The sequence below is a fragment of the Leptonotus elevatus genome, chromosome 19, assembly GCF_054856555.1.
Source record: "Leptonotus elevatus isolate MCC_2025b chromosome 19, RoL_Lele_1.0, whole genome shotgun sequence".
In the NCBI taxonomy this organism is placed as follows: Eukaryota; Metazoa; Chordata; class Actinopteri; order Syngnathiformes; family Syngnathidae; genus Leptonotus; species Leptonotus elevatus.
Window position 1 is genome coordinate 9,443,517 of NC_141257.1, and position 284,760 is coordinate 9,728,276.

Sequence of the window (284,760 nt, forward strand, 5' to 3'; positions counted from 1 at the left end):
CAACTTCTTGACATTTACCCACAAATTCACATTTCTCACACACATGCAAACACGCATGCACACACGACTCAACGCTAGTTGACATTTGACAAGTGACTGCACTTTTTTTCTTTTTTTTTTTGGGCCACGCGTTTGCAAATGAAGGACATGAGCCGGACCCCGTGCGATTTAAGACAGATTGATGTGTTCTCCCGACTGAAGCTGAAAAAAAAACATGAACGAGCCATCTCCGGTTGGCGTGGTTGGCGTATTAGCGGACGGCAGATGAGCGAAGTACTGACAGCGAGGCTGAAAAGATTAACAGGACATCATCGCGATGTCGGGGAAACTTTAACAGACTGTGAAATCAGTCAGCGTCGGAAGCAAATATGGCGGCGGGACAAAAGCAGTTTGGCTATTTTAGGTCAACAACAAAATAGGACTGATGCAGTTTCCATGATCTTGTTTTCACATGAATCAGGATTTTGGATTTAAAAAAATATTGCAGTCAATGTAATTTATCACTTTTTGCTAAATTCTCTGCAAAATGTAAGAAAGAGTAAATATTCAAGGATAAAGACAAAAACGTAATGCAGTGCAATTACTCAAAAATAAATTAGAAGGATTTTGTAATTGTGTCAGTGAGATTCTGTGCTAAAAGATTGCAGGAAAATCTCAAACACATTTTGTAGGATTTTTTTTAAATAAATAATTTAGTGTAATTACAACAAAAACATGTAGAATTGTGTAGAAAAACCAATGCGTTGTGAACACAAAAAACAATTTGAGGAATTTTGCACAAAAAAATATTGTATGGAAATTACTTCAGAATGTAGTAAGATTAAAAAAAAAAAACTGTGTAAATTACTCAAAACAAATTACTGTAGTTGGATTTTGTACCAAAGAGTAATAATGTAGTGTAGTTACTCAAAATCATTTAGTTAGATTATGTGATACATTGTAATTATTATAATTTTTTTATTTGGATTTATTTGAATTTTATAGTAGTATTATTACAAGTTAATTACTCACTAAAATTTAGTAGAATTTTAAACAAAAATAAGGACATTTGTAGAACTCTAAATGTACAAATAGCATTTCAAACAAAGTAAACAATAATTGAGTAGGATTTTGTACCAAAATAATTAATTGAAATTACTGATAAGAATTCAGTAGGATTTCATATAAAAGTAATTAAGTGGAATCACAAAAAAAGTTGGCTTTTGTACAAAATTAAGTGAAATAATTTATAAAAAATTGGGTAAGATTTTGTACTAAGTATTTACCGTGAAATTACCGATAAGAATTTAGTAGGATTTTGTACAGAAATAAGTGAAATTACTGACAAGAATGCAGTAGGATTTTGTACCAAAGTAGTGAAAGCACACAAAAATTGTAAGATTTTATAAAAGGTAATTAAGGGAAACTACTGATAATAATTTAGTAGGATTTCGTACAAAATAAATTAAGTGAAATTACTGTCAAGAATTTAATAGGATGTGTTTTGTTCACTTTGGGAGAGAGTTTTAGGGCTTGAAAAGAAAAATAGATCAGAGCAGTCAGATTTGTGGAAAAGATGACTGGGACGACTGTGTGATAAAGATGAGAAATCATCTGATTGGAGCAAGTACCAATTCCTCTGGTGTCCATGGATACGAGGTGAGGTCTGGCCTGAGGTTGGACCCAGCGTGACACCCCAGGCAGGCCAAGAAGACGAGAGGTTACGTGTGGAAAGCCCAAGAGGACTCCGCATTGACACACACTAAAAGCATGTGCGGAAGTCCTGAAAAGGTATTCACAGAACTGTATGGCCAGGCCCTGCTTTCAGCCTAATGAGGCCCGGGGGTTATCAGACATTCACAATACGACACTTCCTTTAGCTGCACTTGACGCTGAAAAGGTTGAAATGGAAAAGTTTCGCTCGCAAAGATCACACCTGCTGCACAGATGTTCCAAACAGTTTTAGTTTAATTTGGGCCACGACTCGCGAGAGCGCCTTGACAGCTCTGAACACCAATTAAGGGAGCGTCTTTTTGGGAAGGCTGGTGTTGATGTCTCCATTGGAGCATTTACGGATTTTATCTTCTTCTTGCTGATACTTTTCTTACATTTGTGTGTTGCCATAGAGACTCGAGATATTTTTAATTAAACATACTCTTAAAATGGTTTTGTTTCAAATAAACCAAATGATGCATATTCCATTTCACGAGGAAGAACCGACAATTGCGGTATAGTTCATCTGAAATTATCTTTCTGCATTAGAATGAATGTAAATACCATGAATTCATTCTCGCCCCCTCAACAACAACAAAAATTATATTGTAAATAGTATTGTTCTTTATAAAAACATACAGAAATAATGAATAGAATGTAAATAATTTGACTGTTTGCATAACATACCATTTCAATGGGCAGTGCGTTGCTCCTGGTTTATACATTTTGGCCACCGGGGGCAGTATAATAAACAAATACTATACATGAAGAGGACGGTCAAGAATGCTGAGTAAGTTGCAGGAATACAGTATTTGTCTTTGACTGAAAAATATATGTCAGTCAGTACAGTGGACTGCCGCATATTTGCACTTCTGTATTAGTAAATTCACACTTTTTTTTGGGGGGGGGGGTATATCCCCTTTTAAGGGTTATTTTAATAGTCTGTTAGTGGCATTTGCATTGTGTGTTAGCATTAAGCTAGCGAACATTTGTGTTTGTCTGTTTGTCTGTTTATTTTCCAGTAAAGAGACCAAAAAAAGAAAAAAATACATGTCAGGTTAATAGTAATTTGAGGTTGCAATGCTTAACGTTGTGTACACTTTCTACTCAATTCTCATTCGGAGTACAGGCAGGAAGAAGCAGCGGAGAGTGGAGACGCATCATCAGTATGCAGGGGTGCAGCGCACACGTGTTGCCTGCGAAGCACTTTGCGACATGTTCTCTGATCCATGACAGAGTGAAGGGCTGAGTGGGGGGAGGAGGACTTGTAAGGCAAGGGAGGACGACATGAGGACTCGGGCGCAGGATTTTTCTTTTCATTTTTTTTAGCCACAGTCATTTCACTCCTACAATCTTACTACCTTTTAATTTATTTCTGATTTATTCCTAAACTTTTTATACATCATAGTAACTTCTTGTTGGTATTTTCACTGCCTTATATATTTTGACAAAATCCTACAAAATTCAAGCACACTGTATTGTGGAGTAATTTCTCAGCATGATGTTTCGTATAAAATCCTACTAAATTCCTACAAAATAGAGGGCACAGTCCTTTACGCAAAGCCTATCAGTGAGTGGAACGGATTCGAGGTGCTCTTATTAATGGCACAGGTTGTCGCGTGAGTTTGTCACGAGAGAGCCCAAAAAAATAAATCCTTACAGTATGTAAACAGGCAAATCCCTGGAGCAGCGGTTGTCCCTGGCGAGGGCACGCATGCACCAAAACACACACGCACAAGCTTGCAGATTTGGAAGGTAGCCAGAGTCAGAGGTACGACGAGAAATATTGCGTGCCTTTTAGGGCACCAACAAAGAGTGAGCAATGTTGTGACAAAAGTGTGTGTGTGTTTGCGTGTGCACGAGTGTCTCTCGCCAGGGGGGTGGCACAACCCCCCACACAAATATATGACCTCTATTTTCAGTGGATGCCACTTGACAACATCTGGATTTACGCACCATTTAATTGCAAACGCAAAGCAAGACAGACGCGAGCTTTGGTGTTAGCGTTGTTTTTAGCATTAGCATTCAGAGAACAGAGTTCAAATGTTTTGATTTGTTTTGACAGCCGCCGACTAAATCCTACTGAATTAATGTAATATCACTGTCATTTTTTTTCTGGTTAATTTCTACAAAATCATTGATGGTCCTTTAAGATTTTGTCAAGAATTTAACACAACCTAAACATTTTTTTTTAAATTTATAAATAGAAGACAGAAAACAAGAAATACCATCAATCATTATTTATTCACCGCTTTACACAAGGGCACCAGCTCAATTTCATAAGTTAACATCATTCCTTTGGAATACAGTCATTGGATAGCGCTGTGATAATAAATATTTAAATATACATTGTTGTTTTCCTTCGATAAAAGACTTGTTTAAAGCATGTTGACGTAATGAATATATTTGATCAGTCTAAGGTTTGTCCAAATTTTCAAATACTTTATGCGCACCATAAATGTTTTATTTGGGTTTCATTTTCATTAATAATAATAATAATTTCGTGCATAATGGCAACATACAACAAAAAGCCAAACTGCTGGAATTAAAAACGATTGCATGAAGAGCACAGACACAAACATGAAAACAGAATCTGGCCAACGAGGCGCTGATTTATCGAGCGCCTAATTAAAGTGATTAACAATAAAAGTCTCTATAAGCTTTCTACTACAGAAAGGCGGCCAACTAACGAACTAGCTAATTGAGTGACTGACTGACGGGACTGTTAATTACTCAAGCTCAGCAACCCTGAAGGAGGTCACACCAACCTTTAATGGTAGTGGAGACTCCCTCCCGCTTTGTTTTTAACATTCGCAATCCGTCTGCACCGTTGTTTTGATTTGTTTTGTAATTCGGGAACAGTTTGAATGGCAGGTTAGCGACACCGCCAGGTCTTTGGCACGCATCCCAATACATTGTTGAGAGCTTTTTTTCTTCTTTTTTGTGGTTGCCACTAGCAGTCAGAATCCACAAAACGCACACTAGCAACTTCTACGGAACTTAAGTGCAACAATATGTAGCTAAAAGCAGCTAGCTGTTGTCTTGATTTGTTTTTGATAGTCATCGACAGCTGAAAATGCACGCTAGCGAAATCTGCAGTGCAGGGTTGAAGTGGAATAGTGAGTAGCTAACAATCAGCTAAAGCCTGGTTCACACGGCAGGCGAATTGGCCCGATTTCGGCCCCGAATTTCGCCTCCCGATAATTGCAAGGATGACACCACACATTGCCCATGCCGATATCAGCGCTCGGAAGGACCTCCGACTTGAAATTGGGGATATTCAACATGTTGGATTGTTTTGGCCCGCCTTCGCTCTGTGTGCGGTGTTCCCCGAGGACAAACCACCCTGCAGCCGGTTGACAGTGACGTGCAGCCAATCAGAAAGCGAGCCGGCGAGGAACCCAAAATCAAAACAGTCATCACGCAGCAGAAGGTCCGTGCTTGCGCTATTACACTCCTTTTTTTCCCTTTTTTTTTATACACGCACACACATACTACACAACGTCGTCGAACTTGCGCTGCCGCCCAGAGCCCATTTACACTCCTTTAAACAACGCCTTTTCTTTTTATGAAGAAGCTGTAAATGTTGTCTCACATCGTTACATTTTTTTTCATTTAAAGGATTGTCACTTTTTTTTTGACTCGCGACTGCCACCTCTGGCCCAAAGTGTAACTGCAGCATATGTGTCAGGCTCGTTCATGGTGCGCGTGCAAGTACGTGCACGATGTTAAAGCGACAGCCACAGTTGACAAACGAAGACACGACTTCAAATGAGGTAAGAAAAACTACTTACATAGGTTGCGTCGCATGTTTTCGCCACCATTTTTCTGCTATGGATGCCCAAAGGAAACAAATGTATTTTTTAGTCTTGCGAAGTGTGGTCTCTCTGAGGCACCGTAATGCACATGCTTCAAAATGCACGCACTATAAACTTAGGTCATAGCGTTCTATTAGTTCACCACTGGAAGGCACTAAATTCTACACACTATCCTTTAAGTAAAATAATTCTAAGCACACATTAAAGCATGTTGTTGCTCGCATTATTTTTAGCTTTAGCAATTTGAGTCCTAATGTCGGCTTCTTGATTAGTTGTGACAGTCGGTGTCAACAGTTTGAAAGTCAGGTTAGCAACAAGTGAAACTACAAGTAGCGTGTTTTTACATTAGCAGAAATGTCATCTTGCTGTGTAACAGTGCAAGGCACCGACCATCAAAGCATGCAACTGCCACTTGTTCATCATGGGCGCATGAAAATCCACAACTCCTTCACACAAACTGGTATACACATTATTAGGCAACATTTAGCCTGACCAAAGGGCCGAGCCGAGGGTGGCCAAGGCTGTACTGTGCGAACGTGCATTCACAGGTGCAGCAGGCGCGTGCTAGTAAAAGCTGATGAATATTTCAGAGTCTTAAGACGTTGGTACACGGTGCAGACATTGCTGGGGAAAATCGCTACATTGCTAACACACACTTCTGTATTATTAATATTCTATTTTCGGGTTTAAAACGATTATACTCTTGTACGCTCGTCCGACAGGCTAAGTTTTAAGATGAATAAAAAAATAATAATAATGTAATAATGTTACTGTTCGATTAGGATTAGGCTATAGAGTAAGCAAATGTTCTGTTTGGGCAAAACATTGCTTTAATATTTCATGAATGTAAGAGCTTCCTGGATTTATTCAGCAGGTGTGGGGTGTGCACTTCAACAGTTTGAAAATCTAAAAACCTACAAATACACGCAAAAAGTCGATTATTATACTTGTGTAGCCTGCAACAATTAATTGTGCACCCCACTTTTCTCATTTACGCTCTCCATCCATATTGAGAAGCTTTCAGCTCTTAATTTTTTTTTTCTGTTATTTAGTCAGGGGCACTTTTTGGTTTCGAGAAATTCCCACAAGCACACAAACAAAAAAATATATATAAATCACCCACACAACCAAAACAGCTTAAAGGGTAAAGTAATGGCCAAGCAGTACTTCAAACCTTGTCCCAGTGAGCTACCTCCTCCTCAGATACAAGGTTCGAGTCCTTGCAGTGAGGATGAGAAAAAAAGCCCATCAGAAGAGCTGCAGCAACGCGTCGGGCGCCCACTCCATGGCCGTCTGGGCCACAGCGAAAACGGCCGCCCCCAGCGTGGCAGATAGCCCCCACACCGCCATCTTCACCATCCTGCTCCCCTTCCCCCATCGCTGGCTCTTGTCCTGGGGCAAAGCCACGTCCTGGCCTGAGTGGCGAGCTACGGCGAGCACAGAACAAGGGTGAAGAAGAGGAGGATGACGAGGAGAGGGGTTTCATGCTGCATTTGGGGGTTTTGAGGAGGGTTCGAGGAATATTACAACACCGGGAGTAGAGAGGTAGAAGAGTAAAGATGTGATTATTTTTCCTCCACTCATCAAAACAGAGTTAAGCTTGAGTGAACTGTCACATGAAATGGAACAAAAGCGTACACACAAAGATTTTTGATATCTTAATTAGTTAAACACTGCCGTTGGGAAAAATCATTATATGGGGCCCCTCAGAACCTGGTTTTCGTTACCTTGTCTCAAAGTGTCAGAGGCCTCAGCTTTGGTGAGACGTTGGAGAACAGAATCCGGTCTTTGGTGGAGTGTCGAAAGCTGAAAGGCCTTAAAGGTGCTTATGGACAAGCTGGAGAAACAAAGAAATGTAAAGATTGAAAATGATTTGGTCACTTCTGGCGGGATCTCTGTATGAAATTCTATGGTTAGTTAGAAGGGGTGTTCCTAACCTTTTACGAGACTGCAGCGCCGCCCGCTTAGCCAGCATGACAGGAGGGTAGCAGTGGAACAGTTCTTGAGACTGGCTGATTAGGAGTTCATACGGGAGGTCTTGTGGGATGCGCGAGAGGAGGTGGTGGACCATGGCCATGTCGCATTCTGTCTGCTTCACCTCCTGCTCTCTGTGCAGCACGATCTGGCGGAAAGACAGATCATATTCAAATTGCATTGAAAAGGATGACGTTCGAAGGCCGGAGCTGACGTTTGCTTACTGCAGCAGCGAGGTAGATGGGCATCATGGGGTGAGAGGCCAAGAAGAAGTCGTAGAGTCTTAACGTGAGTTTGAACTCAGACAGGACGTGTCCATACCACGTGATGAGCCAGGACAGGGCAAATATGGTTCCCACCTCCGCTCTAAAAAAACCCATCAAAATCACTAAGTGAAGCATTGTCTTTCATATAGGGCTGAAAAACTGAAAAATAAATTGTGATAACCCCCCCCTTGCCATCGTCCTCTTCACATGTATTTTTTAAACAAACAAAAAAACAAGCAATAAAGTAATCTACATTACAATCAACAATATCATATGTATTATACATAAATGTTTTGGTCTTACTTGGTTAGACTTCACAAACTTCTACCAAACAAATGCTACAGATAACTGATTAGATGGACTTGTACCTGACCATGAAGTCATGCAGTTCTTTGTCCACTTCTTCCAATATAGGCATCAGGTAGTTTAAAATATGCTTAGTGCTGTCCATTGTCGGATCCATGAAGTCCCTGCAAGGAGAAATGAATGTTAATGCAGTGGAACCTCAGTTCACTATTTATTTATTTTTTGCTCAAATTAGCCCAAAGTGTAGTGCTCCCAAGAAAGTGAAGTGTATTGATATGAACGTGTCACGCTATTTCCTGTTTCCCTCCAACCTAACTCCTGCCAAAGAAACTCCACGCCTTAGAGATTGCTGCCATCTAGATGTAATGGCAACACACTGCCATTATTTTAAAGGAGAATAAAGTTGTAATATTGCAAGAAAAATAGTTGTCCAGCACCCATATGCATCCATCAATTTGCAGATTAATTTTTTTCAATATTTGTTTTGCCTTTTTTTCCTCATTTCCCCTCTTTTTTTCAATATTGTATTCTTTTTGGACCCAATTTACCAATATTTATCACTGCCTTTTGAATATTTTCTTGGTTTAAAAGAAAAAAAAAACTAAAAAGTTAAGTAATGTTAAAAGTGCGTACTGTATGCTACCTGAGATGATATTTGGATAATGTATGCAACATGGCGATAGCCATACGCTCGCCAACAACAAGCAGCAGCGTGACGGCCACGTCGTGGTAGCCTTGGTAGTAGTTGAGCTGCGGGTTGCACCTCAGAACCTCCAGGATGATATCCACGAGCTGCTCCTGTAGAACAACTCGCTCCGCAGACGGCATACCTGCGAGAGAAAACGAATGACGTCTACTGTACTATTTAGAACGTGTAAAAACGGTAAAGCAAAAGGACCTTTTGGAAAGCGCTTCATGGATCTCTTGACATCCAGGACCACCTGGTTGTAATCCTTGTGGTTCTCCCGTCCATCTTTTCCTACAAAAAAAATCCTGGATTATAAATCATATTCATTTAAAAAGTACTATTTTGTACATCAGTTTGTCGCTAACCAGGTTTATATGGAAGATCATATACGTTGATGTTGAGCAGTTTGGGCCACACTTTCCTGCGAAGTTCATTGGAAAGCAGTCCTCCGTTACTGGCCGCGGCCCTCCTCAGGGTCTCAATGTCCACCGGATCACTGTTCAATGAAGTGTACATATAGCTTGTATGAAAACAATTGGGTGGGTGCAAGTGTAAAGTGCTCTACAGTACAACACTGGATTTTTAAGATATTTTGTAGAAAGCCCATCACATACTTGTTCTTAAGACAAGTAAAGTCTGTCATTACAACACTAAATTGATGGCTAATTACCTTGTGTGCGTGTTTTAAAGTTTAATTTACACTTAAACTGTGAAGAAAATTGTAGCTTTGTGCCATATGTGTAGAGAAATGAACTACAATGCCATAATATTCTACCTGTTTAACGCCTGGTGGATCTCAGTCGACTTCTGCTTCCTCCCACAGTCCTCTTCTGTAACCGGAACAGTAACATACAAGAGGTGTTTATTAGTACTGTGCAAATCCCCCTACTAGTCCTTTTATCTCGTTATGTTTCACTCCCCTTATCTATTGCACTAGGTGGTGCCTAACCAAGCACATGCTGCTTATCAGCAGCACAATTGCATGTAGCAAAGCATTAAATTGGTGTGAATTTTATTTTTGAGCATGATTGCACTGTTGAAAGTGCCTCCTGCAATTGTATTATTAAAATCAATTTTGAGTGATACAACTCAGCCATCTGTTTATGTCATACTGCCACGCAGGCAACTCTTACGGGACATGAATTTATTTTAAGTATAATTCAAGCGTAACTTGAGTCGTTGAGAAAAGAAGCGGAATTGAATGTGTCCAAACTATCGTTATTCAAAGCTTGCTAATTAATGTGTCCAAACTATCTTTATTCCTTGCTTGCTAACAGGTACTCGACTTACCTCTTGTGACAGGTACATTAGCCCCGTTTAATTTCTTTCTCTTGAGCTTTTTCATCCCCTTTTAAAAGAAAACCAATCCACGTTGTGTCATAGGCACACAAAAGCGAAATGAATAGCTAAATAAAAACATTTATAACATCTTCCAACTCAACTTCAAATATGTGTGTCTCTTGTAAGACAACGTAGCCTGAACTAGACCGGTGCGCTAACCATTGGTCAAAATGAACCCGTGACTAAAATGTCGAAGGTGATTGGGTGATTGCAGCTCGTGCTCGTCAAGCAAACTTGTTTGTAGTTTTTTTGTGGAACGTGAATAACTTTTTTTTTTTTGTGGTAATTTTTTAACCCTTAACGTTTTAGAAATATATCCTGCTAATTTCAAATACAATATGATTCTTTTAAGAACACCTATAAAGGTATTTTAGTGCCATTTATCCAACAAACGCATTAGCGTCGTTATTTTTGCCACATTGTTTTAGGATGTACTGCCACCGAGTGGTCATACTGATAATGGCATACAGGTCAACGGGAAGAAAAACCTTTTGAAGTTGCTAAATTAGCAACGTTTGCGATTTAAGTGTCAAATGGTTGTACTGTACATTATGTTGACTACTAATTCGGTGACCGAGCTGTGAAAGAAGGGGGACGTCACCCCGAAGATAGCGGGCTCCGTGGGGAGGAGGATAAGTGAGATCTGGCAACCCATCAGCTAATTGCCCCATGATCTTGATAGCGTAGGTATGAAACACCGCCCCCGAGCTTCCACACGGACACTACTTTTGCGCTTGTAACCGCGTCACGCGTGTCCTGCGGGGGCCACTGACAAGCGAAGGACAGCGGCGGGCCGACATGTCCTGTCAGGTGAACGCTGCGTGAGCGGGATGAGCGATCGAACAGAGATGAAAGGGCCCGGAGCCCGCCAGAGGAGGACGACTATTTCTGGCGGCGTCAAGCAGCAAGCCAACGGGGGCAAGTGGCACGGCGGCGATAAACCACCGGCGTGTCCCGGTAAGAAGGATGAGACGGCCAGGAGTCTTCATAACAACGGAAAGGCGGACGGAGAACCGGGTCAACGGCCCACTGATAAACACAACAAGCCGGGAAGTCCAGTGGACGAAATCAGCGAGGGACTCAGGTAACCTTTAAGGACACAGCTTTACGATCGTAAATTCCTGTACTGCATTTCCACATAATGCACTTCTCAACAAAAGTAAGCTACTAAACAAACATTCCACCTGACTGACCGCTGTTTTAATTTGCTACACGTACCGTGTAGCTGCATTTTCATTCAATACATATCTATAGTTTTTAATTATGTAAATCAACGGGAGTTTAGGAAAATACAGAGGTACCTGAATGTGGCAGAGACAGGTGTGCTACCGCCACGGAGTGCTAAAAACAAAACCCCAGGTGAACTCTGGTCAAAAGTCCTAAATTAACCTACAAATGCTCCATTTAATAATGCAATTGGTGCATCATTATAACAACTCGAATGGCAATGTTTTACCACAATCCTGTTTCATTGTGAAATATTTTGCGGTGACTTATTAGTTCATAACAGCAACAACAAAAAGGACATGTTATTCTCAGCCAAGCACAAACATGCTCAGTTGTTGCAAAATTGCATTTTTGTACTTCTGTGATTTGTCACACTCAATTTCAACATTTAGGGGCCACACATACCAACGACTTCATTCTTCAACCATTTGACTAAGAATTGACATGATCAAAACTGCATTTTGCTTTACCAGTTTGTTTTATGATGAAATTGATTCATATATGCAAGTTTTTTTTAAGTACTTTTTATAGCATCATGTGTGGCCCCTGAACACCAAATTTAGCTCACTCGTTATTAGCCCACCAAAATTCCGTTTGCTGCATTTGTAATATTCTGTCTTTTTTTTTCTTCTTCAAAATATATATACACACAGCTGCCATGTCCAACAGGAGTCTCTTCTGAGCTCTGCTAGTGGCTTCAGTAACTACAGAGGAATCCTCAACTGGTGTGTTGTCATGCTGGTAAGTATAGTATAATATTTCCCCACAGCATGTAATTATTGTATTCAATGCTCAAATGGTTGCCATTATTAAACGCAAGTAAAACATCATACAAGCATAAAGACAAGTTCACTATTGTAAAATAAAACTAAAATCGTGTTTTGATCCCGCGTCTTGACAGGCATCCGCGATATCATTGATCTTAAAATAAAACACTCTCGGTCTATAAAAAGAATCGGCAGTCCATGATTGAATGTTTTGTAAAAGACTGGTCTAAAAGTAGATTTTTGTCTTATGGACGGCAGCCATTTTTAAGAATTATTTGTAAAGCATGCCACTTGCCCTCTTAGAGGTTACACCACATTGGCCCGTCGCAGTCCTTGCTAAAGGTTACTAAAGCATAAGTCAGGACAGTTGAGGAGCAACAGTTGCATCAGCTTGATGAAGTAAGCGCGTTTGAAACTCTAAAGAGGCACACACATGCCTCATTTTTTTGTTTTTTGTTTTTTAATCTCAAAGCTCAGTCGTTGTTCCTCAGAAACGAGTGCCGCCATAAACATTTATCAGATGTTGTCAAGAGCATTCACTCCGCCACACCTCGACCTTTTTATTGAGCAAGACAGCAATAAACACCCGCCCCTCCATTATGACTGATTGTGATCACTTTGCAACCAACATGAATATAAACTGTAAAAATATATTTTTTTGTCTCTCAGGTGCTGAGTAATGCACGCCTTTTCCTGGAGAATCTAATAAAGTGCGTGTACGCTGATACATTTACCCCCACATTTGTTGCCAGCAATTAGTCTGAACCCAAACTGTTGCTGTCTGCTTTAGATATGGCATCCTGGTCGACCCCATACAGGTGGTGTCACTCTTCTTGAAAGACCCCTACAGCTGGCCAGCCGCTTGCCTCATCATTGGTATGATAATTCATCATTTCATTTGGTTTTATTTTTAATTTAGAATTTGATTAGATTTTCATTCTTTTATTTATTTTAATGCTGTCTTTTTTTTTTTATGAGTAATCAATTATTTAGTTTTGTTAATCTGCCATTTAGTTTTAATTTTGGTATTATTTTTATTGTTTGTATTTGTAATATAGTTTCAAATGTGTATTTTATTTTACATTAGCAATTTAAGTCATTTTTTAAATAATTTTCTTTGTTATTTACATTTGATCATTTTATGCCATTTATTTTATTTTTTTAAGCGCCTTTGAATTGCAAGCAAAAATTTGAGTTACGATCTCTAAATGGTGGTGACAACAAGGAGCAGATAGTATTTATTATTTATTAAGAAATAAAATTTTGCATAAACCAAATAATTAATCAAACCACTTGAATGCCCAAAGCCGTATATTGAATGTCTGTATTATAGTGCCCCCTTGTGGCCAAGGTGCACCGACCAGGAGGATTATAATGTCAATTTTACTTTATATTTACTGTATTGTTTTATAAGGTACAATACCGTGGAGTGTTATTTTATCATGATTTTTTTTTTACAATAGTGGCATTTCTTATTTTTACGGGTTTTTTTTTTAGAATTACTTTTGATTGAAGCCAAAGATCAAGTTTTGAAGTAGTCAAGTCGTTGCAGCTGTTTTGAACAAGTCATAAAGTATTCCTGCCAAAGTTCACACATGTTGTTTAACCTCGCTCTGCTTTCCTCTGCTGTTTTTCCAGCATCTAACGTGTTCATTTTGGCAGCCTTGTATACAGAAAGACGTTTGGCTGTGGTGAGATCCTGTGTTTATATTTTATTATGACATGATTCTACAGTATTAGAATTATTCTTTTTTTTTTTTCTTTTTTTTTGTCATTCGTTTTGATTATATGAATGTTTATTTTAATGTTTTATCTTTTATTTGTAACAAATTTTATTGGAATGAGTAATTTTGATACATTGCCATTAGAAGAGTGCTTTTATTTATATTTTTACATTATTTTTAATTGTAATTTTAATACGTTAATACTATGATAATAAAAAATATGTTATTACATTTTATATATTGTATGTATATTAACTCATTCACTGCCATTGACGTCAACAATTTATTTGAACAATTTCTATTAGTTTAACATTTTTTGCCACTTTTGTTAACAAGAGTATGGAAAAATTATACATTTAGAACAGATATAACATTTGTGATTGTGAGTTAAATAGTGAAGTCATGCGATTGATTACAATTTAAAAATGTTAATCGCCTGACGCCCCTAATTTTTAATTTCTTTTTTTTTTTTTAAATTGCTTTAGGCAATTAACATTTTTTATTTTAATCAATTGCATGACTTCACTAGACTCACGATTAATCACAAATGTAAAATAACAAAAATTCTAGGTTTTCATACTCTTAACAAAAGTGGAAAATATGTTAAACTAATGAAATAGTTCAAATGAATTTTTGACGCCTATAGCCGTCAATGGCAGCGAATGAGTTAATTATATCAATTATTTTATAAATAAAATGTTAAATTTAAAGGTTCATATTTTATTATTAACTACAGTACTATTTGTATTGTATTTAAATATGTTTTTTTTTTTGTGTTTTCTAGGGAACAGTGTCGGAAACAACTGGCTTAATCCTTCATATATTCAACTTGACGTCGCTATTGATATTTCCCTCTGCGACGGTCCTTACTGTCACCTCTATTACCCCTGGTAGGTCAATACACGTTTATTTCATCAAATGCAGTATTTATAGTAAGTGTTTTTTGTCAGTGGGCGGTATTCTCTCCTTGGGCATCTACACGGTGCTGTTCCTCAAGCTGTACTCCTACCAGGACACCAACAGGTGGTGCCGGGAGATCAGACAAGCCAAAGCCAAGAAACTGACTCGCTCCTACTCATGTGAGTATTAATACATTTCAAATCTCGTTCCATTTTTTTTTTTACATACTGTATTTTAAGACAATTATGTCCTGCTGCTTTTGTGATTTCCAGGTCCGTCTGTGGCTCAGTCCAATGGCTCAGCAGTGCACACAGTCTCCTACCCTGGGAACCTCACCCACAGAGGTGATGACATTTATTTTATTAGATTTTTTTTATAAATACTAGATTAGTCATCTCTATCTTGTTTTGTCGTCAGACATGTACTACTTTGTGTTTGCGCCGACGCTTTGCTACCAGCTCAACTTCCCGCGCTCGCCTCGAATACGCAAACGCTTCCTCCTGAGGAGGCTCTTCGAAATGGTGATTTTTGAAATAACGGAATACATCAAATGGCTTTTTTTTTGGGGGGGGGCGTGTGTTCAATGTGTGGTTTGCTTCTCCTTGCAGCTGTTCTTCATGCAGCTGCTGGTGGGGTTAATACAGCAGGTAATGCCACCGCAGTCGTATAAAACCGTTAATTCAATTAACCAGCTAACGTGATCCATTTGTGTCGTCTAGTGGATGGTTCCCACCATACAGAACTCCATGAAGCCATTCCAGGTGAGATGGAAGCTCAGTGAAGTTACACGTCAGACACAACAAGTCTTTGTGCGATTCGAGTGACAATTGCGTCTCGCGCAGGAAATGGACTTTTCTCGAATGGTGGAGCGTCTTCTCAAGCTGGCGGTGAGTGACACGATGCGTTCAGGAACACGTTGGGAGATTACGCGGTCAATGGTGAGGGTTACGAGTTGCGTTCAAGGACAGGCCATGGTTACATGAGTCTCGTGTGTAGCGGCAGCCAAGGTTAAAGCGTCATGATGCGTTCAGGGACATCAAGTAAAACTTAGCTTTCTGCTCTTCAGGTCCCCAACCATCTGATCTGGTTAATCTTTTTCTATTGGTTCTTCCACTCGTCCATGAACTTTGTGGCCGAGCTGCTGCAGTTTGGGGATAGGGAGTTCTACAGAGACTGGTGGTAAGTATTAAGAACATGTACTGTACATGCAAATGCACAGAAATGTATTTCATGCAGGAACTCTGAGAGCGTCACCTACTTCTGGGCCAACTGGAACATCCCGGTTCACAAGTGGTGCCTGAGGTGAGTGGACACATCATTAGGAACGCCTGCCAAATCATCTGACAGTTTCCATTTTGCAGACATTTTTACAAGCCGATGTTGAGGAGAGGCGTCAACAAGCTGGTGGCCCAAAGCGCCGTCTTCCTGCTATCCGCGTTCTTCCATGAGGTAATCGCCAAAAACCTCCCAAGTTTTGATTTTCATTGTTCTCATCAACTCTTTTTGATTGGGTTGTGCTCCTCAGTATTTGGTCAGCGTCCCTCTGAAGATGTTCCGACTTTGGGCCTTCATGGGCATGATGGCTCAGGTGAGACTAAATGGCAGCAATGGTGTTTATTTGCTCAGATGCAGATGTGGAGGTCTATTAGTTTTATTCTGTTAATACATTTGATGTCAATTGAAAGTAGAAAACTGAATTAAAAAAAATATATAATGAAATTCAGAGAAATAGAAAAGGCAAAGATTTTTTTTTTTAATCTGCTGCTGTTTTGGTTAGCAACAGAGTTCAAATAGGATTGGAAGTTAACTCTTTAATTTCCATTCATGCACGCAGATAGGGCCTGACGGATTAATCCGCCAGACAATTTTTACTTATTTTTTTTAACAGTAGTAGTAGTTATTTATATATATTTCCTAATTAATCGGCCGATTAATCAATGATCAAATATTGGAATTGGCATAGGCCTAAAAAAATTCCATAACAATCAGACCTTGTTAATGACCTTTTTTCTTGATAGGAAAAGGTAAGCTTCCATTTAGTAAGACTTGGCTCATGAATTCATCCAAGACTTTGTGCCTTGGTTCGTTCTGCTATTTTGGTTAGCAACAGAGTTAAAAAGGGCTTCTTAAAATCATTTTATGAATTAAAAGCAATTCTACTTTGTTGAACTACTTTTTTTTTTGTGCAGACATAAAATCAATCGTCTGAGAGACTGTTTACATGCTGCTATTCTGATGGCAAAAAAAACCGCGCATTTCTTCATTTCAATATTTTACCTCTGTTTTTTCACCAGGTTCCACTGGCTTGGTTCGTGGGTCGCTTCCTGAACGGCATCTATGGCAACGCGGCTGTGTGGATGTCGCTCATTATCGGCCAACCGGTCGCCGTGCTGATGTACGTGCATGACTACTACGTTACCCACTACAGCACATAGCGTGGACCAAACCAATGTTTTCAATCAGTGGCCAACGATGGGAAACATGTAGACTGAAGGGGGGGGACGCTGATAAGCAAAACTAACACTTTCAATGCAAGCTTCAAAGTAAACTATGTGTAATAATAATACATGACGTTTGTGTCTATGTTGTGTTGCCTTTCTAGTTTTGTGTATCACTCCTGCAATAACGTGCCATCTTTTAAATCAACAATTTTGGGGGCGTTGTTTTTAATAATTTGCTGCAGTGGTTGAACAACAGGGGAATGCTTTAGCACTTTACCGAGATGCATGCTCTCGACTTGAACCATAATATTTCTATGAATGTTTTTTTTTTTTTCATCCACTTTAGAGTAAACCAGTGTTTCCCAACCTTTACCTTTACATTTAAAAACATGTACAGTGTACTGGCATAGATGCAGGTAGATGAAAAAAATAATATTTGGAATGAATAAATATTTTCTGACCAACCAATTCACTGCCAAACCTCCCAGAAGTAATAACAAATATTTCACTAATTTTACTGTCAATGACAATGAATTGTGCAATCAAATCATTTTGGCACAGTGGTTGGGAATCACTGAACTTAACAGTTTAAAGTTTTTGTTGAGCTGAGATGGAGGCACACACTTTTAATCTGAAACATTTCAGGGAACGTCGGTATGAAATAAAGCAGCAAGGCTGGCAATCATTCGTAATTAAAGAAAAGAAAGTGCCTGCTTGTTTTAAAGTTGAAAAGAGGCACACAAAACAAGTACCTTTGCTGCACTGGTGAGCTTTAATAGCCATTGTAAAGTGTATTTCATAAAGTATGCACAAAACGATGTAGCTTGATTAAACTGCCTTTTTGTTATATATATATACATTTTGTGTGTGTATATATTTAATAAAATAACATGTCAATTGACTGTTTTGTGTGCTAAATTCAAAGTAAAAATGAAAAATATGTTTTGGTAATGCAAATGCATATCACGTGTCTTTGCCCCCCCCCCCCCCCCCCCCATCTTTTTTAGGACTTGTGTGCTTTAGATGCTCACTGAATGGTTGGATTCATTTTGAATTACCACGCCTCATTGCATTTTTGTCCGGTGCTTAGGAATTGCGTCATGATTCATTCGTTTTAACATTGAAACTGGAACTGTCAAGGCAAACACTTTGTAAATCGACCACATCCGGTTGTGTCACGCAATTATTTGATTGACTAATCCCGGGGTAACTTTTTTTTGTTTTAATTATTGGGAAGGGGTGAGGCCGATGTGACATTTTAAATCGTATGTTATGCGATTGATTTGCGTTCGTCCATTATTTAGTATGTACAACACATAGAATGCATTACATTTAAACAGTTTTATTAACTATGAGGGGATATGCTTTAAAGTTAAACTGACCATTTTAAACAAGACGTTTTGAGGATTACGTTCATTTAATGTACAACACACTACAAATTTACAATTAAACTTTTTTTCTTTTTTTTTTAATACAAGGTTACAACAATAACGAGAATATTTTATTATGAAATGTAACATTTCAACCGGATGCGAGTGCTTTCTAGTTTTCCATTAGTGCGGCTTGATGACAGATTTACACACCCAGGGGACGTACACTACCCCAGTCGTCCATAACCAAGGCAACTTTTTTCCTCCTCTACAAACGATCTCCACACGGCGGTGCATTGTTTAGCTCCTGGATAAAGAATTTCACTAATTAAGTTGACGGTAAGTTTGTCCGAAAAGACGCGGAACTTCGGGATCTTTTTTTAATCGCCTCACAAGCTGCAACTTCCTTCATGTTTCGAGGCGACGGCGAAGCTAGTCGCTTAGCATGTAAACAATTCTTACCTTTTATGAGGTTAAGCACGATAAATCGCTTCCGTTTAAAGTTCCCTTAAGCTCTATGTGGACTAAAAATGCTTAATGTTGAATCAGCAAGCCGCGCCGTGTGGAAAATGATTTAAAATCAGATGGGCGGCAACTCCTTTTTGGACGGTTATTAAAGTTGGGCGCTAGCAGCTAGGCTAATGGAGGGCTAACAGGCTAAGATCGGTTCGCCGACGCATAATATTAAGACATTAGTTTGTTTTTGGAAAAGATCCCCTTCCACGGGCAAGCCTTGTTATTGTCAGCGTGCGTCATCCTTTGACCGTCACAGATTTTTGGAAAGGGGCATTTTATGCGTTGATTATCGTCAAAACTCGTATTTTTTGTGTCAAGCGTGCATATTTTCGAACCAAATGCGTAAATAGACGATCAACCAATACGTGGAGAGTTTTTAGAAGCTGTTAAATTCACTATTTTTATTGCCGTTAACATTGGCTACTACAGACAAAATACAGGATTAATTTGTTAGATCCAGTGGATATTTTTGCCGCGACCGGCAACTCTTATGCATGCTCTGTCTTGCCGTGAACGGCTCTGATTGGTGAATCGACGGACCGAGTTGTCCATAAATAAATATTTTGGGTCCAACGCGCTTCGAGAGAAAACAACGCAGTCGAGCTGTTAAAAAAGTCATATTTGGATTCATGCAAACTCTGGCCACATGCAATGTTTTTGTCACATTTGACGTCACAAACTGGACAAACGAGACCTTATGCGTCGGCGATCGTTGTTACAACTCGCAATTTTAGTTTCCTGTATATTTTGAAACAAATAAATATATAAAATGATTATCATTGAGGTTACAAGTTTATTGCAATTACATAATTTTCTTTGCCACTCAAATTAGCTGTCACACACAAGCGATATGAATAATTTGCTATTTTTAGTGCTTAAAAATAAATAGCTGCATAATCTACATTTTTAGTGTAACTCAAATGTTTTGGGTCTAACGACATGTCAAAGGCATGTCATGTCTCATGAGTTTCTTTGTTGTGATTTCTCCGCACCACTTTCATTATGTTGTACAAAAATTGGGGATTATTAATTGCCAATGTCACAAACCGGCTCAACGGGTACTGTAGGCCACGCCATAGTGTAATTTGCGCACATTTGATAGGAGCCATAACAAAGATGTGTCGTGCTATGCAAAGAAAAAAACACAATCGAGCCATTTAAATCAGTTACGAGGTTTGTCGGTTTTTGCCACATTTTTGTTCCTACAGATTTGTATGGAATTCATGAGGCACTATGAAATATTTGTATTTAGAAATTCATACATAAATAAAACACAATCAAGTAAAAAATATTCAGTACGGAGCCCCATGATGTTTTCTCCTTTTTTATATATATATATATATATATATATATATATATATACACATTTGGAATTATTCTAAAACTGTCACCATCCTAAATCCCTTATTGTAGCAATTTTGTTACACATGAACATTGAAATAGGCTAGCCACTTTAACACTTTAGAACAATCTTAGAGTTAAAATGAAATTGAAAGCCTTTTACAAATATTTTATTGGGCTGTCAGCAATGTTTTCCAAGTAAAGATAAGGCGTCAATTGCGGGGCACAGTCCTTCCTTATTTACTTTGTGACTTATTTTTATTGGTCACCATATTAATGAATCGTCCTTTCACACACACACACACACACACACACATACAGAAGTGGTGTGAAATTGCTTCCCTATGAAAGATTCAGATGTTAAATTAGGAAATATCACCATTCCCTATCCTTGACAAAGACAACTACTGTGATAGTAACTTGCGAGCCAAGTTTCAGGGCCTCTCAATGATCTTTTTTTCCCCCGCCCATGTCACTCACCAGACAACATTTTCAAGCCACACACATTCAAAGTCACAGATACTACAGTGTAAAATGTGAGGATGGCGACCTGAAGTGGTAAAAATAATACCTCACCTTTCATGCATTTAATTTTTTTTAGTTTTCTATTTTGGCCTTGTCGTGTATTATAAGCTTGTCATATTTTTTCTGACAAATGAACGAGCTCTAAATAGCAACGCAGCCTTCACCCGACCAGCACCGCACAGGCTAACAATAGTTTTCTTCCCACAGTGTGAAATGACAGCGAGGAAGGCCCGGTCGCATTCTTCTTTCTCGTCCGCGGGAAAGCCAAAAACAATTACAGTACTACGACGCGGTTATAAAAAGCGACACTGCCGCAGAGGCCCGACGCAGTAATGGCGGCTCGCGCATTGTCGCTCTCAGGAAGTCTGCCCTTTGACTGGAATGTCACCGGACGCCAGCGTACGTGATGTCCTCTCCGAATCTCCCAATTCCCAGATTGTCATTGTGCGAGGGGTTACTTTGAAGCCGAACGTCGCAAAATGGCAGGAAGATTACGTCATCTCCACTGAAGTTTGGTTGAGATTAAGAACCGGCTGAACCCTCGACAAGGTTCCAGGACGTCGCTCGTAAACCGTGGCATCGCTTCGGGAAATAGTTTTGCCATTTGGTGGGCTAAAACCAGGCTGTGGCACACATGAAAAGTAGAAGCGTGACCTCATTTGACTTCATTACACATTTTATGAGTAAAATGACGTGCACGCGCGGCGCAATCACGCTTAAAGGAAAACATAAGGCTTAGCGACGCTGCCTCTTGTGTGTGTTTAGTGTTAAACTACACGGGTGATATTTGGGTTACCGCGCCTCTGTTTGCTTTGGCCGCAGACACCAGGAAGCAGTGAGAATATTCATATAACAGCATGTATTATAGTATGATGTCATACATTTTAAATAAAGAGAATAAAATAAAATAAAACTCAGAGCAAGATTGTTCCGTTGCTTTTTGTTTGTCAAAATAAATTGTCGCCTGTTAAAGTTTTACTACCCCTGGTTTTGTTTAGCCTTTTCCCATGTTCCTGGCCAAAACTTTCCATAATCACGTGACTTTTGGCCGAATCACTCGTTGGAATCGTTTTCATGACTAATTGTCAGCTGACGCAAAAAAGAGCAGTGATTGGCTGGGTGTCGTTTGTGCCTCCGGAGTGGGCTTCCTGCCCCCAAAGGCCTGTTTTCAGGAACTGGGACATCGGCCCAGTCTGTGTGCACTGATAATGCATGAGCTTGTGGAAACACACGCACACATTTTTTTCTGAAACGGTGGCTACAGTCAAATGGAAAGTCCCTTTTACTCTCCCGTCTTCCTCAGAAAGCTTTTCCAGCTGCGTTACACCTTGTGATTGTTACTGCGCTGCTGAAACATTGTTTTCACTCTGTTTGCAAAACACATGACCTGTTTCCATGCAGACCAATTTGCAAAAACATTGTTTCTCTTGGTTAATGACTCACATAAACAACTTCTTCTTCTTTTTTCTTTTTTTCCCATGCAAGAACATTGACATCACATTGCAAGATTGGATTTTGTTGTATTATTACAATCTCAACTTTGGTCAACTTAACATGCGTGTTTTTGCAATGTGGTAGGAAACTGGAGTGCTCATTCACGCTAGGTTTTAGTTAGCCACATGCTGCATTAGCTGTCTGAATTATTTTTTAGTGCGCATATTACATTGAGCAAGTACTGTAACTAAATTACACTTCTCGGGACTAAATGATGTCATGGATGATGATGGTTGGAACTCTTCTGTATACAGTATTTAAGCGACAAAAGTCTGCCTAGCAACAATTTGGCTAAAGTGCATTCTGCATAGCAACTTAAAGATAGTGCCTGCTGCCTAGTAGGGCTGAAAGATTTTGAACAAAAATCTGTGATTTAAAAAAAATATATATATTTCAAAGTCCTCTTCACGTGTATTTTATAAGGAACACAAGAAATACTGTACTGTTAAATAGACTACTGCCACCCCAAAAAAATCGAATTTATTATACGGTACGTACATATTTTGGTGTTCTAAATCCGGGTTACACTAAATTGAAAGGCAAATAAGCCATGAATATGAAAGACAGTACAATGTTATGTAAACGTGGACCGCACAACATATAGTATTTTTTCCGCCCCGAAATTGCAACCTTTGTGATTTGAAAACTACATTCTACTACAATTTGAATTCGATTAATTGTTCAGCCTTAGTACCGAAGTGATTGTCTGTTTGATAATTATGGCTCATGATGTTTTTTTTCTCCCCCCCTTCAGGTTTTTCCAACACATGCCCCTTCCCAGCCATTATGTCTTTGTTTGCATGAGTCTCAAGCTTCCTTAACATTCCTTCACCCCCACCCCACCCCTCCCATCCATTACCAACAACCCATGTGGTGATCTCTGGTCATGATGAGCACCCTGCACCAGCAGCATCATGGGAGCACCGGCTCGGAGCGCGACCTCAACTCGACCGCCTCCTCCGTCAGCCTGCCCTCAGTCAGGAAGACCCCCAAGAAGCGCCGCCTTTCCCTCCAGGCGCTCTTCGGCCGCCGCCGCCGGTCCGACCGGGATGCAAAACGAAAGTCCAGGACGGCGCTGGACCCGCCCAGCCTCGTCAGCGTGGACAGCGTCCCGCCCGAGGCTTTCACCGACAGGATGTCGGCGCACTCCGTCCAGGGAGCGGCGTCGATCTCCTCGGCGGCGGGGTCCTCGGAGCTTCTGGAGTGCCCGCTGTGCCTGCTGCGGCACACGCGCGACCGCTTCCCCGACATCATGACGTGCCACCACCGCTCGTGCGCCGACTGCCTGCGCCAGTACTTGCGCATCGAGATCTCCGAGTCACGCGTTAACATCTGCTGCCCCGAGTGCTCGGAGCGCTTCAACCCGCACGACATCGCCATGATCCTGGCCAACCGCGCCCTCATGGAGAAGTACGAGGAGTTCATGTTGCGCAGGTGGCTGGTGGCCGAGCCCGACTGCCGCTGGTGCCCCGCTCCTGATTGCGGGTAAGATTTTGACTGACACCCCCAAAACTCACACTGGTTAAATTTTTGAAATAATTCTGTTAAAATGGGTCTATGTAATATTATGGGCAGGCGTTCTTTCCCAACTGTTCACGGCCAAACGTTAGCGCAAATGGCGGATGTTTGTCCTTCGGCGGCGGCCACATGGACGTGTGCTCCAGGGTTCAGGCCAGGGTCTCGTTTGTTTGCATCGGGCACAGAGTCCACAGTTTGTTCCCAGGGGACGGCGGACCTGTTGGATTTGAAATTTAGCCCAGCCTGTGATTCACCCCAGGGTGTCATCACGTCCCGCTCAGTTGTTATGAGATCACCGACTTGACGTTGCCTACTTTCGTCAGTTCAGCCCTGATTGGTTGACACGCCCCCTCGCCTAAAGCCCAGCTGTTTGTAAGAATGCCTCTCTGGCGTGGTTGTTTCAGCACTTGTTACTAAAGATGCCCTTGATGCTTATTGTCTATATTTCAACAACACTACACTATCATTTACTGTATATTTGGAAAAGTGCAATGTCTGTGTTGACACTTCACACGGAGCCTTTTTATGTGCTTACAAACAGAGATTGAGTGTGGATGTCTCCAAGATTACCATACTTGGCAGTAGTATGTTATAAGTAACTCCTACAATGTTAATATAATATACCCGTTATATTGCCTTGTCACTTTGTGGTAACCAGGCAATCATTTTTAGAAAAAAAGACGTCACTTTACATGGGCAGCATAAATTTACATAAATGTTGTCGCCCCACAAAAAAAAAGTAGTAATTTTATGAGAACATTTTTGTAATCTTACCATAAGTCAATTTTTTTTTAAATGACCAAAAAGTTGTCATTTGAGAAATAATTGTACGAAAATTAACAAAATAGTTTTACAGGTAATTAGCAATTCATGATATTCATCCCTTAATATGAACAAGGCTGTCATTTTCGTTTTGTAATTTTGACACTCAACATTACAGTAGTCTCTGACTCTTAAAAGAAAAAATAATAATTTTATGAAAAAAAAGTTTAAAAGGAAATAATTATTGACATTAAATTATTTTGATGTCATTTTTAAGACTCATTCCAAACATTATTTAAATTCATCAGGATAAATAAAAAATAAAATATGAAAAAAGAAATGCTGAGCATTTTTGGAAAAATGCAATTAAGTGTATGGTAAGTTGCTGGTTGTTGATAGTTTAATTTTATGACCAAAAAACTGTCGTTTGAGTCATTTTATGTGGGGAAAAAATTGTCATTTGTATATCCACAAAGTTGTCATTGTATGAATTAAAAAAAGAAAAAAAAGAATTAAAAAAAAATCTACCATTCCATTCACTGTATTAATCCTCTTGCTCAGGACATCAACAGTTGTTTTGGTGAAAGTAACACATTAAAATTCAGTTCTTAAAATACAATTAATTGATCTATATGGAGGTATATGTAAAAATAGGCCTGAATAGAAAGAAATATGGATGTGTGTTTGAAAATTTGTTGGTAGTATTATATAGTAATAGTATGATGTGTTGACTACAGAATTCAAATGTCTGTAATGGCAGAATAAAAAGTTGTTGTTTTTTATCAGATATTTACTAATTATATTTTGGAAGTAAGTAACATAGGTTTTCCCAGGCTACTATTATGTACAATGTGCACTAAACTCCCCAAATTTGTGTTTCCTTATTCCAAGTGCCCTCTAGTGTCATCCTTATAAACTGCATCCCACCTCTCATCCCTGTCAGCAACTTTTACTCACGTTGTTGTTTTCCCACCTTAACCCCAGTTACGCCGTCATCGCATTCGGCTGCGCCAGCTGCCCCAAGATCACGTGTGGCCGCGAGGGCTGCAGCACTGAGTTCTGCTACCACTGCAAGCAGCTGTGGCATCCCAACCAGACGTGCGACACGGCGCGCCAGCAGCGGGCGCAGCACTTCCGCCTGCGCAGTTTCCGGTCCTCGTCGCTCAGTTACAGCCAGGAGAGCGGCGCTGCGGGTAATGAAAAGTAGCACCTGTGTTAAAGGAGACATATTGTGGCCTTTTTTTTTTTTTTTTTTTTACAAGTCAAACCAGTCCCCAGATGTTGACGTATCTGTGCGCTGATGGTTACGGGGAATCCTTGAATGTCTCATGATTCGATTCTGATTTTTGGTTTAAATCATTCTCAATTCAAAAATATTTCTGCTTCAATCTATATACGTATGTGCAATGAATCGTCATGATCTCATCCAGTCTTGAATTGTAAGGAAAATGCAATTTTCCACAAAAACAGCGTGTGGACCACAATTTATATTCTATGTAGCTAACTATATATTTTACAGCTTTTTTTTATTCTGCACTCCCTGAGCAGACTGAGTCCAGTTTAGTAGACAGCAAAGTGCAAACAGTACCTCCAAAAAGAGTCAAATTTTGCTGGTATCAAGCCGTTTATTACACTCCAGTTGGGGTTAACTGTAAACTTAAACACACTAAACGAAGAAAATTGCACACGGTGCACACTTAAATGCAAATGCTGTACTGTTGTTTTCCGAACGTAGCTAGCTCAAGGCTAATGAACAATGACTCGCTAACGCTAATTAGCACGCTACTCGCGGCACTTTTATCGCAAAAAAAAACTGCTATTAATACAAAAGCAGTGAAGGAATGTATTCATAGAAGCCTCTTAACATTACTTACAGGCAAACGCTCTTCCTACGCTACAAAAAAACAACTTGTATTGCCATTACTTGATAGTAACTTTTTTCTTCTACTCTAATGTAGACTCAAGAGTGTATCTGAACGCGCGGAACCACACTGCCCCCAAGTGGCCAAATCGTGTACAACACGAACTGCGCTTTACAATACAGTATAAAATAAATAAATAAAATCGATTTTGGGATTCTGAATCTTAGTAAATGAGAATCTCTATTCTTATGTGAATCTTTTTTATTTATTTATTTTTGGGCAAACCCTTTACGGATTGTGGTGTCTCGTAGGTGACGACATCAAGCCGTGTCCTCGCTGCGCCGCCTGCATCATCAAGATGAATGACGGCAGCTGCAATCACATGACCTGTGCCGTCTGCGGCTGCGAGTTCTGCTGGCTCTGCATGAAGGAGATTTCTGACCTGCACTATCTCAGGTAAGCTGCTTAAATCCTCCCCGCAGGCACCTATAGGATATGTAGTCGCACAGGCTTCATCCTGTTACAGCATATATTAATAGTTTGAACTTAAGTGTCCCCAAACAATGATCCCAAAACATTATGTCACCCCCAAGTCCATCCGGTTGCACCTTCTGGGGGAAGAAGCCGTGGAGCAGAAAGAAGAAAATCCTCTGGCAGCTGGGCACCTTAGTAGGAGCGCCCGTAGGCATTGCCCTCATCGCGGGCATCGCCTTCCCCGCGATGATTATCGGCATCCCGGTTTACGTGGGAAGGAAGGTGAGGCCTCGACTCATAGACAGCGTTCACCTTCCGGAAGAAAGACCGAGTCGGTGACCTTTTTGTCCACTCCCTCCATCAGATCCATAATCGCTACGAGGGCAAAGACGTCTCCAAGCACAAGAGGAACTTGGTGATTGCGGGCGGCGTGACGCTGTCTGTCATCGTGTCGCCCGCAGTGGCGGCCGTGACTGTTGGTAAGAAAGAAAATCTCTCGTCCTTTCGCTTATTACTCCGTTGTCATCTCTCACTGATGTCAATGATGTGATACCAGGCATCGGCGTGCCCATCATGCTGGCGTATGTCTACGGCGTGGTGCCCATCTCGCTTTGCCGGAGCGGTGGCTGCGGCGTGTCGGCGGGCAACGGCAAAGGCGTCCGCATCGAGTTTGACGACGAGAACGACAACATGGGCGCCGGCGCAGCAGCTACAGGTGAGTTAACTGCTGAGCTTGTTGCTAACCAAAATGGAAGCACCTACCGAAGCATGTAAGCAAGTGTCGTCTTAACTACACGCCAGACACGACGTCGGTGGCCGAGACGAGGCTGAACAACGCCAGCTTAGGCGACGGCGCCAGCGTAGGCGGCTTGACGGGCCTGAGCCTCAGCGTGAGCGGAAGCCATATGGAGCGCTGCGGCGTCGGCTCGGCACAGCGGGACAACATGAGCGACAACGCCAGCACCACCGCCCTCGCCGGCACCAGCATTACCGGCAGCCTGTCGGGAAGCTGCTACAACAGGTAGCGCGAGAGTGGAACGTGACAGCCATGCGTCAGATATTCATAACAAATTATGCAAGTGCTACGATGTTGATGTACATTGAGGCTGTTAGACAATAATACTATACGCAATGCGTATTTTCCAGGATGGAGGTGCAGGCAGACATCCAGAAGGAGCGTTGCAGTCTGAGCGGCGAGTCGGCCACCGTCAGCCTCGGCACCATGAGCGACAACGCCAGCACCAAGGCGATGGCGGGATCTATCCTCAGTGCCTACATGCCTCTGGAAAGGTCAGCGATACAAAATGTTCTCACCTGTCATCCTGCGGTAAAATCAGTAATATAGAAATAACCTTGTTTAAATACACTATAGGTGTGTTTTTATTTTTTTATGGTCCTGAAACACTATGCAAATACATATCATAAACTCAAACATTAACCTATCATCTTATCATCAAATGTACATTATAAAATGAACCTATAGCAGTTCTGTAGAATAAGCCTGAACTTGAAATACTTCCTGTTTTCACTATTCTTTCAAATGTACTGTTAAACATGAATGTGGCGCCACCTAGTGGAATTACACCCATAATAACTGTACAAAAAGAATCATAAGAAGGAGGGTTAAACTGTATACTACTATATAAATACATACTGAAAATGGACTAGTAGAGGTACTTTCAAGTTCTTCATATCAGTCACCTCTGCTTGAAATAGCAGGAATTGTGAATAATTAATGTCCCTCTAAAAGTAGCTTAATTGCATGTAGATGTCACCAGATGGTGCCAAAGCATGTAAAATGGAGTTGATCGATGCCATGCTTCTCACATGGACACATTCATGAACCCGTTACATGAATACGTATTCAGGAGTTAACATTCACTCCCAGACATTTTCACTGAAGCAATCCCCTTCACTCCCGGCTGTTTTACTGGATTTTGACTGATTTTGCAAGGCCCACAGAATATTGTGTTTTATTGTTATAAAAAACATGGAACCTACCAAAAGTAAAATTAGAGTCTCTTCTTTCATCAGGAAAAAAGGTATATTTCTATCCGTTTCCGTTTTGCATCAATTAGCATTAGAATATAGCTAAGTTTCATCATTATTCACAAATCTATTTAGAATTGTGAATAATTTAGTTTTTTTTTTTCAACATGGCCCTGGTTGATCTCTTTTGCGCTGCTGCTCCCTGCTGGCCGTTTGTGTAATACTACCATTTCTTCAACCATTCTCTGTAGTTGAGAGGCTGCATCAAAGCCTTCTGTATGCTCTAGCATTAAAACAAAACGTATAAAAATGTCTTTGGGACACTTAAAACCTTTAAAATAGAACGTATTTATACGTTTTGTTGCTTCGTGTAAACAAACCAAATTCACATGAGGCGCATCAATAGATGAGCTAGCACATTAATGTGGAAAACATGCTAGCTAGCACAAACTGATTAAAAATGTGCTCTCTTGGTATATTTTTGAAAATAATCAGAGGTGGCTTTAGCCCCGTGTGCTAGCTAGCTACCTAGCAGGTAAACGAGCACATGGGGCTGGGGCTAAAGCCAAACTGTGGCAGGGTTTTTACTTTCTGGACCTGGATTTGCCACCTCTGAAAAGAATTTGTGTATATATGCAGAGACAACAGTCTGGAGGTGCAAGCAGACGTTGAGTCCAAAGAGAAGGTGCGTCACTGCAGCGCCAGCAGCAGCCTGGATGAAGCCAGCTGTAGCAGCAGAGGGGCGGGCAGCGGCGGCGGCCACGCCAAGGAGGCGTCGTCCTCCTCTTCAGCGGGAGGCAAGAAGAGCAAAGGGAAGCTGTGGAAGCGCGGCGGAGGCAAAGCGGAGTCCAAAGTCAACCACACGCACGGAGACGCGGAGCGCCGCAGCACCATCTCGTCCGAGTTGGACTCGCCGTCGCTGAGCGGCAGCCTGCCGTCGGTGGCCGACTCGCATTGCAGCCGCCTGTCGGCCGAGCTCAGCGAGACGGAAGCGCCCAGGGCGAGCGAGCCGGGCGACGCGCCGACCGTCGCGCCGCTGCCCGAGGTGGAGCACGACCGCTTGGAGCAACTCCCGCTTCAGAGGAGCCACGTCACCGCCTTCGGCCTCCGCCTCATTTCCTCGCCCAGCGAGGTTCTGTATATCGCCGAAGATGGCGCCCCGGCCGATACTCGTGACTGCACCACAACAGACATTTAATAACAAAACAACTCGCTCCTCACGAACCGTCTGTCTTAAGTCTCGTAAAGGAAAACAGGAAGCGGAATGTCAGCGTTGGTGGCGAAGGGCGCGAGGAGTCAAAAAGGTTTTACCGAAGGTCAACTTGAATGTAGGTGTGTGCAAGTAACCTGCTTGCTTTTTAAAAGCAAAGGTGGAGGTAAAAATTAAGAAAATGTCCGCCACTGTGCCACCCATTCTTACTGAGAGGGACCATTTAGCATTTAGTAGCACAGTTATAAGTCAATACATTTTACTTTTGAACATTTATTATTGTATGTACAGAAGTGCTTTGTTGCATATTTTCCATTTTTGGAAAGGTGTATTTTTGTCACAGCCCTGTGATGGGCCAAACTTTTTTTTTTTGTTTACATACATTTGAATGGCAAAATTATATTCTGGACAAACTCCGCAAGGAAGCTATGCAAAACAAAAAAATGTCACTAAAAGAGCATTTAGTTGCTTTTCATTTCACCAAAGTTGAGATTTTTAGACCACTTTTTAGTTATTTGTCATTATTTTAAGTTGGATTCTCCTTTGAATGATTTACATCTTATACTTTGTCCCCTTTCACAAATGATTTATGCGAATACGGCGTTTGTTTGCCCCTCAGTGCCTTTTGGGGAAAACTTCAAGGTTTTTCCTTTTCATTGTCAAAAATACCTTACATCTCTGAATGCTAACAGAGAAGTGATATGTTTATTTTACAGTATATCTTTTTTTTTCATTCTGGGGGGGGGGGGGGCAAAAGCATATATTTACCAATTATCGGCTTTGTAATGTGCATCCGAATGCATATCTTTAAACAATAAAATTTCTCAAATCAAGTTGTGTAGTTTTTTTTATTTTGTGCTATTTACATAAAGTACATGCGGCACATTGACATTGTGCAATGTCAATACTAACAAAAAAAATTCTAGCTTGTTGCTACCTTATATAATAATCCATAAAATTCCATACAATAAAACTGCATTGCAAACATGCACTTTAACAGTGGAACCTCCAAAGTGGAACATTTGACACGATTCTGTTTGAGAATCGAGAAATGTGAATTCAACGGCTTCGTGGGCAAAACGGACTTCTGGAGCGAAGTCTCGCAAGGTTTAGCTCATGAAGACAGTTTCACTTTCGAGGTATATTCATCCAGGAAATTCCACTTCTGAGGTTCCACTCACTGTACGTCAGCTGCTCAAAACTTGGCATATTGCATCATAACAGTGGTGTAAATCTCAGTAAGGCACACACAAACCAATTTGGTTTCCACTCCACCTTGTGTTGACAACACTCTGCTCTCCCTTTTTCTCTCCACACTTGACAAGACTGCATGGACTCATCACATCTGGAAAAAGATAATTTCCTGTTTGATAGTTATGACAAAAAATACAAATTAAACATAAAACAAGATGAACAAGTAGTGGTTTGCTGCCATTTTGTGGCATCCATAGGCAATCATAAATCTTATAACTGATTAGCAGGTAAACGCAAAGGTTAGCTGATGAAAAAAATGAGCCTTGGCAGAGGTAACATTTGAGTCGTACCCCTCTACGTGTGCAACGTGTCGTCCATAAGGCTCCGTCTCAGCAGGGTGGTGACCTCAAGTAGCTCCTGCTCAGCTTCCCTGACATGGGGGTCCAGCTGGAGGACTTCCTGCAGGTCACTGCTGGCCGACAGGTAGTCCTGGGAGGTGCGCGAGGACAAATGGAGAACAGGTTGAGAGCCCAAAAACCCAGTACAGTGTATCTCATTCCTCATATATTAATTTGCATAGTTAAGGCTATTATGCTAGTGTTTTATCTATGTTGAATAATTGAACTACTGAAATACAGATGTTTATGTAACATTGGTTCGTGATTACGTACATGCTCATCTCCATTTTAAGTACTTTGCTGCCATCTTGTGTGCAATTACAATCCCGTTTTGGGGGGCGGGAGGATTGCGGGGCTCAACTATTCACACAATTTTGTTCAGGTGAGGCGAGAGGCACCTGCAGACCCTTGTGGGCCAGCGCTCGTCTGTAGAAGGCTTTCTTGTTGGCGGGCTCCAGGCGCAGGGCAGAGTCGCAGTCCTGCTTGGCCTCCTGGAAGCGATTCAGCTTCAGCAGGCAGATGGCTCTAAATGTGTGGAGTTTTTGGTTTTACATTATTTCATTCATATCGTGTTATGTCCCACAACTTTTTTTTTAACAAAAAAAAAGACAAATCTGAAGGTGTTTGATAAACACAATGCTTAACTCATTCACTGCCATTGACGGCTATAGACGTCATAAATTAATTTTAACTATTCCTATTAGTTAAAAAAAAAAATCCACTTTTGTTAACAAGAGTATGAAAACCTAGATTTTTTTTTTGGGTACATTTAGAACAGATATAAAATTTGTGATTAATCGTGAGTTAACTAGTGAAGTCATGCGATTAATTACGATTAAAAAATTAATCACCTGACACCCCTCATTTTTAATAATCTTTTCTTTTAAAAAATAAAATTATAATTATTTTTTTCTAATTTTTTTTTTTTTTTTTTTTAAATATCTATCTAGGTTTTCATACTCTTGTTAACAAAAGTGGGAAAAATGTTAAACTAATAGAAATAGTTCAAATTAATTTTTGACGTCTATAGCCGTCAATGGCAGTGAATGAGTTTAAAACATTTCAACAAATTTAGGAGTTTTTAAAATTGTGTCTTTCATTTAAAGTGGTACCTGTTAGTGTAGAGGACACATTCATCCGGTTTTAAAGCGAGACATTCGCTGTACTTGTGCAGAGCGTCCTCAAAGTGACACTTCTTCACCAGCTCGTTGCCTTCGTGTTTCAACGCACTCAAGCGGGACTCTTTTCGCCTGGCTACAAAAAAAAAAGAAGCTCCAATCAAAGCAAAAATCACACTTTTTGGGAAATCAAATACAATTTTATAGTTTAGTTTTGCTAGTATACCATAACAATTTAGTGGCTGCCAACTAATGTATGCCAAAAACAACCTACACACTTAGTAAACATTGTTTAATGTAAAAAAACAAATCTGCGGTTTTCAACAAACCTTGTTTTTGTAAACATCAAAAAAGATTTTGCGGTCTTACAAAAAAAATGGTGCGGAAATGCCACATTTTACTGGCAGTGTGATTTTTTTTAAATGTTTTTTTTTGACTGTAGAGCAACAATAATAATCATATGGCATCAAGCTCGCTTAAGAGCTGAGTCATGTGACAGACACACTGCAGGAGGAAACCTGACCTGGATTGTTCCATTACAGCACCATTGTGACTCCTTCCCTTCTGCATTATTGATGCTGCGCATTTTAAACACTATCTGAATGTTTTAACACACACACGGAGGTCATAAAAAAGACTGGACCGACCTTCCTCCCGCAAGGCCCGAACCGCCCTCGCTTGGGCCTGCTGGACGCTAGCGGGTTTCTCGCGGTGTTCCCGCTGCACCGCCAGCGGCACGGCGGGAATCTCCGGAAGCTTCTCCCGCCACTCGGGTCCGTCCTGCTCGATCAGCATCCTGGTGATCCTGAAAAACATTCCCAAAAGAAGTCAAATTCAAGTTTCATGTTATTTTATCAAAGATGATTAATTTGTGCTATTTATTGAATTTCATGTTGTATACATCATTTAGCCAGTAATATTTAATTGTAACATTTTAGATTTTATTTTGACTCATTCACTGCCATTGACGGCTATAAACTTTCATAAAAAAAACAAACATAAAAATGTATTTGAACTATTTCTATTAATATAAAAAAAATTCTACTTTTGTTAACAAAAGTATGAAAACCTAGAATTTTTTTTATTGTACATTTAGAACAGATATAACATTTTTGATTAATGATGAGTTAACTAGTGAAGTCAAGCAATTAATTACAATAAAAAAATGTAATCGCTTGACGTGATTTAAAACAAATAAGAAAAGATTATTAAAAATTAGGGGCGTCAGGCGATTTGTCATTTGTCAAATTTGTCATCGTAATTAATTGCATGACTTCACTAGTTAACTCATTTTTTATCTGTTCTAAATGTACAATAAAAAAATTCTAGGTTTTCATACTTTTGTTAACAAAAGTGAAGGAAAAAAAGTTAAACTAATAGAAATAGTTCAAATGAATCTTTGATGTCGATAGCCGTCAATGGCAGTGAATGAGTTAATTTTACTATTTTAGTTTTTGATTCAGATCAGTGCTTCTCAAACTTTTTACACCAAGTATCGCAAAAAAACTTTCTTAGCTCTCTAGGTACCACCGTCGTTACCAACATTAAAACACAGTAGCATAGTATGTTCATCAGAAGCAAGACAGAAGCTTAATTCTGAAAAAAATATGGTATGCAAATCTAACATGTAACGTGAACAGTTTGAAGATTTATGCTACACTTAACCCATTCACTACCATTGACGGCTATAGACGTCAAAAATTAATTTCTATTAGTTTAACATGTTTTTCCTCTTTTGTTAACAAGAGTATGAATACCTAGAACAAAATGATTGTACATTTAGAACAGATATAAAATTTGTGATTACTAGTGAGTTAACTATTTGATTTGAAATTTGAATCGCCTGACGCCGCTGATTTTTAATAATCTTTTATTTAAAAAAGGAGGGTTAAAAAAATGTCTAGGTTTTCATACTCTTGTTAACAAAAGTGGGGGGAAAATTTTAAACTAATAGAAATAGCTCAAATGAATTTTTGACGTTTATAGGCGTCAATGGCAGTAAATGAGTTAAATATAGGAAAACTGACCAAAAATAACATACTTAATGATTTGGATAAATTGTGCAGTACATAATTATTTCATTGAAAATTTTACTTAATGAAATAACAGTTTTATAACCTTAAAAATTAAATACAACTGAACTGTACTTGGCTTGTGATTTTTTTTATACCACTAAAGGGAGCCCATGTGGTTCTCGTACCATTGGGTTGTTTTAATCTATTTTTCACTTTTTCATTTTTGCCTTTATTTGATTATTGTTAATAATATAGGTCTTTGGTCCAGATGAATTTTATGTAATGTGTGTCATGTCATTGTAAATGACTAGGATGAGTTTATTCTTTTGTTTGGAATAATTACATTTTCTTATGTTAAATTTTGTCATGCATCAATTGGATTCTGTATCATGTGAATGTTAAAATTTAAATTTTTGGTCATATGATGATGTTTTTATCATTTTTGGGTAGGACTGGATGAATTCATTTCATTTTAACTCAATTTAAATGAGTTCATTTTAATCACATATTTTCCTTCATTTAATTTCTTGCCATCCTGAACGTGTGTGCCTGCCACGGGTGCTGACCTGTGGACGCTGTCGTGCGCCGCCTGCACACCGGTGTCCATCTGCAGGACTGTTTTGTAATCCGCGTAAGCCTTGCGGTAGCGCTCCAGCGATTCGTAGGCCATGGCTCTGCGCAGCAGCGCCTTCAGGTGGAACGGCTGCAGCTGCAGGGCCCTAAGAGGATCACGCACACAACATTGTGGGTCATTGCTCACTGTCCACCAACTCTCCCACACACACACGCGTCTACTTGGTGCAGTCTTCAATGCAGTCGGCGCTGTTGCCGTCCTTTAGGTAGCAAGCGGCCCGGTTGGAGTAGAGAATGCACAAGTCGTCTGGGTTGCTGATACCTAACACGATGGAACATTTGTTTGTTTTTTGTAAATGTCAAAGACACATTTTCTTTCAAAGTGCAGTTTGTAATCGACAATATAGCGTCAATGAACGCCATGTGTTTGTGTAAACAAACATCAAAGGCTACTTAATGTAACTTTCAGGTTTTTGTAAACCAAAAACGTTAAGAGTTCAGGTAACCTAATGTTTTTGTAAACACCAAAAACGTTACAGTCATGTTTAACCAATCATAAATATCATAAACCAGCAACCTTGTGGTGAGTCCTTAGTAAAGCTGCAACTAACAACTATTTTAACGATTATTTTTATTTATTAAAATTATTTATTATTTTTAAATTGGATTTTTAAAAAAACTATTAACTCATTCACTGCCATTGATGGCTATATACGTCAAAAATAAATTGTAACTATTTTTTATTAGTTTAACATTTTGTTCCGCTTTTGTTAACAAGAGTATGAAAACCTAGAATTTTTTTATTGTATATTTAGAACAGATAAAAAATGTGAGTTAACTAGTGAAGTCATGCAATTAATTACGAGACAAATTTGACAAATGACAAATCGCCTGACGCCACAAATTTTTAATCATCTTTTCTTTTTTAAATATATATTTTTTTAAAGAAAAGATTATTAAAAATTAGGTGGGTCAGGTGATAATTTTTTTTTAATTGTAATTAATCGCATGACTTCACTAGTTAACTCACAATTAATCACAAATTTTACATCTGTTCTAAATGTGCAGTAAAAAAATTCTAGGTTTTCATACTCTTGTTAACAAAAGTGGGAAAAAAATGTTTAACTAATAGAAATGGTTCCAATGAATTCTATAGTATATATAGTCTATAGCCGTCAATGGCATTGAATGAGTTAATAATTATTTAATCCGTCGATTATTTTAAAATTTCCATCTTAGTCAAAAACAGGTCATTAAAAACAAACAAAAAGATTCAGCCTCTGGTTTGTGTCGTAACGTCAGAAAACAGACAAAAATGGTGATCATTGTTTGCCAAATGTTTTGATTTAACATAAGTCTGCTTTCATGGAGGATGGAAGAAATCAGACAATATTTCCTGTTGAGAAATGATATATGTAGTTATCTAAACAATTCACCCATTATTAGCAAAAATAATCACAGATAAATAATCAATTAGTTATCTGACCTGCTTGAGCACATCCGTCAATGGCCTGGCTGTACTTGTCCAGGGCGTCCCCAAACTGTCCGTGCTTGAAAAGGTAGTTGCCTTCGTTCTTGATGCGAGCTAGGTTGGGGGGGAGACCCCCAGCGGGGGCGTCCAGATAACTTTCATCTGGTCCACCGGCAGGGATCCCCTCGGCGTTTCCATTGGCCACCCCTTTGGATCTGCTCCCGTTCTCCGTGGTTCCCCCTGCTGTTGCGGTGGTCCGGTCTGGTCCGGATCCCCCTCCCCCATTGCAGGGGGACTTTTCCTGTGCGTTCCCCATGGCTGCACCGCCTCTGCAGTGCGTCCTTCCTCTTCCTTTTCCTGAGCTCTCAGCAGCTTCATCTGGTTGGGAGGTTTTCGTTATGATACACCCCCTGAATGACGTCACAGGTGGGGGAGGGGCGATGGCAGTGCAGTGCTGCGTGCAAAGTGATAAGACACCTCCGTGGGTTCCTCGGTAAAACAAAAATGTTTTAAAATTGGTGCACCAGGTTATGTAGATGAGTTCACGTTTTTTTTTGTAGAGTACTGCATTTAAAATGCTCAAATAAATATTTTGTGTAAAATAAACATTTACTGACAAAAACACTATTACTAACACTTAATACTATTCATTATTACAACAAATAGACTTTTCAGAAAATTATTCAGGTCATTGCGATTTTTTTTTATGAATGAAAAATGCAATTAAGTCAATTCTTCTCTTTTGTGGAGTTGCTTTTTTAAAATGCTAAAATTTTATATTTTATATACAAATCTATTAATCAATGTAAAATGAATTATGATACAAAATTGAGTCACTGTATATTAGAAAATAAGGAAAATGTATTGAAGCAAAGGCTTCTTTATGTGGAATTTAAAAAATATCAAAAGGTAAATACTTCATGTAAAATGTTCATTAATATAACAATAACATTATTTGTCTGCTCGAAAATAAAGATGACAAATTCAAAAAATGGTTAACAATATACTGCACATTACTATATGAAATCAACAAGAGTATTTACAGTGAAGATGTACGTACTTAATTCTGTGTTCAGGTTGCCTTATTTGTTTAAATGTTTAAATTTTACTTTTATAACATACAAATGGGTAAATATTTTTTAATGTATAAATAGCATTTAACATTTCTAACTGAATTGGTCAAATAAATTTGCTTTTGTTCTTGTGTTAATAGAAGAGATACTACGTCATCATTGTTCATAAATGTAGTATTACAATTAGTAATATAGTATTGCATATTCCAGAAAAGAAAACACAGGAAAAATGCAGTTTAACGTTGGTCACTCATTGAGCTGCCACATTTATTCACAGACACAAGAAAACGATCCGCTTCATCGGGCATCAAAAACAACCACTTGTGAATCACCGGTCAAGGAAAGACACTGCTATTATTCATACGTACATAGCTGCGCTGATTCTTTTTATGCAGACACTGAAAGGATACATCGATTGGTCCTCTTTTTGTACATGATCCTGTAGCCGCAGTCTCTGCACCGGATTGGATCACGGGCTTTGATTTCATTTTCAGTGTGGCACTCTGCAAACACACACATATACACAAAAATAATATTTACAAGCTGCATGTAAATGTTTTAGAGCTAACACTGGACTGAAATGTGAGACTGGAAGTTACCATTTTTATTATAAAAAAAAACCTCTTAATTTGGGAAGTACAACTTGTAGAATTGGTAATTTGTAAAGTAGTACAACATCCTGCTTTTCACCATTAGTTATGAACTCAAATTTGGAATCCATACCTAATTTTACAATCAGTCAATACAGTGATGTAGAAGAAGAATAGTTACCTCCACAGATATAAAACATAGGCTGCTGCCTTGGTGGTTGGGCATCTTGTTGGGGCTCCATTTTGTCTCTTTAAAATATGAAAGACGTATGTTAGCATAGTTAGCCCAACAACATGCTACCACACGATAACAACAACCACATTGCTTATTGACATGATTTAGCTCTTGGGACCATTGAATACAGCGAAACACGTATTTAACGTTTGAAGTATATCTAAAAGTACAGTACAAGTCTAATAGTAAATCAAAGAATGAAAATATTACGGTGTACCAAGTAAATGTTTAGCACGCTCTTCGAAAACACGGCATATAATGCACATGCGCAGTGTTACGCTCGTCAGTCGTCACAAACTATGAACTGGCTTATGATTGGTCCGAAGGAAGGCATCGGCGAAGATGGCGGAAGTTAGCGTCAAACCTTTTCTTAAAAAAATAAAAATAAAATAAACAAGTCAGGTGACATGAGCAATGACAATTTTAATTATTAGAACATCGGGTTGAAAGAGCAGCCACACATCCATTGAAATAATAACATTACCAGTCCTGAGCTCTTCTCGAGTAACGTCCCTTGTGATTGGTCAGAAGCAAAGCGACGTTTAAGCAACGACGTTGTACAAAATCTCTGTATAAAATGGATAAACAGCGACATCAAGTGGCGATGTAACCATAAAGGCACGTCCACAAGAGGACGTTCTTTCTGCAGAATTGGGCCAAGCACTTCTACTTTTTTTTTTCAATCAAAGAATTGTTTATTCCAACGAGAACATACAATTCTTCGTTCCTTGGTGTGAGAGATTAGTGATCTACTTTATTACCACAGAATGTTTTGAAGACAAATGATTGACTTGATGAAAATGCCGTTTGATCAGAATATATTTTTTTCTCTCTAATCGAGCAGGTGAGAACACTACGCATTAATTTATGTACTCATTGTCCAGTGTGAACGGTAAATGCTTCCAAAAATGTGTGGTAAGCCAATCAAGAAGTAAGGCAAAATTAAAAATATATATTTCAAGTTATAATCATACACTTTATTACAATCTAACCAAAAATGATGATTAATGTAGTTATTTATCATGTATTTTATTTTTGTGCTACCGTGTGTACACATAGTGTCATTGATCGTTCTTGAAAGGCCACACAATGTAAAAGCAAATATGTCAATTTGTGTTTGCATCTTATGTACATTTAGTTTTACCCTTACGTGACACCTTGATTGATCTTCCTCTGCACAGTCACGGAGATGTCATGAACACACATCTGTGGTGTGAGAAACGTTTGTCAGCTGGCATAACACTTGCAGTACAGTGAGCACTGAGCACATACCCGGTACTAGGGAAAAACCTCAAAAACTATTGGAATTTAATTTCCCCGAAGGAGATTCAATCAGCCAAATGTTAAATTGGAGTGACACCTTAAAACGCTAATCCTCCTGTGAACATTTTTTTCTTCTTCTGGCTTCAACGTGCATATTGAGATCAGTCCAGGAAATTGACAGTAAGTTATTCATGAACTCACTCCTGCACACGGATTAAACTTCATAAAAGTTTTTATTTCATATGTATACAGTAGTACAATATCATTTAAAAACTATAATTTATCAGACAAGAAATTTAAGTACATAATACCTTCATATATTTAGTCATATAGACATAAAACATAAATAATTATGGCACCTTGTTGCATATTATAGAATTAAGATACATTTATCATTTCTGGGAAAAAAATGTAACATTTAATAGCTATAGTCAAAAGCAGCCTCAATACAAATAAAAATAAAGAACACTACCATGGCAAGAAACTGGTTAACAGTTAACATACTTCAATAAAAATCTACTAGTGCACTTTAGAATACATTCAATTTTCTGCTTTAAAACAGAAATGATAAAGAAATAACAAGATAACATTTCTCCACTAAATATTATTAATTTAGTGGTCTTATTTTTCACTCTTTGTACAACGAGCCCATGCAGTTGTTTTAGTAAATAAAAGGTCAACAAGAATATCTGAATAAGTGAACTCCATGTTTAAACACAATAGTAAATAATGACATATTAGAAAAATATAGAATTTCTCCCTTCAAAACAATAAAATATATTTATGTTATAGTCCAGTGATTCCCAGCCGCAGTGCCGTGGCACGTAAGTGTGTCATGAGAGATCATCGGGTATAATTGTTCGGAAAAGTATTATTTACTACAAAAATGTACCTTTGTTCATTTATCATATAGTGACAGGCAGATCAATTAAATGCTCTTCCATTAGATGGCAGAACGCTCCAGTAGCTTGTGTATTCACCGACTGCATTTCATGCAACATAATAATATAACAACATCGATAAATATTTATTCGAAACTGCTCCAGATAACTAGATTATATATATTATTTCTAGTGCTGTCAAGCAATTACAATTTTGTTGTTGCACAATTTTACATATTGTTTTTTTTTCACTTTCTTTTTGTCTTTTTCCCAAAAGAACAATTTTCCATACTCCTGCAACATTTCTACTTCTGCTTCTACTTTTTTTCTACAAAGCTTGCGACAGATATGTCTTGAGTACAATCTTCAAATTGAAAGTACATTTAGAATCCAAGACATTTCTAATAGCTTCAGAAGGGTAGATTTGAGAGGCCCGGGTGGTGGGAACTTGAGAAGGTATTTTGCTCTGCGACGATACATCAAAGATGTACAACTAAAACATATTCATCTAATATGCTGTTCAAATTTGGCTGTGAAAAGTGCGCAAATGATTTGAGAGTGTCAAGCGAGTTAAACTAAAAGTAAAACTACCTAGAGTCCATGATTGTCCATCTGCTCAATATAGGCCGTAACAGGAATTCAATAAAGTTTTTATTGTACATTTACAACAGATATAAAATGTGTGATTAATCGTGAGTTAACTATTGAAGTCATGCAGTTAATTACCATCAACATTTTTAATCGCCTGACGAGATTAAAAAAAAGAAAAAGAAAAAATTATTAAAAATGAGGGACGTCAGGCGATTAAAATATGTAATCGTAATTAATCGCATGACTTCACTAGTTAACTCGCTATTAATCACAAATTTTATATCTGTTCTAAATGTACAATTTAAAAAAAATCTAGGTTTTCCTGCTCTTAACAAAAGTGGAAAAAATGTGAAATTACTAGAAATAGTTCAAATGAATTTTTGACGTCTCTAGCCGTCGATGGCAGTGAATGAGTTAATACTGACAGCTCTAACGAATGAAAAATATGCACCTTGGATCAATACCGGTTGGGAGACACTGTTATAGTTTGTAAATATAAGACAACAAATACTTCCCCCGCTACATTTTACAATAGAGAGAACCTAAACCATAGAGGAAAATAAATCCTACATTTGTCCACCGCACAGCAGAGACAGTCCATACGTGCTGAGGCAGAGGACCAACAGGTGCATTTTTTCTCCCATCTCCAACCACAGCTGGTTGTTGTCAACATTCATGGTCACGCCAATGGAGCCGAGGAGCGTCTTTGCTTGCTGGAAATCTTGCTTTTCGCACAGCAGAGTAGGAAGAAACTGGAGGGAGAGAGGAAGGCTGCGCTCCTCCATCAGGTTCAACTAGAAAGAAGGGAGATGGATGACGGGGAATTTAGTTGCAGCGCCAACTTGGGTATATAGTTTGATATGGATGATTTTTGGCTGGGACAAATCACGGTTTCGCTGCTGTATAGGCGCCAAGGAATATTGATTTTGTTACTTGTCAATTTACTAATGATGTAGTGTTGTCCACATTCATTATTTTAATTACGCTGATTGATTCCGGTCAGAGAATCAGGATTCCAAAATGTCTTGAATGCTTTAATGGCAGCAGAAATTAGATACATAAAACCCAAAGGAAACGCAAAAAGACACATTACAAAATAGAATGTAGTATTTATAAAGGCTACAATTAGCGTCCGTGAAGGCCGCAAGCGGCACCGTTCTATTTTTAGCACCAAAGCTTAACGAGGCAATTGGGCACCGCAGCAACGACAACGAGCCAATTAAACACGGCGAAGTTACGTGAGATACAAACATATATAACACACATTGCACAGCAGACATAGGTGATATTTATCACAACTATAGTACTTACTTATTTTCAGTAACGCACACTGAAATAGCGCTGCCGGAAGTAATACAATGAACAAGTGCTGCATTATTAAGAGACACACATGAAACAAAACGGAACAAAACTATTGTTCCCCCCAGTCTTTCTGACAAATGATGTATTTCTCATCTGCGTTTGCGATGAACTAATATACTTTGTCAACATTTAATGGTGAGTTTATGACTCAGTTCATATGAATAAAGCGCTAGTGCGCATTTTGATGAGGAGTAATTTTTCGAAAACCACTAACCAGGGTGCTGAAGGCCTCTAAGAACTCACGCCGACTGTCACACAAGAGGCTCAAAGTTTCCTCAGGCAACTCTATAAAAAAAATTAAAAAAAAACAATTAAAGTAAGAGACCACAAGATAGGACTGCTCAAAGATTTGAAGAACGTATAATCTCCTCTCACCTTCTAATGCACTGACTAACAGATGAGCAGCATTCAGGGAAGCGGCAGCACTAGTGTCAACACAATCTGAGATTTTCTCCTGCTGTATCATGTCGGGTGTTTTGCCAAAGCACAATTCATCAAGCTGAAAGAGACAAAGAAAATTTGACCTCAAATCTTTCTTGGTGGTCGGTAGGTTCACTCACCGTGGACTGCAGATGCGAGAGAGCCACCCGGTCGGTCAAAATATTTTTCAGCATGCAGAACAAGTCCCGCCGAGTTGATGGGGAAAGCTCAGCTAGTGGAGAGAGGTCTTCCACGTGAGATCCTAAAAAAAGATGACAGCAACATCAGACGTCCTTGACCCCATCAAATTGCAAACTCCCCCTTAAATTAGAAATTGTTTTTCAGAACCTTTCATACACAAATTATGATAACCTACATCAGGATTTTTTTCTCAAGTGTTTTTATCACTTTTTAGGCACGATTTTTATTTTTTTTACATGTCCACTAGGGTGGATAACGTGCATTTGAGCAACATTTTTAATACATTTCAAAACTACTACATGTATTGCAAAAACATTTACCCAAAGACAATTGAACTTTTTATGAAGTACAGATAGTAATTTTATTTTTTTGGGCAACCCTTCATCATCACTGCTGCTGTCATCATCCCCACTTGAGTCAGATAGTATATGGTCGACTATCTTGTAGGTTTTGCTAGCAGGTTCTGCACCTGACCGCTACAAAACGTAGCGGTTACTCTCATATGAGGACTAAAATACATAAATTATTGCTATAATAAAAACGAAATGATGATTAAAAGCACATTCAAAAATACTGCAGATGAAGCATTTTCAGCACTTAGTTGTAGTCACAATACAGCTAATGATGTCCAAAGTCCAATTTAGTGGACTCATGATCAATCGCAATTTCTTCCAATTACAAAATCAATACTTTAACAATTATATTACACCTTAGTTGCTTGATGTCTCAATATATTTTTTACTCGCAAGGGCCTCCTGGAATAGAAGGAATAGACACTTGTTCCTTCCTCACATTTGAACTGCTGTCGGCCATCTTGTTGTCTGCCTTTTTTTTTCACTTACAAACGTTGACCACTGGATGTCAAGACTACACTAGTGTCCACTGGAGTGGCTAATGGCCAACTGTGGCAAAACGATTCTTTCTTTCTTTTTTTTCTTTTTTTTTTTTTTTTTAATTGCTTTTTTTTTTTTTTAATAGCTGTCCGTGAAAGGTTTACAATAGTAGTGTCAAAGGTAATAAACTTACAGGACTAATAAATTTGGACCGCAATTCTGTTTTAAACTTCTTTGTATGTTACTTCCACTTTCATATATTATCTTAATCTGTGATGATACCAGTTCCTCGGGGGGGGGACAACCCGTCATTCATAATTTATCACTATAGAAAAATGGGGGAACCGCGACATTTCATCGATGTACTTCTGAGTTTCACTTCCCTTCGAAAAATCAGACACAAACCATTTTGCTGTGGTTGTTCTTCTGGAACATCCTCATCAAAGTACCTCCCGTCCACCACGCTCAGGTCATCTTGAGAGGACCACGATCTCATCATATCGGCCTCAAAGCCCCCGATCTTTCCAGGTTGGAGGCATATCTCTGTTAATGAGATGAATTACGGGACGGGCGCACAGATTTGTCACAAAACCAACGAGTCAGCAATCATGCAGAAGAAAATGACCTAAGTTTTCAAAGAATGAAGAAGCCGTTTTCACATAAGTCCCACACTCACTGAAGTGGCCGTCTTTGTTTATTTTTAGTTCCAGGACGCTGTATGCAATGACTACCGTTACATGAGGCGGGGTTTCCAAAGAAACATCCATGTCCGTCTCAATGCCGTTGGTCTCCTTGATACAGAACTGAAACGATATGTAATTTCCGTATGTAAGATGGCCGCCCTTGTGACGAAGTTGCTTCGCACTGGTTCATGAGTTTGACTTTGTACTGTTCTTCAATGCACAAGACACTCACGTTAATGGTGGCCCCCAGCTTGCCCAACATGTCCACCACGGCACTTAAAGCATACCGCTCCTTTTTGGTCTGGGTGACAGTGAAGGCGCCGGTGGTGAGGATGCTCTCTTTGACAACGGCCAGAACGTCGTATCGCTTCTCCAGCTCCTGCACCAAAACATGCTCCATGTTCACCAACCTGGTGCAAAGGAGAGATGAATGTGTACCAACAGTAACAAGACACTCCTGAATGTAGGTGTTGGTATCTATTGTATTATGGGGTGAATTATTTAGCACCTCTTGTCGGAGTCCTGTAACAACTTCTTCACATCTACTGCCTCTTTCTTCAGCTTGCCGAAATCCGATTGGAGCTTAGATGAGCCCTGAGCCTCCAGCTTCACGCCAACAGAAGCAACCTCGGCGTCCAACTTGCCAGTGATTTCGTCTCCATATTTGGCCTTGTAGGTCAGGAAGTCTGTCTTAAACACAGCTGAAACAGACATCGATGTTCGCTGTTAGCAAATCTTAACGTGTATATTGTAAAAAACAAACAAACAATAACTTAAAAATCAATATAATATAGCAGGAGCATGAATGATGAAACGTCAAGTAAGCGGGGTTCGTTGTACTTTAATTGTGAAAGAAAGACAACACACAAACAGTTAGCAACACCTACATACCAGGTGTAATCTCCTCACCGCCCAGCAACAAATCATTGAGCGTAAAATCCGTCGTTTGGTATTTGGGCCTCTGCCAGAACCAGTGACGCTTGCGTTTGACCACCAGAGCCATCGGAAGCAGCTTGGAAGAGTCATTCACCCCGCGAGCGGGGATTAGGCTTCCTTCCGGGTCGACCTGGCGGACAAAGTTGGCAGTTGCCTTGGAAAACATTGCTTGAACTGCGGGAAGAAAGACAACACAGAAGGGCAGAAGGAAATTCTTACAGACTTTCCCCCAAAAAGTTCACAGAAGTGTATAATGAGGACATTTGACCACAAAAACTGACACACCTCTGTGTCCTCCAACCAGCAGTGTGTTATTAATAATGATATGCACACACACACACACATGCAGTACTTCAGCAGTCTCATATTTCAAAGGCCAAATAATGTCAAACAGTCATCTTAAGTAAGTTTGAGCTCCATGTCTGCAAGAGTGAAATCAACAGCAGAAAATATTTCACCGTTGAGGGATAACAAACACATTGCCAACATTTTATTTTGGAACACATTTGTACTTCGGATGCTTGCAACAAACGAGGTGATCTAGTGGTTACTATACTAGTGACATATAGTAATGCTTTTGGAATGAGGAGGGAAGTAGTAACTTACTACTCTAAACCAGTCCAAAGTCAGTTGGGGTAGGCTCCAGCCTCTGGCGTTGATGACAAGCAACCTAAATACTAATATTTGGTCTAGTCTGCCCAAAACCTAAAGAACTAGTAGAGCGGACCAATGAAATGTAAACTATAATTACACCAAATCACCAATTAGATTTGAGATTTTCCTCACATGGCCAGAAGTTAGCCCCGCATTAACATCAGCATTTTATTTTTTCCAGCCTCTGATTGGTTGGCCAGCATATGCCAAGTAAAACACAATACAATTAATAATCAGAATCTCTGAGGAGTATGATGCGTGCTGTTTTATTGTGTTAGATAAAATTGATGGGTTTTTTTCATGGTAGCTGGTAATTTTAGGAGCTGTATGAATTCGGGGAAGTCCGCCACTCAAAGTTCCCGGGTACCATGACGCAAGACCCGCCACTGCATGATCTGTACAGTTTTTCAAATGCGGACTGTGCGTGGAATTATTAAGATTATAAACACAATAAGTTGAAAGTGCCATTTAAAAAAAAAAAAGGGCTTGGCGCCCGTCCTCACGTCACACGCGCGCGCACGTGTGTATGTACAGTTCCCGGCAGCCCCTCTAGCGACCACTGGCTAAACTCATGACTCGGATTTTCCAAATTAAATCATGTAACAGCACTTAAAAAAGAAAACAACGAACCAAAGAGCACGATTGCACTATTTACTTCACCAAAAGGAACGTTAAAGTAGTGAGACAGTAGTAGTTATCGATTACTTACTTTGGAAGTTACAAGAAGGTTGTGACGTCGCTGATAGATCGCCGCGGACCAAGTTCAATGTCACGGAGGCGAACGAGTTATCCACTGGGCTTATTATGTCGAGTTTGCTCACGCTCGGAGTTATTAGAAAACGGTGGTTGCAGCAGGACGGTGGTGAAGAGAGTGCTGGCAAATGACACTTCCCACCCAATGCGCCTACTTCTGCCTCCTCCCACTGGTGTGGACTCAGTTACTTACCCAGGCAGGCAGGCAGGCAGGCAGGCAGCTAGCTACGTGTAAGGCATGAGCTGATTGGCCTCATTCAAATGTTCACTTTGAGATCGTAGAAAGGAAATAGTGATGTAATGCAGCCATGTTGTTTGACTTAATGGTGGGGTTTTTTTGTGGTTCAGACGGCACCACAATTTGGGTCAGAGACAGGTGTAACTTTTAAGGTCTTAAACCAACTTACCAACCTGAGGACTACATACGATACTCAAAATGATCTCATCCTGTTGCTGCAGTGATGTGATTTGTGCTTGAAGGAAACAATTTGATTTTCAATTCATTTGTAGCAATCTTGATCCAAATAGCAAGTTTGAGAAGTACGTTGATCTACAAAACAAAGCAATATTCACTTATTTTACTTGTATTAGAACTATATACTGTACTGATTTGTCACATTGTTAACAACTTTTGTTCAGTCAGAATTTTTAAAACTTCAGCAAGATATGCCAGTTGACCTAATTTACAGATACATGTTTGTTAAGCTAGCAATATAATTGCAAATGCATTTCAGACACGGAGCACCTTTAAAAATGAAGGAGCCATGTTGTCTTTCATGATGTTATATGGCTGCAGTGATCATAAAGCAAATTTATTTAATTCATACCACATATCGAGTTTGATCACAAAACCACAGTACTAAAAAGTTGTGGATGTTTCGTGTTTATTAGCATTTTTGAAGCACCATCGCATCCATCCACAGGCAGAACACTACAAAGCTAAAATCACTAAAAAAATATGAACTTCTGATCAGCTCATACTTCTTGAGTGATCCAGGCTAAAAATATATATATATAATTTTTTTTAAGTAGTTCTGTTCTCATTCCTTCTCCCATTGCCAAGGATATGTATATATATATATATATATATATATATATATATATATATATATTTTTTTTTTTTAAATAACTGCAACAGCAGCTGAATGGGTGCAGCACTGCAATAAAAGGCACTTAGTGATCCATAAAATTATGTTATACAATATTAGCTCGAGTCCTCACTAACAAAGTGTAAATAAAGAAAGATTATGCTAAAACAGGAAAACAGTGTGCTGGTTCTTAAAAGAGGGCATAGGAAGTCCGTGTTGGTTTGGGTTACCACGACACAGCTGGATCACAGGTCCGTCTCACTTCAGTTTTCTACTTCCCTCTTTTTGTTAATTTGCGTCGAATGAAAGTGGAATGCGAGTTGAATCCACAGGTCACCACAGCACAGGAAAGTCCACTTTAGTGAAGCCGGGGTCTCTGCGTAACTCCCAGTATGAGTTGTTGCTCACCCATGTGTCATCCTCCGACTTCCTGTTACCACAATAAAAGTATAGTTTTGTTATTTTCTTGATACATTATGTGACCCCTCCTAAAAGTCTATACTGTACTGCTATTGCGTATTGATGCAATAAAAAGATGGCAAATGACTGCTTTTGTCTAAAAGAAGCTTCTCAACCAAATTGTTGAACAAACGGGGCTCGGGGAGTAAGCAGACTATCACTTGTGACACAGTAGCATGTGTAAATGTTATCTCACGGTCATGTGAAAATGGACACACGTGCACACATCTGATTGTGCATTCAAACAAGTACAGAAGCATACTTGAAGAAGCGCGGTTGGTGGGTCATGTTGTTGTCCTCCAGCACTTTCCTCCTCTCTCTCTGGAGCTGCTCTATCCTCTGCTTCTGCTCTTCAGCTCCTTCCACATTTCCCTCCTCCAAAAGCCTGAACAAAGAGGCCAAAGAAAGTTAATTCCATCTGGTGGAAGAGTTTTTAGTGTTTATTACTTTGTGTCAGAAAAAAAGAAAAGAAAACTGTATGCAAAAAAGGCAAATTAACTGATGTCAACCTCTGGTCCAGCCTGAAGCGTGTGTCTGTAGGGGGCAGTAGAGGTCTTATGGTGGGATCCAACTCGTTTAACTCTACTGCAAACCTAGTGAAGCCATAGTACTGGTCCTGGTCCGCTGGCATGGGATCTACACAGACAAATTGGCATAGTGAGTTCAAAGCAAGGCTTCATTTTTGTAAAATGGCCCTCCACTCACTTGCTCTCCAGATGCATGTGGCAGAGGGTGGGTCTCCCTGAAAAATGGACTCGTGCCATTTTCCAAAAATGGAGTGCACAACTTTTCCACTGGAATCGGTCACCACGCCCTCTATCTCATTGACAGAGGAGCTCCAGGATTTAGCCTGAAAAAGGAAAGGTAAAAGGATAATCAAATATAAAAGCAATAAACATCTAGCACTGTCGTCCTGTCCCTTATGATTTTTTTTATATAGATCCCCTTTTTGGCCAAAAGATGGCGCTGTTTGCTTGATAGTGTTACTGAATGAAGTGTGTCGGAACCAGGAAGTCTGAAATAGTATTTTCAATGTGTGGAATTGACTTAAGGTATTGGAGCTGAAAAATGTTTTTGTCTTATATACATATTTTAATACCAAGAATGAACACGCAAAGACACTAACCAGTATAATGGCGGGATGTAAATAAGTAAAAGGAACCTGACCTTGACAAATGTGACTTTACACTCGCAAGTGTTGCTGTTGACATTTTTGATGGTCATCTCTCCGTAGTGTTCAATCCAACGTTGCCCACTGAGGATGTTATGGATACAGGACGTCACTTTGTTCCATTCATAATGGTCCCCAAACCTACCAAACACATACAATTACAGTTTCAAACAAGTTAATTAATAGAATAACGCTATGAACTGGAAAAGGTGGTGGTTTACATTTTTGTGGCAGGAAGAGAGTATTTATCACACAAAAAGTAAAGAAGTAAATGACTTACGAAGGCAGTGTGACATTGGTGGTACCAACTGGAACTATTTCCATGGATTTGCCCCAAAATTTATTTCTCAACCGAACATCTACAAAAGAAGGGAACACAATATGTTATTGTTCACAAATTAAACCACATTTGCAGAAACTAAAGAGTAACTTCTCTAAACACAAATTTGAGCATAACTATAACAAACAGAATGTGACATAAAAGAAAGAGGTTCTTTATGCTCACCTTGCCAAAAAGAAAAGTTCTTTGAATCCGAGTGACATACTGACACAGGTGGGTGATGGCTTACCTGGGCAAATAAAATGGGAAAGTAATAATAGGGAATTTAAAAAAAAATAATTTCTGTAATAAGTCACACAACAGGAAGAGGGTGCTGTTCCTCTTCATACAGATAACTAGAATGAGTCACTACTTTCATCAAAAATATCACCGCATGTTGCCAATCATTTAAAATTGCTATAGCATCACTGAGCTAATGACAAAGCGATACTAGTACAACATTCAACAAGTCATACACAAACATACCTGTTCACCTATAAACCTGAATCCCTTGTCAGGTCTGTCGCACTCATAGGTTTCTCCCAAGACGGGATTGAAAGGTTTGCTTGCAGCTCGATAGTAGGAAGACGTGTATGCAGTTATCGCAAACGTAGCAACATACACCTACGAGGAAAAAGAAAAAACAGCCGATCAAAGTATGGCGTAACAAAATCGTACTTTTCACATTTCAAGTCTAAGTTCCTCCTCTCACCATGCGCTGGTAAGGATTAGGGGTCCTGTTGGCCGTGTCCAGCAGCTCGCTGTACTCCAATTCCTCAGACAACCTCTGCAGGGTGCTGAGTGGCTCGTTCAACTGGACTGGCATTGCCACCTTGGACAAGTCCTTACCAATGTTGTTCCTGAGGATGTTCCACAGACTCACACTGCAGGGGGGACTGGGAGAGGGCAGCGTGGTGCGGCGGCGAACCACGGACGCTACACTGCTCACTGCCAAGAGGAGGTGTTGGGAATTAGCGATTGGCTGCTTGAATGATGTTCAAGTTGTCAAAAAAATTAAATAATAATTCAGTAAAGAAATTCAAAAGTAAACTGAGATGCCAGATTGGCTTTGCACATCTAGAATACACTAATAATAATACATTTTATTTATAATGCCCTTTACATCATAAAATCTCAAAGGGCTACATGTAGAAATGAAAATGGCGTGCATTTTTTAAAATTTTGTTTTTAAACCTAATTGAATTTACACCAACTTCCATCACAATCATAATGCCATTTTCCAAATTTGTTCCACATTGTTTGTATTAACACCTTTCACTTTCACAACACTCATTAAATAGGAATTACACTCAAGAGATTAGTCAATCCAATTCAAATTCAATTCAAAATTTTATTTCATTCTTTAATAAAATAAAGTCACGCACACAAATGGAAACAGACAAGCTTATCTTCTCTGTAAACAAAATGAAAAGGTTCCGTATGCCGTTGATGAAGTGGGCTGATGCATACATAAAGCACTGTGTGTTTTATGTACCCGAATTGTGTCTCTCACTGCCCCCTTCGTTGCTACAGGTATCCACGGAAATGCAGTCGCTAACGTCGCTGATGTACGAGTCATCGTCGGACAGCTGGTGACAAGCAACAGTGAAAGGTCAGCAGGCAACCAGGATGAACGGGTAAATATGAAAAGTAAGGTCAGAAACCTTTCTACAAAAATGCTGAATGATTTCAAACAGACGGTTGGACCACTGGTGCTTCAGTTATTAACTCATTTGCTAACCAAAACATATAAAAATACATTCTATTTTAAATATTATCATGCTCCCAAAGACATATTTATGGGTTTTTTTAAGTTATTTTTATGCTATACCTTTGATGCAGCCTCTGAACTGAAGAGAATGCATAAAGCAATTGTAGTTATTACAAAAATGGCCAGCAGGTGGCAGCAGAGTATAGGAAACCAACCAGGGCCATGTTGCAACAAGCCGTTTCCCCCTGTGTTTTTGTGAATAATGGTGAAACCTAGCTATATTCTTATGCTAATTGCTGCAAAACGGAAACAGATGAAAGGAGAGACTGTAATCTTTCTTATGGTAGGTTCCATGTTTTTATAGGAATAGAACAGAATATTCTGTGGGCCTTGCCAAATCAGTCAAAATCCAGTAAAATAGCCGGGAGCAAAGGGGGTTGCTTCAGTGAAAATGGCTGGGAATGAATGAGTTAAGGTTATATCCCCCAGCCCCTACGTGTGATTGAATAATAAAACTCTGACTTGAGTGAAAAGACCAATACTGAGAGGGCTTATGAATTCGATCAAGCATCACCTCATTCTCAGAGGAAGACGAGGAGAGGAGGTATTCCTGCGCATCGTAGAACTCGGATATCGACTCAGGGATTGATGCTCTGCTTTCATTTGATGCCTGGTGGACCAAAGGATGGCCTTCTTCTGGACATTCCTGGTTGGATGATAAAAGTCGGCGGAGAGAGTTATTACAGGCAACGTTTATTGTGTAATCACATAGGCGCATGTGCTCAAGGGTACCGCGTCACTCACTGAGCCATAGGCGGTCTTTAAGGCCGTAACCTGCATTGGCTGGGGAGCTTGCATTTCAATAGTTTGCCGTAATCTGTCCCTTTCTGATGACAGGGAACTATACGCTGATTTCAGTGTGCTGTGGACTGGAGAGAAAGAAACAAACAGCACAATGTTATCACACACACAAAAAAAAACATTTAGAAAGTCTTTAAGTCATTGGGGGGGTACAATAAAACAGACTGACTGTTGTTAGCTAGCCTGTTGAAGTTCTCTTGCATACGAGAAACATCGATGGGAGAGTCTGGAGATTCCGGACAAGCGTCTTGGCTGCTGGGCTCCATAGTTAGGAGATTGGGATTGGAGGCATTGTTTTGAGGCATCTTAATGGTGAAATGAAGAGGTAAAAAAATATGACAGTAAGAACGTCAGTCCTCCCAAATGAATAATCAGCATTAAAGGGGGAAGCCAATTTTTTGGGGTCAATATGTTCTATGCAGCCCCAATAGTCTAAATATGGCATTCTGCTTAATATTGCGTTAGTGGAATATGAGTTACGCAGCAAAAATCCAGCTGTTTTTAATGCATTTCAGAAGGCAACAATTTTGCCACTTGCTGTCAAGTGAAAATGACATCACACAATTTAAGAAAATAGGTAAGCTGTGATTGGTCGTTGCCTGAGCCCTGCGCAACATTGATGTCATCTTCGGTCAACAGCAAGTGGCAAAATGGCCACCCCCTAAGATGGATAAAAACAGCTGGATTTCGCTTCATAATTCATATTCCACAAATGTAATATTAATCAGAATGTCCTGTTTAGACTAATGAGGCCACATATAACATATTATTGTCCCAATTTTTTTTACGGTTGACTTGTATACCTGTGTTGTTACTTTGCTATTTTTGCTATTCTTGGATCGCCATTTCTTTGTCCTCTTCTCTTTCTTTGAGATATCAGTTGTAGATGTCTGTGGTAACACAAGATAATGATATTCGAAGAGTACGGACCTTAATCTACCTGGGATATGGTAATCCCAAATGAATGCTAGTTTCAAAGCAGCTGCACAAAGAGTGTACAGTACTAGGAATGCTTACTTGTAGTGCGCTGATGGATGAGGCAGAGTATGTGCGATGCCTGACCTCCATGCTCCTCAGCAGCAGGTTGAGTTCTAGTAGGTAGGATTCACACTCTCCCAAGTCTAAGTAAACAACATGGCCATCATTATTAGCCATCAATCAATTATTCACGCTAATAAGAAAAAAAGACCTAGGTTCACAAGTTGGGTTCGAATGTAGCTTTTCGGCTTGCCAGTGGCGTTTAAATGCCAAAATGGATAAAGCAAGAGTTGAGAAAAACAAACCTTTGGCACATTTGTTCATGTCTTCTGAGGAGTGGAGCCAAGAGCTGACCTTGGCCTGATGGCTCGACATTTGCTTGGGAAGAGAAGCCCTCTGTGTGAGAGGGACATGATACACAACCTCAAATCACTTCCACCTTTTGCCGATTTTTCCCACAAATCAAGCTGCACCGACACAACTAACCTTCCTCACGGAGTCAGAGAGGGAGGGCGAGGAAAAGGTGTGAGTGTGGTAATGGTGAGGATATGAGGAAATCTCGTTCTGCCGAAACACACGGTGATGACGCAGCTTTGACACCCACTCCTCAAACAGCTCCGGGGACTTCAACTGGGTGCCACAAATAAAGTAACAAGTCGTGAATTGAATGACGTCATAAGTGGCTCACTTTGGATATTTGTTTAATGTGATCCTCAAATGTTAGTTACCTTTAGGTGATAGATGTTGTCCTCAGTGTCCAGGTCAATGCACATGGTTGACTTCTTGATGGCCATGACAGAAAGGCCGACATCAATGCAACCGTGAAATTTTCCCTTTTTCAACTGCCAATTAAAGTGTGCGTTAGTATTAAAAAACAACAACAACGGAATAATGAGGCACCCTTGAGATACTTACATCTGTGCCGTGCTTTGCATACTTAAGGATGCCCTTGTCCAACACAAAAAATCTCTAAATGGTGAAAAACAAAATTAATGTTAATAATTCTTCAATAAAAAAATAACATGGCAAACAAAATCACTAAAAAAGCGACTACGTGAGGAATATGAGTTTAGCAGGAAAATCCACCTGTTTTTATCCATCTCAGGAGGCGGCCATTTTGTCACTTGCTGTCCCATGACAATGGCATCATAGTTGCTCAGGTAATGACCAATCACGACTCGGATTCAGAAACAGGTGAGCTGTGATTGGTCGCTACCCGAGCAAATGTGATGTCAAAACACTACTTAACTCATATTCCACAATCACAATATTAATCAGAATGCCAAATTTAGACTAGTGGGGACACAAACAACATATTGTAAAGATTCTTTTGTGGTTGACTTCAGCTTTAAGCCTATGAAGGAAATATCCATCATATTATAAGTCGGCGTTAATTAACCATTTAATGGAAGTGCATTTAATTGTTCCGTCGCCACCGCCTGACAATCTTTCATGTCACACTTAATGTGCTGTGTCACGGTGGAGGTGGAAGAGGATTAGTCAGGGTGACATGAAAGAAGGAAATAAATGAGAAAATAACCAGAGACATCATGAAATGGCAGGCGAGATGATGGGGACTTTCCATCGCTAATTTTGATAACAATGATTTGCCTTTACACCAATCGCTTAATGCGACACTCTGTGCTCAGACGCCCACGTGATGAATCATACAGTTAGACCTTGACTTACGAATTTAATTTGCTCCGTGACCAAGCTCGTTACTGTATTTCCTCATATGTAATTTGTCCCCATTGAAATTAACTGGTTTTATAAAGTATTATTAAAATGGTCCTCTATTGTGGGCGTGGCCTATAGTGAGTGAGGTCAGGAGCTCTGACTCCATCTCTGGTTGACTAGTTAACATCTGTTCCATGCTTCTTGTGAGTGCTTTCATTTAGTATTTGTGTATTTGGCTGCTTGTTCCGTTCAATAAACATCTGATAGTAGGTGAGCAGGCAACCGGAACGAACAAATGAAAATTAACTCCCTTCCGGCGCCAATCCAGTCTTATGATGCACTCACCTTGTGCCATCCTTTCATAGGCCACTTCCTTCTCTTTAACAGGAAACCCTGCTGTAGCTCAGGGGGTTGCATGGTGGCAGGAACCCCCCTGAGCCCCTCAACAATTTCCCAGCTATCCTGTAGGGAGACCAGGAAAAACAGAAAGTAATATACATTAGACATGAACATTTAATCGGCGGCAAAATCAAGTTGTCGGCCAAAAGCAAAACTCACCTGGTTACCATCCTGTTTGGAAGAGCCACTACTGTCACTGTGAGTTGGTGATGGAGACGTCATCTTTTTGTGTGTGGAGATCACAGCAGAGAGCAACAATCTGACCTTTGAAGGTCACGCAACGGCAGTCAGTGCTGCCGAGAAAGGTTAAGAGAAACCTATGTCAGGATAGAGCAGAAAGGTTATGCTCTTTATAGGACTGTGTTATCGTGTGCACATACAACCAGGAAGATTAAACCACAAGATGACGTCCCTGGCAAAAGTGCACTTTAACAAATTGAGCAGTACAGTGGATGAGTGATTAGCAACATCCACCTCATAAGTGTTCAAATGCAAAAACGCAAATTTCCGGCCGCAAATTGTTGTTCATTTTTCACTGGAAAATACTCCTCATCCCCTACATCAGGGATCTACAACCTGCGACTCTGGAGCCACATGTGACTCTTTAGTTCGACTCCTGTGGCTTCCTGTGGATCTCAAAAAAATAAAAAATAAAAATAAAAAAAAATAGTAGAATTTTTTTGGGGACATATTGCTTTTTTTAAAAGATAAAACATTATTTAAAAATAATAGTAAATAAATATTTAAAAAATGTCAGTCAAAATTTTTATGTAAAAGGTTGATGAAAAAAGTTTAAAAAAAGTGACCATAAAATCTCTAAAAAGGAAGAGGAAAAGCAGAAAATTACCATAAATAGTCCATGAATTGAAAATGAGAATAGAATGTTAATGGCAGAAAAGAAAACATGCAAAAAGTAACTATAAAATGTCTAAAAACAAAAGAAGAAATCCCAAAAATTACCATAACATGTCCACAAAAAAAGTCAGAAAATTGATTTATAGGAAAGAAAATGTTCAAAAAGGAAAAATAAAATGTCCAAAAACAAAATAACTAATTCCGAAAATTACCATAAAATGTCACAATATTGCACAAGTCAGAAAATTTAAAGCAAAAAAGGCACAAAAAACGTCAAAAAGTAGCCATAAAATGTCCAAAAGAGTAAGAAGGGCAGAAAATTACCACGTCCCTAAATTGCCAATTTATTTTGGATATTTGACAGAAAAGCAGAAAAAATCAAAAATATAATGGAAAAACAAATTCTGAAAAAAAATAAATTAAATTAAAAATTAAAAAAACGAAAAATTTTCAACAATCTCAAAGTATTGTATGCCTCATATTTTTCTGTTATATGCAACTTTAATTAGCTCTTGGTCCCTCATTAGACTAACACACCGTTTCATTCATTGCAATGTTAAAATGTTTTGCAGCTCCAAACGGATTTTTTTTTTAAATTGGCCTAAAATGGCTCTTTTGACAGTAAAAATTGCTGACCCCTGCTCTACATGCTTCAATGTGATTTTCTCGCAACCCTGCTTAAATACAAGGGTGGGTGAAAGCGTGGCGTCCTTGTTAAGGAAATTGACTTCTAGATGAGGGCAGAAGATCAGCTCTCACTGTGATATAACAGACATTCCTCTCCTTGCCACACATGCCCCAACCGGGCTGTGTTTGTTCATGCTTTTGTTGCAGCGCCAAGAGCGTTTCCTAGCCACGCCCCATGTGTGCACGATACTGTGAAGTGAATGTGGAGACCTGCACAACAGATTCCAAAATGGCTGACAGGGAGTAGTTAAGGTTTTGTACACATGGGAAACAGTGTAGAGTTCATTTAATAAAGTGCAGCTCAATAAATACGCCCTATGCCAACAGCGTAATGGTTTAAATGAGTGTGTGCTATTTTGCGGTATCTCGGGGCCTCCCTTACGGCCAGTGCCGTGCCCGTGGGGTGAGTCATCAACAGGAAAGAATGTGCTCTGATACACCATAGCAAGCGCGTCGAAAAGCACAGCGAATCCACACGGGGGCTTAGACTCAAAACACAGACATCATAGAAACAATACACTTGAACAGCTTATTTTAGCGCAACCAAGTTCTCACACTCATGTTACAGTAGAGCTGACTGGCATCAGTGGTCAGTAAAAGCAGCCCATTGCATAACATGCACCCCCCCTTCATAACTTAGCCCTCAAAAGGAACCTTGAAAATCTTTCCCATGCATGTTTGAACTTTATATTTACTCAATCTTGCAAGATGACAAATTTGAACTAACTGACTCCTGTGATTGCCATTATAAACTTTAGAGTCTACCGTGACACTCATTTGGCCTTCAGGCTATTCTAATGAGAGGTACATTTGAAACAGTAGCACTTTGAAACGGTGATGCTGTCTGAAATTTCATCACGGTTTATCGGCAACCTGCAAGCCGTGTAATCATCAAACGTGTCAATCATTTATGACACGAAAGCTTGTCAATGATCTCCTAAAAAGATGCAAAGAGGTTATGTCGTCAGCAAAGTCACAAGACAGACATGAGGGAAGAAAGGTGTCAAGGTGAAGCAAAATGACTTTTGTTTTTCTAAAATGGGTCAAGCGTGGCTGAATGAGAGTGATCAATGAATGATTAGCACTTTGGAAGTTATTTCGCATCAGATATGCATGGATTAAATGCATCTCTCCATAGAGCAAGTCTCTTGCTTCTTATATTATGATTAGGGATGGGAAAGTACTGATACCAGGTATCCCATCAGGCCGACAAGCCTTATTTCAAGATATCATACTCGCGACGACGGTGGCCATTTTACGATCAGGAACTAGAAATTATTAATTTATATCTGTTCTAAATGTACAATACAAAAAAATGTGTCTAGGTTTTCACACTTTTGTTAACAAAAGTGGGAAAAAAAGAGTTAAACTTATAGAAATAAAGTGCATTTTTGACATCTATAGCCGCCAATGGCAGTGAATGAGTTCAGGAAACATGCAATATTGAGATATATTGGTGGGGAAATTATCAAAACTACTAGTGGCATCGGTACGTGGCATCAGTGACTCCTCAAGAGTAGTCAAAAAAAAGTGGTATCGAACATACCTACAGCAAAGCTTCATTATGTTGTTCACCAGTTTCAAAGACAGGATGAACCAAGTTGCAGCCTGAGGAAACGTCAGACTGGACTTTCCAGTCATGAGCAATAGCAACATAAACAGACGTTGATTCACAACTACTGCATCAGCATTTGGGCATGTATACAATAAACTTGATCTCCACCCGAAGATCCAAGTACTTCTATGACTGTTTGTCGTCATAGCAGGAGAACTTCAGTATAGTTGGACAACTACTTGTCACTCGTGAGGAAAAACCGTGCTAGATGTTAAATTGCGCTGCAGCTACTGCAACACTGAAATGTCTTAAAAGTGAGGAAAAGAGGACTACAGTAGTACGTGGACATTAAGCTGGATGTCAAGGACATTGTATACTAAATGCTCAAAAGGCTTTCCATAACAGCATGAACTGCTATCAACCGGACAAGTCGTAAAGCTGGATCGTCCGCAATGCATTAGCGTCGAAAGGGCCTGCAAAGAGAGCCTCGCAAATGAGCCAGCTGTGACATGGCCTCTAGTAACATCCAGAATCTTGCAGTAAAGCTTCTTACTGGAATTATCCAGTGAAAACTGTGCATGATCCCCTGATTATCAGAAAGTGAGTGGAAGTTGATGTTATCAGACTCACAATATTATCAAGCACCCGCATTTTGTGACAAGCGATAGCAGCTGGTTCGTGGAAAACATATGGTGGCAGCAGCACTCAACACCCCTTATCTGACCTCTGACATCACGTCCACAGAGTGTAGCGCTGAGCGGGCATATCTTTAACAACATGCTTGATTTCAATGTAATGCCCGTGATGGTTGAAGGCAGACATCAGCGGCATGCAATCGTGTGCAGACCATGTCGTTTAAGATCGCTTTCATGCTTCACGTTACAACTCGTTGCTATGGGAACAAAACATGAATTACATCCAGTGTGGCTGCTCCTTTCTTTTTAATAACACTTTTTGTACACATGAGAGCAGCTCTGGCTTGACTGAAGCAGGGCGCACCATACACAGTAACAAATAAGCACAATGAATGACAGGTAAACAAAGTGGCCAAGGCGGAGTATGCGGCGTGTTTAACAGCTTTTAAGTAGGTGTGGACTGTCGAGAGTTACACAATGATAAATCAGTGCAGAATGTCAGTCAATCTGAATGGTGACGCCCACAAACGTAATGGGGGGAAATTTTTTTGGGCAGTACTGTGACTAATTGATCTGCTTCCTTATCTTTAGGGATGCACCGATACCATTTACCACGAGCATAAGTACAGTATTTACATTTAAGTACTCGCCGATACCGAGTACTGATAATGGCATGATGTCTTGCAGTTTTGATGAAAATGTGTTTATTTGAATCAAAATCTGTTCAATTTATTGAGCGTTGCATAAATTCCCCTTAAATAAAATATTTTTCAAAATGTATTATTTGCCTCTCTGAGTCTGCGTATGAAATGCTTTGTTTCTTGTCATTTTTTTTATTATTATTTTTATGCACATTTATTGTAGACCAGGGATAGGGAACCTTGGTCCTCAAGAGCTACTGTCCTGCCTGTTTTCCATGTCTCTCTCCTCAAACACAGCTGACTCAACTGATCAGCTAATCAGCAAGCAAGCGATCTTGTTCATCAATCAGGTGTGTTGATGGAGGGAGACATGGAAAACAGGCAGGTTCCCTATCCCTGGTCTGGTCGTAGACACTCCAAGTTTTTGCTTCAATGTAGTGTTTGTCTAGAGCATATATATATATATATATATATATATATATATATATATATATATTCAAGCTACCCATTTAGCTAACATTACCACAAATTGTGAGTCAGACAATTGTTTTGCTTATTCTTTTCAATTATATCAAACCACTTCTATTGAATTGTATAGAGCCATAAAGCAATTTTGTACAGCGATGTTACATAGTTCACATTTGTATAGCCAGGCAGTCCAGTAAGACTAGATTTTTTGTCTGTTTGTTTGTTTTGACTGCTATTATTGTTTTCTTTACCCCTGTGAAAAATCAACATTCATGTCCTGTAATTGTAGACAGGCGCCAACGTCGACTACCTAAATAGCTAATAAACTATGTTGAATGGAGATAAACTCCACAGGTGTCCATTTTAAAACGATCGCTCTGTTCAGTTCCCACATCGAGCTGCCAAAGCTGCAATCACTCAGGAAGAGAAAGTCTAATAGTCCAGACGTTACCGTCGAACGGGTGCACACAAAGCATTGGTACAACTTTCATTATTTAATGCGGTGCTGCTTTCAGGCACTGGTTGGCCACCAAATGTCACGACGAAGTCATTCTATCGAAAGCGGTGTTTTTACTCCTCTGTCAAAGATTCGACTGCAACGCGGCGCTACTCCAAACAAGGGTTTACAATAATATGTACATATTTACCTGTTAGTGAGAAGAAATGCTTCGGCTTCCGTGGTGAAAACAACCGCGTCGCATCCTGGCAGCAAAGAGGTGAAGTACCTGTCGGGAAAGTCCTCCCAATTCCTCGCTTCATTGCTCGAAAACTGTGGAAGGGGGCGGAGTATGAGTGGTGTCGGGTTGAACGGCATTTACGTTAGCCAATCAAAAGCAGGGATTAACACACGCGGGCGGTGAATGAGGAAGATATCCCACGTTTTAAAACAAACCATTTGAATGACGTGGACAGAAATGCAATTTGCCGGCGGCATTGATAAGGTGAGAGTTGAGCGTCAAAAACAATGAAGTACTTGTCGAGCTGTTTAAAGACACAGAAAATAAATAAACATAATGTATAAGCAGAATTGTACTCATGCGTTGTACGTCAGTAGTACAATATAGATACGAAGTGCTGCTTGTGTAAAAGCAAAAAACAGCACAGACTCTAAAATGTATTTGAGAGCAAAAATACAAATTAATTTTAGTGTAAAAAACAACAACAACACTCATTTCACACACATTAAATCAATTTGTTGTATAAAGTACCTGAAACTGCAAGTATCTAAACAGAAACTAACTTTGGTAGAAGTCACTTTGTAGAGTAGTACTTGAGTAAAAAGTCTTAAAGTATCTCATATTTGCTGTACTTACAAAAGTCATCAATCGTTACAGGCAGGCGACATGAATCTGTTTATTTCAAATAGTGTAATTGTGTGGTATGGTTCTGTGAGAAAAATATTTTATTATGTAATTATGCAATTATGTAACTATGTAATGTAATTATGATTTTTTTAGACTAATCCACTGTAAACGGTGCTTTTATCTTCCACACAAGTGATAAATGATGACTGTTTGAACTTTGCAGTACTGTATACATGTACAGAATAAGCAAATGGGGGTGAAGTGTTTCTGACCAGTACGCCTCTATTTTCCTTGGAATGCCTGCCGTCGCCTTGCTGCCTCAGGTTTTGTTTATCCAACAAAACAAATTTCCCTCTTTGCATGCGCACAAGGCTGCGCCTTCCTGCTTGTGCTTATTTCTATGGCAACAAGGCAGTTGAAAGGGAGGAGAACGTTTGGCAGAGTCGAGTGTTTGAAGAAGCTTGTAGACTGTGCAGGTATTTTATGCCTAATGTTGTCAACGGTGAATGTTCGTGAATTGCAAAGAGGTGAAAGTAAAGAAAGATAATATTCAGAAAACATTTCCTTTTAAGAACAATTCATTTCCTTGTCCAGAAACTGAACAACAGGCAACATACCCTGGCATGATTTTGGCACGGATATATACTTTGAACCACACCTGTGACACATTCAGATAAAACAAGGCCACAATGACTTTCAAACATCTTAACATTGTGCAATGTAAAAGCGAAAGAAGAGACAGAGTGGGTCATTAATAAACAAACGCAATGAAAACTGATCCCAGAATAGCTATTTACATTCCCTTATATCATGTTTCTGTCTCACAAACACACCTCAACATGTGTGATTGTTAAATACGCTGAAATGCATACCGGCATTTCTTCTTGGAGATGGGAATCTTCTCCAGGTAAGAAAAGGGATCTTTTTAATGCTTGAATAATATATTTATTTAGTGACAAACACTTTGTTTGCAGACAAGACTCTTGTGTTTGTTTTTCGAGTGAAGTTTTTAAAATACAAAGATAAAGCATTGAAAACACATACCCATTTTTAATATAGAAGTTTTTTAATGACAGTTTTTAATTTAATGTTTAATTGGGAAGACAATAAAGTAATAGACAATATGAAGGCTGGTTTTGGAACAATTAAAAATGATATCATTGTGAATGTTTTAGTACAGTGAGCTAATGCTAGTAAGAGTACAAAGTGGCTAATGTGCGAATATATTTTGTGACTGAACAAGATTGTACGACTTTAACTTATTGACTAACCCAAGCAATGAAAACTTTAATTCACTTGTTTCAAATTTGATTTGATAGGAATTTGACTTGTTTGGGGGGGTGGGGGGGTTCCCACAGTAATTTGAGACTTACTTTAGTTTTACGGGTTACGACTTCAGACTTGCTCATTATATGACTTTGTCCCATTTCTGTAATACAGTACAGTATAGCCAAAGTTGAACTAAAAATACGTACTTAAAAAAAAAAAAGCTTAGGAAGCTGCACAGTGTGGTTGTACAAATTACACTTCTAGTTTTTCAATGTGTCCCTTGCAACTGCAGAGGGCGATGTTTAACAGAATCAGTTCATTCTGGAAGACTAACAGCTGCAAATCAGATTTCTTTGAATCAAGACCGGAGACCACATTTTTTGTTCTTTAATCTGTTTGTAATTGTGGGAGATGAAGATGCAAAAATGCAGATTATGAATACTATCTGCAGTTCGCCAGAGTCCATATGTTCATGCTCATACGCCTTAGTTCAGTTTTTCATGGGATTTGCGATCCCAGGGTCAGTGTGGCACTGCCTTCTTAAGATCTTAAGGAACATTCTCTGAGTCATTATGTGATTCAGTCTGATTATGTGCAGTTTCTTTCGAACTTAGTCCATCAAAGGCTTGTTAGCACTCATTTTCCTTTATAGCACCCCCCCCCCCCTCATCCTGCCCCCTCTACACTCGCCACCCTTTCAACAGGGCAATGGCCTGCTGTAATTATTTCCAGATGTAGAAGTACGTCTTTTGTCCCCCCCTTCTACATTCTCACAGTGGAGGCCGAAGCTCTTGTAGTTGTGCTGTCGGCTCAACATTTTTGCCTCAGGAGGTCAAAAAAGGGGGACTGGAGCTCAACAGAATGCAGGGAAGAAATGCATTTCCCATGTTACATTGCATTAGTGTAATTGTGCAAAACAAGGACTTTTTTTGTTCTTTTGTTATACTCTATTGTATTGTGTGAGATTAATTTTATTTTTTTAAGCATTAGGCCTACATCCCCCCTATAATGAAAGCCAGCTGGAGAGGAATGGGGAGATGGAGGTTTGGGGCTTTCCTGTCCAGGTGTCCCTCCCACACTTCCTATCTTTATACATGTTTGATCAGATGACACAACACTATGGACAAAAGTCTGAATAGTTAATTACCCATTGCCTGGATGTCTTTGACATTAATACTTACCAATGTATTTCGGTCAATTTCATGTTTCTACCTTTCTGGGAACAAAAAAATGTGAGCTATGACACTTCTCAGCTTCCACGTCAGTGACGTCTTAATTGCAAACGGGGCCTGATCTTTTTGATCAAAGTTGGCCAAGACCCAATTCTCTAAAGTCTCTGAAAAAATATCCTGACCAATTATTCTAAATCTGTTCAATATTTATGATAGCAAAAAAAAAAAAATATATATATTTTTTTTTAATTGATGATTGTTTAGCGTATTACTGTTTCCAGATCACTACAGATGTGTTTTAGGGAGACCAGGGCTAGTTGTATCACTTGTTATACATTTATATATTTCTTGGAATCAATACATCACATATAAACAAACAATTATGGCACAAGTAAACAGAGTTGCCACAGGTAGATATTTCATTGGCCCATTCTTTGCACATGTGACAACAAACCCCCAAATGACTGAGACAAGTTGCACCAAATTACCATGTTGGCTAATTTTTGCTCTAGCTTAAAGTTAGTTTTAATGGACTGAGGCATGACAAGATGCCTGAATCTCTCCTCTAACAAGTCCACATGTATTGTTGCTAGAATTTGTCTATGTACGACGACACTTGTTTCAAAATATATAAAGTTGTTTTTTTTACTTTGGGTTGTGCAAAGCAGATAACTGGCACTCATGTCAGCTCACAATGTGCTATTCTCTTTTCAGACAGTACACATCACCTGACCATTTATACAAAGAAAACTAGTATTCCACTTTTTCGTTGCGCCCTCTGGCGGATAAGAAAATTACAATGTGACAACTTACCCGTGATACAACTAGCCCCGATCTCCCTACTTGTCGAAGTTTGATCTAACAAGTTTTGCTTTGAACAGCCAATCAGAGGACGTAAAAATGCTGACATCATTCGGGGCCAGCACTCTGGCATTGAGAGGACAATTATTTAATTTGCATTCTGTCAATAAAAAGAAAAAGAAAAAGAGAGGACACATTTCAAATCTGACTGGTTAAACAAACAGTCCCATTGTTAATAGAATTTGTCTACTGAATTTGAAGGAACAAAAACATTTTTTGAACATGTACACCCAAGATAAACACAGCGAAATAAAGAGTGTTGAGAATAAATTAAAACAAGTTATTGGCGCAAACATTAGAAATTAGATTGTAAATGTAGGTCAGTGCGACTGATAGTTGAGCACGCCTTGCTGTCATATGACCGCCCACAACTGATGGCCACGTGTCCCAATATTTTTTATAGTACACCGCCCCTGTGTCGTCCACGTCTTTGTACACATCGACATTTCTCAGTGCAGTGACAGATAGGAAAGAATCTCTTTCACCTTCCCCCTCTAAGTGCATAAACATGCTCACTCACCCCCCCCCCCCCGCACTAACATACATCGGCGCACACACTGTTAGCGCGCGTGAGCATGAGTCCCAGTCAAAGCTCTTAATGATCCCACCAGCTGTTGCTGTGTAAACACACAATCCCACCCCGTCCCTGCCTCTTTGCTTCCTCTCCTTGATTCCCACAAGCAAATAAAGAATACACAAATGTAAAGATAATAGTCCTTGTTATATGTGCTTTGTCACATATGGGGACAATCTATGGCAAGATAACAGAGTCTATTTGATTAGATGACATTCATCTAATTTTTGAGTCAGTAAGAGGTAAGATTTGTTTTCATGTTAGTCCCATATGGATGTACTCTTCAGTGAGTGAAAAATAACATGAATGCAATCTGCTTTACAACAGGATGCACATGTTTCTACTAGGACACCTTTGCTTTGACTATGTTACTTTGGAGAGGCTCATTAGTCCTTCACACTCGCGGTTGTGGGACCATGTAAACAATGTAGAAACGAGACAAGTACAGGAAAGTAGAACATCAACTGTAGCTTTTGTCAGTTTTTTAGGAAATTAAAGATGCAGACAAGTAGGAGTTTACGATTCTAAAACTGCTAGCAAGATTTGAATCTTGCCTCAATGCAAGCACAATTCAATGCGTTTGTGGAATGTTTTCAGATGTACTTAATGTTGCGGCGTCCAAGCTTTTCTCCCTCCTCTCCTCGATGTAATTGGAATTAGGCTTCCTTCCCCACACTCCCTGCTGAGAAACTGGAATATGCTGATGGTGCTGCAGGCCGGCCTGCTGCAGGCACGGTGGCAGACAGCTCTGCTTGAGGTCATAACGGCTAACGAGTGTGCCAGCATCTTTTCTGAATCTGGGTCAGCCCCAGAACATTTTTCCTTCCTTCCTCCTTGCATCCTCTGGCTCGTGTACAATTTATTACCATGCATCTTTCATTTTATGTTCCCAGTTCCAAAGAGCCCTCCCCCCATGTTTCCTCTAATGAATGAAATCAATGCTAATGTGAAAAGCCATCGTCTTTTGGCCGTGACACAAACCAGGCAACCAGTCATGGGGGCTAATGTCGTCTCGCTCCATGTGTGTGTTCCACAGTCACAAAATGTGTAGGTTGAGGGGGCTGTGGGAATCCAAGAGAGAAATGGCCAGACAGGAAATGACCCCAAGAAAGAGGGTGCTTCCCAAAGGGTTGTGTTTAGCTGTCTCTCATATACAGATCCTGATTGAGAGTGAGCTCACATCTGATGTCTTCCAAGCGATGAGAGCATGAGAACAAGTCCCAACAAGGGGAGCTTGTAGCTTTTGTTCTACAAAAGTCATCCAATCTCTGGAAACCATTTTAGCAAATTGACCCTCAAATCTAACCAAAAAAAACTGCATGTATTTGTGTGTGTGCAACACTGTGCATGTGTTTGTCCTTGACATTTGTTCTGCAAGTATATTTTGGCAGAAAAAAAGTAGGCTACACTGCTTATGCTTTGTGTGTGCCATTGGCGAAAAGCATTTTACCTCATTTGTCATAAATGTCTTGGCAAAAAATAAATCTCTCTGGGCTCAATACCCAAACATAGTGTATTTAAACCCTTTCTCTCTATCTGACAGATCAGATTTGGCACATCATCCTCTGATGTCTGAGACCTGAATTCCTTTGCCTGCAAATGTGAACCATGTGTGCACCTTCTGGTTCTATCGGCCTACTAATTAGAAGAAGGTATGGTGACGGAAATTAGTTATTACAGAAATGAATACCTTGAGGTTGCACATAGGGATAATTCTCAACTGTAATTGTTCACTTCTGCAGGGTGGAAAAGGTACAGCTCATACTGGTGAGTAGCACATTGCATCATTCATGTTATTATAATAGATAAAAAACACTATTACAAAAAAAAAAAAAGTAAAGTAAAAATTAGAGATGTTTGATACCATATTTGTTAGAATGATACCATACCAAAAGCGATACCAAATAATGATACCACTATATTGAAACATAAAATGTCCACACACAAAAATTCTGTATATATATATATTTAGTTATTTATTTTATTACTATTACTAATAATACTATATATGCATTTAATAGCCTGCTTGCACACACTTTGGAGATCGTTATGTCAATTCAACCAGATCAGAGCCGTGGTTGGCTGCACACGGGCACGCGCAGGAAACTCGGTCAAAATCTGTCTCCTCTCACGTGCACGCGGCTTCCTGCAAACTTCACGAGCTCACTTGTTGCAGAGGAGGGACCATATTCCACCAGTGCGTGGGTAATTCGCAGCAGATGACCACTTGAGGGGATGGAGGTTTACTGGAGATGTGAGCGATTCTGCAGACTGCTTAAATTAATTTGCGCGACACGATGCAAAGTGATGGAGCCTTTCCCCGGACTGGTGTTGTAGGCTCACTGTCAACGCCAAAGCTGCAAATGTAACATGGCGCATGCATCAAGCGGATGCGATTGCGGCTGATAAGAGGACGCGAATGCCGCACCAGTACCACAAGCGCCGTGGGGATGGATACCGGCTATTTCCTGGCAGGATTCTGCGTGCTTCTGCTGTCCCTCCGTGGTTTCGCCTCCCCGGGAGTTTGTCCCGACCGCTGTGACTGCCAGCAACCGCAGCGTCTCATGTGCGCCAACCGGGGTTTGCGCTCCGTGCCCACTCACAGCAGCGACCAGGAGGAGGTGCTGGTCTTCAGCCTTGGAGGCAACTTCATAGGTAACATCTCTGCAGTCGACCTCGGAAGGTTCATCGGATTAGTGCGGTTGGATTTACAGTTTAATCAAATCTTAAACATCCATCCTAAAGCATTTGAGAAACTTTATCATTTGGAAGAGCTCTACTTGGGACATAATCATTTATCTGACATTCAAGATGGGACTTTGCAACCCTTGAAGAAACTGACAGTCCTTTATTTAAATAACAATGACATCATTGAAATAACACCAGGGCTTTTTTCTAGTTTGGACCATCTTGTTAAATTGCGCCTGGATGGCAATAAAATCCCAAATTTGCCAGATTCACTTTTTAAAGACTTGGACAATCTGCGCCATCTTCATCTGGAGTCCAATCAGCTGCATCACATTCACAGAAATGCCTTTTCTAAACTCGCCAACCTGCGCTTTCTCAACCTGGCCCACAATAAGCTGCCAGCCCTGCGCGGTGCTCTCACCTTCTCCCATCTCAAAGCCTTGACAACCTTACTGCTGTCTGAAAATGAAATCCAGCATGTTGGGAAAAAAGTTTTCCATAATCTAAAAAAACTGTCCAAATTATCTCTCAGTAGCAACAGGATTTCTCATCTGCACAGCGGGGCTCTGCTCGGTTTATCTAGCCTCAAAGAGTTCCTGATAGAGGCCAATGAGCTGGAGGACATCCCAGCTGGGCTTCTGGATCCTCTGGAGCTCGTGGAGCTTTTGGACTTTAGTCACAACCGGATCTCTAATATTGACTCTTTAGCATTTATTCACCTTAAACATCTCAGGGTTCTGAAGCTAACAAATAATCTCCTAACGAGCATATCAGGTGACATTTTCAAGCTAAATAACTTTCTTCACGACCTGGATCTCCGTGGCAACAACTGGACCTGCGATTGTCGCCTGGAAGAGTTGAAAAGATGGATGACTGCAGCACGTTCTCAGGGCAAACTGTTGGATGTGTTTGTACAGTGTCATCACCCAGCAACCCTGAGTGGGACCTCCTTGGACCGTGTAAACGGTTCCCAGTTAGAGTCTGCTGGGAACTGGAGCGATTTGTGCGGGAGCCACGCCAGACCTGAGGAGAGCCAGGGAGGAAAGACGTGGGTTAAGATGAAGGGTGAAGTTTGGCAGGAAGAAAGAGGAAGAGAGGATCCAAAGCAACAAAAGCAGGATGAGACGGCAGGGAAAACACAAGGGAAGGAAGAGGCGGGGAAACAAGGAGACCAAGAGGTGCCAGTAATGGTTCATTCATTTAAAAATGGCTCCCACAGATCCAAATCACCAGCTGACGCACTTGGAAAACATCCCAAAGTTCCCATGCCAAATCCAGAAGGGAACCAGGAGAGGGCCTCCACTGTTGGCATCCCATCCGGAGAAATGTTTGATCTTCTTAGGATGGACCACACAGAGGTCCCGCCTATCACCGATCCATGTGCCTTTAATCGCCATTTCATCACCAATGTCTCAGTGGACCAGGTCACAAGTAGTACAGTCACAGTCTACTGGGCGACACCAGGACTCAGTCCAGTCCTGGATGAGGTGCACTACCGGATTATGTTTGACCGGTTCGGTACATCCGACCGGTTTCCACGTTACGTTTACACCCCTGGCTCAGCCCGGTCGTTGACCCTGCGGGATCTCCGCCCGGATATCACCTACATGGTGTGCGTGGAAGGAGTGGTCGCCGGTTCCGTGTGTCAAGTGGCGCCCCGCGACCACTGCTCAGGTCTGGTCACCCTTTCCGAAGACTCGGTCTTGACCTCTAACCTCCAGCTGGTGACAGTGCTGACGCTGGCCGGGAACGCCGTGCTGCTTCTCGTCCTGGGATTGGTCTGGCTGGGACGGAGCATCAAGAAGAGGTTGCAGAGGAGGAAGTCGGCGGTTCACGTGCGCCACATGTACTCCACCAGAAGACCTTTCCGGGGCAACACCTCGGTGTCCGCTGACTTTACCAGCTACCAGAACAGTCGCCCGGCCCGGCTTGTGCCACCAGAACTGGGAGACCTCATCCAGTTCTCGTGTGACCGTTTTCAGGATACTAGTTCCTCTCGCAGGGACATTGACCTGCCCAGATTCTCTGAATAGGATTGTAAATAATGGGAACATTTCTAATGAACTTTAATTCAGTTTTAGTTAAATTTACATTGGAAGTTGTTTGATTTGTTACTTCAGCTCATAAAAACACTGTAAAGTGACATTTAGAAGAAATGTATCATCATTTTAAAAGGAGTTTAAGAAGTATTGCCTTCATCTAGTAATGTCATTTACATAGGCATAGATAGAAAGACAAAGATAGATTATTGGTTGGATATAATTCACAATTTTAAGTGAAATTGGATAATTTCCTGTCAGGACTCTCTGAGAGCCCAGAGGAAAACAACGTCCTCCAACACACACATCCTCTTCTCGCCTTGTGCCTTTCACATCCTCCCACCTGCAAGGCTTTTTACATGTGCTTTTGTTTTGAATGCAAGTGTGAGAGTGTGAATGATGGATCACTGATTTCAACTATGGTGCTTGTTTTCACTTGTACAGACATCCTAATGTCTATTTGTACAGTTTTATATATTTTTTAAATAAGGTTTTCCTCTTTTTTTAAATTGGATATTAAGATTTGTTTTGCCATCTGGGGTGTATGGATGCAATTTTGTTTCAGAGCTCAAATTAAAACCTGACTTGATTGTGAAGCAAAATGATCTTTGTTTGTGTTATTTTGTCAACATGCTGTTGAACAATTTATTGTTTATTTTTATAATTTATTTTATGAAATATATAATTATTACATTTATTTATATTCATTTTTTAATTCATTATTTTATTTATTTTATTAGTTAGTGAATTATAATTATATCATTACACTGAAAATTATGACAATTTCAACAAATTTGATTACATTTAAAATTACTGTATCATACAGTAATTTCTGTCTGAGAATACTTAATTTTGCATAATTTCACAGGCCACCTCACTAACCCTGTTGTTGAAGATCAATACCAAAGCAATCACTAGAGGGCACTCTTGACTCTTAAATACTGAATCAAACGTAATACAAATGCTCAACAATGACAGAACATATCAGAATAAGATTTTTATTATTATTAATATTATAGATGTACAGTCACCATCTTTACAGTACAAAAAGAGAAACTCAAGTGCAAATTAAATTATGCAAACAGGAATTCAATCAGGAGGCGCAGCTTTAGAGAAAAAGGTATTTAAAAAGTGCCTGGAAGGAAATATTGCATCATTAAATGGCTTCCAACAAAACCTATCGATTTGAAGTTATGATGCAATGACACTTGTCTGAAAAGATGTTCTTATTATTAATTGTAGAAAAATATAGTCTTTTTTTTTGTTTAGAAGCTGCCCCCGTTTTGAGGAAAAGGCAAAAGGTGCACATTTGCATATGCTCTGTTAAAAATAGGAGCTTATAGTATTTATATTTCAAAATTAGTGCAAGATACAAGAGCAAGGCCAAATGAAATGAGCGTCCCTAAGTTAGCGGCCAACAAACTCAATGCTGCAACCATTTTAAAAGCTTTTATAGAAGGCATTTTATGCACCATTTGAAATGGTAATGATATTAACACTGAAAAAAAACAAAACAAAAAACAGTCCAGTCGCGATCTCTAGCGTCCAGGCTTGGGCTCGTGCTGCGTGCTGCCTTTCAGCGAGGACGTGGTGATGCTGTTGTGTTGGATGGCCTGCCGATGACACGCAGAATCTACAGGGGTGGGGCTTCCTCCCGGGCTCACCCCTGCAGCTGGACACAGAGACAGCTGTCAATCAAAGTCACTTGATCCTTGGCTGGCTGTCCTGCGTACTCGTGTCCGTACTCCTGTGTGGTGCATGTCAAACGATTCAACAAAATGCTTTTCGTTGCAGATGAATGGAAATAGATGACAAAATCTGGCATTTCAAAAGGGGTGTGTAGACTTTTTAGATCCGCTGTGTTTGTTTTACCCACAATTGTATAGACCTTTTCAAAATGTTTATAAACAATAGCCACTTGGGCAGGAGCGTAGCCAGGAAATTTTCATTGGGGCGGCCAGTGTGATTTTATAATAAATAAGTAAGTAAATAAATAAAATCTGATATAATAAATACAAATAAAATAATAATAATATAAAAACAATAATAATACATTTGATAACTTTAATAATAATAATCAATAATAATAATCATTATCATGAAGAAAAATCACAGATACTAAAATTGAGGTGGCCATGTCCACCATGTAGCTCCACCCCTGCATTCGGGTATTTCCGGGTGGCAGAAGTGACTAAACTAGAAACTAACCTCCATCATCTGGTGGCAAGATTAATAGTGATATAATTACTCACTATTGTATCCCTGTGCTTCTCTCTGTCTGGTTGTGACAGGACAGTCCTTGTGGGTGAGCAGAATCTGCTTCAGCTGACCAACCTCCGACCTCAATGACGTCACTTCATTCTGGGTAAGAGTAAAACAAATCTCTAAACGTGTAAACAGAACATGTGCGCTTGCAAGAAAGCAGCTAATCCAACCTGCAGCTGAAGGTTGTTGTGAGTCAGCTCCTCAGCCTTCTTCTCAAGTGACGACACCCACAATTTCCTCTTTTGTCTGCAGCGGGTGGCAGCCGCTCGATTGCGTTCCAGGAACTTTTGCCTGCGCTCGTCGGGGTCCTGCTCGGCCGTCCTCCTCCGCCGGCTGCAGCTTCCGCCTTCCTGCAGTGCATGCTGGGAGTGCGGCGATTGGCAGGGGTGCATTTGCTGCGGAACCGGCGATACCTGCGGACGCATACGTTGACGTTCAAATCCTGAGAGATGACTTCAGGAAGCAGATTGGTGATGAAGAGGCATCATACCTGTGCAGGTACAGACAATGGGGGTGCAGGAGGTGAGCCTTGGGGGAGGTTGGCGGGGGGTGATTGGTGAGCTGGTGTGTTCCTTGACGGGTGAGGGTGGCTGTGGGGGCTTCCAAGGTGCTGTGGATGGGTTGGATGGCATCGATGTTGGTAACTGAGGGGGGGAGCAGTAAGCTGAGGATGATGAGGATGGTGATGGGGGTGATGATGGTGTTGTAGTGGAGGAGCCTGGTGGCGCTGTGACATTATCTCCATCATTGCACTCGTAGGATTGGTTACGGGGGCCATTACCGGGTGTTGGTAGTGATGCCCCATCATCTGCTTGGACCTCTAAACGAAAGAATAAGACTTGTAATGTAAATGACCTTAATTATATAGTGTAATATACTGTATAATATTTACATGATACCGATTAATTGGCTCGCTCATTTAATTAGCTGATATTAACTATTTCAATAGAAATATAATAATACATATAATTATGTGTAAATATAAATAAATATAAATATATAAATATGTTAGGGGTGTCAAAATTAGTGTGTTTATTTTGAGTTAATTTAAAGTTCCTTCAACACCACTATATATTAACACGTGATTAATTACTGCCCCTTACTTGCAAAGCCTGTACTGGGGGAATTCCAGTTGCAACGAAGCAGACATGTCCACGTAAATATTTAGCAGTAATAAATGTAATGTAATAATAATGCATATATTTGTGGAGGCTGGAATCAAGTTATATGTTACAATTTTAAAAATGTGCAGAATTTCACAAGTTACTTCATGTTAAAGATAGCATTTAATATGAAAAGAAAAATGTACTGAGCTGTCACCGTCTTAAAAATCTTATTATGCCATCTAGTGGCTGAAAAATGCATCAACACAAATCAATATCACACTCGTTTTTTACAGTACAGTACATATTTTTAATTTTAACTCAATTTTATGAATTATTATCATATTACTGTATCAATGATTAAAAGATGCAGCCATATTTCTATTAGTTTAACATTTTTTCTACTTTTAATGAATTAATGAATTTTATTTTTCAAAAGAAAGAAGAAAACATTTTACTCAAAGATATTAAAATCATATAAAACTAAAATATAATCTATACACATGTTCTAAAAAAAAACGAGTACAATATAATACATTCTACCAATTGACTTGCCAAATTGTGGAGTAAACACTTTTTTTTAACTGCTACCCTTATATAACTTAATGAAACATTCTCAAACGATAAGACTCATTTTAAACATAATTCAAAACGCAGTCCTGTAGATTCACATGAAGTCACATAAAAATACAACAAAACAAAGAAAATAATGATTCCACGGACACCAAAGCGCCTTAATATTTTACATTTTGTCTATGGCACTATAAGCATTAATGATTTTATATTTTAGTTTTTTCTTAAACCCTGATTAGGAAGTACATAGCTTCAGCTCATCATCAACACTATTCCACAATTTCACACCCACAATTTTATGTTAACAAGAGTATGAAAACTTGGAAAAAAATATTTTATTGTACATTTTATTGTACATTTAGAACAGATATAAAATGTGCGATTAATCGTGAGTTAAGTCATGCGATAAATTACAATTTAAAAAATGAATTGCCTGACACCCCTAAAATATATCAATATAAAATAAAAGTAAAATAATCATAATAAAAAAAAAGTTAATTAGCCAATATTAACTATTTTTAAAAATCGGGCAATTTTTTCTCTACGTTTTTTTTCTCTATACTTTTTTTTTTTTTACTCATTGTATATTATTATTTATTCAAATTATGCCAAATAACAGAATCAGCATCAGCTTTATATATAAAAAAAAATCCAAATAGGTCACGTCACGCCTTCCTCATACTTTCAGTCAGGTGTGTATTCAAAAGTTTGGAGAGGTCAAATTGAATTCAACTGTCAAGGTTACGTATACTGTATTACATTTTAGGTCAATGCTGAAATTTTACAATACTGGCATTCCTAACTTTTTGTGAGTAATGTAGTGTACATATATAACATTACCTTTGTGTACAGTTCTTGTTAGTAAATAATCTGAGACAATCTGAGGATCACTGATTGAAAAGTATTTTACAGTAGATTCAAGGAAGGAATGAGTAATGATTTGCCCTCAGCTACCCTTGTCATCCCATGACATCATTAAAACCAACAAGATTCCTCCTTGAATGAAAATCAAACAATTCTCTATTTTAACAGTTTAAAACAAATGTATGTGAATTCCTGTGGCCTTGGTTGAAGTGTGAATAACTTCATAACGTCATTATATAAAACCACTTTCCACCCCTGTCATGGTAGCTGGAAGCGTGCGTTCCGCCCCTCTAAGTCGCCCCCAACTGAATTAGAAACAGCAGATAAGCTCCAACCCAACCAAACACCTTCAGACCTCACCTCAATGAGCAAAGTATTTCCTTTAATAAAAGCTTCATTCACACTTTCACTCCTTGCATATTTGACCGAATAGACTGTTCCGGCTCATTTAAACCTCATTTCACCTTTCTCTTGTACTTGACAAAGAAGTGAATGAGTGCAAGAGAGCTCCAGAGAGAGAGAGAGAGAGCGGGAGGGAACGGGGAGGGATCATGTTTGCAGCATGACATCACCCCCCCCCCCCCTCCCCTCCATGGCAATATTGCTATCTGCTCCAAGTTACACAATATTTCTTTAAGAGAGGCAAGCTGACCCCCCCCCCCCCCTTCTCTTCCACTTCAACCATCCAGAGACAGGAGGGGGGGGGGGGGCACATTTAACGGCTGCCAAGGATGAGATCACTCAGCTGTCTGTGCCAGCTTTACCAGACACACACACACATACGCATACGCACGGAGGGAACAGGACGGGGCACGAGTATTTCAGCTCTGTTTACTACATAGAAACACTCTGACAGTGGGCCCCTGTGATTACATCATGGATCTCCTTGGCGTGGATGACATATGCCATGATATTTCTGACTGAGGGTATCAGGGAATCAAGACAAAAGTGTACATGAAGTACTTTAACTTTTACTGTACAATAGAGACATTTGTAGACACTTCCAGTTGGAAAAAAAAATCTCCTATGTTAAATGACAAGTAGCTGTGTCAGTTTCACCTCAAGGTGCCTTTGAGACTTCCCCATTTCACCTGAAAAATTGTTTCACTGAAATTAATATTAAAACTTAACTGAACTTATATTATGTATACAGAAGATGTTGTGTTTTTCAAACTCCCATACTTTGTAAAATAATAATAATAATAATAATAATAATGTACATGCAAACAGGAAAATATCTATGCTTGCTGACAGGTTGGACATTTTTGGCTAATGTTAGCACTTAATGATCACACGGTGGACCTTCACTTTGCAAGAATCACTTAGGCAGCTCAACCCTTCAACAAGTTTACTGTTTTAGAATTTCTGAAAGGTTGTATTATATCAATGACATGATATTGACCCAAATATGACCCCAGGAATCACTTTAAATCATAAGCATGTGTGTGACATGTGAGGAAGTCTCACTTTTTTTCTATCACACAAAACTGGCTTTTCATAGGGGTGTGTTGACTTTTTATATCCATTGTAGACTTTTTGTATGCATTCATTTTGGAAATGGATTAAGATGAATGTATCCTTTAAAATGAACAAAAAAGGACAAATCTTGAAAAGACGTGGTTTTACTTTTCCTTTGCAGCTGTCATTAGTCAGACAGAGTATGTGGTTCATTTCTGACTTTAGATAAACATAATAAACTAAAATCAGAGCTGGCATGCTGGAAGGAATAACTGCAAAATCAAAATATTTTCTGGCAGGTTTTTATCATTCCTGTAAGCACTTATTATAGTGATTTCTGATTTAATCTTTAACCTTTGTTACCACCTTGACGTATAATTCAAAATCAATCATGGTTCTCTTTTTATGTGAGACAGACAGGTTGCAACATACTGCAGCTATAAGGGAACTGAAAAAGAATGTGCAATTCTTTGGATTGCATTCTTATTTTGCTCCAACAGCGATGGACTTTTATAGGGCCTGATGTTCTTAGCAGAGTAGGAGGGAGTGATCTGCATACACAGGAAGAAAATATTTCCTTTATAGCTGACTGTTCAGTACCTGAGGCGAAGAACAGGACGGGTTGTTTATGGGGCCTGGTATATCCATTATACAAGACATCTGCTTCTCCATCTGAAGAATAAATAAATGACGCAAAAATCAACTTTTTTTTCTCTCCTTGAGAATAAAAAGCTCCCCGCAAGGTCACAGCCATCTGTTTGTTTGACACTTCTGATTTATTCATCCTCAAAACAGAAGTGAATTTTTCTGACAGCGATGAATATTACAACAACAAGGGCATCTCGGCCACTTTGACCAATGTAACTGCGTCTTATGAATCATTCGGATGGGAATAAAGACGCTTGTGTATAGGTCGCAGACAGAGCGCGGAGCCAGTCGCCTGTACTTACGGACATGTGCTGAGCAGATGCCCCTTGCATGGCGGGGTCGGGCAGGGTGCCAGGCAGCGAGGCTGGCAGCGGTTGACGGTGTCTGTTGCGTATGTGGAGGAGGGAGGAGGGGGGTCCAGGAACAGGCCTGTTGTCAACCGGAGAGAGGGCGAATGAGGGGGGACGCTTCATGCCGGGGATAAAGTTTCACTAATGCGGCTTAGAGACAGAGGTGCAAATTGACATTTATATCCAGGCTGTAATGGCAGACGGAGCTGAGATAAAATAAGTACAGATAAATAGATGACATGTACTGTACTTACAGTCAGAGTCGACAAAATAACTCACACACTAAATGCAGTTGGGTCAAAATGAACCTAAATTGAGTAAAAAAGGGACCAATCCAACTTTTTGGACATTTAACTAAAAAAGTTGGGTCAACCTAAAAAATTGGATTGCTTTTGGGGTTATTAGTTGGGTTTTTTAATTTAATTTGATCCAACTTTTTGGGTTAAAGAACTCAATCCAATCCAATTGAGTTACTAAATGAACCCCAAAAAATTGGGCCAAATGAATAACCCACAAAACAGTCCCAAAAATTGTTTTGGTTGTGGGTTATTAATTTAATTGGACCTAAATCCAATTGGATTATTTAATTAACCCAAAAAGTTGAGTCAAATGAAAAACTCACTAAACAACCCAAGAATTTGGGTTGTTTAGTGGGTTATTAATTGAATTTGACTCAACTTTTTTTGTTAATTTAAAAAGTTGTCAGTTCATTTTTGACCCTTTTTTAAATTGTATTTAATTGGACCCAAATCCAATTGGATTATTTAATCAACCCAAAACGTTGGGTCAAATGTAAACAACAATGTAATGTAAAATAACCCACAAACAGCCCGAAAATTGGGTTGCATTTTGGGTTTGGGGTTTAATAGCTAAAAGTTGGGTCAATCCATTCCTGACCCAATTTTGGTTATTTTCTGACTCAATTGTTTTTAGAATGCACTCTGTAGCAGACCTAACACTTTAAAAAGTGTTTTTCAAAATTTCAGGTGTGTTTAAAGCATGTGAGAAGGCTAAAGCTATTTTAAAAATGTTCAATGGGCTCTCTGTGTCACAGATTTTAACCTATTGCAGGTTAGTCTGAGGGCTTCACTGTACTTCGGAATTTTAGTTCTTGATAAGTGTACTTGGTAAAAGCTGACAATTGAGCGCAAGCGGACTGTGTACGGGGGGAAAAGACAGCTAAGGAGGAAAAGCTGAGGAATCACAGCAGGGGACGGTTCCATGTGCTGACCGAACCACCCTGGCCGTCAGCCAGCATGACAGCGTGGGCCTCCACGGCCGTGCTGAGGTCATCGCCGATGATGTCATGACTGAATCTGAGGCATGTGGACCGTTTAGCTTTACAGCAAAGTGCAGACGCTCCAAAAGCAGCATTTCTTGATGTAACCACAACAGTTCTACCGGGCCTTCAGGCGTACGGCCAGAGGGCCTGGTTGCTATGGAAACCGTAGGCAAACATCAGGGGAAACATTCAGACACTCGATCTATGGTTGAGTTAACAACACTGGTGGACACGCTGTCTGGATGCAACTGCTCATCGGTCTACTGTACAAAAAATTATATCAAATGGTTGCCTACTGTCTGTCATTTCCTTGACGGATCTTTTTTTTTTGTCAGAGGAGTCTTTAGTTGTGTTGGATTGGACATAACATCAAACCATAATCATTTTAAATGGCTAAATCAATATGATAAGAGAGAAGGAAGAGGCGGAGCTTTGTGACACTTCACAGACAGTTGTAGTCAGTTCTAGTCAAGAGAGATAATAGATTTGTTCTCTAGCTTTTTTTTCTATTGATTATGCGTAAAAATAACAGACGATGTGGGGACAGACCAATAGTATTGATTTGTGGAAAAAATTGGCCATTTTTGGACTTTAAGGGTTTCTACCTCAATATTTTCCCCCTCTCGTATTGCTAAGGTAACCAAAATATTACAGTGACTCCACCATGCTAGAATCACAGGTCTCTGAAAATGTCAATCAAACTCAACGTTATTTTGTATTGAAGGTTTGCGCAGGTGTACCTAATGTTATGGCCTGGAAGTGTTTTTGCTGTAATGGTACAGATTTTCCAGCCCTGGGACTATTACAGGATTAATCTAATCCGTGTGTTGCACTGTGTAATAATAATCTGTAAAATTAATGAAAGCTGCTTACTCACGTCCGGATCTCCACAAGCATTAGGTGCATGGGGGGTAATGTTTTTAGTAATAAGTAGCTCTTCTCCTGACTTCTACTATTTATATTCTCACTTTTAAGCAAAATGATGAGCATGGTTATTAACCGATTGGGTGTGTATACCAATTATACTTACCCTGAGTGCGTGAGTGAGGATGGAGCTTGGCTGTTGGTTGATCCAGACATGGAGGAGGATACGGCTTGCTGGGCAGCCAGGCTGCAACTTGGGCCAATCATTGGGCCGTGGGGGTGCTGCAGGGAATGGGCGTGGGGATGGTGCAGCGGTGGCTGGTGGTGTGGGTGCTGGAGCTGGGCTTTGAGCTGGGGCTGATTCATACAAGCAGGCCCATTATGGGATACCGTCTGCGGGAAGAGCGACAAAACAGATGGATGCATTTTCTGAAGTGGGTAGACTGTCTTGATAGTCATTTTAACCGTGCTAGTGCCACACACCCGGGGTGGGGAAAGTTTGGCCTGCGGGCCACATATGGCCTGTTGTTCTCTCATCGGGTTGACGGAACGTTCACATTATCAAGAGCCCTGTAATGTTTGTTGCATTACAGAGAAATCGCTGAAACTAAGGCCCCATCACAAAATGGTGACAAAGAACTACTTTTGACTGAATCACTGGTGTCAAACTCAAGGACCAGGGGCAAGATCAGACCCACTACGTCATTTTACGGGGCCCACAAAAGCAAATAAAATCTGCACCAAATTAGCACATTTTCTTTAGTTTTGACAGATATTACAAGCATCTTTGTCACCAAATCACTTCTTAAGTTAAATTGAACATAAGTTGTGTACTTAAGTATTTAGTTGTCACTATTTTCCATGACTTGTCATTTCAAAATCAAATTGTTGTTAAAAATATATATCAATCAAAGAACATGAATAATGAAAATCTGCAAATTATTGATGATCCCTAATAACTGCTGTTAAAAAAAAACACTCAAAAATAAGCAATGGATTAGTTAAAAAGTGGAGGCTTTAGCAAATACCGGTGGATAAGTTCTAAAAAAAAAATCATAAAAATTTGCAAATACCAAACCACAAATATGTAAGGGTCTACTGTATGATTTTTTTAAAAATATATATATATATATTTTTTTATATGATTAACATCCCTTCTGACGAAAACTACACTTTGGCTTGTGACAAAAACGAGTTTGACACCCGTGTTTAAAATTAAACCCCTCAACTCAATTAAAATGGTTTCCTTCACATTATTTCACGAGGCCACCAAATGGCACTGGGCTCAGCACAAAAACAGCAAATAACAGAGGATAGGCAAAAAAAAAGCCTAAAATTGGTTAACTAAAATGTATATTCATTATGTTTATTTTGCATTCACTTATTTAATTATTGTAAATAATTTCATAATTTTTTTTTATTTTCTGTGTAGCAAAACAGTACCTGTTTGCTCTCCTCTTCTTCTTGCTCCTGCAGAAATTCCTCCTCTATCTCCTTGAACAGACCAACTTCTTCACAGTTCTGCAAAAACCGAGTGGGAGTCGGCGTCTGGTCTGGATGGGTCACATATACAACACCAAGGGATATGTAAAAAAAAAAAAAAAAAAAAGGGTTTGTGCTATTATGTCACTAATTTTTAAAACCGTATCTCTAATCCCTTTCAGGGTGCCTGTCGAAAGCAATTGTGACAGGTAATGTCCTGAAATATTTAATGATTGCAGCATGCCGTTCCACTATGGTGGGTTTTGTCTAATAAGCAAAGGCAGATTGATAAACATCAGGTCTGATGCAGCAATTTCGAGGGACCTGTGTGTAACAAACGCTTCTCTTTCTCTCTCACGATAGCGTCAGTCTGTCTCCCTGAGTAGTCGAAACATGCAAGGGGTCGAAGGTCAGCTGGCTCTTTGTATTGAGGAAAGATTTCGTGCATGATACTTGAAAGGGACAGGAACACACATATGGCGAGTCTGGAGAGCTTTGAAATAATGTTGATATACAGTATGTGTCCAGATAGACAGACGTTTCTATGGTTACGGCCATGTCACATTACCATTAGTCTAACCAATGGGATGGCAACGATGACACATTCTGCTTTCTTTTCTGATTTATCATCTCGGTGGAACTGACGCCCGAACCGACCAATGTTTTTAATTTAAAGTGTTCTTTACAGATGGTGACGTCATTTGCTATGATCTGATGGAGGATAGCGTGCACGCTGGGAAAAAAAAAGAATAGAGACTGTACTGATCTTATCTGATTTTATACTGTATGTGTCATAAAGCAGTCCCTGGCTAAAAAGGAGAAAACAAAAAGGATTTGTGAGGCGGGAATATTTTTATATCATTTGTGCGTGTTCTCTCACCGGTAAAAGTCATATCCGTCTTGGTGGAGGAGAACCTGAGGGTCATCTCATGTTTGTGTCTGTGAATGATTAGATGCTCCTCAAACTGGAAGCGCTGCAGGATGAATATTATATTAACACGGGACACATTAAGTGGATATAAAAAAAAAAAAGTCTACACACCCTTGTTCAAATGGCAGGCTTTATGATACATTAAAAAAAAACGTTTTGCATCATTATTGAGACCTATAACTTTTCCAACTAATAAAGAACTGAGATAATGTGGTTGCATAAGTTTGCGCACCCCATTATAACTGGGGAAGTAGCAGGTGTAGCACACATCTGCTACCATTTAAAGTGCCTCTGATTAAAGTTATAGCTTTTCAACATTAGGCTCACTTGCACAATTTAATGAGATCATATACAAGGCACCTTACCTTAGTTATAAAAAGAAATAATGCAATGTAAAACGGTGTTGCATCATACTGTTTATATAATACGTTACCCTATTTATCTACATGAGATATGCATTCTAATTTAGTGCAAGTGTGTTTAATGAAGTGCATAATGCAAGTGTAAAAAACAAACAAACAAGTAAATACAAAACTGACCTGAGAGCAGCCAGGGGCCTCGCACACATAAGGCCTGTCCTGTTTGTCATTCATGTCATATGCAGGCCTACACAAAGAGAGAATGGGGGCAGCAAGTTTAGCAGCAGGCTAATCACACTGTATGCGAGGGACTATCTTACTCATCTTGCAGTTACTGTATGGTGATGTCATGCAGAAGGCATCTTCTGGCCTATATTTCCGAGAGACAAATCCCTCAACCTCAGATAGCGTGTTACATTTCCTATTATCATGTCTTTACTCTGAGAAATGAGGTGTTATGAGTTCGATGGCGCGACATTATCTTGAAGAAAAAGATCCCTTTGCAGCAACAAATGCTATTTTAGATTGCATTGTACACGTAGTTATCTTTATGATTCGGCTCACAGCATAACTGTTGATTTTAAAAACATATTTTACAACAGACTACTCTACTAGCATGCACTTTTATAACGCATTAGGGAATACAATTTTATCACCCAATCATCAGTGCATGGTAATGTAAGGGGATAAAAAGGACACATGCTTGGCGTGCCTTGCATCAAAATCAAGTCATCGTAGGATATAAATATCAGCACAAATAAGAGTGCTTGGGGCACGCTAACGCAGGTTTGACCCCATCAGCTCTTCCGCTGAGCTATTAAGCCAGTGATGTGATTATGACTTTTGAGGTATCAATGCTGCTGGGCCTGCCTGCATTTTCCACAGTAGCCCACACTCTGGGCCACCAATGGTACCGTTTGGATTAGCTCAGGACTGACTGTACTACCAAAAACACAGCCACGCCACTTTTAGGTACACTTGCAGTGCACAAACGATGGAATAAATACTGAATAAGTTCTGAAACTCCGGTTTACTGTACTGCATTTGAGACTATTTAATAATCAGGGCAGTAGCACAAACCTCCATGCAGTGTAGAGTGACTGAAAGGTGATTGAATTAGTGGACTGGAAAGGGCAGTGGGGTAAAGAGAGAGGCAGAGAAGAGGAGGAGGCGACAATGAATGGAAGGGGAAGGAATGAGGGCAGGAGGTGGCAGCAAAGGGGAGGGCTGCACAGGCCTACTCCTGACAGGTTTGAACCTGCTTCAGCCCCCATTTTCCAACCCCTGGCAAGTAGAGGTGACTTCATAGGTGCGTACGTGTGTGTGCACATGCGCGTGTGAGCAAGCATATGCAAGTGTCAAAATGGAAAAAGACAGGATAGATAGATAGATAGATAGATAGATAGATAGATAGATAGATAGATAGATAGATAGATAGATAGATAGATAGATAGATAGATAGATAGATAGATAGATAGATAGATAGATAGATAGATAGATAGATAGATAGATAGATAGATAGATAGATAGATAGATAGATAGATGGATGGATAGATGGATAGGTTATGCCTCTGCCTCTTTGAGCAGTGCTTAAAAAATGAGCCGAGTCAGCACATTTCAAGCAAAACCTTCTGTCAGACTGATTGCATCAATGCAAGGTGACGTCACCTTTTAAATACATAATTCCAACAACATACCAAATAGCATCTTGTCGTTTTACACTAGATTATCCCTTGGGATAGTAACTGAAATTTAACTGCTTTCTTTAATCTACTTAAATAATAGTTATGATAACTATAATTTTACGTGTTATATAGTTATATTTTTAAAGTTATAGTCATATGAATAAGCATTGATAATTAGAATATACCTTATAAATAGGCTAATATTTCATATTTGTCACATGCTATAATAATAACTTAAAGAGAATCATATATATACATATAAAAGTAATATACTATTACATTTTATGTATTATTTAATTTAAATTAATTTAATTCAATACAATTTTGCTTTACTATAATATTTCATGTGTTATTAGTAATAATATAACGTAAATATAATATATATGTATATATATATATATATACATATATATCATATATCTCATCACAATATATGACGATGATAATAATAATAACAATAATAATAATAATAATATACTATGTATTTTATAATATGAAAGTTGTGATAAGCAGAATTAAATTATACATAACTATAATACTGTTTATATATATATATATATATATATATATATATATATATATATATATATGCAAATAAAAAAATATTAATGAACCATGACTTTATGTTATATTATTACTTAGTACCAATAAGAATAATAGGTAATTATTTGTAATATTACGTGTGTATAATATTTGATATAACATGATACATACAGTGTAAATTTTAAGTAATATTTTTATAGAATATATTGTTTGAAGCAAGATGCAAACATAATATAATAAATTAATATAATAAATGTTCAATTTTTCCATTAAACATCCCATGGTGGTAATAATAATAATAATAATAATAATAATAATAATAATAATAATGATAAAGATGATGATGATGATGATGATGATTCATACTAACTTCCTGTTGCTGCCGGATGTCAACATCGCATTTGGAGTTCATTCAAAACAAAAATAAGGTTTTCGGTTCTTCTGAGCATCAAGTCCTCTCCGGGTTAGCATCCAGTGTAAAATAATTGTATTTCCCCCAAAAGAGTCCGTAAAACAAAACAAAAAACAAGCTGGATACGGTGCTGTGCTGTCACACGCCCCCCAAATAGACCACCGACCGGCGAAAAGGCGCTCCTCCGGGATACTCAAACTTGGCACCGCTGTTTAAAAAAAGAAAAAGAAAAGAAAAGAGCATAAAACAAGTTTCCAAGTTGCGAGGACAGCTTGTAAGTTTTATGAATGGGAAGCAGACGGCCGCAAGCTTACCTTCAAGTGAAGAGGGACAAGCGGCGCGAGGAACCACGTTGGACTGGCGCGAGATTACAATACATTCTATTTACAGACGCATTACATCATTCCGTGTGACGTCACGTGGGATTCCTGAACTTCTAAATCATTGCGGTGGGCGGGGCTTAGCTCCACACCGGCCGGTCGGTTAGGGAAGTGAAGGGAGACGCTTCAGCTACTGGAGCTCGAACCCGGCTGCTCACTTGCGACGAGATGAACCGCCTGGTGGGTTCTTGTCTCGGGGGGAAATGCGCGATGGGACGTCCCGCGGTCGTCGTATGTCGAAGGAGGCGTCAAAATTCCGATACGGTCCCTAACTACGGCGACACAGATTAATCTGCAAATACATGTGAATGGGTCAATGAAAATGTATGATGTAGTGGAAAATAATTCATTTAAAAAAAAGACCTAAATTATAAAAAATATTTTCTTTTTTTTAAAGAGAAATAACAATAATAAAAGTGTAATTTACTGTTTTATGTAAAAACACAGTAGCTTCAGTACCATCTAAAAAAGTAACTAGCCCTCCAAATATCACCATTAAAAATAAAGGGGGGTGGGGGGGACTGTACTTAAAACTGTTGCAATTAAAATGCATATAGCACTTCTTCTTCTTTTTTTTTAACCTAAATACATGTTTTAAAATAGTTATTCAAGATTAAACACATATATATTCAACTTTAAAGTTAAATACAACTGAACTGTACTTGGGCATCAATTCTTTATCCATACCTCTTGAGGGAGCCCATGCTCCATTTGTTGTATTGTTGTGCTGTCAGGTTGCAGGTTCAAATCTCATAATTTCCGACTTGTTTGGAAGGTCTTTAATGCCACATGTTAATAATGATTATCACAACTTTGAAGTGATTTGCTGCAAATTACATTAATACTCTTATTACTCACTAGTTTCCCCAATCCAATGAACTGTTTGTTTACAAACATTTCAAATCCTCAAGAGCACAAATGGAACGCGTCCATTCACATGTCCATTGAGCTAAGCGTGGCAGTCTTGTCTGCCATCTTTGGTCAGGCTTTCCTGCGCCCCAGCCAGGCCAGGGCAGACTGGAGGAGTAGATTTTTGTTGTGGTACAAGTGTGAAATGGGACCCAGCCCTACTGACTCATCATCCACCAATGGAGTGGAGTATGCAAATGAGCGCGGCCGCGGCAACAAGCCCAAACAGGAAGTTGTGATGATGTCATGTTGTGTGCGCAGCCACCCCCCCCCCCCCCCTCCTACTTGTGTGGATGTGAATCAGAGTTCTGTTCTGAGCCAAGATAGGGGATGTTTTACAGCATGAGTGCGTGCCAGTGCACAGTAACACTTAACTAGAGGAGGCGGTCACACTTGCAAGCCAGTGATGGCAACCAGGAAGTCTCTGGTTGGTTCTGTGGGGCAGACAATACCACTTTATTACATCTACTTTTACCACTCTGTCCGTCCATAACAGTCATTAGGCATTTCTTTCCAAAATAACTTTTAAATGTGTGAGACATAATTTGACTTCATATTGGTAGTACCCGTCAAACAGCTGTGTCTTTTCTAAACGGACACAGTGTTGTTAGCTTAGGATTTATATTATCATCTACTACGCCATATCCATTTTTAATTTATGGACAAGACATGAGCGAAGAAAAAGAGTAAGTGTGTGCTCCCAGCATGTCACGAGTGAGTTTGCTGAAGTCGGTAGCCAGTGCTTTATGGCAGGCTGTTATAATGGTCAATTAACAGGCCAGTCGGCCCTGATCAGCCAACCTCAGTGATTTAAGAACATTCTCCTCTCTCTGGGAGCCACACATACACACACACGAAACCATAAACACATCCAAAGTTCTCTGAACTGAACAATTATAGGGTCATATTAATCAGTAAACTTTATAGATGGGGTTGTGGTGTTGTCGGTGGCTGATGCAACTTGCATTTTTACATTGATGTTAACGAACCAACAATCCAAATTGGAATATTTTTTTATTGGCCAAGCGGGGTTTAAAAAATGCACATTATGTGTATGTTTTTTTTAAATGTCAATCTACAGCAGTTTTACATTAGACAAATCACACACGTCACACCACCAAACAAATATATCATAAAAAGCAGACAGGCCTGTTGAGTTTAAAACAAAGCTATGATTATGTCTGTATCTTCTGCCATCCAGTGTAAGAGCAATGCCTGTCACTATACGTCCCTGGCATAGATAGATGGGGGGGAAAAGATACCGTTTATTGTTATACAGCTGTTTATTAATTGTGACAAACAGTCAAACACAAACTGAAAACACCGGCAAGGAGCATGGAGAAGTACCAATAGTAAATAGCCAACTTGGGCTGGGGTCAGAGTGCCTGATGTCAATCACTAGACCCCTCCCCTTAAAGGCACACATCAACAAACAAATGCTAAAGTGTGTGCGCGCTGAATTACACTTTATAAGACAGTTATATCTTTACATTATTTTATATTGTTTTTATATTTATATTTTGCAATGCAGTGGTATTTTTCTTTACAAAAACATTAGCGAAATAACTTGTAAGAAGCCATAATGTATTTTCCCACGTGTTTGGGAGAATTTGTTATGGTCCAATAATTTTTTATTGTAAAAGATAAGGGTGGTGCAACTGCTCACCACCAACAGAATGATCGATCACCTTAGCATGGTGGTGGCAGCATCAGGCTTTGAAAATGTAATGCTTTACACCAATTTTTTTTTTTTACAAATAGTGAATGATTCAATTTGATGTGAAAACGTTTTCAACAAACACAACGCTGAAAATCTTGAAATCCAATTACTGTAAATTACATTCAGTATTGATTACACTGCATACATCACACTTGTAACTTTATTATTTTGTAAAATACACGCAAAGGAGCAGTGCAGCGATATGATTATTGGACTGGATATGGATATGATTATGAATGCAGTTTGTTTTCATGATTTCACACATGCAAACAGGTAAGCAGGTCATGACGTAGCTGACACCAGCCAGGCAGTCAGGCCGGCAGCCCCCACCCCCCACCCACCGCCGAGCTCGCCTCAGCTGCGTCCGCTGCTGTCCTGTCTGGCCGCCCCGGTGTCTACTCCGCACTCTTCCCCGTTCCCTCCCCGAACCCGAAGCCCCCCCTACCAACCTACCTTCCTCGCTTCCACCGCCCCGGCTCCCGCAAGAACCCCCCTACCCCAGCCCACCTCTCCGCCCGGTGAACGCACCAGCGCGCGTCCCCGGGTGAAAACAACATGACGGGCATCGCCGCCGCTTCCTTCTTCTCCAATTCCTGCAGGTTCGGAGGCTGCGGGCTGCAGTTCGAGTCTCTCGCCGAGCTCATCGTCCACATCGAGGACAATCACATCGGTGAGTCGGCCTCGGTGGGTGGGGAGGAGGGGGGCAGGGAGCTAACTAGCTAGTCGCTGCTAGCTCACCTCCTAGCTAGGCGAGCTAAAGCCTCATAGGCTCGGGTTCCGCTATCCACGCTGCGGGCTTTGCGTGGAGCCGCCTCTGATTTTTTTTGTGCTTACAATATACTCGTGTTACATTAAAAATAAACTAAGCGTTGTTTCTCGTCGGTATTTGCCCTTTTCCACCTTCACTCGGGCGGCATATGAGTTTAATTAGCATCCTGAGCAGACAGCGGTTTCGCCAGCTAACATTTCAATGTTTACCACAGCGGGCCTGATGCGACTCAGTTTGTGTATTGAACGCGTCTGCTTGAAGTGTCTGAGCGCATTAACAAATCACTCCTTTCAAGTGCTTTGACGTGAGCTTGGTGTCACTTTGAAGTGACTTCAACGCATTACGCATATTCTGGTTCTCACCCCCCATTGCACAAGTCTCAACTTGTTGCACTTTTCATTAAGTTTGCCTGCAACCTGCAAGTGATGATTGCCTTCAGGCTTTCAATTCCATCTAGCCATCCATCCATTTTCTATAGGCGTATCCTCTTGAGGGTAGTAGGGGAGAGCTGGAGCCCATCCCAGGTGACTGATTTTGGAAAGGGGCGGGGTACAGCATGGACTTGTCGTTAGTAAACAAATAATCCTTTATACTTACATTCACACAAGGGTTCACTGCATCTTCAATGCATCTTCACGGTTCAGTGTACATGTATACTAAAATTTGCCCGAGCTATTTGGTGGCATCATGGAGCTGAAGTGAGTTGAGGAGCTTCATTTGGCAAAACTAGTCAATCGCCACCATCTTGCCAAACTCCTCACAGGAAGGCTGGAGCTGCGTTTACTCTGTCACCAGTGTGCAACATTGTGAGATAAAGCAAGTAATTTTTAGATAATCCCATTTTTTTTATACCACAAAACTCAATCATGCGTAACAAAGATGATTAGTGCTAATCACTATTCGTGGCGTGTTCGAAGGAAGCAGTGGATGACAGTGAGCGTAGACCGGAGGTTTCATGGAGCCAGTCTCCATGGCAACTGGCAGCCTCTAAAAGGGGTCAGGGAGACGGTGCCTCGGCGTCAACTCGTCACACCTGCTGTCTCGTCCACAAAGAGCGCGGCCGTGCCGTGAGTAGGGGTGAGGACACCCGATGTGATGTCACACCACTTTGGGGTCAGAACAGAGGATGTGTTTATGGGCCGGGAACGAGTGGGGAGGGGGCAGGGCTGTGCCACTTATTTATCTCTTGAGTTAAAAGGAGTGAGTGTGAATAGCTGTGACATTCTCTTGGTAAGCCAGCCTGTGGCAATGTAGAACATAAAAAAAATGTGACGCTAATGATGACAAGTGGTAAAGAAAATGAATGGATGGAGCTATCAGTTGCCCTTATAGGCCCCATCTGCACCATATTTTGACCTTTGAACCTACGGCCATCAACCGCGCAGAGAGGTCGTTTACAAGCCCCATTAATGACCAACCGCTCCACTCACTTTTAACGCCGCAGCTGGTCATCGGCGGCCTCCACGGCTACAAGTTCAATCAATCGCTCGCCCAGATCAGTTACCACGGCGATGGGAGGGGGTTGAGGTGCGAGTGTGACGGAGGAAGGAGTTCCTATTTTGCATGTCATACAGTGTATCCGGAAATTATTCACAGGGTTTCACTATTTCCGCATTTTGTTGTGAGGCATATTTCAAAATGGAATAGTTTTAATTTTCCCCTTAAAACTCCATTATAATACTTAATATGCATTTTTTTTGTATAGTTGCAAAGAAACAGTTTTTTAAATGCTTATGTTTTTTTAGAATTATGGATTTTTTAGATTACATTTTGAAATAATGCTGTTATATAACAAAATGTGGAGCAAGGGAAGCGTTGTGTATACCGTACTTTACAGATGCTCTATGCATTTTTTGTTAGTTCTTTCTCCAGTAAAATTGACTATTTTGGCTATGTTGAAAAGAAGAAAAATAACGTGAGAGCCTTAAAACCACATTTTTAAGTCACAGTATTATAAAAAAAATTAAAATAAAATTTATTAGAGAACATTTTCGCAGTTCAAAGTAACATTACAAGAATAAATCTATGTAATGAGGAAAAAACAGGTAATTTTCATTTATTATCTTTCCCATTTTTTATATAACTGAACAGATCATGTAGTAGCAGATTACTAATATTTTTAATATTCTTTAACATCATAGGCCTATGTATAAAGAGACCACTATAGTATGGCAAGATAAAACTAAAATAAAGTAAAACTACTCATCCTTTGATGATGTGATCAGTAATCAATCAAAAGAAAAGCTAGAATTGATTGAACCCTCTTTTGCATTAAATATGAATGACAAACACATAAAATAAGCAGAGATGAGAAGTTGAGTCCTAATTACAATATAATATGTAGTATTACAAGAAAAAATATAATACATTATTATGAGACATTTTCTGATGATATCAAAATAACTTTGTGAGAATAGTCATATTATGAGAAATTAGGATATTTCATACTTTTACAAGAAAAAGCCATAATATTTTCTGAGTAAAGTTTAAAGAAAATTGTGCAAAGATAAAGTCATAATTTATAGCATTAAATTATATTTTTAAAATAATAAAGTCTCGTTGTCATTGAAGTGGTCAAGCTAAAAAGTTCAGACTGGATGTCCTAAAAAACCCCCACATATTTTGACAATACTGACCTCTTGTGGCCATACCTGGCCTGTGCCACATTGCTCACCGTCCCGCCCCCTCCAGTTGCAAGCCCTGCTGCACACATGGAAGTAAACACCAGACGAGTGTTTCAGTGAGAAAAGCGCATAATATGTCGGCTACCTCATCCTACAAAAAAATAGATAACATCTCAGCAATGACATAGCCCCTACTTTTTCGATTGCCGCAGGAAATTGTTTTCAGAGCACCGTGTTTAGTTGTCCCAATAGTTCAGGTCTGAGGAATGTGATGATGTCAGGCTGATCTGCCTGTGTGCACATTTGTGTGTCACCTACACACGCACCAACCTGCCCTGCAACCGCAACAAAGGCAGCACAAAGAAGCCGAGCACGGGGGAGATTAAAACAAGGAAGAAAACACCCGGGGCGAAAGTAGGGAAATCCCCAACTTTTTTTTGTTCTCACTGAATACACTCTGCAACTTGATGAGCATTACGTCAAATATTGTTGGTGATCTTACTTGCTTTTGTGACGATTATCTGCCTGCATCAGCAGTTAGTGAGTCTTTGCAATAGTTACAAACAATATTATGTTTGGTCATGTCGTCACCTGCCAAAAATAGCGGCCTACATCATTTTTTCCCCCGGAAAACACGAAGAACTGAACCAATTACTGATTTTATTATTATTATTATTATTATTATTTTATTATAGAATGTAGCTGATTTTTAACCTAACATGGACGAATGGACGCTGCAATCACTCACCGTTTCCTTGTTGAATGTGGAACAGCGAGAGGCGCTTCGTGCATTTTTAGCTGGTAAAGACGTTTGTGCTCACGATGACAACGAAGACGACTTTTTTTTTATCCGTGGGCGTGATCGGTTGGTCGAAACAAATTTAGCACTGTATAATAATCCCAGGTAAAACAAAAACGATCTGCAATTTAAAAAAAGACAACATTTTATGGTTTTCGCTTCATCACTCTTGTGTCTGATAGGTTGTTTTTCGAAATAAATAAATAAATGCAAATGCTCGCTTTAAAATGTTTCAGATTAATGGAAGGGTGAATGATGAACTGCATTATAGTGGTGGGACACTACTGTAGGGATGTAAGGATCACAACACCATAAATATCACAATGTGAACCTCATTATACGATATTGTGGGGAGGTTGGCGATAAAAAAAAAAGAAAAGAAAAAAAGCTCACAATATTGTACAAAACCTAACTGGGGGGAAGCACAATAGTATGGTTTTTGTACATACTGTAATAAGAGCATGTAGCAAAAAAATAGGCTTGTTCGTGTCATGCTATTGTCATGTGCTCCTATTGGTTCAGTGTTTTTTGCCGAAGAAAAATATATGCTCGTATGACAGATTTATTGGAGTGATAACCGCTGCAGTGGCCAATACATTCCTAATTCAAATTAAACTGCGCCAATAAACTAACCACCAGAGGGTGCTAGAACTACACAAATTGAATACAAACTCACTTTTTTTTTGCTGCATTTAATATCGTGACATGACCACGACGATATCGTGGCAATTTTAATATCCCTACTGTACCGCACGCTAATTTTTTTAATGGCATTTAGGATCAGTACAAAGATCCTGGTACGTTACAACTTCCCTTTATTTGCCTTTTACTCTGTCCGAACTATCCATTGCATCCTTTTTGGTGAGGTGTGACACGGAAAGGGTGTTGGTGTGTGTGTGCGTCCATGTACCATACCACTTCCTGAATGACCTGTGAGGGTGTAGCGGAGCAATTAGTTGGACTGGCATCCCTAAAGCGGAACTGTAGACGCTCTTTTCACGGCATGCACGCGAGCTCACACATCATCGCGTGGCGGAAGTCGCCGGGCCCCCGAGTGCCACGCCATGCACCGCGGTGCATAATTACAGGGAAGTTTACCTCTCTTTTTTTTTTTAACCCCTCCCACATTCCCGCTTCTTGGCCTCCATCCGGCTGCCTGCTGCTCGAGAAACACGTTAAAATGCTGTGTGTGGCTTAATTAGCAGCCTGCAAAACAAGCTGTGCATTCTTGGCCTGCTTTCAAAACGTGTATAGACACACACGCACACACACATATGCGCTGTAATGCACCAGAAGGGGGCGCTCTTGTGCCGCTGATAAGACCGTTTGTGTGAAGAGCACTGCTTACTACTGATTGGATGCGACTTTGAGAATCTGAGACACACGTGCACGTGCCCAGAGTCAGCAGGGAGCTCCAGCTCACGTGACCCTAATGAGGACAAGCACTATAGAAAATGGAGAGCTTTCTTGCAGCAGTGTAGCTATGTAGCTAAAATTGTAGCGACCTCCATTAGTTACTGTAATGAATCAAACATATGCACAGACGCAGCTGCCCTCCTGCCCATCAGCTTCCTGTGCTGCGAGGCGAGCGGACGTCGTAAACATGGCAGCGTCTGCGCACCTGGCTCACCTCACAGGCCTCGTATCCGCATAAAACCCTGTTGCTGGTTGCCATACAGTCAACCCCAGTTTATTACCAAGGATATGTTCCAAACCCTCCCCAAATCTGTGATATTGAGGGACCCTATAGAAAACTATTATCTGTAATTTTACCCACCTCACATCATTTCAATATATTTATGTATTTGAACACAACAATTACATTTAAGAGGCAGAGCCTTGTGACTTGCCTTTTGATGAACAACAACCACGTAACTTTGCCTTAAAAGTTAAAAGTGATCCTCTACTAGCTTAATGCTAACGCTAGCCGGGCAAAGGAAACTAGCATTGGTGTTGCCGTCATTGGGGAAAAAAGTGGCAAGCAAATATTTTACTCAAACCAATTCAACACTTGTTACTCATAAGATAAAGAAATAGCAATAGAAAAGTTTTTTTGTTTGTTTGTTCTTGACCAGTTAGCATAGCAGCTAACAGAGCCAGCTTGTACTCCTGAGTAAAAAAAACATTAGCATTGATTTGCAGTCACTTTAATTAGAGGACTATTAAAATATATCCAAATAGAAGTTAACTTTGTTTAATTGTAAATAAAGGATTTATTTTGTTGTATTTTTTTTAAGTATATGTTGTTTATGTTTCAAAATTCAAACAGCAACAAGATATGACAAATCAAATATCTCTTTAAAGTGTACTGAATATGGTTGAGTTGGAAGAATAAAATTAAATCATGCTTGTCCTCCAATTTTGAAAAAGAAACAACAACTATATTAATAATTCTATACTCACTGGGACATGTAATTGTATTATTATTGTTGTGTGTGTGTGTGCTTTTCTGTTCTAAGCAGTGGGTTGTCTTGTCGAGGCTCTGCTATAAAAGGTGGTCAGTGACCACCTCTGTGGACCACCTTGCAGTCATATGTAACACTTGCTGAAATGTCAACATCTATTGAACCATGATTATTGTAGTAGCAGATTCTGTGTGTGTAATAGTGTGTTCCTTGTCCGGGGCTTGTTTTCTTGTTTGCCGGTCTCTTTGGTGTTGTCCTGTTCTGCCGGACGTCTGCTTTCGTTTCAGATTACGAGGTGTGAAAGTCTGAAAACCGAAGATGGCCGGCACACACGCACACACATAGACGCACGCTTGAGAAAAGCTGGAAAAGGAGTACTTGTGGTGTGTTTTGTTCACAGTTGCGCTGATATGATCCAAGCCCTTCATCACATCCATCTGATAGCCATTACTCGGCATGTACTGTTACACAGACCAGCACGCTATGGGCTTTCACGGTTCTCATGCCGAACACTTGATGGCGCTGGCGCTTCACGCTAGCCACACCCGCGAGCCCCCACCCCATCCCTCCACTGGTTTCCCTGGGAGGTTGGTAGGCAGACTTAATGGTGCTCCCCTCAGGCAGTGGAAGTCGCTCCAAAGTGGGTCTGTGTGTGTTTTAGCAATACACTGTAAACATTCATCACAGCGCCCTTGTGTCTCCTTTACTCCCATGCGAAATTCTTCTTTTCTTTTTTTTGCGACTCTCAAGACACAAAGTCTGGGAAGGCCCTGATGACGTGTTCACAGAGGCCGTCATGGACACCCGTGACTTAACGCGATTTGTTGTTCGCGACACACCGTGGTGATTGGTCCGATAATTTATCAGGCAGGAAGAACAGATAAGTCCTCTTGATTAACGTGGAACCTCTCTCTGTCTCAGACACAGATCCGCGGGTCCTGGAGAAGCAAGAGCAACAGCAGCCCACCTACCTGGCCCTCAGCTACATCAACAGGTACCGTCGGCCTGTCTTTAGGCGGCAACGTTAGCGTGCGTTCATTTTGCCGGACGGGGTGGGGGGGAGGGGGGGGGGCAAATGACGGATGTATTCCCATCGACAATGTCATGACTCATTGGCAGAGCAGCAGAGAAAACCACAGAAGACGTGAGACGCCTGAGTCAGGACGACAGCTCATGCGGCTCTGTGTGTGTTTTTGTTTGTTGGCAAGTGTGGCAAACCCAAACCGATACATCACACCCCTCTTAAATCACTCTCGGCCGCAACATGGAAAAATATGTGACTGAAAAAGAGAGTGCGTTTTTTTGTAGGGGGGTGGGAGTGTTATTGTTCAAGTGGCGAGCTTGTAAATGTCATCTGCAGTCCCCCGGAACATGTTTTGATGGCGGGATGTATTTTCAGGGGCAGTTTGTTCATCTTAATTAGATCTTGTCAAAACTTAACACTCGTAATAGTGGCTGTTAGCGACCGTCATTAAAAGCTCCTCAATACAGTAACCAGTAGCAAAGCAATCGTGACATTATCTTCCCGGACTGTCCTCTCGGGTCCTTTTTCGCTTCCCGCAACACAAAGCAAGGCCTGTAAAAAGCTATGCTCGAATGTTGAATGAGATCTATTGTAAGAGCTGAGATCTCAACAAACACCTTTGGGATGAATTACAACTCCAGCAACAAATTGTAGCTGCAAACTGTTTTCACTCCTTTTTCACATTTTCTAGTGCATAAAGTCTACTCATAATTCAACAAATTTAGCACAAAAACAATGAGTAGACAAATCTGTGGAAATTATTACTCAATGTGGAGTTTGTGTTTTTTCTATTTAATTTAATAAACCTCTAATAGACTTGTACACTCCTTCCTTTATCTACCACTAACCTCCATACATTTATTCTCTTGGATTAGCCATTTTTAGTGGTTTATGTACAGTACACAAATGCAATGTCATTAAAAACTGACAGTAAACTACAACTGCAAAAATTAATCTCTTATCAAATTGATCAATTACCAGTACATGTGCACATGAAATTCATGGTGGAATCGGCTTCAGGATGCAAAATTAAGAAATTTCAGTCTCCGGCGTTACATTACATAATGAGTTTAAACTATATTATTAATTATTAGGGGTGTCAGGTGATTCAAATTTCGCATGACCTCAATAGTTAACTCATGATTAATCAAAATTTTTATATCTGTTCTAAATGTACATTAAAATAGTTTTTTCTAAGTTTTCATCCTTGTTAACATAAAAGTGGAAAAAAAAAGTTAAAATAATACAAATATGGCTGCATCTTTTGGTCATTGATACAGTAATTTAAAAATAAATCATAGATTAAATTAGAAAGATGTACTGTGTGATATTGATTGGTGCTGAGGTCATTTTTCTGCCACTAGATGGCATAATTGCAATTGTAAGACATTGGTGACAAGTGGCAATTTTCTTTTCATATTAAGAGCTATCTAATCTTTAACATGAAATAACTTGTGAAATTCTGCACATTTTTAAAATAGTAAAATACAACTTGACCCCACTCTCCACAAATGTATGCATTATTATTAAATTATTCTAAATGTGTATATATATGTGTGTATATATATATATATATATATATATATATATGTGTGTATATATATATATATATATATATATATATATATATATATATATATATATATATATATGACATCCGGTGTATTATAGAAAAAAGCAAAGAGCCTTTACTGAATGAAGCTACAAGTGTGAAATTGCCCAACATTTCTTTTGTTATTCAAATGAAACGTTTAAGAGCGTTGAATCCACATTTTGTCAATCACCTGTGACTCATTTCCCGTCAGGTTCATGACGGACGCTGCACGGCGGGAGCAGGAGACCATGAAGAAGAAGGTCGCGCCAAAGCTGTCGCTGTCCATCACGGGCGCCGTGTCGAGGAACAGCACGGCCACGCCCCCCCGCCACACCAGCGGCAACCTGACGCCGCCCGTCACGCCCCCCATCACTCCTTCCTCCTCCTTCCGCAGCAGCACGCCGACAGGTACGACGACAGGTGTGCGCGCTCATCACTATGCTACTAGTGCACTGAATTGTAGGCCCTTTGTCCTCACCCGTAAGACAATTCAGCGCATTAGTACAACAGTGCTACTAGCACTACTAGTGGCATAATAAAATTCTACTAGTTCACATTTAGTGCTTCACTAGTCATACTAGTTGTCAACTAGTGCAGTTTTACCTCAGCAGTAGCGTACTAATTCTAGTTGTGAGCAGAAATGTCACACAGTATTGGAAGGTAGTCGTGAAAAAAACGTCACTAGTAAGACATTAGTTTTACTAGAGTGCCCTAGTTGTTCTACTAGTGCGCTGAATTGTATTGACAGATGTTTATTGTCACTCCTAATTGAAGTTTAAACATGACAAACACGTTGATTTAACCAAACCACGTATTTAAAAAACAAAAAGCTATCTTAATGCTAACACACAATGCAAAACGCCATTGATGGGCTACTAAAACTAGCGTCAATGTTGTGAGTTACACATTTTGTAGTACAGTATCACATGTAGATCAACCATATAACGATAGTGAACGGCATATAGTCTTCATCTTTTGAAAATGACTGGCGTTTACCGAGTCGACTTGTGAAACGCTTCTTCGTCATATGCAGAGTCGTTGATAGAGAGAGTTTGGCGTCCATATGTCATGTGACCAGCAGTTGACCAATCACAGCGTCTGTGAACTCTATCAACGGAGCTGGTCATATGTCTATTCTACTGCCCCCTGGTGGCCAAGGCAAACACACAGAAGGAGAATGTCAATGTGCTTTTTGAAGCATAATTTTAAAATATATATTTTTAGTTTACTGTGATTCTTTGTGCTACTGTGTGAGCATTTTTTGTGTGGACATTTTAGCTGGTCAACCCAATACTATGATAAGCCCCCTTTACCCCATTAGACAGTATGTGTGTGTGTTACTGTATATGTGTGTTAAACACAGAGGCTCCTGCTGCAAGCAGACCAGTCAACACTCTTCTAATTACACAGCAGCTGTCCCGCTGTGCGTTCACATGGGGCCGTGTGTGTGCGCGCGCGCGTATACAACTGTGCACAGCTCAGAAGCAGCCCAAATTGTTCCTAAACGTAGTGTTTGGTCTGCACTTTTACACACACATGCACACATTTCAACATGTGCCAGGGTACCATCCATTTCCTCATGCTGAGGTGCAGAATTTCCTGTGTGATGGTGGGGGGCCGGTGTGTGTCGGCGTGTGCGCGTGCGTGAGTGGAAACTATTCTCTAGAGTACTTTTCCAGCCTGAGCAATGGGGATCACTCCCACTTAATGATCGCCTTCCATGTGCCAATCCCTGCATTTTGACTCACAGGCACAAGAGAAAGCAGACATGGACAAGGTGTTTTTTTTGTGTGAGAATGTGGCCCACTGGCACAAACACACACATACATACACAATCCTCGGAATATAGCAAAATGAGAAAGTGAGAGCGTGGGCTAACTTCCATTTTTGCCATTTTTGTTTTATGGCTTTAATCAAATTAGGGGGTAGGGGGAATTACAACCATGGTAATTCATAATGACATACCAACGTATATTGTACCTAGAGATACTGTCAAACTAAAACAAAACAAAGGATATTACACATTCTGTATTTAACGCAACCACAAAACGTTGGCTTCCACTAGCTTCATGCTAACACACAACGACGAGCTAACGAACAGCATAGATTTTTAGCGGTGTTATGTGCATCAACTCAGGTAGACAGACAATAAAGCAAGAATCACAGGGCTATTTCCTTCAACCTCTGCAAAATAAAAAAATTTAAATACGTAACGGTAGTTGTGAAAGTCTTTTTCATTTGTCTTCATGGCTGGATTATGCTGCCCCCTGGTGGCCAATTTGCACACACCAGAAGAAGTCACAATGAATTAATCATGATTCACGTTTTATTATTTTGCATTGTAATTACAGTGTTGTCACATTTTTTTTTTAAATAGGATAAAAACCTCATGTCACAAGGCACCACTGTAATGTGCAAAATAAAAAAAATATATTTTTAATTTGTTTAATAATTTAGATAAGTAATTTGACAATTTTCAAGCGTATATTTGTGTAATGTTTAATAAATTTTAATCGGACAGATTTAAATATTACATATTTTTGACGTTGATTATGTAAATGTCTTTTTTTTAAAGTACATCAGCTTTATTTTATTTTTGGGTTTTTAAGTTTGACCTATTAAAATCTTGCAATTTTCCCATACATTGTAATTTATAGCTATAACCTAAAAAAATACACCTGTTGCTGAACCTGATCCCTAATTTATAAATATTACTAAATAGAATACAAAATTACGTATTATTATTATTATTATGAAAACTTAATGTGCTACAGAAAATAAACAAGGGCAGATTCGGAATTAGAGTAAAAAAAAAACTCCTCTTGAAACATTAACTTGCATCTCTGATTAAAAGATTTAGTAAAAATGTGTTGACCAAGGTAATTAGTTTAATAAAAAAAAACTTCTGCATGCTTCCTATATTTATACCAAAACGTTTGACTGATTACAGGCAGCGAGTACGACGAAGAGGAGGTAGACTACGAGGAGTCGGACAGTGATGAGTCGTGGACCACCGAAAGCGCCATCAGCTCCGAGTCCATCCTCAGTTCCATGTGCATGAACGGCGGCGAGGAGAAGCCGTTTGCGTGCCCCGTGCCGGGCTGCAAGAAGAGATACAAGGTGAGGGAGCTGATCTCATGTGGTTTTATGGATGTTAAGCAAATATCACGTTGCCCCCCCCCCCACACCTTTTTTTTTTGTAGTGATAATATCATTCTGTAATCATGCAACAGCAAACAAAAACCTCTTTCAAAAATGTAAAATATTTTGGGGGGGTATGGTGACGTTACTGTCGTGACTGCTGCGTGTGGGACCTTTTAAGAGGACAAAAAACAGCAAAAATGATGTTAAGATTATTCAAGCCAGCTGTGATATTCCCACACAGTTGCATTTTTACTTTTATATAAAGAAAGAATAAGATCAGCACAAAATCTGTACATTTAAACTAGTGTTAACTTTGTTAACGAAAAACTAAATATTTATTTTAACACATTTTTCACCGGTCAAAAACTAGACTAGATTAGATTACAACTGCCATTAATAAACAATAATTGGAACTAAATCAGTATGCATTTTTTATCGACTAATAAAGACAACATTTTGCTCACTTAATAAAGACTGGACTAAAATCTATAGACATTTTAGTTCACGAACAAAGACGAGATGAAAATTACAATTGTTGTAAAATCCTGTCTCTGCTAATCTGTCACTAACACACAGTGACACACACCCTTTAAATTCTTTCAAACAAAATTAATCCGACCGCTAATTTACTAGTGTTAGCATGGAGTCATAATAGCCTCTTTTTTATATACTGTAGCTGTAGTGAAGTAGTTTTACAGTAGATGGAAATGTGAATATTATCTGCTGACAAAAAAAAAAGAAAGTAAAAGGGTCAAATGATTGTCCTGACCTGACTAAAACTAAACTAAAATTTTTGTCGACTAAACATAGACAACATAAACATAAAATTATGTTTTCTTGGACTAAAATAAAGACTAAAATGCTTGACTTATAACCGACTATAAGACTATATAAAAATGGGATGAGGTTGACTAACTATGATAAAAACTAACAACTGTGATTGAAATTGTACTAAAACTGAGACTACATTTAAAAATGGCTCATAAAATTAACACTAATTTACATTATGCCAGATAACTGTTACCATCAATTGACACTGATATTTAGCAAAGTCATTCATTTTAATGAAAATAATGATGACATTATTTTCTACGACACTCCTATTTATTTTACGCTAGCTAAAACCACGTTGCCAAAGGAAAGTTCACTAGCTTAATGCTAACACACAATACAAAACGCTGTAGAGGGCTAACAAAACTAGCATTAATGTTGATTGTCATTCTCACTGCAAAAAATACTGCTGCAGCTTACAGAGCAGTTGTGACCATCTTCTTTGTGTATAACCATATGTTAGGATATTGCCACCTAAAGTGGCACCAAAAGGAGCTGCATAATGAATAATAATATTAATTCTTTACATTTTGTTTAATTGTGTTATTATTCATAAGTAGAGGTGCCACTGTAATCTATAAAGTTACCAAAAAGTTCCCGAGAAGCAGATAGTCAGTCACCCTTGACGAGACTTGATTCCGGTAGCTAAGAATAGTGACATTTTTACAGCGGCATTAAAATTAATTTCAATGTCACATTGACACATTTGAACATGTCAGAGCACTTTATGAGTTGTAGACATTTTTATGGACATGTTCCCGATCGCTCCACGCCCCGCTCTTTAAGATTTATGCCTATTAACCCCCCCCCCCCCAAAAAAAAACCCAGGTTCTTCTGTGGCGTTGCATGTTAAAGCGAGCGTGCGTCGTCTTCTTTCCTCTCAGAACGTGAACGGCATCAAGTACCACGCCAAGAACGGCCACCGCACGCAGATCCGCGTGAGGAAGCCGTTCAAATGCCGCTGCGGGAAGAGCTACAAGACGTCGCAGGGCCTGCGGCACCACACCATCAACTTCCACCCGCCCGTCTCCACCGAGATTCTGCGCAAGATTCAAGGCTAGAGCCAGCCAGAAAGGGCTCCTCACACTAAAGTGCATGCTTTAAGTTCTTTTCCCATTATTATTTACATTTTCTTTCCATCTTATATCACTCGTATTTCCAAAAGTATATCTTTGTATTATTTTTGTTGTACATTTGCACATTTCGTATATGCTATCATTTGATTTCGGTTTGACTTGCATAAGGTGCTAAAAGAAGTTGACAGGAAGTGAGAGACAGGAAGTGCAACCAAGCCCCGCCCCCCGCACGACGACAAAGTTACCTTCCGGTCACCGATCCAAGCCAGGAGGTGCGTTCACTCCTTTTGCTTTGTTTACTGACTTTGGATCGGCGGCCTCACGGGAACTTCTGGGGTTCTGCCTAAGTTATATTTCAAATAGATATATTGCTATATAAACAGTAGACACATATGTAGTTGTATATATCAAAACTATAAGCTTATTCACAAGCATTTACATGAATAGTTAGTTTTATTTGCAAGCTTTATTTTTTATATTTTATTGTCAGTATTTTGGCTTGAATGGTCCGAAGTTTCATCGCAAATATTTTTCTAATACTCAAACTTCATGTTCCACTAAACCTTTACCAGACATGACATGGGTGGGAGGGTGGTATGGCGTTCTAAATTGTTGCCACAATATGTAGTGATTTTTTAAATTCTAAAATGTTTTGACTTTGTCACACTTCCGTGGCATTATGAGGCTGAGGAACTAAGTTGAAGTGAATTGAGAAGCTACATTAAGACAAAAGAAGTGCTTTGCTACCATCTCGGTGCCAAAGGAACTATGTTGAAGTGAGTTGAGGTGTTGCATTTAGACAAACATAGTGCTTTGCTGCCATCTTGCAGCGTCTTGGTGCCAAAGAAACTTTGTTGAAGTGAGTTGAGGAGCTTCATTTAGACAGAAGGTGTGTTTTGCTGCCATATTGTGGTGTCTTGGCGCCACAGGGCTGTTTGAGGTGTTTCATTTAGATAAAAGTAGTACTTTGCCGCCATCTGTGAGCCATGGAACTACGTTGAACTGAGAAGCTAAATTCGGATTAAAGTAATGCATTCCTACAGTAGATTTTGGGGGAGTGGGGTGGATTTTTTTTCTCTGTCCCTCTCCCCATACGTTTGTGGACACAAAATTTAAATTTATGACCACAAGTTATATATATATTGTATGCACCAAATACAAATGTGTGGCCATAAAGTATAATGCGCACGCAAAATCCAGATTTGTTAACATGAACATCATTCCTGGACAGTTGGGTAAGGAAATCAAGCGCACCTTTTGTATTCGGTTTATGGCGAAGGTGCACTCCATTTGCTTACCCATACTCGTTTTTGTTACACAAATGAATTTGTTTGGCCACAATTAACCTTATTGTGCCCACAATTAATTCCCCCCCCCCCCACCCCATGTCATGTGTGGGTCTCCGTAGGGTTTCTACGCACCAGTGAGACATTTTTTTTTCTTCCTCATGTCATACGGAGCTCCATTTATTGGACGTGTCATTCCAGTTGCCAACGTAGCTTTTTGTTCTTTCCATGTCGGTTGCCAACAGCACTCCACTGCCAAACATCCACCATACCGTGTGCCTGATTGGGGTGGGAGGGGAGGGATGAGGCAACAACAGGGCGGCCATGTTTGTGTCGCCCCCCCCCAATAAAAAGTGGGAGTACATTGAATGTTTTATTGCATGCACTCTGAAGGGTGATTTGTACAAAAAAAAAGAGATTAGTAGCTACAACCTGTTTTGTGTTGTAGATGACAGCATTCCAGATGTGTGTGTGTGTGTGTGTTGTAGATGGCAGCATTCCAGATGTGTGTGTGTTGAGAGTGTGTGTTTGCATAGACATCAGCCTAGAGTGTTATTGTGCCGTTTAGTGCGTGGATGTGTCGTTTCTGTGCCACATCAATCCTGTGGAGCAGGAAGGATAAACGGTGGTGTTGCCCCCCTTACAGGGATTCGTATCACTCATTGCCTCTTGGGAGGAGGGGGTGGGTCGGGTCATTGTGTTTGTGATGGGTCCAGTGACATTTCCACTCACCCTCCACTCTTCTTTTGTGCATTAAGAAAATTCTTATCCATGATGAGCAGCTCTGTCATTAGTCTCCATGGTAACAAGTCCAAACATGGACCAATGACAGGACAGTATTAACACGCGTCGAGTAGTTGGGATGCGGTAGTCCCGTATTTACAATGTACAGTGAATGTATCGTAACATGTCCTTTTGTTAAGTGCTTTTAAATTATATTTTCGTATGTACCGTGGACATAAGTGTTTTGTATTCGGGGAGGGGGAGGGGAGAGGGGGTGTTTTGTCTTTCTATATAAAAGTGAAGCTGCTTCAATGTAAACAGGCACCTGCCTGGAAAAAAAATGCAAAAATAAAGACTGACAGTCAAATTGTGTTTTCTTACAAAAAAAAAAAGAATCAAATCACGTGTGCTTGGTTAAGGTCATTTATTCATGAACATTCACACAAAAACATACACACGCTCACACACTGGCCTTGTGATTTGTGTGCAATTTTGTAAAGCCTGAATAAACAACACAGTCGAGGCTCACGTAATGACAGCAGTGACATGTAGATACACGTGGACATTCATTCATGAGGTCCAATATGTATACAGAGCAAATACTGTATTTTTTAGGAGAACTTCAAATATGACCGTAACATAACAGTGGAAAACCATTGATTCAATACCTTTGATATCCAGCTTGAGGTTCATGTACAACTATGCACTTTCTCCTCACTAGTAACATAACTATGTCATAGTGTTGCCATTTTTGGCCCACTAGTACACAATTAGTAAGCTCCTGTGCTGCACTAGTAGTAATTCAGTAGATTCAAATGTCTTGGGAGTGTGGGGGGAAAATAGCCATTCATTCATTCTACCACTGAACTGAATTGTCATTCTAGTGAGGTCAAAGTACATACTAATACACACCTTGGATATCCAGGATATGGAATAGCAAAATGTGCAAATGGTCTTCAGTGTGTCAGCATCTTCGAGAGCTTCCTATCACCTGAACATAAAGTAGAAAGTGCAGTCATCGTCAGGACTAACCCAGTACAGTACACATCGCACACATTTCCATATGTACATTACATTCAGAATAAAGCCTTTTTTTTTTGTGTGCAGATAAAATGTATTACTTTATTTTTTTTAAACATCTGTTTTGTTTGTTTTTCAAACCTCTGAGCAGCGTTCTGGTTTGGAAGTCCATTCTTAGACATCTTTGCATTTACATTTAAAATGAAATATATCTGTTTGTATTTCTTTACAGCCAATACAGAGCGTGTTTTTTAAAATATTTTTTTTATTTTGAACATATACCGTTAATATCCACATGCACTACCAAAGGTGCGTCAGAGAAACAAAGATGGGCTTTAAAAAATAAGATAAAGTGGAAGCAAAGTTTTATGTGTATTGGTGTATGGAAAGCTGTTTTGAGAATTTATTGAACATCCCTGACCAGCCAGCCTACTAGTTGGGCCTTGTAGTGTAGCACAGAAGTTCACTAGTAAGGTTTAACTGCAAAAGTGACACTAGCAGTGGGAGACAAAAAAAAAGCATAAACACATAGTAGCAAAGTAGTGCATGGATTTAAAGGATATGGAATAACTGCTCAAACAGCTTGACATAACCTGTAACCTGCAAAAAGTGCCAATGATTGTACACTTAACGAAACAGACGACACCCGGACGGGGGGTGGGGGCTTCCCGTCACTCGATCTGATCGAAGTTGAGCACGTGGCCATCGAAGTGCGTGAGGACGTGCCTCTCGAACCGTTGCTGCTGGTAGTCGAGGGGGAACTGCTCGGAGCAGACGGGGCACACCTTCCAGTGGCTCTCCACGTGCTGTTCGAAGCTGCTCTGCTCAAAGTGCGGCGGGAAAATCACCTCGCACAACGGGCAGCGCTTGTGCACGTCGCTGCTGTGGGATTGACAGTTAATAAAGACCTTAGTATTTGAGTGCAGTTGAAAGTGGCATTGCTTGTATGTAGACATATTAATACATATTACTATCATGTAACCCTGTGACACAAACTACGGATTAAAACGATAAATAATAAATGTAATTATTAGTATATTCCGTTCAACCTATAAAGGATTTTATTTTTATTATTTTAAGAAAATCTGCCATTGAGATCGATTTGAACCGGAAGTCCCTCCTCCGCATGAACTTGATTGACAGGTCAAGACGAGAGCCTGCTGTAGCTGGTGAGACAAACATGTAAGCCGAAGCTAACGAAAAAAACATCTCAAACCGCGTTTAAAAGTGAAAAAATACCATCATATTTATATTTAAATCGACAAGGACAGTTATTGAGTCAAGTGAAGCAACCAAGAAACGCTAAACGGTAAGCTAAACTATGCTAAATTACCTTACTGACGCAGCGAGCTAATAGCTACGCTAAGCTATGCTAAGTTAAAAAAGAAATAGGAAAAAACGTTTCTTAATGCTAAAGCTGGTTGTCTGACATTTTCAAAAAAGTGATTTAAGGAGGTAATCTTTTATATACAAGAAGAAATATTACTGAAAGTGATGTTTTTAGTATGTTTTGAAGTGTTCTGATAAATTGAAGGTCATTAGCACACATAGCCAGTTATGCAATTTGCACCATTATGACCACCACTATTTTTTCTTTGTTGGATAAGAAATGAAAAGATGAATCTTACTGTATTTAATTCTTTGTTAAAGAAAATTACCTTGCGTCAAAGCAGAAGCTGCTTCTTGTTTCACCATGTCTGCTGGACTGATGGTCACAAGATGGCTGAGCTCCGTCACCAGACTACAACACACGTCAACAAGAACAACAGTGGTGGATTTTATATCCCAAAAGGGTCAAATAAGAAGTGCTTCAGAGTTAAGTCTGATTTATTTTACTCCTATACAACCAAATACAGTACAACATTTAAATGACATTTATAGCTCTGGTTTGCTTCTATGCAACATAATGCATGGAGAAAAAAAAAGCCAAGACAACTATATACAGGGTTTCACTTTATCTTTGTTCAGCTATCTATGCCAGCATTACATTATGACAGCTAAACTAACTACACGTTTGATTAAAAAAAAAAAATTCTTGTGGCAAATAAATGTGCATCCTCTTACATTCTGAGGCTCCTCGGGTGGGTTCTCCACGGTCTCCGGGGGGCTGGTGCTGCGTGAAGGCTGGATGCAGACCACCTCTCTGTCCCAGCCTGGCGCCACTGGGCCGGGGTTCGGATTTGGGGGGGTGATTGGAGGGGCGCATGGAGTAGCGCAAGGTGGAGCTTCGGGAGGAGGACGGCTCAGTTGCTCGGGAGTTAGGGAGGCATCCATTTCTTGGTCTAAAAATAAAGGTTTTAAAAAAATTACTCAAATAGCGATGATGGGGGGGAAAATGGTGGCGATGATGCAACACCTTGCATGGCCGCAGTGGCATAAGGATTGCCAAACTGCAGCTCTGCGGGCCTCTGTGGTACCAATGGTGGCGGCGAGGGGTCCTGTGGGTAGGGCATCGGGTACCGCATCAGCATGGGCTGACTGACCTCCGCCCCTTCATCGCGGCCGTCTTGCTCCCTGAGCCGGCTCAGGAAGCGATGCAACAACTCCTGTGCGGGGAGAAATTTAGTTAGCAAAGAATGTCAAATTGTCCCAACTTTAATTTTCTTCAACACTGTTGCTGCCCTTTGTGGTAATATGTGACGCACTAGCATTAGTAGCCTACTCATTACTGTAATGGGTGTCAGACTTGGGCTCTCCCCCCTCACCGACCTCCCTGGATGACTTCATTAGTGCTCTGTTAGCAGGTTTAACATTTAAACCAGGGTTGGCGAGGTGAAACAGACACGCCTGGCATTTGCATGGAAGAATGGCACCTGGAGAAGAGGCAGCTATGGATGTATTAATTAGTGGGGGAGGACATGAAAGAGGACGACGTGACTAAAGAGCACATGCATGTTAGGAATCATCTCTGACAACTGGGCTGGGCTATATGGCTTGAAAATTCTTTTAATGTCCCGATTTTAATAGATTTTCCAAAATTATAGTTACTTTAATTAACTCAAGTTTTGGTTTAAAAATATATATAATTTACTTTACAAATGTCAGAATACAAATCATACCAAAACAATTATCGTAAAAAAAAAATATTGTAAAATGAGCCTTCAAACTCTATGGCTCAGTCAATTGTTGCTCTTTTAAATATGGACACTAGATATAGCGGCAAAGTTGTTAATTTGGTAACCCTAATTCTAAACTGGCATCACTTTGTTTTCATGTTGTTAAAGTTAACGAAAACAAATATTATTAAACCTAACATTGAAAAATGAAATGTAATAAAAATGCAAGAGCTTTAAAAAAAAAAAGATAACTAAAACTACATTTTGCATGTTTACAAAACAAACCAAAACTAACTATAATTATTGTAAAAATGTCCTTAGTTTTCGTCTTTGTGAAGCTTTCAGGGTTTATTTTAAATGTATTAATTACTGTACAACCATCTAGACAAAAGAAGGTTGAACATTCGTGACGATACTTAGTGACCTTTGCACTCCACAAATACGCCATATGTAAGAAAAACTAATTTAAATTTAACTAAATGCAATTTTGAAAAACTAAAAAGCACACTTTCAAAACTAATTAAAAGTAACTGAATAAAAAAAAAAGACCTGAAAAATAACCCTAAATTAATCAATAAATTCAATTAACGGCCCAGGCCTACCTCCTCTAGTTGCTCCTTGTCTTTCAAAGCTTGTGCAAGGTCACGTTTCAACTCCATCACCTCGTTGGTCCGCGCTGCCATCTGTACCTAAACACACGGAGCAGGAAGTTAATAACCAGCAAAAGTGCATTTCACTCCAGAGGTTTTAGTTCAGCTTGGGAGAGCCTGCAGGGAACCTGAAAGCAAACAGTCCCTGATAACAGGAGTTTCATTGTTGATCTGTTATTGATCTTGGACCGCCAAGAAACAGGATGGCAGTAAATCTGGGAGACACTGTGGGATAGTGGTTGTCTCGTCGTCTCTCATTTCATCCTATTACCAAGATTCCAAATCCCCTCGGCTTCTCTCTCTGCTTCATGTCTGTCTGTCCGGCCCACTTTCCCAACTCTTGAATTGTGTTTGCTTTTTTTTTTTTTTTGCTCCCCCTCCCCAATTCTCTTTCATCTCCTCTGGTGCTCTCCCCACCTCTGAGGGATTTATGGTGCGGCATTAGAGGGTGAAGTTCAGGTGGGGAGTCAGCAGTACCGACTGTCTGTCTGACTCTCTGGCTTCATCCCCCTCTGTGCCTGATGTAAACAGTCGTAAAACATGGCGGTCGGCCGACATCCCCCCCGCACCCCCCCAGTCGGCCATTAAGGACACACGAGGCCCTCAACTCAGACAGGAGGTCCGATCAAAGACGGGGGAGAGCCTTTTGCTTAGAGCGCCGATAAACACGCTCGCTCTCCAAATGTCGTTAGGTTCATGTTAACTCGGGCTGTTAAGGTGGAAGGTGTGCAAGCACTGAAAAGCAGGCTCAGTTTAACCTTTGACACCTCAAACCTCCTAACTGAAATAACTTTAAAGTCAGAGTTCTGACTTTAAAGTCAGAGTTCTGACTTTAAAGTCAGAGTTCTGACTTTAAAAGGCAGAATTCTGACTTTATTAGTGCTACTATTATTCTCACTTTAAAGTAAGAATTCTAAAAAATAAAGTCAGAATTAGAATTCTCACTAAAATCTGAGAATGAAGTTAGAAGTCTGACTTCTCAGAATTTAAAGTCAGCATTCTAATTCTAACTTTAAAATGGGAATTCTGAAAATAAAGTCAGAATTCTCACTTTAAAGTGAGAATTCTGACTTTAAAATTCTCACTTTAAAGTCAGTACTGTGACAATACTGACTTTAAAGTGAGAATTCTGAGAATAAAGGGAGAATTTTCACTGTAAAATCAGATTAGAATTCTGAGATTAAAGTCAGAATAATGAGAATAAAGTCAGAATCCTGCCAAACATTTTTTTCTCTTCACTGGCCATAATCCTTTTCCGTACAATTAGTTACAACAACAATCTAACAACATCTGACAAAGAGCAAAATGCTCCATTTTGATTGACATATTGTAGTTGCAGTTGGCAGTCGTGTTTATGGGATGCCATTAGATTAGGCATTCTCTACCTAACCAGGCACAAGAGTATAAAATAGTACAATAGACAGCTCACTCTAAATCGCTCTTCCTCATTGGCCAGACGCTGTTTAAGATTCTCATTGATGGCGCACTGCTCCTTCCACTTCTCCTCCATCATTGCCAGCTCCTCCTCCACGGAGTTACTCTGCTCCCTCTTTGCCGTTTCTTCTTCTCCTCTTCTCCTGTCCTCCAGCTCCTCTCCCTCCTCCTCCTCCCCCGTCTGCTCGGCCTCGCTGCCCGCCCACTTTGTCCCGATCTCCAACCAGCTAGTCAACTGCAGGCTGTCCTCCCGCGCCATCTCCCTCCTCGCTTCTCGCTCCTCTTCCTGCTTCACATCTCCCTCCGCCTTTGCGCTCTCCGTCGACTTGTCCTCGGTCTGCTTCTCCTCAGTCTGTGTGCTGCAGTGTGTACATTCCGTGTTTTCAAGTTCAGTGCTGATTGTCAAGGTAGAGGCCTCTTGGAGGGCTCCTACGGCAATATTTCCTGCAAAAAAACACACAAATTCCTACATCAGGGATGGGCTGCTTAAATGCTGGAGGGCGCCACAATTTCTCATCAGTGCCACTCGGGGGGCCACATAGAACCACGCACTTCCTAACCAGATGTATGACAAAAAAAATGCTAGTTTAGGTATGTGCAAAATATATTTCAATTTTCATAATACATTTCTCAATGCATGTATTGAGAACCCAACAATTAAAATATTTGAACCAAACAACAAAATAACCATATACTGTGAATTTTTGCATTAAAATTGTCAGTCAAGGACAGCACAAAAATGCTAACCAACATTAAGTGCAAGAACTCATTTTGTGCATTTTTTTCTCTCACAAAAATCAACTCACTCACTCATTTATTATAATATTTATTATAAATATTATGCCTACTCATGTTGCAGTATAGTGCAGTATATGACCCAGTGTAAGTGAAACTAAGCCATTTCTGCCAACTAGGGGCTATTGGTGATATTACAACTTAAAACTCCAGTCGATGCAAATTTGCATATTTATTTATTTAATTTAAAAAATTAATCTTTTTATATATTTTTTCTAGAATTTCTTGGATTTACTCACATGTTCAGTGTTTATCAGCAATTTTTTGAAGAATTTGCACAACATTTTTTTTAAATTACATTTCTTTTTTAATTTATTTTTTCACATATTTTATTTATAATGAAGGTGCCACTCAAGTGTTGTCAGGGGCCAGCCGCCACCTACCCATCTCTCATCAAGTCATTTGTAGGATGATTATTTCTTTGGGGGGGGGGGCTCAATAACAAAAACTATCAGGATTGCCAATTTACTATTTTTCAAAAAAAGTAACTAGGGATTTTAATTCCCGCTAAGAAACTGACAACATGAGCAGAAGCATTTTCACACAATGTTTTGGGTAAGACAAAACAGAAGCCTGAAGGCCGTCAGAGTAAATTGCGGTGCAAACTGTCGACACAAGCGGTGATTTATCGGCATGTTGGAAGCTTTTGACACAAGGTATGCGCTTTCAAGTCGGTAATATTTTTCCGAGGTTGCCTTAGCTCACCTGTACAAATCTTCAACAACAAAAAACCCAAAAGGAACACTTCCTTATTAAATGTTGTTGTTGGAAATTCATACCTGCTGTGGGCGAATCAGGACTTGGCGTCATAGGCTCCAAGACTGTCTCAGTAGATGCATTTTTCTTGTGCTCCTGTGCACAGGAAAGCATATGCAAATATGTGGATGCGTAATGTTTGCTGTGTCTTTCTGGTTTCACCGCAGAGTCACTCACCGCGTGCAACTCGCTCGTGTTCAATTTGGCCACCTGCCTGCGGAGCCGCTGGCACTCTCTGTATTTTTCCTTATAGTGCTCGGCCGCCATGTGGAGGCGCAGCTTCAGCTCCTCCACCTCCCTTTGGAGCTCAGCTTCCACCTCTGAGACAATCGCCACACTAGGTGCCAGCTCTTCATTGGTCCCAACACCCTGAAACAAGACGTTTAAAACTGGAAATGAAAAATATTTCAAAACTTATTGGAAATAAGAGTTATTGTGTTGATTTACTGACCACTTCACTGTGTGCAGAGCTCCTCATGCGGTCCAGCTGGATCTCCATGTGTCGGCACTCGGCCTGCGCTTCAGTCAGGCTGGCGCGGAGCTTGTCTGCCTCCAAGCGAGCACGGTACAGCTCGGTCATGGAGTGGTCCCGGGCGCTGGCTGAGTCTCGGAGCTCGGAGGCCAGCAAGGCCGCTTGCTGGCGGGACGCGGCCAGCTGCTCCTCTGCCTGACGGAGCTGCTCATGCACACGTGCCATCTCGGCCTGGAGCGAGAGGCGAGATTAGAATAGTTTGGGATTTTTCAGGATAGTTTTTACTTCGTTTAGACTTTTGTTTTTTTTAAATTGTTTTTTACTCTGTACGTTTACTTAAAAAAAAAAAAAAGAAGTGTTTTTAGAGCAGGGTTGTTAAATTATATTTATCGAAAAATGCTTTTAGTTTAGTTTTTATTAGTTTTAATTTTATATATTGAGTTAGCATAAACTTGACATGTTTTCGTTTTTTTAATAGTTTGGGATTTTTCATGATAGTTTTCATTTCGTTTAGACTTTTTTTAGAGCGGCGTTGTAGAGCGGCGTTGTAGGGTGAGAAGCTTGGTCATCCAGGAGGGACTCTGGGTCGAACCGCTACTCCTCCACGTTGAAAGGAGCCAGCTCGGCCATCTGGTTCGTTTGCCTCCTGGACGCCTCCCTGGAGAGGTGGCATGTCCCACCGGCGGGAGGACGACCCAGGACACGCTGGAGATGTCTCTTGGCTGGCCTTGGAGCGCCTTGGGATCTCGCTGGAGGAGCTGGTTGAAGTGGCTGGGGAGAGGGAAGTCTGGGTTTCCCTCCTAAAGCTGCTTCACCTGTCACCCGACCCCAGATAAGCGGTAATGGATGGATGGATGGCGGCGTTGTTAATGTATATTTATTTATTGTAAAATTATTTTTTTGAGTTTAGTTTTAATTTTTGTTTAGTTTTAGTTTTAAATATCTAGTTAGCTTTATAAACATGTTTTTCGGGGGGGGGGGAGGGGTTCATGATAGTTTTTATTTTTGGTTTGACTTGTATTTATTTTTTAATTCTGTTTACTTTTTTTTTTATGATTTTAGAGCGGGATGGTTCATTTATATTTATTTAGTTTTTATTAGCTTTTTTTTTCTTCAATTTTAGTTATTTCATGAGCTTTCATTAGCTGTAATAACCTTGGAAAGAAGCACACAAAATCAAATACACTCCCCTGAATAGTTTTAGTCATCTAGTTAATTTGCATATGGTGACAAGTACCTTGTCAGCTTTAAGCGTGAGCATCTCTTTATCCAAACTGTCCCGCTGGGCCACGCAGCTCCTGAGCCTCTCCAGCTCCTCCTGGAACTGCGCGATTGTCACCTCCCGCTTGAGCTCCACCGCCTTCAACATCTGCAGCTCGGCGCTCAGCTTGGTGTTTTCCAGCTCGGTGCTGCGCAGATGGGCCTGCGCAAAGTGTTTACATAAACAGCTCAGATGGATAACTCTTGGTTGGTCATCGAGTGTTTATTTCTCACCTTGTAGAGTTCCTTCTCGTCCTTCAGCTGGCCGTCTAGGCTGTCTCGTTCGGCTGTCAGCTTCTTCAGACGGTCACGTAGGCTGATGAGTTACAAAGAGCGGAGGGCACAACTGAACACTCGACATTGAAAACCATCTGATGTTGAAAACTGGTATTCATTTGTTGACAAGACTTCATTTCAACAGTTCCTCACAGAGCTCAATAATGACTGATGGACGCTTGCACGCGTCCCGTCACTCACCAATCCATCTCCGTCTCTTTTTGCAGGCCTCTCTGAGTCACTCCCAGCAGATCCTCCTCAAGCTGGCGCACTCGATCCGTCAGCCTCCTCCTCACTTCCTCCCGCTCCTCCGACAGACACTGCGAGGAGCGCAGAAGCTCCTGAGGAAAAGGGTAGGTGAAGGGAAAACCGAATATCATGACATGATTCAGCAGGCTGTAAGTGAATCATGCAATAGTAATGACTGAATGACAGGTGGTTCATATATCAAGCTGTATTCCATCCATATGTTATGTTTTGCTCAACAAGAGCATTAAACTCAATTTTTACTTTTTCACAATTACAAGACAGATGCAACATAATGCTCCGATAGCACCAGAGTCACCTGTGGATGTTAAACTCACTTTCTGGAAATGTTTCAGGCTCACCATGATAAGTAACAGTCATGGTATGTTGCACAGGCATTTGTGAACAAACGTCAAGTGGCTTATGCCGTGCGATACATGTCAGTTTTCTTCACGTGGTGCGTCTCCTGAGGAAACGACTTGTTTGAACGTGTGCGTCAATCAGTAGCAAAGAGCAATAAATCAAGCGAAACTAAAATCAGTTACACCAAATGAGAGCTCTTCCATACCCTCAAATGTAATTTTTTACAGTGCATGCACATGCACACACATAGATGTGCTAGTTAAGGACAAAGGAACGACTGTAAACTCCGGAGTGGACATGCACACAGTTAAAGCCCAGAGGCCATGTCTCGAACATCTCTATGATTTTTTTTTTTTATGGCTGCTGTTTGGAAAGCACTTAAGCAGTTCATAAAGACCTTATAAAAAGTGTAGTCATAAAATTAGCAGCCACAAAAAATGTACTTAGCATCTCATGTAAAACTCAATAGGATATTTTCATCAGGCGTGACATGCCCACTGTAAAAGAAACGTGGACGCCCGCACACACAGGTTATACATTTACGTATGGAAAATGGAGTTGAATTAAAAGCTGAGTGGTAATAACAGAGTGTGCGCGTAATACCCCGTAATTTATGGCGATTTTGCCCTTCGTAAAAAGAGCAACTTAAATAGTCTAACTCAAAGCAGCCTCTTACTTTTTGGGCCTGCACCGGACAGCGCCACTAGAGGGCGATAGTACACAAGAATCAAAAGTTGATAAATATGATCCCAACTTCCAGCCAAACCAGTTTGTCAAATCAGCAATCAATAGTAATAGTAACCATGGAACAGTAGCAAACATTTTAGCAGCTTTACCAGTGTACATTTTAAAAATATTTTTCTGACAAACCTGTTTTAATTAACAGTCAACCCAGTTTGACAAATGTTAGTATGCATTTCAGTATTTGACTTTGTATTTGAAAAGAAAGTGAAACCGACATGCCATTGCGTGACTGAGGGGTGTTTGTCCCTCAGCTTGGCCATGGTGGTTTTGTGGACTAAACCCCCCTCATTCCACACATGGCCGAAAAGGGTTTGCGAGCATAATGAGCGTTTGTGTACATGTGTTTGTGTGCGTGTTGGGGAGCCCAAGTGGACCTGGAGCGCACGTTTGACGTCATGTTTGTTAACTCTGTGGCTGCGATGGCATCGTCCCCGACGCCAGATGCCCGGGAAATCGGAGTGGCAATTTCGTTCTACCCCACTGAGCCGGGTCGTTAAAGTCGCAGACAAAGACTGCCGTGCACGCACACACAAGAGTTAAACAGACACACTCATGCTGTAACTAATTGTGTGTCTCTTGAGCATGGATGCAGATTATTCATAAATCCTTTGAAGAGTTCAGACCTGTGATCACTGGTGAGGAACCGGCTCCAGCTAGATAACGTGCGTGTCTTGTGTACACACACTCAATTTCGTCACCTTCATTCTTGCATAAGGCTTCTGTTTGTGAAAGATTTACAGCAGCATTTTTGTTGTTGTTTTTACTACCGTATCGCATGATCAAAACGAGCAGTTTGAGATTGTAAAGTGGCACAAAATGTTCTTATTTCAGACCTGATGATCAATAAAAAAAAAATCAAGTCTTTGTTCAGCTGCTGACTGCTGATTTTAAAGTCCATATCAAGTTTACACTGACTAATAATTGCACATTTGCAGTTTTAATATCTGACCTGGTTGTGTGTGCGCAGCAAGGAACACGTCTCCCTCTCCTGCTCCCGCTCCCGAGAAAATCGCTTCTGCTCCTCCTGCAGCTGCTGCTTTTCCTCCTGGAGGAGCCGCATGGCCTTCAGTAGCTCCCTTTGCTCCTGCTGCACCTCCTCCACACGCTGCCAAACCATAATAATGATTAAGAGATGAAATATGTAGAGTTTTATCATACAACACGGTGTGGTGTGTGTCCAATGCTGAATAGATTGCATTCCTACCTCCAGCAGGCCAGTCTTAGTGGTGACCACCAGAATATCGGAATTGCTCTCATCTTCACTGACAGTCAGCAGCTCCTCAGTGGGTGTGGCTGACCTGAACTGGAAAGGTGTGCTGGCCCCTCTTACGTCGCCGCCATGTGTCACGTAACAAAACTGATAGAATTCCCCATCAGACTTGGGAACATAATAACCTAGAAAATAGAACAAATAGTGCGTTACTAAACCACAAATTGCTGTCATATTTGAAACCTTTGGTTGTCTTTGATATATACAGAATTAAATTTTGGATTGATTTGATCTGTGACTTGAAGGTCTTTCACTCGCCTGGTTCGCCAATAGAGACGTTAAGTGCAGGAAATCCATCTGCATACCGCGTTTACTGACTAGTGACACGCCACAGCATGCGCTCATATTTTCATTGTGCAATATCTGACCATTCCAGGCACAGTAAAACTCGTTTGCAGGCCCTTACTGTGAGTGTGTGTGTGTGTGTGTGTGTGTCTGTGTGCACATGTGTAGGAGTGAGTGTGGTTTCAGAGGTGATTAGGTCCCAGGCCGACATGTGCGGTTATGTTTCCTTATTAAATAAAAGTGCTGCTTTTTATATGCATCATAAAATTCTGAAGTTACTTTGGAAAAGCCTGGGTCTGCATATGCTGGCTTAAATGTGTGTGTGTGTGTGTGTGTGTGTGTGTGTGTGTGTGTGTGTGTGTGTGTGTGTGTGTGTGTGTGTGTGTGTGTGTGTGTGTGTGTGTGTGTGTTCAGCTTCTGTACCTTGAAACACCACAGTCCTGTCCACAGTACTTCCTGGTTCATATTTTTCAGGCATGGGGGACCACAGGAAGGTGTAGTAATCCCTAGCTGTGCTCCAGCCCACCTGAGGACACACCACGTGCAGGGAAATGTGCAAGAGTAAGTAGATGTTATATATTCAGTAGTCACATTCGGTCACGAGAGCGCCACAGAGATGATAGAGCAGTGTTTTGCAATCTTTATTGCGCCAAGGCAGCCATTTAATAGATTGGGGTGAATCTCTGCGTGTCATATCGATAATCAGGGAAGATAAATGTGAACATGTTGGAAGTCAGACAAGTTTAGGGACCTCACACTCACACAAAATGTGTCACGCTCGTGATAAAAAAAGAAAGAGGAAGCAGTTCATGGAGTGAATGGCGAACGGCATGTAAAAAAGCCACTGACAGTCATAGAAAAGAAAAAACTATTTTCCACTTTTCAATCTTGTTTTTGTTGTTTTATTGTTTGAGGCATTACAAAAGCGAAAAATATTGGCCGCAAAATTTGACATTTGTCTTTTCACAAAATCCACTATTTGATAAGAAGCCAGCGTTTTTAACGAAATCAACCCATGTTTTACTGCTGATTACAAAAGAACAGAAACCAACAGAGACAAATCTTCTTCTTTTTTTGGTTAAAAATAGTTTTTTTTTTTTAAGATTTTGTGTTAATATTGTCATAGGATATGATACTGTATTATTCAGTGGGTCTTGAAAGCTCAGTCAAAAATGCTCTAAAACTGGAAAAGAAGGAAGTAATAAACTTCCTTTATCAATATATGGATTAGCATTCAAATGTGTGCGTGTTTTTTTGTTGGCCCACAGTTTAAACTCAAATTGTGGAAATCAGGTAGGCCAAATAAAACAACGGCCATGAAAAGAAATAGCCATCTCTGGAGAAGTAAATACAAAAACTACATGAAAAAATGAGGGCAAAATGGAAACTAGAGATGCGCGATTACTGGTGCCAGGTATCTGGGCCAATACCCAGCCTTATTTTAAGGTATCGGTACTTGCAATGGCGGCCATGCTGCTTGTGGCCGTTTTACAGTCAGGAACTAGAAATTAGAAGAATAGAAAATTCCCATTAATTTCATGCAATTTTAAGGAGAATGCTATGTTGAGATATATAGCACTTTTTTTTTAATTATGTTTTTTTTGTTTTAATGTTATGAAAAAAAGTACTAGTAGTATCAGTGTCTGTGACTACTCAAGAGTTGAGTGCTCATTCTGGTAAAGGTCTGAAAAAAAGTGATATCGAACATCCCTAATGGAAAACACACCAGCTTCTCCACTGTCCCTGCCCCTGTTTGGCTCTCTAAAAAGAAGGGCAGCTGGGGTGGGAGGGGTCTGGAGTGTGTGTTGCTGGAGGGGAAAAAATGAGGCAAAGAAAAGGTGACCATTTTACACAAAATAGCAAGTGAGACGTAACCCAATGGACTGCATGTGTTGCTAGGTGGCAGATGATGAAATTTGGAACCTCAACTTGGGTCATAAACCTGTTGCTCCAAACGCACGCACGCATGCTTGTGCTGAATCGAGCGGGCGATAACCACTTTGATAGATGTGAGAAAAAAATGTGGCAACACAAGAGTTTCTCACTTGGAGAGAAGCTGCGTAGTAGTTGGTGACATGTCACGAAATATGTGACATGAGATAACACTATTGTGGAAGCGTATTCACCTTCTTTTTAGTTGAATATATAAATATATCTTTAAAGTTGTGCAATAATTCACAGACTTCGAGTTCATCTAAGTGAGAATTGAAAACAAAATCTAAATTTACTAACACCACGTGTATGTTTCGCTTTTACAATTTTGTGATGTTACCTCAAGAATATTGTGATGAATTTATCACCGAAGCAGAACCCGCGCCACTGTCCGTTCTGCCCTGGCCCGCGATGGCCTCCCGCCAGCTCGGCTTGTCCGCTCACGCGTGTTCGCAGAACAGCGAAGAGACATAAATAATTTTGCTAATTGCAGAGTGAAGTTGACTGACGTTCGCTTCGGTATGGTGTGGCATTCCAGCGCTGCAGTGATGTTATAAAGTAATCACAGGCACGGTGACTATCAATCATTGAGCCAAGGTGTGAGGGAACAGCGCGATGACACCTAAATTACACACTTGCGCCATGGGTTTCTCCCAACAAACATGCCACGACCAAAATCCACCACGGGGCTTTTTAGACAGCTGTTGGCTTCATCACATTTAAACTAAATCAACATTTGAACAGAGAAATATGTTAAAGGGTTGATAGGAAAATTACTTGAAGACAAAAGTTGACAAGAGTGTACAATACTGTGTGTTTATAGGCCATCCACTCAGATACACGGCAGGTTGTGAATACGTTCAGCCACTAGGAGGCGTCGGTGCACAACTGAATTCAAGCAAGTCAAGTCTGAGTCATCTCTGTATCCTGCCAACTTCCACTCTCTCTCACAGAAACAGACGTGAATTGTACTGAATGTTGTTGGGAATGTTGTTTAATACACAGACAACACCCAGATCTTCTAGAATCATGCGAGGGCACAGATAGACATCAGGCCCTAACCATCAGACGGGTTTAATTAGCACGGATTACGACAAAACCATTTTCCAATCGACTTTTTCCAAATAAACTTCCAACAACTTTACTCCTTTTTAATTGAGCGGGTCGATTTGAAGTCGACGTCTTAAAACAACAATAAACTGTTTGCCTTTTGACTTTATTGGGACATTTAATTTCTTGCTTTGCATTTCCTGTTAATTAAGTCTAAGATTGTGTAGGTTTGATACGAGAGTAAATGGGAGGGTGGTGAGGAGGAAGTAGAGATAAGATTGATGAGAGGGGCACAAATGGGTAATGGAAAGAGGTCCTAATAAGAATCAAAACCAAAGCTTGTAATGAAGTTTCAGCAGCGTAGTGACGAGCGGAGCCATTGGTAAGAAGGCAGATGTTAATGTGCAAATTGCTAGTGTAAATGAATGCCAAAGATCCATTAAGTATTATGTACAATTTATAATTGGATTTTTCTGGGAATATTCCACAATTGTCATGGATAACATCAAACGAGATTCATCACACTGAGAATCTAAAGAACATACCATGTGATGCTGGAAGAGAACAAATAATTTTCCATTTATTTCTATGGGAAAAATAGATGAAGAAAAAGAAAATGGAAATGTCACCAGTTGACCAGTGATCTGCTTTGTTCCACTGTTAACAAGGTAGACTGAAGACCTTCCCAATATGTAATTGTTCCACTAAATTACTGAACATAAGATTTACCTTAAAGATGCCCACCCAGTCCTTAGGGTGAGGTGTGATGTGCGGGGTGAGAGTGTAGCGACAGTCTAGGGGTGCCTGAGGAAGGAAACTTTTGCCAACATTTTGGAAGATAACATGGGCAAAGTTGGACGTTTCCATGATGCTGACGCTGCTGCCAGGTGAGGAATCGACTACCTGGAACGAGGACATTGTATCTACCGCTCACTTCATTTGCCTGTGGAGGAAAAGGACAGCGAGGATCAGATTATTTTACTTTTTGACTTACAATGGCTTCAAGTGTCTAACAGGTCAGATGTGGCACATTTTTCCTTAACTTCTGTTCAAAACTAGTCATCCATCATGAAAATAGATAACTAAATGCAATTATTGAATATGATGGGTTGATCATTTGTCCCAAGACAAAAACAAGGTTGACACAGCTGCTGTCATGAAAGTCAACATGTATGCGTTCTTTAAGATGTCATGCACATTATTGTACAACAAAGCAAAAGATAAAAGGACACTTCCTTTGCAGCGCTCTCACGATATTTGCATTATTTTACTTGGTTGTTTTGCATTGCTATTACTGCAATAAATAATATTACCACTGCAGTACTATATATCCATATTAATGTGTATTTGTTGCTGTGATCTTCAGAATCATTAGAATGGAAGCAGTACTTTGTATCCACAGTAAACGTATCAATAAAAAGCTGATGTAAACAAATGAGAAGTTAAAATAAACATTTGCTGGACAGCCTAGTACACAATCCTGAACCATTGTTATTTGTGGCTATGGCAACTACCATACGCGTACATAACTCTGAGGACATCGGATCTTGACTAGGTACGCAATCGTCTCAATTATTGCAGCTAAGCAGCTAACATTAGCCTGAGAACAGGCCATGTCGTGTCAAGTCATTAGCTAGCTAAAACATTGCACTAGTGACGAGGCTAGCACAGAGAATGGCTCAACCGACAACATCACGGGTGCCAAATTGGCTTAAAAATTAAACAGTACCCATTTTAAAGAATTCCGTGTGAGGAAAAAAGGGATTATCTCGCGGACAGAGAGTTGTTTTGGCCCCTGTCCTGTCTGCGATGTTGTGAAAGCGCAGACGATGATGATGAGGATGCGCCGCTTCCTGAAAGACAGCGATGGACAACTTCCGGGATGAGGAGGTGACTACGGATGCAGAGGCTGCAGAGAGATTGATAAAAACGAAGGTAAAAATCAATGAAATATTTATTTTGTTGTTGTTAATATTCATGTTAATCCAACCTAAAGCAAATAATATAAAGTAAATTACGAATATTTGGGAGTATTCGTGACCGAAGGACATTTACATGTGAAAACAAAGGACATCCCGCCTTTGGCTCATACCTATTGGCTAAAGTGATTATCCTCTTACTACAATTGGTTGAAGTAACTGTCAATCATTACTGCTGTACCGGCGTGTCAACAGTCACGGTTTATGCAGACTACCGAGGTCAAGGGGAGAGGAGTATGGCAGCGTTGTTTAGAGGGTGTGGAAATATTTTGCTAAAGTGGAATAAACATGTCAGCCCTACCTTTGGTAACGTATCCGCCCTTATAGTTTTTTTCCTGTCTTAACATTTCTGTGTGTTCGGACAGCGAGAATGCTAAGCTGTCCTGTCTTTTCCAGCATGCTAGCCAATGCTAGCTGTGCTAGCACGTTGAAATCACATTCCAATTGTTGACCACCTGCTCTGAGCATGCATCTTGCAATAAATGCAACATTAAATGAGCCATTAAATGATGTATGTTCTATTGCATTTATTAGTGCTACTTTTATTTTCGTGTGCTCTCTGTTGGGTTTCATTTTAAATGTTATGTCAGGTTTAAGATAGTAGACTTCACTTTTCTACTTAATTGTAAAGCCATTTTGTTGTCTGGCTGGTGCACTGCCAGTGTTTAGTATTGTTAACCTGCCAGGACTTTGGCTAAGCCTGAACTGTTTAATAGCCTGGCCACAGTTCCAAAATGCTGGCTGCAAGTGACCTGTACGGAGTGATGACATGCTGCAGCATTTTATCCTGTAATATATTTTCATTTAAATATGTTTTTGATGACGTTAAATCTGATTCTCATTGCATTACCCATGCAGTGTTTTTATTTAGTACCACTTATCTTGCAATAGGCTGAATGTCACTTATCACTTTATCGCTTAACGTGTCACAACCAAGCTGGAAGTGTATTGCAGCCTGCTACTGTACAGGACAGTACTCCTCCCTGGACTTTCAACTCGGCAAAATTCCATCAAATTTTCCTATTTCCCCCCCCCCCCCCCCCCCCCCCCCCATTTAGTGTACATGCGGTCAATGGCCTCAAAAACACCAGTTGGGTTTATTGGTTTGGGAAACATGGGAAGTCCCATGGCCAAGAACCTGCTGAAGCATGGGTACCCCATTATCGCTACTGATGTCTTTCCTGAGTCCTGCAAGGAGCTGCGGGATCTCGGGGCGCAGGTAACACGCAACCTGTAAATTTATCTTTAAGCAGATTTTGATGAAAGCATGTCACGGACATGTGTTAACATATTGATTTCAATGTTGAAAAATTAACAGCCCAACTTTATTCATAATGTGTTTATTTTTATAGGTTGTGGACTCCCCTGCAGAAGTTGCCGAGAAAGCAGACCGCATTTTCACAATGCTTCCCTCCAGTCCAAATGTCATTGAAGTTTACACAGGACCTAATGGCATCCTTAAGTAAGTTTTAGGCACTGCCCGAAAATGCCTTGGTTAAAGTGTCATGCAAGGAAAAAGAACATTTAGAGTGTTTCCTAAATGTGCAAATAAAAATCTATTCTGTTTATTGTTAGGAAGGTAAAGAAGGGGACACTTTTGATCGACTCATCCACCATCGACCCTGCCGTGTCAAAAGAGATGGCGTTAGCCGCAGAGAAGATGGGCGCTGTGTTCATGGATGCACCTGTGTCAGGAGGTAAAACATTTTGTTTAGTTTTTTTTGCCTTTTTCATAAGATTGATTTTGATTATATAGACCAGTAAAATAGGAACACTTAACTTGATTATGTAAAGACATTTATTTCTATTAAAAAATGAAATACATATAGAATAGAATAGAATGCCGTTATTGTCATTGTACAACAGATATAAAAATAAATTTTTGAGTGCTGGTCAGTTTGTTGCCACTTATTTCTTGAAAAAAGTTAGCATTTATTTGAGGTGTGGCATTTATTCATTTAGGATTACAACAAACTGATTAATTAATGGAACGACATCTCATAGAGCAACTATTTAACTCATTTACTGCCATTGACGGCTATAGACGTCAAAAATTCATTTGAACTATTTCTTTTAGTTTCACATATTTTTCCACTTTTGTTAACAAGCGTATGAAAACCTAGAAAAAAATTTATTGTACATTTAGAACAGATATAAAATTTGTGATTAATCTTGAGTTAACTAGTGAAGTCATGTGATTAATTACAATAAAAAATATATATAATCGCCTGATGCCCCTAATAAAAAGAAAAGGAAAGATTAGTAAAAATTAGGGGCGTCAAACGATTAAATATTTAATTGTAATTAATCGCAGGACTTCAATAGTTGACCCATGATTAATCACAAATCTTATATCCGTTATAAATGTACAATAAAACAATTCTAGGTTGTCACACTCAAAAAAAAAGTGAAACTAATAGAAATAGTTCAAATGAATTTGTGACGTCTATAGCCGTCAATGGCAGTGAATGAGTTAAGGACAGAAAATGTAGGTCATTGCTACTTTCATAGTTTTATTTCTCACTTAACAAGCTCCTCCTCTGGTGTTAAACATAAAGGAATGAAAGTAAAGAAGAATCCAATTGCGCCAACCACAGTGGTAATTCTGTGACCCCATTGCCAAGTTCCTGACCTATCTTAGACTCTTTGTAAATTTAAACCATAGGACCCTTTGGGTTAATACCGCAACATGGGTTGTAATTACCAAGCCAGTCAGTTGCCATCGCAAGGTTTTATTGCCGCATTTGACCAAGAGTCCTTTCAGGCAAGGTTGAGGTTTTAAGTCCTCATTATGTCGGCGCTGTCTGCTGGTGACGACTCCTTGACAGAGCACAGGATCGCCAGTCACTCTTAATGGGCCGAGCATCGCTGGAGAAGTCCCGCGTCAGAGCTTTTTCATGTTGATGGAGCAGTAATGGCGGCTATCCCATGTTAGTGCCTTTCATGTCAGATAAGGAGTCATAAAGAGGAGAAAAGCTTCCTTCACATGGCGAGGAGAGGAGAGGAAAGAGATAAGACGAGAAGGAGATGCTTTCACAGTTAAACTGTCCATCACGTCGCCTCATCGGGGCTCTCTTTGACTGGCGCAAGTTGCTATTGCTAATTGCTATTTGTGACAGTAGCGGATTTTGGATTGCACAATGTCGAATTAATCGCGACACACTCTGCTGCCCGTGCGCTCCCCTTACAAACATAGACTGGGCCTATGGCATGTTTACCAGCTGGCGTCTGCAGCAGCGAGTGACTGGAGATCAGAGCCTTAAAGTCAGATACTCTCCCTTAACACACACACTGTTTACATACTACAGACAGTGAACGGTTTGTGTGTGCACTCCTCCGTGAAGGTTGTCTCCCAAATAAGACTCTTTTACTAGCCTGAGATGACCAATGATTGACCTCGTTTATGTGCCTCTAGCTTAGCATCTATTAGCCAGCAACGTTCAAAAATGAGGTATTACACAAAGAAAATTTTGTAATTATTGAGTTATTTTCTACGGAAGCGTATTGCATTCACTTGGACAAAAAAATCCTGTTATTCTGACTATTCGGGGGGGGGGGTTGTGTTTTTTTTATCTTCAGTTTTTCTGTATATTTTTTTGTGTTACTGCGTTTTCTTTCTGTCATTAAAAAATATTCTGGAAAAACGGGGGGGGGGGGGATTACTCAGAAAAACAAAACAAAAATAAATAAAAAAACATGAGGGGAAAACTACTCAGAAAAACAAAAAAAAATATTCAGAAAAAAACAGAAGGGAAAAATTATTCAAAAAACAGAAGAAAAACATTATTCAGAAAAAACAGGAAGGAAAAATTATTCAAAAAACAGAAGAAAAAAATATTCTGAAAAAACAGGAGGGGAAATTTATTCAAAAAACAGAAGAAAAAATATTCAGAAAAAACAGGAGGGGGAAATTATTCAAAAAATCAAAGAAGAAAAATACTCAGAAAATCAAAAGCTGGTGCTCTGTTTTTTTTTACCTCTAAACTCGAAGTGACTTGTTGCAGACTCGCAAATGGCGGACACTTTCCCGCATGCAATACGCTTCCGTAGAAACTTAACTGTTAGCTTACTAAAATCATTCCAATCGATTGACATGTTTGTAAACTAACCTTAACTGAGCCAGTAAGTAATATATTTGAAGGTACGTTGGAGGTCTGTGGGAAAGTGTCCACCATTAGAGAGTCTGCAACAAGTTAGTTACTTGTAGTTCAGAGATAAACAAAAAAACAGCTCAGAAAAACAAGCTGGTGCTGTGTTTTTCGGAGTAATTTTTTTCCTGGTTTTGGGAATAATTAAAAAAAAAAAAATTCCTCCTGTTTTTCGGAATATCTTCCCCCCATTTTCAGAATTTTTTTGGGGGGACAGGAAAAAAATTTCAGAAAAACAAGTTGGTGCTGTTCTGAGTATTTTTTTTCCTGGTTTTGTGAATAATTTTTTCAGAATATTTTTTTGAATATTCCTTCCCCCCATTTTCCAGAATATTTTTGGGGACAGCAAAAAAATTCTGAAAAATAAAAATACACAAAAAAACAAAGCGCCCCTCAAAATATTAATCAGAAAAACAGGAGAGTGTTTATTCAAGTGAATGCAATTTGTGTCCGTAAATTTCAATAGCACACCAAAGTGATATTAATCTACGCATACATTTGTAGAAAAATTAAAATTAAAATTGTATATAATAATATTCATTGTGACCTACGCCGATGTATAGGGAATTAATTAATATGCTCTGCTCTTACCAGGAGATGGCACCCTACCCAAATAGGGTGCACACAGAGGTTTGTGAGCAATAAGATCCAGGCTGTGTGACAAATTGGCCTTTTTATCACATGTCACAATATGCAGAGCGCCGCTGTGAATAATAATACACTTGTGATTATTGTTTAATCCTTTGCATGTTCTTTAAAGGAGGTCCTGAGTTTTAACCGTTCATTTATTATGATAATCATCCAAATGTTTTCGATCAAAAAGTCCTATATATACCTTATTGTTTTTACATTTTCTTGTATCTATCATTCTAATCAGACATGTAATTTAGCAATCCATTTTTCCGAAACCAAAATGGTGATAACCATGAACCTGAGTCACTTTTTAAATAACCGTATGTTCACGCTGAGATTGGGTCTCAAGTCACACAACTGTCAGTAAATTGCAGAGTTTATCCACAACAAAGCAAACCCTGATGTCACAAGCCAAGGGTGTTGGCACACAACTTGCAAAAATAGAAATTCTGGCTAACAAGTGGCAGGGTCGTTAGCAGTAATTACCCATAATGCCTGTGTTGGTGCCTATATGCCCACGTTGGTGTGCCACATTGCTAACGCATGACAGCTTTAAAAAGGCCCCGAAAAAAACTTTCATTGTGTTTTTCCCAGCACTGGGAAAGCAAGCTGTTGGCCGATTGGCAATCGGGCCGATGCCGCTCACTTGTGAGGTCTTAAAGTCCTCGACTAACTGCCCATTCTCAACGGCGCTCTAATCATATCCGCACATCAGCTGCAGTTCATTGGTTGCAGCGTATCATTTGCTGACCGTTTGAACGTCATTCTCGAGCCCGAAGGAGGTTTTTCCAAAACAAGGCTGGCACCGGTTGCGTCTGTAGTCAAGCATGCCAGTCGACTGGCCAGTGAGTGATTTGGGGTACATTAACAAACAGCAACATTTCTTCTTCAGAGGTACAGAACAACTTTATCAAATGATCGCCAATAAAATTGGGTTTTTGTGTTTAGTAGGCATTTAGAATTCCAACCATAAACCGTATATGGCTTGTGTCCTTTATAATTCGCCCCTGCTGGTTGCATTAGCAATGCTATAAATGCACTAACTATGGGAATTTGGCTACAGTAAAATTCCTTTATTTTAATTTAATTATTTTAACGGGATGGGAAAATCTCACTGGATGTTTGGAACTCCAGTTCAGCAGAATCATGTCTCCCAGAGGACTTTGTGGTCTTTCCGTAGCTGATGTCATGTTGTCCTTCTTAAGACTGTGGGCTGATTGAGACGTGACATCTAGTGCATTTGCATCAATTGCTTCAAGAAGGGTTCATTAGCAGTTACTTCTACATAATTGAACGGAAATCGTAATCTATGTTACGTCATGTATTCCCAAAATGCATGCTTTGTTTGTACCTACAAACTATTCTTAAATTCTATAATTGGGTGTTTCTTAACTGTTCTTAAGACATGGCACTACACTGTGAAAAAGAAAAAGGAAAAAAAAAGTAATATTTACTTGGAGAGAAAAAAAACTAGTGAAGATTTTTCACTCAGAAATTCGGAGTAAATTTTACAAGCAGAGTTTAGAGTACATTTTACCAGTTTATATATATATATAAATAAATAAAAAGTTACTCAAACATTGAGTATTGGACTCATGACATTCAGCTTGGTAGACAGCTACTCTACCACCCGAGTCATGCCACTCTTGCCGTTTGCCAGTTGCCACTGCTATTCTGCATTGTTAGTGTGCCCAACATGAGACCAAAAACGGGTCTCTTAGAGGTACAAGGATTCCGCCTGACACCATCAATATGCTAAAATACAGCAGGAGCAGCATGGCTCAGGTGGTAAAGTGGAGGGTTGTGGGTGGGTTTGTTCCTCAACCCATGAGTAGCTTTTCTTTCTTTCTTTTTTTAATAAACTGGTCAAATTTAATCAAAACTTCCCTTGTAAAATTTACTTAGAATTTCTGAGTGAAAAAAAGTTTTTCCAAATAAATATTCGTCTCTGTCTCTCACTGTACATCAATGGCAGAGGTGTCAATCTCATTTTTGTCGCGGGCCACATCGTAGTTCTGACAATTTGAAGTTAAAACATTTTTTTTAGCAAGCATCTTGGAAGTTGACATGCTAGATTTTTAAATCAAAGACTAAGATTTTATTTGTTTTAAACTCCAATATTTTATGAACCCTAAAAATTGTTCAATAAACATATGCTTAAATATTCAAAAAACACAAGTGCTGGAGTTTGTATTTTTTTTATATTTTGATGCCAATATTTTTCCTTTTAGCGAAATTGAATATCGGCTCGAAATAGCGGTTATCGCCGTTTTTTACTACTAACAATCGTTATTGGTCCTGAAAAAAACGTATCAGTCTATATCTACTGCTGGTGGTTTTTTTTTTAATAAAAATAATTAAAACCATTCACTTTGAAACATTTTGAGGTTCTAAATTGCCCATTTTTACTTTTAAATGAATGGCCACCAAAGTTTAACCATCCTTAGTTGACCGTTGTTTTCGTGCTCGCAACCCGTTTGACTCTTGCCCGACAGGCCCCTCAGGGCATGAATCTTCATGACACTTTCCAGAAGATTTGATTTTCTTTATGCCTTTAATGCTTATTACTTCAATGCAGTCATGCTCAAAATTAAAAAAAAAATCCCATGCAATACTGTGAACAATATTGTATATCAGACACACAATCAAACCAACCAATGTTAATACTGACCCAATTGGAACTGTCACCTTGTTTAAAAACAAGTCACCACCCCAGCCCCGCCCAAGATGTCTGGTCAGCCATCATAGAAAGTAACAGGAGATCACTCAAGCCAGGTTAATCCAGTCTGAGAATGGGATTAATGAGAAGATGAGTCTCCGAGTGCGAAGGCCGGTTACTGGAGGTTTGTGGGAAGGGGGGGGGGGGGGGGGGGGTTGCAATTGCAGTCTGTCATTTTGATGGCTAACCAGTACTAGCGAGACAGCGGCCCAAAGACTAGATTAGCATAACAAGCCTCCCATTGACGTGTTCCAGTGACACAGGGGGGGAGTTTGCAAGTGGGAGGGAATGGAAGAGCAGTAAAGAGAGTCAGGGTAGCGCCGATGGAGGGGGGGGGGGGGGGGGTTGCTGATGATGCCCGTGCTCCAGATGGAGGTAGACCCGCGGCAGCTGTGGACTGGCTCTCACTTCCCCTATGTCATCTGTTGTGTTACGTTTGTGCGCGCCCATGTGTGTCTGCGTGCGCGCAGACAAAGAGTCCGTCAGCTGGCGAACGAGTCGTATGAAGCAACTCTGTCCGTCAAATATAAGTCAGATGTCACTCACTTAAGCAGGAATTAGCATGACGTTCGTTTGAAGGGCAATTGTTATGGCAGACGTTAAAAAGTGAGAGTGCGTTTTGCGTAATGGAGCCTGCGGACTCATTTTGCACCATTATTAGCTCGCACTTTTTTTCTAAATGAGTCTCGTCGGGCCAGAGGAAGGATTGATTGCAGATCTCGCCTTCCCACTCCATTCTCTTGTCACCTACCATTGAGCAGCCCCCCCCCCCCCCCCCCCTCGCGGAATTGAACGGTTAGCGATGGTGATGATGGTAATGATGGCTGATTATTAAAGTTGGTCTTGTGGTCAATAGACAAGCATCGCACACTTGCACCTTAAGTATCCCTAAATACAAGTTTTCATTTGCACTCAAGTCTTTATCCTGAGATTCTTAAGAAACATTTACATGTAGGATTCGGTTCTCATAGTTTTGCACTCATTAACTGCAGCTGATAAAGAGTGTGGTATTAGTCACGTTGGCGGATAAACTGTCGAATGTTCTTTTTCTTATAAACGTTTTTATGTGTCTGTGTGATTTTGGCCGGCGCACCCCCTTGTACCGTTTCACTGAATTACTCGATCTCCGTTATGGTTTTTATGGCGCCTTCTTGGGTTTTTAATTTGTTTGAGAAGGAGATCTTCCCGTGGGTGTAATTATAACGGCGGACCACATGAGGCTATGCTGTCGGCCTCTAAACAGATTTGTAACCCCCGCTGGCTTAAACTGTAGGCAGGCAACTCTCGTTGATAGGCTGCTGTTAAAAAAATAAAAATAAAAACGCCAAAGTTAGCTTAGTGGCACACGAGGTTGCATTTGTTTACGGCAAGTATGCTTGCAAACTTAAGTTGTGGCACGAATTGTGTTGTATTGGGAGATACAAGACGTCGCTCAGATGATTCATATATTTATTTATTTTTGTCTTGAGTTGCGAGCAAAAATTTCAGTTACCGGCGCTTAGCAGTTTGCCAAATATAAAACAATTATGTGGGGGGGGGAGGTTGGCTTCAAGTTGGTTTCAAGTTGGTTATTGCCACTCCTTGTTGAAATTTCCTGTAAAAGTAAACATAACACAAAGAGAATTACAAGATGTGTTGTTAACCAAAAGTCCGCTAGCAAGGTATCGGCCACCCTCTTTTGGGTGTTTATAAGGGAACAGAAATTACAGAAGAAAATTTCCATTACATTTTCAAGGCAATTTTAAGGAAAATTGCTATGTCAGAGTATATAGTTCTTTCTTTAAAATAATTTTGGTTTTTTTTTAGGAAATGTTATGTATGTATTGTACTAGTGGTATCGGTACTTGGTATCGCTGACTACTGAAGAGCTGAGTACTCATACTGGTATCGGTCTGAAAAGAAAATAGTATTGAACATTCCCAGACCGACTGACTGTTTAAAATTCCCCATTCCTGCGCTCTGAAAATGAAATAGTCCGCAATAAAGCACTTCTTTATGCTGGATGGTCTCCTTTTGTTTTTATGTTTTTAAACACTGTACATTCTGTTCCTTTTCTATTATTATTGTGAACGAATCCACCCGCAATTAAAGGGCATATTATTTTACAAAAAGACTCAGAGGCACCAACCGACGTCTTACTGGCGGCTCCGTTCTCTGATTTGCACCTGTCCCCAGTAAGCACACACGCGGATCTTCTACGTACAAGAACACGGACGTTCCTCGCCGCTTCAAAAGGAGCTTTTAGCGTAAACGCTTCCAAAGGGCTTGCGGGATTGTATGTTTTGTTTAGTGTCGTGAAAGTAGCGCTACTGAAGACGGTGGTGCTAACTACAAACAAATTTGTTTCTCTGATGTCGCTTTGCCTGCGCAAGTTTCGCCCTTCTGACGTTCATGTTTAATGACGTGCTGCGAAGCATCTGCCCTATAATAATGTTTGATCGTCCGCTTGTTAACTTTTTTTTTTTCTTTTTTTTTCGCGGGAGCAGCTCGGATGAAGGAGAGGCGTGCGTATGCGTCGCGGGCTACGGTGTGCACACGTCGCAGTGCTGTTGAAGATTTTCCATTTGGCTCCAAACGGGTAGTCATCGGGTTCCCTCGTTGAGGGGTCATGGTCAGATGACACGGCTGGAAGGCACGCATGCTAACGTTAGCTGTGCATTAGCCTCGGATAATGGATTTCATCACATGGCATCTTTTGCGATTGCGGCAACTTGAAGCTTGAATGTAAACAAACAACTAAGAATATTTGAATATCGTAATTTCTGGGGTCCCTCGAAAACATTAATTGAACTGTCTTCTAGTACACACCTTTTTTTTTTATATACCAATGCTCAAATCACTGATGCCGATACCATTAGTACTTATGATACATAAAATTTCACAATGACAGATCATTTTAATAAATGACGTATATATCCCAACTGCAGCAAATTTCCTTAAAATTGGATGAAATTAATAGCAATTATATTTTTGAAGTCATTTTGCATAGAGCACACATTAAAATATATATTTTTTTCAAATCGATAAATAAGATGAAATTAATAATCCATTGGCCAATCAAAATATGTGGTTGCACAATTTATTTTTTAAGGAATACAATTCAATTCAATACAATAGGGCTTCAAGTAATTCAGGCTTCAATTTTGTTTAATTATATATATATATATATAATTGAAATCCAGGCTTTTAATTTGGAAGGCTGCTCTATGTTTTTCCATTTCCTGTTTCCCATTCTCCATTCATTACAAATATAATGTAGTATGTATAAGAGCTATAATTAGCGTCTGCGAGGCAATCAAGCGCACGGCAAACGTAAACGAGGAAATTAAACACAGAAGTTACATGAGCGACAAACATATACAACACACTTTGAACCACAGATATCGGTGATATTACTATTAAGTGTTAACTCATAAGGAGACACACTTGACAGTTGACCCAAAAATGGCCGATACCAGTATCGTTATCCGTCGCGAGTACCGATACCATGAAATGTGGCCTGGTATCGGTACTCGCCCATCCCTACTTAAAACCCTTTCTTGCATCATAACAACTTCCTGTTTTGTCGTTGCCTTCCTCGCCCCCATACGCACTCACGCACATCTTGTCCCCCACACACCCCCCCCTCCCCTAGGGGGCGTCGTGTAGTTGCGCAGTGCTAACGATCCACGACTGTCACTCCCGCTGGGATGGATGAGCCGGCGCACCCAGCGCTCAGGAAGCCTCATTAGGATTCCTCTTTAATCCGTCTCTGACAGAACCGGCCCGGCAACGGGACATCCCTGTGCACACGCACACTGATGCATATGTGCATTAATATACACTGTGAAAGTGTGTAAAGAAAATTACGTTACACACACACACACACAAATGCGCGCGCGCGGCTGAACTTTAGTGTATGCATATTGAACTGAGTCATTGATAGTCCAACACACACACAAACAGGCACATTATGATAATTGCGTTTTTTTATTTTTTATTTTATAGATCTTCCATCATTCCTGCATGACCACAGCTTATAGAAATCCTCTACATATCATAAGCGCTTATTAGGGTGATTAGTTAATTTGGTGGAAGGACTGTTGGGAGGTAAGACGAGGACGATCGTTATTCTCCTCTGGTGTCTCGCCATCTCTCTTCTTCTCTTCGTCTTCCTCTCGCTTTCTCTTCGGTGAGTTCTATTGATCAGCACATCGACTGTGTTATCAATAATTGCCTCTTAGTTGTCCGCAAACGGGGATCTTTGCTAATTAAGCAGCAGTTGTCGCACTGCCCTTTCTAAGTGTGTGTGTTTAAGACTGGGGCCTTTTTTTCCCGTCTTTTTTTTTTTCTTCTTTATCTTATTCTCAGCTTCTGTGACATATTTGGTATTAAATGTTACGGATATGAAATGTTAGTGGTCTCATTACGTGCGCTAGTGACAGCTTACACGTTGTCATGTGACATCATCAAACATCTAGGGCAGTTTACAATTACGCAAAAAATACTATTTTTAGAACAGCGCATGGGCGTGGCCAGTTGATTTTCGGCCAAGAAACACAGACTGGCGACTGAGTGAGTGTATTCGTACGAGGCAAAACTTATTTCACCATAAATATACTTAACAGATGTATTATGGTTACAACAAACCTCTGCTGCTAGGGGTGTTAGAAAAAAATTGATTCGGCAATATATCGCGATATTACAGCTCGCAATTTTTTTTAAAAATATTTAAAAATTAAGGGGCGTTTAATCGTAATTAATCGCATGATAATTTTATATCTATTATAAATGTACAATTAAAAAAATCGAGGTTTTCATAAAAAAATTCAATGAAATGAAAAAAATTTAAACTAATAGAAATAGTTCACATGAATTTTTGACGTCTATAGTCGTCAATGGCAGTGAATGAGTTAATGAGGAAAACGTGACTTCATTTGAGATCAACCCTAATAAAGGCGTAGAAATGAAAGGTAGGGATGTTGGATGCCACTTTTTTTTTTTCTTCTTCAGACCGATGCCAGTATGAGTCAAGTCACCGCTAATGTGATTTCAGCTCTTCTGCTAATGCTAATTCCTGTTTAATTATTAACACTGACATTATTAGGTGTTCCGTATTAAGAGGCCTTTCATTACAGTTTCACTGCACCCTGAAGAGATTGTGAAAGTCTTGCTCGCCCTCCCCTCCTCCTTTTTGGAAAGCTAAAAGTGCAAACATGCACCATTTAGCAAGCTGCTAATTTTTTTTTTTGCTTCTTTTTGTGTGTGTTTAACAGTGCTGGGGGGCTGTCCGCCGATACAAAAGCATTTAAGGGTGATCGGGTGCGACCCTCTTTGAAAATAAGTTATTTTTCACATTAAGGACGGGAGGGGCCTTGGGGGGGTGTTTTGCCTCCCACAACATGGCACGCTCCTTAAGCCATCAGGCATGGGGAGGGATGCCTAATTGAACATGATAAAGTGTAAAGTTAATTACCCCTCACGCATGTCACTGATAGCCCCGAGAGGAGGGGCAGCCTCAGGCACAGCTGGTGTGTTGCGTCTGTGTTTGTGTGTTGGCTATACATCTGTGTGTTTGCGAGAGAGAGAGAGCGAGAGAGAGGGAAAGAGAAGGGGTGACAGGACAAAAGGCAAGAGCTCCCCCGAGAGTTGCGCAGTGGATGATTGCAACAATCGGCTTTTAAAGATGCGTCTGTCCCTCTGGTGCGCCGCTACTTAACACGCCGGTCCCGCCGTGGCTCCAACACGCGCGCAAAGTGCAACGACGACCTTTGGACAATTTGAAACACAGTCAAGTGGCTGAGCTCTTTCGATTTTGATTGCCACGTGTGTTTTAAGATGAAAACTAAGGCTACTGGTACCAATATTTGGCAGATAGAAATACTGATTACTCATTAATTAGATGATTAAAAATGTGTGTAAATATATGTAATGCATTTTTTCCTCCAATGCATTTCAATGCGTGTGAATTATACATGGCTTTTCACTATTCACGGACCAGTCTGATCCCTATTCCTCACGATTGGTGGGCAAATAAATTGTTTAAAGGGATACTTGACTCAATAAGCCATTTTCAGCAGTAAAAAGTTAGTATTTGGTCCAGAATGAATTTGATAAAGACATGATTTTTTTTGTATACAATTAATACCTTTTAAAGCAAATTTTTCCACTTGCTGTCGACTGAAGATGACATCACCTGTGCTGAGGAAGTAGGTAACGACTAATCATGGCTCACCCGTTTTCTGGGTTTGGTCAGCACACTGAGCCATGATTGGTCGTTACCTACTTCCTCAGCACAGGTGATATCATCTTCAGTTGACAGCAAGAAGAAAAAATCGTTTTTGTTGTTGTTGTTGTTGAAAAATAAAAAAGTTATTAAATTCATTATGAACAAAATATTAACTTTTTACTGTCAAGTAACCCTTTAAAAATAAAAAACGTTCCTTTTCGGTCACCAGTTTTTTTTTTCCAGTGCAAAAAAAATTGCACATTGGTGAATGGTAAAAATTACCATTCAAGGACAGCGCATAACTGTTGAACAAGAAACCAAAATTAAGAACACATGTTTTCACAAAAATCAACTCGCTCAAAATGCATATCATTCCAAATCTGAAAAAATAAAATAAAATGATGCCGATAGTACACACGTACCACCTTAAGTGCAATTAAGACACGACCGTCATCTAGTGGTGAATGGTGATATTACAAATCAAAACTACAGTTGCAGATTTGCATATTGATTTGCATATTTGTAGGTTTTCCGTTATTCTCAAGGATTTTTATCCCTACTCCCCCTGCATTTCTTTAAAAAAAAAAATGATTATCAGTGTTTTTTGGAGAATATTTTGGGTTTGTAAAAAAATAATAAATGGGGGGTTAATCTGGCCAATAATTTTTGGCCTATGTTTGAAGAGCCATATGATGAAACTCTTTATTCCGATTTTGATTGGAGTGAGCGTAAGTAAATGAAAAGGGCAACTAGTCGCTGGAGAGAGAGGGATTACAGCCTAATGATCATAATAAACTCAAATAAAATGCAATTAATCGTATCAAATGTCAAGTCGTCTGATGTCTGTTTGGTCGATATGTGACTCACATTTTCGCCTTGCTTTCGTTGACTATGTATAGTGATTTCTTAATAAACATTCTGAATTTTACCATTAGTGTGATTGCTTGACTCTTTCTGCATTTCAAAAATAAATAATAATAATAATAAAAGATTCATCGAACAATTGCATGCATGTCTTAGCTGATGATGAACATCCTTCTCAGTTAGTCGATCCAATTTGACTTTGTCAGCAATCAATTTTGGTCCAATTTGTGACGATGAAATTGGCTATTCTTCCTCCAAAGGGAACTGACGTGTCAGTTGACATCAACTCTCATGCGGTGTGTTTTCAGGCGTCGGGGCTGCCAGCCTGGCCAAGCTGACCTTCATGGTGGGTGGAGCGGAGGAAGAGTACAACGCTGCACAGGAGCTGCTCACCTGCATGGGAGCCAACGTTGTCTACTGCGGACAAGTTGGCACCGGACAGGTGACAACAAAAATTCTGATTCGCTGGAGGGGAAAAAAAATTATAATCAGTGGCGTTCATAGCCGGGGGCTGAGGGGGGGCAGTGGCCCTAGGCATCCTCCCACATGTAATTAAGACAAATCCAATCGTATGCAGAACAGGTGACATATTTTCTGTCATAATTCTCTTCAGGCTGCAAAGATCTGCAACAACATGCTGCTGGCCATCGGGATGATTGGAACCGCAGAGACCATGAACCTCGGCATCAGGTAAGCTCATTCTAAGTCAACAAAATATGGCGTGTAACAGTGGTAGTATTTACCACTTTAAATCACATGACATTTTAGGGCGTTAATAATAGGATATTTTCAGATTTGAGGGAGGGAAAAGAAACAGTTTAAATCCTGAACAGAAGATCCTGCAGTAAATTATCAACCTGCTAAATAACACACATCTCCCTTGTCAGGCTACTTCCTGCGTTGAGAGTGTTAATATTAGGCGTTTTTTTATGACTTTTGACGACTTAAATGCCACAGTGCACCTGGTTTCAATGCGCGCGCGCGCTCCGAGTGCAGCTGTGCCGGTGCGACTGATTTATCATTGCTGAGACAGAAGAGGAAAATTGGCATGAGCCGTCGCACATAAATCCCTTCGCTCGGCCACTGAAATATGGAGGCATTAACGGAGCAACGTGGATTTACACAAACACACACGTGCACACCCTCCCATTTATATGCTGACACAATCAAGACTGACTTTTACCAAATGACGACGCACATTAGAACCGTGTCGAAAAAAAAGAAAACCTTCACGAGAAATTCTCGCCAAATATTGTCGGCACGTTTTTATGTTTAATTTTAAAACGTGAGCACATCCACAGTTTTATGAAAATGTGTTTCTTATAGCGTGTCCTAAATTACATTTTGCGCACACACATTGACATTCATAAATGTTAGCAGGCAAGACTTGGCTAATAAAGCCGGCGGCATTTCTGTGTCTTCTTACCTGCCCGCATGGGCACAAGCGCACAATTTTCTCTCACAACGAGACACACACGCATACACACGCGCAGTTCTTTTCATGAAGCTAATTTGTTGATCTCAGATGGAGGCTCAGCCCATCTCCGCCAGAGCGTGACGTTCTCAGAGTGCAAGGAATCGCCGCGCATGACAATTATAAGCACACACACACGCAAGCTGTCTTTCTTCCTCCTTTTCGTTCTTTGTCCCTATTTGTCTTACCTCCTTATTTTATTCTGTCCTCTTAATCCCTTCTACTCTCCTTAGCCTCATTTGTGCCTGCGGTAATTTCTGCATGCAGTCAAGCAGTCAGTGAAGGGGATGGTGAGGGGACTGCAGAGAAAGAGTAGAAAAGTGGCATAAGTGTGATATATATATTTTTTTTTTTATGATGTACGTCAGGGATGGCCTCAAACTGCATTCTGAGTTGCCCCATGACTGATTTTCAAAACAAAACAAAATATTGTTATTTTGTATTTATTTTTTGACAAACTGAAATACATTTTCAAAGTATCTTTATCATGAAAACCTGGAGGTAAATGTAGAAAAAAAATCCTGGAAGCAAATCAAAATATTACCCCCCCCCCCACCCAAAAAAAAATGGAGGGAGGGGGATACTGCCCCATGACTAATTTTCAATATAACATTTTTGCATTATTTTAATTATTGTTTTAATTATTGAAAAAAAATTCTAAATATTTTTATCATGAAAACCTGGAGGTAAATGTGAAAAAAAAATCCTGGAAGCAAATCAAAATGTTGAAAAATATTGGGGGGAGAAAAAAAAAATACTGCCCAATTGAAAATATGCATCAATTGTAGTTTTAAGGTGTGATATCAACATTCACCTTTAGATAGCAGACATGGTGTAGTTCCACTTACTTACCCTTTACTACAAAATTATTTCATTAGGCCTAATAAAAATAAAAATAAATTGTGGATTTGGAATGGTATGCAGGACAAATATTATTAATTTTTTTATTATAATTTTTTTTTCTTTTTGTGGGGGGCACAAATTTTGCACATATGCATTATGCACATATTTGTCCATATTTAAAAATAAACAATTCTGTCTTAGGTTAGGAAGTGTGTGGTCCAATGTAGCACTGATGAAATATTGTAGCCCTTATACCATTTAAAGGGATACTCATGACTAATTTTGCCATTTTCAGCAGTGAGAAGTTCATATTTTGTCTAGAATGAATTCAATAACTTTATTATTTTTCATGTGTGCTCAAGAATCAGTTAAAGGCCAATCACGGCTCCGTTTGCAAACATCACATGACCAAAACCAGAAAACAGGTGAGCCGCGATTGGTCATTACCTGAGCTGTAAGCACCTGTGATGTCATTTTCAGTAGACAGCAAGTGACAAAATATGTTTTTAAAGGTATTAACTCATTCACTGCCATTGACGGCTATAGACGTCAAAAGTTCATTTGAACTATTTCTATTAGTTTAAAAATTGTTCCACTTTTGTTAACAAGAATATGAAAACCTAGCTTTTGTTTTTTTAGAAATGCAGATATAAAACGTAATTAAACATTTTAATCGCCTCACGCGACTTAAAGATTATGAAAAATTCGAGGCGTCGGGCGATTAAAATGTTTTAATCGTAATTAATTGCATCACTTCACTAGTTAACTCACAATTAATTAAAAAAATTATATCTGTTTTAAATGTACAATAAAAAAATATAGGTTTTCATACTCTTGTTAACAAAAGCGGGAAAAAAAATTAAACTAATAGAAATAGTTCAAATGAATTTTTGACGTCTGTAGCCGTCAATGGCAGTGAATGAGTTAATTGCACATGGAAAATAATTACGTTATCAAATAAATTCTAGACAAAATATGAACTTGTTATTGCTGAAAATTGATAAATGAGTCAAATATCCTTTTACTGTTGTACAGTACGTGAACATGAAGAGGATTTATCTCTTAGCACACGCACGCACACGCACGTACACACCCGTGCGGGTGATTTAAAAAGGTCACGACAGCAGACTGCCATTTTTAGCAAAGAGGAATTAAATCTTCCTCTCATTGCTGCCCCAGTGAATTGATTAGCGCTTATAAATGTGCTTGTTGCCTCTATAAATGAAGCCATTAAAGCTTGCGTCGCGCGCTCATTACCTCTTTAGCGTAATAACAAACAGGAGTCGGTCTCTCTTGTGGCGTCGCGTGAGGATGAGGAGCTAATTGCAGTGGCGTCGACATTAGCGCCGCTGCAAATGCAAACTCCACCTGCCAGCGCATAGACGCGCTCCTCTTACTTCCATCGCGCAGCAACACGTTTGTGTCGCCGCCCTTGACTAAGCGCGTCCATGACAATCTTGTTAAAGCGTGACGTGTCGCATATTAGGGCGAAGAACACCTCCACGGAGTTTGAGCGGTAAGCTGCGTGTGTCATTGATTTATCGTTAACAGAAGACAACAGCTCGCCGTCAGCGTCTCGGCTCGCTCGGGCGCGCTTTATGGTGCGCCCGGGCCCGTAACCTTTTCAGCTGCTGACCCGGAACGCAGGGAGGAGAGGGGGCTGCATTTGTGGGAGGAGGAGGAGGAGGGGGTGGGGGGGTGATGTCAAACATATGTCCCCTTGAGTCCTCAGACGGGGGACGTGTCAGCACAGGAGATGAGGAGGAGGAAAACAAAAGCGTGGCTGAAAAAGCCATCAGTGACGAGAGATCCACTGACGCCGCATTTCCAAAACCGACGCGGGACACAAAAGCGCATGTAAATGCGAGCCATCCTTAATTAGCTCGCCGACGGCTAATAAAAAAAAAAAAGCTCTACTGTTATTGTAATGGCAGAATGAGAGCCAATCAGAGGGAGGGAGGGGCGGGCTTGTAAGCAGCTATGATTGTTTAACAGTCATATTGAGAGCTCGTAAGTAACACTCAGCTCGATGTGGCCGGCGTTCATTTGCTACAAAAGCAGATTCGGGCGCCAGAGTTGCACCCTCTCCGCTGTCTCCTCTCGCCTGCAAAACGGGTCCACTCGCATGCATAATCGTAACCTGCCACTGCAGCCGCAGATAAGAGAGGGAAAAAAAAGAAAAAGAAAGAAGAGCCCCGTGACAGTGAGCTTTATGGCTCCCCTGTGCTGCTTAAACCACTTCGCCTCCTCCTCTTCCACTTTTTTTTCATGAAAGAGGGATGATGAAGGATAGACGTGCCGCTAAACATCAATACTGCATTAGGCTGCATTACAAAGCCTTCAGCCATTAACGCTGAGGTATGGTCGCAGTCGGGCGCAAGGTTCAATGGGGGTCAGACGCTGCCCCGCCCCCATTTTTTCTCCAGGTTTTACTTGCACCTCAAGGAGTTCACAAAATGTCATCAAATTCGCTTTTTATACTCGCATCTCGACAAAGGTGACAAATAAAGATTTCAAACACAGACATATCCATTTTTGGTCATTTTAGTTTAGTTAAAAAAATCATCATCATCATCATCGCTTTTTTCATGTACTAATTCAAGGCAACTAATAATTTTCATCTAAAACTCTCCCCCAAAAATTAGCTTGAGCTGCAACAATCAATCTGAATACCTTAATAATTTCCTGATAATATGTTATACGTAACACCACTCGTCTAAACATGACATTCTGATTAATATTACATTTGTAGAATATAAGTTATGAAGCAAAATCCAGCAGTTTTTATTTATATCAGAAGGCGGCCATTTTGCCACTTGCTGTCGACTGAAGAGGACATCAATGTTGCGCAAGGCTCGGGCAACGGCCAATCACAGCTCACCTGTTTTCTCAAGCTGAGCTGTGATTGGTGGTTACATGAGACCCGAGCAACTGTGATGTCATCTTCAGTCAACAATAAGTGACAAAATGGCTGCCTTCTGACATAAATGAAAACGGCTGGATTTTGCTTCATAACTCATATTCCACTAACGCAATATGAACCAAAATACCGTATTTAGGCTAGTGGGGTCGCATAGAACATATTATAGTCAAAAATGTTTTTGTTGGGTTGACTTCCCATCTAAAAAAGCAAATTTGAAAAAAAAAAATTATTAACTTTGATAAAAAGCAAAACCAGACAACTCCACAAAATGAACTGGAGGTGTAAAATCAATCTGAATAATCAACAACTAATCAATTAATCGTTTAGAGACCTTGTTAGATTTAAAATGGTCCAAAAATTAAAAAAATATATATTTCTGTAGTCCTCCATGAAAGGAGGCACCTTTTTGTGTTTTTTCAAAACAAGACATTTACAAATGTCTGCTTTTACTTTGGAAAACTGGTCAACATTTTTGTCAATTTTTTGACGATCAAACCAGTACCTGAATCATAATTAATTTACATTTGTGTATTTTAGGACTGTCAATTTGAAATAATTTCTTCTTTTTTTTCATTAAAGGAATGGGGGAAAAAAATTTTTTATCTGATTATTTCATATAATAATCAATCGATGAATCGATTATTACGGCCTATGCACAATCAAAACTAAATTATTTTGAATTCCAATGATCCACCTGTGAATTACAATGTCAGTAATTTCAAAGTTGACTCTTTTGTCTCTTCCGTCTAGACTGGGTTTGGACCCCAAACTTCTGGCCAAGGTCCTCAACATGTCCTCAGGTCGCTGCTGGTCCAGTGACACGTACAATCCCGTCCCTGGCGTCATGGAGGGAGTCCCTTCTGCTAACAACTATCAGGGAGGTTTTGGAACCACACTAATGGCCAAGGTAAAAAAAAAAGCCCTGCATGTGGGAAAGGAGAGTTTTTATTTACTTCCAGGAAACAGTATTGTTTTGAATCTTCATTTGAGGATCCACTGCATTCACTTAATCGTCCATTTTGGGAGCGGATCAAATGCTTGTTACACCCTTGGTCCTGCTTCCCCCCCGTTCTGCTTCATGTGCAATTTACGATGTTACATTTCAGCTTACTGCCATTTTACTCTTTCTATATCGTGGTAGTACACCATTATTGCGTGTCCGCATATATGAGCCGGGGCTACCTCAATCACAGTCACCAGCTGACACATTTAGGGCTTTAACATGTCTGCTGGCTTCCTCTATTTGATGGTCCATATGCTCCTTGCAACGGGCTTTTGTGGTCCAATTGTCAATCTGCCGCATCCGCAACGCGTAGGATCAAATCTACTGTATGCGCTCCACCGTTCAATGCAAAAAAAATAAATTAAAAAAATGCTCACCGCTTCTGCTCTCTCTCCTTCACGCGTGTCTCTATCCAGGATCTCGGCTTGGCCCAAAACACAGCTACTAACACCAAGACGCCGATCCCGCTTGGTTCCCTTGTTCACCAGATCTACAGAGTCATGGCCTCCCGCGGCTATGCCAACAAGGACTTCTCATCCGTCTTCCAGTTCCTGCGTGAGGAGGAAGGACAGTGAGTGGAAGACACAAGCACAACCTCACACCCGCTCCCCGTCGTCCCACAATACTCAGGAGATGCTACAGTCCAATTAATGCACAACATATACCCTCGTCCTCGTCGTCCGATTTTCACTTTGTGGTATCGAGTGCCAGGAAAAGGCCTCAAATCGGTTTTGGAATACCGAAGTTCAAAAGTTGACGCGTTAGCGTGTTTCCCCTCAGGAGGATCATAACAATCGTTGCTATCGGCGACTTTCTGATCCTCGTTGTGAAATATTGTGAGATTTAGATGTTTAGTTTTGCACTTTGGCCACCTTGTACAATGCTCAGGACAAGCTACTTGAACTTACCTCGACGCCACTCAAGTATTATCCCTTGTCAAACACTGTTTAGGTTGTGCACTGTTCACTGCGCACTCTAAATAAAAACAGCTGGGTCATAAATAACCCAAATTGGGTCAAAAGGGACCAACACCAATGCTTGGGTTAATCATTGAATCCAAAAAGTTGGGTCAAATGTATAACACAAAAAACAACACCCAAAATTGGGTTTTGGTTTATTATTTTGACCCAACTTTTTGGGTTACATAAAGGTCTAAAAAAAAAAAAAAAAGGTTGTTTGGTGGGTTATTCATTAGACCAACTTTTGGTTTTACAAAGTAAATAAAACACGCAAAACATTGGGTCGATCCCCCCAAAAATGGGTTGTTTTGTGGGTTATTGATTTGAGGCAACTTTTCAGCTTAAATAAATAAATCAAAAAGTTTGGATCAGTCCCTTTTTTTTACCCCAATTTTTGTTTTACATGCACAACCCAAAAAGTTGGGTGAGTTCCCCAAAAATTCAATTCAAGTGTTTTGTTAAAAAAAAAAAAAGAGTTGTTTGGTGGGTTTATCATTTGAACCAACTTTTTGGTTTAAATAAATAAACCAAAACGTTGGGTCATTTCCTTTGGGTTATTTTTAACCCAACTGTTTTTAGAGTGCAAAATAGTCGACCTCCACTTGTTTCCTTTTTCTCATTTTTTATTTTAAAGTCACAAGCAAGGAACAGTTAGTTCGTGGCTGCTTTAAGCAAATGTACATAATGTATATTTCATTTTGTTGTGGCGTTTAGTAACATATTGAAGATATCTGTGACATTTTGTCAACCCTGTGTGGAACCTCATACTTGGACTTCAAATGTTCATTAAAATGTGTTCTGTGTACTTTGTGTGTTATTGGCTATTCGTGCCGATAGAAATGCCTATTCTTCAGCAACAATGTAGTAAACTTGGGCATCTTTTTGTGTTATTTAACGTAATTATTTCCACAATCTGTTCATATAAAAAAAACTGGATGTCATACATTTTCCAATCTCCTTCGATGTGCTATTCCAAAAAATGAGTACCTTAAAATGGTGAAATGAGACTTCCCACCAATCCCCTTGTTTCAATCATTACAATTAAATGGGGGGGGGGGGGTGTAAATGCAATTTTGTTTTACTGAACTTTCGTTTTTTGGGTTGTGTAACTGCTTTTTTGTGATTCAGAAGTAGACTGTGGCTATAGTTGCTGGTTGCGTCATTGTGTTGTGACTCACTGGATTGCTGTTCACAATCAAAAATCCCCCCTCGCTTCGGAGGAGAAATAACTCTTGAATTAGACTTCGTTAATGCTTGAAATAGTCCACTCCGCAAATAAGACAATGGCTTCTGGTTTAGAGATTCGCCTCTTGTCTAGCCTGCCGAATTAGGCCGCCGATTCCTATTCGGCCCGTTTAAATTTGCCTGTTTTATAGCAGGCTGCTGAGCCCGGCGGTTTCCTCATTAAAGGACACATGAAAGCGGGCCGTAAAGGAGTCGCGGCGAGACTGACTCGAGCGCTGACGTCGGAAGGGGACGCGACCGAGCCCCGAGCCGGAGGGCCTCACCCGACAGACACGCCGCACCGTATTGTGTCCACAATCGGGCAAAAATCCAGTCTGATGTGTCAGCGAGTGTTGGGGAAAATAACCTTTACTATGTGGAATTGAGACAAGTTTGTCTCTAATTATTTGCTGCATGTTCACACCAAAAATTGGCTTTCCTCTAAAGTACAATTTTACAGGAATCGGTTAATTCGCTTTAACTAAAGATTTTTATGTCATGTGACCTCACACCAGGTCAATCGTGAATCCATAATCACAAAGAAAGTAAAGACGTCTGTTGTTTGAGAATTTTTTTTAATATGGTAAGTTGACATTTCTTTATTTTAAGTGGGAAAATCTATTTTTTGTGGGCAAGTACCTGGTATCAGCCTGATAATCGGCCTTATTTTAAGGTATCGAGTTTTTGTGGAAGCTGCCGATACCAGCCAACGATCTTATTAAGTCCTCCTTAGCATTAGGTGGCGCTGCCCTGTGAGAGTTTGGTGAATCATCTGTGTCGGGAAAAGGTCTGTTCACAATTTTTTTTTGTCATTGTGTTAAATGAAATTTTATGTATCAAAAGTATCTGTACTCTGTATCGGTGAGTACTCCGATTCAGATTACTTTATTGATCCCTAAAAGGGAAATTTCGCCCAGCCATAAGCCGTCTAAGACACTTTTCAGTTCCTCGAGTTTCCAAGTGTGAATATTCGAACTGGTATCGGTCTGAAAAAAAGTGGTATCGAACATCCATCCATCCATTTTCCAAACCGCTTAAGCACCCAAAGTGACACGGTGCTAAATTAGCTGCTGCAAACTCGCAGCTATAATAGCTTGCCCAGCAGCGCATAACAAGCCCCTCACAGTAAAGTATTGTGGACTTGATGTCTTTGCCACAACGCCGCCAATAGTAATTTAACCCAAACAAGTCGTGTTTGGTTCCCCCCCCACCCCCTCCCCCCTTTCCTGAGTCATTGACTCCGCTTAGGTTCATTAGTGAAGATAATTTCACTGCGGGCAGGCAGCAGGCCAGCGCATAACATGTCACCATGACAGCTAATTATAGCATTACGTCTGTATTTGAATATATTTGCGCCGTAGTTGTGAAACTTCGGACCACTGCACGGGCACAAGGTTCAACAATATGAATAAACATCAGGTTCGTTTGCCTGCTTTTGCTTTTGTGCTCCCTGCGTATCTGGAGTTGTAATAAGTTGTTTGTGTTGGACGCATGGTAGCGTGTTTTCTGCCCTTTCCTCCTCACACTACACTTGCAACAATAACACACACAGTGTCACCTGTGAGTAACGGCGGCACATGCACTCTATTCATCACACGCCGGTGAACATGCTCAGTAGCTCTTCATTATATTAATTACTCTCATTGGAAGAGTGATCATCTTCACCGTCAAGACGACGTCGCCGCCTGCTACCCGCAGAGATCGAGTCCTACGTGAGTGATCGCGCTGTTAGCTAACAGGACCCCGGGCCCCACAGAGCTCACCTAACCCACCGAGGTGGGCCCTAAATACCCAGTGGGTGGTGCAGCATCGCGGTAAACCACATTCATCTCTGCCTGCCGCCGGGTGGCGCGTGCAAAGGCTGCTACAGGTGCTGTTTTCGAACCTGTTATTGTTCAAGTTGTGTGGGTTTGTGAGAGCACGCTTTCAGTAGAAAATAATACCAAAAAAAGTGTTGGGTCAAAAATAGCCCAATTTGGGTCAAAAACTGGACCTACCCACTAACTTGGGTCAATTTGACCCAACTTACAATTTTTGGGGTATGAAACAACCCAAAGCTTGGTCAAGTTGACCCAATTTAGTGGGTCCGTCCAACTTTTCAGCCAACAGTTTTACGGTGTACTTTATATAGCTGCTACTCTAAAAATAGGTGATTTAAAAATATCCCAATTTGGGTAAAAAAAGGATCGATCCATTATTTGGGTCAATTTGACCCAACTTTTAAGTTTTTGTACAAAACAACCCAAAGCTCGGCCAAATTGACCCAGTTTAGTAGGTTGGTCCAAATTTTAGCTTGGTCAAATAGACACAATTTAGTAGGTTGGTCCAAATTTTGACCCAACAGTTTTAACGGGTGGTTAGAAAATAACCCAATTTGGGTCCAAAAGTGATCAATCCACTATTTGGGTCAATTTGACACAACCTTATGGATTATTGTGCACAAAAACAACCAAAAATGGGTCATTTTGTACAAAACTACACAAAAATTCGGATTTTTCTTTATTAAAAAATAAAATAAAATACAAAAAAAAAACAAAGCTCGGTCAAATTGACCCACCTTAGTGGGTCTGTCCAACTTTTGACCAAACCGTTTTAAGGTGTGCATTATATAGCTGCTCCTCTATAAACAAATGGTTCAAAAATATCCTAATTTTTGTCAAAAAGGGATCGATCCACTATTTGGGTCAATTTGGCCCAACTTTATGGGTTATTTTGCCCATAACAACCTCAAAAATTTATCATTTGGTACAAAACTACACAAAAATGTGGATAGTTTTTTCAATAACCCAGAAAGTAGCAGGTCGTTCCTTTTTTGACCCAAATTGGGTTACTTTTGACCCAACTATTTTTAGATGTAATACATGTAAATGAAGAGGCACTTCACTCACTTGTCCATGCCGAAGTCAACTTAAGACGTTATTTGTGTACACTTTTTAACTGCTGGATAAAAAGTAACCCAAATTGTGCGAAATAGCTAACCCAGCGCTTGATCCAAAAGAGAATGAGCCAATGCTGGGCAAGGTTGTGAATATGTTTGTATTTTGTGCTTCGAATGTGGACTCCCAGTGGGTAGCGACAAGAACCTTAATGGCATACTGTTCAATGCTGCATCATCCAATCAAACGCACATCAGCACATTATACCAAGCTTGAGGATTTATGTTTTTATTTTTGGTCCTGAGTGGAGCATCGCAATCGTCCTCATCCCGCTCTGTTTAAAGTTCTCTTCATGGCCAATTGGCTTGATACGCTATGCTTGTCTGGCGCTAATTGAACAGAGATGGAACAAGGGAGAGCAAGACGCTAAAAAAGAGAGAGGGATGGGAGGGCGGGTTCCGGTGTCGCATTCAAGGCCTCATTGATTAGGTGGTGAGCGGCGCAATCTTTCTCTCCTGACGCTTACAAGCATTAAAGCTACATAAACACCTATAATTGGTTCGTTTAGAGCAGCGTGGAGGGGACACGCTCACACGCACACACTATCATGTTGCACGAGGAATATATGGCGAGGGGTGCAAAATTAAATGCTCATTAAAGTCATTCCATTGGCTCACAGAGTGGCGAGTGTGGGCGGATAGATGTCTTCGACGTCCCGATGCCGTACCAAGATGGAATGCTAAAAGCATCCTCTGAGACGCGAACGCTCACTGCAGGGAGAGCGAGAGAAAACGGGAGGGACGAGCGCTGACTGTGACAAATTAGCTCTTGAATCCGTCGCAGCCAAGCGGTGGCGGGCATCGGGAGGGCGGGATCCGGCTGGCTGGCTCGTTATTATGCCGTTCTAATAAAAGACCGCGCGACTTGGGGGACGAGAGACGGCGTGGGTGCGTCTTTGCATATCAGCAGTGCGTATGTAAATGGAAGAGTGTGGTGTAAACATTTTTGTCTGGCAAATACGTTTGGATGTTCTGTAATGCGCTTAGATGCTAGCCAAAGGCGCTATGCTAGCAGAGAAGTCGCTAGCCTTGGCCACCATTTGATAGCTGGCTGGTTTAACAGCGAACAGCAGCGTGATGGAGGATTCCGGTAGGGATCCAACGCACAAGATAAAATACGATTCCGATTGTCGGTTGGTGGTTTAAATGATAGTAGCGCCGCAACATAGATGCTATTTAGTGTTAGCACTATGCTAAGGCTAAGCTATGGATCTTCCAGTTGGTGAAAATTTGTATTTTACTTCCAAACCCGCACACACAAAAAAGCTTCAGAGGGATTCTTATGGATCTCTATATCATATTTTTTGAAAAAAATAAATATCTTTAATATAGGTATAAGATAGCAGTGAATCCAAAATTTGCTGTCTCAGCAAGTCGCTATTAGCGGTCAAAACGGTCAACCAAATGTTTTGTTCCCTCTCGGATGTATTATATGGTATGCAGATTTTCCTTCTCACTGCCTCATGAATTTCCAGCAACCCCAAAATGTCACTTTTCGACTGCGGTGCATTATAATTTGATGCTAATGCTAACTTCTACTTAGTTCTCGTGTGAGCATGCTCCAGTTACACAAATGCCAATATTGCAATTCGGCGTTGTGATGGCAGCTGATTTCAGTGTTCAGCTCCACCCCCCACCCCCCACCCCCCACCTCTGGCCCCCCCGCCGCAACGCCCGTGACTCCACCCCGTCAATCACGCCTCTCAGATAGCCCCATGATTGCAATCGACACTCCGATGATGGAAGTGAATAAAACTCCCGGTGACGAGTTACGGCTCCGCATTAAAAGTTGCATCTGACACCGGGACGTTCGTTCCTCAGCCGTGCTTTATGACGGGAGATTTCCCTCGCCCCTTTTGTGCTGACTTTTGAAGCGGCCGGGGTTCGAGAAAGCAACGCGATGGCTTCTCTAGTAAAACAAATGAGCCGCTTCTTTAATTTGAGCATCCATTGCCACGCCAATTACGTCCCCTTCAGGATAACTTTTCTGTACTTTTTGTGCATGTGACGCCACTAACCGCTGCCTAAACAAGTCTTTACTGAATATAAACTCATCCAGGCCAAGTGAGTCACCCGCCATTTTAGACTCCGTCCTGTCCTCATAAAGGCGGAGAAGCGGTGTTTACAGATACGCCGCAGCGGCTCACCTCTGATGTGCCTTCCGATAGAAAGAGAAGGAGACGGAGACGGAGACGCCAGGGGTTACATGATTGCAAGACAAACTCATAAAAGTTCCATTAACCCAGCAGAAGTTAAAGAGGGCCTGTTTTCATCCAGCAGACAGCCGTCACAAACAAAGCATCACCGTAAAAAACCGATCCTCCTTCCTTTGCTCTTCATCTCTGGAACGTGAGTCTTGTTTTCCATCATTATTTCCATCAGTGCATTATTCCCAAATTGACACATTGACCATTCACGGAGTGCTCGGGATTTCCTGGTTTTAAGCCCCACCCCTTCCTCGCCAACTCGGGATCTGGCATCACAACCTATGAAGTCGCCGCAGGTCTTTTGTACATCAGCGTCAGCTTGTCTGTCTTTTTAAACTTTCCATCCGGTCACGACTGCTGGCGTGTTTTACTGCAGCATAAATTAAATGTCAAATTAGTACGGTCAATTTTGATGGCCTTAAAGTGGCGATCATCTACTTCCTGTTTGCAAAACGACATGAAGCGCACATCTTTGAGTTAGGTTCGTTAATCTGCAATTACTACCTTTCTCAGAACTTAGATTCCTAGAAGCTAAAGTGCGCCAAATATTATAAATGTAGTTGCAAACTGTGGCTGGGGAGACATTTGTGGCCCGCCATCCATTTTTTAGCGGCCCGAGACATATACTAAAAACATCTGCTACTAATAAATCAAAATATGCAATTTAGGGTAGGGTTTTAAAAAAAATAATAATTGAATAATTGATATTGAATCTATTTTCCTTTCGAGCCCATAAAATCATGAATCGATTAGAAGAAAATAGAATTTTCAAGGCCGATCTTACTGTTTTCTTAAAATGTACCGTTCACATGAATTTCAAAGTATTTTCTCAAATTGATCAAAGATCTGACATTGCACTTGAAGACAATTCTGAATATTTTGAGTGAATATTTACAATTATTCAATCAGATTTATGAAAATATTTTCATCTCATCCTTGCTGATGTCAATGTTTGTGTAACACTTAACTGATCATAAACATGTGCTACTTTCATTAAAAAACTAAATCAGTTACTGCCTCCGCAAATTTACTTTGGAACTTAATATGTGTGCCGTTTTTATCATGTCCTTGACATTTAAGAATTGATGTTCCATAATTAATCGATATCGGGTTGAACTGAAGTGAATCGAATCGGGAAAAATTGAATCGAGCTGAACTCTTGCGAATCGAAATCGAATTGATTGAGGAAATTAGAATCGATACCCAGCCCTAATGCAAATGAACAATTTACAATTAAACAACATTTCTCTATATAATAATAATAAAGAGAATTAATTCCTTTACAAGCAAAAATGGCTTCCTGGAAAGCTTTTTTATGAGGGGGGGGGGGTTGTGTATCAAAAGTACTAGTGGTATCAGTACTTGGTATCAGTGACTACTCAAGTGCTGAAACTTCAAAAGTGGTATCGAACGTCCCTAATTTATATCACAGCCAAGATGCATACAAACGATTCCCTTTTGGTCTTTTATGATTGTTTGTCCCCAAAAAGGAAGGCAAGTCTCAACCACAGCATGACTGTGTAAACAGAATCATGTCCCGACATTGGAGGACACACACACACGCACGCGCACACACACACACACACTTGACCCCACCTCTACCTTGTCAATCAGCTGGCTTTTATGGTTTTAGGGAGGTCTGCTGCTAGCCAAAGAGTGTGAGTGTGCTTTCAAATCATCCATTAGGCCACTAAGCACAGGCTCTTAGCTCCTCTTCTGATGCCCTCGCTATCTGGTACCACTATCTCCCCTGCTCCCTTTCCCATGGTGTAAGCTTACCTCCCTACTTTAGCACGCTACACTCCGATACACGCAGGATTTTTCCAAAGATACGTACAGTAGTACCCAACATAAATTTCAATATTTGTTTTCTTTTGGCTACTTCGCCGGAGCAGTTTTGTGTCTCGACGTGCTGCCGTATTCAGTCTAATCTGGCCAAGGTCTTCAGAATCGGTAGCGATAGCCCATGTAAGTAGCAAGCTAAGCTATATTTGCAATGAGACTGTTTCAAGTCAACATTTTTTAATTTTTTTTTACAATATGTTCTAAACATTCTGATTGTTTGCGGAATATGAATTAAGCAGCAAAATTAAGCCTTTTTTATGCATCTCAGGGGGGCGGCCATTTTGCCACTTGACTAAAAATGACATTGCAGTGCCTGAGGCTCAGCTTGAGGTAGTCACGTGACCAAACCCAGAAAAAAAGTGAGCCGTGATTGGCTGTTCCTTGGACCCTTAGGTTACGGTTCCACTGTGTCTGAATTTCAATCTCCGACCTATCTACTGGATCAGTCTAAGTCAAAGGTGTTCAAACTACGGCCCGGGAGCCATTTGCAACCATGTATGAAATATAACATTGGACATGGCAATTGAAAAAGAAATATTTTCAAGAGGGTGAGTCAAAATTAATCGCACAAAGGTGTGGTTGCAAAAGTTTGGACACCCTCATAATTTGGATGTGGCTGTGTTCAGAATTAACCAATCACATTCAAACTCAATGTCAAATGGGAGTCAGCACAAACCTGCTACCATTTAGTTGCCTCTGAATTACCCTAAATAAGTTTTCAGATGTTCTAGTAGGCTTTTCATGCTTTTATTTTTTTTTGCTTTCCTACTTCCAGGTTGCTTTCATTGGACCGTAAGACATTTTCCCATGTGATTTCAAGGTTTTATTTTTTGGTTTTATTTTTTATTTTTGTTGGGGGCAGACTGGATTTGGTTGTGTTTTTGACTTGCCAGCTGACCCCCTCTTGGAGGCCTCTCGGACCATTTTTTTCCCCCTTGTCTTTGCATCAATTTTGAAGGGGGCATCACTGCTGTGCCATATTTTCTCCAATTGATAATGACCGTCTTCACGCATTAAGGCTCGGAAATAATTTTGGATCCTTCTCTTGACTCGTACCTTTGAAGTTCAAAGGTGAAATATGAGACATCTGCTGTAAGATGTGACGACAACGCTGCCTGGAGAAGCCGACTAGAACATCTGAAATGTATTTGGGCTTCAATGTAACAGGGGTGTTAAGACTTTTTTTGGGGGGGGGGTTAAATATCCTCCGATCATATCAAGCACAAATATTGGTCAGCAACATTCAGAGGTCAGGCGGACAACTTGGCGCTTCACCGTGCAGAGGGGGGAGGGGTGTTAGAAGATTCCATGGAGGCTGGGGGAAGCTCAGACACTCTGGTTGGCCGGGATGGGACTTGCTGTGACAGTCGCAGGACGGGGGACTTAATGAGGATGCATCACTGCGGCACTGAGAGGGAACATAGCGCGGATGCTAGCGTACGCATGCGTCTATAAGTGGAGTGACCATACATGGTTCACCCATGTCACATGACCACATTGAGCTCTCAGCTCACAAAAGCTAGCCCCTTCCTGCCATTAACACCTACACTAAAGAACGTCCAATGAGACTGAGGGGCAAAGTGGGAAAAGTGGGGCAACTTTCCTGTGGTCTTCAGCCGCCGTGGTTGCCGAGCAGTAAACGCAGCCGGCGTGCTGTAAAATAAAAAACGGAGTGCGCAGAGAATTGGACGCATCCGCAGAGCCGCTGGCTGCCGAGTGGGTTGTAAAATAATAACACGGCGTCATAAAACAAAAGTGCTTATTAAATCGTTTTTAAACAATATTGCTCGATGCAATGCATCCTCAGAGAGGCCACATGAAACAAAAATGATCTGATGAGGATAGCAGCTGGACCATCAAAATAAAAGTTTATAAATTAACTCCTTCATTGGAATTCTTCATTTTTAATTTTTAAATATGGGAAGATCACTTAACCTAGTGATTTAATATTGTTTATAAACTCTTTTTTTTTTATGACATCACAGCTTTCTGTTGAAGGTGATAATCAAATGTTGGGGTGGTCCACAGCCCTGTGATCCTCTCGAAAAGATCCGCCCCTGCATTATGCTGATCTTCACAATGAGAACCAAAACAAGAGAAACCTGGCGTAAGTTAATTGGCACTTTTTGAAGATCATTAATTCGACCTTGACAAGGAGCTGAAAGTGGAGGAAAACATTTTTGCTCAGTAACTTTATTCACCTTAATAACGAGAAATGTAATTGCTACTTTCGTTGATAGCTTATTTGCATCTTTGCATATCGTTAGCATAGTAGCACAGTTATAAACTTACTGTCACAATTCCAATCAAAAATATCATTGCTAAAAATGTTTTCTTTATATCCGCGTGGATTCGCAATCATCTAGGTCAGGGGTGCTCAAGTTGGGTCCTCGAGAGCCCCCCTATCCAGCCTGTTTTCTTTGTTTCTCTCCACTAACACACCTGATTCATGATCAGGATCGTTATCAGGCTTCTGCAAAGCTTGCTGGTTAGCTGATCATTAGATTCAGCTGTGCTGCAGGAGGGTAAACATGGAAAACAGGCTGGATAGGGGCTCTCGAGGACCCAACTTGAGCACCCCTGATCTAGGTCATGAATGTCAAATCGATGTGACTGGTCAAAAAACAATAGCTTTGAATTGGCGATTTCAAACCTTTGACAAATTTAACACCCCTTTGAAATTACAAAATACTGAAGGGGCGCGTGACAAATTTTATTTTGCGTATATGTTGCAGGCCTCTAAAAAAAATGGAAGGTGGGCCACACATGGCCCCTGTGCCACTGTTTGATCACCCCTGATCTCTTGGCTCATGCAGGCTCATTCAAATTGCATTAATGGTGATTTCTTCACAAATCTAAAATTTTGGAAAACAAAAAAGGAAGTTACTCTACGGGACAGGTTTAATGAATTCCAGTGTGAGGAGACCACTATTGACAATTTTGAACATCCGGGCATTTCTGATACTTTTCCCAATGCAACGCAATGCAAAGCAATGCAAATGCTACGGTAAAAACAAACGGCGTATTGTATTGCTTTTGCCTGTGACCATCATACAAAGCACACAGATTGTTTTGGTAGTCAAATGACCTCTCATCGCATTTTAAAATTAAAATAATTCTCACACATCAAATTGCAACGAATTGACCGCCAATTTCACTTGTGACGTCATCTCGGAATCGTCAATACGTCGCAAAAGCCGCGCAAGTGTCTCCACACCTGTTTCAAATGTGGGAGGAAACCAATGTTAACAAGCAGGGGTAAATGTAGGCCCAATTACATGAATGTACCGTTTGTTCACATGTCATTCCGTCTCTAATCGGACTATCGTTCAAATAAAAGCGTGATGTTGACTACTACAAGTTGCTGTCTTAGTTATTGTGTTAAATAGCTGTGAATGGGTGAGCGCCACTTACCCAAGTGGTATATTCCAGGTAAAGTGAGCTCGTTTGCTTCAAATGTAACAATTTTTCTAACTAAAATACGTATAGGCCTGTTGAGTTTTTTGCCAACTGGGGAATATACATATTTTTCTTTTTTTCTTTCCTGTTGGATAGCAGTCTCCAGACGTCGAATTAATGTGAGTTTATGATTTGTGACCTTAAGAAAACGAAATGAAAGAAAATCGCTCGTGTTGTTTATGTTTTTGAAGGCCATTGACTGAGCACGTCTGCTATGGAAACCATTTTAAGTCTTTTCGTTCGCCTTGTAATAATCGCCGCCTTTTCTCATTTGAAGCATTTACAAAATCTCTTTCGCAGCCGGTCCATTTTCTTCCCCTGGCTGCGCCGTAAATAATGTTGATAAAGACGCCGGGTTCGAATGACTTTCACCCGCCTCCCTCGATTGATTTAACGTGACCCCCGCTTCCAAAATGATATTGGAAGCCTATTTAAACAGATGAAGGTCTAAATTGTCTCGCTTGTATGCGCATTAATCTCCCATTCATCATCATTATGTTGCGATTGGGTTTGCTTTCGACGACAAGGGGCCTGTAAATTAGGACCTAAGACAATTTATACAACCATTTGTGTGTGTTTGTGTGTGTTAGTTTTGGACATCTGCACTGCACCGCCCCTATCCAAATGCTTTGTGGGATATAGCAGGGGTGCCATGCATGAGTCAATTCTCCCTTCTAAGGATGATGCGATCGTATGTTTGTGTGCTGAAATTGTTGCTTTAGGCCTTTAAAATTGTATTTTTTTTCCTCCAACATATTGTTGGTTTCGTCTGCAGCAAAAAAAAAATACCCTGATGCACCTGTCTAAAATGTGTTATGTTTTGTATTTAATGATTATGTATACATTTCAATGAGGAAGAAAACAGCCTTGATAGTTTACATAAATCTACCCGCGCGGCTTAAACGGCGTCCTATTCCAAACATATGCATTTTAATCAACGTGGTCACACTTACAAGAACTGCAGTTAATAAGGCCATCAATCAAGATGGGGGTGGGGGGGGGGGCGGGTTTGCGTCACGCGTGGATGCACCGCTGTCTGATTAGGACGCACCAGGAGGACGAGGATATCCGAAGACTTTTTGTGTAGCGAGGATGGATGAATTTTATTATTTTATTTTAGCTATATGCTCATGGTCACAATTTTGCTGTTATATAAAGGGAAACATTTGTTTTTTTCCCCCCTCCTCAGCGTTCATTATTGTGCATGCTTGTTTGCAGAATTTGTGTTATGCTGTGAGTTGTAATTTTGAAAAATACTGCATGTGAAATTCCGCCATTTAAAAAAAAATTAATAAAATGAAAAAATATACGTTATGCGTATTTTTATTTGCGTACTAAATCCAAAAAGTATTTAAGTGTTTCATGAGCCCTATTGTATAGATAATGAAAACTCAATATTATCCATATTGTGATAGGTCTATTATATTTTGCATGTGTCTAATAAAGTGGCCATGCTTTAAGACTTTAAATTATGGCGTCAAATGTGATTTCTAGAATCATTTTTATCAATCCAATCAGTTCAAGATAACTCGTGCAATTAAGCGGCAGCTGATTGGTGCGTCATCGATCTCTTCGCACCTCCACTAATTCTCTATATTTTCTCTATTAAGTGGCTGCAAGAGGAAAATATGAAGGAGCCCTGGGACCACTTAAGTGTCATGGTCAATCTAGCGGACGCATCACGTGATATGAGGCCCCAACGACCACTTGAAGAAAATTAATGTTATTATTGGAAGGGGAGCGAGGGAGCTCTTAAATGAGACAAAAAAAGATAACAATACAACATTGTAAAATAAAACGACTTAAAGAAAACTCTGTCTGCTCCACGTTTATGACAATTTATTGCAAATTTGAGATAACCCCATCCTTATAACAGAAAATCAATGAAAAGAAAAAGACACGAAACTAGTGCAGCAATTAGGCTATAATCAAAAGAGAATCATATTGATATGAGAGAAAACCCTTTTTCTTTTTCAAGATATTTGATTGTCCACTCTCCATCTTGTTTCTTCCTCCTCCTTTTTGTAATCATCTCCCCTGGCGCCTTGTTACCTTTCGGCAGCGAGCATATCCCCTTCCTGGTCTAATCATTAATTCCGCACTCAAAATTCAGCGGCTCTATACATATACATCACTTGCTGTAATTTCATGTGCACATGGCTGCGATCCGCCTCTAATGAGACGGCTAACAAATTCCCCTTGTTGGAAAGAGACTCTGCGAGCATCATTCTCTTACATGGATGTGGAAAGACGGCGTAAAATAAAATAAAAAAAACATCATTAGGGATTGAAATGTTTCTCTCTCTCTCTCTCTTTTTTTTTTTTTTTGTCCTAATTGCAATATTTTATTTTAAACGTGCTATCAGAATTGGTGAGCCAAATATTTCGTAAAGACTGGTGGAATGAGGTTAAATAAGAGTGTAAAAGAGGAGCTTTGGGGTTTTATCTGGTGAGGGGCACCTCCTCCCGCTGGTCCACTGTCACGTTTGAAGCTTTGCTCAACACGGAAGGCGTAAACGTGACAAAAGCATCAGTCCTGCTCGTTGGCGAGCAGCTGAAGTCCGAGGCCGGGGCCCTGGACGAGAGGCCGCCGGATGGAGCGGAGTGGCAGGCCAGGCAAGTGCACGGGCTTCCCCCGGGACCGAGACCGTGAGCTGGACTCTGGTACAAAGACGGGTGCCTGAAGGCGCACAGGAGTTCCGGCCTCTGGTAAGGGTGGGACAGCATCCGGAAGCCGTCCAGCGAGCGCAGGGGATTGGGGAAGGGAGTGGCGGGGCTCGGAGTGGAGCCGGCTCCCACCCCCAGGTGCGAGTAGTAGGGCAGCGACAGGTGGGATGGGAAGGGGTAGGGCAGGTTGCCCGTGGCCGCCGCGTGGCTCATCATGTAGGTGTAGAAGGCTGGGTCGGCTGGGTGAGGCCACGTCATGGCCAGACGTTGGCGCTTGTCTTTCATCCGGCGGTTCTGGAACCACACCTGGGGCCGGAGACACGCCGGGTCAAATATTAACCACAAACCTAACTCTATTACACACTATAATAACTCGCTTAACTGGCTTTGCCTTGGGTGTACATTTCTTACTTCGCTACTCCATGTAGCCTACTATAGCTTAGCCAAAAAGTGTTGGGTCAAAAATAACCCAATTATGGGTTAAGTTGACCCCATCTTTTTCCCCTCAAAACCAAAAATGACAATTGGAGTGATGAAGGTCAAATTGACATTAGTTTACCCTTTTTGCCCCACGATTGGGTTATTTTTTACCCAACTTTTTAATTACAAAGAAAGAAAAAAAAACATGAACATATTGACCAATCCCCCCAATTGGGTCAAATTGATCCGCCTTGGCCCCTTAGTAATCCACAATTGGGTTATTTTTATTGCCCAACTTTTTTTTTGCTAAACCCAAAAAATTACAATTGAATTGTTTTGCATAGATAATAAAAAGGGTCAAAATGACCCACGTAACTATTGGTTCCTTTTTAATCCACGATGGAGTTGTTGTTTTTTACCCAACATTTTTTTTTGTACGAAAAAATAAATGTTGGATTGTTTTGTACACAAAAAAGGGTCAAATTGACCCAAGAAGACCCTTTTGACCCAACATTGGGTTATTTTTTACCCAACTTTTTTTTTATATAGTAAACTATAGGCCAGCCATCCTTTTTTATTTATTTCCCTTTCCCAAGGAAATCATTTCATATTTCAATCAGATTTGTACTGAACTCAATTCGTCTTTTAAATGGACGTCTTCTTTTCTCCATCTTACCTTAATGGTCGTTTCCGGTAGATTCAAGGCGGCCGCCAGCTCGCACCTCCTCGGCCTGGACACGTAGTTCTCCCGGTAAAATTCCTTCTCCAGCCGTGCGATCTGCTCCCGTGTGAAGGCTGTGCGGTACCGGCGAATCTGATCCGCCGAGTAGGACAGAGAGTTCTGACCTGGGCCGGGCTTACCCGGGTCCGAACCAGAATCGCTTGGCAGACCAGGCGATTCCCCATTTCGACCTGGAGGGATGATAATAGAATAAAATCTATTGTGAGCGGGGGAAATGGGCACAAGTTATTGATTCAATATTTCATCGTCATTTTTAACGTGACATTGCATGCATTTATTTACATTTTATAGGCCTATTATATTATCTTAATTGTTAATGCTAAGACCTTTTCACCTAACGCTAATATTTTAATCACAAATGACACATCTATATGCATCATACAGGTGCATTGACGGAACACTGTATAGCTATAGCCATAGCTATAGATTTCATTATTTTTTTTAAATAAGCTTAATAAAGTTGTAATTTTTATATTCTTGCGCTCCAAACATCACGTGCATCCCTACCTTTAGCTGAGGGGTAGTCCATACTTTCAGGCGTGCAGCTGACGTCGATCTCCTCGTAGAAGTCCGACTCTGTGTCCGAGCTGCTGCCGTCCCTGTTGGGGCCGTCGCCCCGGTGCCTGCCCCCCATCTCCGCGCACAAATTCCTGCGGGCGATCTCCTCCATCACCGCCTCCGTCAAGCAGCCCCTGCGCTGCGGCTTCGCGGGGCTCCCGTCCGCCAGTGTCGGGGTTCCCTTGCGCGTCGGAGCCTCCTGGGCCAGCATGTCCTCTCGGCTCTCCATCGGGGGGAAAAAACGTGGCGAGCAAAGAGGTAGTGATGTTTTTGAGGGTGCGTGGGGCGAGAGTGTGACGGCCGATGCGGTGGCGTATTGTGGCTGAGGAGGAGGAGGAGGAGGAGGAGGAGGAGGAGGAAGAGTAGGAGGAGGAGAGAGGAGAGGCTTAGGATGCAATCCGCTCTGACCCTGAGAGAAGAGTGTGCAGAAGGAACTCTGGGAGGGATCACCATTACCTCGCCCCCTCCCCACCTCCTCTCTCCAGAGCTGTCAATCTTAATTGGCCAGTGTAGGGTGCCCAGATGACGTCACGTATTGATCGTACATTTTAAACGCAAGGCGCAATGGCGGTGCGAGTTTCTGGGAATCTGTTCAAAACATCTCTAATTTATATTCAATTTGAAAATCAGACTGAGTGTTATTTGCATTGACCATTGGAGGAAATCTGACAAATTTCAATTGCCTAGTCCCATGTGAACAAACTTAACATTATTGACCTTGTATATAATATATTAAGTATTGTTAACTTTTCCAGTAGTCTAGAGATTGGGTATATAGTTTTTTGTCTTTTTTATTTATTTATTTATTTTTTATTTTTTTTGTTAACTTGTTTCAGTGGTTTAAAAACTAAAGTTTGTAAGTCTGCTTTAACTGAGAATACCGGTAATTGAATTAATGTAACATAAATCTTAGACGTACTTTGGTTGATGTCATCCATTAAGTTTTGTGAAACTTTTGACTTCAAAATAACTGGATTCAAAATATGTATTTGTTTAGTTATTTTTGTGTTCCGGTAATTTATTCAGGTTTTCAGTACAAATGCTTTGTTCCTTAAATATTTTTCTCAGTTTCTGTGGAATACATGTAGTTTTCTTTTTTTTTATTTCTACTCATTACTTGATTGAAATCTGTTTATTTTTCTTAAGAAATGTGTTTATTGTCCAGTGCTCACCCTATAATTCATGGTAAATGCATTTAAACATAATCTGGAAAACAAACAACAGTTGAGGTAATTTCAATGTCGTTAACTTCAGTCAGTTCACAAGGCAGCGGGAACCAGTTTTGCTAGCATAACCAGTTCTAGCACCACTCTAGTAAATAAGATGAAAACCATTTTGTACATGACATAATTTGCTTTTCGCTTTTGTAAAAGTACAATACAAATTGTGTATCTTCACATCAAAGGCGTCAGCACTTTTCAAATTCATGTATAAATCATGCTAAGTGTCGCACCTCTTTCCACTCCCCACACGCAGCACAGCCCTCTCATGTGCTTTGCTGCCCCCCCCCCCCCCCCCCACTACCTTAAGTGGAGTCAAGTAAAGTCCTTAAAGGTCAAGTCTCGGGGTCAGTTTAGATAAGAGACCCTTTGACATTGAAGTCTTTAAACGTTAAGAGGCAGGCCAGGGAAAAAATATCCTGTTGTGGTGCCATTACACGATTTTCATCTGCACACTTTTTCAAGATTGATTCCTGACCTATTGTAATAAAAAAAAAAATACTTTCTCACTTTATGACAATAAAGTTTTTTTGATATATATTTGAGGTTGCGTATTTACAAACCATAGTCATGAAAGCGGCTATTATGTGGTTCTAATCGAAATTAAATCCAGCCTTCCCTACCTGCTTGGGCAGCTGCAAGGCATGCTGGGATTTGCGTGGCGGTGATGTCGGCCGCTCATGTGGGCGGGGTGGAGAATCTCTATCCACTTGGAGAGGGAAGCTTCAAATTGCAGCAGCCTCTGCTGTCCTTGTGCGCCCTCGCCTGTCTGACGGAGGGAAAGGCCCCCGTGGGCATGCCAGCCCCTCCCCCACACACAAGGCTTGCTTGCCTCATGCCTGCCTGCTGAGAAGTGAAGGGAAATTCCTTGGCTTTTCTCCCCCCAACTCCTTCATCCGGCCCGTAAAGGATGAAGACAGGAAAAAAAAGAAAAAGAAAAAAGGCCATCTCGCTTTCACCGTTGGATTGTCATCATATTTGAGTGACAATATTTGAGAAGAAAATACTTGATGCACATTTTGAATCTTGATGTTGTGCTTATATGGGGGAGTTAAAAACAACAACAACAGATGCACTTATATTTAATTGAATCAATATTGTATTAAGTGACAAACCAAAAGAGTGCATTGTGCTTTGAAGTTAAATACAAGTGAACAGTACTTTAAAAAAAATCGATTTCATTTTTTTCGAAATAATGCAGTTTGAACATTAACACTGCACCTAAATATAGGAAAATTTAAAAAAAACTGCATGAAACAATAATGATAATAAAAAAAAGAAAGCAATCCATCATGCAGTAAAACATAAAGTTCAAATCTACTCGAAAAATTGGTCTAAATTTATTATTGTTTTTTTAATGTCAAAACTCGACCAATTTGACCCAGTTTTGTACAAAATCATTATCTTTTTTACATCTGTTTGTTCAAAATTGGGTCAATTTGACCCATTTTTGGCGTTTGTATGTTTTGTACTAAACTGGGTCAATTTGACCCAATTATGGGGGGTGTTATTATATACAAAACTGGGTAATTTTGGGGGCTTGGTTTGTTCAAAATGGGTCAACTTGACCCATTTTTTGAGGTTGTAGTAATATTTCGTACAAAACCGGGTCAATTTGACCCTATTTTTCAGGTTAATTTGTGCAAAACCGGGTCGATTTTGGGGATTTTGTACAAAACAACCCCTCAAATCATAACAACCCCCAAAAAGGGTTCTTCTTGACCCAAAATATAACTTAATGAACAGTACTTTAACAAATACTGCTTGCATTTTTGGGGTGCTAAAACAGTCTTTTATGTTGGAACAACTTTTAACATTTATGGCACAACAAAGCAACAAGTTGTTTGCTCTAAATCAATTTTCTGAGTTGTTTTAGCTTTAATTTGAGGACAATTTATTTAAAATTGTATTCAAGTTTATTTACTTGAAATTTTTTGTTCACCCAACTTTTTATTTATTTTTTATTTTTTTGCTCGCTTTTGGGTCAACACTGGAATCTCGTATTGGTGTATTTATTTATTTATTAATTGATTGATTGATTGTAGTGATGTTTTGAATATTTTTCCTCTTGTGTGCAGGCTCAATAACCAAAATATTAAACGATAAATGTGTAGCAGTCGTTTTCGTTCAACACTAGTAACTTGTTAAAAATAATAATTATAATCAAACACTGACATTCATTCAAATGTGTGTGTGTGTGTGTGTGTGTGTGTGTGTTTTTAAATACAGTTCTCAAATTAGCTCACATCCCGTCACAGATGCTTTATTGATACTGCTATAGGCATTCATAACAGCAAAACGTCGCCATACAATTGCGAGAAAAATTTGCTTACGTGTGCATTTTTTAAATGTAGTAATTAATCCGCCGTCACGATTAGCATCTTCCTTTTGTGTTTTGTGTGTCTCGACTGATCTATCGCAAGGGTTGTTTTGTTGCTACTTGCTGTTATGCAACGGGTCTTGGCCATAAGGGCAGATGAGATCTTGTGATTCTTGAGAGATAACGCACCGGGAAGCTTTTGCGCAACCAACCATCGTGACCTTGGTGGCTTTACAGTAGTCTCACTTATATTGTGTTTCAGATAGTGGAGGACAGCGGAAGGGGTTTGGTGACTTTGCTGACTGCGGGGTGCTTAAAATATGTGGACATACATACACGCGCGGGGCGCGTGTTTTAGTCCAAAAAGTAATGGTTGGAAATTAAGTAACAAAGTATAGAAATACTTAGTTACTGTTTACATGTTTCATGTCCTACTTGAGTATTTGTCCTTTTGACGATTTTTCTCCATATGAAAATTAATAGCTTTACTGTCTCATTTTAAATTTGGCAAAATGTTTGATGACGACACGGCAACAACAAAAAAAGACGTAAATAGAGGCTGTTGATTTTCGTTTTTGGGGCGGGGATCCTAAATGAGGGGAAAATATGAGCATTATGATGAAGCAAGATATTCCCCACCCATGAACTAGTTTGCAGCTAGGGATGGTATTGGATTTGGAGGATATGTTAATGACAAAAAAAAGTCCGGAGTCATCCCTGCTAGTTTGTGGGCTACAAGATGTGGCATCAACCTACAGCTTCTGACTTTCAAAAATGATCTCTTACCTTAAAAAAAACACACACACACAAGATAATTTTGCATTTTTAAATATATCATTATAGCTTAATTTAGCCATTTTTTTGTTAGTGCATACTATGGAAATGAGTGGTTTTGCTAGCAAGAAGCTAGCTGCTAAATGTCATGTCAATGTGATTTTCTTCCTCATTAGCACTATGTATGTCGAAAGTATTATAATAGAATTGACAGATTAAGAAAATATTCGTTATTTTTGTACTTTATTACATTCCACACACACATTTTTTTTTTACTTTACTACACATACAGTGTATATGTGAGTGCACCACTAGCATAAAGTGGGCCATTCTTTGTGACAAGGAGCAGAACTCTTCACTCTATCGTGACTTCTTCTTTGCTGGGGGAAGCTCAAGTAAGGAAGGGGGGGGGGGGGGGGTGCTAATGCACCCCTCACTTTTATGAGGCAGCAGGCAGTCCAACTTGAACTTGACCATGGAGTCTGTGCAGTAGCCTTCGTGTGGAATCCAGTCCACTGATACGCCAGATTGGCTTTTCGGGACACAAAATGCGTAAATGTTTTGGAGGCATTGCGAGCAGAGGATGGAAATAAAACCATTATTGCCCCTCCCGGTTTTTTTTTTCTCTCCCTCGCTTGAGTTTGGCCTTGAAGCAAGATGACGCATGGAGACTTTTACCTTGCTGACCTTGGAGACAAACTCGTCCCGGGGACTGCAACTTTGTCTCATCCTTGCATTCGGCTCCTTATAGTAAACCCGAGAGGAGACGGTTTAAAGGGGGGGGGGGGGGGGGGGGCAAAGCATGGCATAAAGTGGGCCAATATCAGTAGCAAGCTCACACACCAGGTGCAAAGCCCCCCACAAGAGTCCAGCTTCCTCAGACTGGCATCGTTTTGAGAAAGCTGATATTTACAAGTCTCTCTGCTTGCAAAGGCGGTTCTCATTTTCGAGCCTCGCCGCCATTACACAGCTCAGGCCTACTGTATTCACAAAACGCCAGTGTTCTATTTCACGTTTGATCAATCTGGATGAACGTTTTGCATGTTTTTTTAAATCCTTGTTGAAGACGGGACAATAATGTGAACGGCTGTTCAAAAAGTAGTGACATCATATCCGTAAACTACTTGACTCAAACAGAAATAAACAAGCACGCCTTTAAAAAAATTAATCAATGAAATTTTGTTATATCAACTAAGGTAAGATGAGCGACACGAACCTCTGAAATATCACAATGTTTATATCACTTAAATGCTCATTATATCCTGGCCGCTGCTTGATATTTTCCATTATTTCCTTTTCGTTTCAACCCCCCCCCCCCCCCAAAAAAAAAAACGCGCGCCATGCTTTATTTACATCAGTCCTCGATCTTTAACAGAACTGGCTGCTTGCTAGAGCCAAATTTATCCCCTTTATTTTTGGCCTACTTGTCTTTCGTGGGCCTGCTGTAGTATTTCATGATAACATTTGATGCTGTTATAAGTGGGCGTAGAATTTGGGGGTTGTGATATAAGGCCTATTTAAAATAGTACTTAAAAACGGTAACTTTCCTCCACAAAGACAATATCGATGATTTCATGATCGATATGGCCTCAAGCTTCTTTTTTTTTTAATATAGGCTGCTACATGTGGTGATAGATCTGGAGGAAAATTGAGATTGAAAATGTGAGCATTAATCTGAGTGTATTGTATTGTATTGTATTATAAATCGACCCCGAGGAAGTAGCACAAGCCCAAAAATGCTCGCATGTTGTAACTTGGACCACACAAAAAACAAACACGTTTTGTTATTTTAACATCTCCTGTCGACTCCGCAGACGTCATAAACATATTTTTATTTTTTTGCCTTGCATATATCATAGAGTTATGCGACTCATATTTTCCATGCATCGAGGCCCAATAAATGACTTTCTACTTTTGCACTTAATTTAGATGTCAATCCCAATATAGGCCTTTATGTTGAAATCTTGGCAACTGAAAATGTGACGTAACGTTTATTGTAGCCAAATTTCTGGCTAATCTGTTTGAATCGACGAAGTCGAACTTGAACTTGGGTGCTATTCGGCGGGAGCTTGTGTGTGTTTGTGTGTGTGTGCGTCTGCTGCAAACGCGTGCTCATTGTGAGGATGTCTTGTGCAACAAGCCGGGCTTATAAAGTCGATTTTGTACAAATTCACTTTTTGATTTAATTTCCATGAGTAACGTATACATGCTGCTCAAATCATAGACTAGCTCACTTAAGATATTACATATTCACAAGCGTTTATTTCAGGATATTTTGCAATCAAACTACCAGTCGTTTGGCACAAATACATTTGGTCATATATTTGATAAATGTCTATTTCAGTTGTACAAATTAGCTAATACACTTTCTACCGCTGTGCACTTACTTTTTTGTACTATCACATTTGACCTAACTTGTTTTCCTGTAAATGTATTTTTTACATTATCAATTTGATTAGTTGGCGTATGTATTATGAAATAATTCTTCAGACGATAACACAGTTCACCTGATCGGCGTTTGTAAAACGCTTACCGAAACAACACATTTTACACTCTAATGATAAATCCAATCTCATCAATCTTGTAAAAAAAATAAACTGAAAAATATAACTTGAATAGTTTTTCAAAGGGAAACTGGAATGACAGATTTTTTTTCATACATTTTAAAATATAAAGAAATTATTTTGAGCAGCTATTGCATCATATTTTTATTTTTTATGTATATATATATATATATATATATATATATATATTGGAATATAGCAGTCACTGTTTTTAAAAAATATATATTTTACCCGTGATTATTTGTGCATTGGTCTCATGATAGTGTTGTGAATTAATTTCTTGGTAGTGAAAAAAGAAGATCCAGTATTTTTCCTAATGGTCTAGACGTGAACGTCCGTACTTGCTCCAGTCAAGTGCAATGTTTTACACGAAAAGTTATAACAACCCTCACAAAAAAAATGCTCAGGTTAGAGTTAAAAAAGTCAAACAACATGAATGAAAGCGTCAGAAAAGAGCCATCGGTCATAAACAAACCAGACATACACACAGAAACGACGCGTCATCCCTTCTTCCCAGAATTCCCACCATTGTCACACGTATTTGCCAAAGACGACCCCCAAAAGATCTCTAAATAATAAAAACACATTTCTCGGAATCCCATGCAGCGTATATAGAAAAGTTGCACTTGGCTCAAACGCCGCTGAGACGTCAGACGAGCAGTTGAGAAGGAGCCGAAAGTGCCGAAAACTAAATGATAGTAAAAGTTTAATGTCCTCCAATCGCTTTCATTGGGACAGGAATTCTCACCCTTCTTCCGTTCTTTTCAAGCAGCTCAGACGCTCCCTTCAAAGCCTCAATGGCCCTCAAGCCCGGACGGCGAGACAGCAACTTTCAACTTGACCTTGGCCTCCAGCGGCGCCCCCCCCCTCCCGTAATTAGCCCTAGTCACAATAGCCCCCCTAAGATAATAATCGTGCGCAATTGACACCCTGTTGGCGTCTGCAGGCCCATTGGCAATATTTCGCGGGCGGCCATTTTGAGAAAAATACGCAGCAAAGTGAAGCGTGCGTAAAAATGAGGTCATTTTTAAAAATGTACTTTTTAATACACATGATTCAAGATGTTGTTTGCTATTAAAATAGTGATTTTGAATCTTGCATTGCTTAGGCTATTCCGGGTGCTCATACCAATGCATGGCAGTTGTAATGTAGGCTCAATGTGTGCGTAATGGCGCATTGTTTTGAATTCACTCCACAAATCACGCAAATGTTGTTTTGTAGCACATCTTAAGTTGTTTGCTTTGCTAATTCACACTGAAGAAAACAAATCGTGCATGCGTAGCCTATTACTCCTTTTGAATGTCCTTTCTCCACAAATCAAACAGATGTCTCCGATTAAAAATGAAAGTGATTATGCGTCTTTTGTTGAGTTATTTCAGATGTTAGCATTGACAAAATAAGACTCGCTCATCGGTCAACTTGCGTCTCCGCATATTCCTCCATTTAATTATCTCAAGTGGGGATGTTTACCGTCCCTCCTTTTGCACAGTTACTCACGTGTCACCGCGTCGACCAATCACAGCGCGAGGTCGGCGCTCCGGTGCGCGTCACCGCTTTACGCTCTGGGAAACCAGGATGGATCTTTTTTCACTCCGTGGGCTTTTTCGAAAAGAGCCACAAGCTTCGATGTTGGACGCCGTGCTATGACAACGTCACTGCTGCTCCGTCCTCCTCGCTGCTGGCTCGACCCGTCGGTGATGTTCCTCTACGACAACGGCGGCGCTTCTGATGAGGCGAGCAAGAACATGGAGGGCTTCGCGGGCGGGAACTTCGCGGCGAACCAGTGCCGGAATCTGATGGCGCACCCGGCCTCGCTGGCACCCAGCACGGCGTACACATCCGGCGACGTGCTCGCCACCGGCGTGGGCGAGCCGGCCAAGCAGTGCAGCCCCTGCTCGGCCTCACAGAATTCCTCCAGCGCCTCCCTGCCTTACGGCTACTTCGGCGGCGGCTACTACCCGTGCAGAATGTCGCACCACGGCGGAATCAAGTCGTGCGGGGCTCAGCCCCCCTCCGTCTATGGGGAGAAATACATGGACACCTCGGCCCCCGGGGAAGACTTCACCGCCCGGGCTAAGGAATTCGCCTTCTACCCCACCTATTCGTCTGGTCCTTACCAACCTGTGCCCAGTTACCTGGACGTGCCCATGGTGCCGGCTATCGGTGCGCCTTCGGAGGCCAGACATGAGCCGCTGTTGCCCGTGGAGAGCTACCAGCCGTGGAGCTTGGCCGCCAACGGGTGGAACGGTCAAGTTTACTGCGGAAAGGAGCAGCCTCAGTCGGGACACATGTGGAAGTCCCCCCTTGCAGGTAAGCAACATTGCGTCAGCATTTATTTCTAACCTTTTTTTTGATACTTTATTGGCAATTAAGCTAGCTTTTGCCGCAATCATATAGTTTCAATTTTCTATGGCGGGATTTGATGTAAATGCGTGTTCATGACAACAAATATTGCAATGAAGTCACTTTTCATAATTGCCTTTTTTTTTTTTTAATTCAAATGGCATTCAACTCCATTTTTTCACGCACTTGTTGACCTTCTGCGGTCCACGCAGACGCGGTGTCCCACGCAGGCGGCGACTGCAGCTCGTACAGGCGTGGGAGGAAGAAGCGCGTGCCGTACACGAAGGTGCAACTGAAGGAACTGGAGCGGGAATACGCCGCCAATAAATTTATCACCAAGGACAAACGCAGGAGGATATCTGCCCAGTCCAACCTGTCCGAACGGCAGGTTACGATATGGTTTCAGAACAGACGCGTCAAGGAGAAGAAGGTTGTCAACAAATTGAAACCGGTCAGCTAGTTCCCCTTTTCCCCCTTCTTCATATTCTCTCTCTCTCTCACACACACACACACACACACACACACACATTTTATATATATATATATATATATATATATATATATATATACACACACACACATGGCTGGATTGGAACAGCAATAATTTGTTGGTTGATGACTTCCTGGAGCCACCTGTCACTTTGTTGTCCAAGGGGGAGAAAACTCAAACATTGAATTATGACTTTTTTGCTCACTCTCGCAGAATGGTGTACAACGAGTTTCCACCTTTTTATCTGCAACTTTTTACGAGAGTGATAAATGCGAAAATCCACGGGAAACGACGTGATTTCGGATTTGGACCTTGGGAATGTTAAATATTACTCTCCCTGATGTTTTTTTTGTTTTGTTTTGTTTTGTTTTCATCTTACTCAACATGTTTAGCTTGTAGTGCTTGTTGGAACGTGTGTGATCGTTCATGTCCATCTTCATCATGGTGCAATTGTCGAATGCTCAGATAATCTTGTGTTGATGTTGTGCATATTATAGCTTTTGATAATGTGTGACTTTTCATGTGGTTGTATATAAAGTAAATTCTAGCATGACGTCAAGGCTATGTGTGTGTCCGTGCCAATAAAGTATGTATTTGGTTGATATGCATCCAATATTGTTGAAACCAGACTCTTTAATATCTTTAAATTGTTAATATGTTTTGAACTTTCCCACGAATGCCCCCCACCCCCTCTCCACCCACACGGAATTACTGCTTTTTTTTCTCTTTTTTTTATCTATAATGTCCCAACAACTTCGCCTTGAACGTGAACGTGTGATGAATATATTTGTTTGGAATTGCTTGCACACTATGGAAAATTCCAAATATTTTAAACTTATGGAAATGTGTGAAGTAAACGTAGATTTCGAAGAAAGATTAAAAAAGTAAACCGCGTGTTTGTGATGAAATTTAGATCAACACTGCCATCTAGCGATCATCTTGTGACTAACACATTGCTTGAAATCATTGTAAACGGTCATAACATTAGAAAATTACATCTAATATCTCATTGTTTTGTCATAATGCACTATTTTTGTGTTATGATTATAATATATAATTATAGTGAGTATGTAGATATAAATAGCAAAACGATGAATTAATGATAAACTAACCCGAATGCTTTACCTGATTATTTACGGTATAAAAAAATGCATTGGAAGTCCTGCAAGGTTTTTATTTCTCTTTATTGTTCTCAATTCAAGTCAAATTTATTCATTTTCATGAGAATTGCTATTGGTCACGTTTGTGTATTTTTCAATATATTTAGCACACGGGCGCAATTGAAATTTCTGTATGTTTTCAGGGAATGATAAAATTGTGCTTTTTGTGTCCACCATGTTTATTTTTGCGTAATTTAAAACACACTGGCAGTATATTTCTTTGGTTCTCATGATATGTTTAACTTCCACTGTACGGTTGTATCCACTCGTTCTCAAATGCGTCTAAAAAATAATTTATATCGTTCATGGTGTTTCTTAATTCTGCAAAGATTGTGTGATGTATTCAAAAAGTAAAAATATACGTTGCATGTCAAATCAAACTTGGTCCTTTTTAAATGGACGTGTCTTTTATTTTGATCAAGTTCAGCATATGTACACACAAAAATAAACGCCACTTTTCGAGCGCGAAATGCGTTGCTCGGCTTCGAGTGAGTGACTAAGTGCTGTTGCAAGAGAACTATCAGCATTTGCTATCTCATCACGCACGTTTGCTTTGGCTGAATTCATCCGTGAGTCAGTGTGACTGGCAGCCAAATGACAGCGTGACTCGCTCTCCTGACAGGCTCACTCACATTTGGTGATGCAACCGCAACTCATTTTTCCTGTTGTTTTCAGAAGAGCCTCTCCTTAACAATTAAAAAGTACTCGCCATTATCATGCAATGTCAATTTACAGATCGCTGATGACATTTTGTTTTATTTTATTGATGATAAGTATTATTTGACGACAAGCAATTAAGATTGTTTTGGAACTACTATTGTACTTTTGTTTACGTAAAACAAAAAGTTAGAATGTTATTGTCGTGCCTTTCCTAATTTATAAATGGTCATCTTTATTTACAGAATAGAAGTCCAAACAAATAATACACCAAAAGGATATATAATAGAAAATATTTGGACGTTTACTTAAAAGCGTTATAGAGATTTGAAATTATTTCTTAGTATGGCCGACAAAGTATTGACAGTTGTACTTATAATGATAATATCAGAGCATCAAAGTAGGCTAACTTTAATTTTATGTAGGCATAAAAACTAACCATATTATGTGGCTTATCTTCTTATGGAGTGGAGTGCCGTAAACGTGCGCCTGTATGCATTATAATTGCGTCCAAGCATGTTTGCTAGCATGCTATATAATTTGTTCAATTTAAAACATTGCTATTTGTTTACATTGGGTGCTATTCGGTGACTCAAGTCAAGACATTAAAATCAATTTAATTTATATGTGTTTAATAAAACAACTGCAGCACAAAGAAATGTACAGCAATGCAATCAAACATAAAATATAACACAAACATTTAAGTAAACTTATAAAATCCAGAATTTAGTTCTTTAAAATCATAAAATCTAGTGTATAACATCGAAACACCACTGCAGAATGACCACGCTGCGTCCGCGTGGCCGCGGCTTCTCACGCTGTGACGTCACAGCAGCGCCGCGCGCACGCGAGGTGGTGGCGCCCTCTTGGACATGCGCAGTACGCCGTCACTGCGGAAGCTGTCAGTGAGGGGAGTGTTGTCACTCATTGGTCGCGACGAGCCACGGCGAGCTGTGATTGGCCGGCCTGAGGATAACACTACCCCCAAATCCCGCCCATTTTAGCCGTGCTGTAATTTGAGCACTGGTAGCACATAGCACACCTCCCCCATGGTCACGTGAGACTTTTATGAATGGAACGCCCATTGGAGTTTAAACTGAGCGGAGTGCAAAAATTGGACTTCTGCTGCCACCTTAAGGCCAAACGGAGAGTTGCAGCGTTTGGGTTGACCTTGCCTTTTAGTTTCCCATACGTTATTTGACTTAACCGCAAATAAACACTATACATTAGTTCATCATTTTAAAGGAATATGTGAAGGAAAATGACCGCGTTTCAAAGCTACGCCCCGATCTTTTGATTTATTTACTTGATTTGATAACTTTGATATGTAATTTGAATCTATACTTAAGTCGTTTGAAAGGAATTGCGACGCTTAATAAGCACAGTGACCTCATAAGCAGGCCGGCGAATGAGTCAGCTGCCTCTCAGACGTGCTTGGAGCCAGACGAGGCCAACAGCAGCACGCGTTGTGCTCTTTACATTGACCTTCGCTGTCTGCAAGTAATGGAAGCGACACACACACACACACACAGGCTAGGCCACCAATATCTGGCTCAAGGTTGGACCATAATCTCACAACTCCCCCACCAACAAAATTTAGTCCGAGACCGTGACAGCTCGCAAATACAACGCGTGACCGACATCACGCCAAATCCTCCATGTCCCCCAAGTCGGCGCCTTGGCAGCTCGGAAATCCCCCGAAGCTAAAAGTCGTTTGCTGCATAAGAATTAAATGTCACACATCATTGCATCATCATCAATTGTAGATTACATAGTTGGAAATGTATAGGTGACCTTTTAATTTATTGCATTGAATGAGAGTCACGTTTAGATCCCAATTTCTGCTTTTGCATTAACGAGAGTCGATTTGACGAAAGTGTAAGCAGCGCGGTTTACGCTGGCTCTTTTATTTTATTTTTATTTATTTAATGTCTTGAAAATGAACGGGGAAAAATCATTAAACTATATTTGTTGCTGTTTATTTGACAATTATATCTTTTTTAAAAAGGATTCCACAAGTGTTCCACATATTCTGTATTATGGAGGTTAGCATAACCTATATGTAATGGGGGGGGGGGGCTTTATCTTATAGTTTCAATTAAAAACAGAAAGTGAACTATATGACAACGACGCCGTGTTATGCGTTTTTAAATGCATGGAAATACAATTCAGCGAGTCTTTAGAAACGAATTAAACTTCAATTTCGAGCTAATAATGCATTTAAAAAAATCTGCTTTATAAATGTATTTTAGTTTCTTTATTTTTTACATTTAACGTTTTCCAAACGTGACCACGTTTAAATTCAGCTGAACGGGATACAATAACACAAATCAAATCAAATCAAATTCGACTTTTCTAAGTTTCATGTTTAGTGTGTCTTTATTATATATTGATTGAACTTCTATAGTGCATTCTGTGTTGAAATGCGTTTTACTGCACTCATGTAAAGCAGTGTGCGAATAAAGTCAGTTGCCTCATGCTTGGCATTTTCATTTATTGTGGCACTAAAATCCGCTTTCCTCCCTCCTGTCTAGGCCCATTGTGTCCCGAAATGCGATCCACAGGCAAAGCCGCCATTGTGGAACTGCACTGGCGTGTCCAGAGGTGCTCCCGTTGACCGTGGAGTTGCTCACTTTTCCCAGCAAGGCTCCTGTGTGGTCCCGGTACGTTTCTGTCACCTGTGTTGGGCGAAAGAAGTCATCAGATGCGCTTCGAATCAGGTTTTTTTTTTTTCTTCCCCTCACTCACCTTTTATGTCCTCGTCGTCTTTTCCGCTCCTAAACTCTAAGCTGTAAATGTTTTTGACCCTGTTCCACCCAAATGGTTTTACACTCCCCGTGCTGCAGACAGTAAGCGTGTATCATTCAAGTTCAAAAACAAGATTTTACTCTAAAAAACGCACGTGGGGAGCATCACAAACGATATGCGAATATTTACAATTGAGATGTTTGAGGTATTTATAAGCATAAAAGCTGAAATATTTTTTTGCGTGCGATTACATCTGACAAGTCCTTTTTTTTATTCCTTCAACTTTAATCCCAACAGAACGGACACTCTTTTGTAACGTTACAGCGAATTTTCCCTTTGGAGTTGCAGGTGTGATAGCTCTTCTTCTTCTTTCTTTTTTTTTCCACCATAAAATGAAAACAAAACCAGGCAGCACTAAAGCTGTGGGGCCTTTTTCCTCCACTGAAGGACTCGAACTACAGGAGGCTTCCTTCTGCAAGGGCTGAATGCGCCAATTGAGGCTGCTTTACAGCCCACGGGCCTACCTGATGTGGCGTTAAACTGTACCCTCACATCCTCCTCACAATCAATTGTTGACTCGGAGTCCAACGAGGCTTTATGGCACACGGCCGGGTTTGGCAGGTTGGGGTGGGGGGGATTGAAAAAAACAACAAAAAAACAGTGGGCTTTTTTTTTTTTGCCTTAGGATTTAATTTGCTAGAATGAAAGAATGTTAAAATAGTGCTTGTTAAACATGCTGGAAATGTTAAATAAGTGTGGATGTGTGCACATGTCAACATATTTCCTTGAGCCAAATTGGGGTCACTTGCTCTTCTTTCACAACATGGTTAAGTGGGGCTAAATAATAGTGTGGCTTTCTTTCAAATGTATCCTTTTCGTTCAAAATGGAAAAGTCAGTTTTCCTTAATTGGGTTTACTCACTAAAATAAGACTAGAATGGAAGTACTGTATAAGAATGTTCATCAAATTACTTCATGTAAAGTAAGATCTTTTTCTCAACTTAAAATATTAAGTCCGTTTTTGTTGGACAGTTTTTCATTCAAAATGTCAAAGTTGAGATATTTTCACTTTACCTCGCTAGTTTCTTCACACACACAAAAAAGACTAGAAAGTTATATGACCGTTTCAAAGTTTTACTAAAAAAAAAAAGATTAGAAAGTTAATAGTCTACATGAGAAAGTTTCAAACTATCCCTTTCTCTTAACTTGAAATATTCAGTTATAATATTTTCATTCAAAATGGAAAATGTGTCATTTTAGTTTCTTCATAAAAAAAATGTAAGATTATAAGAAAGTTTCCAAATGCACCTTTCTCTCAACTTCATTACGTTAATTTTTCATTCCAAATGTCAATTTAAGGTGAGATATTTTCCTTTATAAACTAAGTTACTTCACAAACATTTTTTTAAAGTAAACAAGTACCTTTCAACTTCAAATATTAAGTTAGTTTCCCCCCCATTCGAAAAACAATTTAGCCAAGTCAATGCAAAAACGTCGTAACTTCAAATCTTACATTTGTTTACCATTGAAAATGTAAATATATCGTTTTAAGATCAGATATTTTCCCTTAAATGGGCTCACTCACGAGTTTCTTTCGCAAAATATAAAAACGATGAGACAATAAATACTTTATAGGAAAGTTTCTTTCACCTCGGATTCTTGTTTGTTTTCCCTCAATCAAAACAGTCAATTCTATCATTATAAAGCAACTTATTCGAAATATTAATGACGATAGTCGCCCCAGGCCTGAAGTTTCCGTCTGACATTAAAGTCCACTCTTGTGACCCAAAGCATGCGTAAATGCAAAAGCAATTAAAGCGGCTTCATCCGGGGCACAGTCGGCCCTTTTGCTCTTTGTGCCTCTTTTCCCTCCCCCGAACTTGAAGTCGACCGTTCAGACAAAGCTTTGGCTTTGAGAGCTCTTCCCGTGCCAGACTGCACTTTGCTTGCCAAAAAAAATCACACAAGAATGATGCTCCCGCAGGCTTCCCTTCTTCAAGGTTAAACCAATTTAACAAGCCTCATTGTCTATTTTTAGATTCCCCCCAAAAAAAGCGCCAATCAGTCAGTGTTAAGTGAAGTGCATCTTACCGCTGTCGTGTTGTTGGGTCGCTTTGGATGCGCGTTGGTGGCGACTTGCTGTCACGCTTGGCCACTTTAGTGGTGTCTGCCTGCCTGGCTGTGAGGGGGGGGGGGGGGGGGGGGGGGCTCAGCAGAATAGTATAGCAGCTATAAAAACGCAGGTCTGTGCAGAACTCGCCTTTGCTTTTCCTGTGCTCAATTAGAACTTAAAAGCCTCCGCACACCTCGTAGAATTACCCGGACTGACTGAGAAGGCGGAGCGTGTTATGTCTTCAACTTGCAAAAGATTCGTTTTGTTTGTTTCACCCCCTGCAATTTCTCACAAATAAAATAAAAGCCGCAGGGCCACACGGCGCGTTGCTTCTTGATGTTCAAACCCAGGCAAGAAGCGTCTTAGCATGAATGTGATATTTTCATCTTGGGTTTCACATGTGCTATCAAGAGCCCCCCCCCCCCCCCCATCAGGCCTGCCACGGCGGTCTTAATCCAAGCTCATGTCTCATATTAGAGTCATGTCTCCAAAACGAGCTGCGTGGTGGCCGAATTTGTTCGGTGACAGCCCAGCAGCGACAAATAACAGAAATTGCATCGCTGTGGAGTTTGCAAAACATCTTTCTAATAGATAAAAACATCTGGAAGATGTTTTTTTTTCTGTTGGAAGAGGTCTATTTTAATAAATATGTCCGGGAAAACATGAAGAAAGAGTAGTGCGTAAAACTGAAGTGGAACAGCGTGCTGCGAGAAATGGAGCGGTTTATTCCTCCGTGTTGGAATCAAGTAAAATACACTTGTAAATCACGTACCCGTTGTTTAAATATATTTAAAGCATGTTGCATCAAAAAAATAAAACCTATTTTAGATCTAATTGAATCCACAGTTTTTCCTTGGAACAATATGGCCTCCCTTATTTGTTTCCACCTTGTAGACAGTTGCAACATTAGGCGCTACTTTGAACATGACCCTGATAACCAAATGCTCGCTGAGCCAAATGCTCGCTGTTGTAAAAAGACCAAATGCTGACGACTAAGACGATTCTAAAAGCAGACTTTGGAGATAAGCTTGACCGTCTCCTTCCTGCACAGTCCTCAAGACTCCGATTCACAAGCACGCGTGCACAAAGCCGAATATATCAAATGTTATATATTCCCACCTGGGGAGTGTATATTGCCATATTTCGCCATTTTATAGCAAATTATTGAACAGAAATGGCTGCAATCGCAAACAAAGTTATGAAGGAATGATGGCGGCTTTTCTGCTGTTCTGATTTGTTGCAATTTCAAAGAATTCATTCCGAGTCCAACACGGCGATAAACTATCAATGTCAAGCTTAACGCACCCGCGCGCGCGCGCGCGCGGGGGTCGTGTGTGCGGCGGCGTGCGCGCACGCACACACTGCCAATCTGTCAATTTCTTGCCGCGCGGTCACGTGACGCCCGCCTCCGTCGGAGTGGATGGCGATGGCTCTCCACGTCAGCTTTACGTCTCCGAATTTCTGCCTCGCGGACCTGCTTGAAAGAGGCGAGAAAAGCGGCGCGCTTCAGAGCCATGCTCAGGGCGGGTGTGGAGGAATCCAAGGCGTAGAACCCGGGATCCGACGATACCATGATGGATTTTGACGAGCGGGTCCCTGTCGGCTCCAACATGTATCTACCCAGCTGCACCTACTACGTGTCGGCGGGGACGGAGTTCTCCGCGCTGCCCTCCTTTTTATCCCAGAGTCCGAGCACCCGGCCCATGACCTACTCGTATTCCTCGAACCTCCCGCAGGTCCAGCCCGTCCGCGAGGTGACGTTCAGGGAGTATGCCGCCATCGACGCGTCTAGCAAATGGCCGCACCGGGGCAATTTGACGCAGTGCTACCCGGGCACCGAGGACATGGTTCACCGGGACTGTCTGTCGGCGCCGACGGACCTTTTCGGCAAAAACAGCCCCGCGAGCGCCTACCATCACCACCACCACCACCACCACGCCGCACCCGGCGCGTCCAACTTTTACGGCAACGTGGGGAGAAACGGCGTCCTCCCGCAAGCCTTCGACCAGTTTTATGAGACTGCTTACGGCACGGCGTCGGACCAGAGCCCCTCGACCGGATACCCGGCGGACAAAACGCACGGCAAGCAGCCCGCCTCGGCTCCGGACGACTCGGGTTCGGGCTCCTCCGAAGCCAAGGAGCCCCGGGAGGACACCAGCAGCCCGGAGCTGTCTTCCGGCAACAATGAGGAGAAATCCAGCAGCAGTGGCAGCAGCAGTGAGTATTGCGTGTTTTCCAGTCGGCACCTTGCTTATGAGAGAAACTTTGTAATCTTCTACGCCGCTGTTAAAAAATTTATAAGCTGTTTTATAAGCATATAATGTTTATAGAGGGCCTGTGGACCCCCTCCCCTTCTCTCCCCGCAACAAAACTTTGTTACAAACCACCGCGACGTTCTTGCTGTTGAAATTGACCGTGAGAGCGATTTATTTTCTTATTTCCGCAAAATTATTAGAAAACAGAAATCCGGTTTTGAAAACTAAGCCCCATTCAGCTTTTAACATATTTGAGGGCGGTGCATTGCTCTGCACTTTCAAGTCATACGAGTTTTTACGTTAAAGCACGTCACCTCATCTTACCTTAGGGTTAATGAATTGTCTTAAAAAAAAATACAAATACTGCACTCACTCTTCAGTTTAGAGAGCGGAGTATATTTAGCCTGCCCTGCTGGAAAAGGTCAAAGCCAACCAGCAGCGACTGTTTTGACTCAACTGGAGAATGTTATTGGTGTTATTTTAATATTTTGACGCTTTTTTTTGGTCTGCTTTGCAACTCACGATTGGTGTCTATTCTAACCGAGGCTGTGCCTTTTCGTCCGCCCTAGATGGCCAGAGAACCCGCAAGAAGAGATGCCCTTACTCCAAATATCAGATCCGAGAACTTGAGCGAGAATTCTTTTTCAGCGTGTACATTAACAAGGAGAAGCGTCTGCAGTTGTCTCGGATGCTCAACCTCACCGACCGCCAAGTCAAGATCTGGTTTCAAAACCGTCGCATGAAGGAGAAGAAGCTCAACAGAGACAGATTGCAATATTATACGTCCAACCCTCTGCTCTAGTGGGCGACTTTTTTTTTGGAACTCGCCACCAACGACTCTCTCAGGCTGCGGTTGTTGTTGTTGTTGTTGTTGTTGCGCCGCCACGATGGCCGCCAAAACAACAACAGCGCGTTTCAAGTTCGCGGACAAGCACCCGAATGGGCGAAAAAGCGAACTTGAATGAAGATGATTATTCTTTTTTTTTTGCTTCATGGACGTTTATTCTGCTATTGAAGCTCTTATTTTGGAATTGCGCCTCTATTGCGCGCGCATAGTGTGATTCACGCATCCTTTTTTTGAGTTTCAGTTTGTACTCTGACTGAACAAGTGTATTTTGCTATCAAAATGTAATTCAATTTTTTTCTTCTTCACAAAATGGAAGTCATGTTTAATTAATAAGTGAATCAATGCAAACATTGGTGTGACCAAATGGCGTCCTAACGAATGAGAATGTAACGTAATGTTTTTTTCTGTGTGTATTTATTTTGTAGCCACTCGTTTACTATATTTTAATTTCACGTAAGTTTATTATAACAAGCAGGTTAAATGTATTTATATCTACTTCTCTTTTTAATACCCCATAAACCCACAATGCCATTTTGAATTTTTTTTAACGGACTTTTTAGTCAAATGCTGCAGGCCTATCACCACCAGAGACATAAGCTCGTCCACTGGATCCACACGGGAGTTGCACTGAGGTCCACACCCAAAAACACAGGTAGAAAAATGCAGCGGGTCTCCTGCATCCTCTAATTGGATCCAACTCAATTTGTTCTGTTATTTTTTTGAAGCATTTGCGGTCTTAACGATGATCTGAGTATTATGGAAGTGAAAATTTCATGTCAGGGTCAACGCATTGAATCTCCTGCTTGTTATGCCCTAAAACACGATTGTGTATTATACTATATTTCCAAATAAAAACAAATGAAAATATATTTGATATAAGTGTTTGTTTGTATGCGTGTGGTTTGACAAAGCGTGTGTGTAATTATGCGCATGAAATGTTTTACACGGCGTGCAAAAATATATTTACTTTGAATAAGTAGGCTACCGATGTGCTGAAGTGCAGTCAGCCTTATAAACGCTGGGTCAAAAACACAATTTCGGTTAAAATGAATAGATAAAGAAATGGATTGATCCGCTAAATTGGGTCAATATGACGCAATTTTCTGAGTTGTTTTGTCCAAAACAATTCAGAACGTTGTTTTAATACAAAACAACCCAAAACATTTGGTTGAATTGGTCTATTTTTATTTAAAACTAATTTGGGTTATTTTTGCTCTAGCAGTTTTAAGGTTGTAGTTTATGTATCTTAAAATAAAATAACTGTTTTGTAAATATTTAATAATTCAAATGAACCAGGTTTAAAAAAAAAATCGAATATAGCACAATTGCACATACACAGAACTCTTAAAACTCTTTGGTAAAAAAAAACAACCCAATTTGGGTCAAAAATTGGACCGAACTATCTCGGGTCATGTTTGGCCCTAACTTTATGGGTTAAAACAACCCAATTTATTGCACAAAAGGACAAAAAAAAAGTTGTTTTCAAAGTCATTTTGTGGGTCTTTTTTTTTGGGTCACATGATGATTGTTCTAAAATGCTTAAGTAAAATAATAGTTTTGTTTTATCACTCATGCATTTCAATGAAATGGTCCATATTTAAAATTAAAATAAATACAAGGATGCTAGTCACAATCAAACGTTTACCCGAAAAAAATACATTAGCATTTAATTTTTTTTGGTCTCAATTTTTTTTTAACATACAAATCATTTAAATGAACTCAAACATTATTCACGTGTTTCGTTAATTGTCGCCGTAACATTTTACGTTCAGAAAACATGCACTATTATTCTGTCTCATCTTTTTTTATTTGTATTTTATCCTTTCCCCCCCAAGTTTCTGTGTCTTCTTCCGTCAAGCTGTCAGGCCACATATTGGCTTTGGAAATCCTTGTTCCAACAGCTCTTAGCTTTGGGCAGGCTCGCCATATTTGCTGTTGTTATCGCAGTGTTTATGGCAGCTAGCCGCAGCGCATTGGCGTTCATATATGACAGTCAAAAGGGTCATAAACGCCGGCGAGGGAGAGGCTGAAGTTTATGGTTGCCCCTCTCTGCTGTAGTCCGGCCTTGCCTTGCCTTCGCCTCGCTTGCATCCCTTACTGCGCGCTGGAATTCGGTCCCTAATTACGGGACATCCTCCCCGTTGCCGAGGCAACGCAGTCGTAAAAGCTGTCTGAGGGTCTGGAGCGTTTGTACAATTGGAGTGCAGTGCAATAAAGCGTCTGAGACCCAAGGTTATTAACTGTGTTACCAAGGAGGCGAGAGCCACGACAGGAAGAGGAAGGATAGAGGAAAAGCACGCACTTCTTGTTGCCTGCACTGGACTTCAGTTTTGGACACGGTTCCCTCATGTGAGTCGTCCACTTCAATCATCCCGGACTGGACTCTACTTCGCCACCGGGAGGCGCTATTGGAACCAATGTCACGGCCGTGGAGGTTTCACAGGTAAAATCAACAATATCTGCCTCGCCTATAGGCGATGAGGAAAATAAAAGCCTCATCGCTTGTTTTTTTTCTTTTTTCTTTTTCGAACCCGCCGCGCGGAAGCCGCTCTTAAAAAGCAACACGTGCGCCTGCACTGCGGCATGCGCGTGCTCCTCATTTCGCCGAGCTGCAACTTTTCAAAGGTCCGAGTCATAACACGCAGCCCTCTAAGTAAAAGCTCCTCTTGGTTAGTTTGTACATGTAATTGTGTTGGTGGCTAAGCCCAAAACACGCATTCAAGCGGTCACCTTTTAAATCAGCCCATTTATCTTCCTCGTTTCCTCTCGAGAGACAGCAACGCTTGACGTCCTTCCAAAACACTTAGCGAACGTGCCAAGTGTATAAAAAGTCTTATTAGTCAAAGTCGATTGTTGCTTGCGATAGGACGCTGATTGCGGCTCCGGTTCCATCCGGTCTTCGGACCCAACATCTTGCCCTTGAGGCTATTCGGTGTCTGTGGACGTCTGTTCGTGTGGACCCGCTCGCCTTGCCTCTTTTTTTTTTTTTTTTTTGCTCTCTGGTGAAAAATAAATGCTTCCGCTGGATGTAATAAAACGCCGCATTATTGTTCATCGCTGCACTCCGGACGAACATGATCCGACCCTGAGTGCCTCTTCGGCCGCCATTATATGGGCCTGATGAAAGCCAGTGGTCAGAGGAAACTGTTGAGAGGCTAAAATGGCCGGGCAGCTGTGAAAATGAAGATTTAATAGCTACAATTAATAACGGCGGTGGAAAGTTATCGATAGCCCCCTATCTCATGCTCCACTATACGGCCCAAATTGTAAAATACTGGACGCACGTAATTAATTGATGTATTTAGTTCCCCCATTGGCTCATATGTCCGCGAGGTTGGCAGGACACAGGAGGACAATGTATGCTTTGGACAGATATTGTTGGAATTATTCCTTAAGATTTAGAATCGCCCGGCATGCTTACTTGCATTTATTTCTCTTTTGGGCTATCGATCGAATGTTTGTGTGAGTGTGTGTATGTGTGTGTGTGTGTGTGTGTATGAATATAAAAATACCGGTATATTCGTATGCATATGTGTGCAAATACGTGTGAATCTATGTAGGCTAATATACACCCTATACGTACACCCTTAAAACTACTCGGTCAAAAATGGGCCGACTTGCTACTTGGGTCAATTTAGCCCATTGTTTTGATACAAGACAACCCAATTTTTACAGTTACAATATTATACAAAAACAATTGTGTTATGTACAAAACAACCCAGGAATGTGGGTCAAATTAACCCAATTAGTGGGTTGGCCCAAATTTGGACCAGAATTTGATTATTTTTTACCCAGAGGTTCTGAGTATACATACGAATTATATACACTTTTAGGGCTGTACAATATATCGAAAAAATATCGTCATTGCGGTATTGCAAAGACTAAGTCATTGACCAATCAGAAGCGATCTTAAATTGGAGGGTATATTAAATGCGCATTGCCATCCAGGGCATTAATGACTTTTAAACAAATAAATAAATAAAAAACATAATAATAATACATTGAGTCTGTTTATTTTGCTGCATGAAATAATAATGTCATGCCAATAATCAACACGTGTGTGTATATATACAGATACACATTTAGGATGCGTATAATATATATTTGCGCATGTACGAGATGAAAAGTATATGCTTATTATAAATAGCACATGCACTTTACAGTAATCCCAAACATGGTCCATATATTCCCTGTTAAATTAAATGAAGTAAATATTCATCAAAATATATTTTATTCCTGATTCTTCGCCCCCCGTGTTTTCATTTCGTCCGCTATGCTAACAAGCCCGCGTGGGGTTTGCAAGCCCACCTGGGTCGGCCCGGTCATGGCAAAGCTAGCCGAGATTAACTTGAGCAATAACAGTGCACATGGCCAAGGACCCTGCAAGGAGGTTGCAAGGAAAGTTTTATTGTGGCCCTTATGGCCCCGAATTGGAGCAACAAGATGAAGTGTACGCTGTGTGGCGCGCACACACTTTGATCCACGATTTGAACGTCGTGTGTGTGTTTGCGTGGAAGTACACGTATTAACACACATTTACTAGGTTGTTAATGACAAATATCCACTCCCAAAATATCATCGCTGTGAAAATCCCCCTCCCCTCCCAAACATTTGATTCTCTAAAAATCATAAAACATTTGAATTCCCACAGCAAAAAAAAAAAACCTCACATAAATGAAGCCACAATTCATTAAACTATTTGAACAATTATAAAAAACAGTTTCTCCACTGTCATCATATTCCCTAATAACTATTTTATTGTTCCATCTGTGCCCTGTTATATAGCTTTCCCACTATGAGTTGATTTTTACACAATTTCAAATAAATCTGAGCTGCATGTAAAAGAAGCAGGCGGTAGTATAAAGTCGAGCCTTGGAATAAAGAAGACACAAAAATGTCCGTCTTGTTAGCTCTTGATAGCTCTCCAGTTCTCCTCAGGCCATATTAGTGCATACAAATTGGCGATTCTCTTTTTTCTGTGCGGGAGAGCTCCTACTGGCTGGTAGAAGCCCCATCGGCAAATTTTAAACATTTTATTACCATCCATGTCCCGTGGCTTTTTTTTTTTTTTTTTACGTCTCTGTTTGGTGCGTTTACAGGTTTCGACTTGATTTGACACATTCTACAAAGGGTCCACTATTATTATTATTATTATTATTTATTATGACTGCATAGGGATTTGTGTGATGCTTATTTCTATTTTAGTGTTTGCTAAAAGTTTCCTCGCGATGGCGAGGGTCGATAATGGTGCATTAAGGCAAGATGAGGGCATACAGTGATGGCTGCGCTCTCTTCGTCCTCATGCGTGATCGATGTGCTATACGTAGGCTCCCAGTGGGCGGGACTTAGCCGCATTCTGAGCTTCCCATTGGCCGCCCGGCGCACACGCTAGAATGAGGGGCGCTCCTAATCAGATCCAGCATGTTTTGCACAAGAAATGTCAGACAGAGGGGGCTACCTTCTCCCTTCGCCAAAATACTCGACAATAATGTCATGTTCGGACAGTCCATCAGGAAATGCCTTCTTGGTGGATTCTCTGATCAGCGGCAGGGCTGAGAACTGCGGAGGTCATTACACGGGAAGCGCCGCCGCCGAAGTGCCTTACGGACTACACAACTACGGATACTTCGCAGGTGTACCCAAGCGGGCTGACGTGGGAGGCCAAAATGGGCAGGTCAGCGCTCCGGGCGCATACCTGTCTGGTATGGAGATGTGGATGGACGCGCAGAGGTCATGCCGCGTGGACCAAGAGCGCTCCGCGGGTCCTCAGGTCACGCCCTGCTCCTTCCCGCAGAACATTAAGGAAGAGAGCGCCTACTGTCTCTACGAGCAGTCCAAGTGCCCTAAAGCTTCCGGTGCCGAAGACCTGGCATATTCGCGGTTAGCCCCGGTTGGTTTGGTGAACGACGGCGGCGGTGGTGGAGGTGGAGGTGGAGGAGGCACAGTCCCCATGCCGTGCTATTTCCGCTTGTCTCAAACCCACGCACACCCTCATAAACTTTACAACGCCGACGGCCCACAGCCTCCCTACTCTCATTTGGGCCCACAGCCCACCACCCCTGCGCGCTTCCACTCGCCACCGACCCCCGCGCAAGCTCTAAACGCCACGCAAGAAGGCAGCGGGGACAACGAAGAGCCCGTGTCCGCAGGGAACTCGGACCGGCAGCCCCACGCCGCGGCCGGGAATGAAGATCCACGCGAGTCCACGGATGCAGAAGCTTCTTCTGCTGAGGAAACCGACGAGCAGGACAAGGAGAGGCCGGAGAAGGGAAGCAAAGGTATAGTCGACGTTTGTTTGTGCACTACTAGCACCTGTTAAGCTTGATAGCCCCAAGACACGTCTTTAGAGTGTGCTAGTACAGTATAGCTATGGCAAGTAGCTATCCATGCAGTTATAATTGTGTATAAATGTCAAGAGAGGTTGACAGTAGAAAATAACATTGCTAAAGTCCTTTAAAGAACAATATAGACCTATGGTTTTTTTTGTGGTTATAGTCTTCAAATTAATTTCTGGGACGATTGCGTTCAAGTGAATCTTGTATTTTGCTGTACGTACGGTTTAAATTATTTCCTATCGTAAACAAGTCACTGTCGTAAACAATTGGAGTCATTTCAATTTTGCTATGTTGTAGTTCTTTTTGCGCACGCGCGTGGAATCACACACGCGCTCACTCACGCCCTGATACGCATTAGCACACGCTAGCACACACAAACACACGAATAGCACGAATAGGAACACACTAAATGCAGAACCCAAAAATAAAACACACACTGGCAGAAATAACTACTGACAAACAAACACACACTGGCTAACAACAAAAATAAAACATATACACACTGACACAAATAACCACTGTCAAACACACACTGGCTAACAATTTTTTTTTAATTATAGCTATACTCGATACAATTCCACACACTTCTTGACAGATTTGTTAATATCAAAAATAAATGCACTGACTATACAACAAAGAAATCAACAACTATAGTCCACACTATCACTAAACAATCTAAGCTTGAACTGCCCACACAAAATCGCTAAAACAAAATAAAACACTGACCAAAATTGAAAAATATAATATAATATAATATAATATAATATAATATAATATAATATAATATAATATAATATAATATAATGCTATCTACACACACGTAGCTATATATAGTGGGGGGGGGGGGGGGGGTAATACAAGCACACACACACTCATTATGAAGCAAATATCCAAATACACACACAAGAAAAAAAATACATACACACTGACTAAAATGCATTAATTCAAACACACACACGCGCACACACGCACGCGCACGGACAAAAATGCAAATAATAAATAAATAAATATAAAGTCACACTAATCAACACATTTCAAAGCTCACACTGCAGTGTATGTTAACACATAAGTGTGTGTGTGTGTGTGTGTGTGCGCGCGCGTGTGTGCATGTCGTCCCCTTTCAGGCGACAGCAAAAGCAACAACGCGGCCAACTGGCTGACGGCGAAGAGCGGCCGGAAGAAGCGTTGCCCGTACACCAAGCACCAAACTCTGGAGCTGGAAAAGGAGTTCCTGTTCAACATGTACCTGACTCGAGAGCGCCGCCTAGAGATCAGTAAAGGCGTGCACCTGACTGACAGACAGGTCAAAATTTGGTTCCAGAACCGTAGGATGAAATTGAAGAAAATGACGCGGGAAAACAGGATCCGGGAGCTCACGTCCAACTACGGATTTTCGTGATGAACGAGGTGAAAAAAACAACACATTAAAAAGGAAAGAATATTAGTCAAATGACTGCCCCCCCTCCACACCCCCCTTCCATTGTCACCACGCCCCAACACACCCACCCATTTCACGTGGGCCGCAAAGCTTGATTTTGTGAAAATGCAACATTGTGTTTACGTCTCTTCTGTCGTATTATTAGCTAGCAGCAAGCTAGCTAGCTAGCTAGCTAGGTAGTGGAGTAAATTCCACCAGCAAAAAAAAAAAAAAGATAAACTACACAATTTATCAAATATTCGACCTCAATTTGCATGGAATCATTTTTGAATCACCACGTAAATATTACAAATAATAATGATAATAATTAACACACCTGTGACCAAGTTGTGAGCTAAATGTGTAAATCGAGCAACAATCTTTAGTGGCGTTTCCACGAGAGAAAAATATACGTGTTTTTGACTTGTATATATTTTTGTGTACATACCGACATTGTGTTTTTGTGTCATGCTGAATAAATTATCGCTCTAGCTGCTTGTATTTTTGCTCCCTGTGTGAGTGTGTGTGTGTGTGTGTGTTATCTTTATATGACCCAATTCCAAAAATCTTCCATTTGTATTCCGTTTTTAAGACGAGAGGGGCAATTAGCATCGGAAATAATTAAGAAACGAGGCTCTAAGGCGACGACGCTGCATGCAGGCGGCTATTGTCGAGTTTTATGACTATAGCTGCTATATGAGCTTTCTCACTCTCCTCTAAGAGCTGCTTCAGTCGTGGGAGAGTCTTCCAAACGGACAGGCGGCCCTGCTCTCTGCTTCTAATCGTACGCACTGGATCCAATTTTGCTCTTTTTTTTAAATTTGGGATTAACAGGATTCGGATCGGGGATGATGCACGGGTAAGTGCATTGAATTGTGTGTCGTCTTGTGTGCATTGATTGCGTCGGTGCGATGAAGATGATGACGATGATGATGATGATGATGCTTTCATTAGTTCCGGTTGGTTTGGTCGGGTTGACTATTTGGTGACTTGAGGCCCCGGATGGACTGTCGAGTGGTTTAGGTAGTTTCATGTTGTTGGGGTGCATTTGGAACTCTGCAACATGAAACTGTCTTCATTGCCCCAGTTATGGACGTCGAATGGAGAGCAAATGCAGCGATTAAGAAAAGAAAAGAAACAAAAAAAAGACTGAGAAATGTTGGTAACGTGATCCGAACCTCCTGCCGAGGCTGATTGAAAAAAGGGATTGGGTTGCTGTTGCTTTGTTTTCTTCACGTTGGGCTATCATCACATCAATCGTATAGCAACATGCACGATAAGAATATACGACACGATACGAATATGTATGTTGTTGAGAAATATCATTTTTTTGCCCGCGAGATGCGTGACGCAGACGCGCCAGACACAAGGCCTCGGTTACGACCACTGCAGTGGAGGGGAAGGGGAAGGTGAATGGGCCAACAGCGACCTCCGTGGCCAATGAGACCGGATGCTTCCGCTGCGCAATAGCGGCTCAGACAAAAGAAAGGGGAAAGGGGGCTTTATGGCGACGTTTAGATCCGCCAGACAGGCTGTTATCTACCCCGAGCAAACGAGCTGAATAGCCCCCGTGGTAAAAAGTTGGTGAAAAACACACACCCTGATTTAGGTTTACAACCAGAGAGTCATCGCAATAGTGGCGTGTTTTCCTCATCTGAGGCGTTGCTGGATGGTCTATTCTGAGAGCCCTTCCTGACACCCCCCCCCCTCCCCTTCCTCGTTTGATGTCTGTTTGCCAAACAATGCACCTATAAGGTGGCAGTCTGCAAATATAGGATGTACACCTTGTCCATGTTGCTTTCATGACAAATTAATTTTGTGGAATTGCCTGTAGCATTGTGAGTAAATGCAAAAATACACACAATCGTGTGTGTGTGTGTGTGTGTGTGTGTGTGACATTTAACTTTGCAGGGCTTCCTAGCTCAAATTATTACTAACACAGAAATGCAGTTTGTATATTTTCTTTTTTTTTGAATCAATCCCTAGCGTGCCTGAAATCTTTGACGCGAACCTCCCTTGATATCCGAGCGTCATTTAATTTCTAAAAGAAGAAGACCGCGGCCACCACTTGCATATTTTAGCTGAACATAAGTATAAGGTTACACAGAGGCACTAACACTATTTGTTGATGGTGAAGTATGGACGCGATAACAGCATTGCGAACTATAAACAAGTCTAACGCAGGTTAAAGAGCGCCGTCCGCCATTTTGTTTGCTAAACATTTCATTCGTGTTTACTTTGTTAATTGAGTGAGCAACACGTGAAACATTTTATTTACGTCTTTATTGTATTTTATTTGACACACACATTACTTTAAGAGTAACTCACGTGTGAAAGTGTTTTTTATAAAATAAATGCCAATTTGTTATCAAACAATAATTGAAACAATGTGAAGCCGGCAGCGTCAAAATAAAAAAACGGCAAAACGGGTAATTAAAAATGATCATTTAAATACAACAAAATATGTTTTTGAACGTGTTTGACTAAAAACGGATATTTGTGATCTTTAAATGTAAATTTATTTCATCCTATTTCACTTATCAACACAAATAGTAGCGTTTACGTCATCGCGTGTTTTTGCAGCATGTGCAGCTCGTGCGGTGAATTGTAAGTTAGCAAAATGTTGTTAAAAGCAATCCCCAATTAACGTTAAAGTTAATGAGCATGTTTTATTTCAGTGCCACAACACGGGCTCATGCACAGACATTTTCCAAATTGTAGGGTGCAAAAAAAAAAACAGGCACTTTTCATTTAGCGCGGCAATTCATGAAGTAGCTGTTTTTACACGTTTAATCGGAATTTTGAAGATTATTACAATTAGAAGACGTGTGTAAGTATAAATAAAATTTGGAAAGTCGCTTAGCAATGCATTTTTTTCCCAACCTAAATTGCTGCATGCCTTGAAGTGTTTTAAACATTGTTTTGGTTTGCAGCAATGGAAGCGTGCTTACGTGGCCTATAAAATAGCTCATAAAATGAGCTTAGAAAATTCTGTGTCGTTTCAGCAAGCCTTCAACATGAAGCAGAGGCAGCGACAAACTATTTTTCCCACATGACGTCATTGTCCTTTCATTCATTCATTTTCTCCAATCTATCAGATTGTATTCATTTTTTCCCTTTATTTTCCCAACTCTGCTTGTTATTGGGCACTGTGTGCGTATTTAATGACCAGAGGGGATTGATTTATACTTTATTGTTCAGCCTGTATGATCACGTGCGTCCGCTGTCCAATGGCCTGGCGGCGTGGCACCCACATTACAACCCACTGTAGTTCTGTGAGGGGCCAAGTTGCTACTTGATTTCTCCACATTGTTATTTTGTGAGGCTCTCTTTACTGCTTGTGTATGTGTGTGCGCGTGCTTCTTTTGTTGTTGTTGTTGTTGCTGTATGGCTAACTGCGTGCGTGCGAACGTGTAGTTTGCCGCCATGTCGACATCCGGAGCGGTGACTAGTTACTACGTCGATTCTCTCATTCTCCCCGAGAGCGAGGAGCTCTCCATGCCGAGATACCCCTCCGGGCCCGGGTACCAGCACGGCAGGCAGCACCCCCCTTCCATCAGCGAGCACGGCGAGCTCGGACCTTGCACCTTCACGTCCAAACCTGCCGTGTTCGGCCCGTCGTGGAGCCACGTCCCGGCTCAGTTCCCTGGCAGCGTTTCTTCTGTTTACCACCACCCTTATGGGCACCCCCAAGGCCCCGGGGCTGAATCAGACGCCCGCTACCAGTCGTGGCTCCTGGAGCCCATGAGCGGATTACAGGCGTCGCACCATTACGGAATCAAACCCGAGGCTGCCGCTTCGCATACGGCGCTGCTGCTGTCCGACTACAGCAACGGCTCGGTGCCGTCGGCCGCGGAAAAGGATGCCCTTGCCGGTAGAGGAGTCGACGTGAGCGTGGAGCGTGAAGAGAAGCCGAAACTTGATCCAAGTAAGTCACGCGAGCGTCACATCAGATGCCATTTTTGACATGCCATTTCCTTATGCCCCCTCCTCCGTCCCCTCGCCCTGTTTTCTATTCATTGGCATCATTCACATCACCATTTATGATACATTTTTATGCATTTAGCCGCTCATCCCATACGAAAAGAGACCTCACCCCCCTCCCTCCTCCCTTTTTTTTTTCAGATAATCCCGTGTCCAACTGGCTCCACGCGAGTGCCACGAGAAAAAAGCGCTGTCCCTACACAAAGCACCAGATCCTAGAGCTGGAGAAAGAATTCCTCTTTAACTCCTACCTGACCAGGGACCGCAGGTACGAGGTGGCCAGGCTGTTGAACCTGACGGAGAGACAAGTTAAAATCTGGTTCCAAAACCGCCGTATGAAGATGAAGAAGTTTAACAAAGATGGCGTGCCTAAAGATGAGTGACTGATGAGTGAGGAGAAGCACAGATCGAGGCCGAAGGCGAGATTTTCTCACTCGCTCTGCTGTGGAGCAAATCTTGAAAAACTCGTTTTAGTGTTCCGTATAGTAGAACCTATCGGGCTTGATTGTCTTGTATAATAAGCATGTTAGGCTCTCGTTTGAAGCGACTACCTTTTTTTATATTGCACAATTTTAACAGTGCCCCCTTTTTTTTGTTAGTTGTCCTTTTCATATGGTGTTTATTATTATTATTATTTTTTTATTAGTACCTCGTTAAAGTGAATTTGTTGGCCTGGTCTCCGTGCTTGTTTGGATGTTTCCAGCTATGTGTTCTCTGTCTAGTTTGTAAAATGTGTTGGATTTTGTTATTATTGCTAGAATTATGACTGAGTTTAGTCTGACAGTATTTTTATTTTTTTTATAGGTGCTACATCTCAAAGTATTAGAATATCCGAGACGCTCTACGTTACATTACATGACTGACTACCTATATGTGTTGATCAACTACCTACAATAACATCTTTTTTTTTCTCTCATGGCAAAATTATTGTGTTGATTGGTTATAGGCAAGCCTGAGTTTAAAGATTAGAATTGTTTAGTGATGAGAAATTAAATAACACACTGTAGGTTATAATTGATTACCTCTCGGGTCCGCCGACCGTCTGAATTTTAGTTCTCAAATGTAATTTGTACTTTATTTATTAAAATAAAACAAATTATATCTGCACAAATGTTGCGTGGTTGACGCTTTGGTGGGGGTGGGGGTGGGGGGGAGGTGGTGTAATAAGAAAAAGCGAAAATTCAGATTTATTCCAAAGTCAAACAAATATGAGCATAATCGTGTTGGAGAATACAGTACTGGGCGTGATGGCAGAGGATGGTGATGGCTCTGTAGAGCCGTAAAAGACAATTACCGCTATAACATTTTATGGGGTGCAAAAACACTGCGAGGCAAGCGGACACAAAACAAGAAAAAGACATGGAAGAGCTTGGACACATGAAGATTCGATTTTTTGGTGTGGGGGGTGGAGAATGCATTTTGTTGGACAGTCAGGAATAAATAAACATTTCGTCAATGAGAGGCTTTTACAAACCCGACCTCATCCAAGGCATGGTTCAAGTCTGTAACACGAAGACATTAATTTTTTAATTTTTTTTGGCACAGTGAGAATCATATGATCGCTGCCGGCAACTCTCACGCTTGATCATCTTGCCCTCAAATCGGCCCCAAAGCAGAAAATGTTGGACGAATTTGAAGCTGAACACTCGAGTGTGTTGTGACGCGCTTAGGGGGGACGCAGATGGACCCAAACTTCAAAGACTCGCCGAGAGACAGCGCAATAAACCGCCTGGTCCCCTATACTGTCTGGCATTCCACTTTTAATGGCTTTATGGCCGTCCAGACACAATTAGGCTGTTTCCAGAATGGCAGCCATTTGTTTTTTCTTCTCTTTGGTTGTGGACAAAAGGCCGAGCGGAAATGATCAGCTTTATTGGACTCTTCCCAACGGGGACGCGCATGCACGACTCACGGTCATTTGGACGCAGCCTTTGTTTCTACCTGGGAACCTTCCGCCCTCTGCACCCCGTTGCACTGCCGCGAGACGACCATAAACACGCAGCATAGCAGCCCTGCATGTGCAGGCAGCAATTTAAAAAAAAAATAAGAAAACGGCAAGTTTGTATTCAATATTCTGATTGCGATTTAATATGCGATCATTTTTTTCCCACTAAACATGTATTTTTGTAATGATAAATATGAAGCACAAGACGAATGATGACTTGAAAATCAAGCATGAGCTTTGGAGCAAAATTATTATTATTATTTGATTTTTACATATTTTGTTGGCATTGAAATTTTTCCCATGAGCTGTACATGCGTGTGCATTTACATACCCTGGCAGGATTTGTGACATATTGGCATTTATTTTGAAAAATGTGACTGCCTGATGACTAAGCATGTCATTGTTTTGTTTCGTGATTGTGCCATACATTTTTAACCTATTAAAACTAATTCGTATTTTATCTGCTCACTCATGTTTGTTCATCCAAATTCTCCCAGTGTATAAATTAAAACCCATATTCAACACCAATATAATAATCTAACGTGGATATTGTTGCAGAAAACACAAAAGAGGTTGTGCATGATGTGGCAATCTCTTCCTTCTCCAGAGGGTGGCGACACTGTTCCACAACAGTCTTTTGTAACACGTCTGCATTAATGAACCTGCGGTGGGCGAAATATTCTAGTAACATTTTTAAGAGTCCAGCCAAACAATTTCACACCTTTTTAACAGTCCCTGCACATGCTCGAAGGAATCAGCACGCGCAGGGTCAGAGGCTTATGGGCAGTTGTTCATGTAGGATTTGCAATACGTTTGCGGCGTGCAAGACACTATAAAAACTAAAAACTACCCCCCCCCCCACACACACACACAAACCCAAACAAACTGAATTGACAATTTAAAATATGGATACATTCTAATTAGTCTCTAAACAGATTCATTCACTTGTTTTAGAATTAGAAACATCTGTCTTTCTATTATGAAATGTAGCCTATATAAATGATGTTCATTGTAGTTGCTATCGTACTGTGAGATTAATCGTTTTTTAGGATGTATCAATCGGGAAACAAATCATGATTTAAATAGCCTATTTACTGTATTTTACAAGGTTTTCGAATGAAACAAAAATACTTACACAAAAAAATTATTTAGTAGCTCAATACTAGTTCATTTTATTTTATTTTATTGTTAATGTGATAGTTCAATTGTACAATCTTAAATGTACAGGGTCAGAAATAACCCAACCCATCATTCTGGTTTATTTAATACAAACCAAGCAAAAAAAAATGGGTTCAATCAGGTCAGGCTTTTATTATTATTATTATTATTATTATTATTATTTTAACCGAAATTGTCCCCCCCCCCCATACCCTACCATTATGACGATAATTTTTTATTGTTTTACAGGATACATTTAATATGTCATTTTGATTTGGTGCTAATGGTTGGTTCTAGAACAGTTTAAAATGCTTGGATAGTCCCAAAAAGCAGTTACTCTGTGCATACACTCTTAAAACTGGGCCAAAAATTACCTAATTTAACTTGGGTCAATTTTTTATCTAAATGTCTGAGTTGTTTTTATACAAAACAAAAAAAATTTGTACGAAACTTTGCTCAAAATTTGTGCCCTGTATATATATATATATATATATATATATAGACCAAGCACTGTTAAAGGTGTATAAAAGCCACATTTGGGTACTATGCACTCTTAAAACTGAGTTAAAAAAATAAAATAAAATAAAAAGGTCAAAAATTGGACCGACTCACTATCTAATCTTTGGTTAATTTGACTAATTATATATTTTTTTGTACAAAACAATCTTTAAAGTTAGTGTGTGGGTTCAATTTTTGTAATTTGAGTAAGAGTGTATTTGTCACACTATTTAAATAAAATAAAGGTTGTTATTTAATCTTACCATGTGTATGATGCAAACATTTGATAATATTGAATAAAAAAACTTGAATTATAGACAAGAGTTTGATAATTTACGATAATGAATTTTTCTAAATAGACACTTTGAACGTTTCACCAATTAATAATTTCCATTATTTTATTTCTAAATCAGTGTTAAAAGTTGTATTCAATGTTTAACGTTGTTCTTGATGAATATAGCTCACTTTTGCGATGTGCTTGATGATTATGAGCGAGAAGCGTTAATCTCACTCTGCAGCCATCGCCATGATGGATTTCAACTCGGCCTCTCGATTGGCTGACAGCAGGCAGGCCGGAGTCACGTGATTGAGTTCCTCGGTACACGGTCAAAATGGTGTTTGGTGTAAATCTAGGCCGTATTGCTGCCATATATCACACAAACTCGTAAAAATGACACTGAGGATTCTGGACCAACAAATCAGACAGGAAGAAAATATGATTTGGTCTTCTTAGTAAATATACGGCGGTGTGTAGGTTGACTTTTTTCAAACACAGCCGAGGAATTCGCATTATCCACATCCAGTCCGGTCCGGTCCGGCGGAAGTGGCTCTGCTAGAGATCTTGCGTTTGACCGGGCCCGTCTGGAGGCCCAGCCCAAGTCCAGCCCTGCAGGCTACACGGCCAGAGGCGGGACTCCGAGTCCGAGCCAGTCCGTTTGCTCCCCGACAGCTGCTCCCATCCGGCCCCGGCAGCCTGCACCAGCCGCCCGGATAAACAACTCCGGATGCAGCCTGCCTGGATGATGCAAACAGCAGGTATGTGCTACTGACTTCAAGTGTGACTTTTTTTTTCTTCTTCTTCCCTCAACACAAGGATACTTAGCCTAACCATTGGTGTTTCAATTAATTTCGTGAAGCCACTGGTGTTGCAAGGGAGGACTCGTAAAACTTTTATTGCGCAACTAATGAGTTTTGCAGCCATAAATTCATTTGGTCAGCGCCTCTGTGTTCACCACCAATAGACCTTGCCGTTGGGGGGTTTTCTGTGCACTCCTATTACTCTCATATAGCCTCTTATCCCCTTTGTGGTTGTAAAAAGAAAAAAAAAAGTGACCTTTTGTGTAAATCGCTCTCCTGGACTCTGAAGCTATACTTTATAATTGGGACTCTGCGACGAAAGGCTGCTGGGATTTTCCAACGCCTTTCTGTCAATGTCGAATCATTAAGCAACGACAGCTGCATATCAGTCAGGTGGTGATTTTTTTTTTTTTTGGACATGGATTGAATGTAATGGCATGCAAACATTTACTGCAAAATCAGACAAACAAATTTGATGTTGAATGCTTGATTTATTTATTAAAATTTTATTTTTAACAAGGTACAAAGTACAACTCGTGCATTTTTTTCCTTCTTCACCAGATCACAGACTGTAAATTCAGTCCCACGCCGAAGTTCTACACCAAAGCAGAGAAGCAGGATGGAGAGATTCTGTCCGAGACGAATGAAAATCTGATTCCAGCATGCAAGAGTGTCACGGAAGGACGGATCAGAGTCATGACGTCTGTCGATGGATGCGCAGAAGGAGGCAAGACTCACTGCAACACAAGCACAAAATAATTGAAAAAAATAATCTGCTTCAAAATAGACCCTTATATCGCTCACGTGCCATGCCTATTTATGCAAATGTATTAAATAAAACAAGGGAATTCTGTTGTGAGAGTAAAAAAAAATGTTTTTCTTAAACCTAAAATGTGGCCGCAAATTAAACATTAAACAGACCCCCGTACACAAATTCAATATATCAATATAGCCCCAATTAGAAACGCACTAAACATGCACACATAAAATACTGATTAGACTCACTAATCGATATCCTCCTGACACACACACACACACACACACACACACGCCCACATAAAAGCTAATTCCTTCGTGATTTCGTCGCTAAACGAGAAAAATATTTTTGCTCAAAATATTGCCACACACGCTAAATTCTAACATTTAACTGAGCATGATTAAAACCATTGATTTTGTTTTTTAGACTCCATTATTGTATAACCTACCGCAAATTGTTTCATGGACGGAAAGTTGTTATTATATCAGTGTGCTGTGTTATTATTATATTAGTGTGGCAGTGTATATTTAAAATGTGCAGTCATTTATAATCAGATTGTGTTTAAAAAAAAAAGTTTAATAGCGGTCACATCTGTGGTGGTGACTTTGTAATTTGCGTTCGTTTTTTTTTGTACAAATGCGCGTACGCCAAACGCTGGGGGGTTTGAGGCCAACATTTGACTTGGGGGAATTCGAACTATGAAGATGCGAGACCGGGCAAGCTGCACGAGAAGGAGAATTTACTGTTGAACTCTGCCTTCCCTCGTCCCTCACTAAGATGGCGCCTGCTGTTGACCTGCTCGCTCCCTCCTCCTTTGTACTCCCCCCACCTCCCTCTCTCTCTCTCTCTCCTTTTCTCCCTCCATTCTCCCTCTCTTCTTCCTCCAGCACTGGGCCATAAATCCGTTGTTGTTTATGAAAATTTACAACATGGCAATCCGACTTTACGAGCCACCTCGGCTTCCCATTGGCCGCGCCTCGTCACGTGGTCGGGAGCAGTGAACATGAACTTTTTATATATAATTTCCAATCGAGGAATAGAGCAGCCTTTCATTAAACAGGCTCTGGCTCCCACACGGATGGTTTCACCGGCGCCCTTTTTTAAGCTTCAGCCTCTCACGTGTCTTTTTTTTTTCCATTTTGTCGGATTTTATCCCACAGAAGCATCCTTTTAGACGTGACTGGATGCTTTTGGCAAGATGTGTGGAAGGAGTCCCCGCGCGTCACTTGAACCCCCATGTCAAGTCTTGTGTCCTGGGACCCAACAAAATAGGTAAGACAGATCATATATTTACTCAATGCAAGCTTTTAATAGCATATCAATAGCCATATTGTCACGAGTGATGCTGTATTTGCTATTGTATTTCTCTAATTATTATATTATCCATTCTGCCTGATCATTTAAAGATCAATTCGCACCATATGATTGTTCGTTTGCGTTTTGCATCGCTTTCCGTGTGTTTGTTGTTGACTTTAAACTGGGATGGGCTTCAGCGGCAACTGTAGGTGGCTGACAGTGGCGATGAGGGCGTTTTGTCCCCCCCTGGTGGCCGCGCGCCATATAGCCGCTGCGCTTGTCTCACTCAAAATGTCCGACGAGGAAAGAGTGACACGTTGACCTCTATTGCAGGGGAAAATATGTGTTTGATGTTTGGAGCTCTGCGGGAGTGCACGTGCGCGTGGATCTTACAAGGTCTTTTTTTTTTTTTGGGCGTACGGCCCAGATGGTGTCGAAACCATGTCATGCCAGACTGTCGACTCATATCAGATTCATCTTTGTTAAGCTACGTAAAGGAATTTCTCTGGAGTAAAGACACTCAATCTATGACATACATTACACACAAGTAACAGTTATTAAATTGTGCAATAGTAGCCTAATGATGAATAAATTGTGTTGTACAAAATATTGCAGATTGACAACGTCCACTAGTTTTCTTCTTCTTTTTTTTTTTGCTTCCATCAAAAGTAGATTAAATTTACATAATAGTCAAATGTAAACTGCAAAGCAATCATGTCATAAGGAGGTGCTGAAATTGAAGTTAATGTCAAACGATGATTTCATTTATTTTTGCAAAGCGTGTTAGTGTGTGAGGAGCCTGCAGAGTGCACTGCCGTCTTATTATTGCTTCACCCCTTAACGACCACCACTCCTTTTTTTTTTTTGGGCCCCCTTTTAGCTTCTGGGTGTGTCCGTCTCGACTTGGGGGGAAATGGTTTCGTGGGAACTTTGTTGCCATTGGCCCGCCATAAATCAGTTGTAGTATAGGAAACACATGCACACACTTTAGTGTCCTTCGCGCACGGACGAATCAACGTCTCCTATAGATTTTTAGGGCATCTGCTGTACAGTATTTAAGAGCAGGGTCGATAATGTGTGCGTTTCATTTTTTTGTATTTATTTTGTCGCTATATTTCGGGCCTGTGCACATGCAAGGCAAAAAAAAAAAAAAAACTGCAGAGGGGTGAGGAAGCGTGAACCCAAAAGCCACTTCACAAGCTCACAAAGAGGCAAAGGGTGCCATAAAAATTCCACAAGTCTGCATGGGACCAAACGGAGTTGCTGCCATGCTTTTTATTTAGCTGCTTATAGACGCTTGTTGTCGGAGTTATATTGCTCTGGTGTAGTTCAGACGTTTTGTTTGAAATAATAGATGGATAGATCGATGTAGCTCGAAAGGATGTTTTATGAAGAAAAATACAAATAAATAGCCTACAAATACATTTGACGTCGGGTAGTGGGCCTATTACTAAATTTGAACATGAAGTGGCAAAGAGAGCTACAGTAAAAACTCTAGCTGTCTGTTTGTGTCCTTGTTTTAATCCGTCAACTGTCTGTGTCTCTGTGGTGCACTTTTGCCGACTGCTTTAAATTGCGTTCGCTGTTTCTGAATCGGTCTTTTATGTTATATGTCTGCAAGACGAGCTTCCCTTTGGGCCAATAAATTACGCTGAACTGAACACACTAAGGTAGCAATAGGGCAACATTTTTTCCTCAAAAATGTCTATTTAAAACTTGTATTGTTTACTTGTATTTACGGTCATTTTAACCATTGTTATTTTCGTTTCTTTTATTTTTTATTTATTTTTTTACACAAGATGTCCGCGCGTGTGTATAAATAAATAAATACATTTATGATAGGCTGTATTCACATATATAAATATATTTTATTTCATTCACATATATTTACATATTTGCCCATGGTTGACACACTATCATGCATTTATGTAGCCTATTTGTATAATATTATCATTTTGATATCAAATTATATTTGTGTGAATGGTTTTTACCAATTTTACACAATTGTTCGTGTTAGAGTTTTTTTTTTTTTTAATTTTTAGGCTAAGGTTCCAAATGACTACTTTATTTACGACTATTTATTTCTATTTATATACTTTATTATTATTATCACTCGCACACTAACAAATATGAGGAGGTTAAAAAGGCTTAAATTGTGATTTTACGTGGCATTATATGAATGTGTGTTATAGAACTCCCAAATTGCACATTATTGGCATTCATTCATTAGCACCCCCTATAAACGTCTCGCGAAATGTTTTACGATCATAATGAGTGCAAAACATACATAGAATGGCTTTTATTCTATTAAATGTCCCATTTGCACTCGTCGCAGGTTATAGTAGGCTACTTTCAAGCCTTGGGCTGCAGATATCCCACTCGCAGCACGCCTCCTCGCCTTGTATTGTTTCCAAGCAAGCGCGTCGGCGTTTTTTGCCGCAATGCTCGTTAACCTCCGGATGACCCCGCCGGCAGAAGTCAGTGCAACAGTTGCGCCAGACGATGGCGCACGTCGACAAGGCAAAGTTCGCCCTGAGCAAGCGAGTCCTCCTCATCCCCACCCCGCGCGAGTTTACCTCCGGAGGTCACCGAGCAGGATTTACGACTGGTCAACAAAAGCACGTGATACTCCGCCGTACCCCATATTTGGGTGCCTACGTAAGAGAGAATCAAGTCCATGGCCCGCTCATTTCCATAATTCATCATAAATTGTGCAAGCGCTGCTATAGGACGCGCTAAAGCATAAGAGCCACAAATCAAGCAGGCTTGCTTTTTATGCTTTTCTCCTCTTGCAATCGTAACAATAATACACCACGAGTGGAGGAATTGTCAACAAATGAGCTCCTATTTTGTGAACTCATTCTGCGGTCGCTATCCCAATGGCGCGGACTTCCAGTTACATAATTATGGAGAGCATAGTTCGACCGACGAGCAATACAGAGACTCCACCGCCATGCACTCCGGCAGGTACGGCTATGGCTACAACGGAATGGACCTGACCGTCGACCGAACCGCCCCCGGACACTTTGTGGCCAGCGAGCGGACCGCCGCCTTCTCCCCGAGCCACTCGGCGGCCGCCACCCCCTCGGCGGAGCCGCTCAGGTACACGCAGCCGGTCGCCAGCAGCTCCAACTCGGCTCTATCCCCCGCGGCTGACCCCAACCCGTGCCCGTCCTCGGTGGCCGGTTCCACGCAGATCAGCGAGTCTCGGACCCAGCACCGAGCGGGGAAAAACTCGCTGCCCAGTCCGTGCTCCGGATCCGGCGGGGGCACTCTGCTGCACGGCCGGGACTGTGCAGCGTCCAAAGGGTCCCCAATCGACGAGGAAAAGCCTACGGGTAGTACACCCGGCACGCCACAGAACGCCAGCGACCCGGCCCAGCCTCAGATATATCCGTGGATGAGAAAACTGCACATAAGTCACGGTAAACTTCATTTCCCTTTATCATGTCGTCATATGAGTCCAGTACTTTATTCTGACAGTCTACACAAAAGTCACACTTCAAAATGTCGGTGGTTAAAGTTGAATTTTGCCATTATATATATTTGTATGTTTACAAAATGGGACCTCTTATTTATGGTGACGTATTTGACTTGCAAAAAATACGCGATATAAAACTAAAAGGAAAAAAAAGCCCAATTTTGGTCCACAGTTGGACCACGAGCTTCTTGGGTCATTTGAACCAACTTTTAGCTCGTTTTATGTAAAACAATCCAATTTTGTTGTACAAAACAACCCCCAAATTTGGTTGTTTAAAAAAAACAACCCCAAAATGGCGTTAAATTGATTCATCGGTCCAATTTTGGACTTTTTAAAATTTATTTTGTTATTATTCTTATTATTTTTTAAATCCTTTACGAATTTCTGTTTAAATATCGTGAGCAACCATGATTTTAAAAATGTTGCTGCACTCTAGATTTAACCGGACCAGAGGGCAAGCGTGCCCGGACCGCCTACACCCGGTACCAGACCCTGGAGCTGGAGAAGGAGTTCCACTTCAACCGCTACCTGACCCGCAGGCGGAGGATCGAGATCGCGCACGCCTTGTGCCTCTCGGAGAGACAGATCAAAATCTGGTTCCAGAACCGCAGGATGAAGTGGAAGAAGGACAACAAGCTGAAGAGCATGAGCATGGCTGCAGGCGCGGGGGGCTACAGGCCTTGATTACCCCCCCCCCCCCCCCACCCTTACCCAAACCCACCCGTCATCACCCCCTGATAAGGAGTGAGACAAAAATAAAAGTTATGTCATATCAACTGGGGGTGCAGAGACATGACCACCAGGACCGTCAAGACATTCAAAATTTCATTTCCGCCATCTTAAATGTACAGTTCTGTCTAGATTTAGAGGAAACGACTCAATAAATGTTGGTTTAAATTATTTCTTGTTCCGAAAAAAAGAAGGGAGAAAATACTACCTATATTAACCAGCGAATGCACTCAATGTACACATATTGTTTAGCTCAGTATATTGTGTATTGTATTTATTTGTGTGCTGTATAATTGCGATAAAAGCCAAAAGTCTGCTAAGTGATTGTACTCGTGTGTACACCATAACTGCGCATTGTATTTGTAATTGAAATATTTTCCCATTTTTTTTGGCCTTTGTTTCAAATCATTATGTGTAATATAACCCGCGTTGTCTTTTTTTTTTTTTGTAAATGTTTTTAAAAAGACTGGAAGTCAAATGTACTGTTGTTGTTCATCATAATTATAATAAACTTTCTACTGGAACTACATTATTTGTGTGCTGTGTTCTTTACATAAAGGAACTTTATTATTATTATTATTATTATTATTATTAAAGCTTCCTTAAGTTTGAATGAAAATCAACAAGTTTGTTTTGGTTTTGTTTTTTCCGTTGTTTTTACTCACCTTGCATGGCGTTTGCGTTCCTCGTCAGGCTCGCTCAGCACACACCAAACTGTCGACTTTTCAAGCTGTAAACTTTATTAGGCCCCTTTCTGGCTCTTCGACATTTGGGTGCTAAATGAACGGGGGGGTTTTGTCTATGAATTAGATCGTAAAAATCATCCGGAGCGCGTCCAGATAGGCTCACTGGCCATAAACGGTCACGTGGTGGCCATTAAAGTAAGTTTTATGGTTTTGGGGAGTTGACAGTATATTGCACATAACATATAATCGCACTGACGACCAGGCTTGGTCTGACTCTGCCTTTTGCAGCGCATTGAGAAGCCTCTTGACCAGAACACAGCGACGCTTGAGCTCAGTGGACCGGACCGGACGGAACCGGAGAGGACCGGACGTCGCCTGCGAGCACGACCGGAATGAGGCACGCCTGTCCGGGTGAGTTTGTGCACGTTGGACGGTAGCCTGAGAACAAGCGAGCCTTGTGTTAAATCGTCTTATTGCCTCGATTTTTCCCAATTAGTCCATTAGGCTAATTTGTCAGTGGTGCTGGGCTGGATTCTGGTCTGGGCAGATGTTGCAGACAGGCAGGGTTGGGTCCGGCTCATGGCCATTTAATTGCTTCCTTCCCCGTGTAACTTGTTTCCCTCCATCTGGGGTGCGACTCATAATCCATTTTTGCATGTTGGATAATTATCCCTGCGTCCATTTCCACCCACTAACTTGTCGTCTTGGAGGATGTGCGCTTTTTTTCTCCTCACAATTTGATCACATTGGAGGATTCGCAGGACCCAGAAATGACTTTTAGGGGAAGTTTGCTGCACACATTTGGGCCCGGCTGTAAACAGTGTCAAGTAAACACAAGTCGGGGACAAACAGCATGCAGCAGGGAGACGTTGGAAAAGGAATTCCGTTTTGTGTCAGGCAAGTCATTTTGGGTTCGGGGTTGAAAAGTTCAAATGAGCCCCCACCCCAAAGCTCAGTCCCTTTTGGAAAAGTCACTCTCGCTTTGTGGTGACAGGGAAATGTAGACGCCATTGTAGCTTGATTTTTAAGGCAAACAATGGAAGAATATGCCAGTTTGTTCTTGCTTTACTTGTTCCGGACATGTGCTAACATATCGTTAGCATAATTGTAACATGTGCTTGTGCTAGCAAAAAAGAAAAGAAAAAAGAAGGCTAATGTTAGGGTTTTTCAGTCATTCTAGTCACGACGAGGTTGAATCGATGTAAATTGATTTTTTTTATTGCCCCCCCTCCCCCCGAAAATGTTAAAATATGAATTATTTCAAATGGAACGGCCTCCTATATCGTGCAGTTAACACGAAATAAAAAAATTACTGTAGAATAATATTGCTCTGACCAATATCAGAAAACAGAGCCAAGCATGCAGGCTTATTTTATAGTATGGAATGTGCGTAAAACCCTTTAGGATTGCTTTGACATTTTATATAAAACTGCTGGTTAAAAACGACCCAATTTGGGTCAAAAACCTCAATTAAACTTGGGTTCATTTGACCAAACTTTGGGTTTATTTTATACAAAACAACCCAAATTTTATGTACAAACCACCCCTAAATTGGCTTAATGTACAAAACAACCAAAAATTGGGTCAGATTGACCCAAGTTCGGTCCAATTTTGGACCCAGTCCAATAAATAAATGTGACTTACTTAAAATTGTTGACAAAAAGTTATAATGGAAACGAGCTGAATTGAACCGAGTTATTATTACTATTATTTTAAATCATCTTACTTGTTTGGTGATATTTAAATGAGCACTTATAGTGTAAAAAATAACTCAATTTGGGCCCAAAAAAGGACAAATTCACTACTTTGGTCAACTTGACCCAAATTTCTGGGTTGAAAACAATCCGATTTTTTGTGTTACTTTGAAGAAAATGACAAATTTTTGGGGTTAATTTGTACAAATCAATCCAGGAAGTTGGGTCAGATTGACCCAAGTTCAGTCCAATTTTTGACCCAGTACTGTAAATAAATGTGACGTTACGTAAAATTGTTGACAAAAGTTACAATTGAACGGACTTATTATTATTTGTAATCATCTTACTCGTTTGGTGCTATTTAAATGAGAAATCATAGTGTAAAAAATAACCCAATTTGGGCAAAAAATGAACCAAGTCACTACTTGGGTCAACTTGAACCAAAATTCTGGGTTGAAAACGATTACATTTTTGGGTGTTACTTTGAAGAAAATAACCAATTTGGGGGTTAATTTGTGCAAATCAATCCAGGAAGTTGGGTTAAATGGACCCAAGTAGTGAATGGGTGCATATTTGACCCATATTTTAACCAAATTGGTGTTTTTATATTCAGTCCATTTTCAAGTTGGTGCCAAATTAAAATCACCTCATTTTACACCACTTCCGATAATGCATTCACTCGGATTAACTTTCAACTGATCAGATTTGTCCAATTTTTCTCTATTTATCCACGTTGGACAAAACAATCCAATCAACTGCCCATGCGTCCAATGCATTTCGCTCATTTCTCACCACACTGAGCGTATCCAACTTTGTCCTGCTAGCACAATGACAATAAAACAAGGCGCACATATCGGAGAGTTGTGCTTTTTTCGAAATGAAAATCCGAGCCGATACGTCAAACGATTGCGCGGCACGGTGCCAGGCTGAGAGGGTTCACGCGCAGGTCAGCCTCCCAGCTCCAAGATGAATCTGCATCCTCTCCGAGCCACCAGCAGAGCTCGCTTTAGGCCAAGTTCACTGTCAGCCTGCAAATGTGCGCAGAGCAGAGGAGACTTAATAGCACGCTTCCTTGGCCTTGTCCAGATAAGAGTGATGTGCGTAAATAAACACAAGATGGTTGAAAATAAGCGCTTGGATGCTGTTGAAAGACAACATTCGACTTGTATTTGCATATTTTGCTGCCTGCCTTTGTCTTTGAAATTCATCTAATCACTAGTGCAGGTTTTTCCTCTCCATTAAATTGATGGAAATGATGCTATGGCTTCACGTTGAGATTGTCGAATTTTTTTTTTGAAGGTGGGGGGGCTCAATGGGTCGCCTCTGACGAGAGCGAGATAGAGAGGAGAGGAAAAATTGGGGTCAAAAGTTGAGCAGCAAGTCTCCGTCATCAGCTTGATGCCTGCAGCCTCATAATAGCGATCTTGACTCGTCTACACAAAAGGCAGAATAGCTTTGAATTACATATGTTGCGGGGTGCACTCCAGGTGAACCCTGCATGCACGGTGACCCCGCGTTCGAGAGGGAGGAGGGTGGGCAAAAACCCCCAGCCGTCCCAGGCAACAAGATTGAGTAGCTGGCGTTTTATTATCGCGCTTGATTGGTGAATTTCCTTTGAATAAATTGCATTTGATATGTTTGGGGACGGGGGGCGGCATTTGCATTTTCAGGATTGATACTCTCGACCCGGTCACCGCGTAATGGGAAGGCCCTGCACACAGCCCACACCCCCCGAATTGAGCCCCCGGACCCCTTAAAAATCATTTAGCCTCTCGCGTCCTGATCGTGGTGAATGGAAAGCTTTTAAGGGGAGCAGAAATGGCACAGATGTTTTTTTTTTGTGGCACACAAAGATACAGAATTTGATTCCATAATTGTAAGTGTTTTTTTAAAGTATACGGGAAGCAGGACAGACAATTTGCTGCGAATATTAGAAAAAAAACAGTGTGTTGAAATTATTATTATTGTTATTATTATTATTTTAATTTAAAATTCGATTTAAAATACAATTTTAAAAGTTGAATTTAATGTAAGATACAATACCTAAACATGAGACGATATATATTGAATCAAAAAGTTATAGTGAAATAAATGAAAAGTAGATATGAAAACAAACCTTTATTAGCAGACATCAAAACAGCAACATTTAAAAAAAAACACATTTGATGAAAAAAAATAACTATTGAAAATGAAAATCATATAATCCATTTAAACGTGATGGTGTACTGTAAATTTCCATTTTAAGCACAAGTACATTTTCAAAATGCAATTGATACATATGGGAATTTTTTTTTTACCACATCCAAACATTTTCTGTGAACTTTTGATGGATATTTTCCCCTCCATCGACACTTGATGCAGAACGATATTCATTCTTATTACGTATAGACAAGAGACCTTGCGTCAGCCACCTGCAATCCGTCACTATCGCCACAGCACTTGACTCATAATCTAAATTTACAGTAAAGTGTCATGGTGATGTATCTTACCTCAGCAGACCTTCACTTGCGGTTTATGCTCGCTGGCGAGCCTGCATGCGACATCACGGTCGAGCTCGCTTGTAAACTGTGGGCATTTTTTTTTTTTGCGTAGAATTTCACTCGAGATGCTTTGCAGAAATATTATTTTCAGTGCTCACCATGCAGGCCTCTAAAATAAACCAATACATTTTTACGAAAAGCAACAAGTTCAGCGGCGCATTTTTCACCCAACTCGCAGTAACGGCCCAGATTTAAACAGAATCCCTTCGAACCAGCAGCCGGCTGTAATTTTCACCTGCAATCTTTCTCTGCAATGACATGTTATAGATATCTGCAATATTCCAAGCTTAGTCAAATTCATCCTTTGCGGTCCCTTTAAAGAAAAACGAATCCAGAAACTCAGAATATTGAAAAGCGGTCTCAGAAAATCCACAGTTGGCCAGAAGTCCAAGTCCGGGGTGAAGAGCGGGTCAGCGCGTCTAACTGATATGAAAATGTCGCCCCTTTGGAAGAAGGGGGCACGCCTTGTTGTTTAACAAAGACTGTCAATGGGCAAGATTAATCAGAAACAAAATGGAAACTGTGTCACTTTGGGGTCAGCCACAAGTTATCTCTGTTTGGGGGAGTGAAGACAGAGAAGGGGGGACTCGGGAGGGGGTGAAAAAAAAGTTGATGGGGAGAAAAGGAAACGCGTTTTAATATTTCTTAAGTTTGGACTCCTTGTTTGTGCACGCAGAGGCCTTGTTGACGCCGATAGGGTGTCCTGGTGTGGAGTTGGAGCATCTTGAAGGACATTTTCTCACCTCCACGATGGAGCGGCAGCGGGGACTGCACGTGATGGCTGATGGACGGCAGCAAGGTCAGAAACTTTTATTTAGAAAGACTTTTTGGGGGGTGGGGGTTGTCGTTGCTATACAATTGGCAATGTTTATTATTTTTTTTAAACAAGACTGGCAAAATATATAAAATGCATTTAAACAAGAAGCATGCTATAAAAAATGATGCTTAATATGGAAAGAGTGCAACAAACTTTTAGTGAACTTCAGATCTGAATAATCATAATAATAATTAGTATTTTGTCATTTATATTATTACAATTATTTCATTGTTGGTGGTGTTCCTATATATGGTCATAAGTGCCCTCTCCCTTTTTGGTGGATTTTTAAACTGAACTGAATTGAAGTGTACATATTTTTGCACCCAATTCGAATATTGTAGATTTGTGCTCAAATGTTTTTTTATACGGATATATTTAGAAATCTATTACTATATTCAAGACAACCTATTTTGTTTTTGCACATTTGGTGTCCTTAACACCGCGTCTCGTGTCCTTCGTGCAAAAACATCCCCATGCAGCGCTTTGTTTTGCAGCCGCTTGTGTTGCCAGATATGTGCTGCATTGCAATTGTTTCTTGGTGAGCCTTTCACAATACTTTTAGCCAATAAGTGTGACAATATGTTTTGAAGATCTTTGTCATCCACGCTCAAAATTGTGTTTACTGATGAGTTGACAGATATGCAAAGACATCGTAATAATAGGATTCATATCGGCCTTGGTTGCCAGATGTGTACGGCTTTGACACAGACGAAATGAAATGGGTTTTTTGTTTGTTTTGTTTTTTTGCACACGTGCAATCGTGCGAGGTATTTTGTATATTTTTTTTAATCGCTGGTGCAAGTAAGTCATTGTCCATGAAGGTTTTGATGACGATAGTGTCAAAATGTTTATTTTACACTGAATTGTGTACAAAGACGCGAGCAACATGTATGTTAATAATCCCAAATACGTGTTAAAATGAAAACATATTATCCTCATATTTCGTAGTTTCTCGTCTTTTCCCACATGAAGCCTCGCCCACATAAGTTTGACTGCGTGCAGTAAACAAGTCACTTGATTGGTTTTGCTTTTCTATAATGTGATTTAACAAGGAAAACAGCTACGTAAGCCAGTCCGGAGAGGTTCTGGCGATGCCAGTGCCATGCTTTCCATTGGTTCCTGTTTACATGATGCCCGCAGGACGCGCGCTGATTGGCGGCCGCGCTCACGTGACCACACAACTTTGTACATTTGACAGCGAGTAGGAGGGTTTTGTGGAGATCAGAAAAACGACAGCGCGATAAAAATTAGTATTGTTGCACTTCACAAATTAATGACCATGAGTTCCTACTTGATAAACTCCAACTATATCGAGCCGTCCTTTCCTCCATGCGACGAATACCAGCAGGGCGGATACATCCCCAACCCCGGGGACTACTACGAGCGGCCAAAAGACGCGGGCTTCCCCCATCACGAAGAGCCATCCTACCCCAGGTCCAACTACACGGAACCGGGCTACGATTACGGCAGCGTCCCCGCCGCCGCCGGACTGGACGATTTCAGCGACGGCCACCATTCCACGGCGCAGCCGCAAACGCTTCCTCAGCAGCAGAACCACGGACCGCGCCTCGGCTCGGCCCCGGACGGCGGAGCGGGGGCCGTTAAGGACTCATGCAGCCTCGCCGGTGAGGTCTACCCCGGCGCGGTGAAGGGCAAAGAGCCGGTGGTGTATCCCTGGATGAAAAAGGTCCACGTAAACACCGGTGAGTTGTCAGAAAAGCACACACGCGTGGCGTGGAGGACAGCGCTGGTAGCTGGCAGCCACTTTGCAGCTGCAATTTACGACTATGGAGCAGCGGGGTCGGTAATTAAGGACCCTCGTAAATTTTATTGCCTGTGTTCGTCTGTCGGGGCTCATGCGCCTTTGTTGCTTTTTAACCCAAACTGCCTCCTCCACTGGAATGGAGCCAATGTGTAATATCCGACCCCGCTGTTTAGTTAATCTTTCCTAAGCGTCAGCTGTCCCCGGATGCCTGTACGTGCGTTAAAGCAAATATAGTCGGCGGTTTTTTATTGCTTTCTGGAGAGAATCTTGTCTTTAACACCTGCCTGTGTGCCTGTGTGCGACCCCACACCCCCCTCCTTCCTCCCCCCCTTCAACCTCCACCCCAGTCAATGCCAGTTACACCGGAGGAGTGCCCAAGAGGTCCCGCACTGCCTACACCCGCCAGCAGGCTCTGGAACTGGAGAAGGAGTTCCACTTCAACCGCTACCTGACGCGGCGTAGGCGGGTGGAGATAGCGCACACAATGTGCCTGTCCGAGCGCCAGGTTAAGATCTGGTTTCAAAACCGTCGCATGAAGTGGAAGAAGGAGCACAAGCTGCCCAATACGAAGATCCGCTCGAATTCGGCCTCGTCGTCGTCGTCTTCTTCCGGGGCCCAACAGCAGCAGATGAAAACAAGCCAGCAGCTGGTCCCCACGCCGTGCACCGTGGGTCTATAGTGAAATTAAAAAACAAAAAAACCCAAACCAGACTGAGATGGCAAAGAACACAAGTGGAAATCGACGGACCGAGTGAATATTTTGGTGTTATTTGCCCCTTTTGTCTCCTTCCACTCTGCGCTCGTCTTTCCCGTCTTCATAAGCTAGAAATGCTTCTTTTTTTTTTCAAATCCCACATCGGCGACTGAAGGCTTCGCATATTTGCTTTTTGTATTTTTATTTTTATTTTTTACGAATGAAGGATAACGCACAGTCACACGGATCAAAACAAGTGTTGCATTTCAGTCAGAAATGGCCAAATGGGTGAGGTAAAAGCTTGAATCCTTTCCTTTTTGATTTTTTTTTTTTAATTTTCCACGAAGAATTATAATATACTTGAACGTTATGATTTAATTTTTTTTAGGAGTTCCATTGTAGCCACGATGTGTGTGTTCGAGTGCTGAATGTATAGTCCTGCAAGTGACATGCCCATCATATTGTAATGTACATATATAGACAAATCATGAATGAAGGCACAATGAGGAATGCATTTCTACAGGTAGAGACTTTTTTCGGGTTGCTAGTTCCATGTCGTGAGGTCTTCAGTATACTTTTGATTCGTGCTCTTGTGTCTCATGTTGTGTTGTTCGAAACTGTGAATATACATTTGTGTTTGTGCCGTCTCACTAGTGACCCCTGTGATGTGTAGTGTAGACTGAAAATGTCCTTGTGAAATAAATGTGTACTTCACTTGTAAGGCTTTTTTGATTGTTATTAGTAATGGAGCAAATTGAGCCACAAACGCCGTGCGTAAAAGTCCACCGCGCAGGATTTTATTTATTTATTTTAGCCTTATTGTGTTTTTGTTAGTATATTTAAAAAAATTGCACCCTGAAAATTACAATTATTTAGGTCAGAAATTAATAGATTTTCACATTTTATGATCAAGATTTTGGAAATGACGTCGTCATATTGCAATTACAGTATATTGTTTTTAGCACTTAAACAAAATATAATAAAAGGTTTACTGATATTGATGCAAAACTGCTGGTTCAAAAATAACAATTGGGACAATTTTATCCAATTTTGGGTTGCTGAAAACTCGTTTTTGTGGGTTATATATATATATATATATATATATATTTTTTTTTAAACATTTCTTTCAGTACTTTATAATAAATACAGTTGCTGAAGTTTACCTATGTATAGTATATAAAAAATATTAAATGTGATAAAAAAAAATGGGATCTGCTACTTGAGTCAATTTAACCCAACTTTGTTTTTATCAAAACAGTCCTTTTTGGGTTGTTTTATATAGTAGAATGCATTGTTTATAATACCCAATATACGTTTAGATATGTAGTATATACTCAAAAAATGGACCAATGCTACTTGGGTCAAATTGACCCAACTTTGAGTTGTTTTTATCAAAACAACCCAGTTTTTCAAAATTGTTTTATACAAAAGAAATACATTTGTATATATTGTTTACAATACTCTAGTACAGATGTTCTTGAGTTAATCTACGTAGTATACATTCTTAAATATACTGGGTCAAAAATATCCCAATTTTGGTAAAAAATTGTACCAACCTTCTAGGTCAATTTGACCCAACTTTGGGTTGTTCCATATTAAAAAATAATACATTTATATGTACTGTTTACAAAACATTATAGTAAGTTGTGTTTAAGTTGACCTATACACTCAACTGCTGGGTCAAAAAATAAGCCAATTTTGGTCAAAAATTTAACCGACACGCTACCCAAAAACGACCTACTTTTTGGTACAAATCAACCAGAATGTTGGAGACAAAACAACCCAAAGTTGGGTCAAAATGACTCAAGTACTGACCAGTCCAATTGCGGACTAAAATTGGGTTATTTTTGACCCAGCCGTTTCAAGTGTGTATTTACAGACACTGTAAATTTCCATTAACACGCTGGACTGTAATTTAAAACCTCAGGAATCACAATGCGCTTGTCACAAGCTTGACTTTTGACACCCAAGCCCAAAAACCTAAATCGTCAAACGCCATTACAAGGCGACCTCAGCCAGCCTCAGTGCACCAAAGTGTGAGTTGGTCACTACCTGCTACATCCAAACAATGAAGGGTTCAACCAAGGGACACGTCCGACTCTGACCAATCACCGGCCCACAGCCCTTCTTGTGACCCCTGACCTCTCGACACATACAATGTTCAGACCATACATCAGCGCTGAGACCCCCGAGAGCCTTTTCTTTGCGTTGAAGATTGACCCCGAGACGGCACGGTAGAGGAAAAAAAGAAGAAGTGCCTTTTAAGGTGTGAACCTCGGCCATGAATTCATCCAAAGAGACACCCCAGTCAGTTTGGGACAAAGGGGGAGAAACGTGTTGCTTTTGTGCGAGACAACCAATGTTTTTGTAGTGATTAGTGGGCACGAATGGGATTTCTTTTTTGTAGTTTTTGCGGGATGGTGCGTTTTTAGGATTCATGTTTGCTGCACATGCAAAAAAAAAAAATGGCGTTGAGTGTGACTGACAGCGGTTTTGCGCAGACTCCATGAAGAAGTCCAATTACAATCTCCGAGTCATTTGCCAATAGAGGTCACTTCCAATGTGCTGAAATTTTAATTTGACTCGTTGAATAATGAATGGACCGGGGTTAGAAATAGATGTGAAAATGCGACTTATTTTCATTTGAAGTGATCTCTTCAGGGCGTGAGTCACATCTCCTCTGCTCCACACTGACCGTCATGGCTTGTGAGTAGTTTGAAGACTTTATCGACCCTTTTGTAGCTAGGTGGAAATGAATAAAAAAATATATTTTAATCTAAATTAGAATGGGGCTGTTACTTTGGTTATATGCAAATTTTTGTCTGTGAGTGTGACGTCCTGTACATTGAATGAATCACGTTTCAGTAGTGAATAATGTTAATACAATATTTAAATTTAAGATTGTAATTTCAATGAAGACTCGTGTATTTGACATTAGCAGTAGTATAAAAGGAACTGTAGCCAGGACAGCTCAAAATGAAAGGTCCATTGAAAAAGAAAACACAATGGACCAAAGTGCCTTATAAATCATTAACAGAGTCCTCAGGGCTTAAGCTAGCTTGCTCACTATTGCTACAATAATTTGCTTACATTTTAAAATCTAAAATGCAAAATATTCATTTTTCAAATTAAGAAAGAAACCAGCGTTGACGTTCAACTTTATTTAATAACATGCAAAATAACCTCCACAATCAACTTCAGAAAGTCACTTTTAAGGCGTTCCATGTTCCATTATCGTTGTTTGCTTGCTATCGTCCCTTTAGTTGCCTGTAAAGAGCTGCATGTCAACATTGTGCAAAGATATGCTTCTTGTGCTGGCTATCGTCCAAATGGGTCTTTGAACTCATCCTCGCTGACATGATAAGAAGCTTTGGTTCGTGTAAACGACACCAAAAGCTCACCCTAAAAGATGTACAGTAATGTTCACTAAGCTAGCTGCTAAAATGTGACAGAAATGCTAAATAGAAGACGTTACGTCCTCAAATAAGTCTGCACTTGAATCTCTTCAGTCCGGGTCACAGAAAAGTTCACGTAGAGTGATGAAAGGTGAGACCAAAAAAAAAAAAAAAACTCAGCCCGTCCACGCCAAGTAATCCTCGTGAAAGGATTCCATCTGTAATCACAGAAGAAAAAGCATTAAGGACACATACCGGTTAACAGCTCTCCCGTGCGTAAAATGTATGTTTGTTCCGTGCGTAAAAGTCAACCCTCCCGTACTTTTACGCATTGTGAATTCCGCCGCTCGAGTTCCTGCCTTTTAAAAGTTTACCGCTCAAGTTTGGGAACACAAAAGGCAGGGCTCCGGCCGGGTGGTGGGAGTATGCAGGGGGGGGGGACGTTGTCCACGAGTGATTAATTGTTGTGGTGGGATTTTTCCACGCCCGCTTCTCGGTGTTGACTGAAAACAAGCGCCAAACGGTGCCGAGGAGAGAGAGAGAGAGAGAGCAAGGGAGAGAGAGGCTCTGCCGGCCATGTTGGCAACGTTTTGGTGCAGGTTCCGGGCGCCAGATAGTTCCCATGGCGCACGAGTGGCACACTCCGTGGGTGCTGGCAGCCACCCAAATTCTCCTCCAAAAGTCGTTTTTTACACCCAATATGCAAAGTTTGCCTCTCAAGTGATTAGCATTCTTTTGTGACCTGCCTCCAAATGTAACGCTACCGCTAAATGCCACCACAGGAAATGGGGGCGACACTGAGTCGATCTGAATCATCATAGCGATCCGGTTTAAATAATCTACGTTTAGCATTATAGAGAAAATAAATCAATTCATGAGCCCTTTAGGATTTCACCAAAGGAGGCCACGCGTGAAAACCCCAAACATGTGTGACATAATCCTCCTTTTTGTATTTTTATTTTTATCACATCTCACTGTCTCCATTAATGATTCACAGGCTCAAATAAAAAGGATTTAAGTTGACGACGCGTCACGTGACGCCGCTCCATGTTATGGCTGCGCCGAGCAAACCGGAGCCCCGATGCGGCCATATGATGCTCATTATAACCCCACTTTCCACGAGGGGAGTCCTGGCTTGATAGCTTGTGTTTATCGCGTGGGCAGGAGAACCAGGAAAAAAGGAAAAGAGGCGAAATCAAATAGGAGAAACGCTCTACTTTTATGCGTGTGTGTATGTGCGTGTGTGTGTGGATGTGGATGTAACGGCTGTCAGGGACGGATATGTTTTTCCACGCGGAGAGAGTCCGAGCTTTGGAAGGATGGATTTTATTTTGAGGCATTTCCGCCGATTGTTCGTTGCTGTGGTGAGTTATTGCAGCGAGAGGCGCAGGTCAGTATTAAAGGGAGTTAGTTGGGCGAATTTGATATATTCGCACGATCATATTTAGACGTATTTGCAAATATAGGTCACGAGAGAAACGCGGAGGCTAGATCTCGTATAAGTCTATTTATGAGCCCTTGTTGGAGGAGATCGATGCATATCTTCAATTGAAATATAAATCATATTTTTAGTAAACAAAAAATTAAAATAAACACATTTTCACATTTTTATGCGATTATTACTTTAAATGTTACAATATAAACTCAAGCAAAAATAGCGCCAAAACGCTCGACTTGATTTCCTAAGCGAATCAAATGTAGAATCCAAAAAGTAGGTGAACGCTGTGGGGTTGTGTGGTTCCAAGGGGGGAAAACGAGCCTATAATGGAAGACGGAGTGCCACGCAGGACGGCTCGGCCGCACTGAGGTCACGGCGCTCCGGCGTGATTTATGGGCGCGGGGACTTGGGGAAGATGGTGCTCCGCAGCTAATGACTATTCGATCCGTTTGTGGGAAAAATGCTTACCGGCTGAGAGGGAAACAACAAACAGCGTATTTGCATAAAGCTATTTTCATTTTCTTACTTGGATTACTAAACAGAGAGACAGCGAGATTTGACTCAATGTGGAAATATTAGTTTGCGATATTTCACATCCAGCATTAAAACTCGTTTGAGCCCATAGAGAACCAGTTTGAACCCATACTGGGAAAATTTAAAAAACCTGCATATGGGTTATTCATTTATTTTAACCAATTTTGCGTTTTTAACCCAGATTGGGTTAGTTTTAACACATACGCATATTGGGTTATTTAAAAAAAAAAAATCCGTTCATGTTAGGTCACTTTTAACCCACTATGGGCTATTTTAACCTATACTGGCCTATTTGGGGGGGAAAAACACTTACTGGGTTAATTTTAACCAATATTGTTTTTCAAAACCTATATTAAACCTATTTTATTTACAGCTGGGCTATATCTTAAAACTGATTATTGGGTTGTTTTTAACCAATATATATCTTTTAAAATTTTTAACCCATATTGGGCAATTTTGGACACATACAGACTTGTTAAAAACGTATTGGCCTTTTTTTTTAACCACTATTGTAGTTTGGTTTTTAATCCATTGCTTCAGTTTTAATCCATATTGGGCTGTTTTAACCCATACTGGGCTATTTCTTAATGTTGGGTACATTTTTGTAAACAATATTGTATTTTTCCAACTCATATTGCATAGGTTATTTTAAACCCAACAGGTTTAAGGAAACAATTTAGGCATCAAAAGGCTTTTCACGTTTTCGACTAAATGTGCCCATTTTTATGCAATACCCAATGAAATAATACCCTGCAGAAATATTGCAAAACATAATTCCCCTTCTCCATTGCAGAAATCCAAGCCCATAAAGCCACCTCACACGCGCAAGTACACCGGTAAGTCTATATTCGTCTTTATTGATTTATCTCCTGATGGCTGCTTATTCAATTTTTTGAAAATAATAACTAGCACGCCCACCAAAGGCCTGACAGAAGCAGTGTGTGTGTGCCTTTTCTTTGGATGTGCAACATGAGCAGGCCGGGAGCAATAATTCCTTCTCTTCCACTTGTCTGCGAGGTGTAATTTGTCACTATAAACGTGACGAGGAAGGCTCTTGGAGCGCTGCCTCGCTCCTTTCAAAAACCCATTTCTACTCCAGTCGTGTGCACGTGCGATACATATTTATATATTTTCTACATCTGTTTACCGGCCTTTTCCCTTCGGCTTACTCCTCACGCCGTTTTCTCCCCCACCTCGATGACTTTTAACCTCCTTTACGCGCATTAAAAAGAGAGAGGAGAGGAATCAGCAGTTTGAACACAGCACAAAGAGGTCAATAATTAAGCCGAGGTGGCTTTAAAAAAAAAACCTCACGCGTGAATTTTTGGGCCCACGCGTAGCGTATTTTCGAGTTTTTTTTCTCTCTCGTAAAGCTGACAAGACGTTTTCCTTTCTCTTAAGAAAAAAAGACAACATTACCACGCAGAGGGATTCCCCCACGCTCTTCTCCTCACTTGATCATACATCCACTTTGGAGTGCTGATTTGAAATATTACATCCCAAGATGAAAAGGTTAATGATGAATTTATATACAATTGCGCGTCTTGTGTTAGCGTCCATTGCAAAGAAAGTAAATATAAAATATAAAAATGGACTTCTCGCTTAGCATTTGTGATTATGTTCTATTTCTCTCCCCCTTCTCTCTCTCGCTCTCTCTCTCGCTCTCTCTCTCTCTCTTCCTCATTTGCTTGGGGGAGGAGGAGGAGGCGAAGCAGCCACTTGATTTGAACTGCCTTTTCCAAGGCGCTACTTCATTTGCATAATTTTTCTTGTCTATGGTGTGACGCTGCGGTTCGGGCCAGTTCACTGGCGATCACGCAAGAGGTCCGGTCCAGCCTCGTATCCCCCACCGGCTGCGTGCATGGCTCTATTATTGCTCTGGAGAAGCATTGCTTCCAATGGCGTGGCGATAAATTCAGCCCTTGAAGCCAGATAAGACTTATCTCGCTGACCCGCCTGCTTTCGTAATCTCCATGTACACATCCACGTCGAGTGGGGAAGACACGGGAAGGGTGGAAGAAAGAAAGAAAGAAAAAAAGCAAGGGGGCTTCTCTCTCTCTCCTCGATTCTTCTTGTTGTGGTTGCCGCCTGCACGCATGGCGCTCGCTTCTGCAGCCCAGCCCTGCCTCCTCCTCAACTTTCCTCCGGATTACTACTTTGATCGATTTCGTCGCTGAATGAGAAAATATTGCTCGCTGCTCTGCATTGGTCGTCAGAGGTTAAGGTAAGCAGGCCAGGAATAGGCTGCCCCGGTTCTTAATGGCCGAGTTTGTGTGTCGCGAGCGGTGATTTATCACCGTATGACTTGGATCTCGGTTCAGGAAGAGTTCACACACTCGCAGATTTCTCTTAACGTGGAGCACTGCACGGCTGCGCGCTTGCAAGATCAAGCTTGCTTCCTACTCGCTCTTTTGGGATTAATGCACACTTTTGCCACACAATCTGTTTTAGGAGAAATCGGCCGAGTCTTCCGGCGCTGCAGATCCAGTCGAGATGATTACTTTTGCTTTAATTATTCGCTCACTAGAGCTCATTTTCAGCAGATTTACCTGCTTGTCACGCAATATCGTTTTACTGCATGTTTGCATAATAACCTTTTCGGTATTAAAAAAAATATATATTTTATATATAAAAATATTTTTAATTAATGTGCACTAATGCTTGCTCGGCTCAAAAGCAAACACATGTAAAGTTGCATTTACCACTCATATTTTATTATTACAAAATAAATACATAAAATTCGTTTATTATTATTGTTATTATTATTGTTATTATTATTGTTATTATTATTATTATTATTATTAGCGATAATTTTTATTCGTGTGATATTAGGGCCCACTTAATGTCAAACTCGGATTAAAATCAAGGTAGCTCATACTATTTTTTTCTATTCTTTTCTACGCTTTTGTTTATTCATTTTTATGACCATATGTGCTTTAAAATATAATAATACACTAATATTCAGGTTACCTTAATGGCTCGTAGTAGGCCTGGTAGCGATTCTGGCCGGTTTGTTCCGAGCTCGGTCCGGTCAGCCGCCAAGTCAACACCACCAGCCGCCATTATTATGGGTCAGGACAGCAAAAGTTCACATCGTGGTCCTAAAGATGCACCAATGTCCACCCGGTTTTTCTGGTTTTCCGAAGTTTTTATCTTTAAGAAAGGCACAGAAGGGAATGTGCTTGTTTACGTCTTGCAGCAAGTGGTTGAGAAAGGACAAAAAATGATTAATTTAATAATTACAACTCACAGTGAAATTCTGATTTTATTCTATTGCGCTTAATAATAAGAGTGTCTTAAAATGACATTCCCTTTCTTGTTAGGTCCCGTAATTGATTTGAACTGTTTCTGAGTGCATGTTGTTTAGCACAGATGGTAATAGAAGGTTGGCCGGTGCAAGCCAGAAGGTAAACGGCAATCGCGCGCACAAGCGCCGGGCCCAATCTCGCCTATAGTGCGCAGTGTCAGGCCTGCATTGAAAAGTAAGATGGATCGCCACCATTTCGTCTCCTCACAGTGCTTGTTGTAACCCCAGGTTCACCCGAGGAGGCCATTGGCGGAGAGGCGTCACGTGACCACGGGGTGCCAATGTTCTTCTACAAGGGTGTCAAGACCCTGTCACTTTGTGAAATAAATATTGGGAAACGGCGAGATGCAAAAGGCAACCTACTACGACAGCTCGGCAATTTACAGTGGCTACCCGTATCAAAGCGCAAATAGCTTCAGTTATGATGCCAATCAGGTCCAATATCCCCGCGCCTCTCATGTGGAAAGTGACTACCATCGACCCGCCTGCTCCCTGCAGTCTCCCGACGGCTCCGTGCAAGCTCCTCTGCACAAGCCGCCGGAGATGCAGGCGGAGAGCTGCGACGGCCCGGCCAAGGCGCATCATCATCCCGAGGGCAGCCCTCCTCCTTCGTGTTCCCCTTCCGATACGGGCCACAACGCCAGCAACGGCAGCGGCCAGCCGAGCGCCAAGAGCGGCTCGCCGTCGTCGGGCGCCCGCGGCAAGCAGATCTTCCCCTGGATGAAGGAGTCCCGGCAGAACACCAAGCAGAAACCCGCAAATAGCGCCAGTTCAGGTACAACACACACGCAAGCTGCACCGTGAAATTCGTGTCGGGAGTGTGGAGGAGGGAGGGGCGGGGGTGTCAAAACACACTTCATATAATACTCCCACTGTGAAGGCCACAGCAAGTGGGGGGGATGTTCCCACTTCTTCCAATGTCACATAGAGGGAAATTTTACATGCGACTTCAGGAAGCAGGGAGGGGAATAATCAACACCTCTGAGTAGTTCTGTTAACGGCGTCCAAATTCGGTATGCGAAGGACTTGAGGGGGGTTTAAAGGGCTACACCCCCCCCCCCTCCACTTCACCGCACTAAATAAGGCCATGCTTTGGGGCTAAATCCCGCCATTTGCCTGCTTGCCCCGCAGATGACCTCTGCCTACTGTAAACATACACATGCACTGATCACATAGCGTCCCCACAGAGTCAACAAACACACTAAACATGCGCCACTTGTCTCACTAAAGGAAAACCTTAGCAAACGATGTGATGCCGAATTTGATAAATTAGCACACCATTATAATTTGGTGTCATGTATGACTCTGTCCTCCTATAAATTTACGAGCTATTAGTTCCTCAGTGGAGGTTATGTCATCTTACAGTCCCTCTGCTCCATGTTTGGCTCGACAGGTAGTAAAATTTACTATGTGCTGTTGGCCGCCTGCCACAAAAACTCCAAGTGTGCCTTGCTTTGCTGCAAGAAGGGGCAGGCTTATCTGTGAAGTTGTGCACACAATGAGAAATGTGCCTGAGGCATATGCTACTGTGTGAGAGGCGAGACAACCCTGAGTTGGATTTTCATGCATTGTGGTTCACTACAGAGACTTTTTAGTGAAGAACTAGTTTTCATCACATTGGTGTAATTCTGTCTTTACAAGGACAAGAAGTTGTGATTGACACCGACAGGCAGGTATTCGCTATTGGGGTTGTGGTAAATGTGTAGAACTGCATTACTTATATTTCTCCTGTCTCATGTTGCAAGGCAAAAAAACAAGTCACCAGATGTCAAACCTGAGGCCCGGGGGGTCAGATCTGGCCCACCAAATCATTTTGTGGACCGGGGAAAGTGTCAAAAAGATACTACAGGGATACAATTAAGTGTCTCCTCACAGAAAAGAGAGAAAGAGAGGGGGGAACAAGGTCTACTTTATTATCTTGACACTAGAAAAAATATGATAAATAATCATTTTATAAGTGCAAAGGAACATTTTTGCATCAAGTTCCTTACTAATTTTTATTTCATTTTAGCAGCAAACACATATAAAGATATAAGTATTTTTTGTTAACCAAAGCTTTTGTTAACTACTGTAGTACAGTATTGAAAATCAATACAACCCTAAATGGATAGTATGATGAGGTGATCATAAGATTTTTACAGTCATCACGGCTGTCTGAGAGAAACCGCAACGTGGCCCACTCCGAAAATGAGTTTGACATATGTGATGTTTTGTATTTCTGCACCCATGCAAAGCACCTAATGTTGCCTCGATTCCTATGACAACGATGCTTGCAGATGTGTTGAAGCATGCTCCCGCTACAATATGATACAACAATAATAAATGTTATTTAATACCTTCTGACAGTATGACAATCAAATGGAGCATTTTTCTCTTTCACCCTTAAAACTACTTGGACAAAAATAACCCAATTTTGGTCATAAAATGGATTGACCTGCTACTTGAGTAAATTTGAGCCAACTTTGACCCAACTCTGTTTTGTACATGTAAAAAAATAACCCAACTATGGGTCAAACATGGACCGATCTGCTACTTGGGTCAATTCGACCCAACTTTGAGTCAAGAAATGGGTCTTTCAGCGTAAAACAACTCATAAATGTTGGTTACTTGGGTCAAAAAAATTGTGTCATTTTGCATAAAACAATCCAGAACTTTGAGTCAAATTTGACCCATAAAATGGATCGGTCCAATTTTGACCCATAATTGGGTTACTTTTGACCCAACTGTTTTTAGAGTGTATATAACAAAACAACATTTTGGGGTTGTTTTGTACAAAGAAATGGGTAAAAATTTACCCAAGTTAACGGTTTGCTCCAATTCCTTACCAAAATTGGGTTGTTTTTGACCCAGCAGTTTGGTTTAGATTATACCCAAATTGTACACCCTACAAACTGCTGGGTAAAAAAACAAACAAACAAAAAAAAATAAATAATAATAAATCAATTTGGGTCAAAATGTTACCGGCCCACTACTTTGACCAGTTCGGCCCAACTTTGGGTTGCTTTGTATAAAACAATGCAAATATGGGTGTTGTTTTGTACCCCAAAAAATTGTGTTTTGTACAAAACAACCCACAAAGGTAGATTCAATTGATTCAAGTAGCAGGTCAGTCCAGTTTTCGACCAGAATTGGGTTATTTTTGACCCAACAGTTTTAAGTGTGCATAGTACCCAAATGTGTTTGTTTGACTTGAACACCCTTAAAACTACTGTGTCAAAATAAAAATAAAAAATAAAAAAGAACAATTCATAGCCACGCTACTTGGGTCAGTTTGACCCAACTTCAATGTGTTTCTATCAAAACAACCCAATTAGAAAGTTGGGTCAAATTGACACAAGTAGCACGTCAGGACGATTTTGACCAAATTGGGTTGACTTTGAGTGCATTTGTTGGTTTGTACACCCTTAAAACTGCTGGGTCAAACATAACAATTTGGTCAAAATTTTCCCAGAGTTACTAATTTTGGGAGTTGTTCTGCACAAAAATTTGGGTTGAAAGTTGAGTCAGGTTGACCCAAGTAGCAGGTCGGTATTATGTTTTGTTTTTAGGTTTTTTAAAAACCTAAATTGGGTTATTTTTGACCCAGCAGTTCAATTGGAGGATATGTTGGCTGAAAAATGAAAATTTGCTGATGTCATAATGTCCACGCGTTACCAATGTTGTGGCACGTGAGTGTATTTATCCAGTAAGCAAACACTCCTGTAGTTTTCTTATCTACTGTGTTCTGCTTTCACTCTCACTGTCCTGCATGTAATGGATTACTGATTGACACCCTCCTCCTCCTCCATCCCCTCACAGTGGAGAATTGCCCGGGAGACAAGAGTCCTCCTGGGTCGGCCGCTTCCAAAAGGGCCAGGACGGCTTACACCAGCGCCCAGCTTGTGGAGCTGGAGAAGGAGTTCCACTTCAACCGCTACCTTTGCAGGCCTCGGAGGGTGGAGATGGCCAACCTGCTCAACCTGACAGAGAGACAGATCAAAATCTGGTTCCAGAACCGCAGGATGAAATACAAGAAGGATCAGAAGGGTGTGGGGATGATGCCTTCCCCTGGGGGGCAGTCCCCTCGCAGTCCAGTGGGCCCCCCTTCCGGTGGAGGATACCTCAGCTCTATGCATTCTCTCGTGAACACTGTTTCTTACGAGTCCCACGAGTCGCCTACATCTTACAATAAGAATCATCAAAACACGTACGGCATGGCGACGTCATACCCCCCCGCCGGTCTGAACAACTCCCACAAGAGGTATCCCGACTCGGCCACGCCCGAGTATGACGCGCACCCCCTACAGGGAGGCAACTACGGCACTCACATGCAGGGCAGCCCCGTTTATGTCGGCGGAGGTTACGTGGAGCCCATGGCCAACTCCGGGGCTTCCGTTTTCGGCCTCACGCACCTCCCGCACCCGCCGCCCTCCAACATGGACTACAACGGAGCAATCACGATGGGCAACAGTCAGCATCACGGCGTGTGTGATCCCACGCCCACGTACACAGACCTTACACCGCAATACTCTCAGGGAAGAATCCAGGAGGCGCCCAAACTGACTCATCTGTAGCGGTGCACGGCGCAGTCCGTATCACTCCGCCCATTGTCTTGTAGCCACCTCCGGACCGCATCACCGTCTTTTGTTTGTGTGCCTCCACACTGCGTCTACCTTTGTCTCTTTTTTGCCTTATTTTTTTCTTTAGGTTCCCTTTAGTTGACGATGTGTGAAGTAGCGTATAGGATAAATAATCTTTTTTTTTTTCCTTCTTAAAAAGACATTTCTGAAGGCTCGAGGAGTACGTCGAGCGAGCCAAGGCCTATTTAATCTATTTTAAGTGTTTTTCAAATTCAAACAGGGTATTACGAAAACATGTTATTCGATTTTTTTTATGTGAACTTATTTATCCGCATTTGAAGTTTTTTTTTTTAAATGCATTTTGTTGCACTTGTGAAAGGATCCGTGGCATACGTGAAAGAAATGCATTTGTCAAAATAAGGGTCACGAGCTTATAAGGATGCAACCTTTGCTTGGAATTTCTGATGTTATTTATTTTTTGTTTAGTGTTAAAAGTAGACCTGGTATTATTTGACACCCTTGCGGGAAGCTCGGTGGTTCAAGTCACCCCCAAACCCAAACTCCCATTTTCAACCCACGTCATATTATTTCCACCCTTCTTCTTCGATGAGACATTTTGTTTTTATTTTTATTTTCTCACAGAATGTAAAATCAATCAGTCGACGCAATAAGGGTGGAAAGAATGATATTTTATTCATTTCTTTATTGAACAGAATTAAAACACAAGACAAACCTTTTCATACATTCCATGCTGCTCCAGTTCGAAGAAGTAAATAAAACAATTGAAATACTTTCCAAGCATATTTGTTTTAATTTAGACAAATTAATATAAGAATGCACATCATTTGTGTTTTTTTTAAGCATGTAGTAAACATAATTATCTGCATTCGCCAAGGAAAATAGTGCGTTAAAAAAAACAACCCAAAAAATAAATACGCAGTAAATTTGCCATTAATATCGTTCAGCGTTACATGCAGCCCCCCCTCGCCCCCCTCCCCAAAAAAAGCTGCGTAATTTATTTCCTTCTCTTCCTGATGAGACGTGAAGAAAACTCTCGGGTGGCCTTCTTCTTCCCTCCTCTCATCTCATCTGCGGGGCACATCCATAATAATAAAAACGTCAGGCGCCGGACCCTTGTGCAGCCCCTGCAAGTAGACAACAATCTAAATGAGAAATCGTTTGAAAACTAATGTCCCTGAATATGTTTTGAGTCGGTCAAATGTGGTCAGAGAGGATACTAGCTCCACGTGAATTTGTATTGGCTTGTTTGTCTCATTATTCAGCAAAATGCACGTAAAAGTCCAAATGTCTTTAAAAGCATCGTTAGGGTGATGAGGACATTAAATTATCGTGGGAATTAGTTTTCAGCTTTCAAAGGGCAAAAAAACCAAATATGATTCAGACAAAAACAGCAACAAATAAAAATCTTATCAATTTGAGTGTTTATTTAAAAATAAATGTTAGTTCTCGACGAGCACAGTTTAAAGAAGACGAAATGCATTATCACAATTGCTCCAACAAAACAATATTAACTCGTTAATTTTTTTTTTATCCTCCATAATGTAGTCCCCCCGAAAATCATTTCCAATCTGAATATGATTGATATAACAGGGCATTAGTATCCATGACATATGGTTAGCAGGGAGACCTGGAACAATTGAACCATGGTGTGTCGAAGCTGGACTTCTACATTCGCACAAGCCACTGATCTGACCCATATGTGTCACTTAAGCTGCATTTAAAACAAAAAGTATAAAACTAAGCCATGTATTGCAGTATATTCACATCCGTGGGAAAGTTCTGTTAAATCACTGTTGCAATGTGTGTAGGCTCAGGGAAAAAAAAGCCTCCTCCCACACTTTTCCTTATACACAAAGCCTGTGGCTAATTCCAATTTTCCCTATGGCAACCTTCCGCAAACAAACTGCTTCGATGTGTACAAAAATATCTCCATGTAAGTGCGTAAATTCCCGTTAGCGATAAGAGATCAAATCCAGGTGAATGCATTTTTGATACTCACCCGTGGTGCGTTCACTGCCTCCCCCTGCAAGGAAATACGCACTCGCCTGGTCCGATTCTTATTTATCTTTAAAAACATCCCTCCAGCGACAGCTCGGGCTAGAAGCAGCAGAAAATGGTTCTAATCTGAGTGACCAGTGTTTCTCGCCGCTTCCTGGCTGCATTTGATCCGGGGGAGAGTTAGAAGCCTTAAATGTGTTGTGAGGGCACCGAGCTGTCAGACCTTTTGGCGAGTAAGATTGATCGCGTGCAGGCTTCCAGCACTCTTTGTTTGGTATATAAGCAACAAACTGAGAGAGAACCTATACCACTTCTTCCTCTCTCTTACTCACCAAGTCGTATTCTTTTTTTTTTTTAAACATATATCACGGTGTGTTTAAGGGGCTGGAAACATTCCCATAAATGTGGCTTTCACAGATGACTTTGGAACGACAATAAAGCAAAGTCACAGCAGGGGAGAGACGTTCGCTAATAACGCAGCAAATTATTCGTTTTTAATGTTTATGACAACCATTATGGTCATTAGTTAGCTTGAATGTACACGGTGGACGTTTTTTTTTTGTTGCGTTTAAGCCCTGTAAAAAGAGCTAATAGTGTAAACAAAAATTAGGCTAGCTAGCATCGAAAACTGATGTTAGCCATCGAACTATGCTAACCTCGTGCCTAAACATAGCAAATATCGTAAGGCTAATAATATAACTGACAAACTACTCTTCTTCTTCTTTTTTTGTCAAAGTCATATTTTTGCAGGAAATTACTGGATAGATGTTGGAAAAAGAATCCCATCTCAAAAAAATAAAGAAGAATTATGTTATTAGCCAGACGAAATGCAGGTTAATATATTATTTTGTGTTCAAATGTAAGTGCGCACATTTATGAGATTTACGTCAAACTAACAGCAAACTAATGTTATGTTGCTCAAGGGCCTAAAAGTGGCACTAATTATTTCATCTATAGTGGTCTGTTTTTTATTATTATTATTATTGCTGCTCATCCTCATGTATTTCTCTTTCGTCATGCAGGATTCACTGAAGAAGTCTTAATAGCACTTTTGGGGTATATGTTGCATGTGTGTGCGTGTGCGCGTGTGTGTTGGGGGGCGTTCTCGCCTGACATCCTCAAACAATACGAGAAAGAGGAGTGCACGAATCCGCGCGGGGTCCTTCCCTGTAATAGTGAGTCGGCCATTCTTAAAAACACTTTTTTTTTTCTCGAGCGGGGGTCTCTTCTCTTAGTGGTACGCAGTCGGGAGGAGAAAGATGTAAATAAAAGTGGCACAGCTGAGCGAGGCGGCAGCAAGCAAGCAAGAAGACTTTTTGGATCAATCAGGCAGCCAGTGGCTTCTTTTGATTAAAGCCCAAATTGTCATTGGGCAGAGGTAATCATGTGACAGGCCACTCGGTCCAATTTCAACCTTGTCTCCATGAATTCAATAGTTTCATAGTAGCTCGGTCCCCACACGGCCGTAATCACAGAAATAGGAAGAGGAAGCCATCACAGGACATTTTTTGAATGATTTTCGTCTTCGCGTGGCCATTGAGTTCGTCGACAATAACGCGTGCAAACTTTCCTGGGCTCGTAGGGAGAGGAGATGAATTACGAATTCGAGCGAGAGAGCGGATTTATCAATAGTCAGCCGTCGCTTGCTGAGTGCCTGACATCTTTCCCCCCTGTCGCTGATTCATTTCAAAGTTCATCAATCAAGAGCTCGACACTGATTCCTCCTCCCTTCGAGCAGACCATCCCCAGCCTCAACCCGGGCAGCCATCCGCGCCACGGCCGCCCGAGACACAGCCCCGACGGATGCAGCCCGCTGCCCACCGCCTCGCTGCCTCCCGAGTACCCGTGGATGCGGGAGAAGAAAGCCTCCAAGCGGAACCACCTGCCCACGACCACCGCTACCACTTTGTCCACGAATGGACCCGTCTGCTTCTCCCCAAAAGGTGGGTGATTTAATTATATTATTTTTAATGAGGGGGAGGGGGATTTATTATATCGTATAATATCGTTAAAATGCGATATTAGTATTTTAGATAGAGATTCGGGAGGAAATGAGAAAAAGTTTGGTTAAAGTTTGGTGATTTATTCTCCTAGTCACACTTTTGATGTGTGACAGTAATGAAGAGTGATGGGAGTTCTGCAGCATTCATTAGTGTCTCACTTTGTTTGGAGCATTTTTACGTCCAAAACGGACGAGCCATTATCAATTTAAAAAAAAGAAGTAAATATCTTCGGGTGCCATATTATTTTTTTTGTGTGTGCTCAAGCCTGCCTTATGTAACGGTTCTGTCCCGGTTCTCCAGGCTCGCCCGAGGTCGCGGAAGGCGGAGGGCTAAGCGGAGGCTCCCGCCGACTCAGGACGGCGTACACCAACACGCAACTACTCGAGCTGGAGAAGGAATTCCACTTCAACAAGTATCTGTGCCGACCCAGGAGGGTAGAGATCGCGGCCCTGCTCGACCTGACCGAGCGGCAGGTCAAAGTGTGGTTCCAGAACCGGCGCATGAAGCACAAGCGGCAGACGCAGAGCAAGGAGAACCACAACGGGGACGCGGGCAAGGGTCCCGGCGGCGGGGAGGACGGGATGCACAGCGACGAAGACGACGAAGGGCCCCAGTACGAGCAAAGCGGGGCCCTGCTGGAGAGAGACACTTTCTCCTTTCACAACAACAATCTGGAATCCGCGCAGCAGGTCCACAATAGCAGCTCCGTGAGCTTTGCCGCTGCGCCGCTGAACAGCAATGAGAAAAATCTGAAACATTTTCCCAACCCGTCACCCACTGTTCTGGGCTGCGTGTCAACAATGGGCCCCGGCTCGGCATCCGTGCCGGACAATGGCGACAGTCCCCCAGCTTTGGATGTTTCTATACACGACTTCCAAGCTTTCTCGTCGGATTCCTGCCTGCAACTCTCCGACGCTGCCTCGCCGAGCTTGTCAGAATCCCTGGACAGTCCCGTGGACATTTCTGCGGACACTTTCTATTTTTTCTCGGAATCTCTAACAACAATCGACCTGCAGAATCTCAACTATTAACACAAATCAATCCGACTATAGTCTGTTTATTCGGCACACATTTTGTGGGACGGTAAGGATGAAGAAATCACGGAGGACTGTAACTACCATAACGAATTGATTTTTTTTTTGGGAGTGAAAATTATTTTGGGTGTGTGTGAAAATTCAACAATATCCGGCCTGTATGGAAACTGGTCATTTTTATTTTTGTATAGCTTCCAATGTCTTGAGTATTTTTGTTAGAATACAAAATAACTTGCTACAAATATGCTGTTTTGTGTTTTGAGTCTTATTCTATTGACAGAGCGATTATTGACGTTTTAATAATTCTCGTAAAAAAATACGCGGGATGATAAAAAATACTATGCAAATTGAACAACAGGTTGGTAATGAATATAAATAACCTAGCAGGCGCTAACGTGAGACGGTTTAAATTTAGAGATTTAAAAAATACAAATAGACAGACAAAATGGGTTCTAACTTTTCTTTTCCCCCGAAGCCTTTATCAAATTGAATGCAGCAGTATTTTGATTTTGCATGGCCAAGCTCTTGACACGGTGCATGCTGCAAGCAAGCAGCCGAGCCATGTTTGCCTCCAGGACCTCATAAATCACCGCGGTGGCATGAATGGGACGAACATTAAGGAGCCCAATTGTGACTTAATGTTCACAAATACAAGCCCACTTACATTTTCGTACGGGTTTCCCCCGATATCTTAGCTTAAAGGGGGCCGAGTCTCTCCACGCGTTGGGCAATGATTCATTTTTATGGCCTGTTTAAACAGGCTGGCTCTCCTGCAGCGGCTCGCAGGAGTTGCATGTCTGTGCAGGCTGCGCAGCTCAAATTCAAAACAGACCGCTAGTATAATTTACGTGCCCCCATTTGCATTATTTTATTATAGTAACGATTATTTTCAGTGCAGGACTATTTGGTAAAGCCGTCAGGTGAAATATTGGGATTCGATATGATGATTATGAATAGCTTTGCTCTATTGCTTTGCACTTGAGTTGACTTATGGGAATCGTGTAATAGCCCACTTTGGTTCAATATCGGGATGTAACTTTGTGTGTCAAATCAACAACTACCAGTTGCACCGATCGATTTAATAACACGCGAGCTATAAGCAGCTCATCGGTGGCCAGAAAAAAAAAATCAACCGAGTGAGTATGTGCTCTCTTTGTGTGTTTAAAACAGATGTAGAGTGGGGTAAAAACAACATGGCGGTGGGGGAGCCCTGCAGTATTGGTGTCCATAACCAAATCATTCCGAGACAACGCGTCTTTTCTGTGCACACATGTGCTCACACAAAGAGCACAGAGAGCTGCGTGGCCTGCTGGTGGCTGGCTCCACTGACATGCACCATTCTCCGCGCCCACGCATGCACTCTGCTGCAGATGGGATGTCACAGGGGAGGGGGAAGGGAAGGCGAGAGTATTGACTACCACTTAGGCTTGCTTACAAGTTTGCATCATGCATTTGAGGTCCTCTTGAGAAAAAAACAAAACATATACAGTATGTATAGGCCTGTACAGTATGGGTATATGCATACGTATATTAGGGGTGTCCCAATCAGGGTTTTATGCTGTCGATCCTTTAGTGAGATCAACCGATACTAATTCCAATGCTGATCACATGGATTAGCTGCACATTTTCCCAATTTTAGAGCTGCTTACATAATGATTGTTTTAGGAATTGATTAATCCATCGATTATTTTTTTCAATTAATTGTTTAATCACATTTAAAATCACACACATATTTTTATCCAAACGTCCATCCCTTGTATTTGAAATGCACAAACATTATCCAGTTTTTTTTTTTTTTTTTACATTTGTAACAGTGCAGTGTTGAGTAAAGGGCGAGGGGGCGCTATACTGCACACAGGCTGGTCTCTAGTTGGCTGCAGGCTGCAAAATACGAGCTGCCGGTAATCGTTTTTTTTTGATCGGGAATGAAAGGTATTGATCGACATATGCCGATCACTTACTTTTCCTTGGAAATAAGCCGATCATGATTGATAGTGTATACATATACTGGTTGTATGCATGTGTGTATATGCATGTGTGTGCATATGCAAATATGTATACACATGTAAACATATAAATAACTCAGCAGCAGTGCTTGTTACAACCAAAATTATCAATCTATTGTCACATGAATACTATATTATGGATAAAAATTGAACCGATCCACTTTATGGGTCAATTTGACCCAACTTTCTGGGTGGTTTTATACAAAATGACCCCATTTTTTGATCCAATAAAGGATGTGATCAATATTTATGAGTTGTTTTACACTAAAAGACCCATTTCTTGACTCAAAGTTGGGTCAAATTGACACAAGTAGAGCATCGGTCCATTTTTTTTACCCATAGTTGGCTTATTTACCCAACTAGAGTGTAATACAAAGAAAGTGCAATATTATATGACTCATGGTTTATTAGTTTGCGCAGGTGCAATTCAGCTACTAAATCAATGAGAAATATAGATACTGCATCAAATTGAGCCAATTTACATTCTACTCCATGTCCTCAGACATTTGTGGCTAAATGGTGACAGAAAATAATAATTGTAGGTGCAATTCCACATTTGGCCACTAATGGCGCTCAACCGTTCGAATGATTCTCTCATGCGCCCCTCCCTTCCTTCTCCCTCCTCTTTTTCTTTTCCCCCCCTCCTTCCTCTTCAGTAAAGAGCTTGCCCTCCGGTCTGCTCCCACTCCCACTCACTCCCATGCACTCTCTCTTCCCACCGCACAATCTTCCATTAATTTATTTCCCCAGCAGCTTTATTTGATGAACTTTTTAACAGGGTAATCAACCCGCAGGCTACGCGCGAGCTGCACCGCCGCTGGCCACGCATTATCACATCATTTGATCACGGTGTATAATGAATACACACACCGTGTAAGTTAAGTCAGAGTTGACCCTGAGAGGAAACTGAATTAATAGCATATTCTATTAGGACATCTCGTATAGTTTCTTTCACCTTGCAGCAACGCTAATATGCAGATAAATGTGACCCTAATGAGGAAACAAAGTCATATAGAAACAACATTATCCTCCACTGGCTTCTTTTGGGTGTCAATGGAGTGAAACATTTGCCCTCTCTGCCCCGCTGTGACAATATTTGCTGAGTAAATCCCTCGCAGTGTTAAAGCGTGAAACATTTGGCATCGGAATGGGACACTGATAGCCTCTGGCAGTGACACAAATTGAGACATTCATCCATCCTGAAGAAAATAGTTCCACTATTTAATGACATCATGCACGATCGCCTCCCCTAAAAAAGACTTGTACCTGAGGTCAGAGTTCACGCATCCGCCTTGGTTTCCACAGAGCGTCCCCGTGCATGCGACCCCGGCCGCCGTCCGCCACCGTCTGCCGCCCAGCGTTCATTGTTTGCTCGGCCAACGCGCGAGTGCGTGATGCGTCACCTTGATCGACGAGCGGCTGGAATTTAAATAGCCACTCAAACAGCAATCTGTCAGCGGCTGAGAGGATAAGCTCAAGTGTCTCACTGGCTGACCCCGACCCACGTGACCACGCCCGTTCATTGATACCGGTCAGCGCCCCCCTCCTTCACCCCCCTCCTGATATCAGAGTATAGGTAAATGTTGGCACGGTCACTCGGGGTAAGAGAGGAGAGATCAGAGGTGCTCCAGGCGCTCCCTGCTTGGGTCCAATATGCCACAATGAGCACTTTCTTAGATTATTCGGTAGTGGGCAGCGAGGGTGGGTCGTGTTCCGTGAGAGCTTTCCACCCGGATCACGGGATTACAACTTTCCAGTCGTGCGCCGTGACGGTGAACAACTGCGGCGCGGATGAGCGTTTCATGGCGAACAGGGCTTCCCCGGACGACACCCACCACCACCCCCACCAGCACCAGCAGCCGGGCTCCTACCAGCCCCCCGCGGGGAACCTGGGGCTCGCTTACGGCTCCGGCTACGGCTCGCAAAGTTTCTGCGCGTCCTACAACCATTACGCGCTCAACCAGGAAGTAGACGCCGCCGCGGGTTTCCCACAGTGCGGCCCGCTGGTGTACTCGGGTAACCTTTCCACGTCAGTGGTGGCGCAGCATCGCCAGGGTTACAGTGCGGCCCCTTTGGGTCAGTTGCAGTATGCCCACCCGGCCTACGGAGGCGGGCACGAGCAAGTCACCCCATTTCCAGGGTGCTCGAACCCTCTGTCCCCTCTACATGCGGCACACCTGGAGGGATGCTGCTCCCCTCTGTCGGAGGGAGCCTCCAATGCACAGACCTTCGATTGGATGAAAGTCAAGAGGAATCCCCCCAAAACAGGTGGGTCACTTATCTTATTAGATCCACTCTAAAAATGGTTGGGTAAAAAATTATCAAAATTGGGTAAAAAATTATCAAAATTGGGTAAAAAATAAATAAATGGACCGACGCAACTTTCTGACCCACAACCTATTTTTTTGTGCTTGTTTTGTGGTTTATTTGTTTGACCCAACTTTTTGGGTTAATTAAATAACCCAACTGAATTTTTGTCAAATATGAACGACCCAACTTTTTAAATTGTTTTAGTCAAAGCGTTGGGTCAAATTAAATAATAACCCACAAAGCAACCCGGTTTGTTGGATTGTTTTGTGGGTTATTTAATTTACCCCAAAAGTTGGGTCAAACAAATAACCAAAACAACAATTGAACTTGGTGAAAAATGAACTGAATGAACTTTTTGAAATATGCAACCCAAAAAGTTTGTAAAAATTAAATTAATAACCCTCAAAGCAGCCCAATTTTTTGGTTGTTTTGTGGATTATTCATTTGACCCAACATTTTGGGTTAACTGAATAACCCAAAAAGTGGAGTTGGTCCCTTTTTCACCAAATTTGGGTTATCATCTCCAAACTGCACTTCACATAATTAGTTAATCATGTCATGTTATGATGCAGGTTAATTGCCGAGGTCTACCTAATGTAATGTCCTATGAGAGCAAATCGTGCCTTCAAAATTCCCATGGTGTTTTTTTTCTCTTTTTTCCCTTTAGGGAGGTCAGGTGACTACGGCTACGGAAGTCAGCCCAACACTGTGCGGACCAACTTCACCACCAAGCAGCTAACCGAGCTAGAGAAGGAGTTCCACTTCAACAAGTATCTGACCCGAGCGCGGCGCGTGGAGATCGCAGCCACGCTGCAGCTGAATGAGACTCAGGTGAAAATCTGGTTCCAGAACCGTAGGATGAAGCAGAAGAAGCGCGAAAAAGAAGGGCTGCTCCCGGTCAAGGTCGTGCCCTCTGACCCCGGCGAGCGCCTTCAAGAGAAAATGGACGACGTGGCGTCAGAGAAGTCGGTTTCGGCTCCTTCGACCCCCTCCCCTCCTTCTTCCGCGGGGTCCTCCACCGGGGCTGACCCTTACTGCTCCAATTAAGAGCCATTTGCCTCGTTCGCAATTAACTTTGGACATTTTGGAGGAATTTGTGCACTTTTTGACATGTAAGCAAAATGGACCGTGTGGGCTGTAATTGTCTTTTCTATCGTGTATTCATGTAATTGTCCAGAAAATGTGCAGTATTCACTTCTTCGGACCTGACCTCAAATGTGCCAAAGTCACAACAATCATCATAATCCACATCTTTGCGCACATTGTGTGAAAGTCTTGTGCAGAAGTTGCATGGTGCGTTCACTTGTTATCGGGATGCTGAGTTTTATCAGTTGGACCTGACACGTGCTGCAGGCTTATGTGTTTGTATATTTAACCAAACACTTCAAACGTTTACGGGTCAGTCATACGGATGATTAAAGTGAGATTACCTCTTACTAGTTTCACGTGGTGTTAATTTTTTAATGCACAATGACGTCACATTTGTGGTTTAAGCCATGCGCGCTCCCGTGAGAGGTAATGACATTATTTTGCTGTCATTCGCGATGACAACCTTATTGGAGACGCAAAATAAGCAGTATTGATCCAAACATGGAGGTTAGGATATCGACGAGGATGTAGCCCCACTGGCCCTGTCAGCGTCTGCTCCTCAGCGCCCAAACTTGCGTGAAAGTGTCATCAACCGCGCCAATAGGGACAAGAGGGTCGGTGAAAAGTTGCAGAGGTGCTCACGTCATCCTTTTTTAAATTAATTGAAAGTGAGATTTCGTCTGCTGCTATTATAGTTGCTTCTTTCTTTTCTTCTTTTCTATGGGTCCTTTATCGTCCCCCTCGCTTTCCCCTGTAACTGTTTTAATTCCTGGCGTGCAGCATGCGAGTCCATCCTACCATAAAAGGGCAAAAACCGCCCGAAGAAGCATGATTAATGAGCGCAGTTCACCTGAACCTGGATCCACCTGCAGGATCGGCTCCCTTGGAGCTGTGAGGACATGCAGCAAAAACACGCAAGACTGTAAGTTCCGCTGTCTTTTCTAATTGCCTTTTTAAAACTGTTTTCAAATATTGCATTTATGCAGTTTTCACATTAATATATTGTTTGTGAAAAAGAAATGCTTGAAAAACAATATATTCTCTTTTAACCACGTTGTTTAATGGCCTTATTTAATTCGAATAACGGTCTGAAAAAGTTGATCATAAAAGTATCAAATAATGTATTTTTATTATTATACAATAATTAATATGATAATTATTTAAACTAATATTTTTTAGAACGGTAGGCACCAGTTCAAGAATGATAATATTATTAACCGTGTTTGCTTTAAATTTACGTGACATATTGTTATGGAAATGCATTTTAAAAATAGACATTTGACAATGTAATCTATTTTTTTAAATCTAAAAGTTTCCCCATTGTGGACCTCTATCTTGTTTTATTTGTATTTTTATTTTTTTGAACTACCGAACGAATTAGTCATTTACGGAATTTGTTAGAATTTTTTTAGGATTCAAAATATATTTGGAAATATGCAGTATATGTTTTTATTTAAATTAAAACTAGTAACCCAATTTATATCAGCAGCGTCAAATTGCCTACCCTGCAGATTAGTTCTCTATTTTGCAAACATCTCTCATTCGCTTCGTTGAAACTTGGCAAACGAATACATAGCTGAGATTTCAAGTTTATTTTTAAATGAAAAATAAAATAAAATAACTATTATCGTTAAAAAAGTGTTTGCAAATAAAAACAAATAGGCCATGGGTAATTGAAGTTGAACGTTACCTTTAGTCAATATATTTTCTTAACCCCTTATTCCACCACACAAGGGTTGCGGGGGTGCTGCAGCCTATCCCAGCTGGCATCGGGTAGTAGGCCGGGTACACCCTGGACTGGTTGCCAGCCAATCCAGGCGTTACCATTAGTGATTAAAAAAATTAAAAGTATTCTGAAACGACTTTTTGGGGGGAAGTTTAGGCCTCACTGACCGGGTTCCCTGTGGAGCCAAGTGAGTGAATTGGAAAAGGCATGGAAACGCAGCTGACCCCCAAAAGAAAGCTTCGGGTCATCCCACGGTCAAACTTCGAGTTTGTTGTCACAGCACACACACACACACACACACGCACACACACTCAGGCCCAAACAACAGACCACACTGGTCAAACAAGCATCTGAACAACAAGTCACAGTCCACCTCCGAGGACCTGTTTGACCAAAACACCACAGCGGACTGCATGTGAGCTAGCTGTCCTACAGAAACATTCTTTTAGTTGCACTTCCACAACATGACTGATGCGGCCGATGGTTCCCATTAGGGTCCACGAATAAACACTTGGACGATGACAGATGAACCATTAAAGTCTTAGAGGAGGACTGATTAAAGGTTGACGTGCCCTGTTTTCGATGGAAATGTCTTTAAGACGCAACATTGATGTGGTTTGAACTCCAAGTAGACATTTGGTAAAATATCAAATCAGAAAATAATTAAAAACAAAACAAAAACAACAACATTGACTATAGCATTTTTCAGCATGGTGTAGATTAAAATTTATTTCTGGATCGCCAGAAGCTTTTAACTTTTAAAACATGTTGAAATAAAGACTAAAATTCGAAATGAAATAGTCGTTTGCTATATAATGTAAAAAAAAAAAATCATTGACAGCCATGTGTTTATTTTATTTTAATGCATTTCAAAACAAAAACATTTTTACAAAGATATGTATTTGAAAACTGAATTTGTGTCTTTAAAAAAACGGCCAAAAAATAAACTGTGTGTGCTGCATTTTCGTTTTCCATTTTGTCACTGGCCACTTGATTAGGTACGCCTGCACAATGTAGCCTGACCCCAAAAAGCCTGTAAAGGCCACGGCAGTGAATGAAATTGTGAAATTTATAGCCTCTTACAGTTATCAGTTATCGTGTCTATCTGTCGGCGAACTAAAAAAATTACCCACAAAAAACTTTGGAAAGTAGAGCGATCATGACGAGCAGGAAATCAAAATGGCGCATGCGTGCGACGGCTCAAGCGGAAATAGGTGCGTCATGATAGGTATGGTTGTCACGTGATAGGCCGTGCGACAAGGAGCACGTAGTTAGTTGACTGTCCAAATCGCCCAAAAAAACGTGGTACATTTTATGAAGGCTACTTGGCCTACTACTGTAAGACTTACTGTATATAATGCGGGACTATAGTGTCTGAAATGTTAGGAGATAGCATAATGGTGGACATTTGGACACAGCCTAATCTTGTCGGCTATCTATCGAGTATCTATTTTCGGTAGCATAGCAAGCTAGTTTAGGTAGCTGTCTGAGCTAGCTATCTAATTTGATTTTGTTGCTGTTTCCTTCCCCCCCAGTGTCAATGGCAACTGACTCAATATCCACCTGCTAGGTAAGTATAAAGCATTATATGCTTCTTTTTTTTTTTTTTTTTTTTTTTTTTTTTTAGAGCTCAGTATTGTTCATTCGGAAATGTCATCATCATTGCTCTTTTTTTTTTTTTTTTTTTTTTTTTTTTTTTTTAAAATATATATATATATATATATACACATATATACATACATATATACATATATACATACATACATACATACCTTTTTTTTTTTTTTTTTGTGTGTGTGGGTGAGTATGTGTGTGTGCGTGCGTGCGTGCGTGTGTTTGTTAGCTCACCAGAAAACCTATTAGAAAAAAAAAATCTTATACCGTTCACCTAAATCGAACACCAGGAGACCCGAGGGGACCGAAGAAAACCAAGGAAGGTGAAATCCAGCACCGACCAGACACCCCCCACCAGAACTCCTCCCCAGCCCAAGAAACATCCAGACCCCAACAAATCCAAAAAACATAAAGTCAGGGAGGCCTCAAGAGACCAACGGAGAGACCGAGAAAAGGAAGGAAGGACAGACGAAGCCGCGTGAGATCCGAGACACCAGCCTCCACCGATTCAATAACCTGAGGAGGAAACAGATTGTGTCTGAGTTTCGGTAGATGCTGGTGTGGTGGATCTGGCATGCATGAAAATCTCCACCAAAGAGGGGAGCCGTCGACCCCCGCCGGAACAGAGCAAGCGCAACACCTCAGGGCCCCCCAGGCCGCGGCAGCGCCAAAGGACGACCCCCGGGCCCCACCAGGGCCACCGGCCGGAGAGCAAACCCAGGAGCAGGAGCGCCCCCCGCCCCAACACGGCCCGCGCCCCCGGCCCAACGCAGCAGGACGGGGCACTGCAGGCCCACCAGGCACCCCACCGGCCCCCAACCCCCGCCCCCCCCCCACCCCCCGCCCCCCATCCACCCCCCGCCACCCACCCCAACCCAGCCCCAGCCGCCCCCATGCCCCCAATCCCCCAGACACCCCCCACCCCCAGCACCCCCCCACCCCGCACCCCCCACCACCGCCCCCCCCCAACAAAGCCGCCCCCCCCCCCCCGACCCCACCCCGACCAACCGGCAGCCCCCCAACCCCCGACCCCCAGCCCCCGGGGACCACCCGCACCCAGGCACCGGCGCCGAAGAGGGGCCGGACAGCGGAGCGGAGAGGGCAGCCGCGCCCACCCCACCCCCCGCCGTGTGGAAGGACGGAACACCGGTGGCAGAAGGGGGAGATGGGGGCACCGGAGGGCGGCCGACACCCCCGAACCCCAGGCCCAGCGGGGGAAGGCCCCGGTCGTCACCCCAGCGTTCTTTGTGAAAATTAACCCCTGTTACTGAGTCCGCCAGCTCGCGGACTGGCGAACTCTACCCCTAAACCGTGAATGTGACCCCACCCAGTGTATATACAAGTGTGTGTGTGTGGTGCATTAAAATTAGGAGCAGGTGAACCGGAGCCGATGGAAATGATATTCCCACGCTCCGATCCACCCGCCACCCAAGCATGTTGCTGAGTGTATGTGGTGCATTAAAAAAAATAGATAGGGCGGGGAGGGGGGGCGGGTGGCGACACGGACAGGGGACCGCAGCACTGCTCTATACTGCGGCCCCCAACCGATGGCACCCCCACAAGCCCCCAAGCCCCCCCCCCCCACCCACAAGTTGTGTGGTGTATTAAAATTGGAGGGGAGTTGTAGGGTGAAGACGGTGTTTCCACCCTACCCCACCCCCCAAAGTGTGTTATGTGCCCTATATGTCTATAAAAGTGTATTGTGCAAACCTAGTGTAGTGAGTTAAGAGGTGTGACCAGCGGGGCCCCCCCCAACCGGGCGGGGGCAGGAGGCGCACCGGCCCACCAAGCCCCCACCCACCCCACCAGGACCCCGGCGGGCATATGGGACCCGTCCGGCGGGGCGATAGGGCTCGCCCCCCGGATACTGGGTCCCGCCCGAGGTGTCAGGACGCCCACCGGAGCGGGGCGGGCACGACACCAAACCCCAGCCACCCCCGCCGGCCCCCATAGCACCGAGACCCGGGCCATGGATGGAGCCCCCGGCCCAGGGGAGGGGAAGGAAGGCGTACCGGGGAAGGGGAAGGGAGGAGGGAAGGGGACGACAAGAAGGGCAGGGGGCAGCGGCAGGGACGCAAGGAAAGGGGGAGAGGAGGAGGAAGGGCGACGAGGGAGAGGGGACAGGGAGGCGGAGGACGGGCGGGGAGAGGCGAGGAGGGAGAGGCAGCAAGGGGGAGGAAGGGGGAGGGGAGAGGGAACCACCGGGCACCCCGGCGGCCCACAGGCCCCGAACCGCGTCGCCGGGCCCAGAGCGACGGACCGCGCCGGAACGGCGCCGCCCCCGACACCAGGGAAAGCCCCGCAACGCAGCACCCCCCAAGAGACCCAGGGAACGGCCAAGACGCAGCCGCCACCCAGCAGCCAACAGAGGGGCAGACCCGCCCACTCCCCGCCAGGGGGGACAGCACCCACAGAATTAACCCACTGGCATGCCGTGAATCCGAATATCAACCCCTGGTGCCCATCGGAGGTGAATCCGCTCGATCCCGCTGGCAGCAGCCGGGTTCCTGACTATGGAAACACAACCATTAGTTACAAATTGCCTAATACAGAAACATCAATGCCAGTTATAACATAGCATTATATGCTTCTATGTCTGTGGAGATTCAGTTATCCAGGTCGTGGTAATCTGCAAAGGTTGAATCAAGGCAACTAGTCTCTTATATGTTCAAGAAAACCACAAAGTCATTAGACAAGAGCAGCAATAAAATTGTGTACGTGTCTGTGTTTTTACTTTGGACATATGCTATACAAATGGCATTAGGTATTCAGTATATATTTTTGGTTTTTATTTTTTTTACAAATTTGGCTAATTATGTACACATTGTATACCCAAAATTCCATGAAGTCTATATTGTATTTGCAGCTGTGGCTTGAATTAATGTTGATTTCCAAAGAATGTTTAATGTCCACATTAATCAATAATTTATATTTCATAAGGGCATTTAAATTGTGTTAAATTCTTTTTATTTTCACTTAGTTGTCTCCATGAGGGGTGGCATGGTGATAGAGTGGTTAAGGCCTCACATTTCTGAGGTTGGTTCAAATCTAGGTTCCTTTTGAGCATTCTAAAAGCTTACTGTAAGTTTATCGGAGTCTAAATCATTCTTAGGTGTGAATGTGAATGTGAATGGTTGTTTGTCTATATGAAACTTTTTGGCTGGTGACCAATTCAGGGTGTCCTCACCTCCCACCTTAAATCAGCTGTGACCGTATTGTCATAGAAGTAGTATAGAAAAGGGATGGATGGATATCAACAAGAGGCATGCAGGCATGCATGAGGATTTCAAGACAATCCGGTTTATTAAAACTCAAAGCCCGAGGCCAGACACAGTCTGCCAAATAATTTTTTGTGGCTTACTAAAGCAATTAAGTCATGTCAGAAAAAGCCTACTAGAACATCTGAGCTTAATCAGCAGCACTTTAAATGGAAACAGTTTTTTTGTGACTCCCATTTAACATGAGTTTTAATGTGATTGGAACACAGCCTCATCCCAGTAAAAAAAAAAAAGAAAAGAGGGTGTGCACACGTTTGCAACCATCTCCTTTTTCATTTCTTTATTTTTATTTTTTACTACTGCTCTTGAAGACTACTAGAATTTCACAAGTTATAGGCTACATTAATGCTGATTTGTTTATTTAAAAAAAAAAGGTTGTTTTTTTCCCCCCCCCGCCATAACCTGGGACTTGAACAGGGGTGTGTAGACTTCTTGTATCCATTTTATATTCATTAATTAGTTTTTTTCCACAGCCATAACAATAATAAGTGAAACCATAAGCAATCATAAAGGAAAAGCAAAATATGGCCCAGACTCAAGATTAGTTTGTCACCTCTGCATGCTTAATTTTGAGCTAAGCTTTAAATATAGAAGTCAATTTAATCAGTGTCTTATGAAAATTGGAGCTGCATGAATAAACGTACTTGCCAGGCTATCTGCGGTCATTCTTGTTGCACGTTCAACTCCACACAACATATCGTCCATTTGTGGTCACCTATTTGCTAACACACACACCTATAAGCAATTCAAAACGTGCAAAAAAGTTACTACTGCGAGTCTCCTCGTCAAGTAGCAGCAACAGACATAAAAAAAAAAAAAGACCAGACACAAGTCAGTCATCAGGGTCGTCGAGGTATTGGCACATGTGCGCTCATTGACCACTCCCCTGTTGTGATTGACAGCCAAAATGAATTCCTCCATCGACAGATGTGCGTCTCCGCATGCCGATAAAGCCGGCCAGCCTATAGAGCCATTGACAGTATGATGGAGGGAGAGACGGAGGAGAAGGTGACGACGGAGATGACATCATGTGATCACTGGCTTGTTTGCACAAGGTAGATCTCCACCATCTAATGGTTATTATTATTATCATCATCATTCGGGGTGTAACAAAAAACTATTTGAATTTGAAAATTAGTTGAATAGTCACCGATACCAAGTAATGATACCACTAGTACTTTTGATACATAACATTTCACAAAGAAATACTTTTAATGAAAGACCTATACATCCAAAAATTTAATTTTCCCTTAAATAGTATTGCATTGAAATTGCAAAAAAAAAAAAATTATATTCTGCTCATTTCTAGGTCCTGATTGTATAACGGCCACAAATTGCGAGTACCGCTACCTTAAAATAAGGCTGGGAATCGGTCTTACGTATACCGATACCTGGTATCTTTACTCGCCCATCCTTAATGTTGATACATGGGGTGATACAATGATAACATTCAAGAATAGCACATTGCTTTTCGAGTAGAACAACTCAATTCAGTTTGATTCTTTGGATTACAATTTTATTTGATACGCATAGCTGCCGCTGTTGTCATGTTTAAAGTGGAAGTCAACCTTAAACATTTCTTGACAATAATATGTTATGTGTGACCTCACTCGTCTAAACATGATATTCTGATTAATATTACATTTGGGATATAAGAGTTATGAAGCAAAATCCAGCCATTTTTATCCATCTCATCCATCCCACTGTCGACTGAAGATGACATCACAGTAGCTCAGGGCTCAGGCAACAACCAATCACAGCTCACCTGTTTTCTGAAGCTGAGCTGTGATTGTTTGTTACCTGAGACCTGAGCAACATTTGTCATCTTGAGTCGCAAGTGGCAAAATGGTCGCCCCCTGAGATGGATAAAAATGGCTGAATTTTGCTGCTTAACTCATATTCCACTAACGCAATATTAACCAGAATACCATATTTAGACCAGTAGGGCTGCATCGAACATATTATTGTCAAACATTTTTGGGGTTGACCTTCCGCTTTGAGTAAAAACATTTAAAACTCCCGAAGCCCAAATTATTCAAGGTAAATAAATAAAAAACAAAAACAAATCGTCAGTAATATATACCTAAGGGATACTTGACTCATTTAGCCATTTTCAGCATTAAAAAGTTACTATTTTGTTCAGAATTAATTTGATAATATTATATTTCATTTACGATTAATACCTTTAAAAACACAATTTGCCACTTGTTGTCAACTGAAGATGACATCACCTATAGCTAATCACGGCTCACTTGTTTTCTGGGTTTGGTCAGCAAACTGAGCCATGATTGGCCGTTACAGTCGACAGCAAGTGGCAAAATTAGGTTTTTAAAGGTATTAATTGTTTATGAAAAAAATGAAGCTATCACATTAATTATAGACAAAATATTATCTTCTTACTGCTGAAAATGGCTAACTATCTAAAGTATCCCTTTAAATACGAATTGATATCTCGATGCATGGGGTGCGGCACAATTCAAGAATGCTACATTTTAAAATGTAATGATTAAATAAATTTCAGTCAAAACCAATTTTCAGATTCATAGAGTTTGTCATTACACTCCTAATAATTTTATTTATTTATTGGATACTAATCTTTTGGTCTTTAAATGCATGTAGATTGCTAGCAGCAAAGTATGAGCGAGGGAAGCGAGCAGAGGTTAGGTGTTAGAAGACGACTGGCTTGTCCACAACTCACCTTGTCGATCATCCCGCGGTTTTGCCCCAACCTCTCCACGAAGCCGTCCGGCTCGGCCCGACGCGAGCACACAAAGACATGTGAACAGAGCGGCCGCTTTATTATCAGCGTTGAGGCCCAGAGAGGCGAGAGGATGGGTAGAAGGGCCGCGGCCTCAAACTCCATCCATCACGCACGTCCTGACCTTGGCTTGACCCAAGCGTGGCAGCCAATGAGGCGCCCTCTTCCCCCTTCCAAACAACTCGCGCACACTTATCTAGCCGCACATTGGAATAGAAGGGATCGGGTGACACCGAGTGGAGGCTGGATGCTCTTTGTGTCGGCCGTCGCTCCTTCGTCTTTGTTTTTACATGACTAATGTGAGTAACAACACCTGACAAACAGGCTGTTCATCCTGTCTCCTCTCTCAGACTCGTGGCCCCCCAACACCCTCAAAGGAATAGCTTTGTCGGTCACAATAGAAAACAGTACCGCGCTCCTCCATCCATCTCCATAGATTCCCATTGTGAGGGGACGACGTGTCATTTCGCCAGCAAAATGCTACAGAGGAGAAGAGCCCATTCAAGCAAAAAGAGAACTAAATGCTGAGAAATGAAGCACATGCTAAGGGCCACTAGGGGCCACTTAACCATATACAAAAAGAGGCTTTCCCTCTTGGAATTCAGAAGAAGGGTATCATCTCCATCCTGAGGTGACTTATATATTCACTTTTAACATTTCACCTAATAAGAAAATAAATGAGTCACTTGTGATGTTTTGGGCACACCTACGCCGTCTCATTCAAGCATGGCCTTGCAGTCGAAGCACTGCAAACAAATCAAATGGGTGGAATTGGCGTTGCTATGACAACCTCTCAAACAAGTTTCCGTTTTCTTAGGGCGAGATTGCGGCTTGCTTCATCTGAAAAGGCTTTGGAGTTGAAGGGTCACGGTTCAAGTCTTCCTGGTTGCCATTGAGCAAGAGGTGGAGTACTATCTGACATCTTTATTTTCATGCATGCGTGTGTGTGTGATTTGATTGTATGTGTGTGAGGTGCAACACACAATATACAGTAGTGTCAATTAAATTTTTGCTGTTCGCATTATAAATCACATAATAAGGATTCATTCAAACAAATGCAACCAATCGGGCCAGTAAGGGGCATTTAAAATTGAAAAACTAGGGCACACTACTAGTGCAACATTATTAGTAGCGTTTTTTCCACCCACTACTATATGACAAAGAGCACTAGTACAACAGCTAGGGTGCACAAAAAAACCCACCTGATACTAGTGTGCAAAAATGTCATATAGCAGTAGCAAGTCATAATGACTTAAAGCCATGACTAGTATGCTCTTTGTCCTCACTAGTAAGACAATTTGGTGCACTAGTAGAAACAATAATACTGCCACTACAAGAAAGGCGAGGGTGCGCTAGTAGAAATACATGTTACTAGTGTGCAGAAATGTCCAATAGTTGTGGCAAGCTTTTTGAGCATTAATTCAAAAGCGTTGCTATTTAGTCTTTGTCTTTATTGTCTTTTTCCAATTCAGGCGTACATGTAGGATGACTGTATCTTAATAGTATGGTAATTCTTTTCCATTACTGCCTTGCACAACTCACCCAAAAAATTGTAAAATTTGACCAATCTAGGTGGTAGTTGTGTTTAACCAATTCTTTGGTTAGAAGAACCTATCCAGAACGATAGCGTTTTCAACCAATCTATATTGGTGAAAGGGCCAATCAATACAAATTGGATTTTGTTTTTGTTTTTTTAGGGGGCACAGTGTCATGTGGAGAACATGGTATACAGGAAGTCCAGAGCCCGGATTTGAACTTTCAACCTCTGAAGTGCTAACCAGTTAGCCACGGTCAGCAAAACAGTTGGGCTAGTGAAGTGTACTCTAACCAATTTGGTTGTTTGGTTAACCAATATAGTTGGTAGTCCAAAAACCACCCAGATTGGTCCATTTCTGACCCATTGATTGGTTAATCATCTCACCAATATCACCCTAACCAACTAGATTTGTATAAAACCATTCCGAGTCAGGCAATTTTGGAATACTAGTAAGACAACTACATGTTACTAATGAGGCCAAACTAGTTGATATATTTCTGGTGTATCTACTGTAATTTTGTAACTAGTGAAGTTATGTAAGGGTTGTTTGTCCGTTCCCCCACTTGCTAGATAATGAGGATGGAGCTAGAAACAAATGAGCAGGTCTCTATTTGCGTTCTTGAGACTTGGATCTCAAATCAAAAGTTAAAATACATTAAATAAATAAATAGGCGCAGTTTAACGAGACAAATGTAATGTAATGTTCTCTGACTAGTATATGCTGCCAAAATGTTTATGAAAATAGGTTGTGCATTTTTACCCCCCAGCGTTAATGATTTATCTTGCGGCAACACATCAATATCATCAAATCTTTCCTTGGCAGAGACCTCCGACATTGTGCTTCCACCAGTACGTTTTGCCTTTGGTTACTTCGCAAGGCTGTTAAACACACACAGCTGAACCATGGCCTCTACCTCCAAACTGCAACGCCAGCAGCACTCTTGTCAATAACACTCTGCAGCCTGAGCCAAGACTTTGATACGGAGGACCTGAGGCTTTGTTCTCCTGACGGCTGAAGCAGCACGTGTTGCCACATAGCCTCCAGGGCGTAATTGCTAACATATCGCAGACGGGGGGGGAAAAAAGCTACAGTGGCTTACTCCACACACAGATACAAACACAAAAGGCCCAGGGCAGAAAAGAAGTTGAGATGAAATGTCTTCATGTTGGCGAGTGTTTAGATCATGGCGTGATTGTCAGGATGTTTTAGCTCACCTGTGAGCCACCTGTCTGCTCGGCGCGCAGGGAGAGCAATGGCGCTCACGTGCTCACTGGAAACACAATCTGGGAGGGATTAGGCTGCAATTTGTGTGCTAACTGACACAAAAGGGGACCGCTCAACCTTTGATGGTCATTTACATAAGGTGACAAATGCGCTCACTTACCAGGTGCACAAATTAAAGTAGTAGCAGTAATCACATGTGGTTAGTTGCAGGCCACATTTACTCAAGTAATTTATTGAATAAAATCAGTCATAGTACTATTAATGCAAATTACTTTTTTACTTTTACATAAGTATTTTTATAAACTAACAATACTGTTTCTTTGTCACGCTGACGTCAACTTATTAAAAAAAACAATCTGCAATGCATGCGCAGCAGGTAAAGATGTAGCAGAACTCGTGTTGTGTTTTTAATGATGAAAAAATGTCAGCATTGTTGATAAATGTCTTCAATATGATCAAATATGTATATTATTAATCATCATTGCCCATTGTACTGCTTCATAAAAAAAAGTTAATTTAAGATAAGTTATTGTGGCTGTAGTTGCCTTGTCTTGTTACTGCCACTTACTTTAGTGGATGTGCAATTGTGGTTGAAAGGTGCTATATATATAAATTATTATTATTATTTATTTAAAAATATATTTAATTGAATGCATGCAGTCAATGTCCATACTTTTTTTGTATGTAAAACCAACCAACTATAATTTTCAGTGCAGTTGCTCAGTAGTTATTTATTTGTTTTAGAACTACTTTGTGGTTTTAAGTCACATTATTCCAAACTAGCAGCACACTTTTGTCTTTGGCAACTCGACCCATCTTTGCCAGTACTAAACTTGCCAAATACTTAGGTACACCTGCACCATCAAATGAGATCCAATAAGAGAGCTGAAGCAAAAAAACAACTCAGCACTTTTTGATTGACATTGACAGAGATAATTAATTTTCTAGATGTATTATCTTGGGTGTAATCAGAGATGTTTGTAATATTTTGTCTAGCAATCAGTTGCCAATCAGAGATCCGATAGCAGTAATGACACACAATTGTAAAGCCGCTGTGTATTCAAAAGCAGGTTGTGTTGAGATTGAAAGAGATGTTTCAGTGACAGGTGAGCGGCTCTGTAGTGTAACTCTAAGCCTGTCGTCGGTACATGCCCTGAAGCGCATCCCACTGTGGGAGTGTGAGAAGCACACTGAAAGTATGCACTAATCGACTGCCTGCCTGTCCCCTTCAGGCAAGGACCGGTCTAGATTTGCATCTCACACAAGCGATCTGCACAAATCCAGACAAATTGATGTGAAGTGGAGGCTTTCAAAAGCTTCATCGGTGTCAACAAGCACTTCCTTACAATTCCTTATTCACACGTTAATGAGACGCTGATATCAATGACCACTGATAAGTGTAAACGTGGCACACTTTTTTCATCTTCTACAAATACTGTTAAACTCTTTTGGAACAATGTATGCTTGCTTTCTGATAAGGAGGGAATGATAAGACTGATACAACTCTTGTTATCTCTGGTTTACAAAAAAGATTATTCCAGTGGCTTGTTGGCTTAGTTTAGCACTATAGCTGTTTTCTGATGGTTGCCTGGCAACTGCTTGGCAACAGGACACAGCGTAGCACAACACTGGCGTGGGCAGGATGGTTGGATTTGAACAGGAAAGAGTGGGAATTAAATAAGCACAGAGGAGACGTTTTACAGATGCACCACTTTTATTATGGGAAATTTATCATGTAGTTATGTTGCTGTGGCTATTGTAGCACATAAACGAGGTCTAATTATGTGAATCAGGGAGTTTTATCTCTTTTGGTATTTTATCAGACGAGCACAGTTAGAAATGTATTACCGCCGTTGGGGGCGTGGACAGACGAGTAGCTTCCTGGCTAATGGCAGCGCCTCATTTCTTTTAAAGTCAGCGTGAGAGGCGCACAGTCTTCTGCGGAAGCAGAATTCCCTTGGCACAAACTATATAACATTTGACATGACTTCTGTGTATGTCATCTCAGTCGGACTACTACTGTGTGCAAACTGGGTGTTGACCTCTCCCACACTCTAAAACAGTTGGGTAAAAAATAACCCAAATTAGGTTAAAAAATGACCGACACTTTTTGAGCAATTGCACAAATTAAATTTATAATCCACAAAGCAACCTTTTTTGGGGCTTGTTTTGTGGGTTTTTCATTCGACCCAATGTTTTGGGCAAATGGAATAACCCAATTAAATTCAGTGAAAAATGAACCGACCCTACTTTTTGAGTTATTTAATCCAAAAGGTTGGGTATTTAAATAACCCATAAAGCAATCCAATTTGTTGGGTTGTTTTATGGGTTATTAATTTGCCAAAATGAACTGACCCAATTTTTTTAGTTATTCAATCCAAAAGGTTGGCTCATAAAAAAAAAAATCCACAATGCAACCCAATTTTTTTGGGTTCTTTTGTGGGTTAATAATTTGACCCAACTTTTTGGGCAAATTGAATAACCCAATTTAACTCGGTGAAAAATGAACCGACCCAACTTTTTGAGTTAATTGAACAACCCAAAAGTAGATTTGGTCCCTTTTTGACCCAATTTGTGTTATTTTTGACCTAACTGTTTTGTGTGAGAGTGTATGTGCTACACGTGCTCACCTGCTTGCAAGTGGACACTGTGGCCAGTCGCCCTCATCTTCACCCCTCCTCTTCCTCCCCCAGTGGTCGTTATCGTTTCAGCTCCATAGAGACTCCTCTAATGACAGCACTTGTCTATAACGTCGCCATCACGCCTTATGCACGTGTGTGTGGGGAGGGGATTGTGCACATGTTTGCCCTGTAATGACAGTGGCTGTCTATAACAGCTCGTCCTGGCAGGGATCATTCGGTCCACCCTCTCTCCCTTGTCCGCTGTCCAGTGTCACCAATGTCCGGGTGGACGATGATGTGATCTTTAGTCCCATCCGCGATCTATAGACTGGCATTTGGCTCAGGGAGCGTCCCCAGGCACTGACATGCATGCTAAACTTGGAGCGCTTCTGCCGATATTCCCACCCCCACCTCGGCTCAGCAGCCTCCTCCAAGAGGAAGTTAACGCCAGACGCGGCAATATTGTGACATGCCGCATTAGATGCAAAAGTGGCAGCTCGCCACTGAAGTTCACATCTCTCTGGAGGACAGGATGACCTCTGTGTAGAGCCTCATCCTCATCAAGTATGACGTACAAAATGTAGTGCACAGTGATGATAAACAGCTGACATGGAGAACTATGCAAAAGTTATTTTTCAGAACACAACTATGAATCACGCAAAAAGTAAAGAAAATTGGAAAATGTTAATGTAGCATGACCTTCCCTCACCCCAAATGTTTATTGCTGACATACAGTATCTTATTTCAATAGCACACATTGAAATGTGCCTCGGACTCAGTCCCATGACTGTGCATGACAAAGTTTATTACTTTAAAGATGAATGAAAGGTAACGTAAAATATAATTGTTTAACCTTTACTCATACCCCTAAATGATTGGAATATATGGCAAAATATAACAGTTGCATGATTCTGGACGTTTTTTCAATTGAGTTGTATGGGTTAAAATGTGGCTTTAATGGTGGGAAAGGTTTTGAAATTATTTATCTTGGTCTCAATTATCGTATCACAAAAACCTGGCATTTGATAAGGAGTGTACACTTTTTATATACACCGTAACACACTTGCACTAGGTGTAAATGTCAGCGTGGATGCATATTTGTATGCTGTATGCATGTACCCTGAAATATACCTTATCTACAGTATATACTTTTACTCTTAACAGTTTGTGTCAAAATTTGATATCCACCAATGCATGCAGATGCATCCTATATTATTTATATTTAGTCTTTAATGTAGTAAAGTGGGTATTAGTAGCCTACTTCCCACAGTGCTTCTATATTTCCAAAATCCAAGTTTTTTTTTTTTTTTTTTTTAAATAGAGCATCTGTTGGACTTTAGTAGGATGTATGTTTCCTCCAACCAATATCATGTGATACATTTCCTTATGTATGCTAATGTACATCAAGTAGTTTAATACAATGCAGAAGAAATAGAAAAAAGCTATTAGTAACAAATAATAATTTTGGACTCATATGAGCCGCTATTCAGTGTATTTGAGTGCATCTGGCTTCTAATGCCTTCCATTATTTCATGCCTTCCTCACAAATACATGCCTCACTGATGATGACCACTTTGCACTGAGTGAATGCTGAGAGCAGATTCATCCTAATGTGACTCTCAAGTCCCAGCGTGGCGTGTTGTATTATCATATTAGCATTCTTCAATGCTGCGTGTTTTTTATCGCTAATGAAGGCTTAAATGCTCTTTGGCGTATGTGTTCTCAGTGGTGCGCGTGGTCCGCAGGGAGCGCCTGTGTCCTGTCCTGCATTGATGCCATCACGCTCTCATCTGCATGCCTGACAGCTCAGACCGTCTTTCATCCGCACGCAATCTCCCTTCCTTTATCATCTTCGTCTCTCAATCTGCTTGTGCTCTGCTGCAGTCCCCTGTCACCTTCCATTACTTCCCACTCATGTTTGTCTCTCTTCATTCTCTTTTTGCAGTCTTTTTCGCAGTCTTGCCTGCTCTCGGGCTTTGGGTCAATACTGCATGTGTTGAGGATTCAGTGGTTGTACTTTCTAGATAAACACCCTGTTAGCAGGATTATCCCTGTTGTCCTAACAATGTAAACCCGGGATTAGGCCCTACTCTCCAAGGATGCAAGTGCGTGTGTGTGTGTGTGTGTGTGTGTGTGTGTGTGTGTGTGTGTGTGTGTGTGTGTGTGTGTGCGTGCGTTTGTGTCTTGCTGTCTGTAAAGTCCGAAAGAGAAGTACCATTATTTCAGCACACACGGAAATGGAAGAAGGTTACGTTACGTCATGATAGCCATCTGTCCATTCATTCATCCAGCCACCATCCATCCATCCATCCATTCATCCATCATAATTCTTCCATTCATCCATCCCTCTTTATTCAGACATCCTTCTGTTCATCCGTCCGTCCATCCTTCTGTCCGTCCATCCATCCATCCATCTGTCCATCCATCCAGCTTCCCCTCATCCATCCATGCATCTCTCATTCCTCTTCCATGCATCCATCTACCCCTCTTCCATTCACGCATCCGTCTGTCCATCCATCTTCCCCCCTTCCATCTGTCCATCCCTCTTACATTGAGGCATCTGTCTATCCGTCCGTCCGGCCATCCCTGTGCCCCTCTTTCCTCCATCCATCCATCCATTCATCCATCCATTCATCCGCCCCTATTTCACCATCCATCCATCCATCCATATCAACGTCCTAACACAGACTAAACTATTGCTTGGTTTTGATCTGGAGCCAATAATAGCAGTAGTAAAGTATACATTTGACCATTTTAGGCTGCATTCTAAATGTAGCACTTGTATTGGCTTTCCTTTGATTGTGCAATAGTGTGCCTATGCCCTCTATTTAAGTAACAATATTATTTTTATTAGGTTTATAATGGACTTTAGGCAATTCAGGTCTGAGCTGCTGCAAAGGAATGAAGGTGAGGAAGAGAGTGAAGAAGGACTTGGGTGAAGCTCTTTGGAGCTGCCAGTGGTGGCGATTGAAAGGCCAAAGGTGAGCCCCCCTCATGATATCTCCTATACCGCAGGGGCAGTCACGACCGGGTCAGCGGAGGTTCAGGTGTCAGTGAGCGACGGCTGACTGACGAGACCAAGTGGGACCTCTCCCTGAAAACGCTGTCCCGCTTGGACCTTTCATCCTTCCTTGCCTCCCTCTCGCCGTCGCTCCTCTGTGACCCCCCCCCCCCCCAGACTTCTCTTTACTCTCGGTCGAACCACACAACTTCAACCTTGTCATCCGCTCATCCTTTCCTCCTTCCTCCCCCCTCCTCACCTTCTTCTTCACCCCGAAAACTAAACATTACCACAGGCTTTCACTCAGCGGGTCGGCCTGACTGGGGCAGCTCTCTGTGGGGTTTCATGTCTTCAGTCCACACATGCACACACATTTATGTAAATGTTTCATTACATTTTTAAATGGGGCACCACAAAATAAATTACACTTTGCTACATTTTGAAGTGATTATTTGCGTTTCCCCTCAGATAGCTAATTGTACAGCCATTAATGTCAAACTACTGGCAACAAAAGTGAATACACCCCTATGTGAAAAATTCCCAATTGGGCCCAATTAGTCATTCTTATCTCCCCGGTGTCATGTGAGTTGTTGTTTGGGAATGGAGAGAAGGTGCGTTAAATTTTGTATTAGGCCTATCGCTCTCACACACTCTCATACGGGACATTGTAAGTTCAGTACAGCAAATAACTCTGAGGATCTGAAGCAAATATTTTTTCTCTACATAGAGATTGTCTATAGCTATAAAACTGTCAAACAATATTCGAAAACAGTATTTGCGACACATATAGAAACTTTTGACATTTTCACCTAGCGGTGTACTCACTTTTGTTGCCAACCAGTTAGACATTAATGGCTCTGTGTTCACACATTGCAAAAACATTTTTTGACTTTCCCTTAAAAATAAAAATAATAATTATGCAGCAGGTATTATCTTATGGTCAGCCAATTGGTATTTTGTATAAAATGGGTTTTCTGGTGGAGGTCCATTAGAAATAAGGAAAATACTTGAACGTTTTTATTGTACTCTATGGAGCAACAACATACACACATTTTTATTGACTTGAGGGCAATTGTTGAGTCACTGTTATTGAATCTGTTCACATCCACAGATATATTATGGCCATTTTGTGCTATACGAGACACTGCACGTTTTATTTAGTGCAGCTTTAACACCGATAGGACACTTTTAAATCTACCCGTGCAGCCACTATATCAACGTGATGCACCTATTTATGTCAATAGATAGCATTATAGCCTTATATATTGCTACTTCAGGGAATGCTTCAGCTGTCCACTTCATCATCCACGACTGTTTTCTAATTACGAATCCCAAGAATTCAAACACGTGAGCCCTGTAAGGTTAAAATCCTTACATCATAACTATGGACAGTTTGCAAGTTATTGATTGCTTTTGACCTACTATGCAACCACAGCTCATAGATTAGCCACATTAGCCAAAATGCAGCTATAAAGTAGTGTAGTACATTGCTTGTTTCAAAAAGATTATTTTATTTACACCCATAGCTCTGATACTTAATATGTTTAAATATGACACTGAATTATGCTCGTGATTAGGGCTAATTAGTTCTCACATTTGTTCCTAAAATCGACTTTTCTTTTTTTACCTCAGCTTTTTGTCACATTAAGCAACCGTCTCCTGTACATCTCATCACTCTCAAACCGCCTCGTCATGGCTGCAGGTGTGCTGGAGGACCTGAAGACAAGCACACAAACGCGCCTGCAGGTATGCACGCTGGCAGGTGCAGCCTTCTTTGTGCGCTGTAGCTTTTCATTAACTTGTCTCGTACAATCAAAGTTTGTCAGCGAGAGTGACAGGGAGAGAAAGAACACGGGAGGAAATGGAGTTTTCACAGATATGGCTGTGTTGTTGTAGCCCCATCGAAAATGGAACTTCCTTCTCCTGTCTGATAACATTGTTTCTGACTTTTTGTTGTTGTTCCTCCTGCAGTGTCTTCGGGCCTTTCGCGGCCGGTACGTCAACAACACGCAAATACAGGTGAGGAAATGTTACAGTGCGTTCGGTGATGTGCATACTATGCTGTCAACTCATCTTATAGTTACTGTCCGCACACCTGCATATGTTTAAGCAGTGCAGCTACCTGTGTAAAAACACACACACACAAAACAACCAGAGAAACAGATTTATCTCCTAGTATAAGTAACAAATACAGACTCTGAAATGTACTTAAAGTGGCAGTTTGTAGCATAAAAACTGTTTGCAAAATTCTCAGATGATTGTGAAAGTGCATAGTCTAAATATCAGTGCTAGCAATACTAAGCTAGCATTAGCACTGTAAACAAACCGATGTTAGCTACAGTTGCTACATTGATAACATGACTTATTTGTAGTATGTGGTTTTATCACATTTACACAAATTTATTGGTGTATAAGTTTTATTTTTTGGAAGGTACAATCAATCATGATAAAAAAAAAAAGGTAATGAATGTTCGTGTCAAAGTAGCAATCCTTTTGTTGACAAAATAACCGGTAGAAAGAAGCGATATCTGCTTTCAAATGTAGCGATTAAAAGTATTCGGAAAAATATAAATGCTCAAGCAAAGTACTAATAACTAAAAAAATGAACATAAGTCCAGTGGAACTGTAAAAGTATTTTTACTTTGGTTGTTCCCATCACTTGTGTTGTCATATGACACATTAACAATTACAAACCTGGAAAGCACTAAAAGAAGTTCTTAATGCTGTGTTCGTTTGGCATCAACTTTGCTGTAAGCTTTTCATCTAAAGGTCAATGTTATTATTACCAAAAACTAATTTATCTACCGAGATTCCACCAGTCTTGGTATTTACCACTATGATTTGAGTCAACTCAAGTCAAACATGAGGAAAATGTTCCAAAGATGCATGTGGAAGTGAGGATACAAGGTAGAGATTTCTTTGGAGCTTTATTTATTTATCATTTTTATAATCATCATTATTTAGCAAAACCCTTCTATGATGAATTAATTTATATGTTTTGTTGCAAACTGAATTTTTTTACCTTGCTACTAGTTAACATTGAAGTGAAGCGCTCCTTTGTATTGTCAAGGTCAAAAATGAATCAGCTAATTAATTAAAACTGCCACAGGATTTTTGTGGTCTATTTTTAGGTCCTTACACCTCATCAAGGGCTTTAATGCAGTACATGACTTGATGGGGTTTGTTGCATCGTGACTTTTGAGAAACCCACAAACAGCACCATATTTATTAATTCAGTTGCCACTGTATGTTGGAATAATGACAGTACTTATTATATACAATACATACCTGATGCCGTATTTTCTTTGGGCGAGGTGAGTGACTCTGCTAAAGGTTAAAGGTAGGATATTCGAACCAGGCGCTCTTTACATAGTAGCTTCTCTTTAACTTTCTCATCTTTTTTCCATCTTAAGAATGCTTGTTTTGCTTCATGTGTGCTTACTGTGGAAATGCCATCACTGTCTAACACACACACACACACACACACACACACACACACACACACACACACACACACACACACACACACACACACACACACACACACACACACACACACACACACACACACACACACACGTTGAGCCACATGTAGGGCGTCGGCGTCTTGACGGGGTGATCTGCCGGTCAATCGGCTGTATTGATTATTGGGACAGCAGAGGTTGGTGGAGCGGCAGCAGTAATTAGGGCTTTTTGGTGTGGATTAGCCGAAAGAAAAGGTCACCTGCTCAACATTGGTGGCAGGACCACTGGCAGTGACAGGGTAACCCTGTTGTGTTATGGCCACAATTGACACAGTCAAATATAAGAGGAAATATTCAACTTCATACTGGCTGAAACACTTTAAAAAAACACTAACATGTGATATAATACTTAAAGGGATACTTGACTTATTGAGACAATTTCAGCAGCAAAAAGTTAATATTTTGTCCAGAATTTGTTTGGTAACTTTATTATGTTTCATGTACCATTAATACCTTAAAATACAAATTTTCCCCCTTCCTGTTGACTGAAAATGATATCACCTGTGCTGAGGTAGTGGGTAACGACCAATCATGGCTCAGTTTGCTTACCAAACCCAGAAAACAGCCATGATTGGTCGTTACCCACTTCCTTAGCACAGGTGATGTCATCTTTGGTTGACAGCAAGTGCAATTTTATTATTTTTTTAAAGGAATTAATTGTACAAGAAAAATAAAAAAGTTATCAAATTCATTCAGGACAAAATAATAACTTTTTACTGCTGAAAATGGCTCAATGAGTCAAGTATCCCTTTAATATTGGCTCCATGAAATTGTATTGATTTATTGCCAAAATTCTTTTTTTTCCATTTTGTAGCATTTCTTTAGCTGCACTGCTCCAGTACAAGAACGTTTTTATCAAATGATCCTAAATGTGTGTGGCCTGTTTTTTTTTTTTTTTTTAATGCCAGCTTAACCTTGTGTTGCTGCGGTGACACTTATACTAGTGCTACAACTTTCCTCTCACTGGGCTAGCACTTTTACAGCATGCAGGTCTGAGTGTATTTTGGGAGGTTGCGACCCTCTCGAGCTGTGATCTGGACAAACAGGACAGAGGAGCTGCTGCAGGACACTTTTTTTTTGTCTTGCACGGCTTTGTCAAAAACAAGACAGAATTCCCTGCACAGAGACAAAGAAACAAGGCAGGAGGAATTTTTGAGGAAAACAGTGAACTTTATGACAATATTTTGAAATGAGTTTTCATGCTCCATGTGTTAAAAGGTTCATAATTACCATAACATGGATGCTAATTTATGTTAGCTTACCAAGGTTAGCAACTTCGCTTTTTGTTTATTGACGTTTTTGCATCATATGCTGCTGATGCTGTGATTTACTTTCGCCATTTTTGAACATATTCTGCGTTAGCGTAGCTATCGCTACGTCCCACATAATATATGTTCACACCATGTGGAACCAATTGTTTCCCAATAAAAAAACAACAATGTGGATGATGAAGAAGGTGTCTGTGTGCGTGCATTTATGGAGTGTCAGCTCCTCTGCACAGGATCAGAGTGAGGCGGAGGCAGTAGCCGAGCATACGGCGCTCTCCAACTGCTAAGCTGCAGCACTCCTAGTGGCAGACATGCAGAAGGCACCCTTCACGTCTGCAAAAATAAACCAGACATGAGGAGACAAGTGCTGATTGAGGGAGCTCATATGCGAGTGTTGCGTTGCTTTGTGTTGCTTTGTGTGGCCCGTGACGCAAGTGTTTGTGTGCGAGGGAGGGCCCGCTAAAGTTCCGTGACCTTTCCACGTCCTTTCTGTCACGCCATGTGTGGAAGAACGCCACTGGAGGGAGTGATCTCTTGCGCCGTGTTTACATGTGTTTTGGATTTGTCCCTTCTTACATGTGAGACGTTGTGCTTGACTTTAAATGCCAGCGAAAATGGCGTGCCAGCAGAGGTTTGGAGGAAGTGTTGTGTGACAATAGCGGAGAACAAATGGCTGGAAACAAATGAGGGCTAAATAAACCCAAGTGAAAGGTGAAATTTGCTGCAGCTGAATGAGTGACATTTTTTCAGTAAAACAAACAAACACATTTTTTGATAAAATAATCAGTAATTGCATTCGCCAGCTCTCAAGTGCTATTTAGCCAATCACAAGGCACTAGCATTCCTAAGATGTAAATTAATGAATTTTTTTTGTAGCCAATTGTGATGCATGATGACACTTTATAACTCCAATATGGTAAAAAAACTAAATATTTTATGCTTATAGACATAGACCCACGCTAGCTGCGTTAGCTTGCGTTATAGAGTTCACCAGAGGGTCAAAAGTGTCACCATATACATCACAGCTGTAGCAGAACGGCACACAGCGTTGCCATAGCGATCAGCCATTTTTTCACTCCCCCCCGTTGTGCTAAGCCAAACAGTAGTGTTCGCTCAGATACGACAAAAGACAAAACCAAATTGTGTGCTCTGGCCTAATGCGCGCATCGTGCGTTGAACATGTTTGTTTGGCCAGGTGCATCTGCTCGACTCGCAGATGAGTCGCCGAAGGTGTTTGCAGTGACTATCTGTGCTCTCAGCTTGCATGCATGCGTCAGGCAACGTAACAATGAGGCGCTGCCCAGCATGATAAAACAGGCAAAATGATCAGTGTCACAAGCTCCACTGAACATAATCAGCCCGTGCTAGATGAGCCCTCGGATTCGGGACCACTAGTCGTCCGATTAAAAATGCACGCGGCGGGCGCTTCATCACCGGCGAAACAAAGCCGCCCTGCCCGTCCCACGTGTTCATGCATCGCCATGGAAAAAGCCTGTTTCCCTGGCAACCAAACTGGCTCTCTTTTGTCACAGGAATGAGGGGAGGAGGAGGCGGAGGACAGACACTCCACGCTGACCTCCACCTGACCTCTATGCAGACATATTGCTTTCTGCTTTACTGGAGGGTGCATTATGATGGCTTGTTTCTCTACCTGAGCTGAAAAATTCCCTTCCCAACTATTAGATTTTGATTTGATGTGGACAAGCCGTAATGGACGCGAACAATGTTTTCGTCGCAAAACATACAGACACGACAGAGCGGGTCCAATAGATGGACATCCATTATGTCCCTCTACTGCCCCAAGTGGTGATTTGTGCAGACAGTGAAAGTGAAACAAGACAGGTACGGTGACCTGTATAAGCATTTATATGACAAGTACGCTCTTTGTCCTCACTAGTAAGACAATTCAACACTCTAGTAGAATGACTTGTGCTTTTTTCTACTACTCTGCCTTCCACTAGTACAGGCGTCAGGAACCTTTCCTGTCAAAAGAGCCATTTGGGGCCAAATAAATCCCCCAAAAATCTGTCTGGAACCGCAAAACATTTGAACATTGTGAAGAAAGAAACAGTGTATTAGGGTTGGTCTAATCTACTGAGGGCGTAAGAGCTAATTAGAGTTGCATCATAGCAGAATAATATGCAGCATCCAATACGTGTAGAGATTTATTTTCTTCTACCTTTCTTCTTCCGTTTTTTGATTATTTTCTAATTTATTGTTTTTTTGTAGTACTTTTCCAAAGTTAGTTTTTCTTACATTTTAAGACGTTTCTGTCAAATTTTTGACAATTTTATGGACCTATTATGAACATTTTCTGCCTCTCTTCTTCACTTTTTAAATTTATGGCTACTTTTTGGCATTCTATTGTGCCTTTGTTTTTGTTTTACTAACAATAGTCTGACATTTTGGGCAATTTTTGGGACATTTTATGATAATTTCGGGGATTTCTTGTTTTGTTTTTGGTTACTTTTTGAACAGACTTTCCCGCCTTTTCTTAAATCAATTTTTATTACATTTGTATTTTTGGGAAACTTTGTGGACATTTAATGGTAATGTTTGGGAAATCTTTTATTTTTGTACATTTTATAGTTTTTATTTGAAACGTTATATTTTCTGCCTTTTTTTAAAAGCAAATTTTCTGATTGGAAATTCCAAAGACATTTTATGGTCATTTCTGGGATTTCTAATGGATACTTTTTAAACGCTTCCTTTTCTGGCCTTTTTTATTGTCTGACATTTTTGGCAATTTCATGGACATTTTATGGTGATTTTCTGCTTTTCCTTTGCCGTTTTGAACATTTCATTGTCACTTTTTGGACATTTTTTACTTATTTTGGTAAATTTTTGAGGTTTTTCCATCTACGTTTCTTCTCTCTTTTTCTGTGAACTTAAACATTTGAATGCTGACATTTTTTTGAATAATAATTAAATTTTGATCTAAATCATTAATTACATTAAGTAATGTTTAATGTTAAAAAAATGTAAAAAAATATTTTTTTTATCTATTAGTGATCAGTAATGTCACCTAATAGTGGAAGACAGTAGTGTAACTAGCGTCACCAGTAAATTGATCTACTAGTGCAACCTAATATTTATACTATAGCATGGCAAGCATTTCTTTGATTCCCTTGATATCAAGCTTAAGGTCCTCAGTAGTAAGAGTGGACATTCAGAATGGATGTCAAAGAGATAAAAATTTACTACACTAGTCTAGCCGTAATGTTAATCTAGTGTTTCCTTAATAGCTTTAATGACATATGGAGCACACATTGCAAGCAGCCAGTTGAATGCGAAACCGCTGTTGCCTCCCAAAGGACTCAGCAAGCACTACACATGGACTCTCTGTTACGAGGAGCACTCATTGTGGGTGTCATAGCAGACTGGACATGGCTCGAAACAGGTGCAAGTGCCATGTGGATTATACTGTATATCTACAGGGTAGGCTACTGTTTATATTATATGTACGGTTATTATAACTATTTATTTTGATTTCTATTACTTCCCTTAGTTTCATTTTGTTCTCATCAATGTTATCTGTTGCCTTTTTCACCTCCTTCACTCTCCTGTCATGTGGCCGTCATCTTCATCGGGACTCTCGCCGATGATATCGGGTTGCTGCTGGCTGGAAAGTGCCGCTAATGGGCTTTCAAATACTTTATTGCGAACACTTCCTGTCAAGAGTGGAGATAGGATCACTGTTGATTATGCGAGATGGTTACTGAATAAAATGTATTCTGAAGGAAAGGAAAGAGTGTAGATTATATGATGAGGACGGCAGAAAAGAGCACAGCTGACTATTTAGGATCATCTTGGAGCCTGATCTTTATTGGTGGTGCTGTAATTCTCCTTTCCTCCTCTTCTGGCACAGAAGGGACAACACTGCCTCCACTGGCTGAAAGAGTAAGTGCATAACGCTCCCTGGCAGATGAATGATGTCAAGCAGACATATTTATATTCATTTAGGACGGAGGAGGAGGCCAAGCCATCTGTAACGGATGTGATGGGAATATGTGTGTGTTTGTGTGTTTGCGTGTGTACCCCCACATGCGTGTTTGAGCATGTGTTCCAAGGTATCCGTCGTTTGTGATGAATTAATCGCGCTTTTGTGCATTTTCCGGGTGTGTGTACGTGCATGTGTGGGTGCGTGCGAGCGAGGTCATTCTTCGGTCACTCGTTCAGGCTGCGTGATGAATGAAGAGGAGAGGTGTCGGGAAAGCCAGAGAGATTCGGGAGGAACATTGTTCCAACGCGGTTAAAAAATGATCTTGTGTTGTGCCACAGCCTGAGGGAACAAAAAAAAAAAAAAAAATCAATGTCAAGACTTGCCAAGTTATAAACAAACAAAATATTAAAATTAGCAGTCTAGTTTGTTTTGACCCCCTTTTTTTCTTTTTCTTTTTGTCAAAGATCCCAAAATGTATTTCTTTGCTTACAGAAATGGAGTGGAAGCCGTTGTGTTTAGCTTGGCGGCCAAAAATGGCAGGGGTCAAAGACATGTCTCAACCAGGAAATATCAGGCAGCGTAGACAGGAAGTGAGTGGACCAAACAGGAAGGAGCAGGCTACTGAGAGGCGGCTATATTCACAGGCATCACTGAAAAATTGGAACTAAGCTAGGTGATGCCCTTATGTGTGGGCAAGGCAAGCCACTATCGCCGATGCTGGTAATTGAATAGGACAAGCAATCAAAGTGCAAAATCAGAACACTTGCAAGGAGCTGCCGTTGACCACAGCTCACATCCAGATGCTCACATTAAATTAACCCAGCCAATAGGACTCCAGATTCTGATGTCATTTACTAGGCCTCGCCTCTTAAAGGCATTCAACCAATACATAAATAATGCTGTATGTTTTAAGTACAATACAATTTTTCTTTACATAAATAAAATTATTCAAATTAGTTTGTTTAGATTCATAATCATCTGTCTAGGTTTGTACACAGCCGTCTAATTTGTCTGTGTATTTGTATCAGTATTTCATTCAAGCTCAACATTTCTTTTTCTCATAGACTCATTATTTATTATTTAATTATTTAATTATTATGTAATTAATATTATTTATTAAATATTTCATACAGATAAAAATAAATACACACACAAGAATGCAGGATGCCCAGTGGAGGACAATGTGGTGCTTTTCTTATTTTATAAACTATATATATTTTAAATATAACAGTACGTCCGTCCGTGATTCTTCTGTATCAGAATCAAAATCAGATTGCCATTATTGGAGAGTTATAATTGTTTTAGATTATGTAATTGAAGTTGGTTTTTATTTTGTTTTTTAAATTCAATTAGTTTTAATTAGCTCTTGGAGTGGGTTTAGTTAGTTGTGTTTTTTACGTTTTTAGTTTTTATTAGCTTTTGTATTAGTTTTAGTTTTAGTTTTTTTGTTGAGTGAAAGATGAAAAAAGTCACAATAAGTATTGTGTAATAAATTAAACTACAATTCCCAAATTACTGTATGACTTTTTTTTAAGTAATAATGAAATATTTAAAGTAAACACAGAAAGCTAATGTGTTTCAGTTGATTTTTGTTGTTTATGCACTCTTTTTTAAATTTTTTATTTTGTTAATGAAAATGTTTTTTCAATTGTATTATACAATACAACAAAATTCGAGGATGTGACTCTTTAGGGCCTATATGCATAAATATTTATTGCAAATGCATTCAAATAAGAAAAATAAACTACAAAAATAAGATTTGTCGAGTAAGGGCTGCAGAAGATGATTGCGCATGTGAGGAAATGTGTTTGGCACATTGTGGTCAGGCACAAGTGCATTGTGGGATCAATGTCCACACCTCATCCTAAATTATTCATCCTGTCAGCTGGCCTGCCCGCCATCTTCCCCGTAAAGCGCTGACTGAGAGCTTCATCCTCACAATCCCAACCATCCCCACGGATACCCCCTCTTCATCCCTCCTCCTCCTCCTCCCCCTCAGCCATCACTTCCTGCTCTCTCTCCCCCTCGTTATCTCCACTGTCATTCGCTCATTTACGACCTCACTCCTCGCGTGCCTCCCGTACTTGTCCCGGCTTTTCATCCGTCTTCCGCTCGCATTCTTCACTGTCTTCTCATTAGAACTCCACTCCCGCGGATTCACTTTCTAATTCTTCCCTTGTATTCAAAATTGCCCAATCACTGCCCACTCTTGACACCCCCCCCTCCACCCCTCCTAGGTAAGGCCATGATGCTGCTGACTAAGATTATAATGCATTGGCTTTGTACGATGTTTGTTTGTGGCTTTGAGACCTTGGAAGACCGCCATAGTGATCTCCCAGAGGTTGAGAGTGTGTCCATTCATCCTTATGCGTATGCATGCGTGCACATGATCAACTCTGAGAGCCCCCGTGTGTGTGTGTTTTGTGTGTGTGATTCGGTAATTGTGACATGCCTCATACATCATAGCTCGAGCCAGTTTGATTACAAGCACAGGGGCCCGGTGATTAATTGTTGGATTCAGCTTCCTCGCCCGAGTTGTGACACTCGGTCACAGAGCATCTGTACTGACACCCCCTGCTCAACCCTACACACACACACACACACCTTGTATACCCCCTGCCTTCCCCCTCAAAACCACCCCAACACCTTCTCTCCTCTTCTTCTGTCTAACACTCACTCTAGCTTTCCCTTTGTTTCCTCACCCTTGCCTTACCCCAAGCATCCATCGCAAAAATGGTAAAAGTTACCTTCACCTTTGCAGCCCCCATCCCTCATCCCCTCCTAACCTTTCCCTTTCAAGCCGTCTGGGCAACCCTCAGCTTCTTATTAAATCTATCCTCGCACTTTTGACCTTCTCACCTTTAGCTTTACTCCCCAGCAAGCTAAAACAAGCCCTTCCGTTACATTGTACAGCTCTATGCCTAATTGCGCAGCTCTTCCATCCATTTTCTACACAGTAGAAAGCCAATCACTGCTCACTACACCCGGGACTGGTCACCAGCAAATTGCAGGGCAATTGTGAAGAGGGCAATGAGTGACTCCAAACAAAAACAATATTTTAAATGCAATATATTAGCGATCAATACAGCCATAAATAATTGCACCCTACAAAATAAATCATCTTTATGAACCCTAGTAAGGAAGGATTGAGAATGTTAAAACCCATTTTGCATCTTTGTACCCCTCACATACATTTTAAAAGAGCTTTAACTAGCGGTGTCAAAATTGGTGCGTTAATTTTTAGTTAATTTAAAGTTCCTTTAATGCCACAATTTTTTTTTTAACGCACGATTAATGACCGCCCCTTACTTGGAAAGCCTGTATTGGGGGAATTCCAATCGCAACGCAGCAGGCATGTCCACGTCCAAATTTAGCAGTAATAAATTTAATAATAATAATGCATCAAGTTGTATTTTACTATTTGGAAAATGTGCAGAATTTCACAAGTTACTTCATTAAAGATGAAATAGCTCTTAATATGAAAAGAAAAATGCACTGAGCTGTCACCAGCGTCTTACAAATGCAATTATACCATCTAGTGGCAGAAAAAAGACATCAACACAAATCAATTATCAGGACATCTTTTTCAGTAGAACTTAATTGTATGAATTATTATGAAATGACTGTATCAATGACTAAAAGATGCATCCACGTTTATATTAGTTTAACATTTTTCCCACTATCATGTTAACAAGCATATAAAAATTTAAAGAAAAAAATAATCATTGTACATTTAGAATTTTCACTTAATCGTGAGTCAACTATTGAAATCATTCGATTAATTCCGATTAGAAATTTTAATCGTCTGACACCCTTAGTTTAAACTCATTAAAACACGCTTTTAAAAGTACGGCTTAGTTGGCGCATGTTCTCACACTCTTGCTCGCACAGTTCTCCAAATAAGAGGCAAAGTGTGCTTGCCTCAAACTGTTTAACTGTCACTCCCAGTTGAAGATTAGCATAAAACAAAAGATAATTTAAAGTAGTCTATTAGAACGCCAAAATGTTCAACCAAGCCATGTAATATAAACTAATGAAAGTCCACTAGCTTAATACTAACATGTAATGCAAAATTAGCATAAATAATACAGTAATTATGAAAATTGAAGCAACAGTTACTTTAACATACAACCAGAACATGCAATATAGCAATACTCACAAACCTATCGCTGGCCTTGTACTTTCAAAATTGTCACTTTTCAGAAGACCCCCAAAATAGCATTTTTGTTCAACCATTAACATTAAATCATCAAAAAGAGCAAGCCTTTTCTTGCTCTTACACTTCATCTACATACAATCAGTGCTTCCTGGCATGATGTGACAGGAAGGCAACTTTAAATTTAGGCTTTCCTCTTCAGTTTACCGTTCTTTATTAACATATACAAAAAGATCACCACAAACATATTTTCATGTTGTTGGTAAATATTTCTATGCAGTTCTTGTTTAAAACATTTTTTATTGGATCTCCTTCCAATATCCAGGTGTACCTCGCAGTGTTCTCAGTCCTGAGAGAACCCCAAATTGGTCGGTCCAGATAGTAGATGAGCTCCAGCTGACTCCAGGCCAGCTTAGCCGAGCAAACTGAGAAGCGCAGGTGTCACATTGTCATGGTAGTCACTAACTCAATTACACCTGGAACACGGGGGACACACCCTCAACTGCGTAAACAACATGACTACAAACACACACAAGATTTGAGTGAAAGAGCATTAAAGGGCAGCAACAAAAAAAAAAAAAGAGGACAAACACAGATAGCTTCTCAGCACTCAGTGTGTGTGCGTGTGTGTTCTAATAGCGTTTAATGCCCAGACTAATGGTTTCAGTAGGGAATCCTTGTGTGGAGTCTGAGTAGAAGCTTGGGCTGAGTGCTGGCAGGCAATCCCTCATCCTGATACCACATGGAGCCGAGAGCCAGGGGAGCGTCCAAGCTCTATGCTGGCTTTCTCACTGATTCGCTGCCTTCCGTTTCTGACTGACTCTCATCCCCCACGTGTCTTTATCACACTACAGTAGTCTTCTTATCTTACTTATGCACGTCAAGTTTGTCCTTATGCCTTAGCCGTAAATGACAAAGGAAAATCTGTCAAGCTTTTAGTTTATTTTCCGTTATAGATTTAACCTAGTAAAAAAAAAAAGGTTGTTACTATACCTTACTACAATATACATGTGGCTGGTGAGTCACACCTGGTTGCACAAAGTAAAACCTATCCTCCACAAATTGGTCCCTAGCACTCAAAAGACACTTTATCGGATCTTATGAGGCATCACCGACTGGTATCATCTCACTAACGTCCCTCTGTCGCCTCACATTTCCGCTGCTCATGTCTGAGAAGCGTCTCGTCGGGCCTGAGTGGCGTCGGACCATGCTAACCAGCGTGACGCTATCAGAAGCTAATAAATCATCTGTGGGCTTTTTTTTGCAGATTTATTTGGACTGTAATGAAGACGCGATGGGCTCGGGGCTGTACCCGGCGGCGACGGGGTGACACTGATGAATGGCTGAAGGTGCGCTCACTGCAGTCAGGCAGGAGAGAGACGACTGTCAGCTTGCTGCACTGCACTGTGGATGTATGAGCGTGCATGCCATAAGGTAGGCATCTAAATGTAATTATTATTATTGCATTAGGGCAAAAAAAAAGTGGTCACCCTTATGTTTGTAATCAGTTCTGTCAATAAGAGATGTGTATAATTCTGTTACTCTAGTACAGGGGGCTGCAACCTGCGGCTCTGGGGCCACATGTGGTTCTTTAGTCCCTCTCCTGTGGCTGCTAAAAAAGTATAAATTAATATTTTTTATCTATATTTACTTTTTTTTTTAGATGAAACGTTCTTTAAATTAATTAATGATTTAGATAAATAAATAATTTAATATAAAAAAATGTCAGAGTATATGTAAGTTGCCAGAAAAAGGTGACAAAAACATTAAAAGTAGATGAAAAAAAAACAAAAAATGTCCAAAAAGTGACCTTAAAATTAATGATTTAGATAATCAATCAATAAATAAATAATGAATTAAATATTTAGAAAAAATGTCAGAGTCCAAATATGTAAGTAGCCAGAAAAATAGAGACAAAAAGTAGATGAAAAATAATTAAAAAAACAAAATGTCCAAAAAGTGACCATAAAAAGGAAGAGGAAAAGCAGAACATAACCATAAAATAAACACAAAATTGCCCCCCAAAAAAGTCAGAAAATGTATTTTTTAAAAGACAGAAAAGCCATAAATTTGCCAAAAATTTCAGAAAATTTATAGCAAAAAAGGCAGAAAAAAAAGTTTAAAAAAATAACATGTCCAAAAAAGGAAGAAGAGGCAGAACATTACCATAATATATCCATAAAAATTGTGAAAAATGTCAGAAATGTTACAGAAAGGCAGAAAAGTGTACAGATGTCTGAAAAATTACCACCCAAAAAAATAAACTAAAAAATGGAAGACAAAAGGTAGAAGAAAATGATTCTCAAAGTATTGGTTGCTGCATATTTTCTGTTATGGTGCAGCTCTAATTGACTCTTGGGCCTTTTTTTGGGCAACCTCTATAGTGGAAGCGTTTGTGTTCAAATAGTATGTGACACAGGTGTAGCTCCTACTTTGTAATGTTTTAAGTGTGGACATTTGCGTGTCTGTGTTTTTGTTTTGTTTTTACTTTAGTAAAGGAGTCTCAACAGTTGTTCTACTTTTACCAGTTGCCACCTCCTGTTAAAATAACTTTTTTATATAGAATCTCATTAGATTGTTCTATTATATTTAATGAAGTGACCAGTATGTTTATAACGTTTCCACGCATCTTCCCATCAATCTCTCTTAATTATTGCCACTGTTTGTACACAGTGAGATCCCACCATGAATTGTGGCCTCTATGGCTGGCACACACAGCGATAGGACCGATAGCACACCGGTCCTTTTACGTGAGTGTGCTACCATACTTACCCTTCCATCTTCATCACTTCCTCTCACACACTTTGTTACACTCCTTCACTCTACCTCTCCGCCCAATTCCTACTCCCTCACAAAGCTGTCTGTCACTTACCGACTGCACGAATCTTTATTACATTCTCTTAAACACTTTCTTTGAACATGTCTAGCTTCAGAAGGGGATATCCCCTCCGGGGGTGTGTTGATGTCATTTTATGGGTGACAAAAGCACGCTCGTGCATCTGTACACCACCGCCGGTTAATTAGAGCTCAAAGCACCCCTCTCTCCTAACGAATTGGGGGGTAATTAAAGAGCCTCTGGATTCGGGCGTGTTTGTGAGTTGCTTCTAATTAAGCCCCAGCGAGCTGATTTAGCCAATTAGCTAACGACTCAACGTTGGGCACCAAAGCATTCCAACCTCAGCGGAACACAGGAAAGTTACGGTGTTCACGCATGTCCCTGGCAACGCTCTCATTTCCTCAAGCATTAATCACCGGAGTTACAACTGTCATGATTGTGACAGAGGCAGAAGAGGAGGGTGATGAGGTGACACTGTAACCTTCAGTGAAAATGTGGGACGCTCGTTACCATCGTGCTCTCGTTGAATGATGAATGTTGAAGACTGCAGGTCATATCAGCTAATTGAGGCTAAGTTCATTGTCGAATCAGTTCAGATATACTTTTACATACTACCCTTCGAGTGGCTGACTCAGGGGTCGGCAACCTTTCCTATCCAAAGAGACATTTTAGACCAAATAAACAACCAAATATCTGTCTGGAGCCGCAAAACATTTGAAGATTGTGATGAAAGAAAGTGTATTAGTGTTAGTCAAATGTACTGAAGGCCCAAGAGCTAATTAGATCAGCACCTGGCACCAGAACAGAAAAATAGGCAGCATCCAATAAGTTTCTTCTACCTTTTATCTTCCATTTTTGGATTGATTTTTCAAAATTTTCATGCTTAGGTAGAAAAGTCTAAAAGTATATGAAAATCGAACTATCAAATTTGACGTAATTGGCAATTTTGTGGACAATTTATGGTAATATGGGAGATTTCTTGTTTTGTTTTGGGACATTTATGGTTACTTTTATAACATTTTCTTTCCTGCCTTTTTTTAAATCCCTTATCTGATTCTATAATTTATTACAATTTATTTATTTTGCAATTTTGTGGGCATTTTATCGTTATTTTCAGGATTTCTTCTTTTGTTTTGGGACATTTTATATTTGCTTTTTAAACATTGTATTTTCAGCATTTTATTTAATACATTTTCTGACGTTTTTTTATGTTTCGCAATTCCAAATACTTTTTATTGTAATTTTTCTGGCTTCTTTTGTTTTTGGACAGATTTTGACTTTTTTTGAAAAACTTTTTCATCCACCTTTTGTGTCTTTTTCTGTTAACTTAAAATTTTGGACTCTTTGAGTATTCAGAGTATTCATTTTTTAAATTGAAATAATTATTTCATTAAATTAATATTTTATCAAAGAAAAATAAATATGTAAAAAAAATAATTATTTATACTAATTGTTTTAGAGATCTTCAGGGAGCCACATGTTGGAGACCCCCTGGACTAACTAAAGTGGAAAAAGAACCAGGATTAAGGTAGGTTCTCTACCATTACCAAGTCAATATCGTTTATTTCAGGTGCTTGTCAGGAGCGGGATTAGAACCCACACCTCCATTTGGAGACAATCACAAAGCATCTAAGAGAGGATTTATCACAGATTAAATGTTGATCTGCCTCCTTCATGCTCATTCCTCTCATATCATTGATAACTCAACCTCCCAAGCGAATCTGATCCACATTAATTTCCGCACGGCTTTATTCACTAAATAAGATCCTCGTATCCATCATTCAATAGTGTGACAACTTGCATTAGAGCTGGAGAGGGAGAGAGGCAAACGATATTTGAATGTGAATGTTTGCCTTTGGAGGAGGATACGCGCGATGCGTACGGCGACATGGCTTCATGCCTTCAGATGATAGTTAAGAGAGGAAGAAGAAAATACTATCTGGAGCTGAGGACTGTTGCCATCTCTGACAGATGTGTCAGTGCAGGAGACAGAACTGAGCACGGACGGTAATTTGACTAGTTCCCTTTCCTCCACACCATTTGACAGCCAGGCGACAGAGCGTTGAATATTCAACAAGTCTTTTCTCCGGCCTACGGACGCACACGTACAATTATAGAAACGCATGCGTGAGCACACACAGAGCTGGGAAAGTGTCCATTTTGCATCCTCGACCTCGGCGGATAGTGACAGTTGAGATGTCACAGGCTCGGCCAGCTGTTTATACTTGTGAGGAAGAGGAGTGTTGTAGATTTGGGACATTGTTATTACAAAAAAAAACTTAAGGGCAGTTGCGGTAGCAATGTGAGTTTGCACACAGTTAAGTGTAGTTAGCGTTATCTTTAGCCAGGTAGCATGAAAAGAGCACACTTGCATTGTTTGCAGCATGTGTTTCTCCTCCATCTCATTTGTGGTGGGTGATAGTGATGTAACGATATCCAAACATCACGATACGGTAAATATCACGGTATGAACCCAACGATACAATAATTATCACAATATTTTGAGAAGGTTGCTGACGTAAAAATGAAAATAAAATAAAAAATCCTCACAATATTGTGTAAAAACTGACGATATTGCAAGAAAAGAAATACATTTGCTGGTATGACTAATTTATATGAGAGATAACTGCTGCAGTGGCAAAAACATTCCTAATTAAAATTAAAGTGCACTAATAAAGTAACCAACAGAGGGTGCTAGAACTACACAAATGGAATACAACCTCACGTTTGTAACAGATGTGTTGGTTTTAGTATGGTGACATGACGACGATGTGGCAAAGTTAATATTGCGATATCACGATATTATCTCGACCAAAATAGTAATATTGAAAACAATATTGCTAATTGTTTATTAATTTATAATTATTCTCAATAAACAAAAGTCCACTGAAGGGAAGAAATTGTATTCTATTTTTTATTGTATTTCCTTAACACACATCCTAAGGGTGTTTGTGTTTGCTGTCTCTAGTAATCAAAACGTCAGCAAGAGGCAGACACATTGTGAGATGACTTTTCCAAAAATGCTTAATCTCTGTCAGGGACCATCTTTGGTCGCGAAACGTTTCATCCGTGCGCCTGTCTCGCTGTGAGATGTATGACGAGTGTTTTTGAGCCGCGATGGCCGATTGTTCCCACTCTTTGCCCAAGATTGAGCATCTTCTGTCTCAGAATCTCAAATCAAACTCAAAATAGCCTGCATAGTCACTACTGTAAGCCATCCTTTCAGCATGTTTCAGCTGTGTGTGTTTGTGTGCGCGCGCGTCTTATTTTACCACTTACTTTCAGAAGATGAACGAGGGACGTTTTCGTCCCATCTCGCACACTCTCATCCTTCCTCCCGGGCCGCTTTTCTCACCATTGCATTCGGAAAAGCCTGACCCAGTATTACAGTGACATTATGGGGCCACTTACCACCCTGCTAAAATAAACCCGTGAAGGAGTAGCGTGACAGAACGAGGTTACGGCACGCCGTCGCGCAAATTAATCAAACAAATAAACGGGGAATGTGTTTTGAGTGTGGATTCCTCTCGTCTGCCGTCCTGGGTGTTTGTCTGCACTCAGTAACATCACGCACGTAGAAGTGTTTAAATCCATTTCACATATCTGCGTTAAATCATTTTCCCTTCTTTGTCTGTCAGGAAAATAAACTCACTGTACCTTTCACGTGTTCCCTCTCAAAGTGCCTTGACACTAAACCTAAAGTAACATACTTTGGTCTTGGAAAAAATAGAAACATTTACTTGGGTTTCCAATAATAAAGCACTAAAAATGCTGGGTTGTTTTCCGAATCCATTCGCTGCTTAGCTGTGGATTTGGAGGAGATTGGTTAATTGTTTTGAGCCCGTAGGTTGGGTTAAAGATTGGATTTGGGTGGACTGAAGAGCTGAAGCCGGTTGCCATTTTGGGCAGTTTTGTTATGCACTTGAAATAGATTTAATGTGACTTTCTTAGGAAATGTTTGGTGAGTTGCTTCTTCGTAGAAATGGTTCCTAATAACATTTTTATCATTTTCAACTCATTAGCATGGATGTTTTTTTACCCCTTTGTTGTGTGCTGGGCCAACTCCACAACCCAATACACTGGGTTATCTATTTGATCCTATATGGGTTACTTTTGCCCCAGCAGTTTTAAGAGTCAAAGGTTCTATTTGGAGGTACAGCAATTGGCTCCAACGTGGAATTACATTCAATAAATTGCTGGGTCAAAGATAACTCAATATTGGTCAAAAATTGGATTGACCCATTTTAGGTCAATTTGCCCAAACTATTTTTTTGGGGGGAAACAAAACAACCCAATGTTAGGTCAAATAGACCCAAGTAATGGGTCGATTTGGATTTGGACTTAAAACCAATGATGGCTTAAAAGTCTCTGATTAGTTGGGGCCTGAAAGATGAACCCCGATACGGCTGGGGTTCTCTGTCCAACAGTCTCATCCACCTGATTGGATGCCACATTAAAGGCCCTTTGCACTTGTGTCTTGCACTTCAAGTGAACTTAACTGATCATGCAGAGAGCAACACAAAGCAAAACTTTGCCGTCTGTGCTTAATGAACACTTGATTCATGCAAATATCACAATCTCTGTGTCATCTACTTTATTAGTCGGTTGCCATGGCGACTGCCAAGAGGCCAATTCCGCATGCAGGTAACATCTCGCTTAAGCCCGACGACGACAGCGCGACTACTGATGCGGACGGCTCCTCATTGATCCGTAATAAAGCCGCAAGACGAATGGACGGCAATGAAATTTGAAGACGTTTGATGAATGAAATAATGAATGTAGGCAATTGAGATTCCACTTCATTATTTATTCACCCGCTCTTTGACGTGTCTGCATCTTCGAATTAAAGGTTGCACGGAGGTGTGTTGCTTTTCAAGTGAATCTGAGCGTGCAGATAAGTAACTCTGTGAGAATATCAAACCTCAGAGCAAGTCTCTTGTTGTTTTCCAGCTTGGCTCACACACATCGTTAATAATATGAAAGATTTACTATCGTCATGGGGAGTTACTGTAGGTCTATGATCCTGTTCCCATATATGACTTGCTCTGAGGGTGAGAAAATAGATTTCTCCTTTTCCATCTGCTGCATGCTGCGTGGAACCTTTCCTGGACGCGCTGTCAGCACCTTGAGCCTTTCCAGGGAAAACAAGCAGCACTTTAGGATCTTCACCCTCAAGCGCTGGCACAGTCTTCCTCCATGAGCGTCAGGATTTGTCATAACTGCCAGTCCAACTTGGACTTGACACTCTTAACCACATGGAAAGTTTCACATCATAAATTGGATGATATAGAGGCTCCTGGCTTGTATCAACAGAAGCGATCAGCAAAACCCAATCCATCTAAAGGTCTATACCATCTAAATGGAAAAGTTTTGAAGAAACATTCCATTTGCTATCTTTTAAGTTTTTTTTTTTATCAGTCAATTGAGCTGTTTGAAAAGGGTTGCAACTAGTCCCTCTGCAGTTTAAAAACATGTTTACCACACTTAACATGGACCAGAGAAAGCGAATGAGAGTTGCCATAGGACATTAGAAAGAGTATTTTAAGGTAAGGACTATAAGTAGATATTGTAGGGCTGTCAAACGATTACTTTTTTTTTTAACTAATCGCACAATTTTCTTTAATTAATCGCGATTATGTCATTTGCTCCCAAAGACGCATTTATACGTTTTTATAGTGGTTTTTCTATGCTAGAGCATACAGAAAGCTTTGATGCGGCCTCTGAACTGAAGAGAGTGCATGAATCAATGGTAGCTATTACAAGAATAGCCAGCAGATGGCAGCAGTGTATAAGAGATCAACCAGGGCCATGTTGCAACAAACTGTTTCCCCCAAACAATTTGTGAATAATGATAAAACTTGGCTATATTCTAATGCTAATTGCTGCAAAATAGAAACAGATACAAATATATATTTTTTTCTGCTGAAAGAAGAGACTCTAATCTTTCTTTTGGTAGGTGTTGTTTTTAGAGCAATAGAGCACAATATTCTGTGGGCCTTGCAAAATCAATCAAAATCCAGTAAAACAGTCGGGAGCGACGGGGGTTGCTTCAGTGAAAATGGCTGGGAGGGAATGAGTTAATGGCATTTTATGCTTCTAAATGTTTCTTTAAAAGCTCGTAACAGTTAACAAAAGTAAATACAACTGAGTTAATTTTTGAACACTTTAAACTATCTAAATACATTTCCAGAGTTAATGCTTTAATTTTGACAGCCTTATTATGTCTTGTATAATAATATTTAGACTATACTTCTATAAATATAAAATATCCCTCTAGATATTGATTTGACCACTTTAAGAGTGACTATAATGATGTGTTTATGCATACAAGTAGGATCAAATGCACTCTGCTGAATAAGGCGGTGGACGTGTGTGCGCTTGATTTTGTGCTTGTGTGAGCACGTCTTTGATATGCCGCCCGTGCAGGTCTCCCTGTTGCATCGTATCGGAGATCATTGTGCATCCATCAGCATGCCGTTAAGCAGAGGCCAGCGAGGATATGAAATGTCCCTCACTTTGAGGCGGCTGCGGCTGATCAATGCTTATAAACATTTCATGTCATAATCGGCCATGAAGCGGCACAATGACGCGCCGCAAACGCCTTTTCGGGCACGGATGGCGACGCACGTGAATGCACGAGCCTTCGGTGTAACATCTGCGGCGCTTTGGGTGTGTTTTACGCAACATGGCGACAGATGAAGGGCAGACATGAGCACGCACACGTTAGTTTGTCTCACACACAATTAAACAAAACACACTTTTGAGCATTAAAGTCATGTGCCTGCTCAATGTGCGTGTTGGCCTGATTAGTGTGCGTGTGTTGCGAGGGTGTCATCTGGGGACGGCTTTAGAAAATAAGCCAATTTATACAAGGTATCCCAGCTTGAATTAGCGGCTAATGACTCTATTAGCTTTCATTTTTGCACCGAGGAGATTTGCCTGCATAAATTAGGGCACGATCATCGGCAAAGTGTCACGGCCAAAGGACAGTTTATAAATACAACAGCCGGGCCCTGTCAGCCAGGCCGGCCGCTGATATAGACGTCTCTGCAGACTTTGTCGTTGAGCACAACAGACTTGTGCCAGTCACCGAGTGACAGGGGACTGCGGGGGCCCAGGGGGGAGCTCCCTCGCCGCCGTCCCTGAAAAGGTCAACTTGACGCGGGCACGGCACATCGACCTGCCCCCCTGTCGGCCCCGCTGATAAAAATCAGATAAACTTAAGACCGCGTATCGATCGGCGCCGCGCAGCCTTAGGCAAATGTTGTCCGAGAACCGCCTCCTCCTCTCCTGTGCATATGATTACGCGCAAGCAAATTCCAATCATGCGGCGTTGAAGGCCGGGGGATTAGACTGCGAGATGGGTGAGGGAGTGAGTGAGGAAGCAGACTTTGTTCTTTTGAGAGGGAAAGGGGAGTTATTAAGAAGCAGGATGGAGGACAGTAAGATTAATCGCAGAAAATCTGGCAAAGACGGGAACATTTCATTAAGTGTGGGAGCTAAACGCTCGTACAAATGTGTGTGTACAATAAAGAAGGTAAATGACACTTTTGCGTGCGTAGCTAGCCCTGGTGGTGCTTTAACTAGCTTTTCATTTTATTTGATATTTTTTATTTTTACTAGCTTCTCTCGCTAGCCGTTCTTATCAGCCATTCCATCCTATGGCTCCGACTAATTCCCGCTAGCCGCTCTTGTTAGCTGCACCGGCTAAATCCGGCTCGCTCGGTCTTTTGTCGTCGCTCGCCGGGATTTACGCCGGCTGCTAAGTCACCGTCGCTCGCTGAGATGCTCGTTCGCTCACGCAAAATAAGAATTGGTGGTTGCAAAGTGTGATGTGCGTGCTTCAAAATGCATGCGCTTTGGCTGCATTATAGCGACATCTAGTGGTAAACTATTATACAGTCACTTTAACAGAGAGGAAAAATTGGCAGATTTTTTTGGGGTGGGGGTGACTTTTTGGGTGGTTTGAAATGTTCAAATGTAATTATCATTGTTTTGTTATGTTTTCATATGTAAACAAAATGTTTTATTGCATTATAGCGACATCTAGTGGTCAACTATTACACACTGTCACTTTAACAGAGAGAAAAATTGGTAGATTTTTTGTGTGACTTTGATGGTTGGAAATGTTCAAATTTAATTATCATTGGTTTATGTTGTAATTTATATGTACAAAAAGTTTTTGGGGGGCCAATTTTGGCATCACATTACATTGTTACAAATTATGACTCTACTTTGAAAACCTAATACTATTTCGAAACCCCACTTGGAATCCTTACTTAAAACCCTTACACTACTATGAAACCAATTTTGAAACCCTACTTTCAAAACCAAACCCTAGACACACATATAAGTGGTTAGTGCCCCCACAATACTTTTTATTGTGTACTAGAAATCTTGTTATGCATTCAGACCACGCATGGACAACTTCCATCCATACGTTTCCCGTAATGCTTGTCCTCATTAGGGTCACTGGTGAGCTGTAGCCTATCCCAGCTGACTTTAATCGAGAGGCACAGTAAACCCTGGACGAGCAGTCAGCCAATTGCAGGGGCAGCATGGACAACTTATTCTGGGGAAAAAAAGTTCTGTTCAGAGATGGTTCCAAAAACATGGAGGAGAGGGCAGAGAGCCAGATGAGTGAGAGCAGCTGCGTTGGGGAATGAAGACAATGAGGGGCCGAGCAGCAATGCAGCCATGCGAGAAGCTGGAGTCGAGGTGAGAAACTCTGATGCAGAACTACCGACATCCCTGCAGATAGTCTTTTTTTGTTGTCTTACAGTGAACTTCAACTGGGAGTGGCAAATAAACTGCTGACTCTTTACCGGTGAGTGAATCTTCATCTTTTTGTTTCCTCAAAGTGACGCTAAGCGCGTATAGATGCCAACACTTTCTCCCCAGTCGCCCGACCACACATCCTCCCATGTCTGCTGCCCTCTGCACCCATAACATCTTTCCACTCCAACCCACGCCCACTTTCCTTGTCTGTCGGTTTCTCTCAGGAGGAGGAGCATTACAGCTCGGGGCAAGGAGGTGCTGATAAGGGGACAGGAATGTGACACGAGCTGGGACCGATGACCGCTGATAACTTGAGGTGTGTGAGTATGTGTGTGCATGTGAGGGCCATCTTCAATATGTGTGCAGGAACACAGTTATCAGCTCTGTCTATGTCAGCACCTCCATCTGGCCAGCCGTGTGTGTGTGCGTCTGGTGAGCAGGAAGTGCAGTCTGGCTTTTGAACTGGTGACACATGCGCACAGGGTTTTGTGTCTCGTGCTCTTCTTTCTCTGTGTGTTATCATTATTATTAGCCCTATTATGATCATCATCAATGTTATTATTATTATTATTACAGTACACACATTTTGTATACACACTCCAAGGAGTTTTGGTTGTCACCATGCCAACATGGGGGGAAGAGCTTCTGAAGCCTGCCACGTGCAGCTTCAGTCCTCTGCTGCTAACTAGTGGAGAATGTTAGTACAACAGGAATTTATGTAAAGCTCTCACTCAGTGGCTTGACCCAAACCTACACTTGGGTTACTTTTACCAAAGGTCGGAGTAATTATTTTGCCCAAGCAGATTGGGTTGAAGATTGGATTTGGCCGGTCTAGAGATACTGAATAGCAGCTCAAAATATCATCACCTAATTTAGGTAAATTGGACCTAATTTGGGCTATTTTTAATTGTTTGCGTTTAGAATGTACTATGCACTAGACCAGGTCGCATCAAACATACGGCCCACAGGCCAGAACCGGCCCCTCAGGTGGTCCAATCTGGCTCATGAGGACAGAATACAAACTGTAGTTTTTCAGTCAAATTAACTGTTGCTGTTAATTTTGTCCACTTGAGGGCACACTGACGACCATTTAAATGATTGAAATTTGGCTGTTACCATACTCAGGATTTGATGCAAAAATTTTGCACACATTTTTGTTCAGAAATTTCCGATTACACTGGAATAAGATAATTAGTTATTTTCAAATGATTGGGTCATGGACATACTGGTCCCGTGGTCCGGCCCACTTTAGATCAAATGTGGGTGAAAGTGGTCCCTGCATAGAAATGAGTTTGACACCCCTTGAATACACCTCACAATAACAACTAATACAAAATCTGTCAAAATGTATTTTAATTAATAATGTTCACTTTCAATTAACACTGCAATAAATGTTTTAATACTTATGTAACACCGAGATATGTTTTCTAATTTACTCCTTGCATTATCTTGCTATATTTAGAAGTTCAGAATCTGTTTGTCAGTAGTGGCAAATTTGCTTGACTTGCACATAAAAAATGTGATTGTTACTTCATCATTCTTTGTGATGTCATCACTAAGTCCAGTGCAAAGAAATATAACGCTGTTGAGTATCAGAGTCTCCTACGCTATTGCTTTTTATGTTGCCTCTGAAAAGTATGGCATCACATATATCCAAAGGTTGCTTCTACACTGACGTACTAACAGCTCACACACATGGCGCAATTCCACCACATTCCCGGCACTGAAACAACTGCTTGGCCCAAAATACCTCAGCCGAAACATTGGAAAAGTCGATTTTATCATCCCAAATATATGAAAATGATGTAGATGCATGATTCATATGGACAAACCCTGAAATAAGTCATTCCAAATAGGTCATAATAATTATAGAGAGTGCTCCTTGTCGGCCATTATCATTCAAGCGCATCTTTGCACTGCAAGGACAAAGCAAGCGCTCGGATATAAGCGCGTGTGCGTAGAGGTAGTGTGATAACAGATATAGTTTAAGGTCAAACTAAATGGATTTTAGTATAGTAGAGTTCCTCTCCGGCAAATGAATATGTCATTTGTATTATGCTTTAAAGCTAAAAGACCATTACTGCCAATAACACAATTATATATTTATATACAAAAAGTCATTTTAGTTTAGTGGCATAACACATTTGCGTATCCTGTTTTTATACAACATGCATATTTGTATTCAAGTTTAAGATGACATGGATTATATTTACACTTACCAAAATGAGTACGGTACGTTAATGCGTTGTGCTATTATCATAAGAGTGACTATCATATTTGACCTTTCAGTATACATGAATTTGTTTGTGTACGTGACTTAACACAGCCACTTCATCATAAGATGCAACGGTAAAGTATGCAAATATAACCAATAAGAAAAGTGGTTATTTCCCAAATTTAATATCAATGATTCAGTATTCAGGCCTCCAAATAAAAGACAGTAGTAAATGGCTAGTGGCTTTACCCTGACCATAAAGTTAAGTGTTCCAAATAGTTATAAATGAGTGGCCGCCCCCTTCCGTTTGTTTATTGGCTGACGGGCCCCCCCAGCCCTCTCGATGTTTCCACTCATGCAAAAAGTGGCTGCAAAATGAGATTAGACTCTGACATTGGCCCCACGTCATCCGCCGACGCGGCCGTGCGGTGAACTCTAACCCGGGCCAGGAGGCTCGCTCGTGGGGCAGGCAGGCTTGAAAGCTGAGGGCGCTCTCGATCCCTGAAGCTACGTGAGCGCGCATGCTTTCCTGGCGGAATTAGTCATTCAAGTGTGCCATCTACTGGGCGAAAAATGGAACAACGTTTCTGTATGCATGAACGCCTGAAACAACAAAATACACTTCGCCTTATTATTATTATTATTATTATTATTATTATTATTATTATTAAAACTAAATGTAAATATTTAGACTAAAAAAATCAGAATTTAAAACAGTACAGAAGTACTACTTTAATACTAAATACTCCTATCTTCAATTTGGGTAAAGTTGCTGACAAATTTTGACATTTGGCTGCTATGAAAGTCACCCTAAATATCATGCCTTCAACCCGATGTGATGAATTTTCCTAAATGGTCCCAAAATACTAAAAATAGTTATTTTTGTACAGGTGCTACAAACTGTCAACTAAAAAGGATTTACATTTATTAAGGTTTTTTTTTATGTGACAGTGGTAATAGTGGTTAAAGATGTGCTAAGAACTGTCTGTGTTTCCACCACATTTGTTACAGGTTCCCACAAAACCGAGCACTTGTTGATCTGCAAAGGGTCATGGGGGAATCTTGAAACGGTGAAAATTGGAAATTTGAGGTCATGCAAGTCATACAGAGGTCAGTTGGTGCTATGGCACCTGAGTTTTGTACCTGTAATATATTTTGTGTATAGTTTGTTTTGATGAAGATTTTTTTTTATTTGTACATTCTTGGCCCAGAACATCTTCTATGTTCACAACATAATATGTACATGGAAAATGCAAAGTACGTTGGCAGTATCTACCGTAGAACTGCACTTTGCGATGTTTCTCATTCGAAACAGCTTTCGGTATAATAGCCTACAGTGTTTCACTGATGCAAACTACTAAAATGGAAATAGCACTTTGTTGAACTAGTACCTCAAAAAAGTTTCTGAAATATTATAATTTGCATTAGTATACTGTACACGAGGGAGAGAGAGCTGTATAATGAAATAGAGAGACATTTTACATGCAGCATTTTATTGCACACACTCAGGACTCATCCTGAGTTTAACAGGCCTGAAGACAAAAGGTTTTAAGTGTGTGTGTGTGTGTGTGTGTGTGTGTGTGTGTGTGTGTGTGTGTGTGTGTGTGTGCGTGCGCGCGCGTGCGCGCGTGTTACCGTGATGGGTGTGGACTGCACATGTGGGTTAAGGCTGCATACATTTACAAAGTTTGTATTTATTATTTAGTTTGAAATGTATTGTAATTCATTAGGTTCTGTAGTATATTTGATATTGCGATCTTATATTTAACAAATCAATAGTTACCACTTTTAGAGAAATTGATTGGTCTATAAATAGGGAAATTCTCATTGCAGTCCAATTCAGCCATACAATTGATTGGCAGGGTATTTTTCAAAAGTTCAAACTCGCCTCAAATGACTTAGCGATGAAGCAAGAGAGAGAGAGAGAGAAAATCCATACATTGTTTTGTCCTTGCATTTTATTTTATTTTTATATTATTTATTTATTTGTTCATTTATTCATTATGTGCTCTTCACTTATAGCTCATGTCAAAATCACAAAACTATACATTTGGGGTAGGGAACTCCAGTCCCTCCTGATGGATCATTATCTGGCTTCTCCAGATCTAGCTGATGAGCTGATCATTTGAAGAGGGTGACATCTAAAACAGTGACAGGAGAGTCACTCTCGAGGACCGGACGGAGTTCCCTACACCTTGTGTAATCGATGCACCATGTAACTCAAAACTGCTTCAATAATTGATTATATATATATATATATATATATATATATATATATATATATATATATATATATTCAAGGTTAACGTAAAAGGAAAGGAGATTAAAACTACTGTACTTGACATATTTTTCCTCACAATTACGAGAGATAAGAACGTAATCCGAGTAGAAATAACCAGTATAATACAATTAGTTGCTATAATGTTTCAAAAGAGTAAAATGAGAGAATAGTAGATGATGGCGAGTTTTACGTAGAAATAAATACCCTTTTCCCCCACTGGTTTCTTTTGGGGACTGCAGTACTTCCTGTTATCCGCTAGATGGCAGTCAAGCCTAAATAGTCGACTGCCACACAAACTCCCCCCGTGAATTTTGTCAAAGTTCCCCACTGGATTCTGTGGCTTATTTGTTTTCGACCACATTTAGTGCAAACGACGAGACTACGTAGTCTTATTATGTTGTAAACACTAAAGTGTGCTAATTGTTGCCTTAGAGTAGCTTTGTGTTGTTTGTTGATAGTACAATCACCACCTGTGTCCATTTTGCTCGACAAATTGATTCCAATGCAAACTCCATCTGCATCATCTGGACATAAACATTATACCTCCCAATCATCTGGACTGTCGTCACATTAAAGAGAATTAAATGCAACGTGTGGGCTGCTTGGGGCCCGAGCATAATTAATAACAACTGTTTACCGCGTCGTCGGGGCCACGTTGGTTAATGGTGTTGTTTATTGTGTTGCAGGGGCCCGCCGCTGCCCGCGGCATCAATTCCGGTGTCAGCGGCCGGGCCCCGGTGTCGTCGAGGAGTGATGGTCGCGTGTGATTATAACAGAATAAAAGGACGTAATGAAGTGCTTTCCGCCCAGTTATTCTCCTGTCAGCCACCTCCGAGCAGCCTTGATGGGCCTCTGCTCCATCTCATCAACATCCTCTCATTTAAATGTTTTTTTTAAATTCCATTCCATCATAAGGTTCATAGAAAGTTGAATTGTATAAAATGCTAATAGCTTGACGATGGGGGGCATCCTTTAAATGGTGCATCAATATGTAAATAATAGCGTACGTTTGCGTATTTGACAATGCTGTATAGATAGATAGGCTGTGCACGCACTGGAGAGAAGGAAGAGGGTGGGGGACTAATAGAACCGGTTGGTGGTGATTAATTGAAGAAATAGAGAGTTGATTGTAGTAATTAAACAAAACAAGGTAAAGCAAACGACTGGGCTGCCATCTGGGCCCGCAGGCAGAAAGCGCATTCATTTACCCACTGCCAAGCACGCCATTTATTTATCCATATGAAGATAGCAGGGAAGCGGCTGGGGGGTTTAGATGGTGGATTTGTGTTTCTTAGACATAAAGTGAGGAAATATTAGCTTCCAGAGCAAGATTTGGTTCAGTGATGATGTAATATTTTGAACCTGCTCTTATGCTGCAACATTGACTACGATTGCACGTTCGAATGGGATCTAATAACGGACGTATGACTCGTTGGAATAGGAGATGTTGTTCTGTGTGGTGGCGGCCAACTCATTTCACAACAAGCAGCAGTTGGGCAGATGGTAAACAACTTTAAAAAAAAAAGAAAAAAAAAGAAAGAAAAAAAAAACTCCAGTTGAAACTTACTGTCAAAGTAAACATGAAACAAAGAGAATTACCTACATGTGTATTAAAAAACAACAACATAACTTTGCCTTAGTCAGCCACATAATGGAAAATGCTATAGACATTGCAGAGTAAAGCAACAGATATATGATCACAACGACGGTTAATATAACAGTAACAGGGTTACAGATATTGTGAAATTATCTTAACAGGCATGTATGATAGTTGAAAAAGAAGACATAAATTGGCTTTAAAATGTTCAAAATCTATGTGATTATTTATTTTTAAACATAAGTAAGCTTTATAATCGTCAATACTCTCAAACTTGAAAATAAAATAAATAATTCTTCCCCAAAAAATTACAGGCATGATCGTGGAACCAATAAAACAGCAATGCGGTTTCAGTCAGGACACTTAAGAGCAGATGCTCATTGATTTGGGAAGTTTAATTTCAGAAGATATTAGAAAGTCTTGAATTTAACTTGCCTTAAAGCTACTGAACACAGAAAATTGAAATCCAAATCACTACTGCCACCCGTGGCCCAAAAAATGAAACTGCTTTTTCCCTTCTTAACATACTCATGCACACATGAAGTCACATCCGCAGACAGAGGGCGGGAAATTCAAACTTGAATCCAATCAGAAAACTATTGGCCAGAGACTTGCAGGTGTTCCCATTATGAACAGCTAAGTAATAAAAACATGTTTCTTTCATAAATGGTTAAATAAAAAGGCTATTGTAAAGATATTTTTGTGCAAATTTTTACAAAGTGCAGCCTTAAGCTAACCCCGAATACTCACCAGCATATCTTCTTTATCCTCTTTGAAGAACTGTCATAAACTCACTTATTGTAAAGTAAGATATCTATGATAGTATTAAAAAGAGCATTCATGTCCAGCTTTTACTTGTAGGTGTACCTAATATTGTGGTTGTTGAATCAACCAATTTAATAATATTACTTAAAACTCAGTCAAAATAGGAAAACGAGCAAAACTGGTAATGCATCCTTGCAAAAGATCCATAAAAGTATTGTATGTATATCATTATATGTGCAAATGCATATGAACGTTTAGTTTTTCAAGCAACAGCGTGCCCGCCTGTAAAACAAACAATTATGTTAAATGCGTATGTTTGTCTGGTGCATATATTTGCATATGCATTCATGACATCACATCGCAGTGTGATCATCTCGGCCGCTTTGGCGGATCAACACCGCCGCCGAGTGATGCTATGATGGAGATTAAATGCGCGGAGAGGCGGAACAGAAACACAGATGGAGCTAAATAATTAACAGGCGCGCATTTCGACAAGCACACGCATACATACACTGGCGCGTGTGTGTGTGTGTGTTATTTTTGAAGTCACTCAAGCATTGGGTAAATCTGGTGTCTTCATTTTTTTATTTATTTTTTCCGGGGCCCTTCAGAGATGAGCGTGAGGGCTGCGGTGTGCGCATATGAAATTGCTTACATTATATGCTGCAATGTTTTTCCAATGGGCTGGAACATATTAAGCTGAAAATGAATAGCGGGCCTCCTCGACACCATGTTGCGCCGTGGCTTAGCCTTCACTTCCTCTTCTGCCTGTGCTCCATCATTGCGACAGCTGTCACTTTTAGAGCGCCTGTCGCCTTGTGCGCGCGTGTGTGTGTGTTTTTTTTTCTTTGCCATGTGCGCGTGTATGTGCAGTGGCCTTCTGCAGGTCATGTGTGCAGACAAAAGGCACACATCTGCCTGACTCTGGCTGGAAGGGAAGCCATGCACATCTGTTTGGCGTACAAAGCAGGAAGCCGTTCAAATGATGTGCATAAACACCCTAATCGTAAATACGACGTCTCTTATGTATCCCAGCAGGTACACGGCGTATGCATTAAAGCGTTGCTGTTTGGATACGTTTGTACGTATACGTGCGTGTGGTCACATATGCATATTTATGCATTTGTGTGTGTCAGACACGGGTGGGCGGGGTGGTCTCATTGGTATGCTGAGTGAATCCAGTTCCCCTGTGGCGCCG

At 40.9% G+C, this 284,760-nt stretch overlaps 22 protein-coding genes and 2 long non-coding RNA genes across 42 annotated transcripts in view; 16 read left to right on the forward strand and 8 right to left on the reverse strand.

Annotated features, from left to right (window-relative positions):
- Positions 1-3,917: 3,917 nt before the first annotated feature.
- On the reverse strand, positions 3,918-10,256 carry LOC147157815 (TBC1 domain family member 20). Of its 2 annotated transcripts, none has more exons than XM_086061984.1 (10): positions 10,035-10,256; positions 9,520-9,574; positions 9,110-9,240; positions 8,955-9,035; positions 8,700-8,886; positions 8,119-8,220; positions 7,709-7,850; positions 7,448-7,632; positions 7,238-7,347; positions 3,918-6,937 (listed from the first exon to the last, which is right to left on the reverse strand). In XM_086061984.1, the coding sequence occupies exons 1-10, from the start codon at positions 10,087-10,089 to the stop codon at positions 6,759-6,761; spliced, it is 1,227 nt and encodes a 408-aa protein (XP_085918110.1). In that variant the 5' UTR covers positions 10,090-10,256; the 3' UTR covers positions 3,918-6,758. The 2 variants fall into 2 exon arrangements, with proteins under 2 accessions (XP_085918110.1, XP_085918111.1); XM_086061985.1 differs by having other exon boundaries at positions 6,890-6,997; positions 10,035-10,255.
- A 284-nt stretch (positions 10,257-10,540) lies between these two features.
- On the forward strand, positions 10,541-18,046 carry dgat1a (diacylglycerol O-acyltransferase 1a). Its single transcript, XM_086061983.1, has 17 exons — positions 10,541-11,169; positions 11,966-12,053; positions 12,749-12,789; positions 12,870-12,955; positions 13,718-13,770; positions 14,588-14,693; positions 14,754-14,882; positions 14,976-15,047; positions 15,121-15,224; positions 15,312-15,350; positions 15,423-15,464; positions 15,546-15,590; positions 15,770-15,882; positions 15,940-16,005; positions 16,065-16,152; positions 16,229-16,291; positions 16,998-18,046. Exons 1-17 carry the CDS (start codon positions 10,916-10,918, stop codon positions 17,136-17,138), a joined length of 1,530 nt encoding a protein of 509 aa, XP_085918109.1. The 5' UTR covers positions 10,541-10,915; the 3' UTR covers positions 17,139-18,046.
- Positions 18,047-18,695: 649 nt separating this feature from the next.
- On the forward strand, positions 18,696-30,939 carry LOC147157817 (E3 ubiquitin-protein ligase RNF19A-like). Its single transcript, XM_086063027.1, has 10 exons — positions 18,696-18,853; positions 23,145-23,875; positions 25,655-25,863; positions 26,844-26,988; positions 27,126-27,288; positions 27,371-27,485; positions 27,563-27,721; positions 27,808-28,027; positions 28,153-28,296; positions 29,635-30,939. The coding sequence occupies exons 2-10, from the start codon at positions 23,277-23,279 to the stop codon at positions 30,191-30,193; spliced, it is 2,313 nt and encodes a 770-aa protein (XP_085919153.1). The 5' UTR covers positions 18,696-18,853; positions 23,145-23,276; the 3' UTR covers positions 30,194-30,939.
- Positions 30,940-31,034: 95 nt separating this feature from the next.
- LOC147157818 (sperm-associated antigen 1A-like) lies at positions 31,035-38,132 on the reverse strand. Its single transcript, XM_086063415.1, has 8 exons — positions 36,990-38,132; positions 35,726-35,825; positions 35,497-35,649; positions 33,563-33,720; positions 32,910-33,051; positions 32,196-32,322; positions 31,750-31,888; positions 31,035-31,550 (listed from the first exon to the last, which is right to left on the reverse strand). Exons 1-7 carry the CDS (start codon positions 37,288-37,290, stop codon positions 31,754-31,756), a joined length of 1,116 nt encoding a protein of 371 aa, XP_085919541.1. The 5' UTR covers positions 37,291-38,132; the 3' UTR covers positions 31,035-31,550; positions 31,750-31,753.
- A 145-nt stretch (positions 38,133-38,277) lies between these two features.
- On the reverse strand, positions 38,278-39,192 carry polr2k (RNA polymerase II, I and III subunit K). The gene is made up of 4 exons (XM_086063416.1): positions 39,090-39,192; positions 38,819-38,886; positions 38,458-38,550; positions 38,278-38,367 (listed from the first exon to the last, which is right to left on the reverse strand). The coding sequence occupies exons 2-4, from the start codon at positions 38,877-38,879 to the stop codon at positions 38,345-38,347; spliced, it is 177 nt and encodes a 58-aa protein (XP_085919542.1). The 5' UTR covers positions 38,880-38,886; positions 39,090-39,192; the 3' UTR covers positions 38,278-38,344.
- Positions 39,193-40,349: 1,157 nt separating this feature from the next.
- Positions 40,350-47,647, reverse strand: LOC147157820 (gasdermin-E-like). Its single transcript, XM_086061961.1, has 10 exons — positions 47,406-47,647; positions 45,998-46,216; positions 45,615-45,807; positions 45,339-45,516; positions 45,100-45,226; positions 44,829-44,966; positions 43,530-43,651; positions 43,345-43,468; positions 43,184-43,254; positions 40,350-42,401 (listed from the first exon to the last, which is right to left on the reverse strand). Exons 2-10 carry the CDS (start codon positions 46,206-46,208, stop codon positions 42,174-42,176), a joined length of 1,392 nt encoding a protein of 463 aa, XP_085918087.1. The 5' UTR covers positions 46,209-46,216; positions 47,406-47,647; the 3' UTR covers positions 40,350-42,173.
- Positions 47,648-48,316: 669 nt separating this feature from the next.
- LOC147157821 (oxysterol-binding protein-related protein 3-like) lies at positions 48,317-61,725 on the reverse strand. The gene is made up of 22 exons (XM_086062907.1): positions 61,601-61,725; positions 56,272-56,429; positions 56,059-56,175; positions 54,952-55,005; positions 54,765-54,878; positions 54,523-54,666; positions 54,342-54,432; positions 54,076-54,179; positions 53,862-53,948; positions 53,228-53,363; positions 53,002-53,126; positions 52,772-52,903; positions 51,982-52,075; positions 51,199-51,434; positions 50,973-51,110; positions 50,673-50,736; positions 50,448-50,526; positions 50,164-50,308; positions 49,702-49,846; positions 49,506-49,632; positions 49,259-49,381; positions 48,317-48,967 (listed from the first exon to the last, which is right to left on the reverse strand). The coding sequence occupies exons 2-22, from the start codon at positions 56,332-56,334 to the stop codon at positions 48,871-48,873; spliced, it is 2,415 nt and encodes an 804-aa protein (XP_085919033.1). The 5' UTR covers positions 56,335-56,429; positions 61,601-61,725; the 3' UTR covers positions 48,317-48,870.
- Positions 61,726-68,211: 6,486 nt separating this feature from the next.
- On the forward strand, positions 68,212-71,416 carry tril (TLR4 interactor with leucine-rich repeats). Its single transcript, XM_086062940.1, has one exon. It carries the CDS (start codon positions 68,524-68,526, stop codon positions 70,852-70,854), a length of 2,331 nt encoding a protein of 776 aa, XP_085919066.1. The 5' UTR covers positions 68,212-68,523; the 3' UTR covers positions 70,855-71,416.
- Positions 71,417-71,842: 426 nt separating this feature from the next.
- On the reverse strand, positions 71,843-86,565 carry LOC147157823 (cyclic AMP-responsive element-binding protein 5-like). 3 transcript variants are annotated; one of them, XM_086062910.1, is made up of 12 exons: positions 85,994-86,565; positions 85,638-85,887; positions 83,220-83,286; positions 82,630-82,723; positions 81,711-81,820; positions 80,434-80,660; positions 78,074-78,200; positions 77,724-77,795; positions 73,616-73,945; positions 73,296-73,538; positions 73,113-73,221; positions 71,843-72,607 (listed from the first exon to the last, which is right to left on the reverse strand). In XM_086062910.1, the coding sequence occupies exons 2-12, from the start codon at positions 85,661-85,663 to the stop codon at positions 72,552-72,554; spliced, it is 1,461 nt and encodes a 486-aa protein (XP_085919036.1). In that variant the 5' UTR covers positions 85,664-85,887; positions 85,994-86,565; the 3' UTR covers positions 71,843-72,551. The 3 variants fall into 3 exon arrangements, with proteins under 3 accessions (XP_085919036.1, XP_085919034.1, XP_085919035.1); XM_086062908.1 differs by lacking the exons at positions 85,638-85,887; positions 85,994-86,565 and having other exon boundaries at positions 71,843-72,532; positions 83,220-83,304; XM_086062909.1 differs by lacking the exons at positions 77,724-77,795; positions 85,638-85,887; positions 85,994-86,565 and having other exon boundaries at positions 71,843-72,532; positions 83,220-83,304.
- On the forward strand, positions 73,504-105,242 carry LOC147157824 (juxtaposed with another zinc finger protein 1). 2 transcript variants are annotated; one of them, XM_086062913.1, is made up of 5 exons: positions 73,504-73,623; positions 96,207-96,279; positions 98,115-98,311; positions 100,854-101,023; positions 102,763-105,242. In XM_086062913.1, exons 1-5 carry the CDS (start codon positions 73,575-73,577, stop codon positions 102,937-102,939), a joined length of 666 nt encoding a protein of 221 aa, XP_085919039.1. In that variant the 5' UTR covers positions 73,504-73,574; the 3' UTR covers positions 102,940-105,242. The 2 variants fall into 2 exon arrangements, with proteins under 2 accessions (XP_085919039.1, XP_085919037.1); XM_086062911.1 differs by lacking the exon at positions 73,504-73,623 and adding an exon at positions 89,038-89,358.
- Positions 105,243-105,372: 130 nt separating this feature from the next.
- Positions 105,373-122,444, reverse strand: tax1bp1a (Tax1 (human T-cell leukemia virus type I) binding protein 1a). The gene is made up of 17 exons (XM_086062906.1): positions 122,302-122,444; positions 121,302-121,515; positions 118,014-118,116; positions 117,240-117,430; positions 116,985-117,140; positions 114,884-115,023; positions 114,641-114,722; positions 114,384-114,569; positions 113,126-113,377; positions 112,852-113,043; positions 112,698-112,770; positions 111,119-111,567; positions 109,642-109,728; positions 108,340-108,529; positions 108,048-108,265; positions 107,642-107,724; positions 105,373-106,865 (listed from the first exon to the last, which is right to left on the reverse strand). The coding sequence occupies exons 2-17, from the start codon at positions 121,488-121,490 to the stop codon at positions 106,655-106,657; spliced, it is 2,802 nt and encodes a 933-aa protein (XP_085919032.1). The 5' UTR covers positions 121,491-121,515; positions 122,302-122,444; the 3' UTR covers positions 105,373-106,654.
- Positions 107,805-122,158, forward strand: LOC147157826 (uncharacterized). Of its 3 annotated transcripts, XR_015091313.1 has the most exons (7): positions 107,805-113,015; positions 113,143-113,389; positions 113,661-113,985; positions 114,648-114,793; positions 114,910-115,035; positions 118,065-118,151; positions 120,346-122,145. It is a non-coding gene; the product is annotated as an uncharacterized LOC147157826 (long non-coding RNA). The 3 variants fall into 3 exon arrangements; XR_015091314.1 differs by having other exon boundaries at positions 113,143-113,985; positions 117,003-118,151; positions 120,346-122,158; XR_015091312.1 differs by having other exon boundaries at positions 113,143-113,985; positions 120,346-122,143.
- A 293-nt stretch (positions 122,445-122,737) lies between the features above and the next one.
- Positions 122,738-145,130, forward strand: hibadha (3-hydroxyisobutyrate dehydrogenase a). Its single transcript, XM_086061925.1, has 8 exons — positions 122,738-122,857; positions 123,610-123,770; positions 123,904-124,013; positions 124,127-124,248; positions 137,432-137,565; positions 137,737-137,813; positions 143,114-143,270; positions 143,783-145,130. The coding sequence occupies exons 1-8, from the start codon at positions 122,788-122,790 to the stop codon at positions 143,939-143,941; spliced, it is 990 nt and encodes a 329-aa protein (XP_085918051.1). The 5' UTR covers positions 122,738-122,787; the 3' UTR covers positions 143,942-145,130.
- Positions 145,131-158,437: 13,307 nt separating this feature from the next.
- On the reverse strand, positions 158,438-160,676 carry evx1 (even-skipped homeobox 1). Its single transcript, XM_086063134.1, has 3 exons — positions 160,332-160,676; positions 159,759-159,994; positions 158,438-158,968 (listed from the first exon to the last, which is right to left on the reverse strand). Exons 1-3 carry the CDS (start codon positions 160,609-160,611, stop codon positions 158,438-158,440), a joined length of 1,047 nt encoding a protein of 348 aa, XP_085919260.1. The 5' UTR covers positions 160,612-160,676.
- Positions 160,677-168,888: 8,212 nt separating this feature from the next.
- On the forward strand, positions 168,889-170,063 carry hoxa13a (homeobox A13a). Its single transcript, XM_086062808.1, has 2 exons — positions 168,889-169,570; positions 169,816-170,063. Exons 1-2 carry the CDS (start codon positions 168,904-168,906, stop codon positions 170,061-170,063), a joined length of 915 nt encoding a protein of 304 aa, XP_085918934.1. The 5' UTR covers positions 168,889-168,903.
- Positions 170,064-178,177: 8,114 nt separating this feature from the next.
- Positions 178,178-180,676, forward strand: hoxa11a (homeobox A11a). Its single transcript, XM_086062739.1, has 2 exons — positions 178,178-178,987; positions 179,595-180,676. The coding sequence occupies exons 1-2, from the start codon at positions 178,342-178,344 to the stop codon at positions 179,825-179,827; spliced, it is 879 nt and encodes a 292-aa protein (XP_085918865.1). The 5' UTR covers positions 178,178-178,341; the 3' UTR covers positions 179,828-180,676.
- A 4,294-nt stretch (positions 180,677-184,970) lies between these two features.
- Positions 184,971-188,115, forward strand: LOC147157831 (homeobox protein Hox-A10a-like). The gene is made up of 2 exons (XM_086062762.1): positions 184,971-186,150; positions 187,332-188,115. Exons 1-2 carry the CDS (start codon positions 185,310-185,312, stop codon positions 187,604-187,606), a joined length of 1,116 nt encoding a protein of 371 aa, XP_085918888.1. The 5' UTR covers positions 184,971-185,309; the 3' UTR covers positions 187,607-188,115.
- Positions 188,116-190,222: 2,107 nt separating this feature from the next.
- hoxa9a (homeobox A9a) lies at positions 190,223-192,722 on the forward strand. Its single transcript, XM_086062707.1, has 2 exons — positions 190,223-191,552; positions 191,750-192,722. Exons 1-2 carry the CDS (start codon positions 191,051-191,053, stop codon positions 191,989-191,991), a joined length of 744 nt encoding a protein of 247 aa, XP_085918833.1. The 5' UTR covers positions 190,223-191,050; the 3' UTR covers positions 191,992-192,722.
- A 5,413-nt stretch (positions 192,723-198,135) lies between these two features.
- hoxa5a (homeobox A5a) lies at positions 198,136-203,078 on the forward strand. The gene is made up of 3 exons (XM_086062840.1): positions 198,136-198,315; positions 200,675-201,764; positions 202,257-203,078. Exons 2-3 carry the CDS (start codon positions 201,176-201,178, stop codon positions 202,502-202,504), a joined length of 837 nt encoding a protein of 278 aa, XP_085918966.1. The 5' UTR covers positions 198,136-198,315; positions 200,675-201,175; the 3' UTR covers positions 202,505-203,078.
- A 5,096-nt stretch (positions 203,079-208,174) lies between these two features.
- On the forward strand, positions 208,175-224,771 carry hoxa3a (homeobox A3a). 5 transcript variants are annotated; one of them, XM_086062836.1, is made up of 4 exons: positions 208,175-208,268; positions 216,906-216,948; positions 219,648-220,194; positions 223,218-224,771. In XM_086062836.1, the coding sequence occupies exons 3-4, from the start codon at positions 219,765-219,767 to the stop codon at positions 223,970-223,972; spliced, it is 1,185 nt and encodes a 394-aa protein (XP_085918962.1). In that variant the 5' UTR covers positions 208,175-208,268; positions 216,906-216,948; positions 219,648-219,764; the 3' UTR covers positions 223,973-224,771. The 5 variants fall into 5 exon arrangements, with proteins under 5 accessions (XP_085918962.1, XP_085918963.1, XP_085918960.1 ...); XM_086062837.1 differs by lacking the exon at positions 208,175-208,268 and adding an exon at positions 213,434-213,451; XM_086062834.1 differs by lacking the exon at positions 208,175-208,268 and adding an exon at positions 215,228-215,530.
- Positions 209,468-211,466, forward strand: hoxa4a (homeobox A4a). The gene is made up of 2 exons (XM_086062841.1): positions 209,468-209,989; positions 210,399-211,466. Exons 1-2 carry the CDS (start codon positions 209,560-209,562, stop codon positions 210,728-210,730), a joined length of 762 nt encoding a protein of 253 aa, XP_085918967.1. The 5' UTR covers positions 209,468-209,559; the 3' UTR covers positions 210,731-211,466.
- A 317-nt stretch (positions 224,772-225,088) lies between the features above and the next one.
- Positions 225,089-229,276, forward strand: LOC147157836 (homeobox protein Hox-A2a-like). The gene is made up of 2 exons (XM_086062839.1): positions 225,089-227,940; positions 228,301-229,276. The coding sequence occupies exons 1-2, from the start codon at positions 227,589-227,591 to the stop codon at positions 229,029-229,031; spliced, it is 1,083 nt and encodes a 360-aa protein (XP_085918965.1). The 5' UTR covers positions 225,089-227,588; the 3' UTR covers positions 229,032-229,276.
- Positions 229,277-232,620: 3,344 nt separating this feature from the next.
- hoxa1a (homeobox A1a) lies at positions 232,621-234,397 on the forward strand. The gene is made up of 2 exons (XM_086062887.1): positions 232,621-233,308; positions 234,018-234,397. The coding sequence occupies exons 1-2, from the start codon at positions 232,621-232,623 to the stop codon at positions 234,395-234,397; spliced, it is 1,068 nt and encodes a 355-aa protein (XP_085919013.1).
- Positions 234,398-235,280: 883 nt separating this feature from the next.
- Positions 235,281-284,760, forward strand: part of LOC147157838 (uncharacterized) — a 72,088-nt gene continuing 22,608 nt past the window's right edge. For 3 of the 9 annotated variants that reach the window (XR_015091296.1, XR_015091290.1, XR_015091298.1), the window contains exons 1-11: positions 237,415-237,735; positions 241,985-242,112; positions 244,633-244,718; positions 252,053-252,179; positions 253,832-253,945; positions 254,171-254,218; positions 266,358-266,524; positions 269,386-269,454; positions 276,394-276,753; positions 276,929-277,020; positions 279,931-280,029. This is a non-coding gene — a long non-coding RNA (uncharacterized LOC147157838). Of the gene's footprint in view, positions 235,362-237,414; positions 237,736-241,959; positions 242,113-244,632; positions 244,719-252,052; positions 252,180-253,831; positions 253,946-254,170; positions 254,219-266,357; positions 266,525-267,763; positions 267,841-269,385; positions 269,455-276,393; positions 276,754-276,928; positions 277,021-279,930; positions 280,030-284,760 lie in introns of those variants that run through there. The other 6 variants (XR_015091291.1, XR_015091293.1, XR_015091297.1 and 3 more) reach the window with 6 other exon arrangements.

Bases quoted from the DNA above. Each gene is read 5' to 3' on its own strand.
- LOC147157817 (XM_086063027.1), top strand. From the start codon at position 23,277: ATGATGAGCACCCTGCACCAGCAGCATCATGGGAGCACCGGCTCGGAG. The intron at 28,028-28,152 runs GTAGCGCGAGAG...CGTATTTTCCAG, and splicing joins TCGGGAAGCTGCTACAACAG to GATGGAGGTGCAGGCAGACA. The intron at 28,297-29,634 runs GTCAGCGATACA...GTATATATGCAG, and splicing joins GCCTACATGCCTCTGGAAAG to AGACAACAGTCTGGAGGTGC.
- LOC147157821 (XM_086062907.1), bottom strand. From the start codon at position 56,334: ATGACGTCTCCATCACCAACTCACAGTGACAGTAGTGGCTCTTCCAAA. The intron at 54,180-54,341 runs GTTTGTTTTTCT...TTGTTTACTTAG, and splicing joins CATGAACAAATGTGCCAAAG to ACTTGGGAGAGTGTGAATCC. The intron at 50,737-50,972 runs GTATGTTTGTGT...TTATTTGCCCAG, and splicing joins TCAGGTTTATAGGTGAACAG to GTAAGCCATCACCCACCTGT.
- hoxa5a (XM_086062840.1), top strand. From the start codon at position 201,176: ATGAGCTCCTATTTTGTGAACTCATTCTGCGGTCGCTATCCCAATGGC. The intron at 201,765-202,256 runs GTAAACTTCATT...GCTGCACTCTAG, and splicing joins AAAACTGCACATAAGTCACG to ATTTAACCGGACCAGAGGGC.
- hoxa9a (XM_086062707.1), top strand. From the start codon at position 191,051: ATGTCGACATCCGGAGCGGTGACTAGTTACTACGTCGATTCTCTCATT. The intron at 191,553-191,749 runs GTAAGTCACGCG...TTTTTTTTTCAG, and splicing joins GAAGCCGAAACTTGATCCAA to ATAATCCCGTGTCCAACTGG.
- hoxa1a (XM_086062887.1), top strand. From the start codon at position 232,621: ATGTTGGCACGGTCACTCGGGGTAAGAGAGGAGAGATCAGAGGTGCTC. The intron at 233,309-234,017 runs GTGGGTCACTTA...TTTTCCCTTTAG, and splicing joins GAGGAATCCCCCCAAAACAG to GGAGGTCAGGTGACTACGGC.
- hibadha (XM_086061925.1), top strand. From the start codon at position 122,788: ATGGCAGCGTTGTTTAGAGGGTGTGGAAATATTTTGCTAAAGTGGAAT. The intron at 123,771-123,903 runs GTAACACGCAAC...TTATTTTTATAG, and splicing joins TGCGGGATCTCGGGGCGCAG to GTTGTGGACTCCCCTGCAGA. The intron at 137,814-143,113 runs GTAAGCTCATTC...TCTTCCGTCTAG, and splicing joins ACCATGAACCTCGGCATCAG to ACTGGGTTTGGACCCCAAAC.
- LOC147157836 (XM_086062839.1), top strand. From the start codon at position 227,589: ATGAATTACGAATTCGAGCGAGAGAGCGGATTTATCAATAGTCAGCCG. The intron at 227,941-228,300 runs GTGGGTGATTTA...CCGGTTCTCCAG, and splicing joins CGTCTGCTTCTCCCCAAAAG to GCTCGCCCGAGGTCGCGGAA.
- hoxa11a (XM_086062739.1), top strand. From the start codon at position 178,342: ATGATGGATTTTGACGAGCGGGTCCCTGTCGGCTCCAACATGTATCTA. The intron at 178,988-179,594 runs GTGAGTATTGCG...CGTCCGCCCTAG, and splicing joins CAGCAGCAGTGGCAGCAGCA to ATGGCCAGAGAACCCGCAAG.
- LOC147157831 (XM_086062762.1), top strand. From the start codon at position 185,310: ATGTCAGACAGAGGGGGCTACCTTCTCCCTTCGCCAAAATACTCGACA. The intron at 186,151-187,331 runs GTATAGTCGACG...GTCCCCTTTCAG, and splicing joins GCCGGAGAAGGGAAGCAAAG to GCGACAGCAAAAGCAACAAC.
- evx1 (XM_086063134.1), bottom strand. From the start codon at position 160,611: ATGGAGAGCCGAGAGGACATGCTGGCCCAGGAGGCTCCGACGCGCAAG. The intron at 159,995-160,331 runs GTAGGGATGCAC...TCATCCCTCCAG, and splicing joins GGACTACCCCTCAGCTAAAG to GTCGAAATGGGGAATCGCCT. The intron at 158,969-159,758 runs GTAAGATGGAGA...CTCCGGCCCCAG, and splicing joins TACCGGAAACGACCATTAAG to GTGTGGTTCCAGAACCGCCG.
- LOC147157815 (XM_086061984.1), bottom strand. From the start codon at position 10,089: ATGAAAAAGCTCAAGAGAAAGAAATTAAACGGGGCTAATGTACCTGTC. The intron at 7,851-8,118 runs GTACAAGTCCAT...GGGTTTTTTTAG, and splicing joins CTGCATGACTTCATGGTCAG to AGCGGAGGTGGGAACCATAT. The intron at 7,633-7,708 runs GTAAGCAAACGT...TCTTTCCGCCAG, and splicing joins CCATCTACCTCGCTGCTGCA to ATCGTGCTGCACAGAGAGCA.
- LOC147157823 (XM_086062908.1), bottom strand. From the start codon at position 83,273: ATGAATGACAAACAGGACAGGCCTTATGTGTGCGAGGCCCCTGGCTGC. The intron at 73,946-77,723 runs GTACTGAACAGT...TCTTTCGTTTAG, and splicing joins CGTCCTGTTCTTCGCCTCAG to AGGTCCAAGCAGATGATGGG. The intron at 73,222-73,295 runs GTTGGATTAGCT...ACTCTTACCCAG, and splicing joins ACAACAACCTTCAGCTGCAG to AATGAAGTGACGTCATTGAG.
- tax1bp1a (XM_086062906.1), bottom strand. From the start codon at position 121,490: ATGTCCTCGTTCCAGGTAGTCGATTCCTCACCTGGCAGCAGCGTCAGC. The intron at 117,431-118,013 runs GTACAGAAGCTG...TCTATTTTCTAG, and splicing joins CAGGACTGTGGTGTTTCAAG to GTTATTATGTTCCCAAGTCT. The intron at 108,266-108,339 runs GTGTTGCATCAT...CTTTATTTTTAG, and splicing joins TGCCACTGCGGCCATGCAAG to ACCAAGAAATGGATGCCTCC.
- tril (XM_086062940.1), top strand. From the start codon at position 68,524: ATGCGATTGCGGCTGATAAGAGGACGCGAATGCCGCACCAGTACCACA.
- hoxa13a (XM_086062808.1), top strand. From the start codon at position 168,904: ATGACAACGTCACTGCTGCTCCGTCCTCCTCGCTGCTGGCTCGACCCG. The intron at 169,571-169,815 runs GTAAGCAACATT...CGGTCCACGCAG, and splicing joins GTGGAAGTCCCCCCTTGCAG to ACGCGGTGTCCCACGCAGGC.
- dgat1a (XM_086061983.1), top strand. From the start codon at position 10,916: ATGAGCGATCGAACAGAGATGAAAGGGCCCGGAGCCCGCCAGAGGAGG. The intron at 12,956-13,717 runs GTATGATAATTC...CTGTTTTTCCAG, and splicing joins AGCCGCTTGCCTCATCATTG to CATCTAACGTGTTCATTTTG. The intron at 14,694-14,753 runs GTAGGTCAATAC...GTTTTTTGTCAG, and splicing joins TGTCACCTCTATTACCCCTG to TGGGCGGTATTCTCTCCTTG.
- LOC147157818 (XM_086063415.1), bottom strand. From the start codon at position 37,290: ATGGGGAACGCACAGGAAAAGTCCCCCTGCAATGGGGGAGGGGGATCC. The intron at 35,826-36,989 runs GTCAGATAACTA...CCATCGTGTTAG, and splicing joins TGACGGATGTGCTCAAGCAG to GTATCAGCAACCCAGACGAC. The intron at 35,650-35,725 runs GTAGACGCGTGT...TGATCCTCTTAG, and splicing joins TGCATTGAAGACTGCACCAA to GGCCCTGCAGCTGCAGCCGT.
- hoxa4a (XM_086062841.1), top strand. From the start codon at position 209,560: ATGACCATGAGTTCCTACTTGATAAACTCCAACTATATCGAGCCGTCC. The intron at 209,990-210,398 runs GTGAGTTGTCAG...CCTCCACCCCAG, and splicing joins AAAGGTCCACGTAAACACCG to TCAATGCCAGTTACACCGGA.
- polr2k (XM_086063416.1), bottom strand. From the start codon at position 38,879: ATGGAGCCCCAACAAGATGCCCAACCACCAAGGCAGCAGCCTATGTTT. The intron at 38,551-38,818 runs GTAACTATTCTT...GTGTGTTTGCAG, and splicing joins TATGTTTTATATCTGTGGAG to AGTGCCACACTGAAAATGAA. The intron at 38,368-38,457 runs GTATCCTTTCAG...GTGATTCACAAG, and splicing joins CAAAAAGAGGACCAATCGAT to TGGTTGTTTTTGATGCCCGA.
- hoxa3a (XM_086062836.1), top strand. From the start codon at position 219,765: ATGCAAAAGGCAACCTACTACGACAGCTCGGCAATTTACAGTGGCTAC. The intron at 220,195-223,217 runs GTACAACACACA...ATCCCCTCACAG, and splicing joins CGCAAATAGCGCCAGTTCAG to TGGAGAATTGCCCGGGAGAC.
- LOC147157824 (XM_086062911.1), top strand. From the start codon at position 89,244: ATGACGGGCATCGCCGCCGCTTCCTTCTTCTCCAATTCCTGCAGGTTC. The intron at 89,359-96,206 runs GTGAGTCGGCCT...TCTCTGTCTCAG, and splicing joins CATCGAGGACAATCACATCG to ACACAGATCCGCGGGTCCTG. The intron at 96,280-98,114 runs GTACCGTCGGCC...ATTTCCCGTCAG, and splicing joins GCCCTCAGCTACATCAACAG to GTTCATGACGGACGCTGCAC.
- LOC147157820 (XM_086061961.1), bottom strand. From the start codon at position 46,208: ATGTTTTCCAAGGCAACTGCCAACTTTGTCCGCCAGGTCGACCCGGAA. The intron at 45,517-45,614 runs GTGCTAAATAAT...CCTTTGCACCAG, and splicing joins TTACAGGACTCCGACAAGAG to GTTGGTGAACATGGAGCATG. The intron at 44,967-45,099 runs GTGAGTGTGGGA...TCTCATTAACAG, and splicing joins AAACAAAGACGGCCACTTCA to AGATATGCCTCCAACCTGGA.